At 43.3% G+C, this 288,358-nt stretch overlaps 7 protein-coding genes across 9 annotated transcripts; 2 read left to right on the top strand and 5 right to left on the bottom strand.

Annotated features, from left to right (window-relative positions):
• Window positions 1-15,230: 15,230 nt before the first annotated feature.
• LOC112264350 (collagen, type I, alpha 2) lies at window positions 15,231-38,072 on the bottom strand. 3 transcript variants are annotated; one of them, XM_024440892.2, is made up of 49 exons: window positions 37,877-38,072; window positions 35,735-35,736; window positions 34,086-34,121; window positions 33,470-33,553; window positions 32,708-32,764; window positions 31,901-31,945; window positions 31,287-31,340; window positions 30,867-30,920; window positions 30,629-30,682; window positions 30,468-30,521; window positions 29,876-29,929; window positions 29,342-29,386; window positions 28,836-28,934; window positions 28,395-28,448; window positions 27,939-28,037; window positions 27,683-27,727; window positions 27,066-27,164; window positions 26,918-26,971; window positions 26,702-26,809; window positions 26,543-26,596; window positions 26,296-26,394; window positions 26,109-26,162; window positions 25,786-25,884; window positions 25,453-25,506; window positions 24,644-24,697; window positions 24,429-24,536; window positions 24,103-24,147; window positions 23,796-23,894; window positions 23,290-23,397; window positions 22,962-23,015; window positions 22,792-22,845; window positions 21,717-21,770; window positions 21,529-21,582; window positions 21,215-21,322; window positions 21,046-21,099; window positions 20,702-20,755; window positions 20,431-20,592; window positions 20,020-20,127; window positions 19,611-19,718; window positions 19,411-19,464; window positions 19,077-19,184; window positions 18,925-18,978; window positions 18,655-18,762; window positions 18,316-18,369; window positions 18,093-18,200; window positions 17,615-17,861; window positions 17,103-17,287; window positions 16,561-16,803; window positions 15,231-16,282 (listed from the first exon to the last, which is right to left on the bottom strand). In XM_024440892.2, the coding sequence occupies exons 1-49, from the start codon at window positions 37,944-37,946 to the stop codon at window positions 16,136-16,138; spliced, it is 4,059 nt and encodes a 1,352-aa protein (XP_024296660.1). In that variant the 5' UTR covers window positions 37,947-38,072; the 3' UTR covers window positions 15,231-16,135. The 3 variants fall into 3 exon arrangements, with proteins under 3 accessions (XP_024296660.1, XP_024296661.1, XP_024296662.1); XM_024440893.2 differs by lacking the exon at window positions 21,046-21,099; XM_024440894.2 differs by lacking the exons at window positions 32,708-32,764; window positions 33,470-33,553; window positions 34,086-34,121; window positions 35,735-35,736 and having other exon boundaries at window positions 31,901-31,928; window positions 37,877-38,023.
• Window positions 38,073-165,328: 127,256 nt separating this feature from the next.
• Window positions 165,329-168,557, top strand: bet1 (Bet1 golgi vesicular membrane trafficking protein). Its single transcript, XM_024440891.2, has 4 exons — window positions 165,329-165,505; window positions 165,793-165,899; window positions 165,993-166,049; window positions 167,735-168,557. The coding sequence occupies exons 1-4, from the start codon at window positions 165,487-165,489 to the stop codon at window positions 167,888-167,890; spliced, it is 339 nt and encodes a 112-aa protein (XP_024296659.1). The 5' UTR covers window positions 165,329-165,486; the 3' UTR covers window positions 167,891-168,557.
• A 62-nt stretch (window positions 168,558-168,619) lies between these two features.
• Window positions 168,620-217,788, bottom strand: zgc:85777 (uncharacterized protein LOC405871 homolog). Its single transcript, XM_024440890.2, is given in 10 exon segments — window positions 168,620-169,245; window positions 171,107-171,257; window positions 172,432-172,452; window positions 172,455-172,592; window positions 173,676-173,849; window positions 175,096-175,263; window positions 177,965-178,071; window positions 178,777-178,906; window positions 204,206-204,326; window positions 217,561-217,788. Coding segments are annotated over 10 exon segments (1,284 nt in total). The 5' UTR covers window positions 217,744-217,788; the 3' UTR covers window positions 168,620-169,154.
• A 478-nt stretch (window positions 217,789-218,266) lies between these two features.
• On the bottom strand, window positions 218,267-219,611 carry LOC112265859 (guanine nucleotide-binding protein G(T) subunit gamma-T1-like). The gene is made up of 3 exons (XM_024443403.2): window positions 219,515-219,611; window positions 219,099-219,200; window positions 218,267-218,703 (listed from the first exon to the last, which is right to left on the bottom strand). Exons 2-3 carry the CDS (start codon window positions 219,195-219,197, stop codon window positions 218,575-218,577), a joined length of 228 nt encoding a protein of 75 aa, XP_024299171.1. The 5' UTR covers window positions 219,198-219,200; window positions 219,515-219,611; the 3' UTR covers window positions 218,267-218,574.
• Window positions 219,612-225,090: 5,479 nt separating this feature from the next.
• Window positions 225,091-230,279, top strand: LOC112265858 (tissue factor pathway inhibitor 2-like). The gene is made up of 5 exons (XM_042295225.1): window positions 225,091-225,314; window positions 225,554-225,724; window positions 226,037-226,216; window positions 228,924-229,097; window positions 229,628-230,279. Exons 1-5 carry the CDS (start codon window positions 225,239-225,241, stop codon window positions 229,741-229,743), a joined length of 717 nt encoding a protein of 238 aa, XP_042151159.1. The 5' UTR covers window positions 225,091-225,238; the 3' UTR covers window positions 229,744-230,279.
• Window positions 230,280-240,688: 10,409 nt separating this feature from the next.
• On the bottom strand, window positions 240,689-280,244 carry LOC112265802 (probable acyl-CoA dehydrogenase 6). Its single transcript, XM_042295224.1, has 9 exons — window positions 280,031-280,244; window positions 263,914-264,034; window positions 249,652-249,781; window positions 248,854-248,960; window positions 247,030-247,197; window positions 246,397-246,570; window positions 244,855-245,016; window positions 243,500-243,650; window positions 240,689-241,299 (listed from the first exon to the last, which is right to left on the bottom strand). The coding sequence occupies exons 1-9, from the start codon at window positions 280,211-280,213 to the stop codon at window positions 241,209-241,211; spliced, it is 1,287 nt and encodes a 428-aa protein (XP_042151158.1). The 5' UTR covers window positions 280,214-280,244; the 3' UTR covers window positions 240,689-241,208.
• A 549-nt stretch (window positions 280,245-280,793) lies between these two features.
• LOC112237285 (guanine nucleotide-binding protein G(T) subunit gamma-T1-like) lies at window positions 280,794-282,091 on the bottom strand. The gene is made up of 3 exons (XM_024405885.1): window positions 281,990-282,091; window positions 281,583-281,684; window positions 280,794-281,172 (listed from the first exon to the last, which is right to left on the bottom strand). Exons 2-3 carry the CDS (start codon window positions 281,679-281,681, stop codon window positions 281,044-281,046), a joined length of 228 nt encoding a protein of 75 aa, XP_024261653.1. The 5' UTR covers window positions 281,682-281,684; window positions 281,990-282,091; the 3' UTR covers window positions 280,794-281,043.
• Window positions 282,092-288,358: the final 6,267 nt, after the last annotated feature.

Below are 288,358 nucleotides of genomic sequence, written 5' to 3'. Positions count from 1 at the left end.
CACAAGACCACTTGGGGTTACCTTCACTGATTCCAAAGCACCTAACTCCATTTTCAGCCAAAAGGCAAGAGTCCACTTTCCAAAAATGTCACTCCTACCATCAGACTCGTATTTATCCTGACCCTTGGTGCAATCCTCGGGCTCTGATCATTTCTCCACACCTACCACCACCGATACTTCGCCCTCATTCAATTCCTCCTGTCTTCAATCCGGTGTACAGCTTACTTTGCTTATACTTTCTGATATTTTTCCAACATTTTTAACAAATTCAAGCTCACCCTCTTCCTCAGTCTCTCTCTTCAACCTCTTCTACATCTCTTTTACCCTCCATTCCTACTCCATAATTTCCTTATGATAATACTGCACTTCTCCTGACATACATCTCGTTCTTGCCTTCTCAAGGGAAGCCATTCCCTGCTCGCTCCAGCCCTCCACCTCCAGCTGCAACACAAGTGTTCGAGGAAAACACTTCAAGTTTGATCACCCGGTGGGTTTCCATCAAATTTATTTATTGCAGATAAAGTGAATACCGGGAGAGGGACAAGGGATCCAAGACAGTCTAGACAGAGAGTCTAGTCTCTAGACCGAGACCAAAAAAATGCGAGTCCAATTTAAGACCATGATGTAATTTTGTCCCCAAAAAAAAGAGTTCAAAATGTTACACTTTTTTGCTAAGTTTACTGACACCGGCCATATTCAACGGGTGTTGAGCGTTCTTAAATTCATTTATGTTCTAGCGAATATAGAAAGCACCTGAAATGTCCATTGAGAACGCACAACAACTATACCATTTAGCTAAGATAAGAATGACAGGAATAATCAAGTCAATAAAGTTGGGTAGTTGCAGTACCAGTCAAAAGTTTTGACATACCTAATCAGTCAAGGGTTTTCTTTATTTTCCCTCTTTTCTACATTGTAGAATGATAGTGAAGACATCACAACTATGAAATAACACATGAAATCATGTAGTAATCAAAAAAGTGTTAAACAAATCAAAATATGTTTTATATTTGAGATTCTTCAAAGTAGCCAGCCTTTACCTTGATGACAGCTTTGCACACTCTTGGCATTCTCTCAACCAGCTTCACCTGGAATGCTTTTCCAACAGTCTTGAAGGAGTTCCCACATATGCTGAGCACTTGTTGGCTGCTTTTCATTCATTCTGTGGTCCAACTCATCCAAACATCTCAATTGGTTTGAGGTCGGGTGATTGTGGAGGCCAGGTCATCTGATGCAGCACTCCATCACTATCCTTCTTGGTAAAATAGCCCTTACACAGCCTGGAGGTGTGTTGGGTTATTGTCTTGTTGAAAAACAAATGATAGTCCTATTAAGCGCAAACCGGATGGGATGGCGTATCGCTGCAGAATGCTGTGGTAGCCATGCTAGTTAAGTGTGCCTTGAATTCTAAATAAATCACAGACAGTGTCACCAGCAAAGCACCATCACACTTCCTCCATACTTCACGGTGGGAACCACACATGTAGAGATAATCCGTTCATCTACTCTGCATCTCAAATTTGGACTCATCAGACCAAAGGATAGATTTCCACCGGTCTAATGTCCATTGCTTGTGTTTCTTGGCCCAAGCAAGTCTCTTCTTATTATTGCTGTCCTTTAATAGTGGTTTCTTTGCAGCAATTTGACCATGAAGGCCTAATAAGAAAGCACCTATTAAGAAAATGACTCTAAAACTGTTAAATCCCCATTGTATGGTTAAGAGGGATGAGGCAAAAGGTATGACAAATAAGTCTGGCAGCCCAACTGATTGGCAAACGTACTGCAAATTAAATCATGTGACTAAACTAAATAAAAAATAAACTATACTATGAAACCAAGATCAATTATATAAAGAATGATAGTAAAAAGCTTGGGGCACCTTAAATTACATTTTGGAGAAAAAAGCCAACTCGGCTCCATCATTCATTGAATCAGATGGCTCATTCACCACAAAGCCCGCTGATCTTGCCAACTACTTTAATTACTTTTTCATTGGCAAGATTATCAAACTTACCGATGACATGCCAGCAACAAACGCTGACGCTACACATCCAAGTATATCGGACCAAATTATGAAAGACAGGAATTGTACTTTTGAATTACGTAAAGTCAGTGTGGAAGAGGAGAAAAGATTATTGTTGTCTATCAACAATGACAAGCCACCAGGGTCTGACAATCTGGATGGAAAATTACTGAGGATAATAGCAGATGATATTGCCACTCCTATTTGCCACATTTTCAATTTAATCCTATTAGAAAGTGTGTGCCTTTAGGCCTGGAGGGAAGCTAAAGTCATTCTGCTACCCAAGAATAGTAAAGCCCCCTTTACTGGCTCAAATAGCTGACCAATCAGCCTGTTACCAACCCTTAGTAAACTTCTGGAAAAGATAGTGTTTGAGCAGATACAATGCTATTTCACAATAAACAAATTGACAACAGACTTTCAGCACTCTTATAGGGAAGGACACTCAATAAGTACAGCACTTACACAAATTACTGATGATTAGCTGAGAGAAATTGATGATAAAATTATTGTGGGGCTGTCTTGATAGTGCAGCTTTTGACATTATTCATCATAGTCTGCTGCTGGAAATGGCTTTACACCCTCTGCTATAATGTGGATAAAGAGTTACTTGTCTAACAGAACACAGAGGGTGTTCTTTAATACAAGCCTCTCAAACACAATCCAGGTAGAATCAGGAATTCCCCAGGGTAGCTGTTGAGGCCCCTTGCTTTTTAAAACGACATGCCACTGACTTTGAGTAAAGCCAGAGTATCAATGTATGCGGATGACTCAACACTATACACGTCAGCTACTACAGTGACTGAAATGTCTGCAACGCTTAACTTGACGCACCCATCCCTTTAGAGGGATCATTTTCATCAACACCCGCTGAATTGCAGCGCGCCAAATTCAAATTAAATTACTGAAAATATTTAATTTTCATGAAATCACAAGTGCAATATAGCAAAACACAGCTTAGCTTGTTGTTAATCCACCTGGCATGTCAGATTTCAATTCAGTTTTTCAGAAAAAGCATAACAAGCGTTTATGTAAGAACATCTCTCTCAGTAGACAAAATATTACAAACACTAGCAGCCAAGTAGATTGGTCACGAAAGTCAGAAAAGCAAAAGATTAAATCGCTTACCTTTGATGATCTTTGGATGACTGCACTCACGAGACTCCCAGTTACACAATAAATGTTCCTTTTGTTCCATAAAGATGATTTTTATATCCAAAATACCTCCATTTTTTTGGCGCGTTATGTTCAGAAATCCACAGGCTCGAACGGTCACGAGATCGCAGACGAAAATTCCAAATAGTATCCGTAATGTCCACAGAAACATGTCAAATGTTTTTTATAATCACTCCTCAGGTTGTTTTTAAAATATATAATCGATAATATATCAACTGGGAATGTCACTTTTTCAATAGGAGAGGGAGAGGCAATGGCTGCCCCACTCTGTTGCGCAAGCAAAACTCTGCGAACACCCAGCTATCCACTGACGCGATGTTATCTTTCTCGCTCATTTTTCAAAATAAAAGCCTGAAACTATGTCTAAAGAATCTGGTTGATATCCCTTTAAATGGAGGCAAGGCATCCAATGGAACAGAGAGCTTTCAGGAAAAACAGCACTTCCTGATTTGATTTTCTTCAGGTTTTCGCCTGCAATATCAGTTCTGTTATACTCACAGACAATATTTTGACAGTTTTGGAAACTTTATGCATATTCTAGTTTCTGGGCCTGAGAAATAGGCAGTTTCAAATAGGTACGTTTTTTAGCCAAAAATGAAAATCCTGCCCCCTACACTCAAGAAGTTAACAAAGAGCTGCATTTATTTTCAGAGTGGGTGGCAAGGAATAAGTTAGACCTAAATATTTCTAAAACTAAAAGCATTGTATTTGGGACAAAACATTCACTAAACCCTAAACCTCAACTAAATCTTGTAATAAATAATGTGGAAATTGAGCAAGTTAAGATGACTAAACTGCTTGGAGTAACCCTAGATTGTAAACTGACATGGTCAAAACATATTGACACAGTAGTAGCTAAGATTGGGAGAAGTCTGTCCATAATAAAGCGATGCTCTGCCTTCGTAACAACACTATCAACAAGGCAGGTCCTACAGGCCCTAGATTTGTCGTACCTTGACTACTGTTCAGTCGTTTGGTCAGGTGCCACAAAAAAGGACTTAAGAAAATTGCAATTTACTCAGAACAGGTCAGCACAGCTGGCCCTTGGATGTACACAGAGAGTTAACATTAATAATATGCATGTCAATCTCTCCTGGTTCAAAGTGGAGGAGAGATTGACTTCATCACTACGTATTTATTGATGGCAGGTAGTCTAGTGGTTAGACTGTTGGGCCAGTAACCAAAAGGTTGCTAGATCGAATCCCCAAGCTGACAAGGTAAAAATCTGTCGTTCTGCCCCAGAACAAGGCAGTTAACCCACTGTTCCTAGGCCGTCGTTGTAAATAAGAATTTGTTCTTCACTGACTTGCCTAGTTAAATAAAGGTTATAAAAAAAAAGAGAGGTATCGACATGTTGAAGGCACCGAGCTGTCTGTCACCCATGCATACCCCACAAGACATGCCACAAGAGGTCTCTTCACAATCCCCAAGTTCAGAACAGACTATGGGAGGCGCTCAGTACTACATAAAGCTTTGACTACATGGAACTCTATTTCACTCTATATTTCACTGATGCAAGCAGTAAAATTAGATTTAAAAAACAGATTAAAAAACACCTTATGGAACAGCGGGGACTGTGAAGCAGACACATGCATACAAACACACACACACACACACACACGATAACATACGCACTATACACACATGGATTTAGTACTGTAGATATGTGGTAGTCCTGGCAGCAGCTAATGGGGATCCATAATAAATACAAACATACAATTCACGCAGTCTCCTATGAACAGTTGATGTTGAGATGCGTCTGTACTTGAACTCTGTGAAGCATTTATTTGGACTGCAATCTGAGGTACAGTTACCTCTAATGAACTTATCCTCTGCAGCAGAGGTAACAGTGGATCTTCCTGTCCTGTGGCTGTCCTCATGACAGCCAGTTTCAACATTGTGCTTGATGTTTCTTGCGACTGCACTTGAAGAAACTTTCAAAGTTCTTGAAATGTTCTGCATTGATTGACTTTCATGTCTTAAAGTGGACTCTTGTTTCTCTTTGCTTATTTGAGCTGTTCTTGCCATAATATGAACTTGGTCTTTTACCATATAGGGCTATCTTTTGTATACCACCCCTACCTTGTCACAACACAACTGATTGGCTCAAACACATTAATTCCACAAATTAACTTTTAACAAGGCACACTTGTTAATTGAAATGCATTCTAAATCAGCTGGTTGAGAGAATGCCAAGAGTGTGCAAAGCTGTCATCAAGGCGACTTTGAAGAATCTCAAATATAAGATATATTTTGATTTGTTTAACATTTTGTTTTGGTTACTACATGATTCCATATGTGTTATTTCATAGTTTTGACATCTTCACTATTATCCTACAATGTAGAAAATAGTAAAAATCAAGAAAAACCCTTGAATGAGTAGGTGTGTCCAAACGTTTGACTGGTACTGTAGATAGGTAGCACATAGTTAATATACTGGCAAGTTAGTTGGCTACTAATGCATCAAACATTAGTTAGCTAGCTAAAATACCGGTACATACTGATGTAATGATATGCTATGTGGTTCGTAAGGATAGCGTAGCTAACAAATTGTTAGCCAATATAACGTGCAAGGTAACTTATTTGAAAAGTCATTACTTTATTACATTTTCTTAACATTTGTCTGGCTATCTCATTGTGGAGCTAGAGGAGTTAGAGCCCTGTCTATGTTCGTAGATAAGATGAGAACACCCCTCCAGCTAGGATGGAGTCTGTCACTCCTCGGCAAGCCAGGCTTCGTCTTGTTTGTGGGTGAGTCCCAGAAAGAGGGCCAATTATCTCCAAATTCTATCTTTTGGCAGGGGCAGAAAACAGTTTTCAACCAAAGATTGAGTTGTGAGACTCCATCTAACTGGTAGGGATCCAGAGACAACTACTCGATGCCGACATCTTTCTAGCTGATTTACACGCTGAAGCTATGTTGCGCTTGGTGACCTCTGATTGTTTCATCCTAAAATCGTTGGTGCCGACATGGATAACAATATCCCTATACTCTCTACACTCGCCAGTTTTAGCCTTAGCCAGCACCATCTTCAGATTAGCCTTAATGTCGGTAGCCCTGCCCTCTGGTAAACAGTGTATGATCGTTGGATTATTCTTTTTAGTCTAATACTACCGATAATGGAGTCGCCAATGACTAGGGTGTTCAATTTGTCAGAGCTAATGGTGGGAGAGAAATGTATGTTACTTTTTCCTTGACTGGAAGATTGCAGACACAGGGTATCACAGTCTTTAACAGCAAACAATTCACATCTATTAAGGTTTAGGCAAAGACCAGATGCTTTGGAAAAAATATTTATCACAGCGACTGCTCTAATAATCTGGTCAGCATCTTTCAAAAATAGGTTGGTGTCATCTGCAAGCTGAATTGTGATAATATCTCTGTCAGCAATTTAAATCCCTTGTATATCGCTGGATTTAACAAAACTTGCAAGAAGCTGGGTTGCAAGCAGGAAGAGAAGGCGAAACTGGGCAACCTTGCCCAATTCCTCTTTTCAAATCAAATCTAGGAGAAGTGTCATGTTGTAATTTAATGGAACTGTTCACATTCCTTTTAAGAGTTTTAATAGTACTACAAAATAATTCCCCAAAACCACATTTCTCGAGGGAGAGAAATATAAACTCATGTTCCAATGTATCGAAGGCTTTATAAAAGTCTAAGAAGACAATGAAACTATCTTGGAAGGTCTAACACCAGTCGGATATTATTAGATATACAGTACCAATCGAAATGTTGGACACACCTACTCATTCCGGGGTTTTTCTTAATTTTTTAAACTATTTTCTACATTGTAGAATAATAGTGAAGACATTAAAACTATGAAACAACACATATGGAATATGTCAGCCATCTATCATCAAAAATCAGGTTAGAGAGCAGTGACGCAAGTGTTTGCTTGAGCAATAATGTTTTATCTTTTCACGTTCTCCATCTTGTACGCATTCGACTTTTGGACGATTTGACTCCATACAATAGAGGACTTAAAAAAAAATGTGTTTAGCTCTCTACACAATTTATGTAGGAAACCAACGGTGGATGCACAGTACACTGGGGAAAAACTGAAAATACTTATTGATCAGAGATGGACTGTCCTCCTCGCCACGGTTTCAATCATTTTGGAAATCAAGTGACAACATCACAAAGATGCTCGGTGAAATCGCATCTACTTGTGCATATGGCACAGATATGAGACTTGAGGCCACAGGCTTATTGAAAGCAGTGTCAGAGCCGTGCTTTACCACGCAGTGTACAAAATGACAGTTGTGTGTATGGCTGTATTTCAGCTAAGCCTACATTTGTGTACATGCTGCAGTAGTATAGGACCAATAGCGTGTGTAGCCCAACTAAAAGAAGTAGACAAACGTTCACTCTGTTCATTGAATGTAATGTATGTATACTGTGTTAAAACCCCGCTGTCTGTATCATGTCTCTAAATGTTGTCTATCACTAGCAGAACCGTATCACATGAGTATGTGCAAATGTACATGGCGAATGAAGTTGATTCTGATTCATTTGCATTACACAAAGGGATAGGCTATGGTAAAAGGGACATCAATACCATGAAAACGACAAATAGCCTACTTTTTGTCTTGTCCCTGCTCTCTTTCTATAGCTTGTGTGTGTGTGTGTTGCTCTCTGAATGGGCATTTACTCTTATTTGCGGCAGATTCGAATGGGCTACTGACATGTAGGAAATTTCACATCAGCTATGAAAATAGAATATGTGTAACAGATGTATATCATACTCTCCTTGCGTTGTGTTTTCTCCAAATAAATCACATCAGCCGGTGGTCCCAGTTGAGCATCATTTATTTCCGTTGCTGTTGTTAAATGGGAAACAGCACGTTAGTTGTGCAGGGCTTAACGATATTGATGGCTGTCGATGGCAAAATCCTTTGCATCACATTTTCATACTGGGAAGACCTGACGTTCGCGATCTCCCCCTATCTGCAAGCGGGGCCAATCACAACACACCTTATTGTCATCAGAGTTGAACCAACCAATAAGAATGCTTGAACATTAAATACACATTTCTTTAGAGGCAAGTGGAAACATAACCAACCCTGTTACATATGCTCTTAGTTTGATTTAGTTTGCTTTCCTGAACTCTTCCACAGAAAATATTGCGCATCTGTAGAAGTGGCGGCTGTAGGTAACACGCATGCATACACAAAAAATTAGGGGTTCAACAAGAGTTATTCTAAAATCCTCAAAGTTCTTCGAAGAACCTTAGGGTTCTTGGCACTGAAAATTGCCCTTAAAAGATTCTTCCAAGATCCCCATAGGAGGTGGGGTTCATTGAGGAACCTTCTTAGTTGGTGGGGGTTCCTAAAGGAAACTAACTGCCCAACTGAAACATTGGGATTTGAATTTGAAAGGACAGCAGGTGCAGGCACTTAACTGAAAAATGTCAAGATCTCAATTTAAGGTGAGGTTTGTCCCTTATATGATCTACATTGATATTGTTTTGTGATGATACCATCTATCTCTTAATATTTGTGCAAATCATTCTAGAACAAATAATGGACACAATTCAATGGATATCAATCAACAAAGAGGTAAGAATATGTAGGCTATAAGAACATGTTGAAGGCTAGCAGCATTGTGTGAAGATGACTGAATTGCTCCCTTTTGTGTCTGTAGGTATACAGACGAGGAGGCATACAAAGGTATGTCTATTGGTATGTTATGGAGATCACGTGTACCATTCTCCTCCCTTGCCTCATCAATGAAAACCACATAGGCCTCTACATTATGGACAAGGTATGTGTATGAAAACCATCATCAAAACAGTTTTTTTTTCATTCACATTTACCACAAAAACCAAGATATTAATCCTGTGGTGTGCATGTTTTGTTAAACATCTGTATAATTACTATTTTTGGGATTCAAATACTTCACCCTCCCTAAACCTCTGATGAATGTATCAGGAAATCTTTTCAATCACCATGCACTGCAAAATCATTCTGGCTATGGATACGGAGAACATCAACACATTAACATCAACAGGCCAGAGGATATACCCATTGGACATGGAGCTCAAATTTTAAAAAAGGATTCTGCTTTGCCACTAAAATCAGAATAAACACTGACAACTCAAATATTGTGTTATTGTTATCCACATTATTATTATTATTATTAACAATAATAATTATAGGGCAGGGGGGTAGTTCAGATATTATCCCCAAAAGGTTCTTCAAAAGGTTTTCGTGAACTGTTTTTGGGAACTGCTCTGGGAACTTTTTCTTTTTAGAGTGTATTCACAAATTCGACAAAAATGTAGCCTATAGTTCTAATTATGGAAGTTTAAGCTACACTCTAAAAATTAGAGGTTCAACAAGGGTTCTTCTAAGATCCACTGAAAAATTGCCCCCCAAATGGTTCTTCCAAGATCCCCATAGGAGGTGGGGTTCATTGAGGAACCTCCTTAGTTGGTGGGGGTTCTTGCAAGAACCTAACTGCCCAACTGAAACGTTTGGATTTTAATTTGAAAGGACAGCAGGTGCAGGCACTTACCTGGTAAATATCTCAACTTTAGGCAAGGTTTGCCCCTTATATGAGCTAATTGATATTATTTTATGATGATACCATCTATATTTTAATATTTGTGCAAATCTTTTTAGAACAGATAATGGACACAATTCAGTGGATATCAACCAACAAAGAGGTAAGAAGATGTAGGCTATAAGAAGATGTAGGCTATAAGAAGATGTAGGCTATAAGAACATGTTGAAGGCTAGCAGCATTGTGTGAAGATGACTGAACTGCTCACTTGTGTGTCTGTGTCTGCAGGTATACAGACAAGGAGGCATACAAAGGTATGTCAATTGGTATTGGTATGTTATGCAGTTCACATTTACCATCTTCCTTCCTAACATCTTTAATAAATATCCCATAGGCCTCTATGTTATCGACAAGGTATGTGTATGAAAACCATTATCAAAACAGTTTTTTTCATTCATATTCACCACAAAAACCAAGTTATTAATCCTGTTGTGGCATGTTTTGTTAATCATCTGTATAATGACAATTTTTGGGATTCATAGACTTCACCCTCCCTACACCTCTGATGAATAACACAGGAAACCTGTTCGACCACCATGCACTGCAAAATCATTCTGGCTATGGATACAGAGAACATCAACACATTAACATCAACACGCCAGAGGATATAACCATTGGACTTGGGGCTCTGCTGGGAGTTTACCTCATATTTAGATTTTTTTTATTCTGCTTTGCCACTAAAATCATAATACACACTGACAACTAAAATATTGTGTTATTGTTATGTGTGTTGTTATTCATATGATTTATTATTAATAATAATAATAGGGGATGGGGGGCAGTTAAAAAATGAACCCCAAAGGGTTCTTCTAAGATTGTTTGAGGAGCCATTAAAAGAAGAACCCTTTCCAAGGGTAATTTGAAGAACTTATAGGGGTCCCCCCACAGTTTCAATTTGAAGAACCCCTAACCTAAAGGATACTCCAGGAACCTTTTTAGGGTGTATGAAAAATAATCTTTGATAGCCTATAGAAGAAGAAGAATCTTTGATAGACTATAGAAGAAGAAGAATCTTTGACAGACTATAGAAGAAGAAGAATCTTTGACAGACTATAGAAGAAGAAGAATCTTTGACAGACTATAGAAGAAGAAGAATCTTTGACAGACTATAGAAGAAGAAGAATCTTTGATAGACTATAGAAGAAGAAGAATCTTTGACAGACTATAGAAGAAGAAGAATCTTTGACAGACTATAGAAGAAGAAGAATCTTTGACAGACTATAGAAGAAGAAGAATCTTTGATAGACTATAGAAGAAGAAGAATCTTTGATAGACTATAGAAGAAGAAGAATCTTTGACAGACTATAGAAGAAGAAGAATCTTTGACAGACTATAGAAGAAGAAGAATCTTTGACAGACTATAGAAGAAGAAGAATCTTTGACAGACTATAGAAGAAGAAGAATCTTTGATAGACTATAGAAGAAGAAGAATCTTTGATAGACTATAGAAGAAGAAGAATCTTTGATAGACTATAGAAGAAGAACAATCTTTGATAGACTATAGAAGAAGAACAATCTTTGATAGACTATAGAAGAAGAAGAATCTTTGATAGACTATAGAAGAAGAAGAATCTTTGATAGACTATAGAAGAAGAAGAATCTTTGATAGACTATAGAAGAAGAAGAATCTTTGATAGACTATAGAAGAAAAGAATCTTTGATAGACTATAGAAGAAGAAGAATCTTTGACAGACTATAGAAGAAGAAGAATCTTTGATAGACTATAGAAGAAGAAGAATCTTTGATAGACTATAGAAGAAGAAGAATCTTTGACAGACTATAGAAGAAGAAGAATCTTTGACAGACTATAGAAGAAGAAGAATCTTTGACAGACTATAGAAGAAGAAGAATCTTTGACAGACTATAGAAGAAGAAGAATCTTTGACAGACTATAGAAGAAGAAGAATCTTTGATAGACTATAGAAGAAGAAGAATCTTTGATAGACTATAGAAGAAGAAGAATCTTTGACAGACTATAGAAGAAGAAGAATCTTTGACAGACTATAGAAGAAGAAGAATCTTTGATAGACTATAGAAGAAGAAGAATCTTTGATAGACTATAGAAGAAGAAGAATCTTTGACAGACTATAGAAGAAGAAGAATCTTTGACAGACTATAGAAGAAGAAGAATCTTTGACAGACTATAGAAGAAGAAGAATCTTTGACAGACTATAGAAGAAGAAGAATCTTTGATAGACTATAGAAGAAGAACAATCTTTGACAGACTATAGAAGAAGAAGAATCTTTGACAGACTATAGAAGAAGAAGAATCTTTGACAGACTATAGAAGAAGAAGAATCTTTGACAGACTATAGAAGAAGAAGAATCTTTGACAGACTATAGAAGAAGAAGAATCTTTGACAGACTATAGAAGAAGAAGAATCTTTGATAGACTATAGAAGAAGAACAATCTTTGACAGACTATAGAAGAAGAAGAATCTTTGACAGACTATAGAAGAAGAAGAATCTTTGATAGACTATAGAAGAAGAAGAATCTTTGACAGACTATAGAAGAAGAAGAATCTTTGACAGACTATAGAAGAAGAAGAATCTTTGACAGACTATAGAAGAAGAAGAATCTTTGATAGACTATAGAAGAAGAAGAATCTTTGATAGACTATAGAAGAAGAAGAATCTTTGACAGACTATAGAAGAAGAAGAATCTTTGATAGACTATAGAAGAAGAAGAATCTTTGATAGACTATAGAAGAAGAAGAATCTTTGACAGACTATAGAAGAAGAAGAATCTTTGACAGACTATAGAAGAAGAAGAAATCTTTGATAGACTATAGAAGAAGAAGAATCTTTGACAGACTATAGAAGAAGAAGAATCTTTGACAGACTATAGAAGAAGAAGAATCTTTGACAGACTATAGAAGAAGAAGAATCTTTGATAGACTATAGAAGAAGAAGAATCTTTGACAGACTATAGAAGAAGAAGAATCTTTGATAGACTATAGAAGAAGAAGAATCTTTGACAGACTATAGAAGAAGAAGAATCTTTGATAGACTATAGAAGAAGAAGAATCTTTGACAGACTATAGAAGAAGAAGAATCTTTGACAGACTATAGAAGAAGAAGAATCTTTGACAGACTATAGAAGAAGAAGAATCTTTGATAGACTATAGAAGAAGAAGAATCTTTGATAGACTATAGAAGAAGAAGAATCTTTGACAGACTATAGAAGAAGAAGAATCTTTGATAGCCTATAGAAGAAGAAGAATCTTTGATAGCCTATAGAAGAAGAAGAATCTTTGACAGACTATAGAAGAAGAAGAATCTTTGATAGACTATAGAAGAAGAAGAATCTTTGATAGACTATAGAAGAAGAAGAATCTTTGATAGACTATAGAAGAAGAAGAATCTTTGATAGACTATAGAAGAAGAAGAATCTTTGACAGACTATAGAAGAAGAAGAATCTTTGATAGACTATAGAAGAAGAAGAATCTTTGATAGACTATAGAAGAAGAAGAATCTTTGACAGACTATAGAAGAAGAAGAATCTTTGACAGACTATAGAAGAAGAAGAATCTTTGATAGACTATAGAAGAAGAACAATCTTTGACAGACTATAGAAGAAGAAGAATCTTTGACAGACTATAGAAGAAGAAGAATCTTTGACAGACTATAGAAGAAGAAGAATCTTTGATAGACTATAGAAGAAGAACAATCTTTGACAGACTATAGAAGAAGAATAATCTTTGATAGACTATAGAAGAAGAACAATCTTTGACAGACTATAGAAGAAGAAGAATCTTTGATAGACTATAGAAGAAGAACAATCTTTGACAGACTATAGAAGAAGAAGAATCTTTGATAGACTATAGAAGAAGAAGAATCTTTGATAGCCTATAGAAGAAGAAGAATCTTTGATAGACTATAGAAGAAGAAGAATCTTTGATAGACTATAGAAGAAGAACAATCTTTGATAGACTATAAGAAGAAGAATCTTTGACAGACTATAGAAGAAGAAGAATCTTTGACAGACTATAGAAGAAGAAGAATCTTTGATAGACTATAGAAGAAGAAGAATCTTTGATAGACTATAGAAGAAGAACAATCTTTGATAGACTATAGAAGAAGAAGAATCTTTGATAGACTATAGAAGAAGAAGAATCTTTGATAGACTATAGAAGAAGAAGAATCTTTGATAGACTATAGAAGAAGAAGAATCTTTGATAGACTATAGAAGAAGAAGAATCTTTGATAGACTATAGAAGAAGAAGAATCTTTGATAGACTATAGAAGAAGAAGAATCTTTGATAGACTATAGAAGAAGAAGAATCTTTGATAGACTATAGTGTTCATCCTGTCGCCATCTTCTGGATGCAGCTATTTTTTACTGTATTTTATTTTAGTTAGTTTAGGAGTCAAAGATGATAGTTTCAGTATAGTTTCCGTTTTTTTTAACTGATTGAAAATGATTTTATTTCAGTTTACTATCAGTTTTTGTTTACTACAATAACATTGCTCTAAACCATTATTTGCTGGACAAAACAGCAGTAAAAGAAGCCTCCGACCCGGCCACTAACCTAACCTAGGCCTATTTAATGACATCCTCGGCGCAATGGTTTCAATTATATTATATCATTGTTCACCGGTTGTGTTCAGGGCTAGGCCGAAAAGCACTGTCGATCTGTAATCTGTAAATGACTGAGAGGAGCACCGATGCTTTCATCAATACAATTTCAACAGATCAGTGCAGATTACTTCAAATGTATACATTTTTTTGAGTATTCGAACAGAGCCAAAGATTTACCCTGTTCTGTCCCTCGTCTTCTTGGGTATATGGTGAACTGATTTTAGGCAACGTCTACCGGATCTGTTCTTAACTCATTAACCACTGAGCGGCGCTAAATCAACATTGCGTAAATTAAACTCGTGCACCAGCCGGCTCGCTCTCCGTCTGTGCTCCAGCAATTCGAGCCTGCGGGGATGAGGTTACCTAGAAGTCCACAGTGGGAGGAATGTAAACAGGTAGATTATCTTGTGTAGTGTACATGCAACACTGCTGCATACTTTTTCTAGAAGCCTTTGTGACCCAAATATCACAATTCTATTTGAATACAAAATGTTACTTTGATTATGCAAGATGAAATATTAGAAATTACTATTGTCAGAGGCAGTGGATGCATTGAAAAATGTGTTTACAAGCACAAAACAATAATTTAACAAACAATTGTAAACAGGCATCTGTATTCATGTACTTTTAGGCCTATTTGATTCCTAGACTATTGTAAAAAGTATAGGTCTTTGGTTGACAATGACTTATAAAACATAGTTATGATTATTAAATAAGTTACTTGAATGCTGGCAGGGTCTTTGTATTCTCCTCTTGGTTGAAAATGACATGTGAAATGAAACGTTAAGTATTCTAACCAGAAACACAAAACAAATCAATCATTCAACGCCAACATCATTTAATGATAATCATTCTAAAACATGAAAGCACTTTAGTCATTGAATGGTGTTTGGGAACATTGGACATGCTTTATTTCAGAACTTTTCACAATGGATTTAAACATCTCACATATACAAAATAGGTACAATAAACTTTGTGGTTTTTTTCTTTTGAGAGAGAGAGGCCGCCTAAAATCCATTCAAAATGGATGAAATAATGTGCTGTCAGCATGAACACTGCATTGAAGGGGGAATTGAAGGAGAAAAATGGCTGAACAAAAACAAATCAAAACTTCGAGACAAAAATGAACAAAAAAAAAGTTTTTTTTTAAACGGTCAAAACCAGACAAACATCAGACCAGACTTAGGAAATTCCACCTGCTTAAAATGGGGTTAATCAGGGGGGACCTGTGCAAGACTCAGTCAATACAAAGAAACACAGTAAGAATGAGAGTGGTTTCCTGCTCCTACACAGCTGGATGTTTAGCACCATAGGTCTCTGCTTCAAGTAATTCAGCATCTTTGATACAGGACGGAACTTGAAGCCGTAGAACTCGTAACTTCTAGGTTGTGGATCAGACAGGTTCTCAATATTTTTTTCTAAAAAAAACAGGCATGAGGTAGCTTCAACCTTTTTTTGTAATATTTTTGTGGTTTTAAACCTCCTCATTGGAAGATATACAAAGACCACAAAGTGATGCATACGTTCAGCGTTTTTATTACACTTCTTTTATTTTTTACAAAATGATGACATGTCCCACAACATGGTGTTTTCCCGCGTCTCTTTGGGCTGCTGTATTAATTTGCATTGCACAACGCTCCGTTCAGTCCATTGGTCCTCTCCGATAGAGCCCAGTTTAAGCAAGTGGATGTGCAGTGGAAAATCAGCATTCAGTATAAAAACAACACAGAAAGAAGGGCAGAGATTCTTTTTTTCTTTCTCTCTTTTTTTAATTTATCATAAGTCCATTTATTTGAAACAGACTGGGCCAATGTCCAAACCAAACTCTTGATCAGCTCCACCAATGTCCAAAGGTGCAATGTCGAGGATGGGCAGGCGAGATGGTTTATTTGTTCTGTATTCAATGACTGTCTTGCTCCACTGGCCAGTGTGTCTCTGCAGAGGTAGGACAAAAGGAGAAACCATGTATCAGAATAGTGCACCCACTCAGTATATCAAATCGTGAAAACATACAAATGCTTCACTTACAATACCCTACAGTAGCCCATGATACTTTAAATAGTCAGATTCCCAAATTCTTTCACTAACCAATAAGTTACAGAAAACTACCCTGAGCCTGAGTTAACCCTTCCACCATGCACTGCATCTATTTGTGTGAGTGAGCACAGAGAGAGAACAAACAAAGCTATTATCCAAATAGAAAGGGGACTTACAGTGCAGCCGTCCTCCAGAACGTTGAAAGTGAAGCGACTGTTGCCCTCGGCACTCAGCTCCACATCGTTGGAGCCCTGCAGGAGCACGGCCTTCTTCAGGTTGCCGTTCTCTCCGTCCATGTACGCCACGCTGTTCTTGCAGTGGTACGTGATGTTCTGGGTGGCCTGGTTGGCCAGGAGACGCATGAAGGCCAGCTGAGTGGCCATGCTCTGGGGGCTCAGGGTCTCGTCATTGTACGCAAACTGTGAAACAACATAGGAGGAATTAAGACAGGATCAGTGTCAAGATATAGACTCAAGCATTTAGAAAAAAAACCTTGATGAAGAAGCATATAGATAGATGTCTGATGATCTCCTTAAAATGGAACCAATACAATCATGTTAAGGGTAGTGGATATTAATGTAAGCCAAACATATGGTTCAATACTATACTAGTAAAACATGCCTCAAATCAGACTGGTTTGCCAATCAAATCAGTGTCTTCCTGATGTTCAAACTGTCCGCTCTTGTCATTAGAATCAGTACAGGTTCAGTCTGCTCACCTCAGTACCACCGTTAATGGTCTCTCCGAACCAGACGTGCTTCTTGTTCTCAGAGCTCCTGTACCAGTTCTTGCGGGCGATGCTCTCTGGGTGAGGGTGGATGCAGGTGTGTCCGGTGGAGAAGTCGCAGTGGGCCTTGATGGCGTCAGCGATGCAGCCCTGGTTGGGGTCGATCCAGTAGAAACCTGCAGGGGAGGACAAGAACGAGACACATTGATTAGCACTGATAATACTAATAACACTATTATTAATACTTCACTGGGGTTTTACTTTGTTTAGGTGTTGTTTAAGTTTCAGGTTCGACATGATACTGTATATTTTAGGAGTTTGATCGCTCAAGGACAGTATTGGTAGTGAAATGTAGAGTGATAGATAAAGAGGTGGAAAGTTGTTGAGACTCAAAGGATGTAGATATTTTATTGGTTAAAAGAGTATGATGGTTCTAAGGCACCTCAGTGAGTCAACCAATCAATAAAGAGATAGACAGAGCTGTGTCTGTGGTACCAACTCACCACTGCTCCATTCAGGGTGGCTGAGTTTGATGTCTCTGCAGGTACGGGCGGGGTTCTTCTTGGAACCCTCAGGGGTGAGCAAGTTCTCGATCTGGGAGTTTAGGGACTTGATGGTGGCGTCCACCTCGTAGTCCTTGGCCCTGAGAGAGGGCTGGTCGGCTCTGTACTCATCGTATCCACCAGACTGGTCGTATCCACCACCAGCGGGACCTGCGGGTCCAGGAAGACCAGGAGAGCCGGGGGGACCCTGTGGGCGAGAGAAGAGAGTTAACAACCTCAAACCTTGGTCAAAGGTCACTACAAGTGTAAATTGTATTTGTGAAGTTATGTTAGCCTAGATACATTATGTGTTTGGATGTTAACAGCTAGTATCTGCCTTCACACAGCTTATTAGATCATCCCTCTTTGTCAGCCATACTGTGGCTTTTATCAGACTGGCTGACTGACTGAGGCAGGTGTGAGTACTAGATATACTCACAGCAGGTCCGAGATGTCCAGGGGAACCACGGTGTCCAACAGGTCCGATAGCACCATGACCTCCAGCTCTACCATCCTTACCAGGGGGACCATGGGGTCCGGCAGGGCCCTAGAAACAAGCAGAGGGAGATGACAAGGACAGTTGTCAATACATGCCTTTTATCTGTCTAGTTGGAGGAAGATACAATGGAGGGAGTTTGATGTGGATAGCACAGGTTACTTACTCTGGGTCCAGCAGGTCCAGTGATACCAGCAGAGCCAGTCTCACCAGATGGTCCCTGGAGGGGAGAGATATGGTTAGATAGAGACCTTAGGGGTAGCTACAGAATACTGCAGGGGCGGGATATGGTAAGATATTAGACCTCAGGGGTAGCTACAGCATAAGAACATTGTCATACAGTAAATTATTCAGATTTTTACGTGACGTGGAAATAAAATGAAATGGAGGTGATACAAACTTGGGGATATGGGCTATTTCAGGATATGAGATTAGATTATGTTGGATGGATGGATGGATGGATGGATAGATAGACAGGAGGGTCAGAGCAGTCATCATGACTTACGTTTGGTCCTGGCATTCCCTGGAGACCACCATGTCCACGCAGACCCTTCATGCCTCTGTCTCCTTTCTCTCCAGCCCCACCCTTCTCTCCACGGGGACCAGCGGGGCCCTACAACACAAGGAGACAGAACCATAACAGACATGCGTTATTTCATATCGACCTACAGTATAGGCACAATTAGGCTACGGCGATGTATTATGATAGTTAAAATGATTAGACAAGTCTTAACTCAGCTGTCCGAGTCAAGATGAGGTTGGATAAGGTACTCACGGGGGCACCACGGGCACCAGCAGCACCGACGGGACCACCATTTCCAGTTGGGCCCTAGAGAGGAAGAGAAGAAGATTAAGAGATGGAACCACGATAACAGTTCGTTTGTGTAGTGGAGAAGTTATGTCTGTTTTATGTGAATATGAACTTACAGACTCTCCACGGTTTCCAGGTCTGCCGACGGCGCCGGAGGGTCCGTTAGGTCCGGGTTGACCAGAGCTTCCAAGGGCTCCAGGAGAACCAGGCTCACCACGGTCACCCTGCAAGGGGGCAAAGTTCAAGGTTCAAAGTTGAAAGTTCAAGACATTGTTTCAACTGATATGAAGGTCCGTTCATATGAATGTTTCATGTTCCTGTGATGTAAAATGGAATCAGCTTCCCCTCTCCCAATCCTAACCTTAACCATTAGTGGGGAAAATGCTAAACTGACCCAACATCAGCGTCTAGGGGCAACTTCACCCTATACCACACATGAGAGGACTGTACCTTGAAGCCAGCAGTTCCGGGACGGCCGGGAGGTCCATCGTTGCCAGGGCTACCCTGTGGGGTGACAAAATAGCATGTTAATTGCGCTGCCATGGGAACTACACGTGAACTGTAATTTCGATTTTGAGCCATATGTTTACTTACAGGCTCTAACTACTTGTTTAACAAATCAATGAATGAATCAATCAATCAATCCTTACCTCACGTCCAGCCTCTCCCTGAGTACCAGTCATACCGGGCATGCCAATGTTACCAGCGGGACCACGGGGTCCAGAGGCACCAGCGGGTCCAAGTCTACCAGGCTCACCCTGAATGGCACACAGTATCACAGGATCAACACAGTACAAACACATACCATAGTAACAGTCAATGTACTGTATCCATAACTCATCAATGGATTGCAAAGCAGACTGATATGGTTGTATGGGCTGCACTAGTCTGGAATAGCCTGTCATTTTCAAGAAGTGTGATTTAGCCCATTTTGGATCATTCCAATATTATATGCCAAATAGCACATTTTGCAGTGCCTTTTCATGTTCTGCAGTCGGATGTGTCTGCTAAGGCAGTTTGAATAATGTTTTGAAATAACAGAAGGTGTGATGTTCTCACCACAGCACCAGGACCACCAGGAAGACCCTTGTCACCACGGGAACCAGGCAGACCAACGAAGCCAGAGGGTCCGAGCACACCTTGGGGTCCAGCGGTACCAGGAGCACCCTGAACAGGGACAGGAGATCAGGAAGTGAGAGTGGAGAAAAGCAGAGAAAGAAACACTATCACTTCCCCCTATCACCATTAGTGGTGAATGGGGGTGTTTTGTTACGCAGCCCAAACAATGTAAAATGCCTTGAGACCAAATGAAAAGCTAGCCTGGTCCCAGATCTGTTCTGTGCTGTTTTGCCAACTCCTATGGTCCTATTGCAAAACAGCACAAACAGATCTGGGACCAGGCTAGTGAAAGGCATGACATAAATCATCCATTCTTGAGAAGAAGCCTCAATGGGAGCTATGAAGACTTACGGGAGGACCGCTCTCTCCAGTGGGTCCCTTGTCTCCAGCGATACCAGAGGGTCCAATTTGTCCATGCTCTCCCTGAGGTCCCCCGGGACCAGAATCACCACGGAGACCACGAGGGCCATCCTTACCAGCGGGACCGGCGGAGCCAGGGGGCCCAGAAATACCCTGTGTGTAGGGAAGAGGACGGGATAAGTGGTTATTGAGGGGAAAAAAGAGAGAGGTGTGTGTGTGTGTGTGTGTGTGTGTGTGTGTGTGTGTATGTGTGTGTACTTACAGCGGGACCGGGGCCTCCAACTCTACCGGCAGCACCAGGGAAACCAGTCAGACCCTGAAGAGAAAGAACAGAGGTCAAAGGTAGAAAGCAGCCAAGGTCACTGGGTCACAGAGAGATGGGGTGTCGTTCACAGGCGGCTAGTGGCACCTTAATTGGAGAGGATGAGCTCATGGTAATGGCAGGAACAAAGTCATTGGAATGGTATGAAACACATAAAACAAATGGTTTCCATGTGGTTCATTCCATTGACTCCATTCCAGACATTATTATGAGCAGTCCTCCCCTCAGCAGCCACCTGTGGTGTTGTGTGTGTGTGTGTGTGTGATATCAGTGACAGTACTTACAGAAGGTCCAGCATCACCACGACCACCAGGGGGGCCAGCGGGTCCACTAGCACCCTAGACAAGAAAAGTCAGTAAATTATATAATTCCCAGTGAGGATTTACAGTACATGATGTCTGTGTGAATGGATATAGTTGATTCCCGTTGAAGACATTTCTGAGTGAGACTTACAGAAGGTCCAGATTGGCCAGCAGGTCCAGCAGGGCCGGCGGGGCCGACATCTCCCTTTCCACCAGCGGGTCCTTTCTCTCCTCTAGGTCCAGACTGACCATCAGAACCCTGCATGGAACACAGACACGGGTCAGAACAGAACAAGGGCCGCAGCAACACAAGGTAGTGTGTGTGTGTGTGTTGGCGCGCATACATAAAATCGAACACATGTTTGAGGGTATACGTCTCCATGTTAAAGAAAATCACTATATTCTGATGCCTACATGGGACATGTTTATGTGTGGTTTCAGGGTATCAACTGAAGCAGTACTTACAGGGGGTCCGGCAAAGCCAGGAGGTCCGGCAGGTCCACCCTCTCCACGCTCTCCCTAAAACAGAGCAGGAACATGATAGGGTTGATTGACTGGTGTTTTTGGGAAGACATTCTGAATAGTAGATCATGTTAGTCCTTAATTCCTTTGAAGTGTGATAATGTGTCATATAAGTAGTTGTAGGTACTTACACTGGGTCCACGAAGACCAGCAGGTCCGGCAGGGCCGAAGGAGCCAGACTCACCCTGAAAGAGAGCAAAGATGGAGAATGTAAAGGCTGAATCAACCCAAAAATCTGAAAAGAATCAGCTTGGAAGCTCGGATGTAGAACATTTTTCCATGGTCTGCATAACTGATCAATGAACCCTAGCCTTTCAAGTTCCACAGGATGTCCAGTATTCAAGCTGAAGCGTATTAACTACCATTTGTTTCCAAAACAGGCAAAACAATGAGTTGCCATATCCTGGCAGATGAATTTGAAGTGTGATGGTGTATAATATAGCAGGTGTCCAGACAGTGTTGTGTCTTCCAGGGGCATGTCCAGTAGGCACAGCACAGAGGAAAACGTTTTTGAAACAGGGAGGTACTTTTTCCAATCAGAAATGTTATGTTTTGTTTTCTGATGCAAATCGTAAAACAATATATTGGCGCTATGGTGCACCCTCCTGACCGTGACACAGGTTTCCATCATTTGAAGATGACATCAGCTGTTTGGACCTTGGCAGTGTGCTACTGAAAACTGTCCAGCAAATGGCAACGTTGAGGTTCTAGATTCAGAAGCTGTGGCAGGTGGGTCAGTGCTATCTGGAATCCTTGGGACATCCATACCCTAAACTCTAACCCAAACTCCTAACTTAACCATTTCAAATTTCAGCTGTATATAATTTCCACTTCAATGGGGTAGGGACACTCCAAGGATCCCGGGTTGCACGGACCGTGGCAGATGGGGCGCAACTAGTTCTTCTCTCTGGTCTGGACTAGAGGCCTTTGTTGTTGTCCAAATATTCAGAATGACCAGACTCAGCAATATAGTCCATTCCATAGCTTGATCAATTGTGAAGAGCCAAGGAGTCTTGAAGAAGCCTTGCTATTCCTGCTCTGTAGGTGAGGGAACGGTACTCCATCTTGGATGTGCATAACCGTTGACAAATCTTCCCTAAGTGAGCCCCACAATATTTCTCATCATCTGAAACAATGTGTTTCATTCATCCTTTGCTATCCTTTCATGTGTTGAGGACTAAGGGAGACGATATTCCGGCTGTTCACCTTTTCACCATTAGCACCGGAAGGTCCAGGGGGTCCACTTGGTCCGGCGGCACCCTAGAAAGAGACACAAGGCACAAAGTCAGACTAAAACACAATAGAGACAGAATAACAATGTATTGGATGTTGTTTTCACTGGGAAATTGACCTAATGAGATGAGAGAGGAACTTACACGGGCTCCATCTCTTCCCATGTTACCCTCAAGTCCTCTGTGTCCACCCTCACCCTAGAATCGAAAGATGGGAAAACACATGTTAGTCACTCGTTTAAAATAACCATTATATATTATTGTTTTTAGTCAAGGTCTATCAGAGAAGATGCTGCATTAAGGCTAAGAATGTCAAATTCTCCCAATGTTTGTATTGTAAAATAACTATGAAGCGCTGCATTTCAAATCAGAAATGATCATTGACATCAATTACAGCTCTTATTCAACTTTTGTCTTGTGAAATGTTACTTTTTTTAATATGTTTACTTGCGGCATATTCTGGGGGACTTACCTTCTCACCCTTGGGTCCAGGAGTACCACCGGCACCGCGCTCACCGGGCATGCCACCGGGTCCTTGGTGTCCAGGGCCGCCAGCAATGCCGACAGAACCAGGCTCTCCCTGAAACACAGACATTGGTGAAGAATGGTTCCACCTATCAGCTATCCATCTCATGGAGCAAGACCATGAGTGGTTAGGAGCTTCATCTGACTGCAGTGCTTAAAAGAACAGTGGTGTATTTCTCATACAGAATCGGGTTGAGTCTTCATCAAAACCATACATTGGTACTACCAGATCTATTGTAGGGCCAGAAGATATTACAGACCACACAACATGACCAGGAAAAACTCTGGGCATTGTTTACAACAGTAATATGGTTCTAAGCCCTTCATAGAGCTGGGATCACCTTGCCCTATTTACAACAGTAATATGGTTCTAAGCCCTTCATGGAGCTGGGATCACCTTGCCCTATTTACAACAGTAATATGGTTCTAAGCCCTTCATGGAGCTGGGATCACCTTGCCACCATCGGGGCCTGGAGTTCCAGCAGGTCCACGAGCACCGATGGCTCCCTGAGATCCAGCAGAGCCAGCAGGACCAGAGTTTCCACGCTCTCCCTAGGAACAGACAGAGAGAGAGGGTGGCTGTCAGCATCTGTCATGGGCACATCACAGTATGTATACACTACAGGTGTCTGGGTGTGAGATGTATATAAAGATGTAAATGAGTGAACAGGATCATGTGCATGGCAACAGGTGTATGGTTGACCAGCTGTCAGAAGATCATAGTTAATGGTCTGTGAGAGGTATTCATGAGTGGACATACCTTGACGCCAGCGGGTCCAGGGAGTCCCTGGTCTCCGTGCATACCCTGTTGAGAGATGAATGCTTTGTTAGTGCAAGATATTACATAGTGAGAATACTACTCGAATAAAGAGAATATACTGAAACAGAGGAAAAAGGAGGTAACATTTCTATAAAATCTAAAATTCTAAAATTCTAAAATTTGCTGTTAAGTTTATTACAAGGTAAATGTATTTGTTTGAACTTTGTTATGGCTTTGTGGATGTAGGTTTGTGGAAGTGTTTATGTGTTTGTGGATGTACAGTGGGTTTGTGTTACAGATCACAGGTTCTAGGTTTAGTTGCTCACTTGGTTGCCAGCTTTGCCAGCCTCTCCAGCAGGTCCAGCGGGGCCGGGCAGACCCTGGAAACCTGGTGCACCAGCGGGTCCCTGCTCTCCCTTCTCACCAGTGTTACCCTGTAGAAGAGGGGAGAATCAAGTTCAATAAAATCAAATGCAATTCACTGTAAGATTAGATTCTCGTTCTTACTGTGTATTTAGAGGAAATAGTGTAGACTACTTACAACGACTCCAGCTGGGCCGGGGGCTCCATTGTTACCATCAGCACCTGGGCCGCCCTAAGCAGAGACAGGGAGAGCTAGGTGAAACACTGACACTGGCAGCAGGTGAATGATCTATGATACATGGTAGTTCAGTCAAAGTTCATTGAGGAAACACAACTCTTTTGTAATAAATGACTATAGACGTAGAGTAAGTAATACTTAGGATACTTAGATTTACCAACCGCTAATTTGAGAGATGGCTACCACAGTAGTAAATGAATGCCTTTAACAGTAGAGAGTTGATAATGTAGTGAATGTTGTCTGATGCGGGGGTACTTACTCTCAGACCAGTAGAGAGTTGATAATGTAATGAATGTTGTCTGATGCGGGGGTACTTACTCTCAGACCAGTAGAGAGTTGATAATGTAGTGAATGTTGTCTGATGCGGGGTACTTACTCTCAGACCAGTAGAGAGTTGATAATGTAGTGAATGTTGTCTGATGTGGGGGTACTTACTCTCAGACCAGTAGATAATGTAGTGAATTGATAATGACCAGTAGAGAGTTGAATGTTGTCTGATGTGGGGGTACTTACTCTCAGACCAGTAGAGAGTTGATAATGTAGTGAATGTTGTCTGATGCGGGGGTACTTACTCTCAGACCAGTAGAGAGTTGATAATGTAGTGAATGTTGTCTGATGCGGGGGTACTTACTCTCAGACCAGTAGAGAGTTGATAATGTAGTGAATGTTGTCTGATGCGGGGGTACTTACTCTCAGACCAGTAGAGAGTTGATAATGTAATGAATGTTGTCGGATGCGGGGGTACTTACTCTCAGACCAGTTGCACCAGTTGGTCCCTTATCACCACCCTTGCCAGCCTCACCCTGGAGGGCGAGAATGAAGAAGAGACCATGGAAACGTCAGATGATCATCGTTTCATGTTGGTTGACAGAATATACGAGCATATTCTGTCCATATTCTGTCCTTCAATTTCACTTCCTGTTTATTCTTTTGATCCTATTCTGCGATCCATATCACTTCCTGTTTATTAATTTGATCCTATTTTGCCCATATCGAAGTGCATCAACAACCCAGTTGTCTCTCACAGTCCAATCTCACGCTAGTAGATCAACTTCCTGGTTTTACTTCCTGGTTCTACTTACTCCAGGTCCCTTGGGGCCGGGGAATCCGATGTTACCGGGCTGGCCTCTGGGTCCAGTTGGGCCGGGGGGACCAGTGCGTCCGTCCAGACCAGCAGCACCCTAGAATAGGACACCAACCAACGGGGATCAGATATGGCACACTACCACTAGGTGGGTTTTAACATAGTCGGTGGATGGGGTGGGTTACTGTAACCATACCACCAATACCACGTAAGTGCTTAGAACCAATCCATTATCATGACCAGCAATTTCATTGTATTCTAATATTTTAGGATAAACAGTATTTGAAAGGATGAATACTGGAGACGTGTTTAATTACTTACAGATGGGCCTTCCTTGCCTGGGGGTCCACCCTGTCCAGAGTTTCCGGGCAGGCCCTATTAACAGACATTACTTGTTAGTCATTTAGCATCACAGATAGAGATCACATGCTATATTTGGTTCAGAGATTAGACAGAGAATCCATTACACATCTTATTGAAACATGATTGACAGGTGTGTGACACTTACTCTGGCTCCAGTCAGACCAGACTCGCCAGCACGACCGGCATCACCAGGGGCTCCACGGATACCACCAGGGCCGGTGGCTCCACGAGCTCCGGGCATACCCTGGCAGAGAGGGGAGGAGGAAGAGGAACCCATGAGTACAGAACAGTCACTATATTACAAGGTAAAATTCACTATTTTCTTCCTGCATTTGAACAACTTTCATCATGGTTAATAATATTTATTAAACAGAATATTTTGGGAGACTTACAATGGGACCACCTCTTCCCTCCAGACCAGGCAGACCACGAGTTCCAGCACCTCCCTATGAGACACAAACAGACATGAGTCAACCATAACCACTCACCTGCACTGTATAGCAATACACCAAGACTGTACCCCCACACCGGGTCTGGTATGATATACTCACTCTAGCTCCACGCAGACCAGCGGGCCCGGTGGCACCAGCCTCGCCAGTTGAGCCTCTCTTGCCCTCCTCACCAGCGGGACCAGCGGCACCCTGGACACCAGAGTGACCCTGAAGGAGAAAGCAGAGACATTAGAGACTGCCACAAACACACACCATGTACTGACATAATGCTAGAGTATACCTATATTGCATAACAGCAGTAGTATGGATACTCACAGGCTCTCCCTTAGCACCAGAATCTCCTTTTTGTCCAGAGGGTCCAGGGTCACCCTGCAGTCAAAGAGATACATGATCAATACCTCAATATTCATACAGATTGTGTTAGTAAAGTGTTGAACTGCTGTTTAGGTCCAGTGGTACTCACGCCAAGGCCTCTAGCTCCAGTGGATCCCTGAGGGCCCTGGGGGCCGGGACCTCCTCTTGGGCCGGGGAAACCAGGGGCTCCAGCAACACCGGGGAGACCCTAGAACACACACAGGATGGAAGAGTGGTGAGTAAGAAGACAGCTGAAGTACCTACTGCATAAACATGATCATAACATCACCTAATCACATTGCCTAATCACATTACCATAATCGTACCCAATCACATTATATAACCACATGATCTAATCACATTACCATAACATTACCTAATCACCCAATGGTGTCACTAGAACTAGTTACTTATGGCTAATATCACTTCCATGTAATGTGGGAACAACTGAATTCATTTCTGTCCTTCATGAATTCTAAAGCTAAAGCGATTCATTGTTGATGCTATTTGAGTGTGCTATTTGAGTGTGCTATTTGAGTGTGCTATTTGAGTGTGCTATTTGCTGATAAGTCAATTGCTGTGCTTCAATCATAACTCATATCATGCCTATATGAGTCCAAGGCTCAAGTGAACAAGATTCTACATCTTGACCTTTGTCTCACCCTAAATGACCTTTGGACTGTCAATCTAGTCTAACCACAATGCAACTATGGTCAGAATACTTACAGCAGCTCCCTTGGCGCCGTTGATACCATTGTTACCAGGGTTACCCTAAAAGGAGAGGAAAAGGAAAGAGAGAGTATTACAGACAAGTGTGTAGAGATGCCAAGAAACCAACCAACATGATAGAAAATATATATGTCCATTGGAGAGAGTTACAGTATGTATTTCAGGACCAGGTAACAAGAACATCAAGAGAGCCTTCAATATGACATATTTCACACTGTGATAATGTTGTAGTTTGTTGGTAGTGTATACTTACAACGGGACCGACGGGGCCAACGGCTCCATTAGTACCGGGCTCTCCTCTGCCTCCCTGAGGTCCGGATGGGCCATTGGCTCCAGCACCTCCGATCTCTCCCTGTTACAGTAACATTTTGACAGTCACACAATCCATTCAAATGGGTAATAAAATGTTTTATGATGTTATATAGATGTTTTATGGTATAGAAATCCCTATAGGAATACTATGTATGGAATCATTAGTTTGGTCAACATGATTGATTTACTGTCTAAACTAAAGAGACCAATCAGATTATCGGATAGTGATAACCAATTAGAGAATCATGATGGGTGTTGAGGAAGCTCTTTATATGTGGTTCTACGGTTCCCAGAACTGGGAATCTTCTCTGGTGTCCACACTAATAATGTCCATGATATACTAAGGATTGTGATCATGAAGAAATGCTTTGGAGATGACCATGATGACATCCCTCACCTTGGGGCCAGGGGCTCCAGGGAAACCAGGGGGGCCAGCTGCTCCAAGAGGACCCTGGGAAACAGGAAATAGAGAGATGACAGTGAAATAGAGGTCACGGGTTACAGAAAGTGTTGTAGGATGAAGCTACCCCTAGAAGCGGATGATCTAACTTCAGTTTTAGCATTAGCACCTGTAATGATTTAGGTTAGGATTATGAGAGGGATAAGCTGATCCTAGATCAGATCTGGGCCTATCTTTTTTATTTAACTAGGCAGATACAGTAACTTCTACATTTAGGTTAGGATTATGAGAGGGATAAGCTGATCCTAGATCAGATCTGGGCCTATCTTTTTTATTTAACTAGGCAGATACAGTAACTTCTACAGAGGGGTCACTCCTAGGTTATCCATAAGGTTAAGGGGTCAGAGGTTATGGGGTCAAAGGAGAAGTAGCACTCACAGCAGGGCCGGCGGGTCCGGTGCTTCCATCAGCACCACGGGCACCAGCGGGGCCAGCAGGGCCGGCACGGCCTCTCTCACCATTCAGACCACGAGAACCCTGAGGTGGGGAAGAGAGGCAGAGAGAGAGTATGGTTGAGTACAAGTGTGTATTCATTTTTAAGTGCGTGTATATAGTGAGTATAGTATATGATATATTACTGGTTGTACATTTGATTTCCCAACGAGGATAATACATAGTGATTGGTGATCAGTAGACAGTGAAGAGGATACAGCAAGTACTGATCTCCATTGTTTCCTTTGCAATCAGCTATGTGAACGCAATGGATTTTGCACGTGACAAATGGTAAAGAATCAATGTGAGGTACATTCAGGCTCGGCTATGGTGACATGTTCTATTAGTGATACATATGGCTCGGGCTAGCACCTGACAACATGCTAATTTTGACATTTTCCTCTTGGGAACAATATGATGAAAAAGAGAAGGGTGACAATGTGTGAACTTACAGCTGGTCCGGGGTTTCCGTTAGCTCCATGGGCACCTGTCTCACCCTATGGGAGAAGCAGGAGAACATGTATTCAGATGACAGGAGGTCATAGGTTACGAACGGTGTGAACACTGGATATATCTAGATTGGTAAACATGGTTGTAATAGAAACGTAATTCTCAGAGATTTATGTAGGTACTATGGTGAACAAGTGGTAAAACAAACACTGATATTTGAGTAACTGCTATCAATGTAGCGAGATTGTGACTAAACGTGCACTAAAATGTGCTACTGTATGTGAAATTCACTTTACTTTTAGGTGTTACAGGGTAGGTTTTCGGACCCAGGTTAATCCTATACGTCAAGTCAAAAGCTTGCACAATGGATCTCTCCATTGAAAGTGTTTTTTTTCAGTCCAGGAATTGGCCTAATCTGTGGCCTACAAAGATGAAAGCTAAATGTCTGTTACACCTCCTGTGCCTTCTGTGGGATTTGACAGGGATAAAGGAAGTAGGTTGTGATTGAGGAGGATGTACTGTGGCTGCAACATTACCTTAGCACCTCCTGAACCAGACTCTCCCTTGCGTCCATCCAGACCATTGTAACCCTGGAGCACAAAGAGAAAAGGTTAGCATCCTGAGACAATACACAATTATTATAGTCTAAAATCAATTAAGAACAGAAAACAAATAATCTCCCCCACCCACTTATCGTTCAGATCATATTGATTATCTGGTGAGGGAATATTAATTTGAGTTAATCTAGAGATCTCTGCTAATTGTATTCTGTTTGATGTAGGATGCATTTTCGCTCAGCTTCTCATGGGACAAAACTCCTAATTTCCCATCATTACTAGTCTTTTCTATAGACTATATCTGCATCTCACCAGCGCCACAGTGGGGGGGAACAGGGTGTCATTTGTGATGAGTACTACAAGGGAAGTGTGTGACCGGGTCACATTCAGTGGGGTGCAACATTACAGAACATCCAGATACAAATGTATTACGTAGAACAGACATGTGGAATGGAGAATCATGTCAGCTCTATACAAGTAATCTATCTGTAACCGGGGATACTGTATAACAGGGTTGTTGGGAGGTCGTTAGGAGAGGCAGGGCCAGGCAGGTGTTTATGTAAATACTCACTCTGTGTCCCTTCATTCCAGGAAGTCCAGGAGTTCCGGGGAACCCACGAGCACCCTACAGAGGGAAAGAAGAGGTTAAGTGATAACACTTTATGGATTCATGTATATTTAGTGTCAATGTATATTTTGTTAAAGTCTGTCAGCTCTGGACATTGCCCTTACCTGAGTTCCAGGGCCACCTCTGTCACCAGGCTTTCCAGGTCTGCCGTTGTTACCCTAGAATTGAACAGACAAGCTGCATTAGATGTGTATACTGTAGGTCCACTATCATGATAGCATGTGTCTGTAGCATTTTTCACATTCACTAATTGCCCCAGTAGGCAAGTAGTGCCACAGGTAGATAGTTATTAAACCAACAGTTAGACCAAAATAACACCAAGAATTTTTACGTTTTACTTACATCCTCACCGGGCTTGCCAGCGGATCCAGAAGGTCCACGAGCACCAATGGAGCCCTTGGATGAGAGAGATGTCAGAGGTCAGGGTTAAGGTCATAGTCAAATTCTGTGTTCAGTGTTCTAGGTTGCCTTTCTGTGTAGTAGTGTAGTGTTGATGGCTTCATCTGTGTCTGTAGTTTAAATGGTTAACGCACAGGTATGAGAAATTAATATCTGTTTAGTCCAAATTGACTATGGGGTATCACTGGGTGGGGATGTGTTGGACTATAACTATACTACATGAGACAGTGTTGAAGATGTGGGATAAGGGGTAGAGGAGAGAGAGTAAGGGGATATGTATAGAGTTACATGCTGAGCTCTGATCAACCTGTTATAGACAGAATGTTACAGTGGGTTACAGTTTCCATGAGAGAGTTATCTTACAGTCTGTCCGGGCTCTCCAGGCTCTCCAGCGTGTCCTGTGAATCCTTGGGGTCCCTGTTGATGGGAAAATGACACAACAGTGAGTCGATTTATCCAAATTAGACATAGTAATAAAACAATGTGATGAGTTAGGTGGGATGAGTAGAACCAGGACTTATTCCATCCTGAACATGTGATCTGATCCCTAGTTAGGGGCTATAGTAGGGTCCTAGTTAAGGGCTATAGTTAGGGGTCCTAGTTAGGGGCTATAGTAGGGGTCCTAGTTAGGGGCTATAGTAGGGGTCCTAGTTAGGGCTATAGTAGGGGTCCTAGTTAGGGGCTATAGTAGGGGTCCTAGTTAGGGGCTATAGTAGGGGTCCTAGTTAGGGGCTATAGTAGGGGTCCTAGTTAGGGGCTATAGTAGGGGTCCTAGTTAGGGGCTATAGTAGGGGTCCTAGTTAGGGGCTATAGTAGGGGTCCTAGTTAGGGGCTATAGTAGGGGTCCTAGTTAGGGGCTGTACTAGGGCCTGTGAGTTTTTCCTGGCCAGGTCACTGAGTCAGGAAAACCTCCTGGCCTTCATGTTGAGTTTATATGACAAAAATAAACCACATTGTGTCATTTGAGAACTACTTACAGGGGATCCGGGAGGTCCGTTGGGCCCTCTAGATCCCATCAAACCCTGAGGAGAGAAAGACAAAGCACATTGAAATCAGATCAAAGTAAAGTTACTGTACATGATCTTAATACTGTTCAATCAAAATGGACGTCCAATTCGGATATGAATCACTGCAGGGGGAATGAAATTGGAAAAATGTCAAACAAAAACTTTTGCTTAAAATAGCAGAGAAAGGCTGTGTGAAATGTGTGACATCTTATCCAAATTTAAATCTTAAATGATTTGGGAAGAAGAGGGATAACATTTAAAGAGAATAAAATGGTAATACATTATTCATGGTTACCGAATTGGTAACAGCAACAGATAAAGAAATAGATGAAGAAATAACTGCAGTGCACCTATTAATTTCCAGGGTTTGGTGTCATATGCTGGACGATGAAAAGGTTATGATCAGTATTTTAACAGCTCATGATCTACAATGCAGTTTCTGGCTGAATCCCAGAAGAAAGCCTACTTCATAGGCACTGATAAGATTATGAAAGGCTATCAGCTTCACGGTTACAACTCTACCTTGTCCTCCAATAGGCCAGGTGGAATTTTCACAACATTGCTTGCTTACATCCATCTCATCAGATCCATTCAAATGCCTAGGGGTCAGGGGCTAGGCAAGGACTAGTGACAAGGGAATAATGACCTAAGGGCTAAGCAGGGACAGTGCCAGTGCCAAGTAGGTAGGGCCTACAGGGTGTGCCAACTGGTTAGGGGTGAGGGTTTAATTTGGGGTTAATTCAGGGTCTCTCTCTCTCTTGTGTTCGGGGGCCTCACCATGGGTCCAGGTCCGGGGTCGATGCCTTTTCCTCCATCAAACTGAGCAGCAAAGTTCTGGCAAAACAAAACAGGGACACACATTATTATCACAGAAATGAACAATCTATAAAAGCCATGTTTGACAAAGAATAATGGTATAGTAGTCAAAATTCCATTGGTTAATCCCAGAGGGTCCTGAGACATCAGAGTAGTAGTTCTTAGAGTCAACCATGATGAACCATACTGAACAATATTGACAAACTTTCCCAGTATTGAAAATTAGTCTAAAACTACATTTTAGTCTAAAACGAAATTCTCAGAATAAAAGGTCATTGGAACCTCCAATCACTTTGTGTGTGTAAACCATGTTTATGATTTACAGTGTCAGGGGGTCATCATGGAGTCAAAGGTTCATAGGTCAACAGGGTATAAAGTCATAAGGGTATATGAGGTCATGGGGTCAAGACCACCCAATTGAACTCATCCCTAGAGAGTACTAGGTAAGTATTCAAGGGACACTCTGAACACTTTTACCATGGCTGATTTGAAAGAGGAACCAAGTGCCATGCCCCGGTAACAAACCAAAACAGAGGAGTTCTGTTGGTCACGTTTAGAGTTACAAATGTCCTCCATTTTCGGGGGAAAAAATTGCCAGCCAGTGAAAACATTTGTTACAGAACTGTCAGACATTTCATGTGTGACTAAAACATTTTATGTGTGACTAAAACATGCTTGTTTTTAGAGTGAGAAAATGAGGGACAATGATATAGCTGAACTTACTCCTCCAAGTCCAGGGGGACCAGGGGGCCCGGCAACGCCGGGGAGTCCATCTTTACCATCTCTTCCATTACGGCCTTGGGGACCCTGAGAGAGAGAGATAGAAACAACTTATTATTTAAAGAAATGTTTCAGCTAAAATACTTTACATATTCATGCTGTAATTCCACTGGAAATGTCCTTCATCCTCTGTTTTTTAGATGACTTTCTATTTTTGTTTTCTGTTGTGATGTTGCCCAGTCCTGCAACATGCTGGAAGTGCTGTATTGTACACTATAGAACAATGGGAAAACATTCTCCATTATTAGATAAGCAAAATTATTACAAAATGACTACAATTTACAAAATGATGTATAATTGATTTTTGGGACATTTTAAAATCATATGTTATTGCTTATATGTTTATAATATATCTGGGTAAAAATAGAGCCAATAATATCAGTGTCAACATCGAGGATTTAGGCCTCTGTGCCATGTGATCAAGGGGTGTGGCCACAACAGGGTCAAAGTATGTCATGTAGCCCTCTCAGAAATGTACATTTAAACAAGCATAGTAACTTGCAGACACCTAACATACAACATCTAAACACCAATGGGGACAGCTGGGTTCTTTGCTTACCCTGTCACCTCGAGGTCCTTTCGCTCCCGTTGGGCCCTGTGGTGGGAAAATATCTTAATCAGACAAACATACAAGACAAACCATTCAAATAAACATTTTAAAAGCATATCAGTACTTCTAGCAAAGCTGGTCAGACCCTAATCTCAAATAGATTGCATCAATGTTAAAGGAAAAATCCACTCAAACTATCTTTTGGTATTTTTTTCATTAATCCAATGTTGATCAATATGATGATGTGGCCAGTGACACTTTGCTTTTTGAAAGCCCAATATCTTGAAAACTTGACTGCTGACATGTAAAACATTTTGGGACTGTATCAACAGTGGATTAATGAAAAAAAAAATGTTTTATATACTTGGAGTGGATTTTTCCTTTAATTGATTTCAAGTGTTAGAAGAGCCTGCTATGTGTCATAATGTGTACATAAACAAACTTGACCTTACAGTTTGAGGACAAGCATGTCAACACATGCTTGTCCTCTCACTTGACCTTTGACCTTTGAGTAATCCTGAGCCTCAAAGTTCAGATATGCTACACTTTTCTATACTAGTAAATGACACATAAGGACATGTTCTCACCTTGAGTCCCCCCTAAATAGAAAAGATGATAAATAAATGTAAGATTTATTTATTCAGTCTTTCCTACATTTCTTGTGTCATTCAAAGTGTAAGCTATATCTACCGTACCTCACTTTTCTCATCTCTTTTTTTCCAACAAAGCATATTGGTTGCCAGTGTCATAACACAGTATTGCATGCATAAGTGTATATTATAAGTCACATGCTTGTGCAGATAACTATATCAAACACATAACAGCACATAAAGAAATAATATCATATTAAGCACTATTGCAGAGAGATGTTTAAAGGTGCACTATGGGGCTGGGTCAGTGATCTAATGCCAAATCCAGATTGATGTTGCATGGCAGTAGGCTATGCAGGTGTATAGGCCAATCAATCAATCATAATCAATTCACATAGAAACACTGCCCCTTTAAAGCCTCAGAATGCCAATATAGAGCTGCGAAACAATATCCAGGTGAGCAATTTGTAGCAATCTCAACTATAACAGACCATTTTAAACAAGCAATACTTCCTTTACACTGTAAAAACAAATCTGATATAATACAGACCAAATCCAGGGCCCGTGTTAAAAAAAAGCTTCTCATAGTAGGAGTGCTTATCTAGGATCAGGTCTTACCTTCCACGTAATTGTATTAATTATTATCTAAAGTGCTAAACTGATTCTAGATCAGCACTTCTCAGAGACTTACTGAATATGGGCCTGGAATGTATCTGCCATTTTTAGCTTTCAAACCTCTTCCTGATCCTATTAAAGGGCCCGTTGTGCCCAGCAGCCCCATGGGTAAACCAGCACCAGCACTGGCAGTTTTAACAGTCACTGACACCACCCCTGACCAATAGGAGCCTCACCTATTCATTGGCAGCAAATGAAGAAAAAATAACCCTCTTCAGAGGCAGCCTAGAATCAAAGTGAAATACTCCGCTATAGTTGAGATCGCTCATATTGTCGACAGAGGCCACTTTCACCGAATATTAGCTGGAATTTGGAACCAACAGAGAAGATGCAAAAAGGTAAAATCTCTTCTAAAAGCTGTTTTGATAGATAATATCATGCACATGTACTAACCGCTGTGAAGTTTCAACGAGGAGGAGGAGGAGGAAAGGACATACTCAGTTAGAACATGATAACAAACAGTAAAATAGTTTCTGGAGCAAATCTAAATTCTCTCTTCTTTTGACGCATTTGTCTAATGCAAAATGCCTTATTTTCCTTTGTAGATAGCAAAATAACTGTTGTTATTTGTTTCCAGAATATACACAAAGATTAGAATGATAAGCTTCTAAACGGTAATCTGACAAAAACAACCAAAACCATATAAAAGGTGAAAGGTAACAAAGCTGTCCACATATGCGGCCAAGCTTCTACAATATTCAATCGAGTTTTGTCAACAACATTGGATCATATATAGGCCTGAAGTAGTTACTAAAATGCAACAGCATCCATCTTTAGGGAAAATAAAAATATTCAAATAGGACTGAATTATATTTAATGTATTGTTGACAACTTCTCACTGATTGGAAATGTCAGTGTCATTTAGACACTTGCCAACCAGACAGCCAGTGAGAAGTGTTTACAGGCTTCAAAGGCCTGTGTATCCGCATCCCCTAAGGAAATCAATTTGTGATGGAGAGAAGACCAGAAGTAAACCTTGTGCAATTAGGTACTGTATATGAATGTACTGCTATAAATTAAGTGATCAGCATTCACTATAGTATACCTAAGTAAATGATATCCTATCATCTGCTATCCTATGCTTTTGTATTGCATCATTGCCTATTATCTACTCTGTATAGCAGGGCTGCCCAACCATCTTCCTGGAGATCTACCGTCCTGTGGGTTTTCAGTCCAATCCTCTTCCTGGAGATCTACCGTCCTGTGGGTTTTCAGTCCAACCCTAATTTAACACATTCTACTAATTAGGTGCTCAACAAGACCTTAACTAGCTGAATCAGAGATGCTAAATTAGGTTTGGACTGAAAACTCACAGGACAGTAGATCTCCAGGAAGAGGATTGGACTGAAAACATACAGGACAGTAGATCTCCAGGAAGATGATTGGACTGAACCTACAGGACAGTAGATCTCAAAAGGAAGATGATTGGACTGAAAACCTACAGGGCAGTAAGATCTCCAGGAAGAGGGTTGGGCAGCCCTGATGTATAGCAACTTGATTTTGAGGAGTCTAAATTACTACATTTTGGTCTAAATTACATTGTCAATGGTTCTGAAGAACTATCAGCTTATGTTGCTTGTTATGACCTAGGCGTTTCCTATTTAGGCCTCAGTGGTGTCCTCATTATGATGCGGCATAACAACCAGTTCCTCTACATTTGGTCCTGCTCTGCTGATGGATTGGCATCGCACCTCCTCTAAAATACTGCGTTGTAATGTCCTTACGTGGCCACTAGATAACGCATTTGGACACTTAAAAGAATATCATCACGGAAAAAAATGTTTTAACTTATATTACTTGTATATACAACGAAAATGTAATTTGTTTTACTTGAAAATAATGCTCTTAATTCTTATAATACTAATATTAACTATATTTAAATGAAATAGCTCTAAACCTCTCTACACAAGGCCGTCTCTTTCACAAGGCCTAACAAATAGGTCATAGCTTGCACTAAGTTACTCAAGAATATGTTAAAATAATTTTGGGATCGAAAATCTATACTTTTGTAAAGATCTATGTATTTCTATAGAAAATATAGGGAGGGTTGATGCCAAAGGGGATGCTGTTAAATTGACCACCAGGGGGCGACGTTTCAATTCCCTATAATAAAAGTTAATTCCCTGGACTCTGAACAGTATGTACAACGCCCCAAACGTTTCATCCTAGGAGTTTAAATATACATTCCAATTGTAGTCTAGATGTTCGCAGTTCCATTGTTCTAAAATCTATTCAAAGACACTACATTAACAACTTTAAACGATTCTTTCAAGCCTGTGATAACGTTCTCATCAGTGCGTTTCTCTGACTAATCAATTGTATCCACGGAAAAAGAATGAAGAATCCACCGAAATGACCAGGATCCGTTCGGTTTTATACAGCCAGAGGGAAGCCCTCAAAATAACTTTTAGTGGTCCTCTGGTTATTTCCAAGTAAGTTCCATATAAAAGCCAAGCATAAGCGCTGTAAGGTCCTCCTGAACTCTTAAAACAGGACAAAAATCCCCGGTAAAAGACAAAAACATATCAAACTTACATTGGCATGATGCTAGAAATGAAGTTACTGCAAGCAGCAACAGAATCCGGTTATCCACAAAGCTGAGCATGTCTAAGCAGACATGCAGACTCCTTGTGCTGCAGTGCCCTGTTTAACTACTTCAAGCAGGCATACAGTTGTGGTGACTAGAGTAACTCCAAGCTTGGAAACCTGCTGCCGTGATGCTAGAATAATACAGACCAATCAGTCCTATTTATATGGCAGGAGGTTCCTTTGTCTGCGTGTCAACAGTCAGCCCTCGGACCAATAGGAGAAGTGAAATCCTATACGACTCCCATCCCATCCCATCCCCAATAAGTCATGTGGTCCTACATCTCCAGCCTTCTCCCAGAAACGTTGGCAATGCTTCGTCGATGATGACGAGTGCATCGTTTTAATTAGATCCATTCTTGAGGACGTGGACAATGTAGACGTTTAAAAAGGAGTAAGACCTGCATTTTTTTCTCAGACTTTTTGTAAGGTGGTTCATCACACTGGACGTGTAGCCGAGAAAGAAGGGGTAGTTCAGTACGCCGGAGCTTGGTGAGGGCACGTTGGCCATCCGACTGTCATCTTCTGCTTTGCCCGGGTCGGGTCTGACGCGTAGGCCAAATCTGTCCAGTGCGGTGCGCGCAGGAATGCGCCCTGCATCTCTGTCGGTCGGATTTAAATAATAAAATGCCATACAGGGAGAGGAGGCAGGAGATTTTTCAGGTTGTAAAAATCAGCATTTTTTTTCATGGACTATTTGTACTCCAAGTTTGACTTTTTAAACCCCCCAACACTATTTACTGTTTTGCACAATCATTTCACTGACTTCACACACAGGCCTCTCCCTGCCTGTCGACATTGTAAAGCTTCTAAACATTTCTAAGTGAGTCCTAATTAATATAAAGAAAGCATTTTTTATTCATCAAGACAAACATTTTATATATTTATCTGAGTGAATAAAAGCACAGGTTAAATGACAGATCATCCCCCAAGCAACATACAGTATAAGATATGGGCGTTTTGATATAAATTATAGCACAGCTGTAGGCTACATTAATTGATGGTGATGGTGGATCCGGTGTTCAAAGGGAACTATATTCTGGAAAAGCCTGTGCATTGTCATGGAATGGAGGTATTCTACCGCCTGGACTGATCATACAAAAGACAGGTGAGAGATATCTGATTTCAGATTCTCTCTCTCCCTCCCTCCCCAATCAGCTCTTACCTGGCCACATGACCAGACATGTTGGCAGTCACACTACTACCACACTAATGCTTCCCTAATGCTATCTCTACCTCTCACAGTCACACTACTACCACACTAATGCTTCCCTAATGCTATCTCTACCTCTCACAGTCACACTACTACCACACTAATGCTTCCCTAATGCTATCTCTACCTCTCACAGTCACACTACTACCACACTAAAGCTTCCCCAATGCTCCCTCTACCTCTCACAGTCACACTACTACCACACTAATGCTTCCCTAATGCTCCCTCTACCTCTCACAGTCACACTACTACCACACTAATGCTTCCCTAATGCTATCTCTACCTCTCACAGTCACACTACTACCACACTAATGCTTCCCTAATGCTATCTCTACCTCTCACAGTCACACTACTACCACACTAATGCTTCCCTAATGCTATCTCTACCTCTCACAGTCACACTACTACCACACTAATGCTTCCCTAATGCTATCTCTACCTCTCACAGTCACACAGACCCTTTTTATTTGGACTGCACATTAAAGAGTTTGATATGATCATACATTCAAAAGTAAATGTAATGTTTACTACAACAGCCGATTAGAAAATTATATCTTTACCACACCAAAGTGTAAATATAATTGATGGAGGCTGTTGTAAAGTAAAATGGACTTAGTTTAATATATACCGATCAGAAATATAAACACAACATGCAACAATTTCAGTTCATATAAGGAAATCTGTCAATTTAAATAAATTCATTAGGCCCTAATCTATGGATTTCACATAACTGGGCAGAGGTGCAGCCATGGGTGGGCCTGGGAAGGCATAGGCCCACCCACTTGGGAGCCAGGCCCAGCCAATCAGAACAGGTTTTTCCCCACCAAAGGGCTTTATTACAGACAGAAATACTCAGTTTCATCAGATGTCTGGGTGGCTGGTCTCTGACGATCCTGCAGGTGAAGAAGCCGGATGTGAGGGTCCTGGGTTGGTGTCGTTACACTTGGTCTGTAGTTGGGAGGCCAGTTGGACGTACTGCCAAATTCTCTAAAACAACATTGGAGGCGGCTTATGGTAGACAAATTAACATTAAATTATATGTCAACAGCTCTGATGGACATTCCTGCAGTAAGCATACCAATTGCATGCTCCCTCAACATTTTATAGTGACCTTTTATTGTCCCCCAGCACAAGGTGCACCTGTGTAATGACCATGCTGTTTAATCAGCTTCTTGATATGCCATAACTGTCAGGTGGATGGATTATCTTGGCAAATAAGAAATGCTCACTAACAGGGATGTAAACAAATGTGTGCACAACATTTTAGACATTTCTGGGATATTTTATTTGAACTCATCTAACATGGGACCAACACTTTACATGAGTTCATATTTTTGTTCACTATAGTTTGTAAAAGAGCAAATGTAGGCTAGAAAGAGTATTCTGACATCAGACAACCCAAGGACACACATTGTATATAATACAACTGTCTACATCCCCGTAGGGAAATGAGGACCTAGTTCAACAGAGAGGAAAATTATTACTGCAATATCTATGCAGACTCTCAGATCAGAAATACCCCCATATGTTTTAACTTGAAGTAACTAATTACAATCCTAATAATAATAACTTGGTGGGTGTTTATATTTGTCCTATTTCACAATAGTGTATTAATATTCAACCTTTCAGTTACTGGCCTGATGCTCTATGCGCTAGGCTATCTGCCGCCCGAGGTTTGACAATTATACGTTTCTGCCCATATCATGGCTGTCTCTTGATGACATTCATGGCCTTTCTCCACCCTGACAGTATTTGCTGGTTTATTCATTGTGTTCACGCTTTATTGATTCATTCAATCAGAAGTCAAATGAGAAGACAGTTCTTATTGCAATATAATTTCCATCAGGTATAGCACCTCCCCTCAGATACCTGTGCTGTCCCTGATAAACCCAGGCAGTGCTAACAATAAAGACCATGTGTGGTCCATCATGCACTGTAATGACACTAACAGTCCTAATCCAGTGAAAATGAACTGGAGGGAGACCGTATGAGTGTTGGGTCCCCAATCCAATCCTAGTCTGCCTCAAAATGGCCGATTCTTCTTTTCTCATGGTCTTCCTCCTCTCCTCCCTGAGCAGTGCTGGACAAAAATGTGTCATCGCTGGAATTTCCAGACATCCCAAACTCAACTCTCTCGCCTGAGTGAAAGGAGGGAGAGATCAGAGAGGTGAGGGGTGAGTGGTACTGGGATGGTAAATGTGTTTTAAAGATGGCTGTAACTCACTGTTACTGCTGAACATGGCTCATGTTCTCTGACTGAGACGCTGAAAGTCTTGAACTACTTTGAGACCAGACAACATTCATGAATATGAAACAGGTCTAGTCTTAAAAACATTACTCTTCATTAGAGTAATATTTAGAACAATAGTTATTTTGGGATCTATGCAGTGTGTCTATGTTTGACCTATCATAACATCAAGCATCAACAACTAGTAGTTGAATGAAGAAATGCTGATACAGGCCGACATCAAGTCACCATGTATGTAGGAGGTACGGTAATGCACCTCGAACAGCTGGCACTACACCCTATATAATACCAATAGTGAGTCAGTGTCTAGATAGTTGTTTAGACTAAATGTGCAGAAGTCTTCCTCAGAGCTCTAATGGATCAGACCTTTGTTTAAATACTATTTCAAATTATTTCAAATACTTCATCTGGGCTTGATAGTGCTTTTCTGGCTTAATGGAGCAATAGAATAGTCCCCAAACTGCAAACCTGGCACATTTGGCACATCCAGGCAGCCAAAGCAAAGTTGGCCACACACAGATGGAAATTGAATGCCCACAGCATGAATGGAGATTTTGCCCTTTCATTTGATTGGGTGCATAACTCCAGTCCTTGAGGGCTAGTCAGCCCTGCTGATGTTCATCACCTTTTAGTACTTCATTGATCCCTTTAATGTAATTGATTAGCTAAAGGGTTCCAGTCTAAACTCCACATTCTCTCCTATATGGAAGTCCTTCCCAGGACAACAAGGAGAATTCCCTCATTTTATTCTTCTTGCAGTTGGCCATTTTGCTGAAACCTTTTTTCTTCTATTCAACTGTTGCATCCAGCCCAGATGATGGTCAGGCTAGCTACATAGTACTGCCTGTAGTCGGATTCCAGATGTTGTGTTCCTTTTTCCATTTCGGCATGTCTCCTCTAATATCCACACTCTCATATATGATAAACCCAGACATTGCTAACAAAATACTGTAGGAAAGATGCGGATAAACATTATGATACTAGTGTTGGGTCCGTAATTTAGCCACTGATGTAGCCTAGTATGCCTCAAAATGGCAGATTCTCTGCTCTTCTTTTTCCATGGTCCTCCTCCACTGGCCTCCCCTCTCCTACCTTAGCAGTGCCGGAAAAAATTAGTCATCGCTAGAATATCCAGACAACCCAAACTCAACTTTCTCTGTCCCTGAGTGAAAGGAGGGGGGAGATCAGAGAGGTGAGGGGTGAGTGGTACTGGGATGAAATGTGTTTTAAAGATGGATGTACGCCCAACTCACTGTTACAGCTGAACATGGCTCATGTTCTCTGACTGAGACGCTGGAAGTCTTGAACTACTTTGAGACCCGACTGCATTCATGAATATGAAATGAAAGATGCTCCCTGCTTGCAAGACTCCAGTATCTTTTCATTATGACAGACAAAACAATGATGGCTCAGACTCTACTACAGTTGACAATAAACACAGGTCTAGTCTTAAAAACATTACTCTTCGTTAGAGTCATATTTAGAACAAGAGTTCTTTTGAGATCTACAGATCTGCTGTCTTTAATTTGACAAGTTTATGCAGCAGGAAATTAATTCTGCAGTAACAGGACATGTGAGTTGTAATGTGGATTATATTTAATGGACATATTGTAGGGGTTAATACATGTTTCTTTGGGGCAAAATAACTGCCATTTTAAAGTGGAAATTACAAACTGTAGAAGCTTTTTTAAACTGCTACAAGTTTGCATGTCCTGCGGTGCAGGAAGATTCTCTATGACAACAGAGTGATCAGATTGAGACATTACATCTGTGTGTGTGTCTATGTTTGACTTATCTAAACATCAAGCATCAAAAACCAACAGTTAAATCAAGAAATGCACATACAGGCCTAAATCAAGTCAAGTCACCATGTACACTGAACAAAAATATAAATGCAATATGCAACAATTTCAAATGTTTTCCTGAGTTATAGTTCATATAAGGAAATCAGCCAATTGAAATATGTAAATTCTTTAGGCGCTAATCTAAGGATTTCACATGACTGCGAATATAGATATGCATCTTTTGGTCCCAGATACCTTTTTGAAAGGTGGATCAGGAGTATGGATCAGAAAACCAGTCAGAGGCCTCCTGAGTGGCGCAGCATCACTACAGATCTGGGTTCGATCCCAGGCTGTGTTGTAGCCCGGCCACGACCAGGAGACACATGAGGCGACGTACAATTGGCCCAGCGTACTCCGGGTTAGGGGAGGGTTTGGCCGGCTGGGATGCCCTTGTCCCATCACGCTCTAGCAAGTCCTTGTGGTGGGCCGGGCCCATGCACACTGATTTTGGTCGCCGGTTGTATGGTGTTTCCTCCAACACATTGGTGCGGCAGGCTTCCTTGTTAAGCGGGCACTGTGTCAAGAAGCAGTGCGTCTTGGCAGGGTCGTGTTTCAGAGGACGCATGGCTCTCAACCTCCGCCTTTCCCGATTCTGTACGGGAGTTGCAGCGATGGGACAAGACCGTAGGTACCAATTGGATATCACATAATTCGGGAGAAAAAAGGAGTAAAAAGTACAAAAAATAAATAAACATAAACCAGTCAGTATCTGGTGTGACCACCATTTGCCTCATGCAGCACGACATCGCCTTCGCATAGAGTTGATCAGGCTGTTGATTGTGGCCTGTGGCATGTTGTCCCACTCCTCTTCAATGGCTGTACGAAGTTGCTGGCTATTGGAGGGAACGGGAACACGCTGTCGTACACGTCGATCCAGAGAATCACAAACATGCTCAATGGGTGACATGTCTGGTGAGTATACGTGCCATGGAAGAAATGGGACATTTTCAGCTTCCAGGAATTGTGTACAGATCCTTGCGACATGGGGCCGTGCATTATCATGCTGAAACATGAAGAGATTTTGGCGGATGAATGGCACGACAATGGTTCTCAGGATCTCGTCACGGTATCTCTGTGCATTCCATCGATAAAATGCATTTGTGTCCATTGTCTGTAGCTTATGCCTGCCCATACCATAACCCCACCGCCACCTTGGGGCACTCTGTTGTATCACGTTTCAGAAGAAGACCCAGATGCAGACAGTGTCGAAGCAACAGAAGTTTATTACTAGAACAGGTGGTAGGCAAAATGACATGTCAAGGGCAGAGGTCAGTAATCCAGATCAGAATCCATAAGGTACAGAACGGCAGGCTCAGGGTCAGGGCAGGCAGAGGTCAGTAATCCAGATCAGAATCCATAAGGTACAGAACGGCAGGCAGGCTCAGGGTCAGGGCAGGCAGAGGTTAGTAATCCAGATCAGAATCCATAAGGTACAGAACGGCAGGCTCAGGGTCAGGGCAGGCAGAGGTCAGTAATCCAGATCAGAATCCATAAGGTATAGAACGGCAGGCAATCTCGGGGTCAGGGCAGGCAGAGGTCAGTAATCCAGATCAGAATCCATAAGGTACAGAACAGCAGGCAGGCTCAGGGTCAGGGCAGGCAGAAATAGTCAAACCGGGAAAACTAGAAAACACAAACTAGAAAAAGACAGGTGCAAGGGGAAAAAGGCTGGTAGGCTTGACGAACAAAATGAACTGGCAACAGACAAACAGAGAACACAGGTATAAATACACTAGGGATAATGGGTGACACCTGGAGGGGTGGAGACAAGTTCAAAGACATGTGAAAACGATCAGGGTGTGACAGATTACAATGATGACATCAACAAACCGCTCACCCACACAACGCCATACACGCTGTCTGCCATCTGCCCAGTACAGTTGAAACTGAGATTCATCCTTGAAGAGCACACTTCTCCAGCTTGAAGGTGAGCATTTGCCCACTGAAGTTGGTTAAGAAGCCAAACTGCAGTCAGGTCAAGACCCTGGTGAGGATGACGAGCACGCAGATGAGCTTCCCTGAGACGGTTTCTGACAGTTTTTGCAGAAATTCTATGGTTGTTCAAACCCACAGTTTCAACAGCTGTCCGGTTGCCTGGTCTCAGACCATTCCGCAGGTGAAGCCGGATGTAGAGGTCCTGGGCTGGCATGGTTACACGTGGTCTGCAGTTGTGAGGCCAGTTGGACGTACTGCCAAATTCTCCAAAACGTTGCTTATGTTAGAGAAATTCAATTCAACATTCAATTCCTGGCAACAGCTCTGGTGGATATTCCTGCAGTCAGCATGCCAACGCCAATTGCACACTCCCTCAAAACTTGAGACATCTATGGCTTTGTGTTGTGTGACAAAACTGCACATTTTAGTGTGGCCTTTTATTGTCCCCAGCACAAGGTGAACCTGTGTAATGATCATGCTGTTTAATCAGCTTTTTGATATGCCACACCTGTCAGGTGGATGGATTATCTTGGCAAAGGAGAAATGCTCACTACCAAGGATGTAAACAAATTTGTGCACAAAATGTGAGAAATAAGCTTTTTGTGCGTATGGAACATTTTGGGAATCTTTAATTTCAGCTCATGCAACAAGGGACCAACACTTTACATGTTGCGTTTATATTTTGGTTCAGTATATGTAGGTGGTACAGTAATGTACCTTCAACATTGACTTTCACACTGGCACTACACCCCATATAATACCAATAGTAAGTCAGTGTCTAGATAGTTGTTCCTCAAACTTTTCCTCAAAGCATTAGTGGATCAGACTTAATAGAAATAATTACAAAAACATTACCTGGGCTTTGTTTTGCTTGCCTGGCTTAATAGACCATTAGAATAGTCCCAAAACTGTAAACCCCACCTATCTGGCACATCCAAGCAGCCAAAGCAAAGAAAAGTATTTGAAAGCTTTCAAATAGTACTTAAATCCAGGTCTCTACACTCTTAGAACAGAAGGTGATATCTAGAACCTAAAAGGGTTCTTATGCTGACTCAATAAGAGAACAGTTCGAACAACCTTTTTTTGGTTCCAGGTAGAACCCTTTTGGTTCCAGGTAGAACCATTTTGGGTTACATGTAGAGCCATTTCTACAGATGGTTGTGCATGGAATCCAGAAGGGTTCTGCCTGGAACTAAAAAGGGTTCTCCTGTGGGGACAGAATTTTGGAAGCCTTTTTTGGAACAGCGTAGTGGATAGTGCTTGTCTGGTCCAGCCTAAACCCCTGGAATGTGAGGTTTCTTTAAGAATCAGAGAGTTTATCAGTAGGACCTGTCTCACAGTTGAACATCTCCCCATGGGGATTCCCAATGTTGCTCTTCACACGCTAATGCAGCAGTCTTAGAATCCAGTCTGGCCAGCCTGTGTTAGAGGATTATGTGTTGATTTGTCTGTCATAAGACAACTGAACATCATGGTTTACAATGGGCTCCCTGATGTGTGGTACATGTTGGTCACTCACAGAAGGGAATTAAATGCCCACAGAAAAAAAGGGCGATTTTGCCCTTTCATTTGAATGCGTGCGAAAACGCCAGTCCCTGAGCCATCCCCTTGTAGCACTTTAAAAATCCCTTAATGTTATTGATTAGCTAAAGAGTTCCAGTCTAAACTTCATATTCTCTCCTAGTGAAAGTCCTTCTCAGGGCAACAAGGAGAGTTCCCTCATTCTTTTCTTCCAGCCCTTGGCCATTTTGCTGAAACCTTTATATCCTTCTTTTCCACTGTTGTCTGGAGCCTCTGTCTCTGTGTCAGGTTAGCCAGCATTCTGCGTTCTGATTGGCTAGCGTTGGTCTTTCGTCTCCCTGGCCCCTATCACGGCATCTCATATTTCCCCCAGATCTAGAGGCAGGCGCTGAGGATTATAGGCCGGCTGAATCCCTCCATGTCAGTGGTGTTTGTACACCTGCCAGCCAACCAGTGCCAGATTAATGCAGGGGTCCAACAGAACCCCCCCAAATAAAAAAGGAAATACATGATATATATCATTTTTGTTTACTGTAACCACCAACCACAGACTCAGGGGCTCTCAATGAGCGTAGACAGCCTGCTGCTGCCTGCTGCATGCTGCCGCTCTGCTACATGGGTGGAGGAGAGGAGGTAGGGGTCCCATGTGGGTAACTGGGGTGCCCTGCCTTGATTGGTTAACTGATTCAAGGCCGGCCCTAGCTTTTTGGGGGCCCTAAGCTAGATTTGGTTTGGGGGCCCTGCCACCTCACGGGCAAAACACTTTAGTCGCCCCCCACTTGACGGCAGAAAAAAAAAAGATTTCCTGCAATTTTACACATTTTGTGGGCTATGATGTGTTAATCTGGTCCTGCAGCCAGTTGAAACAGGAAATCAACAAGATAACGGCTTTAGAGATCACTTTCATCAGTTTTAGTGAATGTAATATACAATAAAAACAAATTGTTCTTGAGGTACTTTAAACATTTGACTCATAAAAAGGTTTTGGATACATCAATGGAATTCTAGATACAGTGCCTTCAGAAAGTATTCACACCCCTTGACTTTTTCCACATTTATGTTATAGCCTGAATTTAAAATGGATAAAATTGAGATTTTGCTTCACTGGCCTACACACAATACCCCGTAAAGTCAAAGTGGAATTATGTTTTTAAAAATGTTTACAAATTAATTAAAAATTAAAAACTGAAATGTCTGGAGTAAATAAGTATTCAACCCCTTTGTTATGGAAGTCTAAATAAGTCCACGAGTAAAAATGAACGACTACCTCATCTCTGTACCTCACACATACAAACCCCACACATATATGTAAGGTCCCTCTGTCAAGCAGTGAATTTCAAACACAGATTCAAACAGAAAGACAAGGATTTTTTTCCAATACCTCGCAAAGAAGGGCACCTATTGGTGGATGGGTAAAGATCAAAAAGCAGACATTGAATACCCCTTTGAGTATGGTGAAGTTATTAATTACACTTTGGATGGTGTATCAATACACCCAGTCACTACAAAGATACAGGCATCCTTCCTAACTCAGTTGCTGGAGAGGAAGGAAACTGCTCAGGGATTTCACCATGAGGCCAATGATGACTTTAAAACAGTTACAGAAAACTGAGGAACCTGAGGATGGATCAACAACATTGCCGTTACTCCACAATAGTCGCCTAAATGATAGAGTGAAAACAAGGTTGCTTTGTACAGAACAAAAATATGAATCCATAAAACAGTGGTTGAATATTTATTGGATCAAGACATTTCAGCTTTTCATTTTTATTAACTCAATATTAGGAAGGTGTTCTTAATGTTTTGTACACATGTCCCGATGCACGTAGACAAAGTTACTTGACTGGAACACCGGTCCAGAGGAGCTCCCTATAGGGGGAGGGGGATGACAGAGACACAGGGCAGAGAGAGAGTCAGTGATTAAAGAGGAGGAGCACACACTCCCATAATGATGGACTTATTTCACTGACTAGAGAGAGAGAGAGAGAGAGAGAGAGAGAGAGAGAGAGAGAGAGAGCGTGACAGAGAGAGAGAGAGAGAGAGACAGAGAGAGGAGAGAGAGAGAGAGAGAGACAGAGAGAGAGAGAGAAACACGGAGAGCGAGAGACACTGAGGGTGAGACAGAGAGAGACAGAGAGAGAGAGAGACATCGAGAGACAGAGAGAGAAACAGAGAAGGAGAGAGAGAGACAGAGAAGGAGAGAGAGCGAGAGAGAGCGAGAGAAAATATAAAACACACACAGCAGCAATTGACAACTACCAGGACGGCTGAGGTTTTTAAATGCCAGGCTATGATATTCTCTTGCTCTGCTCTGGACACTGTGGCTACAAACGTTCCATATGAAATATTGAAAGAAAGAATCTGCAAGAAAACGTCAACTGTGAAACTCAGCTTAGATGTACTGAAGCAGTATTCATTATCATTTCTGCTGTAAACTCCTATTTGTCCGTACTGGGATGCACTCTGGAATTGAGGTTATAATTTTAATGAGCCCCACTTTAACAGGTACACCATCCTGTAGATAATGTTGGCAGGAACAATACGTTGTTAGTTGCCTTGGCCCAAGATAGGCCACCAGTCAGTAATAGATGACCAGCTTTACAATATTCCCCTGCATTCATTTGATATCAGTGCAGTAAAACAGGGTTTTCTGGTGACTTATACTGTAGGAGGTTGCTGGCACATGCATGAGTCTTTAAGCACCAGGCACGCTGCGTCAAAGAATTCAGCGCATTACACCAACAGGCCTAAACGCATATCAGAATGCTGCTGGCATGTTGCTCCTGGCTTTAACTACAGGAAGGAAGGAAGCAGAGGGACAAACATTTTAAGGAGCTCATTTACTTTCTGTGCTTCAAATTATACAACTTTGACTGTGGTCTACTCTCACCCCAACTACTATTTATCTCTCACCCCAACCACTATCTATCTCTCACCCCAACTACTATCTATCTCTCACCCCAAATACTATCTATCTCTCTCACCCCAACCACTATCTCTCTCACCCCAACCACTATCTCTCTTTCACCCCAAACACTATCTATCTCTCACCCCAACTACTATCTATCTCTCACCCCAACCACTATCTATCTCTCATCCCAACCACTATCGATCTCTCACAACAACTACTATCTATCTCTCTCTCTCACCCCAACCACTATCTCTCTCACCCCAACCACTCTCTATCTCTCACCCCAACCACTATCTATCTCTCACCCCAACTACTATCTATCTCTCACCCCAACCACTATCTATCTCTCACCCCAACCACGATCTATCTCTCACCCCAACCACTATCTATCTCTCACCCCAACCACTATCTCTCTCTCACCCCAACCACTATTTCTCTCTCTCACCCTAACCACTATCTCTCTCACCCCAACCACTCTCTTTCTCACCCCAACCACTCTCTCTCTCACCCCAACCACTATCTCTCTTTCACCCCAACCACTATCTCTCTTTCACCCCAACCACTATCTATCTCTCACCCCAACCACTATCTCTCTCACCCCAACCACTATCTCTCTTTCACCCCAACCACTATCTATCTCTCACCCCAACCACTATCTATCTCTCACCCCAACCACTATCTATCTCTCACCCCAACCACTATCTCTCTCACCCCAACCACTATCTCTCTCACCCCAACCACTATCTCTCTCTCTCACCCCAACCACTCTCTTTCTCTCACCCCAACCACTATCTCTCTCTCACCCACACCACAATCTCTCTCTCACCCCAACCAATCTCTATCTATCACCCCAACTACTTTCTATCTCTCACCCCAACCACTATCTATCTCTCACCCCAACCACTATCTATCTCTCACCTCAACTACTATCTCTCTCTCTCACCCCAACCAAGATCTCTCTCTCACCCCAACTACTATCTCTCTCTCACCCCAACCACTATCTATCTCTCACCCCAACCACTATCTATCTCTCACCCCAACCACTATCTATCTCTCACCCCAACCACTATCTCTCTCTCACCCCAACCACTATCTATCTCTCACCCCAACCACTATCTATCTCTCACTCCAACCACTATCTATCTCTCACCCCAACCACTATCTATCTCTCACCCCAACCACTATCTCTCTCTCGCCCCAACCACTATCTATCTCTCACCCAAACCACTATCTCTCTCTCACCCCAACCACTATCTCTCTCACCCCAACCACTATCTATCTCTCTCACCCCAACCACTCTCTCTCTCTCACCCCAACCACTATCTATCTCTCACCCCAACCACTATCTCTCTCACCCCAACCACTATCTATCTCTCTCTCTCACCCCAACTACTCTCTTTCTCTCACCCCAACCACTCTCTATCTCTCACCCCAACCACTATCTCTCTCACCCCAACCACTATCTATCTCTCTCACCCCAACTTCACTCTTTCTCTCCCCCAACCACTCTCTATCTCTCACCCCAACCACTATCTATCTCTCACCCCAACCACTATCTCTCTCTCACCCCAACCACTATTTCTCTCTCTCACCCCAACCACTATCTCTCTCTCACCCCAACCACTCTCTTTCTCTCACCCCAACCACTATCTCTCTCTCACCCCAACCACTATCTCTCTCTCACCCCAACCACTATCTATCTCTCACCCCAACCACTATCTCTCTCTCACCCCAACCACTATCTCTCTCACCCCAACCACTATCTATCTCTCTCACCCCAACCACTCTCTATATCTCTCACCCCAACCACTATCTCTCTCTCACCCCAACCACTATCTCTCTCACCCCAACCACTATCTATCTCTCTCACCCCAACCACTCTCTCTCTCTCACCCCAACTACTCTCTTTCTCTCACCCCAACCACTCTCTATCTCTCACCCCAACCACTATCTCTCTCACCCCAACCACTATCTCTCTCACCCCAACTTCACTCTTTCTCTCACCCCAACCACTATCTCTCTCACCCCAACCACTATCTCTTTCACCCCAACCACTATCTCTCTCTCTCACCCCAACCACTCTCTTTCTCTCACCCCAACCACTATCTCTCTCTCACCCAAACCACGATCTCTCTTTCACCCCAACCAATCTCTATCTATCACCCCAACTACTCTCTATCTCTCACCCCAACCACTATCTATCTCTCACCCCAACCACTATCTATCTCTCAGCCCAACCACACTCTCTCTCACCCAACCACTCTCTCTCTGACCCCAACCACACTCTCACCCCAACCACACTCTCACCCAACCACTCTTCCTAAATGTCTAAATCTGTTTAGATTTCTCTTTTCTCTCCTGTGCCTATTTTGAGTGCACCTCAAGTCCTCAGGAATGATCATTCTTAAGGGATTGAGGGGGGCTCCCAGCAACAATGACATGTGTTGGAACACCTTGGTGGCTCAGTCATTGCTGGGTTTACATGACAGGGGGATAGGCATAGGCTTGTCTCTCTCTCTCTCTCTCTCTCTCTCTCTCTCTCTCTCTCTCTCTCTCTCTTCTCTTCCCCCTTACCTCTCTGCTGCTTGAGGCTACCACATATGAAGGATGTTCCGATGGAACATATTTCTCACAATTGTTTCAGAGCGCTGTTACCAGGAGAGTGAGGGGGTGGGGTTATTGAGGCATTATTACCGTAGGATGGTGTGGGGTGGGGCCTGTGAGTATAAAAATGTGTCATACATAAACATGGGGGTGGGGGGTCAAACTGGGAATTTAATGTCCTGTTGGAGATAGATAACAACTGAGGCTCAGACAGCTCAAAACACAGCTGTTTTTCATCCAGAAGTTTTGCATCTTCTATGTTTAAACAAGCTATTTGGACCTTGCAACTGTCTGAATTGATGCTCAGTGCATAGCTTGCTTCTCTGTAAGCCCACAGAGTCAAAGAAATGGGTAAGATACTGCTCAGGGTATCTAAGGTTTATCAAACAAGAACAATACACTAACTATCCCTATTCCCTGTCTGTGAGTGTGGAAGTTTACTGAGAGAAAGTACGTGTCGTGAAAGAGAATCAAAGTTGGGAACCTCCCTAGGTTCTGCCTAAGACATACTTATCTTCCTCTGTGTCCACATGACTCATAGTCTGGTCAGCAAAGGCATAATAAATGTGACAGAAATATCCCAACACAATGTCCCCGGAGTCAGAAGCAACAGGAAAATTGGTGGATAGCTCTGTCCGTGGTTTCAGAGGGAAAACCTGCAACGTACTGTATGATGGGATTTAAGACCAGCGAGAGACTGTCCAGCAAAAAATGATTTATAAAAGTCTAGCGCTTGTGAAGAAATACACAAAGGACATTTCAGTTCCAGTTCAAAGAATGTCAATGATTCTACAAAAATGTCCATTCATTCAAATCTACATAATAATTCACAATTCCTTTTGGTGCAGGAATATTTTAATGCTGTAGTAAACTGGCTCAAATTAAGATTAAATCAAATCAAAGTTTATTTGTCACGTGCGCTGAATACAACAGATGTAAACCTTACAGTGAAATGCTTACTTACAGGCTCTAACCAATAGTGCAAAAAAAGGTATTAGGTGAACAATAGGTAAGTAAAGAAATAAAACAGCAGTAAAAAGACAGCCTCTATACAGTAGCGAGGCTATAAAATTAGCGAGGCTACATACAGACACCGGTTAGTCAGGCTGATTGAGGTAGTATGTACATGTAGATATGGTTAAAGTGACTATGCATATATGATGAACAGAGTAACAGTAGTGTAAAAGCAGTAGTGTAAAAGAGGGGTTGGCGGGTTGGCGGGACACAATTCAGATAGCCCGGTTAGCCAAAGTGCGGGAGCACTGGTTGGTCGGCCCAATTGAGGTAGTATGTACATGAATGTATAGTTAAAGAGACTATGCATATAAGTAAGATCCTACATTTGTAGCGTTGAAAATTACGCCAATTGTTGTCTCCCTTTTATTAGTAAACACATGATATAGCCAGCTGGCAGAGATGGAACGACTACAAGGAATACTGATAATTGTTCATTTGTGAGATAATGTCTAGATGCTTTTTATATTGGAGATCAAGTTTATAAATTGCCTGGCTGGGCTGATGAGACAGTGGATTGCGAAGTTAGATGGAACAGAGTACATATTCATTTTAGCCGGTGGTTTAGTCGGTGGTAACTTGTGGAATAGACACCGGCTGGAATGCCGTTTTAACCAATCAGCATTTAGGATTAGACCCACCTGTTGTATTAGACCCACCTGTTGTATTAGACCCACCTGTTGTATTAGACCCACGTGTTGTATAACGTAGAATGTACATTACATTCAGAAGGTCTCAGTATAGAGTAGCTTTCTGTCTGAAATACCATGAAAGGGTTAAGCCAAGCCAAGGCAGTGGGAGAGGAGTCGAACGCTGAAATCTATTCCGTATTACTGCACACATGAGGAACAGATTTAAGTGAGTCCAGTTGTCTGGAGCGTCTCTCTCTCTCTGTGGTTCAGTCCAAATGGCACACTAATCCCTACGTAGTACACTACTTTTGACCCGGGCTCATAGGGCTCCCATAGGGCTCCCATAGGGCTCTTGTCAAAAGTAGTGCACTACATAGGATGCCATTTGGGACACGACCTCTCTCACTGGCAACGAGGGCAAGTCCAGAGCAGCGCAGTTTATCATTACACATCTGGGAAATGCACTGAGTAACCAGCTTTTAAGAAAAAGACTTGAGAGCTGAAAAGAGAAGCCCAATAGGAGAGTAATGTAAAATGGTCTGTTATAAACTAGTGACTCATACTGTATTGAACTCCTTAAACATGCTAAATGACATTCATTTGTAGCCCCATATTATGTGGAGGTAGTGAGAGCTGGTGACGTTGTTAAGGGGTTAAGGATGAGCCATATGGGCCTGTGCTCATTGGTTGTGTCACTGCATCTGTGCTGTCTTTTATAAAAGGTGGGAGGGCATTTACCATCAGGCTCCGCCTTCCTTGTCGAGGCAAAAGCTATCCGGTATCCTTGGGACATCCCTACCCCATTGAAGTAGACATTTTAAATGGTTACGGTAAGGGTTAAGGTTATGGTTAGGTAAGGGTTCTGGTTATGGCTAAGGTCTGGGTAAGAGTAAGGGTTAAGGTTAGGGCTAGGGTTTAGGGTAGGGACGTCCCAAGATCCCCGGATAGCACGAGCCACACAACAAGTATGACAGGGAAAAATGGCATCGTCATTAATATTAATGTTGATGGGAATCTGACACCCTGTTCATTGCCTTCTCCTGTTCCCTTCTCTTTGATAACTCCTCCCCCTTTAAGTGGTTGCCCTGGTTTCTCTGCTCTCTAGAATAGATCTACATGGAGGTCTTCTTTCCCTCGCTTTTTTCCAATATGGAAAATGAATGTTGCCTGGCTGTCTCAGCTTCACATACCACAATAATATCCTTTCCATGACTTCAACTTCTTTGACTCAACCGCAGTCCTGCTGACCATCTACTTCAGACAATGTTGGAATACTGTGAAAAATGGACCTGATAGAAAAAGATAGTCCCCTTGCAGAACTCGCGTCAAAGCCTTATATTTTCGTACCCCGCCAACATCCACAAGTGCACACACACACACACACACACACACACACACACACACACACACACACACACACACACACACACACACACACACACACACACACACACACACACACACACACACACTCCCCACCCCCACAGTGGGTCTCTTCTACGCACCCAGATGTAAACAGCAGGAGAGGGTGGGTCACTATCAAGAGTTATGGAGGGGAGGTCAGAGAGGAGAAAAACAACAGCAAGAAACCTCTGCATGAGTGAGCTCATGTCCCGCCCCCATTCCTGACTTCAACTTCCTGTGCACAACTGAGGGGTTTATGGAGACCGTGGAGACCCCAAAAGAAACCTTCCTCATCTTGCACTTTCTTGTTCCCTCCCTCTCTCTCTCTCTCCCTCTACCCCCCCTCTCTCCCTCTATCGCCCCTCTCTCTCGCTCTCTCCCTCTATCCCTCCTCTCTCTTTCTCTCTTTCTCTGTTCAACCAATCTCATCCAGAGTAAATTCCCCTTTTTTAAATTGAATCTATTGTTCCACAGTTTCAAACTGTTCTCAAACTTGAAACACAAGCACTGCATTATTGCATTGATGGACTTAGAGAAGGACCTTCTATTGTCTATTGCAAAGTGATCTCATTGGAATGGGCTGGGGAACTTCACCCTTAATTAACACTTCTGTTGTGCCAAAGGACACATTATGGAAAACTCAAATGTAATTTGTGGCTTAGACTGGACTGGTAAGATCAGAGTTGAGAGAATTCTACTTATTTTCCACCAGCTCTTTCTGAAAGTGCTGAGAGTAACATCCAACAACTTCACACATTCACAAATGCATCTAAATAAATGTCACATTCTGACCTTTATTTCCTTTGTTTTGTCTTTATTTAGTATGGTCAGGGCGTGAGTTGGGGTGGGCAGTCTATGTGTGTTTTTCTATGTTGGGGTTTTGAGTAAAGCCTAGTATGGTTCTCAATCAGAGGCAGGTGTTGTTGGTTGTCTCTGATTGAGAATCATACTTAGGTAGCCTGGGTTTCACTTTTGAGTTGTGGGTGTTTGTTTTCCGTGTGTGTGTTTGTTGCCACACGGTACTGTTTCGGTTTCATTCATGTTCACGTTTATTGTTTTGTATTTTATAGTGTTCAGTTTATATCTTAAAATAAAAGTTATGGACACTTACCACGCTGCGCATTGGTCCTCCGATCCTTCTTGCTACTCCTCCTCAGAATAGGAGGAAGAATGCCGTTACAATAAAGAAATTAAGACTGGACATATGGATTATTTTGAACACAATTTATCTATAGGTATAGCTACCCTATAAGTATACTTAGAGTAGAGAATTCCAGGTTTCTTGCTGCAGTCTGTGAGTGTACACCTCCCTGAGGATTTACCCTGCTGCTTTAGGGCTGCTAAACTTCCCAGGGAGTAAATGACTCCTCCAGACCTCTCTCTCTCTCTCCTTCTGCATTAATTGTTTTACAGATGGAAGGGGGGGGGCAGACAGATATAGGAACAGGAACAGTAAACACCCCTGATAGTACCACTGACTCTCCTTTTTCAAAAAAAGGTTCCTACTGTTCTTACTGTAAGACTCAAGTTGTACAACAGAAGTACCGTGCATTTTGTCTCAACTGGTGATACAACAGGGTGTTTTTCTGGACAAAAATAATTTGGGGACACCGCACAACGTTTGTGTGAACATGTTTGTGCACTCTAACACTTGACTGTATCAATAAAAATATCTGTTTTATTTGTTATGTCAAATGCGTTGTGGATCAGTTGTACAATGTAAGTGTATGCGGGTCAAACTGAATTGAGAAAAAATTGTTTACTGTTCAACCATTTCCTTTGAGGAATATTTGTATGATCTGCCTGTTTATTCTGAATTATTTTCCGATCAATTGAAAATCCTACACCGTGTGGGTGTAGGAAGGCCAGCATTGGAAAAATATATTTTTAAACAAAACTTCAGCAAAGATATTACTGATTGAATGACGATCACATTTGTATTATTAGTACAATGACATATGGAGTGTAGTTGGGTTAAGCTATCCATCTAACTGTAATGCATCTGCCCTCTGTTTCAGGGTCATGGGCTAAAACTAGAAGCTCAAACGTCTTCCACTTGTTTACAATCAAACCTCCACCTGCCACATAAAACCTAGGAGGACAATTGCTGAGGGCACTCTGGTTTTATATATCTTATCTTTGAGCTTGTGGTAAAATGATCACATTAAGGCTAGACAGATCCATTGCTATAACTGCACAGGTGGAATTCTTATTGTTTATTCAATAGAGCACTGTAGGAGTGAGGTTGGTGCACTTCCTGATATGGGCAGCGTTGTTGTTAGCCTCCTTATGCTACAGTTGTAACATTGCTACTGCTGTTAGCATGTTGTTGCTACTGTTGTTAGTGACTTGTTGTTAGCTTGTTTAAGCTACTGTATCTGTTTGATATTTAGGTGAGAAAAGGCTAGTTCAGATACGTTGGTGTCGTAAACCAGATACTGATAACCAAATGGCTGGTAAGCATACAAGGAACATTGCTAAACCTCCTATCTAAACCTAGTATGGAGAAATATATTTTTTACTCAAATATAATTTTTTGAGTGGGATGTATCACTTTGTCCTCCTCAATCATAAGCTTCCACACACTGCAAAGTCACTGAATCATTTGTTATTGTGACCCCATTTCCTTCAGAATGCACAATGATCTTCGGCTCCATGGAAGAATGCGCTGGTCATCTCCCAAAGACAAGCTCGGCAGAGTATGGGTGAATCTGCATCTGTTTCAATAGGAGGATGATGTTCAGTTCCAATCTGTCTGTCTCAGTTTGTTTCTATGCCTCGAGGTTCATCAGAACATTTCTGTTTCACAGTTAGGAATGTGATTATTTATCCTTCACATCTCTGTTCTCTGTCTCAGACTGAGGAGGAGTAGAGACATCTAAACAAACTCCAGTAGACTTAGAGAGAATACCATCTAGGGTTTAGAAACACTGTCAACAAGCATTTTGAAAGTCAAATTTAATGCACAGTTTATTTTGTATTAGGAGGCATATAAACTCAGCAAAAAAAGAAACATCCCCTTTTCAGGACCCTGTCTTTCAAAGATAATTAGCAAAAATCCAAATAACTTCACAGATCTTCATTGCAAAGGGTTTAAACACTGTTTCCCATGCTTGTTCAATGAACCATTGACAATTAATGAACATGCACCTGTGGAACGGTCGTTAAGACACTAATAGGTTACAAACGGTAGGCAATTAAGGTCACAGTTATGAAAACGTAGGACACTAAAGAGGCCTTTCTACGGACTCTGAAAAACACCAAAAGAAAGATGCCCAGGGTCCCTGCTCATCTGCGTGAACGTGCCTTAGGCATGCTGCAAGGAGGCATGAGGACTGCAGATGTGGCCAGGGCAATAAATTGCAATGTCCGTACTGTGAGATGCCTAAGACAGCGCTACAGGGAGACAGGACGGACAGCTGATCATCCTCGCAGTGGCAGACCACGTGTAACAACACCTGCACAGGATCGGTACATCTGAACATCACACACCTACGGGACAGGTCCAGGATGGCAACAACTGCCCGAGTTACACCAGGAACGCACAACCCCTCCATCAGTGCTCAGACGGTCCGCAATAGGCTGAGAGAGGCTGGACTGAGGGCTTGTAAGCCTATTGTAAGGCAGGTCCACACCAGACATCACCGGCAAAAGCGTTGCCTATGGACGCAAACCCACCATCACTGACCAGACAGGACTGGCAAAGAGTGACAAGTCTCTTCACTGACAAGTCGCGGTTTTGTCTCACCAGGGGAGATGGTCAGATTCGTGTTTATCGTCGAAGGAATGAGCATTATACTGAGACCTGTACTCTGAAGCGGGATTGATTTGGAGGTGGAGGGTCCGCCATGATCTGGGGCGGTGTATCACAGCATCATTGGTGTGTCATTGCGTGCAATCGCTGTGCGTTACAGGGAAGACATCCTCCTCCCTCCTCCTCCCTCATGTGGTACCCCATGTGGTACCCTTCCTCCTCCCTCATGTGGTACCCTTCCTGCAGGCTCCTGCAGGCTCATCCTGACATGACCATCCACCAGCCATACTGCTCGTTCTGTGTGTGAATCCCTGCAAGACAGGAATGTCAGTGTTCTGCCATGGCCAGCGAAGAGCCCGGATCTCAATCCCATTGAGCATGTCTGGGACCTGTTGGATAGGAGGGTGAGGGCTAGGGCCAGGTGCCTTGGTGGAAGAGTGGGGTAACATCTCACTTGCAGGTGCCTTGGTGGAAGAGTGGTGTAACATCTCACAGCAAGAACTGGCAAATCTGGTGCAGTCCATGAGGAGGAGATGCACTGCAGTACTTAATGCAGCTGGTGGCCACACCAGATAGTGACTGTTATTTTGATTTTGACCCCCCCCCCTTTGTTCAGGGACACATTATTCCATTTTTGTTATTCACATGTCTGTGGAACTTGTTCAGTTTATGTCTCAGTTGAATCTTGTCATGTTCTTACAAATATTTACACATGTTAAGTTTGCTGAAAATGAAAGCAGTTGACAGTGAGAGGGCATTTATTTTTTTGCTGAGTTCATGAGTTTAGTTGTGTGAAAGAGGCCTGACCTATAGGGATAGAAAGAAAACTGTGTGGGGCACGAAAAAAATGTCAGCAATGCTTTTTCAATTTCTGTTCTTTTTTTTTACCCTAGTCCCCTGAGTTTTTAGTTTAGTTCTGTAAGAGTCTTGCCTGTGAAGTGATGTCTGTGAGTAGTTACCACCGGTCTCTGCTTTGCTGCTCTGTAATGTTTTCCAGCCTATAAGCCAGATAGAGAAGGAGGGTTTGAGTTGAGGATTGAAGCTGTGGGTGCATGTAGACTCACTGTTATCACCAGGCCTCACACTCACTCTTTATTTCTCTCTTTCTCTCTTTTTCAATCTCCCCTTTGTCTCATTCTTTCTCTCTCTATCTCTCTCTCTCATTGTTTTCCTTGGTCTTTTTCTCTCCCTGTAAATATAGCATTTCACTTTTTCAAGGACACTAGTTGAACATCATAACCAGCCATCCTCCTCCCTCCATTTCTCTCTGTCTTTCTTCTTTCCTTCCCTCTCTTCTCTCCCTGCTGCTCAACGTGTCTGGATCTTTGGCTTTTGGAGAGCCAGACCAAATGTTAGAGTCTGGCTTCCAGAGAAAACAGCCCACAGAGCCAAAGCTAGCAGAGGGAGGATAAAAAAGATTGAATGAGGCACAGGCAGAGAGGTCTGTTCTCCTCTCTGCGCTGTATAGTTTGAGGTGCAGATTAAAGACTAAACTCTGTTTGTACTTCATAAGACAGTGATTTGTTTCAAAGCAGAAAGACGGGGCATGCTTGGGTACCATCCATGTATAGCAGTGAAGGTTGTTGAGGGGAGGGCAGCTCATAATAATGGCTGAAACAGAGCAAATGGAACGGCATCAAACACATGGAAACTATGTGTTTGAGACAACTCCAGTATTCCGCTCCAGCCATTACCACGAGCCAGTCCTCCCCAATTAATGGTCCACCAACCTCCTGTGACGTATAGCATGTTTGGGAGGAAAATAAAATAAGGAGAGCTGCTGCTTTTTCTTCAAAATAACATGGGAATGGAGTGGGCCAATCAGATGTGGTGGCCTGTAGTCCCTCCCCCTTAGCTCTCTGAGTCTGTCTTGGGATTGAGAGGAAACAAATGGTAAACTAATTACAGCGTTCCCAAAGAAAAAGTGCAGCAGCATTCAGTCTCTTTTACCATTTAAAACTCACTGTTTGTGACCGGTTGCAAAAATGGAACCGCAAGACAGTTGGCTTGGAGCAGTAGTTAAATTGAATACATTTTGAAAAGGGAGAGCTGTAAAAAAAAAATATGAGTTCACAGCTAGATGCTTAGCTGTGGTAGGTATTAACATTTGGTCTCACAAAACAATGAATCAAATCAAATCAAATCAAATGTATTTATATAGCCCTTCATACATCAGCTGACATCTCAAAGTGCTGTACAGAAACCCAGCCTAAAACCCCAAACAGCAAGCAATGCAGGTGTAGAAGCACGGTGGCTAGGAAAAACTCCCTAGAAAGGCCAAACCAAGGAAGAAACCTAGAGAGGAACCAGGCTATGTGGGGTGGCCAGTCCTCTTCTGGCTGTGCCGGGTGGAGATTATAACAGAACATGGCCAAGATGTTCAAATGTTCATAAATGACCAGCATGGTCGTATAATAATAAGGCAGAACAGTTGAAACTGGAGCAGCAGCACGGTCAGGTGGGCTGGGGACAGCAAGGAGTCATCATGTCAGGTAGTCCTGGGGCATGGTCCTAGGGCTCAGGTCCTCCGAGAGAGAGAAAGAAAGAGAGAATTAGAGAGAGCATATGTGGGGTGGCCAGTCCTCTTCTGGCTGTGCCGGGTGGAGATTATAACAGAACACGGCCAAGATGTTCAAATGTTCATAAATGACTAGCATGGTCGAATAATAATAAGGCAGAACAGTTGAAACTGGAGCAGCAGCACAGCCAGGTGGACTGGGGACAGCAAGGAGTCATCAGGTCAGGTAGTCCTGGGTCATGGTCCTAGGGCTCAGGTCCTCCGAGAGAGAGAGAGAGAAAGAGAGAATTAGAGAACGCACACTTAGATTCACACAGGACACCAAATAGGACAGGAGAGGTACTCCAGATATAACAAACTGACCCTAGCCCCCCGACACATTAACTACTGCAGCATAAATACTGGAGGCTGAGACAGGAGGGGTCAGGAGACACTGTGGCCCCATCTGAGGACACCCCCAGACAGGGCCAAACAGGAAGGATATAACCCCACCCACTTTGCCAAAGCACAGCCCCCACACCACTAGAGGGATATCTTCAACCACCAACTTACCATCCTGAGACAAGGCTGAGTATAGCCCACAAAGATCTCCGCCATGGCACAACCCAAGGGGGGGCGCCAACCCAGACAGGATGACCACATCAGTGAATCAACCCACTCAGGTGACGCACCCCTTCCAGGGACGGCATGAGAGAGCCCCAGTAAGCCAGTGACTCAGCCCCTGTAATAGGGTTAGAGGCAGAGAATCCCAGTGGGAAGAGGGGAACCGGCCAGCCAGAGACAGCAAGGGCGGTTCGTTGCTCCAGAGCCTTTCCGTTCACCTTCCCACTCCTGGGCCAGACTACACTCAATCATATGACCCACTGAAGAGATAAGTCTTCAGTAAGGACTTAAAGGTTGAGACCGAGTTTGCGTCTCTGACATGGGTAGGCAGACCGTTCCATAAAAATGGAGCTCTATAGGAGAAAGCCCTGCCTCCAGCTGTTTGCTTAGAGATTCTAAGGACAATTAGGAGGCCTGCGTCTTGTGACCGTAGCGTACGTGTAGGTATGTACGGCAGGACCAAATCAGAGAGATAGGTAGGAGCAAGCCCATGTAATGCTTTGTAGGTTTGCCTTAAAACCTTGAAATCAGCCCTTGCTTTGACAGGAAGCCAGTGTAGAGAGGCTAGCACTGGAGTAATATGATCAAATTTTTTGGTTCTAGTCAGGATTCTAGCAGCCGTATTTAGCACCAACTGAAGTTTATTTAGTGCCTTATCCGGGTAGCCGGAAAGTAGAGCATTGCAGTAGTCTAACCTAGAAGTGACAAAAGCATGGATTAATTTTTCTGCATCATTTTTGGACAGAAAGTTTCTGATTTTTGCAATGTTACGTAGATGGAAAAAAGCTGTCCTTGAAATGGTCTTGATATGTTCTTCAAAAGAGAGATCAGGGTCCAGAGTAATGCCGAGGTCCTTCACAGTTTTATTTGAGACGACTGTACAACCATTAAGATTAATTATCAGATTCAACAGAAGATCTCTTTGTTTCTTGGGACCTAGAACAAGCATGTCTGTTTTGTCCGAGTTTAAAAGTAGAAAGTTTGCAGCCATCCACTTCCTTATGTCTGAAACACATGCTTCTAGCAAGGGCAATTTTGGGGCTTCACCATGTTTCATTGAAATGTACAGCTGTGTGTCATCCGCATAGCAGTGAAAGTTAATATTATGTTTTCGAATAACATCCCCAAGAGGTAAAATATATAGGGAAAACAATAGTGGTCCCAAAACGGAACCTTGAGGAACACCGAAATTTACAGTTGATTTGTCAGAGGACAAACCATTCACAGAGACAAACTGATATCTTTCCGACAGATAAGATCTAAACCAGGCCAGAACTTGTCCGTGTAGACCAATTTGGGTTTCCAATCTCTCCAAAAGAATGTGGTGATCGATGGTATCAAAAGCAGCACTAAGGTCTAGGAGCACGAGGACAGATGCAGAGCCTCGGTCCGATGCCATTAAAATGTCATTTACATTTTGGTGGCCACTCCAATACCTTGACTTTGTTGTCCTTTGGGGTCATTGTCCATTTGGAAGACCCATTTGCGACCAAGCTTTAACTGCCTGATGTCTTGAGATGCTGCTTCAATATATCTACATATTTTTCCTCCCTCATGACGCCATCTATTTTGTGAAGTGCACTAGTCCCTCCTGCAGCAAACTACCCCCACAACATGATTCTGCCACCCTGTGCTTCACGGTTGGGATGGTGTTCTTCGGCTTGCAAGCCTCCCCCTTTTTCCTCCAAACATTACGATGGTCATTATGGCCAAACAGATCTATTTTTGTTTCATCAGACCAGAGGACATTTCTCCAAAAAGCATGATCTTTGTCCCCATGTGCAGTTGCAAACCGTAGTGTGGCTTTTTTATGGCGGTTTTGGAGCAGTGGCTTCTTCCTTGCCGAGTGGCCTTTCAGGTTATGTCGATATAGGACTCGTTTTACTGTGGATATAGATACTTTTGTTCCTGTTTCCTCCAGCATCTTCACAAGGACCTTTGCTGTTTTTCTCTGATTGATTTGAACTTTTCGCACCAACGTACGTTAATCTCTAGGAGACAGAACGCGTCTTCTTCCTGAGTGGTATGACGGCTGCGTGGTCCCATGGGGTTTATACTTGCGTACTATTGTTTGTACAGATGAACGTGGTACCTTCAGGCGTTTGGAAATTGCTCCCAATGATGAACCAGACCAAAAGAAATCTGAGGTCTTTGCTGATTTCTTTTGATTTTTCCATGATGTCAAGCAAAGAAACACTGAGTTTGAAGGTAGGCCTTGAAATACATCCACAGGTACACCTCCAAATGACTCAAATTATGTCAATTAGGCTATCAGAGGCTTCTAAAGCCATGAAGTCAATTTCTGGAATTTCCCCTGATCTTTAAAGTCACAGTCAACTTAGTGTATGTAAACTTCTGACTCATTGGAATTTTGATACTGTAAGGTCCTGGGTGTCGTGAGGGTGAAATCAGGCGCAGGAAACCAGAGTTCAATAAAGTGCTTCTTTAATGCACACACGGAGAACTACGGTCCCCCCACTTACGGGTGCTCAAACCAAATGCCCCAGACACAGGGAAACGAAAACAGTCTAGCACTAAATACACAAACATGTACATCTAATGCAAACACCAGGGTTACAATTATCAATCCCGCACAAAGAACCAGGCAGGCCGGCTGACTAATAAAGCCTCACTAATTATAACCAACTCAAAACAGGTGTACTCAATAAACACATAAGGAGGGGGAGAAAAGAATCAGTGGCAGCTAGTAGGCCGGCGACGAGCGAACGGGAAGGGGAGCCCGAACGGGAAGGGGAGCCACCTTCGGTCGGAGTCATGACAGATACAATGCATTATAAGTGAAATAATCTGTTTGTAAACAATTGTTGGAAAAATTAACTGTGTCATGTACAAAGTAGTTGTCCTAGCCGACTTGCCAAAACTATAGTTTGTTAACAAGAAATTTGTGGAGTGGTTGAAAACGAGTTTTACTGACTCCAATCTAAGCGTATGTAAACTTCTGACTTCAACTGTAGGTGAACGGATGATCTCTGCATGTGTGATTCCCACTGTGAAGCATGGGGGAGAAAGTGTGATGGTGTGGGGGTACTTTGCTGGTGACACTGTCTGTAATTTATTTAGATTTCATGGCACATTTAAACAGCATGGCTACCACAGCATTCTGCAGCGATACGCCATCCTATCTGGTTTGTGCTTAGCGGGACTATCATTTGTTTTTCAACAGGACAACAACCCAACATACCTCCAGGCTGTGTAAGGGCTATTTTACCAAAAGGAGAGTGATGGAGTTCTGCACCAGATGGCCTGGCCTCCACAATCACTAGACCTCAATCAATTGAGGTGGGTTGGAAAGAGTTGGACCGCAGAGTGAAGGAAAAGCAGCCAACAAGTGCTCAGTATATGTGGGAATTCCTTCAAGACTGTTGTAAAAGCATTCCAGGTGAAGCTGGTTGATAGAATGCCAAGAGTGTGCAAAGCTGTCATCAAGGCAAAGACTGGCTACTTTGAAGAATCTAAAATCCAAAATATATATATGATTTGTTTAAAACTTTTTGGGTTACTACATATGTATTATATCATAGTTTTGATGTCTTCACTATTATTCTACAATGTAGAAAATAGTAAAAATTAAGAAAAAACCCTGGAATGAGTAGGTGTGTCAACTTTTGACTGGTACTGTATGTTCTGGGTGAATGTACAAGACACAGGTCATTTATTTAGAAGTTAGTGGTTTCCCTGGGATGTTTTTGTGTATAACTTGATGTAGGTCAGGGTTCCACCTGTAGGTTGTCACACTAACGCTTTTCCTGGAGAGCTACCCTCCTGTAGGTTTTCACTCCAACCCCTGTTGTAACTAACCTGATTCAACTTATCAACTATCTGATTATTAGAATCAAATGTGCTAAATTAGGGTTGGATCGAAAACCAGGAACAGGGTTGGAGTGACAGCCTACAGGATGGTAGCTCTCCAGGAACAGGGTTGGAGTGACAACCTACAGGACGGTATCTCTCCAGGAACAGGGTTGGAGAGACAACCTACAGGACGGTATCTCTCCAGAAACAGGGTTGGAGAGACAACCTACAGGACGGTATCTCTCCAGAAACAGGGTTGGAGAGACAACCTACAGGACGGTATCTCCCCAGGAACAGGGTTGGAGAGACAACCTACAAGACAGTAGCTCTCCAGGAACAGGGTTGGAGAGACAGCCTACAGGACGGTATCTCTCCAGGAACAGGGTTGGAGTGACAACCTACAGGATGGTAGCTCTCCAGGAACAGGGTTTTAGAGACAACCTACAGGATGGTAGCTCTCCAGGAACAGGGTTGGAGAGACAACCTACAGGACAGTAGCTCTCCAGGAACAGGGTTGGAGAGACAACCTACAGGACAGTATCTCTCCAGGAACAGGGTTGGAGTGACAACCTACAGGATGGTAGCTCTCCAGGAACAGGGTTGGAGTGACAACCTACAGGACGGTATCTCTCCAGGAACAGGGTTGGAGAGACAACCTACAGGACGGTATCTCTCCAGAAACAGGGTTGGAGAGACAACCTACAGGACGGTATCTCTCCAGAAACAGGGTTGGAGAGACAACCTACAGGACGGTATCTCCCCAGGAACAGGGTTGGAGAGACAACCTACAAGACAGTAGCTCTCCAGGAACAGGGTTGGAGAGACAGCCTACAGGACAGTATCTCTCCAGGAACAGGGTTGGAGTGACAACCTACAGGATGGTAGCTCTCCAGGAACAGGGTTTTAGAGACAACCTACAGGATGGTAGCTCTCCAGGAACAGGGTTGGAGAGACAACCTACAAGACAGTAGCTCTCCAGGAACAGGGTTGGAGAGACAACCTACAGGACAGTATCTCTCCAGGAACAGGGTTGGAGTGACAACCTACAGGACGGTATCTCTCCAGGAACAGGGTTGGAGTGACAACCTACAGGATGGTAGCTCTCCAGGAACAGGGTTGGAGAGACAACCTACAAGACAGTAGCTCTCCAGGAACAGGGTTGGAGAGACATCCTACAAGACAGTAGCTCTCCAGGAACAGGGTTGGAGAGACATCCTACAGGACGGTATCTCTCCAGGAACAGGGTTGGAGAGCTCTGCTGTAGGTCTACTCTTACTGATGGATTGCACTGCACTGTACTCAAAGCAGACATTGCCCTGTATGCCTTTAAATCACCTACCTTTGCTAGCTTTTGGTAAAATAGAATAGAATAACTTTATTTTCCAACAGAGGGAACATGGGTTGTGACAGTTGCTCATCGTAAGGTGAATGCCAGAAAGGTGTTCTGCTCACCTTAGAGTAATAGTGGAACAGTATATATATATATATATTTAGTCTAACTCGATAATTGCTCCAACTTTGTGTTTTTCTCTGTAATCAGCCCCTGCAGTAACCTAACACGCTGTTACTCTAGAAATGCTTTATGTTTCATGTCTACCCCCATGCGCAATGCCAAGCGTCGGCTGGAGTGGTGTAAAGCTCGCCACTATTGGACTCTGGGGAGCAGTGGAAGCGCATTCTCTGGAGTGATGAATGATGCTTCACCATCTGGTAGTCTGACGGACCAATCTGGGTTTGGCGAATGCTAGGAGAACGCGCTGCCCCAATGCACAGTGTCAACTGTAAAGTTTGGTGGAGGAGTAACATTGGTCTGGGGATGTTTTTGGTTCGGGCTCGGCATCTTAGTTCCAGTGTAAGGTGAATACCAGAAAAGTGTTCTGCTCATTGTCATCTTAGAGTAACAGTATATGGGTTAGGACGGGGCACCGTGGGAGGCTATTTTGGTTTAATTAGATAATTGCTCCAACTTCTCCTCAACCAGCCACTGCAGTAACCTAACACACTGTTACTCTGCATGACTCAACGGCCTGCTAGAAATGTTTTATGTTTCCTGTCTACCCCTCAGAGTCTAACACACTATTCACACAATGCTATGCCAGACCTGGAAAAGGGTTCATTATGTGTTTACACAGACAGCCCAATTATTTGGACCAATCAGATCAGCTCCTAAAAAGAGCTGATGTGAAAGAATCTGATGTGATTGGTCAAAAGACCAATTAGTGGAAAAAATATCAGCATTGGGCTGCCTTTCTAAACACAACCTATTACCTATGTGAAAAGTAACTTTTTTCTGGCTAAACTTCAGGAAATGGCCAGTGTTGCAGGTACATTTTGGACTCTATCGTTTGTGTATTGACAACTGAATTCTTCTGACCGTGAGAATGTGTATATGCCTCTGTGTGTGCACGCTTCCATATGAGTATTATTGGTATTTACTGAGCTGTTGTGCTTCATGATTGACGAGTGGTCATCAGAGCATCAAGTGTGAGGGGTTTGCCTTTAAATTCAGACCCAGTTGAAGGTCGGGAGTCCTAAGCGCCCTCCTGGGACCCTAAAACGCCTCCCACCACACCTGGAACACATTATACCATGTAGAACCATGTGGTTGGCACATGAACTCTTAGAGGCAGGAGCTGTGTGTGTGCGTGTGTGAGTGCCTACATGCGTGTATGTATACATGTGCCTTTGCGCGTGTGGAGCTGACATTCCCACATTACAGTCATTAGCCGAGGGAGCCCACCCCCCTTCCCCTGTGGTTGTCATGGCCCCCTTGTTTTTTTCTAAGACTGTGATACCTTACTGCTAATCACTGTTCAGAATGGCTGCCTGGAGGGAAATGGCTCATAAGATTAGCAGACAAACTTAACAGGAGGTTTTTAACTGTGATACTGTCTCAGGTTTGTTACCCCCTAAAAGCATTAGGATTTTTTTTCACCCCCAGTTCCTAGCCCCCAGTCCCTAGCCTCCAGTCCCTAGCCCCCAGTCCTTAGTCCCCAGTCCCTAGCCCCCAGTCCTGAGCTTCTAGTGCCTAGTCTCTAGCCTGTAGCCCCTAGCCCCCAGCCCCTAGCCACCAGTCCCTAGCCCCTTCTGATTGGCTGAGTGCAATTTCCACCATACTGCTTTCACTTATCCAGTCGTATCAGCTCTACAAGTGTCTCCCTAGGGAGTAGGTTAGGCCTGGGTTGGGAAATGGGAGACCTCTATACTTGAATAGACTAAACTCTTAGAAGAAAAGTTGCTATCAAGAACCTAAAAGGGTTCTTCAGCTGTTACCATAGGAGAACCCTTTTGAATAACCCTTTTTTTGGTTCCAGGTAGAAGCCTTTAGGTTCCAGGTAGAACCCTTTTGGGTTCCATGTAGAACCCTTTCCACAGAGGGTTCTACATGAAACCCAAAAGCATTCTACCCGGAACCAAAAAGGGTTCTCATATGGGGACAGCCTAAGAAGCATTTTGGAACCATTTTTTTCAAAGAGCATAGCATGGATTAAAGACTATGACCAAGCTCTGTCGACCTTCCCTTTTGGTTACATTTGGAGGTTGAGCTGGTGATGCCAGGAATTCCACTAGAGAATTGAAGACGGCTTCATTTTTCTCCAGTTTCCTTTGTCTCTCCTTCCCTCTCTCTCATTCTCTCTTTGAGTGCTTGGTGGAAAATCATGGTAATTTGAGATTCAGGCAGCTCTAGCTACATACTCTCTCTCACACCATCTCACCATGCTCAGGCTAGCAGAGAGAACTGCGTTGGGGAAAAAGTCACCCAACCACCCAACCTGAGTCGTTCAATCTCAAAACACATTTACTTCCTGTCACATGTATACCAACCCTACTAGCTTGCCAGCGAGTCTGCTACCAATGCTGCACAGTAACTGATTTCCATTACATTTTTAACATCTTGACTCACTCCAAATTGAATTGGTAGCATGGAGAAAGAAAAAGTTCCACACAGCCTAAGGTTGACACGTCCATCCATGAACCTGTTGAATAGGACGTCCCCAGTGAGGTGCAGCTCAGCACCCAGACCATGTCTATGTCCCAAATGGCACCCAATTCCCTATATAGTGCGCTAGTTTTGGTCAAAATGTGTAGGGTATAGGGTGTCATTTGGGACACATGCCATTAAAGTTGTTAATTAAATTTGTATTTTTATTTATTAAGGATCCCCATTAGTGGCTGCAAAGGCAGCAGCTACTCTTCCTGGGGTCCAGCAACATTAACACAGGGCATTCGGAAAGTATTCAGACCCCTTCACCTTTTACACATTTTTTTATTTAATTTTAATTTTAATTTGACCCCCTTTTCTCCCCAATTTCGTGGTATCCAATTGTTAGTAATTACTATCTTGTCTCATCGCTACAACTCCCGTACGGGCTCGGGAGAGACGAAAGTCGAAAGCCATGCGTCCTCCGAAACACAACCCAACCAAGCCGCACTGCTTCTTAACACCATGCACCTGGCTACCTTGGTTAGCGTGCACTGCGCCCGCCCCGCCACAGGAGTCGCTGGTGCGCGATGAGACAAGGATATCCCTACCGGCCAAACCCTCCCTAACCCGCTAGGCCAATTGTGTATCGCCCCACGGACCTCCCGGTCGCGGCCGGCTGCGACAGAGCCTGGGCGCGAACCCAGACTCTCTAACTTCCGCGACGCATATAAGGCCCTCCCCCGCCCTCCTTTCGGCTTCCAGCCTACAGACAGAAACTAAAATAAGAAGCTCCGGCACTCAGGTCTGTTCAACGCTGGTCCGACCAATCTGATTCCACGCTTCAAAACTGCTTCGATCACGTGGATTGGGATATGTTCCGCATTGCGTCCAACAACAACATTGACGAATACGCTGATTTGGTGAGCGAGTTCATTAGAAAGTGCATCGGTGATGCTATACCCACAGCAACGATTAAAACCTTCCCAAACCAGAAACTGTGGATTGATGGCAGCATTCTCGTGGAACTGAAAGCACGAACCACTGCTTTTAATCAGGGCAAGGTGACCGGAAACATGACCAAATACAAACAGTGTAGCTATTCCCTCCTCAAGGCAATCAAACAAGCTAAGCGTCAGTATAGAGACAAAGTAGAATCTCAATTCAACGGCTCAGACACTAGAGGTATGTGGCAGGGTCTACAGTCAATCACGGATTACAAAAAGAAAACCAGCCTCGTCGCGGACCAGGATGTCTTGCTCCCAGACAGACTAAATAGCTTTTGCTCGCTCTGAGGACAATACAGTGCCACTGACACGGCCCGCTACCAAAACCTGCGGGCTCTCCTTCACTGCAGCCTACTTGAGTAAAACATTTAAACGTGTTAACCCTCGCAAGGCTGCAGGCCCAGACGGCACCCCCAGCAGCATCCTCAGAGCATGCGCAGACCAGCTGGCTGGTGTGTTTACGGACATATTCAATCAAACCTTATCCCAGTCTGCTGTTCCCACATGCTTCAAGAGGGCCACCATCGTTCCTGTTCCCAAGAAGGCTAAGGTGACTGAGCTAAACGACTACCGCCCCGTAGCACTCACTTCCGTCATCATGAAGTGCTTTGAGAGACTAGTCAAGGACAATATCACCTCCACCCTACCTGACACCCTAAACCCACTCCAAATTGCTTACCGCCCCAATAGGTCCATAGACGACGCAATCGCAACCACACTGCACATGGCCCCACACTGCACATGGCCCTAACCCATCTGGACAAGAGGAATACCTATGTGAGAATGCTGTTCATCGACTACAGATCAGCATTTAACACCATAGTACCCTCCAAACTTGTCATCAAGCTCGAGACCCTGGGGCTCGACCCCGCCCTGTGCAACTAGGTACTGGACTTCCTGACGGGCCGCCCCCAGGTAGTGAGGGTAGGTAACAACATCTCCACCCCGCTGATCCTCAACACTGGGGCCCCACAAAGGTGCGTTCTGAGCCCTCTCCGGTACTCCCTGTTCACCCACGGCTGTGTGGCCATGCACGCCTCCAACTCAATCATCAAGTTTGCGGACGACACTACAGTGGTAGGCTTGATTACCAACAACGACGAGATGGCCTACAGGGAGGAGGTGAGGGCCCTCGGAGTGTGGTGTCAGGAAAATAACCTCACACTCAACGTCAACAAAACAAAGGATATGATTGTGGACTTCAGGAAACAGCAGAGGGAGCACCCCCCTATCCACATCGACGGTACAGTGGTGGAGAACCATGAAAAGGTATTAAGTTCCTCGGCGTACACATCACGGACAAACTGAATTGGTCCACCCACACAGACAGCGTTGTGAAGAAGGCGCAGCAGCGCCTCTTCAACCTCAGGAGGCTGAAGAAATTAGGCTTGTCACCAAAAGCACTCACAAACTTCTACAGATGCACAATCGAGAGCATCCTCTCGGGCTGTATCACCGCCTGGTACGGCAACTGCTCCACCCACAACCATAAGGTTCTCCAGAGGGTAGTGAGGTCTGCACAACACATCACCGGGGGCAAACTACCTGCCCTCCAGGACACCTACACCACCCGATGTTACAGGAAGGCCATAAAGATCATCAAGGACAACAACCACACGAGCCACTGCCTGTTCACCCCGCTATTATCCAGAAGGCGAGGCCAGTACAGGTGCATCAAAGCAGGGACCAAGAGACTGAAAAACAGCTTCTATCTCAAGGCCATCAGACTGTTAAACAGCCATCCACTAACATTGAGTGGCTGCTGCCAACATACTGACTCAACTTCAGCTACTTTAATAAGGGAATTGATTGAAATTGATGTAAACATGTATCAATAGCCACTTTAAACAATGCCACTTATGTTTACATACCCTACAATACTCATCTCATATGTATATGTATATTCTGTACTCATTTAAACTGCTGCATCTTGCTGCATCTACTGCATCTTGCCATCTTTATGTAATACATATATCACTAGCCGCATTAAACTATGCCACTTTATGTTTATATACCCTACATTACTCATCTCAAATGTATATACTGTACTCTATACCATCTACTGCATCTTGCCTATGCCGTTCTGTACCATCACTCATTCATATATCTTTATGTACATATTATTTATCCCTTTACACTTGTGTGTATAAGGTAGTAGTTGTGGAATTGTTAAATTCGATTACTCGTTGTTTATTACTGCAATTTCGGAACTAGAAGCACAAGCATTTCACTACACTCACATTAACATCTGCTAACCATGTGTATGTGACAAATAAAATTTGATTTGATTTTGATTTGGTGGCACAGCTAGTGCTGCAGTGCCCTAGACCACTGCGCCACCCGGGAGGCCACCTTTTACACATGTTGTTACTTTACAGCCTTTTTTTAATGTAACAGTACAGCTTCTGTCCCTCTCCTCGCCTCTACCTGGGCTCGAACCAGGGACCATCTGCACACATTGACAACAGCCACCCTCTAAACATCGTTACCCATTGCTCCACAAAAGCCGTGGCCCTTGCAGAGCAAGGGGAACAACTACTTCAAGGTCTCAGAGCGAGTGACGTCACCGATTGAAATGCTATTAGCGCGAATGTTCCTCATCAATTTACACACAATACCCCATAATGACGAAGCGAAAACAGTTTTTTTGAATTTTTTGCAAATGTATAAAAAATAAAAAACAGAAATACCTTATTTACATAAGTGTTCAGACCCTTTGCTATGAGACTCGAAATTGAGCTCAGGTGAATGCTGTTTCCATTTATCATCCTTGAGATGTTTCTACAACTTGATTGGAGTCCACCTGTGGTAAATTCAATTGATTGGACATGATTTGGGAAGGAACACACCGGTATATATAAGGTCCCACAGTTGACAGTGCATGTCAAAGCAGAAACCAAGCCATGAGGTCGAAGGAATTGTCTGTAGAGCTCAGAGATAGGATTGTGACAAGGCACAGATCTTGGGAAGGGTACCAAGACATTTCTGCAGCATTGAAGGTCCCCAAGAACACAGTGGCCTCCATCATTCTTAAATGGAAGACGTTTGGAACCACCAAGACTCTTCCTAGAGCTGGCTGCACGGCTAAACTGAGCAATTGGGGGAGAAGGGCCTTGGTTAGGGAGGTGACAAAGAACCCGATGGTCACTCTGACAGAGCTCCAGAGTTCCTCTGTGGAAATGGGAAAACCTTCCAGAAGGACAACCATCTCTGCAGCACTCCAACAATCAGGCCTTTATGCTCAGTAAAAGGCACATGACAGCCCGTTTGGAGTTTGCCAAAATACACTTAAATGACTCTCAGACCATGAGAAGCCTGAAGGGTCACATCTGGGGGTAAACTGGCACCATCCCTACGGTGAAACATGGTGGTGGCAGCATTATGCTGTGGGGATGTTTATCAGTGGCAGGGACTGGGAGACTAGTCAGGATCGAGGGAAAGATTAACAGAGCAAAGTACAGAGAGATACTTGATGAAAATCTGCACTAGAGAGCTCAGGACCTCAGACTGGGGCAATGGTTCACCTTCCAACAGGACAATGACCCTAAGCACACAGCCAAGACAACACAGAAGTGGCTTCGAGACAAGTCTCTGAATGTCCTTGAATGACCCAGCCAGAGCACAGACTTGAACCCGATCGAATATCTCTGGAGAGACCTGAAAATAGCTGTGCAGCGATGCTCCCCATCCAACCAGACAGAGTTTGAGAGGATCTGCAGAGAAGAATGGGAGAAACTCCCCAATACAGGTGTGCCAAGCTTGAAGCATCATACCCAAGAAGACTCCAGGCTGTAATCGCTGCCAAAGGTGCTTGAACAACGTACTAAGGGTCTGAATACTTATGTAAATGTGATATTTCAGTTTTTTTTCTAAAAAAATGGTTTTGGCTTTGTCCTTATGGGGTATTGTGTGTAGATTGATGAGGGAAAAAGACCATTTAATCCATTTTAAAATAAGGCTGTAATGTAACAAAATGTGGAAAAAGTGAAGGGGTCTGAATACTTTCTGAATGCACCGTATACAAAAATAAAAAAAATATTACATGACATTACATTTCATAACACACACACAACACATTAAGTATGTTCCCCCAGGCCACTACTCTACTATCACATATCTACAATACAAAATACATGTGTACGCATGTGTCGTATTATGTTTATGTGTGTCTGTGCCTGTGTGTGTCTCTTCACAGTCCCCGCTGTTCCATAAGGTGAATTTATATCTGTTCTGTATATCTGATTCTACTGCTTGCATCAGTTACCTGATTTGGAATAGAGTTCCATGGAGTCATGGCTCTATGTAGTCTGTTCTTGACTTGGGGATTGTGAAGTGATCTCTGGTGGCATGTCTTGTGGGGTATGCATGGTTGTCCGAGCTGTATACTAGTAGTTTAAACAGACACCTCTGTGCATTCAGCATGTCAACACTTATAATATAAACAAGTAGTGAAGTTTACATAAGAAGTCAAACTCTTCTTCACTTTGAGCCATGAGAGATTTATATGCATATTATTAATGTTAGTGTTCCATGTACATTTAAGGGCCAGCAGTGCTGCTCTGTTCTGTTTTCAGAGGTCCCTCTTTGTGGCACCTGACCCCACCACTGAACAGTAGTCCAGGATCAACAAAACTAGGGCCTGTAGGACCTGCCTTGTTGATAGTGTCGTTAAAAAGGCAGAGCAGCGCTTATTATGGACAGACTTTTCCTCAACTTAGCTACTGTTCTATCAACATGTTCTGACCATGACCTCAACTTGCTCAATTTCCACATTATTTATTACAAGATTTAGATGAGGTTTAGGGTTTAGTGAATGATTTGTCCCAAATACAATGCTTTTAGTTTTTGAAATATTTAGGGCTAACTTATTCCTTGCCACCCACTCTGAAACCAACTGCAGCTCTTTGTTAAGTGTTGCATTGATTTCACTTGCTTTAGTAGCTGACGTGTATAGTGTCGAGTCATCCGCATACATAGGCACACTGGCTTTCCTCAAAGACAGTGGCATGTCATGAGTAAAGATTGAAAAAAGTAAGGGCCCTAAACAGCTTCCCTGGGGAATTCCTGATTCTACCTGGATTATGTTGGAGAGGCTTCCATTAAAGAATACTCTCTGTGCTCTGTTAGACAGGTAACTCTTTATCCCCAATATAGCGGGGTTTGTAAAGACATAACACACACGTTTTTCCATCAGCAGACTATGATCAATAATGTCAAAATCCACACTGAAGTCTAACGAAACATCTCCCACAATACTTTTATCATCAATTCCTCTATATCTAAATGACTGTCCATCAGCCCTTTTCTCTTGAGTCTGCTGTGTAAGAAAGAAAGGGAGTCAGGGAGGAAGAGAACTGGAAGCGTGAAGGAAGGCGAAGAGGTAGAGTGGGGTTAGAGCGGCTAGGCCTGCCCATGACATAGCTTCAGCATGAGTGCATGCTTCCTGGCTGGTGCCCAAAATGAAACTGTGGCTGCATCTGGTTCCAATCCCCTGCTCTCGTTCTCCTCCGCTCCGCTCTCTCCCACAAACAAAGACAAACAGAGACAATTCCAACTGCCACAGATGACGTGGAAACAGAGGGATTCATCTGCACAAACTGATTTTGAGGCTGTAAATCACAAACTTATTACAACTGGATAATTTCTGCTAGTCAGTTTATTCTGTCCTAACATGCTAACTTCTATAGTTCACATTGAAATAAAAAAGGTATTCCAACAAGCAGTCATTCCCAAACCCCTGAATTCATATGAGAGCTTTCTAACTGTGTTTTAATAAGCAAGACTTTCAATATGTTGAAGTGAATAATTTCCTAAATGTCTAAATCTGTTTAGATTTCTCTTTCTCTCTTGTGCCTATTTTGAGTGCACCTCAAGTCCTCAGGAATGATCAGTCTTAAGGGATTGAGGGGGGCTCCCAGCAACAACGACATGTGTTGGAACACCTTGGTGGTCCAGTGCAGTGGCTCAGTCATTGCTGGGTTTACATGACAGGGGGATAGGCATAGGCTTGTCTCTCTCTCTCTCACTCTCTCTCTCTCTCTCTCTCTCTCTCTCGCTCTCTCTCAAATCAAAGAGAAGTACTCATTCTTCCCAGGCTTAGGGTGTGTTCTCCGCACATCACCCAGTTTTGGATTGTTGACCAGATGGATTCAGAGCCAGCCACATGCAGAGGTGGAGCTTGTGTTAAATAGGTTCTCTTTTCCCCTTTTTCTTTGTCAAACCTTGGTGAATGAACATAGATGTCTTCCACGTGTGCATTACTGTAGGACTGTAGAACGTGTAAAAGACTGCACTTTCAATTTCTGCATTGTGTCCCGCCAGACCAAACCAAGCATAATTAACTCCTGACTAACTCAACCAGCTGTTTGTGAAGTCATGTAGAGTATCAGTTTTAGTGAAGGGGTTAGGGCGACATCTTAAATGGCAAACAGGATGGTCATAATTGAACACCATGGGTTCTATCTGTCATTGTTTCGTACATTAAGCTTGGGATACATCTTGTATCCCTATACTGGTCTGAGGTCAGAGGAAGAAATAAATTGACATGTGTTGGATCGTCCTACAATAAGACCATAGAGGAAGAAGAGAGTTAGAAGTTGGATGGTAACCTATGGAAACACAGCTGGCATTATAATAAAGTATGTATCTGTGGCATCATGTGATTGAGGGGGATAGAGACAGATACTGAGAGCACAACACTAATTTGCTATCAAACTGTAATCATTGCTCTTTATCTCCAGGGTGGGGTCTGTCTGCTGTCTCAGACAATCTGAACCAGACCATTTTGTAACCTATATTTAACTGTTATTAACCCAAAACATTTTTTATCTATTATTTAATCAGGAAGTCTCCTGAAGGGGGGAAGGGAGAGCAGAGGTTAACGGGTGGAGAATAGGATCCAGCTGCCTCAGGTCATGGAGAGAGAGAAGGAGACAGAGAGAAGGAGACAGGCAGAAGGAGACAGAGAGAAGGAGACAGAGTGAAGGAAACAGAGAGGATACAGAGTGAAGGAGAGAGACAGAGAGAAGGAGAGAGACAGAGAGAAGGAGAGAGACAGAGGAAGGAGAGAGACAGAGAGAAGGAGACAGAGAGGAGGAGAGAGCGAGAGAAGGAGAGAGAAGGAGAGAGACAAAGAGAAGGAGAGAGACATAGAGAAGGAGACAGAGTGAAGGAGACAGAGAGGAGACAGAGAGGAGAGAGACAAAGAGAAGGAGAGAGACAGAGAGAAGGAGACAGAGAGAAGGAGACAGAGTGAAATAGACAGAGAGGAGACAGAGAGGAGAGAGACAAAGAGAAGGGGAGAGACAGAGAGAAGGAGACAGAGTGAAGGAGACAGAGTGAAGGAGACAGAGAGGAGACAGAGAGGAGAGAGACAAAGAGAAGGAGAGAGACAGAGAGAAGGAGACAGAGAGAAGGAGACAGAGTGAAGGAGACAGAGAGGAGACAGAGAGGAGAGAGACAGAGAGAAGGAGAGAGACAGAGAGAAGGAGACAGAGTGAAGGAGACAGAGAGGAAACAGAGTGAAGGAGAAAGAGAGGAGACAGAGAGGAGAGAGACAAAGAGAAGGAGACAGAGGAGTGTGGAGAGAAGAGGACAGGCCCTGACTGGTGCTGCTGCAGCCTGGATAGAGACACACATTACACTTTCTCTCTCACTTTCTCACTTCTCCCTCTCTCTTTGCCTCTCTCTCAACTCTTTCTCTCTGTCTGTTTCTTTCTGCTTCCCTCTGTTCAACTCTGTTTTTTCTCTCTCTCTTTACTCCCCCTCTCTTTCTCTATCCCTCTCTCTCTCTTTATCATAACCTCACTCCTAGTCTTTTATGACCTTTTTGCAGAATTACTTTCTTTCAAACATGGAAATTGTATAATTGCTGAACTATACGTTTCTATTGAAGATTGCAGTGGGCGTCAAATTAATACTGGAGGATCCTTCTGAAATGTGAGACATTTGAGTGAGGTGTACCATTCCTGGTTATGGTTCAATATTAAACACGACATTCAGAGGGATCCTTAACAACACGAATTACTTTAAAGCACCGCATCCATATTTGAACGCTTAGAGGGACTGTTAATTAACATGGACTTCCTACCTACACGTTGACTTAAAACAACGTGTGGTCTATCCATGTCCTACCCTAGCACAGGGAGGGCAGTGTGAAATTGGAAATATTTTCTTCAGATCAATTTCCACTCGTAACTATACATCAGGACCACGTGTTAGCACATACCTTGACTTCAACTGTAAAATTAAACTTTTTCCTTTCCATGCTAAATTCGACTTTTTCCTTTACTTAATAAATTCGACATTTTCCTTTCGATGCTAAATTCGACTTTTTCCTTTGCGTGTTAAATTCTTATTTAGGCCTTAGTTTTTAAATTACTGAAAGTAGTATTTGAGTGTAAATAATACCATAGAGACCCAACATCAGAATCCTCTAAGATCAGTAAAAGTACGGTGCTCATTTAAAATGCTAGACTATTATTATAGCCCATGGTTCCACATGCAGAGCAATACCGCTAATTAGGAAGTGCCTCTGGCTCCCAAACTATTTCATCTCTTTATTCAATTAGAAGACTTGGAGCGAAGCTTTGAAACGGAGGCTCTTTTGCATCTAAAAGTAGTTCCTGTCAGGCTGCTCTCTTTTATGAAAAGAATGGTACAGGTATAAAAACTGTCCACTTTAATCTAACATCACTTAAAAATACAGTGCACTCACTGCTCTGTCTCTAACCTCTCTTTCTCTCTACCCTAGGGGGCCCACGACTCCATTTTGACATCTGAACATTTTCGGCGACCCCACCCATTTTTTATTTGGAGCTATGGCAGTCAATTGAAGAACATTCTAACAGTATTTCTGATTGTCTTCTCAACTCAGCATCACATGCTTTTAATGTGGGGCTATGACAGTCAATTGAAGAACATTCTAACAGTATTTCTGATTGTCTTCTCAACTCAGCATCACATGCTTTTAATGTGGGGCTATGACAGTCAATTGCAAATGAGTCTGACATAATGTTTCTTATCTCACCACCACTAATGAGATGGGTGTGTTTGATCCATGTCGCGTTGGAGCTTCTCAAAGTCAGGGGGCGTGGTCGACAGTTGCACATCTCATCTCTGCTGTCACATCCAACCTGGATCTATATTTGGTTTTAATGAGGACGTGAGCACTGAATCCAGCTTCACACAGATATGCGCTGGCAAAGGGTAGCCTACCATTAGTTGTATGGTGCTTTCAAGACAACTGGGAACTCAGGGAAATACGAGGGCAAATCATGATGTCAGTGGTCTTCAAGTAATAAAAGTCGGAGATCTAGAAAGAGGCCCGAGTTGGAATTCCGAGTTGGATGATCGTTCTAAAAGATTTTTCCCAGTCAGAGCTCGTTTCTTTCCAAGTTCTCAGTTGTCTTGAACGCACTGAAGTCGGAAGTTGGAGATTTCCGTGTTCCCAATTGTTTTGAACACAACATTAATGCTCAGAGGGAGATGGCAAGGTATTATTCCCTTGGAGTCAGGAACCAAAACTCCTCCGTAGTGACCCGTGAATGCACTGTCTGCAGCATTCGGTCACATGACAGCTCGATCAGCTGTTTGATTTTTACTTACGACATGTCGACTGAGCCAAGATCCCAGTCAAATGGATTGGGAAGTAGGTCTCAAAGTGCTCTTCCAAGCGTTGGAGGTGAGCAGTCATCACTAGTGTGGAACACTTACTGATGCTCGTTTCTGTTATTTTCTTTTCATTACACAGAAAGTCAACCAAGTCTGTTTTTTCCCACATAGATTTGTGAACAGGTGGAACACAGTGGATGTGGTTTGATGTATTTTACAATGGAAGTTTCCTGCTGCAGTATATCTCTGAGTTCTGTGCTCAGCTCTTTTGCCACCAGTTGTTCTCGGTGTATCATACAATGTGTCCATATGGCAGAGGGAGACACATTCAGAAGTTAGATTGCAGAGGCCTGCCCGCCATCCCACCAGAGATAGAACCCCATCTGTACAAAAGCCAACCATTCAATCCCATATGGAATCTGGTTTTTGTCAATATAGCCTATGCCATTTCATGCCTGGGAATCGTGAGACAGAACAATATGTTCTTGTGAACAGCAAAACGAACATCCGTTTGGAGAGCATAAGCTGGGGTTTTCAGTCAGTTTCCTCTTGATTGCTAGGAATAGCATACATTCTTCACGTAGCACTGTTATCTGACAATGGTATTGATGTGAGATTCTCTGCCTCCTCACATATTGTTTTCACCATATCAATTGCGTCCGGTAATATCAGTCTCTGCAATAGTGTGTAGTTTCATAGCGTAGCGGGCCAAGCCATTCACCGTAGGAATGATTTAAGCGTATAGATCAAGTGTGGCCTTTTCCCATGATCTAAGGGTGCTTTCTGGTTGAATTGATATTTTAATAATTTTTATTTAGATTTTTAACTACATTACAAGTATTTTGAGGTACAAAGATGATATTATAATATTTATATATTTTTGTATATACAGTGTATATTTTCAGTGAGGGAAAAAAGTATTTGATCCCCTGCTGATTTTGTACGTTTGCGCACAGACAAAGAAATGATCAGTCTATAATTTTAATGGTAGGTTTATTTGAACAGTGAGAGACAGAATAACAACAACAAAATCCAGAAAAACGCATGTCAAAAATGTCATAAATTGATTTGCATTTTAATGAAGGAAATAAGTATTTGACCCCTCTGCAAAACATGACTTAGTACTTGGTGGCAAAACCCTTGTTAGCAATCAGGTCAGACGTTTCTTATAGTTGGCCACCAGGTTTGCACACATCTCAGGAGGGATTTTGTTCCACTCCTCTTTGCAGATCTTCTCCAAGTCATTAAGGTTTCGAGGCTGACGTTTGGCAACTCGAACCTTCAGCTCCCTCCACAGATTTTCTATGGGATTAAGGTCTGGAGACTGGCTAGGCCACTCCAGGACCTTAATGTGCTTCTTCTTCTTTGTTGCTTTGGCCGTGTGTTTTGGGTCATTGTCATGCTGGAATACCCATCCATGACCCATTTTCAATGCCCTGGCTGAGGGAAGGAGATTCTCACCCAAGATTTGATGGTACATGGCCCCGTCCATCGTTCCTTTGATGCGGTGAAGTTGTCCTGTCCCAAAGCAGTATCTTCCAGCATGACAACGACCCGAAACACACAGCCAGGACAACTGAAGAGTGGCCTTGAAGAAGCATCTCAAGGTCCTGGAGTGGCCTAGCCAGTCTCCAGACCTGAACCCAAAAGAAAATCTTTGGAGGGAGCTGAAAGTCCGTATTGCCCAGCGACAGCCCCGAAACCTGAAGGATCTGGAGAAGGTCTGTATGGAGGAGTGGGCCAAAATCCCTGCTGCAGTGTGTGCAAACCTGGTCAAGAACCACAGGAAACGTATGATCTTTGTAATTGCAAACAAAGGTTTCTGTACCAAATATTAAGTTCTGCTTTTCTGATTAATCAAATACTTATGTCATGCAATAAAATGCAAATGACTTACTTAAAAATCATACAATGTGATTTTCTGGATTTTTGTTTTAGATTCCATCTCTCACAGTTGAAGTGTACCTATGATAAAAAATACAGACCTCTACATGCTTTGTAAGTAGGAAAACCTGCAAAATTGGCAGTGTATCAAATACTTGTTCTCCCCAATGTATATGTGCTTTCTTAAGCAGGGTTTCAGGATTTCAGTCGTTCACAGCGTAGTGTGTTACCAATTGTTTTCTTGGTGACTATGGCCCCAGCTGCCTTGACATCATTGACAAGATCCTCCCGTGTGGTTCTGGACTGATTCCTCACCGTTCTCATGATCATTGCAACTCCACGAGGTGAGATCTTGCAAGGAGCCACAGGCTGAGGGAGATTGACAGTTCTTTTGTGTTTCTTCCATTTGCGAATAATCGCACTAACTGTTATCACCTTCTCACCAAGCTGCCTGGCGATGGTCTTGTAGCCCATTCCAGCCTTGTGTAGGTCTACAATCTTGTCCCTGACATCCCTGGAGAGCTCTTTGGTCTTGGCCATGGTGGAGAGTTTGGAATCTGATTGATTGATTGCTTCTGTGGACAGGTGTCTTTTATACACATTTTTGACATGTGTTTTTCTGGATTGTTTTGTTGTTATTCTGTCTCTCACTGTTCAAATAAACCTACCATTAAAATTATAGATGGATCATTTCTTTGTCAGTGGGCAAACGTACAAACTCAGGAGGGGATCAAATACTTTTTCCCCTCACTGTATATACACTGCTCAAAAAAATAAAGGGAACACTTAAACAACACAATGTAACTCCAAGTCAATCACACTTCTGTGAAATCAAACTGTCCACTTAGGAAGCAACACTGATTGACAATAAATTTCACATGCTGTTGTGCAAATGGAATAGACAACAGGTGGAAATTATATACAATTAGCAAGACACCCCCAATAAAGGAGTGGTTCTGCAGGTGGTGACCACAGACCACTTCTCAGTTCCTATGCTTCCTGGCTGATGTTTTGGTCACGTTTGAATGCTGGCGGTGCTTTCACTCTTGTGGTAGCATGAGAAGGAGTCTACAACCCACACAAGTGGCTCAGGTAGTGCAGCTCATCCAGGATGGCACATCAATGCGAGCTGTGGCAAGAAGGTTTGCTGTGTCTGTCAGCGTAGTGTCCAGAGCATGGAGGCGCTACCAGGAGACAGGCCAGTACATCAGGAGACGTGGAGGAGGCTGTAGGAGGGCAACAACCCAGCAGCAGGACCGCTACCTCCACCTTTGTGCAAGGGGGAGCAGGAGGAGCACTGCCAGAGCCCTGCAAAATAACCTCCAGCAGGCCACAAATGTGCATGTGTCTGCTCAAACGGTCAGAAACAGACTCCATGAGGGTGGTATGAGGGCCCGACGTCCACAGGTGGGGGTTGTGCTTACAGCCCAACACCGTGCAGGACGTTTGGCATTTGCCAGAGAACACCAAGATTGGCAAATTCACCACTGGCGCCCTGTGCTCTTCACAGATGAAAGCAGGTTCACACTGAGCACATGTGACAGACGTGACAGAGTCTGGAGACGTCGTGGAGAACGTTCTGCTGCCTGCAACATCCTCCAGCATGACCGATTTGGCGGTGGGTCAGTCATGGGGTGTGGTGTCATTTCTTTGGGGGGGCCGCACAGCCCTCCATGTGCTTGCCAGAGGTAGCCTGACTGCCATTAGGTACCGAGATGAGATCCTCAGACCCCTTGTGAGACCATATGCTGGTGCAGTTGGCCCTGGGTTCCTCCTAATGCAAGACAATGCTAGACCTCATGTGGCTGGTGTGTGTCAGCAGTTCCTGCAAGAGGAAGGCATTGATGCTATGGACTGGCCCGCCCGTTCCCCAGACCTAAATCCAATTGAGCACATCTGGGACATCATGTCTCGCTCCATCCACCAATGCCACGTTGCACCACAGACTGTCCAGGAGTTGGCAGATGCTTTAGTCCAGGTCTGGGAGGAGATCCCTCAGGAGACAATCGCCACCTCATCAGGAGCATGCCCAGGCGTTGTAGGGAGGTCATACAGGCACGTGGAGGCCACACACACTACTGAGCCTCATTTTGACTAGTTTTAAGGACATTACATCAAAGTTGGATCAGCCTGTAGTGTGGTTTTCCACTTTAATTTTGAGTGTGACTCCAAATCCAGACCTCCATGGGTTGATACATTTGATTTCCATTGATACATTTTGTGTGATTTTGTTGTCAGCACATTCAACTATGTAAAGAAAAAAGTATTTAATAAGAATATTTCATTCTTTCAGATCTAGGATGTGTTATTTTAGTGTTCCCTTTATTTTTTTGAGCAGTGTATATTTCACGACCCCTAGTTTGGGAACCACTACAGTACTCTACCCCTATTTAATTAGTCTCTTTCTCTGTCTCTTTCTCTGTCTCTTTCCAGCTCTTTCTCTCTGCCTCTTCCTTGCCAGAAATCTCTTTCTCTCTGCAGGCCTTCATTTGAGATCATTTCAGACTAGCTTTGGTGAGGCTGTGACAATGTAGCTGGCCAGTCATGGTTGAGAGATTGAGACGTGCTGTGACTTGCTGCTGCTACGTGAAATACATGGCCCTTCAGGGTCACTAGTGGGTAGGACCGTATTGTTTCAGACTTGTCCTTTGGCCAGCTTTGATCTGTTTTTTATTTATTTTTACCAGATTCAGTGCACTGTAAAACATAACCGTATAAGTCACTAAATGAACTGAGCAGTGGTTATTTAAACATGAGCAGTAGACATACTAACTTGATTAGTCATGTATGTCAATGAAACTTGAAACAATGACTTCCTTCGTAGAGAAAACATGATAATAGACTGGTTTGTTTGAAATGGTTATGGATTGTCTCTGCCTCCCAGTTTGTGAATACATTTGGATATTTAATCAATTATTTTCCTCCATTTTATCCCTCCTCTCGCTGATCTGTTCCTCTCTTCCAGAACAAAAGGACTGGGTTGCTTGTTGTTCACCCAGCAGAGTTCAGGAGTGACTACATGTTTTTCTATTTGATTCATGTCTGTCAAGCCTGGCTAGAACATGCAGGAATGTACTTTATGTGTGATCTCAGGAAAAAAAGAAAAGAAGAGGCAAACACATTGTGGATGTTCAGTTTACAGCACACTGATCCTCTGGTCCACATATAAACACATTCAGATGTAGGATCTTCATTTGATCGCCCAGGAAAGTAAAAAATGGTAGTGTATTTGAGGTTTAAAAAGGCTTCTGAAGTTTGAAATTTCCACTTTGAAATTTCAGACTTGATTTTCCCTTCTGAAAAATGTATCAACCCCTACAAAAATGTCCATTGATGATAATCCACATAATAATTCACATTTCCTGTTGCTGCAGGATTATTTTCCTGCTGTATCAAACTGGCTCAAATTAAGATCCTACATCTACAGAATATACCTGGACAGAGTTTAGAGTTCATGGTACCATTCAGTAACACACACGTGCACATCCACAAGTGCACACACACACACACACACACACACACACACACACACACACACACACACACACACACACACACACACACACACACACACACACACACACACACACACCCCAGAAGTGCACACACACACATACACACACACACACACACACACACACACACACACACACACACACACACACCCACAAGTGCACAACACACACATACACACACACACACACATCCACAAGTGCACGCACACACACACACACACACACACACACACACACACACACACACACACACACACAGGTAAGCCATAGGAGATGGTTTGGATATCGTTGCTGGTGAGAGGGCCCTGTTGATGTGTTTTCTCCGGCTCCGGCAGCAAGATAAACCACACTGAGTTGGAATCAGTTCCTTTGTGTGTCCCAGAGGTACCAAGATAAACCACACTGAGTTGGAGTCAGTTCCTCTGTGTGTCCCAGAGGTACCAAGATAAACCACACTGAGTTGGAGTCAGTCCTCTGTGTGTCCCAGAGGTACCAAGATAAACCACACTGAGTTGGAGTCAGTTCCTCTGTGTGTCCCAGAGGTACCAAGATAAACCACACTGAGTTGGAGTCAGTTCCTCTGTGTGTCCCAGAGGTACCAAGATAAACCACACTGAGTTGGAGTCAGTTCCTCTGTGTGTCCCAGAGGTACCAAGATAAACCACACTGAGTTGGAATCAGTTCCTCTGTGTGTCCCAGAGGTACCAAGATAAACCACACTGAGTTGGAGTCAGTTCCTCTGTGTGTCCCAGAGGTACCAAGATAAACCACACTGAGTTGGAATCAGTTCCTCTGTGTGTCCCAGAGGTACCAAGATAAACCACACTGAGTTGGAATCAGTTCCTCTGTGTGTCCCAGAGGTACCAAGATAAACCACACTGAGTTTGAATCAGGACTGTTTCCTCTGTGTGTCCCAGAGGTACCAAGATAAACCCCACTGAGTTGGAATCAGGACTGTTTCCTCTGTGTGTCCCAGAGGTACCAAGATAAACCCCACTGAGTTGGAATCAGGACTGTTTCCTCTGTGTGTCCCAGAGGTACCAAGATAAATCACACTGAGTTGGAATCAGTTCCTCTGTGTGTCCCAGGGGTACCAAGATAAACCACACTGAGTTGGAATCAGGACTGTGTCCTCTGTGTGTCCCAGAGGTACCAAGATAAACAGTCTCATATGCTGCCCTTTAGCCAGGAGTTCATTTGGCGCCACACACTCCCTGTGTTGTCTGGTCTGGTCCTCTATGCGTGTGATCAGTTTGTGTACTGTTGAGGAGGCAAAAGGGCCCCTGTGGCCACAGACATGGCCCCCTGTAATGCCATGTCTTTCACCCTGGTAACCCTCTTTTTCTTCCAGCATGGTCCTCCCTTCATATCATCATCTCTTCCCCTCTTTCTCACCCTGGTGCCAATTACGGACGGAAATGTTCATAGGTGGGTAGAAGAACTACACTCAAGGCCCAGATTCGAATTTCGATCAGCTTTCAATTCCTTGTGGATAGACTGAAACCATTTAGTGTCAAACCAATTTGACTGCATATTCAATATAATGAATCGAAGAGATATTAACTCACTTTAGAGAGAGAGCAAGAGAGAGACAAATGTATGGCCATATTAGAGACACATATTTCCCTCAGATTACACAGATCCACAAATAATTTGAAAACAAATCCCATTTTGATAAACTCCCATATCTACTGGGTGAAATACCACAGTGTGCATCACAGCAGCAAGATTTGTGACCTGTTGCCACAAGAAATGGGCAACCAGTGAAGAACAAACACCATTGTAAATACAAGGCATATTTATGTTCATTTATTTTCCCCTTTGTACTTGAACTAATTGCACATCGTTATATAGGAACTTCTGTGAGTATAATATTTACTGTAACTTTTATTGTTTATTTCACATTTGTTTATTATCTACTTCACTTGCTTTGGCAATGTTAACATATGTTTTCCATGCCAATGCAGCCCTCGAATTGAATTGAGAGAACGAGGGATAGAGTGGGAGAGAGAGCGAGAGAGCCGAGAGCGAGCGAGAGAGTGAAAGAGAGAGAGAGAGAGAGAGAGAGAGAGAGAGAGAGAGAGAAAGAGAGATGCTGCCAGTTTTCAAGCTCCAAGTGGTCTGAACTCAAAATCCAACCCAGTTCTCCCCAGCAGTCTCAAAGGTCTGGGTCTCCTCCAAGATGTCAGGAATGTTCCCTCCCTATTTCCCTCTCCTGTTCCTTCTGTCTTCATCCGCCTTTCCTCCTTCTCTGTATCTGTCGCGTGTCACCGTATTCCACCATCCGTGGACTACTTCCTCTCTTAACATAATGTCTGCTAATAAAAGTCTGGTACCAAAAATACACTTGAAATGATATGTCTTTACTGCACATGATATTGGTTACAAAGAATCTCAACTTTTTTTTAATTATACTGTACAGAATAAGATGCCATATTGAAATTCAATCCCATCTTCATGCTTAGCCACTAACCTAGTTTGTGATAATGTATGAAACCGAACCTTGAGTATTTTCTGAAGCATGTAGCTAATATCATTACACCATTTCCAAAAGTTAATTTACATAAACATAAACTCCCAATGAGAATCTCTCTCTTCACGTAGACTGCTAGATGACGTGGCTCAGTTAAAAGAAATGTCTATGGCAAGTCGCCCCAAACCATTTCCAAAATGAAAGGGAAAAATCTTAATGACAAGCCAGGCTAGCCAGAGTGGATTGGAACCTGGCATTTCCTTCTCCCTCCACCTCCTCCTTGGCTATTGTGGAAACTGGTCAGTATTTAGGGAGAGCCTTCTCAAGCCTAGAATAACATAGCATTATAGACCAAGGACGACAGTGGATAGGGTATCTCATTCATTTCTTTCTAATTGTTTTTGCTCTGTCTGTCTATCTGTCTTCCTGTCTGTCTGTCTGTTTCTCAATGTTATAGGTTTCGCTGTTTATGTGGGTGGACAATAAGGAGAAGAGAGCTCGCTCATCACACCTGACACCTCAGCATTTAAGACATCATAAGACAACTAAGTATTCTACAGTTTGTATCTGAGACCTACAGTACACAGACGTAGGAAAATAGCAAACCGGCTGCTCTCCAATTCCTATTCTTATTTTTTTCAGGGCCAGATGTGTTTCTACTTCCCTCCTCGCTCCCCCTGCACAGGCCTCCGTGATTCATTTTCCACAGACATCTGAAAGCCCAAAACAGGCCTTCCCCTTCCCAACTCTCCCTGCCCTCCTCACACCCCCACCCTCAGAGCGATCACTTCCACCACTCCTTGACTGTCTCAGTCTGCTGCATGTCAGCTTCTGGTGGAAAAAAAACAAGCAGGGGAATGGAGAGGAATGGAGAGGAATGGAATCCAGTGGCCTGGATGTAAGAGAAGAAGCTCCTGGCTGAAACTCCTCTCATCCCCTCATCCTCTCCTCCCCCCCCCATCCTCTCCCCAAATGGTCTCTCCCACTCTGGTCAGTGGGTAGGCTGAGGACTGGACCATTTGGATGGTGTTAGAGGGGTTTATAGGAGCCTCTCCCTGGCCTGAGGGAAAGCACAGTAAACCAAATACAAGGGTACGTGATGGTGATGGAGGGGGTAGAGAGATGGCTTTCTTTATGTGTGAATTACTTTCACTGACGAGAGGAAACAAAGAAAAGTAGGGAGTGGAGGAATTTTGGTGTCTCTCTCCCCTCTAGCCTACACACCTCCCTGTTCCACCCTTCTTCGCTCCTCCCTCCCTCTTCCACCCTTTTTCACTCCTCCCTTTCCCACCTCATCCTCTTTCTCTTGCAAGCTCCCTAGTAATTTCTGTCCTTTTCCAACCTCTCAGAAAACACGACAAAAGCTCAACGCTATTAGTAGAGGGGTTTCCTGGTTGAAATCTGATATCAAGGCCCTATTGGGTTCTTCTGAAATCTGTTATAGCTCATACTTGTATATCACAGATAAGGAAGCACAGAACATAAAATATAATGTGTCACATGTTCGTGTTAAATGTAGAAGGGTGGAAAACTTGACACTGTATTTAACATAAACTGAAAAAGAGGAGGAAAGCATTCCTAAAAATGGTTTGGATATATAATAAATAAATAATTAAGTTACATACATACATACATACATACATACATAATAAATGTACATACATAATAAAGTTACATACATATAGCAATATAGCACTATTTCAAAAATACTGAGACAAAATGTTGTATAGCAGCCATATTTAGAACTACAGTCATCCAGTGTTGCCATGGCTCCCAGGCCTCCAGGGTAGACTAGATGATCCAGAGAACCTGTTCTGTTCTGGACCAAGCTCCCTTGTAAATTACACACCTGAGTCAGTGTGAGAGTGTGGCAGACCTGCTATTTAATCGGCACGTGGGCAGTGATTGCATGCTGAGAGAATCCCTTCATTTTGGGGGTAATAAACGTGTAAACTGAAAGGTTGGTTGAGGAGAGAAGGAGCAGCTCACAGTCACTTGAAGTCTACGTAGGTCTGTCTTTCACAACTGTAGACTCTCAGAAGTGATTGATGCTCCTATACCTGAGGCTACGTTGACTTTAACCTGAATGATGAAGGAGTCCCCTATCATTGATTTAAAAAATGGACAGAGCCCCACGTCATGTGTCTGGAGAAAATGATTGGGTACAGGAAATTATTTAGATGTTGCCAACATATGGTTGAATGTAAAGAACTATAGGTGTTTATTATAGACATAAAGGACATCTCTTTATAAGTGATGTGCATGACATGTATGAAAATGAATAGTTTCCTCATATCAACCCACAGTATGGTCTGACAAATATTCCAATTCAGCCGTTTTCTGTCAGCCGCCGACACAAATCCATATGATGTGTAATTGTTCTATGTTTACTGTATCTAGACTGTAAATTCCTCCATCTATACTATATGCTGTCTGAATATATTGTCTAATGCTGGCAGCATCGTTTCACTAGTGGTATAAAGTACTTAAGTAAAAATACCTTAAAGTACTACTTAAGTTGTTTTTTGGGGGTATCTGTACTTTACTATTTACATTGTTGCAAACTTTTACTTTTACTTCATTACATTCCTAAATAAAATAATGTACCTTCTACTCCATGCATTTTCCCTGACACCCAAAAGTACTCAAATTCACACACTTTTCAAGAAAACATCCCTGGTCATCCCTACTGCCTCTGAACTGGCGGACTCACAGAAGACAAATGCTTTGTTTGTACATTACTGCCTGAGTGTCGTAGTGTGCCAATGCCTATTCGTAAAATAAAAACAATATAATTGTGCTTGCAGAATATAATGTCATACTTGAGTAAAAGTAAACATACCTTAATTTAATACTTAAGTATATTTTAGTAATTCCATTTACTTTTTATACTGAAGTATGTTTAAAACCAAATACTTTTACTTAAGTAGTATTTTACTGGGTAACTTTTTTTTTACCCCTTTTTCTCCCCCGTTTCATTGTATCCAATTGGCTTCTTGTCCCAAGAGGGAAAGGTCGAGAGCCGTGCGTCCTCCGAAACACAACCCAACCAAGCCACATTGCTTCTTGACACAATGCTCACTTAACCCAGAAGCCAGCCGGAGGAAACACTCTACACCAAGTGACCATGTCAGCATGCACTGCACCCGGCCCACCACAGGAGTCACAAGGACATCCCTGCCAGAGAAACCCTCCCCTAACCCGGACATTGTGCGCCGTTGGTCTCCCGGTCGCGGCTGGCTACGACAAAGTCTGGGCTCGAACCCAGAATCTCTAGAGGCACAGCTAAAACTGCGATGCAGTGCCTTAGACCACTGTGCCACTCGGGAAGCTACTTGACTCTTTTTCTATTAAGGTATCTTTACTTTTACTCAAGTATGACATTTGAGTACCTTTTCCACCACTGCATTTCACCAAGTCAAATTCCAGGTTTACAGTATGTAAATATTCTTGGCGAATAAAGGTGATTCTGATTCTGAAGTACAGTGACATTATGCAGTGACATTATGCAGTGACTTGATTTGTTCAGATGCTCCACTTGCCTTATTTGGTGGTAAACAGGAAACATGTCCATCAGAAGATGGATGGTGTGGTGGGGAGCAGATCAGTACAATGTTCAGGCTGTAAAAACTACCCACCAGAGAGGTCTAGTCAGTTCAGTGGAGCTGGACTCATTAGCACATATGAAACACCCATAAACACCTTTATCAGAGAATAGAATTGGAGCTCCAGAATCAGAACAACTATTCTAGTAAATCTAGTTCTATGATTGAATCATCATTCATACAGGCGTAAAATCAATCATTCAGAATACCTACTCTCGAAAGAATACATACATTGAGAGACGTGCTACGGTATGTTACATAGCATATAATAACATACAGTTTAACATAATTTATGCATAACGAGTAGGAAAGAGTACTGTATATGCTAGCCCATAGATTAAACTATGATTACTATGTCTGAGTTTAAAAGCTGTGTAAATACAGCAGGCCTGCACTCTATTTGAGGTGATTATATTGTGCATGAACACAGCGCTCCTCCACAACCTCACATAACCCCACTGTCATCTCATCCTTTCCAAAGACTACACTGGAAAAACTTCTTGCCACGTTGTCTCTTATTCTTACTCCCCTCCCTGTTTGTTTCTTCCTTTCTCTCTTTTCTGCCTCTTCCTCATTCTCTCACTCTACATTTCCCTCAGAGTTTTTCATCATGGTTGGGGTTTTCTTCTTTTCCCCCTCCCTTTCTGTGTAGTCCAGCCCTAGGCTGCAGTGGGAGGCGTATGATGTGGTTGTTGCAGGGATGAAGGGAGGGTCAGTGTAATTGAGTTGTTTCCTGTGTGCAGTACAACTTAAATGCCATCTTGGAGACCACAGTGCTTCGGCTACATGAAGGTCACAGGACCTACGAACTAACAGCTCTAGTGAAGTCACACAGCTTTGATAAAGAAATTAAAGTGACACCCGTCTCTCCTTTATGTGTGTACTAGACTATAGTCACAGGCCCTTTGACTCATCGGTTCACTGACGTATGTGACTCATTGTAGATAAACTCACCTTGACCCATTACACTGCAGAAAAGGAAACAGGTAGCGGATTTACTTAAAGCCTGCAAGTATAATGCATTATGACGCAATTATAATGCACATTGTAAGAGTTGTTATGAGCATGAATGACCCTTTTATGTCTCATAATAATCTCATAATGATGCTGTGAAATGTTGATACATAGAGACATACTATATTATAAGATATTACAGAGGCTCATACATGCTTCTAATAAGTTATAAACCATTATGATACAGTTATAATGCATTGTAAGACTTGTCATAAGCATGACCTCCTTGTTATGTCTTAAGTAAGCCATGTAAAGTCAGTTGAAAAACTGCTTTAGAAAATCCATTATACCTGCAGGCTTAAGTAAAGGATTTCCCCAATGACGTAACAATATAACAGTACACATACACTATACAGTGTGCATTAAGTATGACTGTCAGTCGCTTTGGATCAAACGGTCTGCTAACTGGCATATATTATTTCTATATTATAGCAAACTAAATATTGAGAATTGGGTAATACAGTAAGTAGACTATCAGAGATAAATTCAAATGATTGTGTATGGCTTGTCCATTCCATTTTCCATCATGGTTGGGTTGATTTCATTACATACAAAATGGCTGCTGTTTTGAGTCTTTGCCCGTGTAAGTCCAAACTTGTCCAGCATATTCTGGCCTGTGCAGTCAGAAATATTGCAACAGCCCAAGGGTTTACGTACACAGTATCTGTTTGGAATAAATGTCAAATCTTTTCTTTTACCATATTGCAAAAACATCAAGCTGTAGCTTAGTTTATGGTATTAGTTTTGACTGTATAATTAGTTGCAACAACCTATATTCAGTCATTCAACCTATATCACCACCACAATCTTATCAGGCATGTACCATTATCATTTTTGATAAAATGTTTTTTGAAAAACATTTGGCACAAAAATATAAAGATTAAATATGTCCATATGAAAACATAAATGAACCATTGTGCATGTTTGTGTGATTTCCTCACCTACGAGAGTTGAGATATTGCCTGTCGACATGAGTAGCCTGAGGGACGCAGCTAAATCCTAAGGGAAATGTTTTCATTAATTTGCAATGTGAAACAATATTTTTAACGCAGAATTACTCTCAAATATGAACAGAACTTTCAGCAAGTCTTTTTTTATTTATGTAAAATGTACAATAATGCTTGCAGATTCACTACATGACCAAAAGTATGTGGACAACTTCGTGTTGAACATCTCATTCCAAAATCATGAGCATTACTATGGAGTTGGTGTTTGATGGGGTTGAGGTCAGGGCTCTGTGCAGGTCAGTCAAGCTCTTCCACACCGATCTCGACAAACCATTTCTGTATGGACCTCTCTTTGTGCGCATTGTCATGCTGAAACAGGAAAGGGCCTTCCCCAAACTGTTGCAACAAAGTTGGAAGCACAGAATCGTCTACAATGTTGTTTTATGCTGTAGCGTTAAGATTAAGGGGCCTAGGCTGAACCATGACAATTATTCCTCCTCCACCAAACTTTACAGTTGGCACTATGCATTGGGAAGGTAGCATTCTCCTGGCATCTGCCAAACCCAGATTTGTCAATCCATGGTGAAGTGTGATTAATCACTCCAGAGAACACATTTCCAATGCGCCAGAGTCCAATGGCAGCAAGCTATACACCACTCCAGCCGACACTTGGCATTGCGCATGGTGATCTTAGGCTTGTGTGTAGCTGCTCGGCTGCTTGTTGCTTCTAGATTTTTCCACTTCTCAATAACAGCGTTTACAGTTGACCGGGGCCCCTCTAGCAGGGCAGAAATCAGCAATCAGAAGCAGAATACACTGTCCAGGCTGCCTGTCTGTCACAAGGACTACCATGGTTGCAGACACCTACTGCTTATTAGGACCATAGAAACCTATTTGGAGGGAAGAGTGTTAATGTTTCATGCCAAGCCTTTGGCACCAGTCTGAGAAACGTGAAGCATTCTCAACTCCACCCCCTATTCTTGGGCCGTCCCAACCGATTTCACCAGACCAAAAAAAAGAGAAGGGGAAAAAAAGTGAACTGTTTCTATAAACAGGATAAGAGGCAGAAAATGACAGAAACAACGCATGAAAATCACCAAACAGTGACTCAGAAGAGTGGGAAACAAAGACCTTTTACATTACTCTGTCAATGAAGGGCTTTTGTGGTCAGCTATTTGGAATTGGTGCAGTGTGGGCTTACATATTAAGTTCTCACTTAAATGATCAGTTGGCTTTGCCCATTGTGTAGAGCTATGGTGACAGCCTTGGGAATAAACAGTAGCTGTGTGTGTGTTATTTAAGTAAACCCTTCTCCTATCCAGAGCTGATTCCAGCCAGACAGAGCTACAGCAAGGTGAAGGGTTTTATGTCTGGAGGCAGACAAGCAGGGCCAGGCAGGCAGCTTCAGGCAGGCAGGCAGGCAGAACTGTGAACCCCAGTCCTCTGGGAGGGACTGCGCTCTGTATCTCAGACTCCATGAGTGAGAGAGCAGCCTCCTCTCCTGGTTAGAAATCCAATAATCATGAGAAGAAAAGAGGAAAAAAGACCTCCAAGAAGAAAGTGATGATCCAGGTGTCCCTGTATTCTTTTTACATGCTGTCTTTACATGTTTATATACACTAAGTGTAGCGGGTATCGACAGAGGTTATTGTTTTATATTTAAATACTTTTTTTTTGCAAGAGATGTCCAATTGATCTCTGACAAATTTCCGTCACATTTTGAGTCCCTCCAAATCTATTCCCCGATAATCAAAACACAATAACCAATATCATGTTGATGAGTAATACAAGTACAACCCTAATTATCGTTTGTATCCTGTGTTGTGGTTGTCTGTCTTCTTTTTGAACCACTGTCCACATGGTAGTGGATTTACACTGTCATGGTGATGGTCAATTGTACTCTATTGTTTTAACAGTGAACTTGAAGACATGTCAGCAGCATTTTATGTTCCACTGGATGGCGCTACACGACTACTAGCACCATCCCCTGGAGTAGGATCTGGTACTGTTAAAGATGGGAAGGAGAATGACAACAGAAAGCTTTTCAACTCAACAAGCTCTCACAGTGTCACGTCAGAATTAGACTTTCATCCATGTTTCTAAACGTCAAATTTCGAAGTTGTTCCAAACATCAAATTCCAAGGTGTTTAATGTTAAGTTTCAAACATATAACCTATTGCACCAGAGGCAGATGCAGATGCTTGCAACCTTTTGCACCAGAGGCAGAGGCAGATGCTTGCAACCTTTTGCACCAGAGGCAGATGCTTACGCCCATTCGCCATTCCAGTCCAAAACGCCCTAGAAAAACTGAAACCTTACGTGAAGGTAACAGTGCTCACTGTTGCCTTTAGTGGTCGGTTTCCACGTCATCTCCCGACGTCCCCAGACATGGATGGACGTCTAATACTGACTTGTATCTCGGGTGACCTGTTTCAGGAAGCTGCTCAGTCAACTGACAGGAGATGGCAGATCATTCAATCAACTAAAAGACTGTGTTTTGTGTATCAACACAAATTGTTTGCCTTATTCTCTCTATATCCTGTGTCAGAGCAATGTATCCCAAGCCAACTTCACCTCAGAATGCCCATAGTGTTGTATTAGAAGTCAGTGTGGCTAGTTACATTAAGGCATGTACAATCAATCAAAATCCTAGTCTAGTGTATAACCTAGAAATTATCTTTTGACCTTTCACCTTAAGCCTCTGGATGATGCCATTGGTTTGACGATCCTGCTCTCCTGCACAACACACAACACAAATCTCTCTCTCTTTTTGTTTGGGTCCTCAGATATCTGAAGCCTCCCAGGCAACTCAGCTGAACACTGGCTCTGTCTCAATACATGTTCTAAACATATACTGGACACAACCTAGCCTTGTCCTAAATCTTGTGGGCTTGTAATCAACTCTCCTGCTGCTCTTTGTCAAATCATAGTACAGTCGTGGCCAAAAGTTTTGAGAATGACACAAATATTAATTTTCACGTCTGCTGCCTCAGTTTGTGTGATGGCAATTTGCATATACTTCCGAATGTTATGAAGAGTGATCAGATGAATTGCAAAGTCCCTCCTTGCCATGCAAATGAACTGAATCCTCCAAAAACATTTGCACTGCATTTCAGCCCTGCCACCAATGGACCAGCTGACATCATGTCAGTGATTCTCTTGTTAACACAGGTGTGAGTGTTGATGAGGACAAGGCTAGAGATCACTCTGTCATGCTGATTGAGTTCGAATAACAGACTGGAAGCTTCAAAAGGAGGGTGGTGATTGGAATCAATGTTCTTCCTCTGTCATTCATGGTTACCTGCAAGGAAACACGTGCCGTCATCATTGCTTTGCACAAAAAAGGCTTCAAAGGCAAGGATACTGCTGCCAGTAAGATTGCACCTAAATCAACCATTTATCGGATCATCAAGAACTTCAAGGAGAGCGGTTCAATTGTTGTGAAGAAGGCTTCAGGGCGCCAAAGAAAGTCCAGCAAGCACCAGGACCATCTCCTAAAGTTGATTCAGCTGCGGGATCGGGGCACCACCAGTACAGAGCTTGCTCAGGAATGGCAGCAAGCAGGTGTGAGTGCATCTGCATGCACAGTGAGACGAAAACTTTTGGAGGATGTATGGTGTCATGAGGGGCAGCAAAGAAACCACTTCTCTCCAGGAAAAACATCAGTGACAGACTGATATTCTGAAAAAGGTACAGGGATTGGACTGCTGAGGACTGGGGTAAAGTCATTTTCTCTGATGAATCCCCTTTCCGATTGTTTGGGGCATCCGGAAAAAAGCTTGTCCGGAGAAGACAAGGTGAGCGCTACCTTCAGTCCTGTGTCATGCCAACAGTAAAGCATCCTGAGACCATTCATGTGTGGGGTTGCTTCTCAGCCAAGGGAGTGGGCTCACTCACAATTTTGCCCAAGAACACAGCCATGAATAAAGAATGGTACCAACACATCCTCCGAGAGCAAATTCTCCCAACCATCCAGGAACAGTTTGGTGACGAACAATGCCTTTTCCAGCATTATGGAGCACCTTGCCTTAAGGCAAAAGTGATAACTAAGTGGCTCGGGAAACAAAACATTGATATTTTGGGTCCATTCCAGACCTTAATCCCATTGAGAATTTGTGATCAATCCTCAAGAGGCGGGTGGACAAACAAAAACCCACAAATTCTGACAAACTCCAAGCATTGATTATGCAAGAATGGGCTGCCATCAGTCAGGATGTGGCCCAGAAGTTAATTGACAGCATACCAAAGTGGATTGCAGAGGTCTTGAAAAAGAAGGGTCACACTGCAAATATTGACTCTTTGCATCAACTTCATGTAATTGTCAATAAAAGCCTTTGACACTTATAAAATGCTTGTAATTATACTTCAGTATTCCATAGTAACATCTCACAAAAATATCTAAAGACACTGAAGCAGCAAACTTTGTGAAAATGAATATTTGTGTCATTCTCAAAACTTTTGGCCACGACTGTAGAGTTGGCCACAACACATACAGCTTTTGTGCTAGCTTGTGTAACTAACCACAGTCTTTGGCTTGCTTGAATGTTCAATGAATTTGCCGAAGTGCGCTTTAGCTGAGGGCAACTTAGATATTCATTAGGCAATACAAGTTTGGTAGAGTGATTACAGCTCCCTTGTTTGGCTATTGTACCACTTGATCAAACTCTCTAGGTCTAATAGGAGATTATACCACCCACTGATTAAGTGCCACTATGGCTTAAATCACAGAGGCTTATGAGCCAGAGCTGCCTGTCAGCGATAGCAGCTGAAATAAAACAGCAGAGAGAAAATCATAACTAAACGTAAGGAGAAGATGGCCTCGCTTAAACCTCCACACAGCAGAAGTGTGTGTGTGCGTATGTCGTGCCGAACCGATCACTATTGCTGGGGCCTTTTGAAAAGGTTGACTTGCCTTTAGCAGTGACCCACTCTTCAAGTAGTGTGCTCTTTTGTTACAATCAGATACAGAGTTACAGCTCTGGTCTGATAGTCAATGTCAGGTCCCTCATTTTGATCATGAATAGGTTTGGGATTATTTCAAGTGGGTGGAATTGATTCTTTGAACAATGATTTAACTATCTTCATAATGATCACACACTGACAGGTGATATATTGCCTTGGCTATGGCATTTACTCCTGATAAAGGCAGCGCTGTGTATATGCTGTGTACCAGGCAGTAGTGGACTGGGAGCACCGGGAGAATTCCCAGTGGGCTGGTCAACCTCTTTTTTACTACTAACAAAAAAGTTGGCAGAAGGTTGAGCGACACAGGCCAACCCTGTTGGTCTATTCCAAACGAACATCTATGCAACCCTTAGTCCCACTCACACACATATTGACAGCTTGAAAACTAGCTACAATAGAAAATGGAAAAGCAGAGTAAAAAATGTAAGGGTGGGGCTGAAAAGTTAAGAGACAAAAGAGTCAAAAGTCTTCACTCAAATGCAAGTAAACTAACCGACTTATTCGGTAGTAGTAGTAGTACTTGTGCCACTGACCTTAACATCGAAGTGCTAGACCAGCAAGAGGCAGATACCACAACCCGGTTTGCAGGTAAAAGAGGAGAGGACAGTGAAACCTTGATAGTGCAGCCGAAGCAGTTGATATGTGCCTAAATGTGTTACAAATACTACATGTTATATCATAATTTATGAGTGAAATGCAAATACTATTGGTCAGCTACTGCTGTGTAAATGTACCAGAAAGAAAGATGTGAGGTAAAGATGTACAGTAACTGGGTGTTCAAACCGGCTAGTGGGAAAACTCACATTTGAGCATAGCAAAGCTCTGAATGCCTAGATTTCGCCGCCCTGTGGGGATTTTGTGGGAAATGGAAATCACTTAAGTATCAGTGATTCACTGTCGTATAATTTTACTTAGCTAAAATATGCATTTTCTTTCTGATTGCCTTTGCCTTGTAGTTCTAAACGCTAAATTGCATTATACATATACCAACGTTAATTAGCTCATTTTATTTCATGTCTATACAGCCATTTGTAGCAAATAGTATACACATTGTAAAACCAATCAAGTCATTTCCCTCTCAAATTCATATTTTCTGCGGGAGAATATGGCTATAGTGATTTGCTAGCTATGATCCTGGGGCGGCAGGGTAACTTAGTGGTTAGAGCATTGGACTAGTAACCGAAAGGTCGCAAGTTCAAATCCCCGAGCTGACAAGGTACAAATCTGTTGTTCTGCCCCTGAACAGACAGTTAACCCACTGTTCCTAGGCCATCATTGAAAATAAGAATGTGTTCTTAACTGACTTGCCTAGTAAAATAAAGGTTAAAAAAATTATAATAAATAAATAAATCGCCAGGGCTCCTACCACTTTGCCTCTTACTAGACAATGCATTGAAACTCATCATCATGCCAATAGTCTGGAGAGTAAAGCCACAAAAAAAAACGTGTTGTCATTCATTCACTTGATATGAAATAGTGGGTCTGCTACTGTTTTTTTTGGTCATTTTTCAAAATTGGGCCTTTATCAGTTAATTTCTATATTATTTTATTCATATCCAGGTTGATGATAGGCCCAGTTTCAGTGGAAGACAGAGTCAGGGAAGGCCAGGATGCCAGACCAACTTTTGATTATTTTACGAGACCCAAGTCAGATGACCCAAAAACATGTTTTTGTTACCACCCTATGCAGGAATAAAAAAAAACTCTGTGGTACAGATGGTTTTCTGCTTTAAAGACGGCACCAATCGTAAATGGCTGTCATACAATGAAGAAAGCCATGCGTTATACTGTTCAATTTGCATGGCATTTACGAAGCCGACTGACAGCAGTATTCCAAATCAAATCAAATCAAATCAAATTTTATTTGTCACATACACATGGTTAGCAGATGTTAATGCGAGTGTAGCGAAATGCTTGTGCTTCTAGTTCCGACAATGCAGTAATAACGAACAAGTAATCTAACTAACAATTCCAAAAAAACTACTGTCTTATAACACAGTGTAAGGGGATAAAGAATATGTACATAAGGATATATGAATGAGTGATGGTACAGAGCAGCATAGGCAAGATACAGTAGATGATATCGAGTACAGTATATACATATGAGATAAGTATGTAAACCAAGTGGCATAGTTAAAGTGGCTAGTGATACATGTATTACATAAGGATGCAGTCGATGATATAGAGTACAGTATCAACGTATGCATATGAGATGAATAATGTAGGGTAAGTAACATTATATAAGGTAGCATTGTTTAAAGTGGCTAGTGATATATTTACATCATTTCCCATCAATTCCCATGATTAAAGTGGCTGGAGTAGAGTCAGTGTCATTGACAGTGTGTTGGCAGTAGCCACTCAATGTTAGTGGTGGCTGTTTAACAGTCTGATGGCCTTGAGATAGAAGCTGTTTTTCAGTCTCTCGGTCCCAGCTTTGATGCACCTGTACTGACCTCGACTTCTGGATGACAGCGGGGTGAACAGGCAGTGGCTCGGGTGGTTGATGTCCTTGATGATCTTTATGGCCTTCCTGTAGCATCGGGTGGTGTAGGTGTCCTGGAGGGCAGGTAGTTTGCCCCGGTGATGCGTTGTGCAGACCTCACTACCCTCTGGAGAGCCTTACGGTTGAGGGCGGTGCAGTTGCCATACCAGGCGGTGATACAGCCCGCCAGGATGCTCTCGATTGTGCATCTGTAGAAGTTTGTGAGTGCTTTTGGTGACAAGCCGAATTTCTTCAGCCTCCTGAGGTTGAAGAGGCGCTGCTGCGCCTTCCTCACGATGCTGTCTGTGTGAGTGGACCAATTCAGTTTGTCTGTGATGTGTATGCCGAGGAACTTAAAACTTGCTACCCTCTCCACTACTGTTCCATCGATGTGGATGGGGGTGTTCCCTCTGCTGTTTCCTGAAGTCCACAATCATCTCCTTAGTTTTGTTGACGTTGAGTGTGAGGTTATTTTCCTGACACCACACTCCGAGGGCCCTCACCTCCTCCCTGTAGGCCGTCTCGTCGTTGTTGGTAATCAAGCCTACCACTGTTGTGTCGTCCGCAAACTTGATGATTGAGTTGGAGGCGTGCATGGCCACACAGTCGTGGGTGAACAGGGAGTACAGGAGAGGGCTCAGAACGCACCCTTGTGGGGCCCCAGTGTTGAGGATCAGCGGGGAGGAGATGTTGTTGCCTACCCTCACCACCTGGGGGCGGCCCGTCAGGAAGTCCAGTACCCAGTTGCACAGGGCGGGGTTGAGACCCAGGGTCTCGAGCTTGATGACGAGCTTGGAGGGTACTATGGTGTTGAATGCCGAGCTGTAGTCGATGAACAGCATTCTCACATAGGTATTCCTCTTGTCCAGATGGGTTAGGGCAGTGTGCAGTGTGGTTGAGATTGCATCGTCTGTGGACCTATTTGGGCGGTAAGCAAATTGGAGTGGGTCAAGGGTGTCAGGTAGGGTGGAGCTGATGTGGTCCTTGACTAGTCTCTCAAAGCACTTCATGATGACGGATGTGAGTGCTACGGGGCGGTAGTCGTTTAGCTCAGTTACCTTAGCTTTCTTGGGAACAGGAACAATGGTGGCCCTCTTGAAGCATGTGGGAACAGCAGACTGGTATATAGATTGATTGAATATGTCCGTAAACACACCGGCCAGCTGGTCTGCGCATGCTCTGAGGGCGCGGCTGGGGATGCCGTCTGGGCCTGCAGCCTTGCGAGGGTTAACACGTTTAAAGGTCTTACTCACTTCAGCTGCAGTGAAGGAGAGACTGCATGTTTCCGTTGCAGGCCGTGTCAGTGCCACTGTATTGTCCTCAAAGCGGGCAAAAGTTATTTAGTCTGCCTGGGAGCAAGACATCCTGGTCCGTGACTGGGCTGGGTTTCTTCCTGTAGTCTGTGATTGACTGTAGACCCTGCCACATGCCTCTTGTGTCTGAGCCGTTGAATTGAGATTCTACTTTGTCTCTGTACTGGCGCTTAGCTTGTTTGATAGCCTTGCGGAGGGAATAGCTGCACTGTTTGTATTCAGTCATGTTACCAGACACCTTGCCCTGATTAAAAGCAGTGGTTCGTGCCTTCAGTTTCACACGAATGCTGCCATCAATCCACGGTTTCTGGTTAGGGAATGTTTTAATCGTTGCTATGGGAACGACATCTTCAACGCACGTTCTAATGAACTCGCACACCGTATCAGCGTATTCGTCAATGTTGTTGTCTGACGCAATACGAAACATCTCCCAGTCCACGTGATGGAAGCAGTCTTGGAGTGTGGAGTCAGCTTGGTCGGACCAGCGTTGGACAGACCTCAGCGTGGGAGCTTCTTGTTTTAGTTTCTGTCTGTAGGCAGGGATCAACAAAATGGAGTCGTGGTCAGCTTTTCCGAAAGGGGGCGGGGCAGGGCCTTATATGCGTCGCGGAAGTTAGAGTAACAATGATCCAGGGTCTTTCCACCCCTGGTTGCGCAATCGATATGCTGATAAAATTTAGGGAGTCTTGTTTTCAGATTAGCCTTGTTAAAATCCCCAGCTACAATGAATGCAGCCTCCGGATAAATCGTTTCCAGTTTGCAGAGAGTTAAATAAAGTTCGTTCAGAGCCATCGATGTGTCTGCTTGGGGGGGATATATACGGCTGTGATTATAATCGAAGAGAATTCTCTTGGTAGATAATGCGGTCTACATTTGATTGTGAGGAATTCTAAATCAGGTGAACAGAAGGATTTGAGTTCCTGTATGTTTCTTTCATCACACCATGTCACGTTGGCCATAAGGCATACGCCCCCGCCCGTCTTCTTACCAGAAAGATGTTTGTTTCTGTCGGCGCGATGCGTGGAGAAACCCGCTGGCTGCACCGCTTCGGATTGCGTCTCTCCAGTGAGCCATGTTTCCGTGAAGCAGAGAACGTTACAGTCTCTGATGTCCCTCTGGAATGCTACCCTTGCTCGGATTTCATCAACCTTGTTGTCAAGAGACTGGACATTGGCAAGAAGAATGCTAGGGAGTGGTGCACGATGTGCCCGTCTCCGGAGTCTGACCAGAAGACCGAAGACGATTTTTATGAGTGGAATGACAGATTGGAAACGTTCACCAAAGGGTAGAAGAGCACGAGAAGAGCAACATGCACAGAAGTAGTGCTGAGACATACTTTTTAAGGTCCTCCAAAGCAGATATTCAAAATCAAATCAAATTGAAAATCAAATGTATTTATATAGCCCTTCTTACATCAGCTGATATCTCAAGGTGCTGTACAGAAACCCAGCCTAAAACCCCAAACAGCAAGCAATGCAGGTGTATGCAGCACTGCAGCAATGCAGCACGGTGGCTAGGAAAAACTCCCTAGAAAGGACAAAACCTAGGAAGAAACCTAGAGAGAAACCAGGCTATGAGGAGTGGAGATTATAACAGAACATGGCCACTATGTTCAAATGGTCATAAATGACCAGCATGGTCAAATAATAATAATCACAGTAGTTGTCGAGGGTGCAGCAAGTCAGCACCTCAGGAGTAAATGTCAGTTGGCTTTTCATAGCCGATCATTAAGAGTATCTCTACCGCTCCTGCTGTCTCTAGAGAGTTGAAAACAGCAGGTCTGGGACAGGTAGCACGTCCGGTGAACAGGTCAGGGTTCCATAGCCGCAGGCAGAACAGTTGAAACTGGAGCAGCAGCACGGCCAGGTGGACTGGGGACAGCAAGGAGTCATCATGCCAGGTAGTCCTGAGGCATGGTCCTAGGGCTCAGGTCCTCCGAGAGAGAGAAAGAAAGAGAGAATTAGAGAGAGCATAATTAAATTCACACAGGACACCGGATAAGACAGGAGAAGTACTCCAGATATAACAAGCTGACCCTAGCCCCCCGACACATAAACTACTGCAGCATAAATACTGGAGGCTGAGACAGGAGGGGTCAGGAGACACTGTGGCCCCATCCGATGATACCCCGGACAGGGCCAAACAGGAAGGATATATTCCCACCCACTTTGCCAAAAGCACAGCCCCCACACCACTAGAGGGATATCTTCAACCACCAACTTACCATCCTGAGACAAGGCCGAGTATAGCCCACAAAGATCTCCGCCACGGCACAACCCAAAGGGGGACGCCAACCCAGACAGGAAGATCACGTTAGTGACTCAACCCACCCAAGTGACGCACCCCTCCTAGGGACGGCATGAAAGAGCACCAGTAAGCCAGTGACTCAGCCCCTGTAATAGGGTTAGAGGAAGAGAATCCCAGTGGAGAGAGGGGAACCGGCCAGGCAGAGACAGCAAGGGCGGTTCGTTGCTCCAGAGCCTTTCCGTTCACCTTCACACTCCTGGGCCAGACTACACTCAATCATATGATCCACTGAAGAGATGAGTCTTCAGTAAAGACTTAAAGGTGGAGACCGAGTCTGCGTCTCTCACATGGGTAGGCAGACCATTCCATAAAAATGTAGCTCTATAGGAAAAAGCCCTGCCTCCAGCTGTTTGCTTAGAAATTCTAGGGACAATTAGGAGGCCTGCGTCTTGTGACCGTAGCGTACGTGTAGGTATGTACGGCAGGACCAAATCAGAAAGATAGGTAGGAGCAAGCCCATGTAATGCTTTGTAGGGTAGCAGTAAAACCTTGAAATCAGCCCTAACCTTAACAGGAAGCCAGTGTAGGGAGGCTAGCACTGGAGCAATATGATCAAATTTTGGGGTTCTAGTAAGGATTCTAGCAGCCGTATTTAGCACTAACTGAAGTTTATTTAGTGCTTTGTCCGGGTAGCCAAAAAGTAAAGCATTGCAGTAGTCTAACCTAGAAGTAACAAAAGCATGGATTCATTTTTCTGCATCATTTTTGGACAGAAAGTTTCTGATTTTTGCAATGTTACGTAGATGGAAAAAAGCTGTCCTTGAACCAGTCTTGATATGTTCGTCAAAAGACAGATTAGGGTCCAGAGTAACGCCGAGGTCCTTCACAGTTTTATTTGAGACGACTGTGCAACCATCAAGATTAATTGTCAGATTCAACAGAAGATCTCTTTGTTTCTTAGGACCTAAAACAAGCATGTCTGTTTTGTCCGAGTTTAAAAGTAGAAAGTTTGCAGCCATCCTCTTCCTTATGTCTGAAACACAGGCTTCTAGCGAGGGCAATTTTGAGGCTTCACCATGTTTCATTGAAATGTACAGCTGTGTGTCATCCACATAGCAGTGAACGTTAACAATATGTTTTCGAATGACATCGCCAAGAGGTAAAATATATAGTGAAAACAATTAGTGGTCCTAAAACGGAACCTTGAGGAACACCGACATTTACAGTTGATTTGTCAGAGGACAAACCATTCACAGAGACAAACTGATATCTTTCCGACAGATAAGATCTAAACCAGGCCAGAACTTGTCCGTGTAGACCAATTTGGGTTTCCAATCTCTCCAAAAGAATGTGGTGATCGATGGTATCAAAAGCAGCACTAAGGTCTAATACTGCGGGTAATGGAGTCGCCAATGACTATGGTTTTCAATTTGTCAGAGCTAATGGTGGGAAGCTTCAGCATCTCAGACCCCATAGTAGAGACAAGAGAAGGCTCGGCCTCTGACTCCGACTCGCTGCTTAATGGGGAGTCTGCTCAGTGGCAGTCAGGTGTCTGCCCACAGAGAGTAGGAGAAGGCAGGTGCTGGAACATGTTGTAGACATAGTGAAAGTCATTGGCAAGAGGGGGCTCAGTTACAGTGGGATGCAGTCTGAGGCTGTGTATACATTAGAGGACACCAGTATGGATCACAGTCATTTCTTGGATGTGATAATACAGCTGGGAATAATACAGTCGGCTTGAAAGAACATCTCACCGAATGCATTGAGAAAAGCAAGAACCTACATCAGTCTGGGGAAATAGGCAGAGGTTCTCTAATCACACTCCTCTCAAAAAATACTGTCAACACCGTCATTCACACAATTCAGAGCATTATCCAAGAGACCATGCCAAGTGAACTTGAGCAAGCTGGAATGTTCCCTGTCAAGATCGACACAACTCAATACATAACTTCTCAAGATCAGTGCTCTGTCATTGTGAGATATGTGACAGATGACGTACAAGAGATGCTTGTGGCTGTTGTGAAGAGTGAGGCATCCACTGAACAGTACCATCTCCAGTTGTTGACAGATGTCTTGGATAAACTGAAATTAGACATGAGCAAGTACATTGGCAATGTTACAGATGGAGCATCCAATAGGCAGGGCAAATATAAGGGCTCCTCTACTCTGTTATCCTCAAAGTCCCCCAATCAAGTGCATGTATGGTGCTATGCACATATCCTTAATCTGGTTTTGACACAACTGAAGTTGTCTTAGCAAGTGGGTTACTGTTTGCTCTCCTTAACGACATTGCTGTGTTACTCCGTGAATCCTACCAAAGGATGGATGTGTGGGAGAAGAATAGCCAGGACACGCGACAAGGACGACTTTCTCCAATTGGGGAAACACGCTGGTGGGCTAAGGATAGTGCTTTGAAGAAGGTCTTTGGATCCTTTGGAAAACCAGACCAGGGTCTCTATGTTGAAGTACTCCTCACACTATGAGCCATACAAGGACAGGCCAACATGAAGAAAATCAAATCAAATCAAATCAAATTCATTTATATAGCCCTTCGTACATCAGCTGATATCTCAAAGTGCTGTACAGAAACCCAGCCTAAAACCCCAAACAGCAAGCAATGCAGGTGTAGAAGCACGGTGGCTAGGAAAAACTCCCTAGAAAGGCCAAAACCTAGGAAGAAACCTAGAGAGGAACCAGGCTATGTGGGGTGGCCAGTCCTCTTCTGGCTGTGCCGGGTGGAGATTATAACAGAACATGGCCAAGATGTTCAAATGTTCATAAATGACCAGCATGGTCGAATAATAATAAGGCAGAACAGTTGAAACTGGAGCAGCAGCACAGTCAGGTGGAAGTTGAAACTGGAGCAGCAGCATGGCCAGGTGGACTGGGGACAGCAAGGAGTCATCATGTCAGGTAGTCCTGGGGCATGGTCCTAGGGCTCAGGTCAGTTGAAACTGGAACAGCAGCATGGCCAGGTGGACTGGGGACAGCAAGGAGTCATCATGTCAGGTAGTCCTGGAGCTCAGGTCCTAGGGCTCAGGTCCTCCGAGAGAGAGAAAGAAAGAGAGAAGGAGAGAATTAGAGAACGCACACTTAGATTCACACAGGACACCGAATAGGACAGGAGAAGTACTCCAGATATAACAAACTGACCCCAGCCCCCGACACATAAACTACTGCAGCATAAATACTGGAGGCTGAGACAGGAGGGGTCAGGAGACACTGTGGCCCCATCCGAGGTCACCCCCGGACAGGGCCAAACAGGAAGGATATAACCCCACCCACTTTGCCAAAGCACAGCCCCCACACCACTAGAGGGATATCTTCAACCACCAACTTACCATCCTGAGACAAGGCTGAGTATAGCCCACAAAGATCTCCGCCATGGCACAACCCAAGGGGGGGGGCGCCAACCCAGACAGGATGACCACAACAGTGAATCAACCCACTCAGGTGACGCACCCCCTCCAGGGACGGCATGAGAGAGCCCCAGTAAGCCAGTGACCCAGCCCCTGTAATAGGGTTAGAGGCAGAGAATCCCAGTGGAAAGAGGGGAACCGGCCAGGCAGAGACAGAAAACTGTTCGGGTGAAGGCAAGAGGATTTACTGAGGCTCTTCCTCGGTATGAGACAATACTGACAGCTCAAATATTGATTTGGATATTTGAGAACACGTCGCCATTGTCCAAATACCTGCAGCCAAGTGGGATGGACATCCTGTCTGCCCATCGAATGGTTGTGGCTACACAGGAAACCCTGAAAATCATGTCGAGAGACTTTGACAATATTAAGGCAGCTACAGACACATTTGTTTAGTTTGCAAATAAGAAGATCCAAAAACAGGATGAGAACACAGCTGGAAGAGGTGGAAGCCACTCTGCCACAGAAAAGGGCAAGAAAGAAGAATATCATATCTGGAGAGATGGCTCAAGATGAAGCTTTGACAGAGGCAGAGTGCCTATAAAGATCAAGTCCACAATCAAGTTATGGATACAGTCACAGATAGTATCCACAGGCGATGTCTGTCTCATGGCACTCTATATGCTGACCTAGCCCTTCTGAACCCTAGAAACTTCTGAACCCAAACAACATCCAATGGTCTTCCAGAGAGAGCCCTTCAAGAGCTTCGATTTGATAGCCGAGCAACTGTTGACAATTTGCAGTGTGAGCTGAGGAGCCTCGCTGTACAGTGGAAAAGACTGAAAAGTTCAGGATTGGAGGAATACATGGATACAAGTTCCTACTCACCCTCTCAGTTACCCAGGTAGCTTGTGAGCAAAGTTTCTCTACCTTAAAGTATATCAACAGCAGCCTCAGGAGCACTCTCTCAGAAGAACACCTAGAGGCCTTCATGCTGATGGCCACCGAGAAGGACAACCTAATGCATCCTACTGCACAGCTACTTTCAGGTATATCCAGAGATGTTAAATCGGTTTCAAGTCCGGGCTCCGGCTGGGCCACTCAAGCACATTGAGACTTGTCCCAAAGCCACACCTGTGTTGTCTTTGCTGTGTGGTTAGGGTTGTTGTCCTGTCGGAAGGTGAACCTTTGCCCCAGTCTGAGGTCTTGAGTGCTCTGGAGCAGGTTTTCATCAAGGATCTCTCTGTACTTTGCTTCGTTCATTTTTCCCTTGATTCTGACTAGTCTACCAGTCCCTGCCGGTGAAAAACATTCCCACAGCAAGATGATGCCACCACCATGCTTCACCATAGGGATGGTGCCAGGTTTCCCCCAGATGTGACGCTTGGCATACAGGCCAAAGACTTCAATCTTGGTTTCATCAGACCAGAGAATATTGTTTCTCATGGTCTGAGAGTCCTTTAGGTGTCTTTTGGCAAACTCCAAGCGGACTGTCATGTGCCTTTTACTGAGGAGTGGCTTCCGTCTGGCCACTCTACCATAAAGACCTGATTGGTGGAGTGCTGCAGAGATGTTTGTCCCTCTGGAAGTTTCGTCCCTCTCCACAGAGGAACTCTGGAGCTCTGTCAGAGTGACCATCGGGTTCTTGGTCACCTCCCTGACCAAGGCCCTTCTCCCCCGGTTGCTCAGTTTGGCCAGGGGGAAGATTATTGGTGGTTCCTAACTTCTTCTATTTAAGAATGATGGAGGACACTGTGTTCTTGGGGACCTTCAATGCTGCAGAATTGTTTTGGTATCCTTCCGCAGATCTGTTCCCTTGACACAACCCTGTCTCGACGCTCTACAGACAATTCATACAACCTCATGGCTTAGTTTTTGCTCTGACATGTACTGTCAACTGTGGGACCTTATTGAGACAGGTGTGTGCCTTTCTGAAGCATGTCCAATCAATTGAATTTACCACAGGTGGACTCCAATCAAGTTGTATAAACATCTCATGGATGATCAATGGAAACTGGATGCACCTGAGCTCAATTTCGAGTCTCATAGCAAAGGGTCTTAATACTTACAGTGCTGTGAAAAAGTATTTGCCCCCTTCCTGATTTCTTATTTTGTTGCACATTTGTCACACTTAAATGTTTCAAATCATCAAACACATTTTAATACTATACAAAGATAACCCAAGTAAACACAAAATGCAGTTTTTAAGTGATAATTTTATTAAGGGAAAAAAGCTATCCGAACCTTTATGGCCCTATGTGACAAAGTAATTGCCCCCCTTGTTAAATCATGAATTTGCTGTGGTTAATCAAATATTTTGGAAAGCTGAGTTCAATTTCACTAGCCACGCCCAGGCCTGATTACTGCCAGACCTGTTGAATCAAGAAATAATTTAACTAGAACCTGTCTGACAAAGTGAAGTAAGCCAAAAGATCTCAAAAAGCAAGATCCAAAGAAATTCGGGACTAGATGAGAAACAAAGTTATTGACATCTATCAGTCTGGAAAGGGAACCATGGTGAGAGCCATTATCCAAAAATGGAAAACATTTGGAACAGTGGTGAACCTTCCCAGGAGTGGCCGGCCTACCAAAATTACCCCAAGAGCGCAGCGACGACTCATCCAAGAGGTCACAAAAGAACCCATAACAACATCTAAAGAACTGCCGGCCTCACTTTCCCCGGTTAAGGTCAGTGTTCATGACTCAACCATAAGAAAGAGACTGGGCAAAAATGACATCTGTGGCAGAGTTCTAAGGCGAAAACCACTGCTGACCAAAAATAACATAAAGGCTCATCTCACTTTTGGCAAAAAAACATCTTGATGATCTCCAAGACTTTTGGGAAAATATTCTGTGGACTGACGAGACAAAAGTTGAACTTTTTGGAAGGTGTGCGTCCCGTTACATCTGGCGTTAAAATAACACAGCATTCCAGAAAAAGAACATCATACCAACAGTCAAATATGGTTGTCACGCCCTGGCCATAGAGAGGGTTTTATTCTCTATTTTGGTTAGGCCAGGGTGTGACTAGGGTGGGCATTCTAGTTTCTTTATTTCTATGTTTTCTATTTCTTTGTGTTTGGCCGGGTGTAGTTCTCAATCAGAGGCAGCTGTCTATCGTTGTCTCTGATTGAGAATCATACTTAGGCAGCTTTTTCCCACCTGTGTTTTGTGGGTAGTTGTTTTGTGTCTGCACCAGACAGAACCTTTTTTTTTTTCCATTTTGTCATTTTGTCTCAGTGTTCAGTTTAAATAAATTATCATGAACACGTACCACGCTGCGCTTTGGTCCATTCCTTCTTCATGCAACGACGAGCTTTACAATGGTGGTGGTAGTGTGATTATCTGGGGCTGCTTTGCTGCTTCAGGACCTGGATGACTTGCTGTGATTGATGGATCCATGAATTCTGCTCTCTACCAAAAAATCCTGAAAGAGAATGTCCGGCCATCAGTTTGTGTCCTCAAGCTGAAGCGCACTTGGGTTCTGCAGCAGGACAATGATCCAAAACACACCAGCAAGTCCACCTCTGAATGGCTTAAAAAACAACAAAATTAAGGCTGTAGAGTGGCCTAGTCAAAGTCCTGACTTGAATCCTATTGAGATACTGTGGCGTGACCTTAAAAAGGCGGTTCATGCTCAAAAACCCTCCAATGTGGCTGAATTAAAACAATTCTGCAAAGAAGAGGGGCCCAAAATTCCTTCACATCGATGTGAAAGACTCATTGCCAGTTATCGCAAACACTTGATTGCAGTTGTTGCTGCTGAGGGTGGCTTAGGGGGTTTAGGTTTAGGGGGCAATTACTTTTTCACAGGGCCATGAAGGTTCGGAAGGCTTTTTTCCCTTAATAAATAAAATCATCACTTAACTGCATTTTGTGTTTACTTGGGTTATCTTTGTGTAATATGTAAATGTGTTTGATCTGAAACATTTAAGTGTGACAAATGTGCAAAAAAATATGAAATCAGGAAGGGGGCAAATAGTTTTTTCACAGCACCGTATGTAAATAAGGTATTTCTGTTTAAAATGTAATTTTTAAAATAAATAAAAACCTGTTTTTGCTTTGTCGTTATTGGGTATTGTGTGTAGATTGATGAGGGAAAAGCTGCATTGAATACATTTTAGAATAAGGCTGTAACGTAACAAAATGTGGAATGCACTGTACATATCAGAATGCACTGTACATATCAGAATGCACTGTACATATCAGAATGCACTGTACATATCAGAATGCACTGTACATATTAGAATGCACTGTACATATCAGAATGCACTGTACATATCAGAATGCACTGTACATATCAGAATGCACTGTACATATCAGAATGCACTGTACATATCAGAATGCACTGTACATATTAGAATGCACTGTACATATTAGAATGCACTGTACATATCAGAATGCACTGTACATATCAGAATGCACTGTACATATTAGAATGCACTGTACATATTAGAATGCACTGTACATATCAGAATGCACTGTACATATCAGAATGCACTGTACATATCAGAATGCACTGTACATATTAGAATGCACTGTACATATTAGAATGCACTGTACATATCAGAATGCACTGTACATATCAGAATGCACTGTACATATCAGAATGCACTGTACATATTAGAATGCACTGTACATATCAGAATGCACTGTACATATCAGAATGCACTGTACATATCAGAATGCACTGTACATATTAGAATGCACTGTACATATCAGAATGCACTGTACATATCAGAATGCACTGTACATATTAGAATGCACTGTACATATTAGAATGCACTGTACATATCAGAATGCACTGTACATATCAGAATGCACTGTACATATCAGAATGCACTGTACATATCAGAATGCACTGTACATATTAGAATGCACTGTACATATCAGAATGCACTGTACATATCAGAATGCACTGTACATATTAGAATGCACTGTACATATTAGAATGCACTGTACATATCAGAATGCACTGTACATATCAGAATGCACTGTACATATCAGAATGCACTGTACATATCAGAATGCACTGTACATATTAGAATGCACTGTACATATCAGAATGCACTGTACATATCAGAATGCACTGTACATATCAGAATGCACTGTACATATTAGAATGCACTGTACATATCAGAATGCACTGTACATATCAGAATGCACTGTACATATCTACCTCAATTACTCCAGTACCCCTGTGCACTGTAATTATGGTACTGGAACTGACCCTGTGTATAGCTTGCATTCTATATTCTTCTCTCCACCGTATTTCTTGTGCGCTTTCTTACTTTACATAATTACTTCATATTTTCCTTAATAATGTTTCTTCTCACCTTGTTAGTGAATACTGCTGTTAGAAAGAGCTTGTTTTTGTGTTGCAGGGCCCAGTGCCATTTCCCTCCCTTAGACCCCCATCCCAAGTCTCCCATCCCATGAGGCTCCCACAAGAAATTAAAAGTATGCCATTTGCATGAATTAGACTTGGAGATGGGGTAGGGCAGGTGCACCCGACTGTTAGAGCTCATAAATAAAGATGAAGCTTCAGAAGTCCAGAGACAGGCTCTTCGGAGAGAAGATGCAGCCACACAGATCAATGCTCTTGAAAGATTTGTTTGCCCGGACCCAAGCTGAGGGAAGCACTGAGGTAATCATGCATATGATAAAAAATCATTTGTTTATTGAAATGTGTCCTTGAACTTAAAGGCATTGTGTTCTGCAGTCTAGGTCTTTTTCTGGTTTGTTTGGTAGAATACAGTGCATTGTGAAAGTATTCAGCCCACTTCAGTTTTTCACATGTTGGAATGGTACAGCTTTGTTCTAAAATGGATTAAATAATTATGGAAACAGGATGCACCTGAGCTCAATTTCGAGTTTCATAGTGAAGGGTCTGAATACTTATGTAAATGTAGTATTTCCATATAAAATAAAATAAAAACGTGTGTAGATTGATGAGAAAAAAAAACAATTTAATACATTTTAGAATAAGGCTGTAACGTAACATAATGTGGAAAAAAGTGAAGGGGTCTGAATAGTTTCCGAATGCACTGTATGAACAGGACAATATATCAGACAAATGGCTTATTTGAAACAGCTTTTCATATGTAACATTTTATGACAGAGGTTTGAATCATTCTTCTAAATGAGAAAGACCAGCAAAACGACCTCTAAAACCTTATTAGCGTTACACATAATAATGCTCTGTACACACAAACACACACACACACACACACACACACACACACACACACACACACACACACACACACACACACACACACAAACTTGATGATCATCATCACTCATAGGACTTACTGATGCGTGACTGTTCATCATACCGTCTCTTAATGTGAGTACACTAATACTTTATTAATCTAACAGAGAGGCTACTTATGGACTGATGGGCTGTTACAGTGTAGAGGTGATTAGTGTGTACTGATGGGCTGTTACAGTGTAGAGGTGATTTAGTGTGTACTGATGGGCTGTTACAGTGTAGAGGTGATTAGTGTGTACTGATGGGCTGTTACAGTGTAGAGGTGATTAGTGTGTACTGATGGGCTGTTACAGTGTAGAGGTGATTAGTGTGTACTGATGGGCTGTTACAATGTAGAGGTGATTAGTGTGTACTGATGGGCTGTTACAGTGTTACAGTGTAGAGGTGATTAGTGTGTACTGATGGGCTGTTACAGTGTAGAGGTGATTAGTGTGTACTGATGGGCTGTTACAGTGTAGAGGTGATTTAGTGTGTACTGATGGGCTGTTACAGTGTTACAGTGTAGAGGTGATTAGTGTGTACTGATGGGCTGTTACAGTGTAGAGGTGATTTAGTGTGTACTGATGGGCTGTTACAGTGTAGAGGTGATTAGTGTGTACTGATGGGCTGTTACAGTGTAGAGGTGATTAGTGTGTACTGATGGGCTGTTACAGTGTAGAGGTGATTAGTGTGTACTGATGGGCTGTTACAGTGTAGAGGTATTTAGTGTGTACTGATGGGATGTTACAGTGTAGAGGTGATTAGTGTGAACTGATGGGCTGTTACAATGTAGAGGTGATTAGTGTGTACTGATGGGCTGTTACAGTGTGGCAGCATGTGCTATACTAAAGCTCATGTTCTGAGTCCCAAATGTCACATTATTCCCTTTATATTACACTCGTTACTTTAGACCATGGGTCTTGGTCAAAACTGGTGCACTATATAGAGATTAGGCTACCATTTGGGACTCAACCCTTAAGCACATGGACTGTAATGTCTACTGAATGATGGGTTCCTGGAACCACAGGAACTATTAGTGAAAGAAAAGCACCGCCACCCGTAGATAAAGTGGTTCAAAACAAAAACACGAGGAGACAAATTGAATCATAAATGCATCCGTGGTTGAAGAGATTGTTGTCTCTTTTCAGACTGACCTGATGGACCTCTTGTTTCCGATGAGAAATCAGACCATAACAATCGTTGCTATAGACAGCTAGTCCAAAATATACCAAGATATACAGTATATAGGCTATCCTTTGTGTACCTACATTTCATGTACATTTAAATCCAGTAATTGATCCTCAATAATTCAGCCCTCAGTTCAGTCTGTCAGGCCCAGATTCTTAGTAAACCTGCTCTTTTCCTCAGTGTTTGGATTGTGCCTCCCCACTGGGCAGAAACTGGTTGTTTACACGTCATTTAAACCCAAAGATTCTTTGTGATGACGTTGAATCAACTTGGAAAAACTGATTGGATTTGCAAAAAGTCATCAATGTGAGGTATTTCATATTTTATCACCAAACTTTTAAACTAAATCCAATAACATAGTAACGTTTTTATTACGTTATTTTTATTGACGTTAGTTGACAACTCAAGCAAATGTAAATCAAAACTAGATGTTGAACTTACACCTTACAACATTTAAAACATCTGCTATATGATACGAAGAAAGAGAAATCAGTCCAACCAAGGAGTCTATCTCTATATCCATCTAAATAGCCGCTCTAAAATAGCTTTCGTCATTTTGAATTTACATGCTCATGTCCTTTGTCCTTTTCAACTTGAGTGTGGAGAAGATGTAATATCAAAGGGAGGATTGTGTACAGATTAGAATGACAACTCACTGCCTGAACTTCCCGCAGAGAAGAGGGGTCACATTGTCATCCAGCAGCAGCGATGATATATGCAGGAGCCCTGGGATTCAACTGTTCAACTGTCTCAAAGATAGTTACATGAGCAGATCTGCCAGCACTCTGCTTTCAGCGATAACCGTCAACCTCTTCGACCACTCCACAACCTTAACCCAGTCGAACGAACTTACCCCTCAAACAAGCACACCTGGGTTTAAATAGTAGGCCCGGTTGTCTTTTAAATATTTGCACTGCACTTGATTGGGCTTGCCAGGTGCAATGGGGTGGCAGGTAGCCTAGTGGTTAGAGTGTTGGGCCAGTAACTGAAAGGTTGCTGGATCGAATCCCTGAGCTGACAAGCTGAAAATGTGTCATTCTACCCCTGGACAAGCAGTTAACCCACTGTTTCCTGGTAGGACATCATTGTAAATAAGAATTTGTTCTTCAATAAAGATTAAGTGGTACCAATGACATTGGGCACTGCAAACTGGCTTAATACATTTTCTATGTATATGAAATAAAAAACAAATAGTTTTTGAACCTAGGAAACCCATAGTATTTCCATGTGCTCATCACAGACTCCAATACACAGAAAGATCGCAGTCACCCCAGTCATAGACTGTTCTATCTACTACCGCGTGGCAAGCGGTACCGGACTATTTACATTGTGTGCCACCCCCAACCCCTCTTTTATGCTGCTGCTACTCTCTGTTTATCATATATGCGGCAGGGTAGCCTAGTGGTTAGAGCATTGGACTAGTAACTGGAAGGTTTCAAGTTCAAATCCCCGAGCTGACAAGGTACAAATCTGTTGTTGTGCAGGCACTGTTCCTTGGCTGTCATTGAAAATAAGAATTTGTTCTTCACTGACTTGCCTTGTCATCCTTCTACTTGGTCCTGGATTCCCCACTCTACTACTCTCTTGGTTTCCACTCTGGACCTGCTTACCCTGTCTCAACCCCTCTTGCTCCAGCCTCAGCCTCTGTACCTGGTTTCCAGCAACCTGCCCGAGCTTCCCCTGACCTGCACTCAATCTCCCCCCTGTGTTTTAATAACTTAGTTATTTCATCCCAGTCTGCTCTTGGGTTCCCCTGTTCCACTCCACGTAACACAACATTTATGCTCCTTGGTTGTTTTTCATGAACCAAGAAGAAACAGCATTCAGTCCTGTGTTGCCTACAGATGATTTAACGAACAGACATTTGTTTTGTATTTATTATGGATCCCCATTAGCTGGGGTCCAGCAAAATTAATGTAGTTATACAATTTTAAAAACATTACAATACATTCACAACATATTTCACATCACATTAAGTGTGCTCCCTCAGACCGATACTCTACTACCACATTTCTGCAACACAAAATCTATGTGTAAGTGTGTTAGTATGCATGTGTCTGTGCCTATGTGTGTGTTACTTCACAGTCCCCGATGTTCCATAAGGTGTATTTTTATCTGTTTTTTAAATCAAATTTTCCTGCTTTCATCAGTTACTTGTCATGGCTCTATGTAGTATTGTGCGCCTTCGTTTGTCTGTTCTGGACTTGGGGACTGTGAAGAGACCTCTTGTGCCATGTCTTGTGGGGTATGCATGGGTGTCCGCGCTGTGTGCCAGTCGTTCGGACAGACAGCTAGGTGCATTCAATATGTCAATACCTCTCACAAATACAGTGGGGCAAAAAAGTATTCAGTCAGCCACCAATTGTGCACGTTTTCCCACTTAAAAAGATGAGAGAGGCCTGTACTTTTCATCATAGGCTCACTTCAACTACAACAGACAAAATGAGAAAAAAAAATCCAGAAAATCACTGTAGGATTTTTTATTAATTCATTTGCAAATTATGGTGGAAAATAATTATTTGGTCACCTACAAACAAGCAAGATTTCTGGCTCTCACATACCTGTAACTTCTTCTTTAAGAGGCTCCTCTGTCTTCCACTCGTTACCTGTATTAATGGCGCCTGTTTGAACTTGTTATCAGTATAAAAGACACCTGTCCACAACCTCAAACAGTCACATTCCAAACTCCACTATGGCCAAGACCAAAGAGCTGTCAAAGGACACCAGAAACAAAATTGTAGACCTGTGCCAGGCTGGGAAGACTGAATCTGCAATAGGTAAGCTGCTTGGTTTGAAGAAATCAACTGTGGGAGCAATTATTAGGAAATGGAAGACATACAAGACCACTGATAATCTCCCTCGATCTGGGGCTCAGCGCAAGATCTCATCCCGTGGGGTCAAAATGATCACAAGAACGGTGAGCAAAAATCCCAGAACCACACGGGGGGACCTAGTGAATGACCTGCAGAGAGCTGGGACCAAAGTAACACACAGTAACACACTACGCCGCCAGGAACTCAAATCCTGCAGTGCCAGACGTGTCCCCCTGCTTAAGCCAGTACATGTCCAGGCCCATCTGAAGTTTGCTAGAGAGCATTTGGATGATCCAGAAGAAGATTGGGAGAATGTCATATGGTCAGATGAAACCAAAATATAACTTCTTGGTAAAAACTCAACTCGTCGTGTTTGGAGGACAAAGAATGCTGAGTTGCATCCAAAGAACACCATACCTACTGTGAAGCATGGGGGTGAAAACATCATTCTTTGGGGCTGTTTTTCTGCAAAGGGACCAGGATGACTGATCCGTGTGAAGGAAAGAATGAATGGGGCCATGTATCGTGAGATTTTGAGTGAAAACGTCCTTCCATCAGCAAGGGCATTGAAGATGAAACGTGGCTGGGTCTTTCAGCATGACAATGATCCCAAACACACCGCCCGGGCAATGAAGGAGTGGCTTCATAAGAAGCATTTCAAGGTCCTGGAGTGGCCTAGCCAGTCTCCAGATCTCAACCCCATAGAAAATCTTTGGAGGGAGTTGAAAGTCTGTGTTGCCCAGCAACAGCCCCAAAACATCACTGCTCTATAGGAGATCTGCATGGAGGAATGGGCCAAAATACCAGCAACAGTGTGTGAAAACCTTGTGAAGACTTACAGAAAACGTTTGACCTCTGTCATTGCCAACAAAGGGTATATAACAAATTGAGATAAACTTTTGTTATTGACCAAATACTTATTTTCCACCGTAATTTGCAAATAAATTCATTAAAAATCCTACAATGTGATTTTCTGGATTTTTTTTCTTCATTTTGTCTGTCATAGTTGAAGTGTACCTATGATGAAAATTACAGGCCTCTCTCATCTTTTTAAGTGGGAGAACTTGCACAATTGGTGGCTGACTAAATACTTTCTTGCCCCACTGTATATATATATACACACTACTGGTCAAAAGTTTAAGAACACCTACTCATTCAAGGGTTTTTCTTTATTTTTTTTTTTTACTATTCTCTACATTGTAGAATAATAGTGAAGACATCAAAACTATGAAATAACACACATGGAATCATGTAGTAACAAAAAAATGTTAAATAAATCAAAATAGATTTCATATTTGAGATTCTTCAAATAGCCACCCTTTGCCTTGATGACAGCTTTGCACATTTCAAATCACTCTTGCTGAAATATAAGAGGATCAGCTGAACAGTAATTAGATGTGCAGAGAGCAGTATTAGGCCTGTTGGTTTAAGGCGAGGCGAGTGTGGTGCTATCCAGAACCACTAGGGATAGAAACGGAATAACACACATACACACTATAAGGGCAGCGGTCTGACAAATTAGCCGAAGTTGATACTTAATCAGCACGTTTGATTTGTTCATCAGTCAATAACTAGAGCTCCAGCTGTTTGAAGACTGAATTGTCTCAGGCTAGCCTCTAGTACTGTGAAGATCCTCTCAATTCTTAATTTACCATCTTGTTTGCACAAATGTCCACCCAGAAGAGAACAAAATGGACTCATTATTGATTCTCACAGTGAACTGGACCGGTAATGAAATATGACCCAAAGCAGCGCTTCTGTGTCTGTGAACCGCAACATCATATATCATGGTGAAGATCATGGCATAATCATACTCTGAATTAGTGTCAGCCTCATTCATGTATCTTTCACTTTCTCTCTACACCAGTAAGCATCAGTGTCACATCCTGCTCTCTCTCTAACTCAAACACACACAAACACACACACACACACACACACACACACACACACACACACACACACACCACCCCAATGTAATCACTCAGACTAAAGATGCACAATTACGGCCCGGCTTTACTCTATACTGATAAATGTAATCTGTGAGCTTTGAATAGGTTTGAAGTGCTTTTAAATGGCTTTCAGGCAGACTGACAGGGCTCATACGTAGGCGATGGGGGGAATTTTGTGACACTTAGCTAATTCTATAGTGTAAGAAATCAGGAAACCACGGGATGATAAACTATTGACCCTTGACCCCTTTCAGAGAGATAATATTTAGAGGTACAGAAGAGGCAGCCTTGAGAAATGTAAAAAATACAGGGAAGGGGATTACATGTTTGTCATTTAGCAGACACTCTTATCCAGAACAACTGGGGTTAAGTGCCTTACTCAAGGACACATGGACAGATTTTTCACCTAGTACGCTCAGGGATCCAAACCATCAACCTTTTGGTTACTGGCTCAATGTTCTTAACCGCTACGCTACCTGCCACCCCAGGTTGAAATACAGCAGCTTCAGTCAGACTCAGAGGTAGACAGAAACACATTTCCATCTCCATTACTAAAGAGACAGGTTGATGTGGTCTAAATGACTATGACAGTGATGCTCTTTTGTAGACTAAATGTTTCTCTGTACTTAAGGACAAGCATTGTCTGCTCTCTGTATTCATTTTGTGACTACACATACAAGCTCTGAGGGTTGTTTATTTCATATCATTTTTATGCAGCTAATTAAAGCAAATGTCAACACTTACCTCTGCCACATGGTAACTTACAGTAGGTATACAAGATTAATTATGAACGCTAGTGAAGTGAGGAAGGTTAGAAATGTTTGAACACTTGCTGTGTTCAGAAAGCACAGATATCCACCATGAGAAATATCATTTTCACCTCAGAAAAGATCAATGAAGATATAGAGTACAGAACATTTCCAAAGCAAAAAAATTAGCCCTTTTGATTTTGCACCGCAGAATATATATTTTTTTTTACAAAACACAAAATGTATTTTTTAAATTTTTAATAAAAGTCTGATTTTAGATTAGAAGATGGAGTCCTGAAAAATGCACTGATGTAATTTGTATAATCACTTATGTACAATACAGACAATGAGGAAACGTTTGACTTAACATTAGGAACATGACCGACTGACCAGGTGAATCTAGGTGAAGGCTTATTGATCGCTTATTGATGTCACTTGTTAAATCCACTTCAATCAGTATAGATGAAGGGGCGGAGACCGGTTAAAGAAGGATTTGTTTATCCTTGAGACATTTGACACATGGATTGTGCATGTGTGCCATTCAGAGGGTGAACGGGGAAGACAAAAGATTTAAGTGCCTTTGAACGGGGTATGGTAGTAGGTGCTGGAGGCATCGATTTGAGTGTGTCAAGAACTGCAACGCTGCTGGGTTTTTCTCGCTTTTCCCGTGTGTACCAAGAATGGTCCACCACCCAGACATCCAGCCAACTTGACACAACTGTGGGAAGCATTGGAGTCAACATGGGCCAGCATCCCTGTGGAACACTTTCGACACCTTGTAGAGTCCATGTCCCGCCAAATTGAGGCTGTTGTGAAAGGGGGTGCAAAAGGGGGTGCAACTCAATATTAGGAAGATGTTCCTAATGTTTTGTACACTCAGAACAGTCTATGCCATATGTAATAATAACAAACTCAATTCCACTACTGTAAATGTTTACAGTTTAACCACATAGTTATGAATACATGTTCCTGCCACAGTTGATGTAGTAAGATCTCTTTGGGATGGGGGAGTAGATATGGGAGCCAAGGTTTTCATCGAGATACTGTCGCGGCTGACTGAAGGACTGGACCAAGGTGCAGCATGGTAAGCATACATTTTTTCTTTATTCAAAATGACAAATGAAGAACATAAACCAAACCGTGAAACTTTGGGCTATGTGCCCTGAACAAAGACAAAGTTAACTTTCCACAAAACAGGTGGGGAAAAGGGTACCTAAGTATGGTTCTCAATCAGAGACAACGATAGACAGCTGACAGTACCCTTCCCCAAAGGTGCGGACTCCGGCCACAAAACCTGACTCTAAAGGGGAGGGTCCGGGTGGGTCTTCTGACGGCGGCGGCTGGGGTGCTCTGGCAGCTCCGGACAGGAGGGCGGCTCTGGCAGCTCCGGACAGGAGGGAGGCTCTGGCAGCTCCGGACAAGAGGGAGGCTCTGGCAGCTCCGGACAGGAGGGAGGCTCTGGCAGCTCCGGACAGGAGGGAGGCTCTGGCAGCTCCGGACAGGAGGGCGGCTCTGGCAGCTCCGGACAGGAGGGCGGCTCTGGCAGCTCCGGGACAGGAGGGCGGCTCTGGCAGCTCCGGACAGGAGGGAGGCTCTGGCAGCTCCGGACAGGAGGGAGGCTCTGGCAGCTCCGGACAGGAGGGAGGCTCTGGCAGCTCCGGACAGGAGGGCGGCTCTGGCAGCTCCGGACAAGAGGGCGGCTCTGGCAGCTCCGGACAAGAGGGCGGCTCTGGCAGCTCCGGACAGGAGGGAGGCTCTGGCAGCTCCGGACAGGAGGGAGGCTCTGGCAGCTCCGGACAGGAGGGAGGCTCTGGCAGCTCCGGACAGGAGGGAGAGTCTGGCAGCTCCGGACAGGAGGGCGGCTCTGGCAGCTCCGGACAGGAGGGCGGCTCTGGCAGCTCCGGACAGGAGGGCGGCTCTGGCAGCTCCGGACAGGAGGGCGGCTCTGGCAGCTCCGGACAGGAGGGCGGCTCTGGCAGCTCCGGACAGGAGGGCGGCTCTGGCAGCTCCGGACAGGAGGGAGAGTCTGGCAGCTCCGGACAGGAGGGAGAGTCTGGCAGCTCCGGACAGGAGGGCGGCTCTGGCAGCTCCGGACAGGAGGGCGGCTCTGGCAGCTCCGGACAGGAGGGCGGCTCTGGCAGCTCCGGACAGGAGGGAGAGTCTGGCAGCTCCGGACAGGAGGGAGAGTCTGGCAGCTCCGGACAGGAGGGAGAGTCTGGCAGCTCCGGACAGGAGGGCGGCTCTGGCTGCTCCGGACAGGAGGGCGGCTCTGGCAGCTTCGGACAGGAGGGAGACAGGAGGGAGAGTCTGGCAGCTCCGGACAGGAGGGAGAGTCTGGCAGCTGCGGACAGGAGGGAGAGTCTGGCAGCTCCGGACAGGAGGGAGAGTCTGGCAGCTCCGGACAGGAGGGAGATTCTGGCAGCTCCGGACAGGAGGCAGGCACAATACTCACTGGGCTGGGGAGACACACAGACCTGGCTCTGGGAGCAGGCACAGGACTCACTGGGCTGGGGAGACATCCAGGAGGCCTCTTCCTTGGCCGAGGCACCGGATACACTGAGCCGTGGAGGCGCACTTGTGGTCTCGAGCGCAGAGCTGGCCCCACCCATTCTGGCTGGATGCCAGCTTCCATCCGGCAAATGCGAGATGCTGGCACCGAGCACACCGGCCTGTGAATGCTCCGCCTCGACACCGTGAGCATCACCCCATAGCACGGGGCCTGACCAGTCCCATGCTCTCCACGGTAAGCACTGGGAGTTGGCTCAGGTCTGCTTCCTGACTCTGCCACACTCCCCGTGTGCCCCCCAATTTTTTTGGGGGGGGGCTGCCTCTCGGGCTTCCTTGCCAGCCGTGTTGCCACATACCTCTGGTTCCTCTCTCCGGCTGCCTCTGCTCTCCTAGCTGCCTCCACCTGTTCCCATGGAAGGAGATCCCTTCCCGCCAGGAGCTCCTCCCATGTGTAGACTCCCTTGCCATCCAGAACGTCCTCCCATGTCCAGGAGTCCACCTTACCATGCTGCTTGGTCCGCTGGTGGTGGGAAGTTCTGTCACGGCTGGCTGAAGGACTGGACCAAGGTGCAGCATGGTAAGCGTACATTTTTTCTTTATTCAAAATGACGCCGACAAATGAAGAACATAAACCAAACCGTGAAGCTTTGGGCTATGTGCCCTGAACAAAGACAAAGTTAACTTCACACAAAACAGGTGGGGAAAAAGGGTACCTAAGTATGGTTCTCAATCAGAGACAGCGATAGACAGCTGTCCCTGATTGAGAACCATACCAGACCATGACATAGAAATACAAAACATAGAAAAAAGGACATAGAATGCCCAGCCTAGTCATACCCTGGCCTAACCAAAATAAAGAATAAAAAGCCTCTCTATGGCCAGGGCGTGACAGATACAGTATGTGGGGGAGCCTCCAGGCTTGTGCTGAGAATCTGGACTAGATGGCACTGTTGCTCTTCTCACAGTAGTGTGCCATAAGACGGGATATTATGTCTCAATATTAAGGAGAAAATAGTAGGACCAGTGAGAGAAATCAACATACTGTATAGTTCTATTTGAGATACTATAATAACTAGACAATCATATTATAAGATGTATGTCATAAGATGCCATCACATGAATAATAGCTGTAAATAATTGCACTCTTGATGATAACTCATTAATACATTCATGGACTTTCAATGGCTACAGGCCACGTCTACCCCTGCCAGATGTTGCAGAGAGAGACTTTCTGTTCAGAGAAGTATTAGGACTTTGACACACTCTGTTCCCATCATAGAGAAGTCAAGACACGGGATGGCCAGAGAGAGACGCTGTTGATGTGTACCCAAGGTAACTGAGACCTTTGAATAACTTCAGTAAACACTGCAACTCATACTGAGTATCAAGAGGTTTTCCAGGGGGATTTGCAACTATGATTCATTTTAAAGAAAAAAAAATGAATCAAGATCACTGCTGGGCTTGATTAAAAACATTAATTAAGCCTGTCTTCAAACATATTCTCTGTGAGGCTTGTGTGTTGAACTCCGCAGATAAATACCTCTAGCTAGCTTCAGCTGTACGTGGTGGGATGTATGTGGACTTCCTTTTTATTCTGCTTGCTTAAGGCTGACATTTCAAGTCAAATTCCACCTTTCTACTGACAATTCATGTAATTAATTTGAATGTCGCAAAATCTGCCGCTAGAACAGATGAATCAAGGATATAGAGAATGAATACATTGATTTCAAGGGAATTACAGCCATATTTTGAAACGAACAAACAAGATTCATTGTGATTACCAGATGGCCGCTTCTCTTGTACTCAAACTGCTCATCATCCAATCTACCGATCCACAGCCAGTTTCCACAGGGGAAATACATTCTCTAAATTCGGTCTGGGCCCGCATCTCTGCCAAGCAAGGCATGAATAAAGGAAACAGGAAAAGTGTGTCTAACAGGGTATCGTGTCGTTCTTGGAATGACAAGCACCTGTAGCAAAACGTGAAGTCCATCGTTGTGCAGTTTGTTGCTACTCGAAGGGGGGTTAAACCAGGCAATTTACTCTATTCAGCAAACTACGAATTACTTGACAAAGCCTGTCACGCAGAGAATCAGCAGTTCGAGGCAAATGGTTTTGAGCCATGCTGATACTCAATTATACAGGACAAAAGTATGCAGAGCACGACACACCGGACTGCCCTCCATGGGTAATAAGAAAATAGGGATATGTCACTGATATCCACATAAATCACTATTTACCGCTGAATGGATTGTGTCTGGTGGTCGTGTAGAATGAAAAGAAAGCTATTTGAAGACAACACAGCGATCTATAAATAAGATGTGATGAGGCAGGCAGATTGTACAGTTAACAAATTCAAAGATCAAGAGGAGGACATCAATGCACAATGTCGTATCTGTTCAGTCAGTGTTCAGTCCCTCCCACTCTTTCATTACACTTGTCAGAATCAGGGCATATGCAATGGCAATACAGGTTTCTACAATTATGGTAGACCAATCACCAAGACAACCCAAACAACTAGCCAATTCATTTCCAACATTATTTATTAACTAGGTATAGATACCTTTGTCTTATACAGTGACTCATCAGCTATGCTATTTTCTTCACCTCACAAACTTTCCCCTTCATGTTTAATGCTACAGGGGAATCAGCTAATTAGTGTATATCTTACAGACATATTTTTCATGTTATTTTATTAATCAGATTCATTAGCTCTTAAGAGGACAGGATTGTCACATTTCCTTTCTTGTCTGTTTGCATCTCAGGGTGTGTCCCAAATGGCACTCTATTCCTTTAATTTCAGACTACTTTTGACAAGAGCCCTATAAAGGGAATAGGGTGCCATTTGGGACAAACACATTAAATGACTGATAGGGATCCTTCAAATTGTCACCAGATCACTAAGTAATTCTATATATAGGTAATTAACATAGCTAGCCCTCTGTGTTGCATCTAGGTTAGTAGGTTTGGACGAGTCACCTACGTTAAGATAAGTCACCTAGCTACTTACTAGATTTAGGGGATACCTAGTTGCGCAACTGAATGAATTCAACCGAGACGTGTTTTCCACATTTAACCCCTCTGAATCAGAGAGGTGCAGTGCCTTAATCAAGCAGTTGTTGTTCAGGGTTAATTGCCTTGCTTAAGAGCAGAACAGCAGATTTTTCCACTTTGTCGACTCAGGGATTCAAACCAGCGACCTTTCAGTTACTGGTCCAACACTCTTAACCACTAGGCTACCTGCTATCTATGTTTTCTAGGTTACCAGGTGAAATAGCTACCTGCTATCTATGTTTTCTAGGTTACCAGGTATAGATAAGTCAGTCCTCTGACTAGGACACATGTACACACACACACACACACACACACACACACACACACACACACACCTGACACACACACACACACACACACACACACACGAGACACGCTAATGGATCACTGAACACCTTGTCCAACATCATCAAGGACAACAATCTTTACCAGACCACCTGGTTTCATGCATTTATAGGCATAGTCAATCCACTGCATCTATTTGTCACTGTTATCAGGAGTTCAGCATTATTAACCAACCTTAACATCATCTAACCTGATATACCCACTGATCTATAATGATATACCATTACAGAGATAACCTTAACATAATCTAACCTGATATACCCACTGATCTATAATGATATACCATTACAGAGATAACCTTAACATAATCTAACCTGATATACCCACTGGTCTATAATGATATACCATTACAGAGATAACCTTAACATAATCTAACCTGATATACCCACTGGTCTATAATGATATAACATGACAGAGCCAACCTTAACATAATCTAACCTGATATACCCACTGATCTATAATGATATACCATTACAAAGATAACCTTAACATAATCTAACCTGATATACCCACTGGTCTATAATGATATAACATGAAAGAGCCAACCATAACATAATCTAACCTGATATACCCACTGGTCTATAATGATATAACATGACAGAGCCCACCTTAACATAATCTAACCTGATATACCCACTGGTCTATAATGATATAACATGACAGAGCCAACCTTAACATAATCTAACCTGATATACCCATGGATCTATACTGTAATGATATACCATGACAGAGCCCAGGGTTGATTTAGTGATTCTGTACTGTTGTAATCATGGGTGAGTTGAGGATCATACTCAAGAAGACCTAGTGGGTGTAGTGATTGTCTGTGCTCATAATGACCTGGTCTGCATCCCAAATAGCACCATATTCCCTTTATAGTGCACTACTTTTGACCAGGGCTCTATATGAAAGTGTTATATTAATGTGGCCAGAGTCACAGACATGTTCAGTACAGACGTTTGTGGACGACGACCCTCCAGATAGAAAACAGCAGATCATGTTCGCTGGAGTGGAAACAGCTACAGCTGTGGAAACACTCAGGCCCAAACTGTGTTGCCATTCTGTCCCGCGGCACTGTGGTGATGCAGAGGCAGCCTACGTCCCAAATGACATGCTATTTCCAGGCCCTATCGGCCCTGGTCAAGTGTAGTGCACTATACAGGGAATAGGGTGCCATTTGGGACGCAGTCACAGACTACTGTACCGTAGGAGATGGCAGGTCACTGCGCTCTACTAAATAGGGACTGGTACAATTCAAATGTATTGTTTTTTAAAATCCTGTAAAGCCATTTTAGCATTTGGTGCGTCTTATCACTTTGGAATTATTCTTCTATGAAAAAGGATTTATTTTTCTGTGAAAATCAATGTTTCATCATGCTTGTTGCGAGGCCCGAAATAACATCTCATAGCATGTCAATGGATTTTTCACTCAATATATGCATGACTACTACTGCTGTATTCTTCTGTGCTTAATTTTGATGCTTGGAGGTTTGAAAACAGAAATCACACAAATCCAATAGCATCTTTTATAATAGATACAGAACCTCTTAGGCTTATTTCTCTAATACTATTTGTCTCAGAGTAGACAGAAGCCTGAATATGACATTTTTGCCCCACTCTAAACAGATCTCTAATACGAAGATCTGACAGGAACATCCATCCAAATAAGCAATGATGAGTGGGAGAGAGGATGGCTTAATGGGGATTGTCAGTAGCAGGCTTTGGATTATATTCCTGTCTTTCAGATATCAAAATAACAACAGATGAGTTGATCAGGGCAGGCATGAAGCAAGTCAAATAGAGGACGGCCTCTATAACAACCCTGTAATAATTCAATGAACTCTGCATGTCTCCCCAGTGACTAGTCATCTTTCCATACCAATAGATAGTCTGTGTTTGTTGGAACATTTAATATGATTTTTATTTTATTCAAACGTTGATGCAAGCCACTATTGCCAAGGCAAAGTACGTCTAATAGACCACCTGTGGTATTTCTCTGAATAACACAGGAGACTGTGTAATCAACACTGATACAACAGAGCTACATGATGTGAAATATCCTCCTCCAATGTTCTCCTGTTTAGAGTTCGTCCAGGACAGAGAACATATTTACTGAACACTCAGCCTGTTGGCTCGGATTCATCTGAACAAATATCAAACAAATTGCTGATGAGTATCATTATTGACCATGCATGATTTCTCCTCGGCTTATAGCGAGCTCAGTTGCTGTTTTTGTGAATGCAGAAGGTTCAGATCCTTGCAGGGACGGACTGGGACCAGAAATCTTCCTGGGCATTTCTAACACACTGGTTCATTTCTTCCCCGGAGCCCCCCACACTGGTCTATTCTTTCCCCAGAGCTCCCACACTGGTCTATTCTTTCCCCAGAGCTCCCACACCAGTCTATTCCTTCCCCAGAGCTCCCAGACTGGTCTATTCTTTCCCCAGAGCTCCCACACTGGTCTATTCCTTCCCCAGAGCTCCCAGACTGGTCTATTCTTTCCCCAGGGCTCCCACACTGGTCTATTCTTTCCCCAGAGCTCCCACACTGGTCTATTCTTTCCCCAGAGCTCCCACACCAGTCTATTCCTTCCCCAGAGCTCCCAGACTGGTCTATTCTTTCCCCAGAGCTCCCACACTGGTCTATTCTTTCCCCAGAGCTCCCACACTGGTCTATTCTTTCCCCAGAGCTCCCAGTCTATTCCTTCCCCAGAGCTCCCACACTGGTCTATTCTTTCCCCAGAGCTCCCACACTGGTCTATTCTTTCCCCAGAGCTCCCACACCGGTCAACTCTTTCCCCAGAGCTCCCACACCGGTCAACTCTTTCCCCAGAGCTCCCACACCAGTCCATTTCTTTCCCCAGAGCTCCCACACCAGTCCATTTCTTTCCCCAGAGCCTCCACACCGGTCCATTTCTTTCCCCGGGGCCCCCACACCAGTCCATATTTTTCCTTGAGGCCCCCATTATTAACCAAATATCGATAATTCTGCAAAAAGCCCCATAAAACAGGCCCACTGGCCTACAGATGAACCAGTCCACCTGGCATTTGTCCAAACTGTGACCTTTTTGGATCCAGCTTGGAGATCTGAACAGATCCACCATGTAAAAGAGAGCACAATGAGCTCCCCTCACCAACCAAACAGAGGATACATTTATCCAAACAAAGGATAAACCAATATTAAGATAAAAAACAATGACCTCCTGACGTGTGTCAGAAGAGTATACAGATATATTTGATAGAACGACTGGCTGATGTAGGGCAGAGCTGGGATGAAAATAACACTGGGTGAAAGTTACATGCCCATTTTCTCAGATAACACAGAAGCTAGAATGATGTAGTGAAGTCAGCATGTTCCTAATGTGGAGGACGACCTCCCTCAAAAAAAAAAACAGCCCAGTCTGACCATGTTTTTCCGAGTTATCAACAAAAAGTGGTTTTGAGCGATGTAAGTAAAACAAGAGTTGTTGTAGAGTTGTGATTAACTGTTTAAGGTTACAAACGTAATGACAGCATAAGTTTCATGTACCATGCTAGCTAGTCTTGGGTGCTAGCCTGGGAGAAGTTACAGGAGAGACGAAAGTAACACAATGTAAACTGATGACCTGTAGTAAAATTTAATAAACATTGAGGCACAGGATGGAGAGAGGGAGCAGATGTAGGCAGGACAGTACCCCCATCGACGTCCAGCTTCATCTGCAGGATGACGCCGGCCAGGAGGATGGCCCAGAGAGCGAGGTGCGTGCCGGTCCGAATGGCCCGCTCCTCGGATGATGTTGGGATCCAGGATGTCCCCCACCGGGACCAGAGAGCACTCCTCAGACTGTACCCCTCCCAGTCCACTAGGTACTGGAGCCAACCCCCACGACGTTGAGAGTCCACGAGGGACCTAACAGCATATGCGGGGGGGCCCTCGATGTCCAGGGAAGGCGGCAGGGTGTCGTGGGGGAGAGCATCAGCCAGGGGTCCTGGAACCACCGGCCTGAGGCAGGAAACTTGCAAGGAAGGTGAGATCCTGTAGTTGGTGGGGAGTTTGAGACAATAGGTTACTTCGTTGACCCTCTGGAGGACCTTGAAGGGCCCCACAAACCCGGGGGCTCAGCTTCCAGCAGGGAAGGATGAGTAGAAGGTTCCTGGTGGAGAGCTAGACGCGGTCATCAGGATGGAACACTGGAGCATCACTGTGGTGGTGGTCCGCCTGATCCTTCTGAAGGTGGACGGCACGCTGGAGCCTCACGTGGGCGGTGTACACCTCCTCTGTGCCCCAGAACCACTCATCCACTGCAGGGGCCTCGGTCTAGCTCGGAGTCAATCAATTAATAACATTTATTTATAAAGCCCTTTATACATCAGCAGGTGTCACAAAGTGCTATACAGAAACCCAGCCTAAAACCCCAAATAGCAAGCAATGCAGATGTAGAAGCACGGTGGCTAGGAAAATCTTGCTATGAAGAAACCTAGAGAGGAACCAGGCTCTGAGGGGTGGCCAGTCCATGGAGCCAGGGCTGGCTGATGCACTAGAAGGGAGTCAGCCTGGTGGAGGAGTGTCGAAGTGAGTTCTGGGTGTATTCCGCCGAGGGAAGGAACCGGGCCCACTCACCTTGTCAGTCCTGACAGTGACTCCTTAGGAACCTCACCAGCTCCTGGTTGATCCTCTCCACCTGTCCGTTGAACTGAGGCCAGTACCCAGATGTGAGGCTGACAGTGACCCATAGCTTATCCATAAAGGCTTTCCCGACCCGCGACATGAACTTGGGACCACGGTTGGAAACGATGTTCTCCGGAAGGCCATACTCCCTGAAGACCTGCTGGAATAGTGCCTCAGCAACCTGGATAGACCAGAGAGAGGGATAAATGGCAGGATTTAGAGAAGGGCCGCTGAGACCCCCCTGAATGGAGCCATGAACCTCTCATTGGAAACCAGCTCTTCCTCTCCCCTCTCCCAGGCGGCTGTAGCACACTCCAACACCCGACCAGTCACCAGGGAAATGACCGTGGCAACCTTTGACCTTTTGGTGGTGGAGGCTTCTGTCTGATAGGCGAAATAGAGGGAGCACTGGAGTAGGAAACCACCATTTCGATGGCGTGCCGTCATATTTCTTCAGAAGGGATAGTCAGGCATCGCTGACCTGGGAGGACGGCTGGGTAGGCTGGTTGTGACGACCTGTGGTAGGAGGTCCTCTGATAGGTTGAATGAAGAACCTTGCTGGTGGTGTCGAGGCAGTGGGGAACGCGGAGGACCCAGTTTCGGCCAGCTGGTCGTGGTGTTGATAGAGTAGATGACCTTGTTCGTTAACCGTCTGGAAGAGGGTTGAACCTTCTGCTGTTTCCATATTGTTGAGGTGTTATTCTGTAACATATACACCGGGAGTCAGGAAACAGGTGCAGGTGAGTTTAACAAAGAACCGATGCAGATGAACAAACATGAGGAGCGTACTGAACGTGAAAGAAAACAATAACACCTAGTGACTGAAGACAACTGAGGGCTAAATAAAGTGGGAGTAATCAAGGAGGGAATGACGACCAGGTGTACGTAATGATGAGGAATACGTATGAGCAATAATGAACCCAGGACGGGTGGTTAGCAGACCAGCGGTTCGTAGAGCGGCAACGTAGAGCGCAGGAGGGAGGGAGCAGAAGTAGGCATGACAATTACAGACCAGAAACATGGAGATAAGATAAATATTGTGTACTTCTCGTCAGCTGTTACTTCCGTCCCAAGGCTGTGTTACTCCCGCCCCACCGGCAGGTACAAAAATAACATTGCGGTAGTTCTGTTTTCGGTCTATCTAATTTAAACTCATTTACCCTAGAAATAAAAATACAGTTGCTAATGGTAGGGGACATACACTGAGTATGCAAAACATTAGGAACACCTTCCTAATATTGAGTTCCACCCCTCCCCCTTTTGCACTCAGAACAGCCTCAATTCAACGGGGCATGGACTCTACCAGGTGTCAAAAGCGTTCCACAGGCATGCTGGCCCATGTTGACTTCAATGCTTCCCACAGTTGTGTCAAGTTGGCTGGAGGTCCTTTGGATGGTGGACTATTCTTGATACACATGGGAAACTGTTGAAAAACATGAAAACCCAGCAGCGTTACAGTTCTTGAGAAAAACCGGTGTGCCTGGCACCTACTATCATACCCCTTTCAAGGGCACTTAAATATTTTGTCTTGCCCATTCAACCTCTGGATGGCACACATACACAATCCATGTCTAAATTGTCTCAAGGCTTAAAAATCCTTCTTTAACCTGTCTCCTCCCCTTCTTCTACACAGTTTGAAGTGGATTTAACAAGTAACATCCATAAGGTATCATAGCTTTCACCTGGATTCACCTGGCCAGTCTATGTCATGGAAACAGCAGTGTATATAAGTTGTTTATAATAAAATAGGGTGTCTCTAGCTCTATCTGTCACACCCTGATCTGTTTCACCTGTCCTTGTGATTGTCTCCAACCCCTCCAGGTGTCGCTTATTTTCCCTGGTGTATTTATCCCTGTATTTCCTGCCTGTCTGTGCTAGTTCGTCTTGTATGTCTTTCAAGTCAACCAGCGTGTTTTCCCGTACTCCTGCTTCTATTCTCTTTATGCTAGTCATCCCGGTTTTGACCCTTGCCTGTTTACTGACTCCGTACCCACCTGCTTGACCATTCTGCCTGCCCTGACCTTAAGTCTGCCTGCCACTCTGTACCTCCTGGACTCTGAACTGGTTTTGACCTTTTGCCTGTCCACGACCATTCTCTTGCCTACCCCTTTTTGATTGATTAATAAAAATCAAAGACTCAAACCATCTGCCTCCCGTGTCTGCATCTGGGTCTCGCCTTGTGCCCGTATACTATCGATCTTTGAGTAATAAGAGAAAAAACGAAAGGTGTTACTTTCGTCCTGGTTCTCCCCTGGTCAGTCAGTGAAACACTATATACCGAATTATACGATCATAATCAGATCATGTATAAAACTGTAGCGACCCGCACAGACAGCTATGTGTTATGTGTTAGGCTATTAAGTGGTTGTGTTGTACTTGCCAGTACCCAGTGTTCGCGGAGTCCGACATGCCAATCAACCTGCTATCTGCCAATCACTGGAATGCCTGGAATGTTCTGATGATGGGCATCCTGGTGGTTTGCGGAGTGGCGTGGAGGGGGGTTGGGCAGGGGGATGGAGCATTGGAAGTTAAGACCAGGTTTAGCCTTTGTTCTCTCTCTTACGTCTGGGCTTCACAAGAGAAGGTCACGATTGGGTTGTGGGGTATCTTTCATTTATTTGTTTCGTGGGCTACGGCCAAACAGTAGCCTGTGTAAAGTTGGTTTAATAAACCGTCAATTCGTAAACTCAATCCTCTGTCTGGACAATTGTTCCTTTATGATCTAGTCAGGTCATTACAATACCATAGATACTGTATCATACGATCATAATTAGATCATGTATAATACCATAGATACTGTATCATATGATCATAATAAGATCATATTTAATACCATAGATACTAAACCCAGCAAAAAAAGAAACGCCCCTTTTTCAGGACCCTGTCTTTCAAAGATAATTTGTAAAAATCCAAATAACTTCACAGATCTTCATTGTAAAAGGTTTAAACACTGTTTCCCATGCTTGTTCAATGAACCATAAACAATTAATGAACATGCACCTGTGGAACGGTCGTTAAGACACTAACAGCTTACAGACGGCAGGCAAATAAGGTCACAGTTATTAAAACTTAGGACACTAAAGAGGCCTTTCTAATGACTCTGAAAAACACCAAAAGAAAAATGCCCAGCGTCCCTGCTCATCTGCGTGAACGTGCCTTAGGCACGCTGCAAGTAGGCATGAGGACTACAGATGTGGCCAGGGCAATAAATTGCAATGTCCGTACAGTGAGACGCCTAAGACAGCGCTACAGGGAGACAGGATGGACAGCTGATTGTCCTCGCAGTGGCAGACCATGTGTAACAACACCTGCACAGGATTGGTTCATCCGAACATCACACCTGCGGGACAGGTACAGGATGGCAACAACAATTGCCCGAGTTACACCAGGAACGCACAATCCCGCCATCAGTGCTCAGACTGTCCGCAATAGGCTGAGAGAGGCTGGACTGAGGGCTTGCAGGCCTGTTGTAAGGCAGGTCCTCATCAGACAACATCGTCTATGGGCACAAACTCACCATCATTGGACCATACAAGACTGGCAAAAAGTGCTCTTCACTGACAGGTCAAGGTTTTGTCTCACCAGAGGAGATTGTCGGTTTCACGTTTATCGTCGAAGGAATGAGCGTTACACCGAGGCCTGTACTCTGGAGGGGGATCGATTTGGAGGTGGAGGGTCCGTCATGGTCTGGGACAGTGTGTCACAGCATCATGGGACTGAGCTTGTTGTCATTGCAGGCAATCTCAACTCTGTGCGTTACAGGGAAGACATCCTCCTCCCTCATGTGGTACCCTTCCTGTAGGCTCATCCTGACATGACCCTCCAGCAAGACAATGCCACCAGCCATACTGCTTGTTCTGTGAGTGATTTCCTGCAAGACAGGAATGTCAGTGTTGTGCCATAGCCAGCGAAGAGCCCGGATCTCAATCCCATTGAGCATATCTGGGACCTGTTGGATCGGAGGATGAGGGCTTGGGCCATTCTCCCAGAAATGTCTGGGAACTTGCAGGTGCCTTGGTGGAAGAGTGGGGTAACATCTCACAGCAAGAACTGGCATATCTTGTGTAGTCCATGAGGAGGAGATGCACTGCAGTACTTAATGCAGCTGGTGGCCACAACAGATACTGACTGTTACTTTTGATTTTGACCCCCCTCCTTTTGTTCAGAGACACATTATTCCATTTCTGTTAGTCACATGTCTGTGGAACTTGTTCAGTTTATGTCTCAGTTGTTGAATCTTTTTATGTTCCTACAAATATTTACACATATTAAGTTTGCTGAAAAAAACGCAGTTGGCAGTGAGAGGACGTTTCTTTCTTTTTGCTGAGTTTATATCATACATCATAATCAAATTAACAGCTAGATCGATCTGAGTCATATTTCAGGAGCCACTGCATCATTTCTCAGAGGGACTTGACGATCAATACTCTCAATTCCATAGCAAACAGTGCCATGCCCTCTGATAGAAGGTTTGAGAAGTCAAGTCGAGGCTCAGGCCTACTTTAATAGACTGCAAACCATCTATTGGCACATCCTTAATATTACCTCAAAAGGATGTGGGTGGGGGTAGGGGAGTTCTAGTGCAGTAAAGATTGTGGGTGGGGGAGGGGGAGGTCTGGTGCAGTAAAGGATGTGGGTGGGGGGAGGAAGGTCTGGTGCAGGGATGTGGGTGGGGGAGATCTGGTGCAGTAAAGGATGTGGGTGGGGGGAGGGGGAGTTCTGGTGCAGTAAAGGATGTGGGTGGGGGAGAGGAAGGTCTGGTGCAGTAAAGGATGTGGGTGGGGGAGGGGGAGTTCTGGTGCAGTAAAGGATGTGGGTGGGGGTAGGAGGAGTTCTAGTGCAGTAAAGATTGTGGGTGGGGGAGGGGGACTGGTGCAGTAAAGGATGTGGGTGGGGGGAGGGGGAGGTCTGGTGCAGTAAAGGATGTGGGTGGGGGGAGGGGGAGGTCTGGTGCAGTAAAGGATGTGGGTGGGGGGAGGGGGAGGTCTGGTGCGGCAGCCACACAGGAATCATGAATAATGATAATGTGTGTAGGACTGCTGAAGCCTAGCCCAACAACACAGATAACTTATTTCAGCTTGAGTAATGATTGACTCTGAGTGACTGGATCCCATGAAGGAATTAATGACCATAGAGAGACAGACAGACAGATGGGATCATCCTGTTTACAGATCCAAAGGAATCTGCTAACATCAGAAGCTACCACTGTTGAATGGTACAATCTGTTCCATGTATCCCTTTAACGCAACAAAATAAAAACAATGTTGAAATGAAATCACATGAATCTCCCCAGGTAGAGAAAATAGGGCATTGCTAAGACTCTGAGACATATATCAGATAAACCCCCTATGAAAGGACCCCTGACTAACTAAACTTAAAAATGACTAATTTGCAGTTAAATTGAATTTTAGCATTGCTGAGGGGCTGGGGGAGATAATTTTAACAGCAGTTAAAGAGATGTCAAGAGTGAGAGGCAAGATCCCATCTCACATTTAAAAATAGTCTAGTAGAATAACTTATTTTCCTGTTCCTCCTGGGATACTTTCTTTTCATCTTTCTTCTCGCTGGGCTCTGACTCATTCATGATCTCTTTATTCGCCAGACAAATTAGCCTAATCAGGGTGCACCAGATGTTATTAAGTGCTAACATCCTGAGCAGCTAAGAGAAAACGGAAATGGCTAAAGCATTTCCTTTTATGACAGATTTCAATATTCTTGTTCTTCGCATGAAGGCTGCTAAAGACTGAACACGTTTATGCCATTGTTTTATTTTTTAAACACAGTTGCAAGAAAAAGTATGTGAACCCTTTGGAATTACCTGGATTTCTACATAAATCTGTCAAAATATTTGATCTCACAACAATAGACAAACACAGTGTGCTTAAAAGGCTAGGGGGCACTATTTTCACGTCCGGATGAAAAGTGTGCCCAAAGTAAACTGCATGCTACTCAGGCCCAGAAGCTAGGATATGCATATTATTGATAGATTTGGATACAAAACACTGTACAGTTTTTACAACTGTTAAAATTATGTCTGTGAGTATAACTTATTTGGCAGGTGAAATCCCGAGGACAAATCATCCAGGATTTTTTTTTTTTTTGGGTCACTCTCTTTTCAATGAGTTTTCTATGCGGATCTAGATTTCTAAGGCACTTGCTTGCAGTTCCTATCGCTTCCACTAGATGTCAACAGTCTTTAGAAATTGTTTGATGTTTTTCCTTTGAGAAATGAAGAAGTAGGGCTGTTCAGAGCGAGGGTCGAGTCTAGTGTACTATTGTGGTTGGGGAGCGCGACCTGAAAGCTCGCTCTACTTTGTTTTTGTCCGGTATTGAACACAGTTTATCCCGTCTTAAATTGTATAGATTATTTACGTTTAAAAATACCTAAAATTGGATTAGGAAAGTTGTTTAAAATGTTTGGACCAAGTTTACAGGTAACTATATTAGATACTTTGTAGTCATGTTGCGCGAGTTGGAACCGGTGTTTTCCTAGATCAAACGTGCCAAATAAATTATATTTTGGAGATATAATGACAGAATTTATCAAACAAAAGGACCATTTGTGATGTTTAATGGACATATTGGAGTGCCAACAGAAGAAGATCTTCAAAGGTAAGGCATGAATTATATTGTTATTTCTGACTTTTGTGTCACGCCTGGCGGGTTGAAATGTGACTTTCATGTGTTTGTTTGATGGGGTGCTGTCCTCAGATAATAGCATGGTTTGCTTTCGGCGTAAAGCGTTTTTGAAATCTGACGCTGTGGCTGGATTAACAAGAAGTTCATCTTTAAACCGATGTATAACACTTGTATGATTCATGAATTATTATTATGAGTATTTCTGTTTTTGAATTTGGCACACTGCTATTTTACTGGGTGTTGTCAAATGAATCCCGTTAACGGGATTGGCGCGCGAAGGGATCACTAAGAGGTTTAAACAAATAACACCCCAATTATTGTATTTTTCTTGTCTATATTGACTACATAATTTAAACATTCACAGTGTAGGTTGGAAAAAGTATGTGAACCCCTAGACTAATGACATCTCCAAAAGCTAATTGGAGTCAGGACTCAGCTAACCTGGAGTCCAATCAATGAGATGAGATTGGAGATGTTGGTTAGAGCTGCCCTTCAATATAAAAAATACTCACAAAATCTGAGTTTGCTATTCACATGAAGCATTGCCGGATGTGAACAGTGCCTTGAACAAAAGAGATCTCAGAAGAGATCTCAGATTAAGAATTGTTGACTTGCATAAAGCTGTAAAGGGTTACAAAAGTATCTCTAAAAGCCTTGATGTTCATAAGTCCACGGTAAGACAAATTGTCTATAAATTGAGAAAGTTCAGCACTGTTGCTACTCTGAGTGGCCGTCCTGCAAAGATGACTGCAAGAGCACAGAGCAGAATACTCAATGAGGTTAAGAAGAATCCTAGTGTCAGCTAAGGACTTACAGAAATCTCTGGAACATGCTAACATCTATGTTGACAAGTCTACGATACGTAAAACACTAAACAAGAATGGTGTTCATGGGAGTACACCACGGAAGAAGCCACTGCTATCCAAAAAAAACCCATTGCTGCACGTCTGAAGTTCGCTAAAGAGCACCTGGATGTTCCACAGCGCTACTGGTCAAATATTCTGTGGACAGATGAAACTACAGTTAAGTTGTTTGGAAGGAACACACAACACTGTGTGGAGAAAAGAAGGCCCAGCACACCAACATCAAAACATCATCCCAACTGTAAATATGGTGGAGGGAGCATCATGGTTTGGGGCTGTTTTGCTGCCTCAGGGCCTGGACAGCTTGCAATCATTGACAGAAAAATGAATTCCCATGTTTATCAAGACATTTTGAAGGAGAATGTAAAGCTATCTGTCCGCCAATTGAAGCTCAACAGAAGTTGGGTGATACAACAGGACAACGATCCAAAACACAGAAGTGAATCAACAACAGAATGGCTTCCACAGAAGAAAATACGCCTTCTGGAGTGGCCCAGTCAGAGTGCTCATGTCAATCCGATTGAGATGCTGTGGCATGACCTCCAGAGCGGTTCAAAACAGATATCCGAAGTGTATTGCTGAACTGAAACAGCTTTGTAAAGAGGAATGGACCAAAATTACTCCTGATCATTGTGCAGGTCTGATACGCAACTACAGAAAACATTTGTTGAAGTTATTGCTGCCAGGGGGGGTAAATCCATTATTAAATCCAAGTGTTCACATACTTTTCCCACCCTGCACTGTGAATGCTTACACGGTGTGTTCAATGAAGACATGAAAATGTATAATTGTTTGTGTGTTATTAGTTTAAGCAGACTGTGTTTGTCTGTTGTTGTGACTTAGATGAAGATCAGGTCAAATTTTATGACCAATTTATGCAGAAATCCAGGTGGTTCACATACTTTTTCTTGCCACTGTAGGTAAGCACTACTGGTGGTAGGGAACCCATTGACATAGCTAAGGACATGAAACAAAGACAAATCAACATTAGTCCCAAAAGCTGCATTTCTGTCTGAAAAGTTTGTTTGTATCAGATATACACTACCGTTCATAAGTTCACTCCTGTGTTCCAATGGCACCTTGTGTTAGCTAATCCAAGTTTATCATTTTAAAAGGCTAATTGATAATTAGAAAACCATTTTGCCATTATGTTAGCACAGCTGAAAGCTGTTGTTCTGATTAGAAGCAATAAAAAGCCTTCTTTAGATGAGTTGAGTATCTGGAGCATCAGCATTTGTGGGTTTGATTACATGCTCAAATTGGCCAGAAACAAAGAACTTTCTTCTGAAACTTGTCAGTCTATTCTTGATATGAGAAATGAAGGCTATTCCATGTGAGAAATTGCCAAGAAACTGAAGATCTGGTACAACGCTGTGTACTGCTCCCTTCACAGAACAGCGCAAACTGGCTCTAACCTGAATAGAAAGAGGAGCAGGAGGTCCCGATGCACAACTGAGCAAGAGGACAAGTACATTAGAGTGACAAGTACATTAGAGTACCTAGTTTGAGAAACAGACACCTCACAAGTCCTCAACTGGCAGCTTCATTAAATAGTACCCACAAAACACCAGTCTCAATGTCAACAGTAAAGAGGCGAGTCCGGGATGCTGACCTTTAAAAAACAAGGACATTTCTAAGTGACTCCAAACTTTTGAACGGTAGTATATGTTTTCCTAATACTAGGAAATACACAGCCAATCTGTTGTATAAATGTCAAACAGTCCTTTCATAAAGCTTCTATAATCTCCCCTTTTAAAGAATGGTTTTCCCATCGCACTGATCCCTACAGCTAAAAGATGTGTGACCACCAGTCAATCAATTTACCCAAAGCAGAGCAGAGATGCTGCAGAGACTAACAGTGTCCTCTACCCTGACAGCCTTTAGAGGCCAAGAGCTGAAAAGGGCTTTGTAAAATGCTTCTGATGGCTCTAATCTTATCAGAGCCCGGTTGCATAAAACATATTAAGTACATTTTCCCCTTATCGTTCCCGTAAAGTTTCCTTTCTGAAAAATATGAGTAGGGTTAGGGTTGTAGAGAATTGAAAGTCCATGAATGTAATAAGAAACATTAGCTGCTGGCTTAACGCCGGTAGCAACCACTTTAGAATGTCTGGTCAGAACAAGGATGAGGCGGATGTCCAGGTCAATGGGAGTTCAATGGAAGAAGTAATCTACATTTACACACACATCACACACACATCTGACCACTCATGGTTCAGATAACTGAGAATCATGTCCAGTGAGAACTGACTATGACTATGTGTTCCTGAAAGGAAAGAGGAGAAAGAAAACGTAGGCTACAGCACCGCTATAATATGAATGACTTGTTAACACAGGTAAGTATATAACAGCAAGGGCTGTACACTAGAGCAGGCATAAGGCCTAGTCATATGGCAATAGACTAAACAACCTATCTGACTTCTACACATGAAACTCAGGCAAATGTGCTCTAATAAACATTACAGTAACACTGAAATGTATACATAATATAACTACAATGAGCATGAGTGATATACAGTTTGGACACACCTACTCATTCAAGGGTTTGTCTTTATTTGGACTATTTTCTACATTGTAGAATAATAGTGAAGGCATCAGAATTATGAAATAACACATATGGAATCATTTTGTAACCAAAAAGTGTTAAACAAATCAAAATACATTTTATATTTTATATTCTTCAAAGTAGCCTGCTTTTGCCTTGATGACAACTTTGCACACTCTTGGCATTGTCTCAAACAGCTTCAACATGAATGCTTTTCCAACAGACTTGAAGGAGTTCCCGACATATACTGACCACTTGTTGGCTGCTTTTCCTTCACTCTGCAGTCCAACTCATCCCAAACCATCTCAATTGGGTTAAGATCAGGTGATTGTGGAGACCAGGTCATCTGATGCAGCATTCCATCACTCTCCTTCTTGGTCAAATAGCCCTTACACAGCCTGGAGGTGTGTTGGGTCATTGTCCTGTTGAAAAACAAATGACAGTCCTACTAAGCTCAAACCAGATGGGATGGTGTATAGCTGCAGAATGCTGTGGAGCCATGCTGGTTGTGTGCCTTAAATTCTAAACAAATCACTGACAGTGTCACCATGAAAGCACCCCCACACCTCCTCCTCCATGCTTCACAGTGGGAACTACACATGCAGAGATCATCCGTTCACCTACTCTGTGTCTCACAAAGGGGCGGCAGGGTAGCCTAGTGGTTAGAGTGTTGGACTAGTAACTGAAAGGTTGCAAGTTCAAATCCCCGAGCTGACAAGGTACAAATCTGTTGTTCTATCCCTGAACAGGCAGTTAACCCACTGTTCCTAGGCTGTCATTGAAAATAAGAATTTGTTCTTAACTGACATGCCTAGTTAAATAAAGATAAAATAAATTACATTTAAAAAATAAAAAGACAGTGGTTGGAACCAAAAACCTCAAATTTGGACTCATCAGACCAAAGGAGATTTCCACCAGTCTCATGTCCATTGCTTGTGTTTCTTGGCCCAAACAAGTCTCTCCTTTAGTAGTGGTTTGCAGAAATTCGAACATGAAGGCCTGATTCAAGCAGTCTCCTCTGAACATTGATGTGTCTGTTACTTGAACTCTGTGAAGCATTTATTTGGGGTGCAATTGGACAGTTTTATATCAATCTCTTCATTCATAGACTCAATCATGGACACTCTTACTGACAGTTGTGGCTGCTTTGCGTGATGTATTGTTGTCTCTACCTTCTTGCTGTTGTCTGTGCCCAATAATGTTTGTACCATGTAGCACTGCTGCCATTTTGTGTTGCTACTATGTTGTTGTCATGTGTTGCTACCATGCTGTGTTGTCATGTGTTGCTGCTTTGCTATGTGGTTATCTTAAGCCTCTCTTTATGTAGTGTTATGTTGTCTCTCTTGTCGTGATGTGTGTTTTGTCCTATATTATTACTTTTTTATCCCAGCCTCAGTCCCCGCAGAATTTGTTCTTAACCTACTTACCAAGTTAAATACAGGTTAAATAAAAACACATTTCTGAGGCTGGTAACTCTAATAAACATATCCTATGCAGCACAGGTAACTCTGGATCTTCCTTTCCTGTGGCGGTCCTCATGAGAGCCAGTTTCATCATAGCGCTTCATGGTTTTGTGACTTCTCTTCCTGACGTTTCAGGAAACTAGGCATAGGTCGCAAGTCATGACTTCACAGGAGAGCCATTTGAATGTTTTTTTATCAAAATGCATTTTTTGTCAGAAATGCCTTCTGGAGCATGTGGACCTTCATGTCCCTTAATAACAAACTTGTAGGCCATCTATAAATATGAATACAATTGTTAAATTATGAGCCTTGTCGGTAAACCACAGAAAAAGCCAGCAATCTTCCCACTAGCCATGATTGGCTGAGATAATGAGTGGGCTAGACATGCAGAAAGAGGAGTTCGGATTGGTCTGCCAAATAGAAGGCTCCTGTCTATTTGAGCTCAGTCTATGTTGGTAATCCTGTTGAATGCGTCTTTTTTTATGTAGCTGCATAAGTGTTGTCTCTACTTTCTGGAGGCTTGAGTTTTGAAATCAGTGGAATTATAGCTAAAGAGATGGCGAAAACACCTGTTTCCAGATTACGTCTTCAAACTAAGGGCATTTGTGACAGGGAGATGCATCCATCATGCATGGTGATAGTCTAAGATAGTCTAGCATTTCTAATTTTGACAGAAAGGGGTTTCATTTCAAGCTACTGTTAGCTAGCTAGCTAACATTAGCTGGCTGGCTCCCTGGCTAACGTTAGGTGGCTGGCTCGTTAGCTAACGTGACATGATGTGTGTGATCTTACATGTTGTTTACCTAGCTAGGTTCATTGTTTACCTAGGTAGCTTTAAGCTAAAGTGTACAACACCCATTGAATATGGCCGGTGTCAGTAAACGTTGGCAAAAAAGCATAAGGAAATTGCTGCCAGCAGAGCTAGTTCTGCTGTTTTCATGTTATCCAGAGGTAAACAAATCATCGGCCAGAGCATCAAGTGTGCACTCTGAACGCTCCAAGAACTAAATGAGATGGGTGGGGCTAAAGCTTAAGAGGGTGTGAACGATGCTGAATGGGTGTACTGTATATAAAGATCACTCTTTTTCTAGTACTCCCGGTTTTGACCCTTGCCTGTCCTGACTCCATACCTGCCTGACTGACTATTCTGCCTGTTCTGACCTCGAGCCTGCCTGCCTCTCTGTACCTTCTGGACTCTGACCTTGTCATGAACTTTTTGCCTGTCCACGACTATTCTCTTGCCTGTCCCTTGGATACTGATGAATATCAGAGTCGCGAACCAGCATTCCCCAAGAGAGGATGACTTTCACTTTAGCAGTGATAAATTCATGAACTTCTTTGAGGAAAAGATTATGATTATTAGAAAGCAAATTACGGACTCCTCTTTAAATCTGCGTATTCCTTCAAAGCTCAGTTGTCCTGAGTCTGCACAACTCTCCCAGGAGAGTTGAGAGATGCTCAAGAGAGACGCTCAAGTGTTTTAGTACTATATCTCTTGACACAATGATGAAAATAATCATGGGCTCTAAACCTTCAAGCTGCATACTGGACCCTATTCCAACTAAACTACTGAAAGAGCTGCTTCCTGTGCTTGGCCCTCCTATGTTGAACATAATAAACGGCTCTCTATCCACCGGATGTGTACCAAACTCACTAAAAGTGGCAGTAATAAAGCCTCTCTTGAAAAAGCCAAACCTTGACCCAGAAAATATAAAAACTATAGGCCTATATCGAATCTTCCATTCCTCTCAAAAATTTTAGAAAAGGCTGTTGCGCAGCAACTTACTGCCTTCCTGAAGACAAACAATGTATACGAAATGCTTCAGTCTGGTTTTAGACCCCATCATAGCACTGAGACGGCACTTGTGAAGGTGGTAAATGACATTTTAATGGCATCGGACCGAGGCTCTGCATCTGTCCTCGTGCTCCTAGACCTTAGTGCTGCTTTTGATACCATCGATCACCACATTCTTTTGGAGAGATTGGAAGCCCAAATTGGTCTACACGGACAAGTTCTGGCCTGGTTTAGATCTTATCTATCGGAAAGATATCAGTTTGTCTCTGTGAATGGTTTGTCCTCTGACAAATCAACTGTAAATTTCGGTGTTCCTCAAGGTTCCGTTTTGGGACCACTATTGTTTTCACTATATATTTTACCTCTTGGGGATGTTATTCGAAAACATAATGTTAACTTTCACTGCTATGCGGATGACACACAGCTGTACATTTCAATGAAACATGGTGAAGCCCCAAAATTGCCCTTGCTAGAAGCATGTGTTTCAGACATAAGGAAGTGGATGGCTGCAAACTTTCTACTTTTAAACTCGGACAAAACAGAAATGCTTGTTCTAGGTCCCAAGAAACAAAGAGATCTTCTGTTGAATCTGACAATTAATCTTAATGGTTGTACAGTCGTCTCAAATAAAACTGTGAAGGACCTCGGCGTTACTCTGGACCCTGATCTCTCTTTTGAAGAACATATCAAAACCATTTCAAGGAGAGCTTTTTTCCATCTACGTAACATTGCAAAAATCAGAAACTTTCTGTCCAAAAATGATGCAGAAAAATTAATCCATGCTTTTGTCACTTCTAGGTTAGACTACTGCAATGCTCTACTTTCCGGCTACCCGGATAAAGCACTAAATAAACTTCAGTTAGTACTAAATACGGCTGCTCGAATTCTGACTAGAACCAAAACATTTGATCATATTACTCCAGTGCTAGCCTCTCTACACTGGCTTCCTGTCAAAGCAAGGGCTGATTTCAAGGTTTTACTGCTAACCTACAAAGCATTACATGGGCTTGCTCCTACCTATCTCTCTGATTTGGTCCTGCCGTACATACCTACACGTACGCTACGGTCACAAGACGCAGGCCTCCTAATTGTCCCTAGAATTTCTAAGCAAACAGCTGGAGGCAGGGCTTTCTCCTATAGAGCTCCATTTTTATGGAACGGTCTGCCTACCCATGTCAGAGACGCAAACTCGGTCTCAACCTTTAAGTCCTTACTGAAGACTTATCTCTTCAGTGGGTCATATGATTGAGTGTAGTCTGGCCCAGGAGTGGGAAGGTGAACGGAAAGGCTCTGGAGCAACGAACCGCCCTTGCTGTCTCTGCCTGGCCGGTTCCCCTCTTCCCACTGGGATTCTCTGCCTCTAACCCTATTACAGGGGCTGAGTCACTGGCTTACTGGGGCTCTCTCTTGCCGTCCCTGGAAGGGGTGCGTCACCTGAGTGGGTTGATTCACTGATGTGGTCATCCTGTCTGGGATGGCGCCCCCCTTGGGTTGTGCCATGGCGGAGTTCTTTGTGGGCTATACTCAGCCTTGTCTCAGGATGGTAAGTTGGTGGTTGAAGATATCCCTCTAGTGGTGTGGGGGCTGTGCTTTGGCAAAGTGGGTGGGGTTATATCCTTCCTGTTTGGCCCTGTCTGGGGTGTCCTTGGATGGGGCCACAGTGTCTCCTGACCCCTCCTGTCTCAGCCTCCAGTATTTATGCTGCAGTAGTTAACGTGTCGGGGGCTAGGGTCAGTTTGTTATATCTGGAGTACCTCTCCTGTCCTATTCGGTGTCCTGTGTGAATCTAAGTGTGCGTTCTCTAATTCTCTCTTTCTCTCTCTCTCTCTCTCTCTCGGAGGACCTGAGCCCTAGGACCATGCCCCAGGACTACCTGACATGATGACTCCTTGCTGTCCCCAGCCCACCTGGCCGTGCTGCTGCTCCAGTTTCAACTGTTCTGCCTTATTATTATTCGACCATGCTGGTCATTTATGAACATTTGAACATCTTGGCCATGTTCTGTTATAATCTCCACCCGGCACAGCCAGAAGAGGACTGGCCACCCCACATAGCCTGGTTCCTCTCTAGGTTTCTTCCTAGGTTTTGGCCTTTCTAGGGAGTTTTTCCTAGCCACCGTGCTTCTACACCTGCATTGCTTGCTGTTTGGGGTTTTAGGCTGGGTTTCTGTACAGCACTTTGAGATATCAGCTGATGTACGAAGGGCTATATAAATAAATTTGATTTTGATTTGATCTGCCTCCCGTGTCTGCATCTGGGTCTCGCCCTGTGCCATTATAGTACGAACTGGCCATGACAGACCCTTGGACCAGCTCTGTCCACGCTGTCTCCCTGCAGGGAGCCACCATTGGGAGGCATGAGGAGCTACTACTGGACCTTTTGGAAGGGCTTCATTCCCTGGCGAAACACCAGGGCCAAGGGATTAAGGCTATTATGGAGCAAATCAGGGAGTTAACTCATAGGCAGCCTGCCACCTCTGAGAACCCCCAACCACCCAGTAAACTTTTCTATTAGTGGTGAGTTTGTGCAGCCTACCCCAGCTCCCAGAGAACCCCACTTACCTCCTCCAGAGTGATATTCTGGGGATCCTGGAACCTGCCAGGTTTTTTTTCTCAGTGCTCCCTTATCTTTGAGCTACAGCCATCTTCGGACCAATCGAAGATAGCGTATATTATTTTGCTAATGTCGGGAAGGGCGCTCTCCTGGGCTACGGTAGTTTGAGAGCAACAATTCCCCATTTGTCGGCACCTAGTGGATTTCTTGGCAGAGGAAGGTGTTCTATTCCCCGGTATCCGGGAGAGAGGCGGCCCGAAAACTTCTTGAATTACTTCAAGACTCCCGTAGTGCGGCAGACCACGCTGTAGACTTTTGCACATTGGCCGCCGAGAGTGCCTGGAATCCGGAGTTCCTTTTCGATACCTTCCTCCACGGATTATCAGAGGTAGTAAAAGATGAGCTAGCTGCTCAGGAATAACCGGTTGACCTCGATTCACTCATCGTTCTCACCATTAGGATTGATGGTCGTCTACGGGAATGCAGGAGTGAGAGGTCTGGCCTAGGTCACACTCGTTCAATCGCTGTGCCCCCCCCCAAATCCGGAAGTCCCCGAGACTGTTTTTCCGAGAGGATCCGAAGCCACCCGAGCTCCCTCGAGAATCACCAACGACGGGTGAGTCGGATACACCGGAACCTATGCAACTGGGAAGAGCTAGATTATCGCCTAGGGAATGTTCACATAGGCTAAGCTCCAACAGTTGTCTGTATTGTGGTGCTGCGGGGAATTTCATAGCTACCTGCCCTGTGAAGAGACCTAAATCATTAGTAAGTACAAGTACACTGTTGAGCCAGACTGGGAATCCTCTAATTCCTATTACACCGTACCCCTTTTGTTATCCTGCTGTGGGGAGATCAAAGTCTCTTCGGGTGCTCATTGACTCTGGGGCTGATGAGTTTCATAGACGCTACCCTGGTATCGGAACTAGGTATTCCCAATCAACTCCTCTCCATTCCCATGGATGCCAGAGCACTGAACGGCTGTTCCATTGGAAGAGTCACGCGCAGCACAGTTCCCATTAATCTGCGGATATCTGGTAATCACAGTGAGTCAATACAGCTTCTCCTCATTGAGTCTCCTCACATCCCTGTTTTGGGATTTTCTTGGCTCCAGAAGCACAATCCCGATATTGACTGGACCACAGGTACAATCCTGGGTTGGAGCCCGTTCTGCCATTCACACTGACTAAAGGCGGCGGAGTCTTCCCTGGAACGTCTGCCTCCAGGGTTAAGTACGGCCTCTGATCTCTTTGCCGTATGACCTCCGGGAGGTTTTCAGTAAGGCTCGTGCTACCTCCCTTCCTCAACATTGTCCTTACGATTGTGCTATTGACCTCTGCCCAGGCACCACACCGCCTTGAGGCCGGCTATATTCCCTGTCTGGCCCTGAGACCAAGGCCATGGAGTACATTTAGAACTCTCTGGCTGCTGGGAGCATTCACACTTCTGCCTCTCCTGCCGGCGCAGGGTTCTTCTTTGTGGGAAAGAAAGACAAAACCCTGCATCCATGTATTGATTACCGGGGCCCCAATGACATCACAATCAAGAATCGGTACCTGCTACCACTCCTCTCCTCGGCTTTCGAACCTCTCCAGGGGGCAACCATCTTTTCTAAACTGGACCTCCGGAATGTCTATCACCTTGTTTGGATATGCGAAGGACAAAAGTGGAAGACGGCTTTCAACACAGCAAGTGGACATTCTGAGTACCTGGTCATGCCGTTTGGGCTCACTAATGCTCCTGCTGTCTTCCAGACCCTGGTCAACGATGTGCTCCGGGACATGTTGAATCGGTTTGTTTTTGTCTACCTCAATGACATCCTGGTTTTATCATGTTTTCCATGTTTGACAAGTCCTTCAACGCCTCATGGAGAACCAGTTGTTTGTAAAAGCGGAGAAGTGTGAATTCCACAGCTGCACAATCTCTTTTCTGGGATACATCATCACTGAAGGGAATGTTCAGATGGATCTGGAAAAAGTGAGAGTGGTGGTGGATTGGCCCCAACCCACGTCTAGGGTCCAGCTACAACGTATTCGGGGGTTTGTTCATTTCTACAGCTGTTTCATTTGGGGCTAAAGCAACCTGGCGGCTCCCCTCTCTGCACTCACCTTTCCCAAGGTACCGTTCACATGGTCCCCAGCAGCGAACAAGGATTTTGTGGATTGGAAATAACGATTCTCCACTGCCCCCATCCGGATCCGACCCGTCAGTTTTTGGTCGAGGTTGACGCTTCCGACGTGGGAGTAGGGGCCATCCTTTCCCAGCATTCCGTCCAGGACCAAAAGCTTCATCCCTGTGCCTTCATATTCCATCGTCTCAACTTGGCGGAGAGGAACTATGATGATGGCAAACGGGAACTCCTAGTGGTTAAGGTGGCTTTGGAGGAGTGGAGGTATTGGCTGGAAGGGGCGGAACATCCATTTTTGGTTTGGGCTGACCATAAGAATTTAGAATACCTCCGTACTGCCATTACGGAGAATACCTCCGTAATACCTGTTATTTTCCAGGTTTAATTTCACTATCTCCTACCGCCCAGGGTCCAAACATGTGAAGCCGGATGCCCTTTCCCACCTGTACAGTTCCGCTGCCACACCCTTGGAATCAGAGACAATCCTCCCTGCCTCATGTTTGGCGGCTTCTGTTGTCTGGGGTATTGAGGCTCTTATCCGCAAAGCACGACATTCCCAGTCTGACAATGGGGGGGACCGGCTAACCGGATGTTCGTTCCTGATTCGGGCCCGGCCTCAAGTTCTGGAATGGGCTCACTCCTTCTGCACCCTTATCGGGTCGTTGACCAGCCTGTCCTCCGGGTTTCATCCCCAATCCAATGGCCAGTCGGAGTGAGCCAATCAGGACATGGAGCCGGCACTCTGGTGTCTCATTGCCAGTAACCCCACCACCTGGAGTCAGCATATGGTCTGGGTGGAATATTCCAGGAACACTCTCCCCCCTTCGTATGTTCCATGAGGTATCCGTCTCTGCTCTTCCCAGAGCAAAAAGTTGAGGTCAACATACTTTCAGCCCAGATGTTTGTCTGCCGCTATCGGTGTACCTGGAAAAGAGCTTGGGCGGCTCTTCTCAAGACCACTTCCAGGTATCGTCGACAAGCGAATCACCGCCGGACTCAGGTTCCCTGCTATTGTATTGGGCAGAGGGTATGGTTGTCCACTCGGGACCTACCCCTCCGGGTGGACAACCCCTCCGGCCCATTGGTCCTTTCCCCATTTCTAAAGTCCTTAGTCCCACTGCTGTCTGCCTGCACGGTGGCCAGTCGGTGGCCAGTCCTCTTCTGGCTGTGCCGGGTGGAGATTATAACAGAACATGGCCAAGATGTTCAAATGATCATAAATGACCAGCATGGTCAAATAATAATAATCACAGGCAGAACAGTTGAAACTGGAGCAGCAGCATGGCCAGGTGGACTGGGGACAGCAAGGAGTCATCATGTCAGGTAGTCCTGAGGCATGGTCCTAGGGCTCAGGTCCTCCGAGAGAGTGAAAGAAAGAGAGAAAGAGAGAATTAGAGAGAGCATACTTAAATTCACACAGGACACCGAATAGGACAGGAGAAGTACTCCAGATATAACAAACTGACCCTAGCCCCCCGACACATAAACTACTGCAGCATAAATACTGGAGGCTGAGACAGGAGGGGTCAGGAGACACTGTGGCCCCATCCGAGGACACACCCGGACAGGGCCAAACAGGAAGGATATAACCCCACCCACTTTGCCAAAGCACAGCCCCCACACCACTAGAGGGATATCTTCAACCACCAACTTACCATCCTGAGACAATAGCCCACAAAGATCTCCGCCACGGCACAACCCAAGGGGGGCGCCAACCCAGACAGGAAGATCACATCAGTGACTCAACCCACTCAAGTGATGCACCCCTCCTAGGGACGGTATGAAAGAGCCCTAGTAAGCCAGTGACTCAGCCCCTGTAATAGGGTTAGAGGCAGAGAATCCCAGTGGAAAGAGGGGAACCGGCCAGGCAGAGACAGCAAGGGCGGTTCGTTGCTCCAGAGCCTTTCTGTTCACCTTCCCACTCCTGGGCCAGACTACACTCAATCATATGACCCACTGAAGAGATGAGTCTTCAGTAAAGACTTAAAGGTGGAGACCGAGTTTGCGTCTCTCACATGGGTAGGCAGACCATTCCATAAAAATGGAGCTCTATAGGAGAAAGCCCTGCCTGTTCACTTTCAGGGAAGAGAAACCATAAATGTTGTTTTCCTTGCATTAAGCACAAGTTTAAATTCAAAAAGCTGCCTAGTTACAAATCGAAAAGCTGTCTAGTTACAGAGTTACACCCAACCAAAGGCATGTTTAGTTAGTTACACCCAACCAGACGGATAACGGTCCACAGTCCTTTCCCCGATTTCATTACGGGGGACAATAATACTGTTTTCTGGGTGAATCCCTGCCAGGTGCTTCTCCTATGGGATCAGGGAGGGGGTCAGCACTGCTCTCATCTCTGGGGTGGCCAAGCCGGGTGGAGGGCACACACTGTTTATCACAGGACAGGATGCCCAAAGTAAGAGAGCGTGTGTGTGTGTGTGTGTGTGTGTGTGTGTGTGTATACATAACAAGAGGGTTGTATTGGGGCTCTGAGTGGAGCAGCGGTCTAAGGCACTGCATCTCAGTGCAAGAGGTGTCAGTACAGTCCCTGGTTCAAATTCAGGCTGAATCACATCTGGCCGGGATTGGGAGTCCCATGGGCGGCGTACATTTGGCCCAGCGTCATCCGGGTTTGGCCGGGGTAGGCAGTCATTGTAAATAAGAATTTGTTCTTAACTGATTTGCCTAGTTAAATTAAGGTAAATCAAAAATTGGTTAGAACATTTTTCTCAACTTTTTTAAAACTTAAAAAAAAACTTTTTACTAAATGTTTGACCTCTGTCATTGCCAACAAAGGGTATATAACAAAGTAGTGAGATAAAATTTTTGTTATTGACCAAATACTTATTTTCCACCATAATTTGGAAATAAATTCATTAAAAATCCTACAATGTGATTTTCTGGATTTTCTTTCCTCATTTTGTCTGTCATAGTTGAAGTGTACCTATGATGAAGATTACAGGCCTCTCTCATCTTTTTAAGTGGGAGAACTTGCACAATTGGTGGCTGACTAAATACTTTTTTTCCCCCACTGTAGCTTAGTAGCCAAGTCTCCCTCTTTACCTCTGAGGAAAATGGCGTTATTCTAACCGTTACCGTTAAAAAGATATGAACCATAATACCGGTGCAGTTTTTTTCTTTCTGTCGTGCATTGGCAGGCTGCATGTTACATTCACAAAGCATATTGCGGGCTATTGTAAAACAATGCTACTTGCAGACCCCCATTAACCATTTGTTTAGGCTACAACTTGTTCAGTCATTAGCTAGCTACAGCCTGGGGTGTGTTCAGCAGGACGTAATGTTTTTGAACGTTCAGATAGAAATATTCTATGTAGAACAAACATGTCTCTCTGACATATTGAATAAGGAATAACATTGGCTCTATTCATGGCATTTCTACCTGCAACATTAAAGAAGGTTTTGCAACTGAATGTGGCCCTTGTAACATTGCCAGTAGCCTATATGCAAACATTTTGTAGCACAGAAAGAAAGGAAAATAGATAGCAAACAATGTATTGACTAAATCCTTCTTACCACTACATTATATCTATATTTTGAGTTAATGTGGACCATGTGACTCAGACTTGAGCACTAGGACCAGGACTTCAGCCATAGGGGCTCGTAAATCAACTCATGACTCGACCATTGGTGACTCCGACTAGGACTCGGACTCGAGCACACAGGACTTGGGACGCGATTTGGACTCGAGGTTTAGTGACTCGACCTGATCTCTCTTTTGACGAACATAACAAAAATAGTTCAAGGACAATTTTCTGCCATCTTTGTAACATTGCAAAAAATCAGAAACTTTTTGTCCAAAAAAGCTAATCCATGCTTTTGTCACTTCTAGATTAGACTACTTGTTACATCTGCTCCTGCCATGCCCTCTACTTCTCATTCTGTGTCTCCCTAACCTGCAGCCACTCCCCCAGTGCTCTCTCCCTCTTCCTCTTTGTGTGTGTGTGATTGTGTGGGCGGAGATAGGTGCGATGGAGGTAGAGCAGACCCCCACCTAATACAACCTGTTCCATAATCAAGACCTCTACAAATACTCAGCCCTGCCACTTCCACGCTGCCAGATCGTAACCTCTGCTCAGTCAGTCTGCATTTTTTTGCTGTTTGTGCCTGCTTAGATCCTGTTTTCCCTTGCCTGACGCTGTTTTCCTCTCCACTACAGTTCTGCCCACTCTGACTTTGGCCCGTCTCCAGTCCCACGTCTCGTCAGTCCTGCTACTCTGTCCTGGACCCATCACTCCACTGTGTCCTTGGATTCCTCTCCAGACCTGCTTACCCTGTCCCAACTCCCCTCACTCCAAACTCAGCCCCCACACCTGGCTTCCTGCAACCTGCCCGAGCTTCCCCTGGCCTGCACCCCATCTTCCCCCTGTGTTTCAATAAATACCTTGGTTACCTCATCCCAGTCTCTTCGTCTGAGTCTGCTCTTGGGTTCACCTGTTCCGCTCCCAGTGACACTACGATCTGGCCAAGATATGAACACAGCGGACTCAGATCCTCTCCACCAAACCCTCGCCAGCCAAGGCGCCCAGCTCGAGCAACAGGATCAAGCCCCGAAAAACCTTCTGGAGCACGTCAAGGAGTTTTCACAGAGCCTTTCGGACCTGCAGGGCCGAGCTTTCGCCCAGGGCTCACAACCAGCCCGAGTCCCTCTCCTCTGCCCCGTGAGCAGTTTGTTCCGACCCCCGATCATTACGATGGCACCTCGGAGCTTGCAAGGCCTTTTTGGTACAATGTTCACTAGTATACGAGCAACAGCCCTACGCTTATGTTAGCGAACGGGCCAAGATTTCCTTCCTGATCGGCAGCTTCCGTTGAGCAGCGCTTTCCTGGGCCAAGGCGGTATGGGGGAGACAGTCCCAAATCTGCTCCACCTACTCCAGCTTCACAGAGGAGATGAGGAGAATCTTCAACCCCCCCATGTCTGCAGTAGGGAAGAAGCTAAACGACTCCTGTCCCTCCGTCAAGGCTCCCATAGTGTCGCTGCGATGGCGATCGAGTTTTGCACCCTTGCCACTGATAGCAGCTGGAATGAGGAGGCCCTTCAGGGAGAGGGCAGGTAGGGTTGCATGCCCCATCACTACATCTGCTTCCTCCTCCGACTGCCTCCCTACCTTTAAGTCTCTTCCTGAACCCATGCAGCTTGGCCGGGCCCGTCTCTCACCTGAGGAGAGGCAGCGGCGAATCAGCACTAGGAGCTGCCTATACTTGGTCACCACTTATTCCCTGCGGCCAGAAAGGGAGGTGGCTCAGCAGTTGTGGGGGATATACTGTTTTTTGTGTGTTTTTTCCATCAGTTCCTCTCGAGTATCACGATCTAGCTCCTGGTGTTCAGCAAGCACCACGCCCTGTTGCTGCCACCTCATCGGCCGTACGACTGTGCCATTGACCTCCAGCCTGGCGCTCCTCTCCCCTGTAGCCGGTTGTATAACTTCTCTATTACCGAGCAGGAGGCTATGGAGGGGTACATCCAGGATTCCCTGGCTGCAGGACATATCAGGCCTTCTTCTTCTCCGGCAGGTGTTGGTTTTTTCTTTGTAAAGAAAAAGGATGGGCTGAATAACATCACTATGAAGAACAAGTATCCCTTGCCACTCATCAGTTCTGCTTTGGCCCCCCTCCATGGTGCCACGGTGTTCACCAAACTCAACCTCCGGAATGCCTACCACCTTGTCTGCATCAGAGAGGGGGACGAGTGGAAAATGGTGTTCAACACACCACTTGGACACTGAGTATTTGGTCATGCCTTTTGGTCACAGTAACGCCCCTGTTGTTTTACAGAGCCTAATCAACGATGTAATGAGGGATGTGATCGGACACTTCGTTTTTGTCTATGTGGATGACATTCAGACTTTTTTTAAGGACTCTGAGGCTCACCAGCAACACGTTCGCCAAGTTCTCCAACGGCCGTTGGAGAATAAGCTTTTTGTTAAAGCTGAAAAATGTGACCTCCATGCTTCCTCTGTGTCTTTACTGGGTTACATTATTGCACAGGGATGGTTAAGCATGGATCCTGCCAAGGTCAGGGCAGTCAGAGTGGCCTGCGCCCTGAAACCTGAAGCAGCTACAGTGTTTCCTGTGGGTTTGCATTTTTTTTACAGACAATTCATCAACTACAGCCGTCTGGCAGCACCTCTCACCACTCTCACATCCACCTCCACTCCGTTCCACTGAACCCCTGAAGCAGAATTCCTGGAACTCGAGCGCCGCTTCAATTCCGCTCCAGTCCTCACTCAGCCAGACCCAGAAGTCCAGTTCATTGTGGAGGTGGATGCTTCTGACACCGGGGTAGGTGCTGTTCTGTCCCAACGTTCCCCCTCTGATCAGAAGCTCCACCCATGTGAATTATTTTCCCGTAAGCTCTCACCTGCCAAGAATTGTTTACATCGGTAACCGGGAACTCCTGGCAGTGAAGCTAGCTCTTGAGGCGTCACTGGCTGGAGGGTTTTATTCTCCCCTTCATCATGTGGCTGGACCACAAAAACCTGTCCTACATCCAGACCACCAAGTGTCTGAATTCCCGGCAAGCCAGGTGGGCATTGTTCTTCGGGAGATTGAGCCACACCAAACTGGAAGTCTTCCGACTAGCTTGGAAAGACAGTACCGTGCAGTACCGTAGAGCCCTTACTGCTGCCCGATCATCCTATTTTTCTAACTTAATTGAGGAAAATAAGAACAATCCGAAATTCCTTTTTGATACTGTCGCAAAGCTAACTAAAAAGCAGCATGACTTTCACTTTAGCAGTGATAAATTCATGAACTTCTTTGAGGAAAAGATTATGATTATTAGAAAGCAAATTACGGACTCCTCTTTAAATCTGCGTATTCCTTCAAAGCTCAGTTGTCCTGAGTCTGCACAACTCTCCCAGGACCTAGGATCAGGAGAGACGCTCAAGTGTTTTAGTACTATATCTCTTGACACAATGATGAAAATAATCATGGCCTCTAAACCTTCAAGCTGCATACTGGACCCTATTCCAACTAAACTACTGAAAGAGCTGCTTCCTGTGCTTGGCCCTCCTATGTTGAACATAATAAACGGCTCTCTATCCACCGGATGTGTACCAAACTCACTAAAAGTGGCAGTAATAAAGCCTCTCTTGAAAAAGCCAAACCTTGACCCAGAAAATATAAAAAACTATCGGCCTATATCGAATCTTCTATTCCTCTCAAAAATTTTAGAAAAGGCTGTTGCGCAGCAACTTACTGCCTTCCTGAAGACAAACAATGTATACGAAATGCTTCAGTCTGGTTTTAGACCCCATCATAGCACTGAGACGGCACTTGTGAAGGTGGTAAATGACATTTTAATGGCATCGGACCGAGGCTCTGCATCTGTCCTCGTGCTCCTAGACCTTAGTGCTGCTTTTGACACCATCGATCACCACATTCTTTTGGAGAGATTGGAAGCCCAAATTGGTCTACACGGACAAGTTCTGGCCTGGTTTAGATCTTATCTGTCGGAAAGATATCAGTTTGTCTCTGTGAATGGTTTGTCCTCTGACAAATCAACTGTAAATTTCGGTGTTCCTCAAGGTTCCGTTTTGGGACCACTATTGTTTTCACTATATATTTTACCACTTGGGGATGTTATTCGAAAACATATTGTTAACTTTCACTGCTATGCGGATGACACACAGCTGTACATTTCAATGAAACATGGTGAAGCCCCAAAATTGCCCTTGCTAGAAGCATGTGTTTCAGACATAAGGAAGTGGATGGCTGCAAACTTTCTACTTTTAAACTCGGACAAAACAGAGATGCTTGTTCTAGGTCCCAAGAAACAAAGAGATCTTCTGTTGAATCTGACAATTAATCTTAATGGTTGTACAGTCGTCTCAAATAAAACTGTGAAGGACCTCGGCGTTACTCTGGACCCTGATCTCTCTTTTGAAGAACATATCAAGACCATTTCAAGGACAGCTTTTTTCCATCTACGTAACATTGCAAAAATCAGAAACTTTCTGTCCAAAAATGATGCAGAAAAATTAATCCATGCTTTTGTCACTTCTAGGTTAGACTACTGCAATGCTCTACTTTCCGGCTACCCGGATAAAGCACTAAATAAACTTCAGTTGGTGCTTAATACGGCTGCTAGAATCCTGACTAGAAACCAAAAATTTGATCATATTACTCCAGTGCTAGCCTCTCTACACTGGCTCCCTGTCAAAGCAAGGGCTGATTTCAAGGTTTTACTGCTAACCTACAAAGCCTTACATGGGCTTGCTCCTACCTATCTCTCTGATTTGGTCCTGCCGTACATACCTACACGTACGCTACGGTCACAAGACGCAGGCCTCCTAATTGTCCCTAGAATCTCTAAGCAAACAGCTGGAGGCAGGGCTTTCTCCTATAGAGCTCCATTTTTTTGGAACGGTCTGCCTACTCATGTCAGAGACGCAAACTCGGTCTCAACCTTTAAGTCCTTACTGAAGACTTATCTCTTCAGTGGGTCATATGATTGAGTGTAGTCTGGCCCAGGAGTGGGAAGGTGAACGGAAAGGCTCTGGAGCAACGAACCGCCCTTGCTGTCTCTGCCTGGCTGGTTCCCCTCTTCCCACTGGGATTCTCTGCCTCTAACCCTATTACAGGGGCTGAGTCACTGGCTTACTGGGGCTCTCTCATGCCGTCCCTGGAAGGGGTGCGTCACCTGAGTGGGTTGATTCACTGATGTGGTCATCCTGTTTGGGTTGGCGCCCCCCCTTGGGTTGTGCCATGGCGGAGATCTTTGTGGGCTATACTCAGCCTTGTCTCAGGATGGTAAGTTGGTGGTTGAAGATATCCCTCTAGTGGTGTGGGGGCTGTGCTTTGGCAAAGTGGGTGGGGTTATATCCTTCCTGTTTGGCCCTGTCTGGGGGTGTCCTCGGATGGGGCCACAGTGTCTCCTGACCCCTCCTGTCTCAGCCTCCAGTATTTATGCTGCAGTAGTTAATGTGTCGGGGGGCTGGGGTCAGTTTGTTATATCTGGAGTACCTCTCCAGTCCTATTCGGTGTCCTGTGTGAATCTAAGTGTGCGTTCTCTAATTCTCTCTCTCTTTCTCTCTCTCTCTCTCTCTCTCTCTCTCTCTCTCTCGGAGAACCTGAGCCCTAGGACCATGACCCAGGACTACCTGACATGATGACTCCTTGCTGTCCCCAGTCCATTATTATTTGACCATGCTGGTCATTTATGAACATTTGAACATCTTGGCCGTGTTCTGTTATAATCTCCACCCGGCACAGCCAGAAGAGGACTGGCCACCCCACATATGCTCTCTCTAATTCTCTCTTTCTTTCTCTCTCTCGGAGGACCTGAGCCCTAGGACCATGCCCCAGGACTACCTGACACGATGACTCCTTGCTGTCCCCAGTCCACCTGACCGTGCTGCTGCTCCAGTTTCAACTGTTCTGCCTTATTATTATACGACCATGCTGGTCATTTATGAACATTTGAACATCTTGGCCATGTTCTGTTATAATCTCCACCCGGCACAGCCAGAAGAGGACTGGCCACCCCACATAGCCTGGTTCCTCTCTAGGTTTCTTCCTAAGTTTTGGCCTTTCTAGGGAGTTTTTCCTAGCCACCGTGCTTCTACACCTGCATTGCTTGCTGTTTGGGGTTTTAGGCTGGGTTTCTGTACAGCACTTTGAGATATCAGCTGATGTATGAAGGGCTATATAAATAAATTTGATATGATTTGATTTGAACTTCATACTCACTTATCGCCCCGGTTCTAGGAATACCAAGCCTGACACGCTCGCCTGCCAGTTCACCGCCAACAACACTGGTTCTGAGCCAGAAGCCATTGTGCCATCCACCTGCATCGTTGCCGCCGTCTCCTGGAAGATCGAGTCCCGCATTCGCCAGAATCAGCAGAACCTGTCTGACCCCGGGAATGGTCCTAGAAATGCTCTGTTTGTTCCAGATTCAGTTCACTCTGATGTTCTTCAGTGGGCCCATTCTATTCACCTGACCTGTCATCCGGGTATGAACCGGACCCTCGCCCTCCTTCATCAGCGCTTTTGGTGGTCCACCGTGGAGAGAGATGTCTGTGCCTGGAATAAGACCTCCACTAAACCGGCCTGCTTTGCCCTCTTCCCATACCCAGTCATCTCTGGTCACACATAGCTCTGGACTTTGTTACTGGCCTTCCCCCATCCAACGGTAACTCAGTCATCCTCACCATCATTTACAGATTTTCCAAAGCAGCTCACTTCATTCCCCTCTCCAAGCTTCTGTCCTCTAGGGAGACTGCGGACCTGCTGGTGTCCCATGTGTTTCGTCTGCCTGGTATTCCTACTGACATCCGACAAGGGTCCTCCAAGTTCACATCCCAGGTAAGGAGATCCTTCTGTTCAGCACTGGGTATAAATGTCAGTCTTTCATCTGGATATCACCCCCAGATCAACGGCCAGACCAAGCAGATGGGACTGCCCACAACACCCTAACCAACACCTCGTCAGGTATGTCACCCTTCGAGTGTGCTCTGGGTTAACAACTCCCCTTATTCCCCACCCAAGAGGTTGCAGTGGCAGTTCTCAGTCCATGACCATATGCTCCGTTGTCATCGCACCTGGAAGAAGGTCTGCCCTTCCTGTAGCCCATATATATATATATATCAAAGTTATCATTACTCAATGTGTATTATTACATGTTTTACTTTTCTATTATTTCTATATTTTCTTTTTCTCTGCATTGTTGGGAAGTGCCTGTAAAGGCTGAGTTCGCCTAGATGCTGAACTCATCTAGGCGAACTGAACGAGTGTGCTCACATACAAAGCATTCGGAAAGTATTCAGACCCCTTCCCTTTTTCCACATTTTGTTACGTTACAGCCTTATTCTAAAATGTATTAAATTGTTTTTTCCCCCTCAATCTACACACAATACCCAATCGTGACAAGGCAAAAACAGGTTTTTAGAAATGTTTGCTAATTTACTAAAAATAAAAAACAGAAATACCTTATTTACATAACTATTCAGACCCTTTGCTATGAGACTTGAAATTGAGCTCAGGTGCATCCTGTTTACGTTGATCATCCTTGAGATGTTTCTACAACTTTATTGGAGTCCACCTGTGGTAAATTCAATTCAATTTGGAAAGGCACACAGCTGTTTATATAGAGTCCCACAGTTGACAGTGCATGTCAGAGCAAAAACCAAGCCATGAGGTCGAAGGAATTGTCTGTGGAGCTCAGAGACAGGATTGTGTCGAGGCACAGATCTGGGGAAGTATACCAAAAAATGTCTGCAGCATTGAAAGTCCCCAAGAACACAGTGGCCTCCATCATTCTTAAATGGAAGAAGTTTGGAACCACCAAGACTTTTCCAAGAGCTAACCGCCGGGCCAAACTGAGCAAAAAGACTCGAGGCTGTAATCACTGCGAAAGGTGCTTCAATAAAGTACTGCGTAAAGGGTCTGAATACTTACAGTTCGTAACTGTGATATTTTTGTTTTTATTTATAATACATTTGCAAAAATAGAAGGGGTCTGAATACTTTCCGAATGCACTGTACGCCCTGCTAACGCGGGAGAATTGCCTTCAAACACTGAAAATACACACCTTATCCCCTCAGCCCTCAAATTAAGTGGACACTTCTGAAGACGTATGACGAGTATACACTTGCAGGGCAAGAGGCGAGGGAGGAAGGAATGATTTTTAAATGGACCACCCTTGGCCGGAAATTAAACTTGTTGGTGCTTTATATGTGCTACAGTCAATTATGAGTGCATGTTTAGTTATATTAAGTATATAATTATTAATATACACCTAATGTATGATAGCTAACTAACGTTAGCTTGCCTAGCTGGAACTTCTGAAGAATAAAAATGTTTTATTTCTACAATTTCCAAAAGATAACCAAACAAAAACTTATTTACTTTTTATTACGAGACTGTTTGTGCCGTCATGTGCATTAGTAGCACAATTTTGAACTTATTTGCATTCGTTTTGACTTACACTTGTATGTTGACTTCTCCATTGATGTTGTTTTTAAGTTTTCGCAGACTTTTCTTAGCTGATGTACAGTCGTCACGAATTGAATTGTGGGGAGTTTCAGGCCCCGGAGTGAACATAATTGTACACACGCAAAGCCGACTAAAAACGAGGGCTGAGGGGCATGTTTTTTTTATTTTTTATTTCACCTTTATTTAACCAGGTAGGCTAGTTGAGAACAAGTTCTCATGTGCAACTGCGACCTGGCCAAGATAAAGCATAGCAGTGTGAACAGACAACACAGAGTTACACATGGAGTAAACAATTAACAAGTCAATAACACAGTAGAAAAAAAGGGGAGTCTATATACATTGTGTGCAAAAGGCATGAGGAGGTAGGCGAATAATTACAATTTTGCAGATTAACACTGGAGTGATAAATGATCAGATGGTCATGTGCAGGTAGAGATACTGGTGTGCAAAAGAGCAGAAAAGTAAATAAATAAAAACAGTATGGGGATGAGGTAGGCAAAAATGGGTGGGCTATTTACCGATAGACTATGTACAGCTGCAGCGATCGGTTAGCTGCTCAGATAGCAGATGTTTGAAGTTGGTGCGGGAGATAAAAGTCTCCAACTTCAGCGATTTTTGCAATTAGTTCCAGTCACAGGCAGCAGAGAACTGGAACGAAAGGCGGCCAAATGAGGTGTTGGCTTTAGGGATGATCAGTGAGATACACCTGCTGGAGCGCGTGCTACGGATGGGTGTTGCCATCGTGACCAGTGAACTGAGATAAGGCGGAGCTTTACCTAGCATGGACTTGTAGATGACCTGGAGCCAGTGGGTCTGGCGACGAATATGTAGCGAGGGCCAGCCCACTAGAGCATACAAGTCGCAGTGGTGGGTGGTATAAGGTGCTTTAGTGACAAAACGGATGGCACTGTGATAAACTGCATCCAGTTTGCTGAGTAGAGTGTTGGAAGCAATTTTGTAGATGACATCGCCGAAGTCGAGGATCGGTAGGATAGTCAGTTTTACTAGGGTAAGTTTGGCGGCGTGAGTGAAGGAGGCTTTGTTACGGAATAGAAAGCCGACTCTTGATTTGATTTTCGATTGGAGATGTTTGATATGAGTCTGGAAGGAGAGTTTACAGTCTAGCCAGACACCTAGGTACTTATAGATGTCCACATATTCAAGGTCGGAACCATCCAGGGTGGTGATGCTGGTCAGGCGTGCGGGTGCAGGCAGCGAACGGTTGAAAAGCATGCATTTGGTTTTACTAGCGTTTAAGAGCAGTTGGAGGCCACGGAAGTTGTGTTGTATGACATTGAAGCTCGTTTGGAGGTTAGATAGCACAGTGTCCAAGGACGGGCCGGAAGTATATAGAATGGTGTCGTCTGCGTAGAGGTGGATCAGGGAATCGCCCGCAGCAAGAGCAACATCATTGATATATACAGAGAAAAGAGTCGGCCCGAGGATTGAACCCTGTGGCACCCCCATAGAGACTGCCAGAGGACCGGACAGCATGCCCTCCGATTTGACACACTGAACTCTGTCTGCAAAGTAGTTGGTGAACCAGGCAAGGCAGTCATCCGAAAAACCGAGGCTACTGAGTCTGCCGATAAGAATATGGTGATTGACAGAGTCGAAAGCCTTGGCCAGGTCGATGAAGACGGCTGAACAGTACTGTCTTTTATCGATGGCGGTTATGATATCGTTTAGTACCTTGAGCGTGGCTGAGGTGCACCCGTGACCGGCTCGGAAAACTAGATTGCACAGCGGAGAAGGTACGGTGGGATTCGAGATGGTCAGTGACCTGTTTGTTGACTTGGCTTTCGAGGGCCTTAGATAGGCAGGGCAGGATGGATATAGGTCTGTAACAGTTTGGGTCCAGGGTGTCTCCCCCTTTGAAGAGGGGGACGACTGCGGCAGCTTTCCAATCCTTGGGGATCTCAGACGATATGACAGAGAGGTTGAAAAGGCTGGTAATAGGGGTTGCAACAATGGCAGCGGATAGTTTCAGAAATAGAGGGTCCAGATTGTCAAGCCCACCTGATTTGTACGGGTCCAGGTTTTGCAGCTCTTTCAGAACATCTGCTATCTGGATTTGGGTAAAGGAGAACCTGGAGAGGCTTGGGCGAGTAGCTGCGGGGGGGGGGGGTGTTGGCCGAGGTGGTGACCGTGTTACCTAGCCTCAGTGCAGTGGGCAGCTGGGAGGAGGTGCTCTTGTTTTCCATGGACTTCACAGTGTCCCAGAACTTTTTGGAGTTGGAGCTACAGGATGCAAATTTCTGCCTTAAGAAGCTGGCCTTAGCTTTCCTGACTGACTGCGTGTATTGGTTCCTGACTTCCCTGAACAGTTGCATATCGCGGGGACTATTCGATGCTATTGCAGTCCGCCACAGGATGTTTTTGCGCTGGTCGAGGGCAGTCAGGTCTGGAGTGAACCAAGGGCTATATCTGTTCTCAGTTCTGCATTTTCTGTGTTGCAAACTTCCCTTGCTTGGCTAATCATTTGGACCACCCTCCAAGATGGCGACGGGGATTCCCCCAAGGGCATAAGGTGAGGGTAAGTGGATGAGGGTGTGTCTTTTAAGTGTTGGACCGCAGCCTAAATCTTCAAGTATCAACCTATTATACATTATTTTCCTCGCTACACCTAGAATATTTTACGGCATTTCAATTATATATCACCAATTCACTATCTCGGTACTCTAGATAGGCCTAATAAATCAGAGGAAAGATAACTATGTCTTCTTCATCAATGTTTGTTTGTCCTTCAATATGTAGCCTAGTACATGCCTTCCCGTCCTTTGAGGTTTACGCCTGTAATTACATGCCCTCTGTTACATGCTCTCTCCACTTCATGTCATCCCTTACTAATGGAAGGGGGAGCCCCATAGTTGGATAGTGGAACTCTAAATGTGATATTAATCAGGAGAGGATTATAGGAGGAAATGGGCTAATACTTCCTCATCTGTCATCATGCATCACGCCACAGTTACAGATCATATTGCCAAGAACGAACATTACTTTCCTCTTTGGTATTGCATGTCCCTATGTATGAGGGAGATGGGGGAGGTAGAAAACAAATACTTTGAAACTTGCTGTATAGCCTATTAAAGTTATCTTTGTTCTGTTTGCCAAATTGCTAGGCAGACTAATCATGAGTGTACAGGTGATTTTATATTTTGTATGATCAATGGCAGCAACCTGGAATGGTTGTAATCACCATGCTTATTACACATCTTTGGGTTTTGTAAGCTTACCTATGGCTGTGTTAACACAGGCAGCCCAACTCTGATATTTTTTCCACTAATTGGTCTTTTGAGCAATCACATCAGATCTTTTCACATCAGAGCTTTTTGAAATATGATCGGATTAGTCAAAAAAACAATTACTGAAAAATAGACCGAATTGAGCTGCCTTTCTAAACGTAGCCTATGATGCCCCATTGTACATTTGAAATGAAATCCGCTGCACTCCCTGTGATCAACTATTGATTGGCGATGGCAATTAATTCGATATTTTGTTGCCATTGCTCTGGGGTGAGTTGAGCTAGCTATTCAAAATGTAACCAAAACCTCGAAGTAACTTGACCCAGGCGGTGAGTGGGCGGAGTCATCCATGTAAACATTTGTCTTATCAGGTTTCCGTACGATGTCGTGGCGTTTCCTCTTCTGCTGAATTCGTGTTGCTAGCTAGCGATCTACATCAACAACACCACTGCTTTGATACACATTATCACCTAAGTGTTACAGTTAGGATCTTTTTATTGAATAAATCAAAATGAGACGAGCAGGTTTGGGTAAGACTCATGCCCCCACCCCCGTTTTAAATAGAGGACGTTCATTCAATAGCTAAAGTTAGCAGTCTGGTTAGCTAGCTAACAGTATACATTTGAACGAAATAAAGCCTCTGTATCTAGCTAACATTACTACATCAGGACAGCATTAGCTATAACTAGCGAACTGTCTTAGCTTGATAATCATGTTACCTACAGGCCTTCATAGATAGGTAACGTTTGCTAACAAAATACGTTTATTTTTAGTTAGCGACCCAGTCAGCTCATTGGGTTTGTTCATTGTGTCACAGGCGAAGGAGGACCTGAAAATTATGTGGCCAGTGGATACAGCGCGTACGAAGAGGAAAATGAACACTTACAAGAGGGTCTGAGAGCCAAAGTCAGCGCCTTGAAGCATGTTAGTATTTCGTGTTCACAGAGTTCTCCAGTAACTGTCTCATGTTGTTATTCATTCCTTTGGTAACACTATGTAATGTTTGTCTTGCTACAGCTGTCAATAGATATCGGAACAGAAGTGAAATACCAGAAAAACATGTTGGACGATATGGTAAGCAAGTGACATGTTCAGTCATGCGTATATAGGCTACTAGGGTTTGGCCCCATAGCTAGCTATATGATTAAATTTAAGATTGTGGTATTTAACATTGACGATATATCGTGAAATACAAGACGATATATGGTGATGTGCAAGACTATTCGAACTTGACAAATCAAAACTGTGCAGTTTTATCAGTTAGGCTGTATCAGTGTCTAAATGAATGAACTAATGCTTATTTTTGCCACATTTAATGAGAATGTGACTACTGTATAATATTGTAAATAAACACAAATTGCACAGTGGAACGATTGTCATTAAAGACGCAAAACGATTATCGTATTTTGCAATATTTTGAGTAGCATATTGTAGAAAAGGTTTGGAGAGAAGAGGTCTCCCCAAATATTACCCACTCCTATAGGTTACTCTACATAATTACTCAACTCAAGAAGCATTCACACAAATCCCCTTTATCTATACCCTCTTCTACCAGATTGCACAATCCATTAAAAGCTTAGTTGGCATCCATAACAGGTCACAATATTGCTCAACAGATATGGTTTTACCCTATAGCCTATGAGTTCAATCACTTTTTAACAGCATCCCTTTAGAGTTGAACAAAACCTTCCATATAGTTTGCCCATTGTAGAAGTGCTCAGAAAGTGACTTTTTGGACCTGAATGTTTTGGCATTCAAAAGTTGACCCATTTTGCATACCCCACCATACTATCATGAGACATCCGTCTTCATCACTGCAAAAGATAAAGTTGAGTGTGCTGCAATTTAAGTGTATAAACAGGTTTGTGAAACTACTTAATTATTTATACAAATATTTTAAAAATTGAAGTGTTATTTTAACTTTTAATGTCAATTATATAAAAAAAATGTAAACTCTTTCATATTCGCACATGTTGTAGCTTAGACCTTACTTTACATCTGAGGTTTTTGTGTTGTACGCCCGCCATCAGTTGACACATGCTCTTGAATACAGAGTGGGTGCCATTTCAACTTCTAATTACTACCACAAAGATGGCCGTCGGTCCACCCACTGTCGAATGTTAATGGTCATATCTACTCTATTTATATTTCTATGATTTGAATCGGTTTCCTATGGAGGATTGACAGTATAATTTCAAACCGATATTCCCATTCAAGTCAACATTCCCTGATTTGTGGACATTTTATAAGCCAAAACATGACACCCAGCCTGTAGAGCATGTTGTCTCAACCAATGGCTGGAACAACACACAACCTCAGATGTAAAATAGGGTCTAAGCTACAGCATATGCTAATATGAAGGGGGGAAAAAATTGGAGTTCACGAGTTTAGATAATTGACGTTTAAGGTTCAATTACATTAAACTTTTTTTTCAGGAAATGTAAAAAATTGTTTGACAACCCTGTTTCTCAACCAATTATATTTTCCAGTGATGAAGACATGGCTGTTTCATGTTATGCAGAATATAACTTTTAGCACTGTTAGCGCTTGAATGTTTTAGCACTCAGGTCCAAAGTCACATTCTGAGCACTTCTACAATGGACAAATATGTATGGAAGGGTTCGTTCGATTCATAAAGGGTGCTGTCAAAGTGATTGAATTCAAATGGATTTACCTTATTACACATTTCAGAGCAATTCAAATCTGGATGGCAAAACATGTCACTGGATGTATTGTTTTGTTATTTTTCCTACTAACAGGACTCAGACTTTGACTCAACGGGAGGTTTGCTGGGGGCCACCATAGGGAGAGTGAAGCAGCTTTCCAGGGGAAGCCAGACCAAGCTCCTGTGCTACATGCTGTTCTTCTGCTTCTTGGTCTTCACCATCCTTTACTGGTTTATCAAACTGAGGTGAGGTGTTACAGGAGGCCCCGGCTTTTCCCTCCCTGCCTCGTGTTTCCTTTCCCAGTCTGTGCCATACGTGCACCTCTGCATCAGAAGACCAGGATGATGACAATGAGACTGTAAGAATGTGCTTAATGTTTGAGAAGACTCCCCCCAAATCAATGACAATGTGCAATAGGGAATAATAAAAAATGTTAATTTTAGACAACCCTGATGGAATGAGTAGACACTGCCATACGTTTGTAATGTGACACTTTCGTACAGAGTCCCTTAACGATGATGCATATAAGTTGATGTACAGGATGAGTGATCTATTGCATCAACAAATCTGGCAAGGCTAAGCAGTAACATGTGTTACACAGGCAGCCCAATTCTGATCTTTTTCCCCCAATCACATTTTTCAGAGCTGATTAGTGAAAAAAGATTGGAATTGGGTTCGCTGCCAGAGGTTGCTTGATCCAATGTGAGACTGATTTAACATTTGATCAATAGTGTCCAACAATTGAGTTCCACTATAAACGAACATCTTGTTTTTGTTTTGAGGAATAAATTAGGGTGTGCGCTCACTTCAAACATTTCCTGTCCCATCTACAGAGACTGTTCATCTCCACTGCACACTGTTCTCCCGTTAACTGATGTAAAATGTTTTATATGTAAATAAACATGGATGTTTTGGATTTGACGCTCCAGAGAGTTTGATTCTTTTCTCAACAATTGTTTTTCAAGAAGTCACAAAAGATTGAGGTATATAGCGCTTCATTTATTTTACACCATGGTACATACTATTCATTGTATTCCTATGACTATCTACAAAAACTTGATCTTAGACATTGATTACAAATCCTCTCCACAATACACAAACAAATTCACAACTACTGTAGGACCGCAGTTTTCAATTGTCATAAAGAAATTAATGGAACGAAATCTTAGGCATGTTTCCCCAGAATGGAAACATGGAGGCACTATTTGAAAAACATTCCTGACTGGCCCTGTAGTACAGTACATGCATTTTCACAAGGTAAGTGCAACACAGCGGTTAAATTGATTAACAAATTAAAATCTTAAACTGCAATTCTGATGTGTTCATTAAATTCCAGAAAATGGTTCTGTTCCTTCTGGAACTCCCCTTCATGGATTGGATAGGTGTAAGCAATATGGCATAAACTAAGCGGTATCACTTCCACCTATCCAGTCATTATAGAGAAGCATAGGAATGGGAACAATGTTCTGGATTGAGGTGCAGCACAAGGGAAAGCCATACTGGCACTGTGACATCACTTCTTGGGTAGGGTGTCCATGTACTTGCAGATGATCGACAGCATGACCTCATCAGCGCCTCCTCCAATGGACAGTAACCTGGCGTCTCTTAAGTATTTAAACGAGACAAAAAAGAAAAGCGCAAAATCGACAAATGAACACTGAGCTCATTCAATGACAGCTATTACCTCGGCCGCATTCTTAAAAACCATGAAAGCCACATGAATTTTGTGCATAGGGACTCGTTTCTGATTAGATGCTTGAATTAGGTTTAATTTCTTGAACAAAATTACCAATCTGAATATCCAGAATGTTTGTGGAATTAACTAGTATTGAAAGTCAACTCTTTGCAGTGAAAAAACAGCACCGTTGCATAACTGTATTGACTCAAATGGAAGCTCAACTGGCTATGAACTTACCGTACATGAATATCCTCCTTAAACTATCCATCTGCATATACATAGTATTTGTATATAGCAAGGTTCTGTGGATGTGATGAAACAGAGACCTTTTAACTGACCCATAGTGGCATTAAGACCTGCCCTTTGACCCCCAGATGCCAGATCATAATATGTCTCAAATAGCACCCTATTCCCTATATAGTTCACTACTTTTAACCAGGGCCCATCAGGCTCTGGCCAAAGTAGTGGACTAATAGGGAGCTATTTGGGATGCAGGCCATCTAATGTCTTCATTTGCCACGCCACTGGGTGTCACTGTAATTAGACTACAGTAGTATCAACCGTGGTTGATTAGTGTACTACTACTGTAAGAATGGCATCATCTGATCAGTGAAAGGACAACATATATACCAGTGGGTTAAATAAACTCCTTTTGAGTTTGCTAATACTTTCTTTGCACATCTCCTTATGATACACTGAACAAAACTATAAACGCAACATGTAAAGTGTTGGTCCGGTGTTTCATGAGCTGAAATAAAAGATCCCAGAAATGTTCCATACGCACAAAAAGCATATTTCTTTCAAATTTTGTGCACAAATTTGTTTACATCCCTGTTAGTGAGCATTTCTCCTTTGCCAAGATAATCTGTCCACCTGACAGGTGTGCCATATCAAGAAGCTGATTAAACAGCATGATCATTACACAGTTGCACCTTGTGCTGGGAACAATAAAAGGCCACTAAAATGTGCAGTTTTGTCACAACCCAATGCCACAGATGTCTCAAGTTTTGAGGGAGCATGCAATTGGCATGCTGACTGCAGGAATGTCCACCAGAGTTGTTGCCATATCATTTAATGTTCATTTCTCTACCATAAGCCGCCTTCAATGTCGTTTTGGAGAATTTGGCAGTACGTTCAACAGGTCTCACAAACGCAGACCACGTGTATGGCGTTGTGTGGATAAGCGGTTTGCTGATGTCAACATTGTAAACAGAGTGCTCCATGGTGGCTGTGTGGTTATGGCATAGGAAGGCCTATGGCAATTTGAATGCACAGAGATAACATGAGATCCTGAGGCCCGTTGTCATGCCATTCATCTGCCCCCATCACCTCATGTTTCAGTATGATAATGCACGTCCCCAAAAGGTATCTGTGACCAGCAGATGCACATCTGTATTCCCAGTCATATGAAATCCATAGATTAGGGACTAATTCATTTATGTCATATGACTGATTTCCTTTTATGAACTGTAACTCAGTAAAATCTTTGAAATTGTTGCATGTTGTGTTTACATTTTTGTTAAGTATATTTTATACATTAATAAATATATGAATGAATGATAAAATATACATTATATAGAGTTCATGAATAGTTAGCAAACTAAATATTTAGTAATGTTCATGACAAGTTTATAAGCAGAACTTGTAACCTTCACAATGTGTCGCAGAGTTTATTCAGTGCTTTAACGAAGGAGCTTGCTCCAAAACACATCTGCAATAAACATCATTGAAAGGAACTAAGCTGCTGTCCTGAGCCTCTTTTTAGGAGTTTCTTCTTCTCTACTCACCTGTAAAACCTGCTAACCAGGACATCGCTGGTGAAGCCCATCCCTCCCCAGTACTGCAGGCAGCTGTCCCCCACCTCCCTGGATAGACGGCCTGCCTTCAGCTTAGCCATGGACGCCAGCTTAGTCACATCGTTGCCCTTGATGTACAGAGCTGGAAATGGGACACAGGGAAGAGGTTGATGCCAAGATTTAGGACGTGTTTCACTCAAGTCCTAAACTGATATTACTTACTGATATTATTGTCATTGATCTTTAATGTCAGATCAGTTCAGAGGAGGGAATGGGAGAATTGGGACGTGGACAGTGTCTATTTGTGCCAAACAGATGCCTCTAGTCCCTATATAATGAAGCAATTAACAGCTGCACTAGTGCATTGAAGCTACTGTCTGGTAAAGTGGTTGAGCATTAGTTAAAACCCCTCAAAGGCCATGGAACCCGGCCAACAGCCAGATGTGTCTAGTCTCCTGACAATGACCATTATTGGATGATGTGTTGTGTTACTGGCCTAGATTTGAAAGTTTACAGCTTATTATTATGAATCATACATAGGCTGCACTTAACTGACTGTATTTATCTGGCAGTGTTGGAGAGTAGTGAACTACATGTAGTTCAACTAGTAACTTAACTACATTTTGCAGTAGCTAGTTCTAAATTCTAATCTTTGTATTGTTTTTAGTGTTAGTTACTTTTTTTTTTTAAACTTTTTTTTGCCATGCAGCATTGCAGCTAACTACTGGAATTACACTACTGTTTCTGCGAAAATAATAGAAAATATGGGAACAGTAGGCAAAAATGTCCTTTCTTTTTCTGGCATCAGACCTTCCCAATTCACACTTGAAACATTCTGTTAACATCTGACTCCAAAGTGACCTGTTCTTGCAATTTGTAGTCGATTATATTTCATATATATAAATATATGATTATTTATCACAAAGTATGTCGTGAACTACTAATTCTAAATACCTTAAGTAAACTATATTTTTCTTAAGGGTAGTTTTAGTTTAGCTTTACTTCTTCCAGTGTGAAGTAATTGATAGCATGGTAAACTGTATTTTCAGAGTAGCTTCCCTAACACATATCTGGTTGCTATCTGTCTTATTTCCAGTGTTTATGTTTGATGCCTTTAATGTATCCACAAGGCCAAGCGGCAAACAACATTTCCCCATAGAAATCAGTACAGGTGTTAGTCCCAAATAGCACCATATTCCCTATGTAGTGCACTACATTGACCATTGCTCTTTGGGCCCTGGTCAAAAGTGATGTACCACTTAGGGAATGGAGTGACATTTGGGATGCAGACATGATCTTATCTTGAGTAGACCCACCTGTGGAGCGATGGAGGAGGAACGCAGCAGCTCGATCTCTGTCTCCAGCTCAGCCAGTCTGAAGTGGACTGACTGGTGGTAGAGAACAGGCATCTTGAAGATCTTCCTCTGTCTGGTGTACTGAATGGTCTCCTGGATGATGTTGTCCATCATGGTTAGAACTGAAGGGGAAATAAACGGTAGTATAGAGAATTATTTTGTTTACAAGCAAACGTCAAGTGCGAGTTGTGTGTAACTGCGCAACCCCATACCAACAAGCTCTGCAGTAGCAGGATAGCTAACGCTAAAGTCTGGACCTTGACAAACTCAACAGTGATTGAGTGATGACCATGAAAACATGCAAGACTGATGGCTATACTTATGTTTAACAAGTATATTATTCTTCTGGCTTTATCTAGCTCTATTTGTGATATTTTACCTTGGCTGGCTGGCTTGCTAGGTAATCAATCCATGATAACATCTGAGATGACCATCTGAATATGTGTTTGTTGACTTGCATGAGCTGCATTTGAAGTTGTGTGTGATCATATCCACTGCTACGTTAACAAAGAGCTTTCTGATTCCAAACTGCACGTGCAACTTTTCATGTCTCTCACAAGCATTTCGCTACACTCGCATTAACATCTGCTAACCATGTGTATGTGACAAATAAAATTTGATTTGATTTGATTTGATTTATAGATGCTGCTTGTCGTTTGTGTTACAGAGGGTGGAATGGGCAGAGGCTGTGAACTATTTACTGTGTGGGGAAGTTCATGTCCTTTTTTTTTGCACCTCAAAGGGTATCACTAGTTTAACTTGGAAGTGGATGGATGATACAAGTTGATGGAGTCATATAGTGATTCATCAGTGTGGGTATGTGTATCTGTGTGTGTGTTTGTGTGACGACCCCAGGAAGAGTAGCTGCTGCTTTTGCAACAGCTAATGGGGATCCTAATAAAATACAACAACAAAAATACCAAAAAGGCTAACAACCTACTCAGACTGACTGTTATCAAGCCCAGACTAAATTAACTGGGATATAACAAGCAGGAAGCTTTCAAGAACTTCCCGTCACCATCAATGAGATATTCCATCTTATTTATTTGCTAAAGACCTTTTATTTACACTGGCTGACATGCAGAAACCCCTTTGAATGACTCATGATAAAAAAACAAAATGTGTTTCAGGTCTTTGAGCTACAGAAATTCTTTGGGCGAGGGAGAGAGGAAGGGAACAGGACGGAATAGGAGAGGTGTGCTTACTGTTGCCACACGCCCAAAGTCTCTCTTCCTGGAATTGAAGCATTTGATAAGTGAAGCCCATCCCCTCCTGACCAATGAGGTTCTTGCAAGGCACGCGCACGTCATCGAAGAAGACCTCTGCTGTGTCAGAAGACCTCATCCCCATCTTGTCGATCTTGCGGGCGATGTGAACCCCTGTGAGGGACAGCAGAGAGAGGCATCATCATGTGTGTCTTGGCTGGGATACCAGAGGCCATCCGGTAGCTCCCTAATGGAGTCTTAACAAATTATAACAGTCTGGAGATTATAATAATCCCTTGATCTTGGACATTGGCTTCTGCACAGAACACTGAAAATGTTGTGAGTAATCAGAGGTATTACTAAAATGTGAATATAAAAGTAATCATCTGTACTTGATAGATCCCAACTTGAGATCGGCTTAATGCATGTATCGATGTGAGATGGAGAGCAGCAGGTAGCCTAGCGGTTAAGAGCATTCGGCCAGTAACAGAAAGGTCGCTTTGGTCGAATCTTCCCCTCCTGTCTCAGCCTCCAGTATTTATGCTGCAGTAGTTTATGTGTCGGGGGGCTGGGGTCAGTTTGTTATATCTGGAGTACTTCTCCTGTCCTATTCGGTGTCCTGTGTGAATCTAAGTGTGCGTTCTCTAATTCTCTTCTCCTCTCTTTCTTTCTCTCTCTCTCTCGGAGGACCTGAGCTCCAGGACTACCTGACATGATGACTCCTTGCTGTCCCCAGTCCACCTGGCCATGCTGCTGTTCCAGTTTCAACTGACCTGAGCCCTAGGACCATGCCCCAGGACTACCTGACATGATGACTCCTTGCTGTCCCCAGTCCACCTGGCCATGCTGCTGCTCCAGTTTCAACTTCCACCTGACTGTGCTGCTGCTCCAGTTTCAACTGTTCTGCCTTATTATTATTCGACCATGCTGGTCATTTATGAACATTTGAACATCTTGGCCATGTTCTGTTATAATCTCCACCCGGCACAGCCAGAAGAGGACTGGCCACCCCACATAGCCTGGTTCCTCTCTAGGTTTCTTCCTAGGTTTTGGCCTTTCTAGGGAGTTTTTCCTAGCCACCGTGCTTCTACACCTGCATTGCTTGCTGTTTGGGGTTTTAGGCTGGGTTTCTGTACAGCACTTTGAGATATCAGCTGATGTACGAAGGGCTATATAAATAAATTTGATTTGATTTGATTTGAATCCCAGAGCCGACTAGGTGAAAAATCGATGTGCCCTTGAGCAAGGCACTTCACCTTAAAATGGGAGCTTAGCACAAATTCTAACAGAATCTCAAATTAGGATTTGGCCCTCAACAATAGCCCGCTTTCAATTTCAGAACATAAGGTCAATAACTGGAGATTAAGCTATTGACGATTGGAGAGTTTTTGTAGACTAAGTATATATAATTGTGTCTCACCAGGAGAGTTCATAGGCAGACAGATGAGGGACTTGTTCTTGTGAGACGGACCGTCACTGGTGTTGGCCAGGAGACACATCCAGTCAGCCTGTGTGCCGTTAGTGGTCCACATCTTACCACCGTTCACCACATACTCATCCCCTTCACGCACCGCGTTCGTCTTGATGGCTGAGAGAGAAAAAAAACATGACTTGTTCTATAGAACAACCTTTTCCAAACAACTGTGGCCCACTCCTGTCTTAACACACAGCCCAAAAGGAATCACACTATGGGGAACACTACTGTAGTAAGAAATACAATTTCCATGAGGACAGATCTATAGTATAAAAAATATCCAGAAATGTTCCAAACGCACAAAAAGGGTATTTCTCAAATGTTGTGCGCAAGTTTGTTTACCTCCCTCTTAGTGAGCATTTATCCTTTTTCAAGACAATCCATCCACCTGCCCGGTGTGTCATATCAAGAAGCTGATTAAACAGCATGATCATTACACAGGTGTACCTTGTGCTGGGTACTATAAAAGGACACACTAAAATATACAGTTTTGTCACACAACACAATGCCACAGATGTCTACATTTTGAGGGAACACGCAATTGGCAGGACTGCAGGAATGTCCACCAGAGTTGTTGCCAGAGAATTGAATGTTAATTTCTCTACCATCAGCTGCCTCCAACATCGTTTTAGAGAATTTGGCAGTACGCCTAACCGGCCTCACAACCGCAGACCATGTGTAGCCATGCAAGCCCAGGACCTCCACATCAGATTCTTCACCTGCAGGATCATCTGAGACCAGCCACTCGGACAGCTGATGAAACTGAGAAGTATTTCTGTCTGTCTGTAATAAAGCCCTTTTGTGGGGAAAAACGCATTGGCTGGGCCTGGCTCTCCAGTGGGTGGGCCTATGCCCTCCCAGACACACCCATGGCTGTGCACTTGCTCAGTCATGTGAAATCCATAGATTAGGGCCTAATGAATGTATTTCAATTGACTGATTTCCTCATATGAACTGTAACTCAGTAAAATGGTTGAAATTGTTGTATGTTGCATTTATATTTTTGTTCAATATAGATTCAACCGCAGGAAGATTTCTTCTTGAGCGGATGGTCAGCGTGCCAGAATATAATTACAAATATTTTGTAGACTGCAAATTGACAGCAAGAAGCCCAAACATATTTAATATTTGACTAAAACATTTCAAACCCTGCTTACATATGTATATGATCACATATACACTATATATGCACAAAAGTATGTGGACACCCCTTCAAATTAGTGGATTCGGCTGTTGCTGACAGGTGTATAAAGTCAAGCACACAGCCATGCAATCTCCATAGACAAACACTGGCAGTAGAATGGCCTTACTGAAGAGCTCAGTGATTTGTAATGTGGCATCGTCATAGGATGCCACCTTTCCAACAAGTCAGTTTGTCAAATTTCTGCCCTGCTAGAGCTTCCCCTGACAACTTTAACTGCTGTTGCAATACTTACTACTGAGTTCCAAACTGCCTCTGGACGCAATGTCAGCATAAGAACTGTTCGTCAGGAGCGTCATTAAATGGGTTTCCATGGTCGAGCAGCCGCACACAAGCCTAAGATCACCATGCGCAATACTAAGCGTCGGCTGGAGCGGTGTAAAGCTCGCCGCCATTGGACTCTGGAGCAGTGGAAACGTGTTCTCTGGAGGGATGAATCACGCTTCCCCTATTTGGCAGTCCAACAGACAAATCTGGGTTTGACAGATTGCCAGGCTACCTGCCCCAATGCATAGTGCCAACTGTAAAGTTTGGTGGAGGAAGAATAATGATCTGAGGCTGTTTTTCATGGTTCAGGCTAGGCCCCTTAATTCCAGTGAAGGGAAATGTTAACTCTATAGCATACAATGACATTCTAGATGATTCTGTGCTTCCAACTTTGTGGCAACAGTTTGGGGAAGGCGCTTTCCTGTTTCAGCATGACAATGCCCCCAGGCACAAAGCGAGGTCCATACAGAAATGGTTTGTTGAGATCGTAGTTGAAGAACCTGACGGGCCTGAACAGAGCCCTGACCTCAACACCCATGGGATGAATTGGAACGCCGACCACGAGTCAGGCCTAATCGCCCAACATCAGTGCCCAACATCAGTGCCCGACCTCACTAATGCTCTTGCAGCTGAATGGAAGCAAGTCCCCGCAGCAATGTTCCAACATCTAGTGGAAAGCCTTCCCAGAAGAGTGGAGGCTGTTACAGCAGCAAAGGGGGGACCAACTCCATATTAATGCCTGTGATTTTGGAATGAGATATTTGACGAGCAGGTGTCCACATACACTACAATACTAAAAGTCTCTCTCTATTTTGCGTGGGAATACTTTGGAACAGATTTCCAAAATTAATTGCACTTGGAACCAAATTGCTAGTCTTTCTTTTATGTCCAACAATAAAAAAATATATATATATTTTTCATGCTCAATAAACTTGGGGGGACAAATGAAATCACATGCGTGCCCGCCAGTTGGGGAACCCTAGTATAGATTAACAATTGATTGGTACCCGATTAGAGCCTGTGGTGATATTACTCTAAAACAGAACAGAAATCATTCTTTATTCTCCAAATCAGTGTAGGTGCACAGATAAGCATGCATTGAAGTTCTTCCTGCTTTGAACAAGATGAAACAAGGGAGAAAATATATATTTGTTATTTTCATGCTATCATTTGCCATTAAGAGTGTTTTAATCATGCTGGTGCTCTGATGTCCCCCGCATTAGAAATAGATTGAGCGTCCTTTTCCGTCCCAGATTGGTTGAGTGTTTACTGAGAATCTACTTTAGGGATGAGAAGAAGTTAGGCTATAATAAAATACTGGTGGGATACTAAATGAAGGCAACGTACTAGCAACATCTGAGCCGGCTCCGACTTCACTCACTCCCAGACAGGCCACTTTGTCTCCCATTATGGAGGGCAGCAGAAACTCCTTCTTCAGCTCTGTAGAGCCAAACCTACAGTATATGCCATTTAGCACAGTGTCACAACACACAGAGACAATGTGGTTAAAGAGCTGATCAAGTAACTGCTCTGTTAGACTTCCAGTCATTGAGCTAATGCTAGTTAACTTCTTTCAAACTGCACATAGAAACATAACAATGGAATCCATAAGTTCATCTGACCCTGGGCAAGTAGAAAAAGGGCTTAGTTGCCAAAACCTTGCACTTATTTTGCTATGTATAATGAATAGCATACATACAGCTGCTTGACTCATCATCAACACGATATATTCTGAAGTATTTAAACATCTGTCAAGTATTACTTGTAGAAGCCACTAAGTCCTAGTTTTGGTTTGTTGGTGTGCATATTGAAGCGGAGATGTCAGAAGAGTGGGTTGTCTCCAAGTCTTCAAAAAAGCTTGACTTTACAAATGTTTCTTGTGTGTGTGTGTGTGTGTGTGTGTGTGTGTGTGTGTGTGTGTGTGTCAGTGGGAATCAGAGACTAATTTATGCAGTTTAGAAATAAAATTACATTGGGAAGGGTGGGGTGGGAGACAAAGGGGGGTTCCAAAGGGAAAAAGCTATGTGATTGTGCAATTGATTGTATGTCTTTACTTTCCTCTATTAAAATATTATACAAAATAAAAATGAAATGACTTGCTTGATTGGCTCATAATGAAAATAACATGTCTATGGGCCAGATGGGTGCATATACATTACCTGGCCAGGGCAGGTGTGGCCATATCAGTCTGGACTCCGATGGCCATGGGGATGCCTCCACAGCGGATGTTACCCAGCTCCTCTGACACAGCTATACTGTAGCTGAAGTCCAGACCCAGGCCTCCATACTCTGCACAGAACACATAAACACAATGACTACCACCCTGTAGCACTCACTTCTGTAATCATGAAGTGCTTTGAGAGGCTGGTTATGGCATACATTAACTCCACCATCCCATCCCCCCTAGACCCACTCCAATTTGTATACCACCCCAACAGATCCGTAGATGATGCAATCACAATTGCTCTCAACACTGCCCTCACCCACCTAGATAAGAGTAATACCTGCATGAGAGTGCTGTTCATTTGACTATAGCTCAGCGTTCAAAACCCCTCCAAGCTCAGGACCCTTTGCAACTGGATCCTGGACTTCCTGATGGGCCGACCCTAGCTCGTGAGGGTAGGCAACATCACCCTTAACACAGAGGCCCCACAGGGGGGTGCGCTTAGTTCCCTCCTGTACTCCCTGTTCACCCACAACTGTGTGGCTATGCACGCCTCCAACACCATTACCAAGTTCTCTGACGACACGAAGTGATAGGCCTGAGTCAGCATACAGGGAGGAGGTCAGTGACCTGGCAGTGCAGTGCCAGAGCAACAACCTCTCCCTCAACGTCAGCAAGACCAAGGATCTGACTGTGGACTAGAGGAAACGGGGGGCGAGCACGTCCCCATCCACAGGGTGGCAGCGGAGAAGGTAGACAGCTTCAAGTGCCTCGGTGTCCAAATCACTAGACTTAAAATGGTCCAAACACACACGCACAGTCGGGAAGAAGGCGTGACAGTGCCTCTTCCCCCACAGAAGGTTGAAAAAGTTTGGCGAAAGGTTCTACAGTCGTACCATTAAGAGCATGTTGACTGGCTGCATCACTGCTTAGTAAGGCAATAACACTGCCCTTGATGGCATTGCACTACAGAGGGTTTTGGGGACAGTCCAGTACATCACTGGGGCCGAGCTCCCTGCCATCCAGGACATCTATATCAGGCGGTGTGAAAAGAAGACCTGGAAAATCATCAAAGACTCCAACCACCCAGGCCATAGATTTTCTCTGCTGCCGCATGGCAAGAGGTACCGGTGAATCAAGTCTGACACCAACAGGCTCTTGAGCAGCTTCTATCCCCAAGCAATACAACTGATAAATAGCTAACAAAATAGCTACACGGACTATCTGAGTTGACCTGGCCCTACACACTTACACACACTGTCACTCCAACACACACAAACACTGATTCCATCATTTGCTCACTCACACATAATATGCACATACATTTATACTGACTCTACACACCCACTCACATACAAGCTGCTGCTACTCTGTTCTTATATCCTGTTGCCTAGTCCCCACGTATCTACCTCCATCACTCCAGTATCCCTGCACATGTAAATATGGTATTGGAATGGACTTTTTAAACATTTCCTTTATATAGTATGCTTACTTAATTGCGTATTTCATATTTCCTATTCTTATTTCTCGTGTGTTTTTTTCTAGTATTACATTGTTATTGATTATTGCATTGTTGGGTTTTGAGTTTGCAAGAAGGCAATTCACTGTACGTGTGACATTAAAACTTGAAACTTAAACACCCTCTTAAAGGGATAGTGTTCCACATTAAAACATGACATATTGGTTTCCTTACCCTGTAAGCAGTCTATGGACATGGTAAGACAGCAATCCATGCTTTTAGTTTACCTAGCCACTGTCTCCAAATGTAAACTTTTTAGCTTTTGTGGCAAAAATCCAATGCAAGTCAATATCTTCTATTTTAGCATTTTCTACACTTCATGTCCAAATCATCTTAAAGTAACTTTGTTGTACTACATAATCAATTATATAGGATTTAGCATATCTTTAGATATCCTCGTAGCCTGGTTGCCCGGCAATCTAATAATCAAGGCTTGGAAAGTATTTCTGTGAGTTTATGCTCAGTCACACTCCAAAAGCAGCACTAAGGTGACACAGAAAATAGAATACATTAGAAATGATTTATTTACTTCTCACTTGAATGTCAAATTGGACAATTTACATTCATCAACTAGCTCTAATCTGCCGAATGGAACCAGACAGTAATTCAATGGGAAGATAATATTCCAAAACCTTTTTTCAGATTTTATCATGTTAGTTATGAACACCACAAAGCGTGACTAACCATCAGACACGGGATAAAAAGACAGACACTAATGATGACAAGGATGAATAACAACAAGAACATTGACACCAGAGAGTTCTATTCTCTCTAGCCAGAAGGGTCAGAGTCACCTGCCAAATGGCTCTCAGAATATTGCAGCCAGGGCGAAAACTGTGGCAGGACAAGGAAAACACTGAACATAGGTGCCAAAAACCAGAGGAAAAACTAGAGGAAACAGGCACAGCTGTGTGGAGATAAATGTGTGACAGGCCTGGAACCCTGTGGACCTTATAGACAGAGGTGCGACTGAGTTTTAGCAAAACAGCCCCACGCGATAGTGGAGCGAAGGAAAGCAAACAAAATCACTGCCAGCCATAGATATCCTTACACGTATGTTTTTACAGGACGGGGTCCCACCATAGTACAACAGTGACCCACCTAAAACAAACAACATTAAGGGCTTAATTAAGCCTTCCTAAGCCCTTCATAAGATCTACATCAAATCAAATTGTATTAGTCACGTGCCGAATACAACAGGTGTAGACCTTACCATGAAATGCTTACTTACAAGCCCTTAACCAACAATGCAGTTCAAGAAATAGAGTTAAGAAAATATTTACAAAATAAACTAAAGTAAAAAAATAAAAATAAAAAAGTAACAAGAAAATTACATAACAATAATGAGGCTATATACAAGGGGTACCGGTACCGTGTCAATGTGCAGGGGTACAGGTTAGTCGAGGCAATTTGTAAAGTGACTATGCATAGATAATAAACAGCGAGTAGCAGCAGTGTAAAAACAATGGGATGGCCATTTGATTAATTGCTCAGGAGTCTTATGGCTTGGTGGTAGAAGCTGTTATAAGGAACCTCTTGGACCTAGATTTGGCGCTCCAGTACCGCTTGCCGTGGAGTAGCAGAGAGAACAGTCTCTGACTTGGGTGACTGGAGTCTAAGATAATTTTTAGGGCCTTCCTCTAATAACGCCAAGTATATAGGTCCTGCATGGCAGGAGGCTTGGCCCCAGTGACGTACTGGGCTGTACGCACTACCCTCTGTAGCGCCTTACGGTCAGATGCCGAGCAATTACCATACCAGGTGGTGATGCAACCAGTCAGGATGATCTCGATGGTGCAGCTGTAGAACTTTGAGGATCTGGGGACCCATGCCAAATCTTTTCAGTCTCCTGCGGGGGAAAAGGTTTTGTCGTGCTCTCTTCACAACAACTGTCTTGGTGTGTTTGGACCATGATAGTTCATTGTTGATGTGGACACCAAGGAACTTGAAACTCTCGACCCGCTCCACTACAGTCCCGTCAATGTTAACGGGGGCCGGTTCAGCCCTCCTTTTCCTATAGTCCACGATCAGCTCCTTTGTCTTGCTCACATTGAGGGAGAGGTTGTTGTCCTGGCACCACACTGACAGGTCTCTGACCTCCTCCCCATAGGCTGTCTCATTGTTGTCGGTGATCAGGCCTACCAGTTGTGTCGTCAGCAAACTTAATGATGGTGTTGGAGTCGTGCCTGGCCATGCAGTCGTGGGTGAACAGGGAGTACAGGAGGGGACAAAGCAAGCACCCCTGAGGTTCCCCCGTGTTGAGGATCAGCGTGGCAGATGTGTTGTTGCCTACTCTTACCACCTGGGGGCGCCCCGTCAGGAAGTCCAGGATCCAGTTGCAGAGGGAGGTGTTAAGTCACAGGGTCCTTAGTTATATTATTTAACCTTTATTTAACTAGGCAGGTCAGTTAAGAACAAATTGTTATTTACAATGACGGCCTACCAATAGGCCTCCTGTGGGGACGGGATTAAATATTTAAAATAAATATAATATAATGTGGCGTACAGCAGGTCAGCTCTCCAGCCAGGACTAATTGGGGCTGGTGAGTAATCAAGGGCTGATTGCTCACCAGCTGTACGAGTCCCATAAAGCTGAGAGAAGGGTAGCACACAGGAGAGAGACTGGGGGAAGAAAGGACTCCTGGGGATGGTTCCAGACGTAACAGGAGAGAGACTGGGGGAAGAAAGGACTCCTGGGGATGGTTCCAGACGTAACAGGAGAGAGACTGGGGGAAGAAAGGACTCCTGGGGATGGTTCCAGACGTAACAGGAGAGAGTTCAGTTTTTGCTCTCTACAGGATACAGCAAGACGCAAATCCCAGAAGAGGGTATCCCGGAGAGGGTCTCTTGGGGGAGACCTATTCTTTTCTTTTGAACTATTAGGTTAATAAACACCTTTGAAACTGAGCTAATCCTACTTTGTCCGTGTCTGATCTGTGTAAACGTGTTCACCCAACCTCCTGGTCTGCCACAATAAAAATAGGACAACACACACATCACGACAAGAGAGACAACAACACTACATAAAGAGAGACCTAAGACAACAAATTAGCAAGGCAGCAACACATGACAACACAGCATTGTAGGAACACAACATGACAACATGGTAGCAGCACAAAACATGCTACAAACATTATTGGGCACAGACAACAGCACAAAGGGCAAGAAGGTAGAGACAACAATACATCACACAAAGCAGCCACAACTGTCAGTAAGAGTGTCCATGATTGAGTCTTTGAATGAAGAGACTGAGATAAAACTGTCCCGTTTGTTGCAGCTCGTTCAAGTCGCTAACTGCAGCGAACTGAAAAGAGGAGTGACCCAGGGATGTTTGTGCTTTGGGGACCTTTAACAGAATGTGACTGGCAGAACGGGTGTTGTATGTGGAGGATGAGGGCTGCAGTAGATATCTCAGATAGGGGGGAGTGAGGCCTGAGAGGGGTTTTATAAATAAGCATCAACCAGTGGGTCTTGCGACGGGTATACAGAGATGACCAGTTTACAGAGTATAGAGTGCAGTGATGTGTCCTATAAAGGAGCATTGGTGGCAAATCTGATGGCCGATTGGTAAAGAACATCTAGCCGCTCAAGAGCACCCTTACCTGCTGATCTATAAATTACGTCTCCGTAATCTAGCATGGGTAGGATGGTCATCTGAATCACGGTTAGTTTGGCAGCTGGGGTGAAAAAGGACCGATTACGATAGTTGAAACCAAGTCTAGATTTAACTTTAGTCTGCAGCTTTGATATGTGCTGAGAGAAGGACAGTGTACTGTCTACGCATACTCCCAAGGACTTGTATGAGGTGACTTACCTCAAGCTCTAAACCCTCAGCGGTAGTAATCACACCTGTGGGGAGAGGGGCATTCTTCTTACCACACCACATGACATTTGTTTTGGAGGTGTTCAGAACAGGGTTAAGGGCAGAGAAAGCTTGCTGGACACTAAGAAAGCTTTTTTGTAGAGCATTTAACACAAAATCCGAAGAGGGGCAAGCTGAGTATAAGACTATCATCTGCATATAAATGGATGAGAGAGCTGCCTGAGCTATGTTGTTGATGTAAATTGAGAAGAGCATGGGGCTTAGGATCGAGCCTTTGGGTACTCCCTTGGTGACAGGCAGTGGCTGAGACAGCATATCTTGACTTCATACACTGCACTCTTTGAGAGAGGTAGTCAGCAAATCAGGCCAAAGACCCATCAGAGACACCAATACTCCTTAACCAGCCTACAAGAATGGAACGGTCTACCGTATCGAAAGCTTTGGCAAAGTCAATAAAAATAGCAGCACATCATTGCTTAGAATCAAGGGCAATGGTGTCATCATCAAGGACCTTTAAGGTTGCACTGACACATCAATAAACTGAGCGGAAACCAGATTGCATACCCGAAAGAATACTATACACATCAAGAAAGCCAGTCAGTTGATTATTGACAAGTGTTACCAACACTTTTGAGTAACAGGGCAAAATAGAAATAGGCCTATAACAGTTAGGATCAGCTTGATCTCCCCTTTAAATAAAGGACGAACAGTGGCTGCCTTCCAAGCAATGCAACCCTCCCAGAAAGGAGAAACAGGGTAAAAAGGTTGGAGATAGGCTTGGCGATGATAGGGGCAGCAACCTTAAAGAAGAAAGGGTATAAACCATCTGACCCAGATGGTTTTTTGGGGTCAAGTTTAAGGAGCTCCTTTAGCACCTTGGACTCTGTAGCAGGGCAGGAGAAAAAGAGGGAGAAGCATTGGGTATATTTGCATAAGAAGGAGTGGGAGATGAGGAAATGTTGCACAGGCAAGGAGGCATGGCTTAACATTATATATATACTGCTCAAAAAAATAAAGGGAACACTTAAACAACACAATGTAACTCCAAGTCAATCACACTTCTGTGAAATCAAACTGTCCACTTAGGAAGCAACACTGATTGACAAATTTCACATGCTGTTGTGCAAATGGAATAGACAACAGGTGGAAATTATAGGCAATTAGCAAGACACACAAGTGGCTCAGGTAGTGCAGCTCATCCAGGGTGGAACATCAATGCGAGCTGTGGCAAGAAGGTTTGCTGTGTCTGTCAGCGTAGTGTCCAGAGTATGGAGGCGCTACCAGGAGACAGGCCAGTACACCAGGAGACGTGGAGGAGGCCGTAGGAGGGCAACAACCCAGCAGCAGGACCGCTACCTCCGCCTTTGTGCAAGGAGGAGCAGGAGGAGCACTGCCAGAGCCCTGCAAAATGACCTCCAGCAGGCCACAAATGTGCATGTGTCTGCTCAAACGGACAGAAACAGACTCCATGATGGTGGTATGAGGGCCCGACGTCCACAGGTGGGGGTTGTGCTTACAGCCAAACACCGTGCAGGACGTTTGGCATTTGCCAGAGAACACCAAGATTGGCAAATTCGCCACTGTGCTCTTCACAGATGAAAGCAGGTTCACACTGAGCACATGTGACAGACGAGTCTGGAGACGCCGTGGAGAACGTTCTGCTGCCTGCAACATCCTCCAGCATAACCGGTTTGGCAGTGGGCCAGTCATGGTGTGGGGTGGCATTTCTTTGGGGGGCCGCACAGCCCTCCATGTGCTCGCCAGAGGTAGCCTGACTGCCATTAGGTACCGAGATGAGATCCTCAGACCCCTTATGAGACCATATGCTGGTGCGGTTGGCTCTGGGTTCCTCCTAATGCAAGACAATGCTAGACCTCATGTGGCTGGAGTGTGTCAGCAGTTCCTGCAAGAGGGAGGCATTGATGCTATGGACTGGCCCGCCCGTTCCCCAGACCTGAATCCAATTGAGCACATCTGGGACATCATGTCTCGCTCCATCCACCAACGCCACGTTGCACCACAGATTGTCCAGGAGTTGGCGGATGCTTTAGTCCAGGTCTGGGAGGAGATCCCTCAGGAGACCATCCGTCCCCTCATCAGGAGCATGCCCAGGCGTTGTAGGGAGGTCATATAGGCACGTGGAGGCCACACACACTACTGAGCCTCATTTTGACTTGTTTTAAGAACATTACATCACAGTTGGATCAGCCTGTAGTGTGGTTTTCCACTTTAATTTTGAGTGTGACTCCAAATCCAGACCTCCATGGGTTGATAAATTTGATTTCCATTGATAATTTGTGTGATTTTGTTGTCAGCACATTCAACTATGTAAAGAAAAAAGTATTTAATAAGAATATTTAATTCATTCAGATCTAGGATGTGTTATTTTAGTGTTCCTTTTATTTTTTTGAGCAGTGTATATATAAATAAATACACATATATACAGTTGAAGTCGGAAGTTTACATACACTTAGGTTGGAGTCATTAAAACTCGTTTTTCAACCATTCCACAAATTTCTTTTTAAACTAACTATAGTTTTTGTAAGTCGGTTAAGATATCTACTTTGTGCAGATATCTTTGTGACAAACAATTTTCCAACGATTGTTTACAGACAGATTATTTCACTTATGATTCACTGTGTGACAATTCCAGTGGGTCAGAAGTTTACATACACTTAGTTGACTGTGCCTTTAAACAGCTTGGACAAATGCAGGAAATGATGTCACGGCTTTAGAAGCTTCTGATACGCTAATTGACATCATTTCAGTCAATTGGGGGTGTACCTTTGGATGTATTTCTAAGCCTACCTTCAAACTCAGTGCCTCTTTGCTTGACATCATGGGAAAATCCAAATAAATCAGCCCAAAAATGATAGACGTCCTCAAGACTGGTTCATACTTGGGAGCAATTTCCAAATGCCTGAAGGTACCACACATCTGTACAAACAATAGTACGCAAGTATAAACACCATGAGACCAGGCAGCCATCATACCGCTCAGGAACGAGACGCGTTCTGTCTCCTAGAGATGAACGTACTTTGCTGCAAAAAGTGCAAACAATCCCAGAACAACAGCAAAGAACCTTGTGAAGATGCTGTAGGAAACAGGTACAAAGTATATATATCCACAGTAAAACAAGTCCGATATCGACATATCCTGAAAGGCCGCTTAGCAAGGAAGAAGCCACTGCTCCAAAACCACCATAAAAAAGCAAGACTACGGTTTGCAACTGTACATGGGGACAAATATCGTACTTTTTGGATAAATGTCCTGTGGTCTGATGAAACAAAAATAGAACTGTTTGGCCATAATGACCATCGTTATGTTTGGAGAAAAAAGGGGGGTGCTTGCTAGCCGAAGAACACCATCCCAACCGTGAAGCACGGGGGTGGCAGCAGCATGTTGTGGTGGTGCTTTGCTGCAGGAGGGGCTGGTGCATTCACAAAATAGATGGCATCATGAGGTAGGAAAATTACGTGGATATATTGAAGCAACATCTCAAGACATCAGTCAGGAAGTTAAAGCTTGGTCGCAAATGGGTCTTCCAAATGGACAATGACCCCAAGCATACTTCCAAAGTTGTGGCAAAATGGCTTAAGGACAACAAAGTCAAGGTATTGGAGTGGCCATCACAAAGCCCTGACCTCAATCCTATAGAAAATGTGTGGGCAGAACTGAAAAAGCGTGTGCAAGCAAGGAGGCCTACAAACCTGACTCAGTTACACCAGCTCTGTCAGGAGGAATGGGCCACAATTCACCCAACTTGTTGTGGGAAGCTTGTGGAAGGCTACCTGAACCATTTGACCCGAGTTAAACAATTTAAAGGCAATGCTACCAAATACTAATTGAGTGTATGTATTCTTCTGACCCACTGGGAATTTGACGAAAGAAATTAAAGCTGAAATAAACATTTCTCTCTACTATTATTCTGACATTTCACATTCTTAAAATAAAGTGGTGATCCTAACAGACCTAAAACAGGGAATTTTTACTTGGATTAAATGTCAAGAATTGTGAAAAACTGAGATTAAATGTATTTGGCTAAGGTGTATGTAAACTTCTGACTTCAACTGTGTATATCTCAATGGAATAGTTGTAAGCACTTCATAAACTCTATATAACTCCATTATAAGCCCATCTATAGCAAAATGAGCCCTAACAATATGAGAGTAGCGCTCAAGAGTGGCGCCGGAGAAGGCAGATGTTTTAACGTGCCCCCAACCGTTTGTGATTTTTGTTTGTTTATTTACATTGTTTGTAACTTGTTGTTTTACTTATTTTGCAGATAATATTGCCGCTACCATCTCTTATGACCGAAAATAACTTCATCAGGACTGTGATTACTCACCACGGACTGACAGAATCCTTTCATTCCTTTAATGAGTCGGACGAGGTCGACGTGAACAATATACTGCTTTCTCGGGAATAGGCCCAGATCCCCGTGATTTGCGTGAAGACGAGGAGGAGAAAAAAGGTCCGGAGGGCGGGCTGCCATCTGAGAATTTGTAGGCAATAGAATAAACCCCCACTTCCTTCCATTCTGCTAGCAAACGTGCAATCTTTGGACAATAAAATAGACGACCTACGCGGAAGATTTAACTACCAACAGGACATTCAAAACGGTAATATCTTATGCTTCACGGAGACGTGGCTGAATGACGACACCATCAACATACAGCAGTTTTACCAAATTTCTATCAGCATGTTAAATGTGCTACCAGAGGAATAAAAACTCTGGACCACCTTTACTCCACACACAGAGACATGTACAAAGCTCTCCCTCGCCCTCCATTTGGCAAAACTGACTATAATTCTATCCTCGTGATTCCTGCTCACAAGCAAAAATTAAAGCAGGAAGCACCCGTGACTAGATCAATAAAAATGAAGCAGATGCTAAGCTACAGGACTGTTTTGCTAGCACAGACTGAATGTTCCGGGATTCCTCAGATGGCATTGAGGAGTACACCACATTAGTCATTGATTTAATCAATATGTGCATCGATGACGTTGTCCCCACAGTGACCGTATGTACATACTCCAACCAGAAGTCATGGATTACAGGCAACATCCACACTGAGCTAAAGGCTAGAGCTGCCGCTTTCAAGGAGCCGGACTCTAACCTGGAAGCTTATAAGAAATCCCTCTATGCCCTCCGACGAACCATCAAACAGGCAAAGCTTCAATACAGGACTAAGATCAAATCGTACTACACCGGCTCCGTTGCTCGTCAGATGTGGCAGGGCTTGTAAACTATTACAGACTGCAAAGGGAAGCACAGCCGAGAGCTGCCCAGTGACACGAGCCTAACAGACGAGCTAAACTACTTCTATGCTCGCTTCGAGGCAAATAACACTGAAACATGCATGAGAGCACCAGCTGTTCTGAAAGACTGTGTGATCATGCTCTCCGCAGCCGATGTGATTAAGAACTTTAAACAGGTCAACAGTCACAAGGTCGCAGGGCCAGACGGATTAGCAGGACGTGTACTGCGAGCATGCGCTGACCAACTGGCAAGTGTCTTCACTGACATTTTCAACCTCTCCCTGTCCGAGTCTGTAATACCAACATGTTTTAAGCAGATCACCATAGTGCCTGTGCCCAAGAACACTAAGGTAACCTGCCTAAATGACTACCGACCTGTAGCATTCACGTCTGTAGCCATGAACTGCTTTCGAAAGGCTGGTCATGGCTCACAACACTATCATTCCAGAAACCCTAGACCCATTCCAATTTCCATACCGCCAGATCCACAGATGATGCAATCTCTATCTCTATTGCACTCCACACTGCCCTTTCCCACCTGTACAAAATAGAGAAAGAGAATGCTATTCATTGACTACAGCTCAGCATTCAACACCATAGTGCCCTCAAAGCTCATCAATAAGCTAAGGACCCTGGGACTAAACACCTCCCTCTGCAACTGGATCCTGAACTTCCTGACGCCACGCCCCCAGGGGGTAAGGGTTGGTAACAACACATCCGCCACGCTGATCCTCAACACAGGGGCCCCTCAGGGGTGCGTGCTCAGTCCTCTCCTGTACTCCCTGCTCACTCATGATTGCACGGCCAGGCACGACTACAACACCATCATTAAGTGTGCCGATGACACAACAGTGGTAGGCCTGATCACAGACAAGACAGCTTATAGGGAGGAGGTCAGAGACCTGGCCGTGTGGTGCCAGGACAACAACCTCTCACTCAACATGATCAAGACAGAGGAGATGATTGTGGACTACAGGAAAAAGGCCTGAGCCTGCCTCCATTCTCATCGACGGGGCTGCAGTGGAGCAGGTTGAGACCTTCAAGTTGCTTCATGTCCACATCACCAACAAACTAACATGGTCCAAGCACACCAAGACAGTCATGAAGAGGGCACGGGAAAAACCTATTCCCCCTCAGGAGACTGAAAAGAATTGGCATGGGTCCTCAGATCCTCAAAAGGTTCTACAGCTGCACCATCGAGAGCATCCTGACTGGTTGCATCACTGCCTGGTATGGCAACTGCTCGGCCTCTGACCTCAAGGCACTAAAGAGGGTAGTGCGAACGGCCCAGTGATGCACTGGGGCCAAGTTTCCTGCCATTCAGGACCTCTATACCAGGAGGTGTCAGAGGAAGGCCCTAAAAATTGTCAAAGACTCCAGCCACCCTACTCATGGACTGTTCTCTCTGCTACCGCACGGCAAGCGGTACCGGAGCGCCAAGTCTAGGTCCAAGAGGGTTCTAAACAGCTTCTACCCCTAAGCCATAAGACTCCTGAACACCTAATCAAATGGCTACCCAGACTATTTGCATTGCCCCCCCCTCACCCCCTCTTTGACACCACTGCTACTCTCTGTTGTTGTCATCTATGCACAGTAACTTTAATAACTCTACCTACATATTACCTCAAGTAACCAGTGCCCCGCACATGGACTCTGTACATAGTATATAGTCTCGCAATTGTTATTTTACTGCTGCTCTTTAATGACTTGTTACTTTTATTTCTTATTCTTATCCATATATTTTTTAAACTGCACTGTTGATTAGGGGCTCGTAAGTAAGCATTTCACTGAAAGGTCTACATCTGTTGTATTTGGCACGTGACACATTTTTATTTTATTTGATATCGATGGGTTTCTAAGACAGACAGTCATCCTCATAGATTGCTGTATTGAACATGCATGTAGATTTGACACACTGTAAATCAGTGGAATAGTTGTCTGAGAACGAACCATTTAATTGGCCGTGTCTCCAGAGGGATGCGAACCTAGGAAGTCTCTAGGCCAATGAATCACTCATGGGTGTATCAATGACGACTGCCACTACGATAGACACGTTTGGCTCACTGAACTACAATGCATTTCAATTACACGTCATCATGAGAATTCTACAGTAAGTAAAACGGAATGGAAAAAAAGTAACTGACTCATAATCCCTTATCTTAGTTTTAAGAATAATGAGTATTACAGTATGTGTAATATAATTATATTATTACTACAAGAGTCTCTCTGGATAAGAGTGTCTGCTAAATCATTCTAAGGTAATGTCAATGGAATGACTGAGGACGAAGAGTGGAGGACACTAAGGGAGAAAGTCAGGGGCAACATAACATTGGACCATCATAACAGAACTATCAGAAAAATGTTGACCAGTGGAAAACCCGGCTGGTTTGCCAAGTCTCGTAAATTGGGCCGGAGACGGGCCAATGTCAGAGGCTGAACTCTGAATCCCACTGTCCTGTCTGGGCGTGGAATAACATTACTCACTCACTCTCTCACACACGCACACACACACACACACACACACACACACACACACACACAGGGAGGTAGAGATCACTCGTGTTCTGCTCCCTGTTGCCTGGGCAACACTTTCCTGTTCTGGTTCTCTTGCTTACGGAAGAAAAGGGGAGTGTTTGTGTGTGTGAGCAGCAGAGTTTTTTCCTGTTTCGTGGTGGGTAGTGGAGTGACATAATCAGCTGAAGAGCAATCTGGCACTGAAGCTTTATTAATGTGAAGGCTGGCTCCAGTACAGTGCCTCCAAACTTTAGATATAATTTGTAGAAACTGGAGTAGGTTGGTTGTGACCTATGGATAAATAAATAGTCTAAATATGAATGTTTCATACGTTGATTGTAACGCTTGTCGTCTGGAGAAAGAGAGGAGGACCAAGGTGCAGCGTGGTAAGTGTTCATTATTTTAATAAAACAACTGAACACTGAACAAAACAACAAAAACGACAAACAAACAGTCCTGTAAGGTGATGAAAAACACTAAACAGAAAATAATTACCCACAACCAAAATGGGGAAAACAGGCTACCTAAGTACAATTCTCAATCAGAGACAACGATCGACAGCTGCCTCTGATTGAGAACCATACCAGGCCAAACACAGAAATACAACAAAGAAAAAATAAAATAACCCACCCCAACTCACACCCTGACCAAACTAAGACAAAGACATAATAAAGGAACTAAGGTCAGAACGTGACAGTACCCCCCCCTCCCCCCAAAGGTGTGGACTCCGGCCGCAAAACCTGAACCTATAGGGGTTCAACCTCGGACTGGGGACCCTTGCAGCGGGCCCCGGACAGGCGGGAGACTCCGGCAGCGCCGGCGTGAAGGGCGATTCCGGCATCGCCGGAGTGACTGACAGAGTGACTGACAGAGTGACTGCTCCTGACAGACGGGCGGCTCCGGCAGCTCCTGACAGACGGGCGGCTCCGGCAGCTCCTGACAGACGGGCGGCTCCGGCAGCTCAGGACAGACGGGCGGCTCCGGCGGCTCAGGACAGACGGGCGGCTCCGGCGGCTCAGGACAGACGGGCGGCTCCGGCAGCTCAGGACAGACGGGCGGCTCCGGCAGCTCAGGACAGACGGGCGGCTCCGGCAGCTCAGGACAGACGGGCGGCTCCGGCAGCTCAGGACAGACGGGCGGCTCCGGCAGCTCAGGACAGACGGGCGGCTCCGGCAGCTCAGGACAGACGGGCGGCTCTGGCTGGACAGAGAACCTGGAGGGAGGAGACGGAGAGGCAGCCTGGTGCGTGGGGCTGCCATAGGAGGCCTGGTGCGTGGAGGAGGCACCGGAAGGACCGGGCTGTGGGGGAGACCTGGAGCCCTGGCGCGCAGCCTTGGCACCACTCCTCCCGGCTGGATCACCACTTTAGCCTGGCCCCTACAGAGTGCAGGCACAGGTTGAACCGGGCTGTGTGTGAGCACTGGAGATCTGGTGCATACCACTCGCACCTCTCCCTTAGGCTCAATACCCACATTCGCCCGGCACGGGCGGAGCACAAGCATAGGACGCACTGCACCCTCCCAGCGGCTCGGAGACACAGCACGCAGAGCCGGCGCAGGATACCCTGGGCCGAAACGGCGTACCGGAGACAAAACACGCTGGGCTGGCACAACACGCCCTGGCTGGATGCCCACTCTCGCATGGCACTTGTGGGGGGCTGCGATGTAGCGCACCGGGTCATGCATGCGCACTGGGGAGACCATGCGCTTCACCGCATAACACGGTGCCTGCCTGGTCGCCCTCTCGCCACTGTAAGCACGGGGAGTTGGCTCAGGTCTCCTACCTGACTTTGCCAATCTCTCCGTGTGCCCCCCAAACATTTTTTGCGGGGCTGCCTCTTGTGCCTGTTGCGCTGCCGTGGTCTTGTCGCCAACTCCATTCTCCTGTAACCCTCCTCGCACTGCTCCAGAGTCTCCCAGGTGGGCTCCGGCACTCTCCCTGGGTCGACCGACCACCTTTCTACCTACTCCCAAGTTGTCACATAGTCCAGATCTCGCTGCCTCTCGTTACCACGCTGCTTGGTCCTTTCTTGGTGGGTGATTCTGTAACTCGATTCGTCTTCCTCTGACGAGGAGTATGAAAGATCGGACCAAGGTGCAGCGTGGTAAGTGTTAATTATTTTAATAAAACAACTGAACACTGAACAAAACAACAAAAACAACAAACAAACAGTCCTGTAAGGTGATGAAAAACACTAAATAGAAAATAATCACCCACAACCAAAATGGGGAAAACAGGCTACCTAAGTACGATTCTCAATCAGAGACAACGATCGACAGCTGCCTCTGATTGAGAACCATACCAGGCCAAACACAGAAATACAACAAAGAAAAAAGGACATAGACTACCCACCCCAACTCACACCCTGACCAAACTAACACAAAGACATAACAAAGGAACTAAGGTCAGAACGTGACATTGATATCTGCCAGGTTTTGTACTGTACCACAGCGCCAAGAGAGAGATGTTCCAAGAAATGAAAAACTAAGTTTAAGCCTGCATGCTTGGCACTAAAGGACCTGAGGTTTTTGCCTTTAAGCCCTAGACCTCTCTTTCCAAAACTCCCCTGCGCTCTACAAGTCCGTCATCGTTCACAGCTAAGTCCTTTTCGTCATCTGAAGATAAGGATGCATCATGGTCCACACATACTAACACAGTCTTGAAGAAGGCACAACTTCTTCCCCCTCAGGAGGCTGAAAAGGTTATACACCTGCACCATTGAGAGCATCTTGACTGGCTGCATCACCGCTTGGTTTGGTAACTGCACAACTTCTACCCCCAAGCCATAAGACTGCTTAACAGTTAGTTTAATAGTTAGCCAAATAGCTACCTGGACTATCTGCCTTGACCTTTGCATTAACCTTCTTCACTCATCACATATGCTGCTGTTACTGTTTATTATCTGTTACTTTATTCCTAGTTTTATGTACATACAGTATATATCTCAATTACCTCGTACCCCTGCACATCGACTGAGTACTGGTACCCTGTGTATATAGCCAAGTTGTTGTTACTCATTATGTATTTATTATTACGTGTTTTACTTTTCTATTAATTCTCTATTTTCTTTCTCTCTGCATTGTTGGGAAGGGCCCGTAAGCATTTCACTATTAGTCTACACCTGTTTTTTACGAAGCATGTGACGAATAACATTTTATTTCATTTGATTATTTGACATTTAAATCCCTCAATGGCTATTTCTTCTGTGAAAACCATTCCCAGTCCATCTGGTATTTCTCCATCCCAACAGTACAGGCCTAAGCCTCCTGGTCGGTGTAATCCTCTCCCATTCCAATCAATCTAACTAGACTCATACAGCATACTTTGAGAGCTTCACATGTTAGCCAACGTTTCAGCATAGACAAGCGTTATATTGGGGATAGACCACAAAACGTCTCAGAGTAGAAAAAGTGATAAGAGACATTATACTCCTACTCTTATTGGTAAAAAAATAAAAGCTATGCATCCAAGCCTCTTTAGTCATAAGAGTCCCATCTAGTCGACATATTTAGGAGACTTCGTGAGCTGTCCTAACCAGTTAAGAGTTACCAGCAGGTGCCTTGATCATAGAAAAAGGCAGCCAGTCAGTGGTTCCTGTGCCACATACAATTGCTTTAGAGTTAGAGTTGAAAGAATGTTTTGATATTTCTACATGATTAATCCATAAATAATCTAGACCTACATGGAACAGTATCTTTCCTTTTTACAATGATTTCACAAGGCCTATTTCACATCATATGCCTCAATACTTATAACCACTCCGTCCTTCCTTGTTCGTCCATCATAGGTTGATGATGACCCTAACACGATTCATTAGGATTAGTCTGGGGTACGGTGAGTGCGCAGATGGCTGATGAGACCATTCTGAGCCCAGAAACATGCTTTGGCACACTGGACATGATATCTAGGTAAAAGTCTCCTGAGGGACAGCTCCACTAATACTGGTCTTTCGCTGTTCTCTTCACCATTGCATTTTTGGTCCTGCTTGTTTCAGAGGTTGTAGCGCCATCCCGGATTCGATTCCGCCAGATGGGACGATCCTGAGAAAGTCTTTCTCATGATTTTAGATCAATGTTAAAGCTCAAGGGATACCTTCAGGGTGTCTATAAATCATTTCGTTGGCCCACCTTGTGCTCACGTCCCATTCTTCAGCTCTATGAAGAAGATCTGCTTATGGAGATGTGTAGCAGGCATCCTGGTCACATGGCCCCACCCATCTGAGCTAAGCTTTCAGAAGCAGTGTGGCAATGCTCATCATGTCGGCACGGCTGAGGACTTCAGTGTCTGAGATTCTGTCCTGCCGCTTGATCCTCAGGAGCATCCTGAAACTGTTCAGGTGAAAGTTATTTAGTTTCCTGGCATGGCATCGGTAGACTGTCCAGGTTTTGCTGGTAATATGACTGCCTGGTAAACATTCAGTTTTGTAGCCAGTTTGATGCCTTTTCTATCCCACACAGAATCTCGCAGACGGCCAAAGGCTGCACTAGCCTTGGTGATACTGATGTTTGTTTCTTTGTCTATGTGAACTCACACAGGACATTGTGCTACCAAGGTAAGTGAATTTGTCCACAGCTGACAGTTTCTGACCTTTCACAGAGATCGTTTGGTCCACGTAAGGATTACTGGGGGCAGATTGGTACATAAGTTCAGTCTTCTTTGTACTGATTGTGAGGCTGAAGTTGTCACAGACAGATGAAAAGTTGTCAGCAAAGTTACAGGTCAGCAAGCAAGCCAGCAGCTAATGCGCAGTCATCTGCAAACGAGGTTGCGGACAGTCACCTCCTCCACCTTTGTTATGTAATGTATCCTCCTCAGGCTGAAAAGCCCCCCATCAAAGCTGTAGATGAAACAGATCCCAGTGTGGTCATTTGGGAAGGCATCTTGCATGGCTAGTGTGCAAGATCACCAAGAGTACTCTGTGCAGTGGAGAACATCATGCTAAACAAAGTTGGTGCTAGAACACTGCCTTGCTTCACTCTGTTTATGACTGGAAACTGCACAGAGTACTCTTGGTGATCTTGCACACTAGCCATCATGGAACTGATGCACCATTGTGATACATTTTTCTGGGCATTCAAATTTTGCCATGACCTTCCAGAGGCCATCGTGCCTTGTGGTGTCACAAGCCTTTGTCAGGTTGAAAAAAGTGAGATACAGGTCAGAGTTTGGCATTTTTCTTGGAGTTGGTGAGCTGTAAACATCATGTTAGTTGTTCCACAGTTCTGTCTGAAGCCACACTGGCTCTCGGGCAGCATGTCTTGGTCTAGGTGTTCTTTTAGATGGTGCAGGAGGATTCTAGCTAAGATTTTTCCAGCAATTGACAGCAAGGATATAGCTCTGTGATTGTAACAGGCTTGGTGATTGCCTTTCCCCTTGTAGAGGTGGTTAGTCCTTATCTCCTGAGGGACAGCTTCTTGTCTCCACAATGACTGGAAGAGGTCGGTTAGCTTCTCAACCAAATGAGGCCCTCCCACCTTGTAGGTTTCAGCTGGTATGGTGTCAGGTCCTGTAGTTTTTCCTGATGAGAGGAGACTGATACTTTTTTTTGTTTCCTCCTGGGTGGGTAGGTCTGCAAGAGACAAGTTCATTTCAACTTGCGGCAGCCTGTTGATTGCTTCTTCATTTATTGAGGGCTGAGTTGAATTGTTCGGCCCATCTGGAAAGGATTTTGTCTTTCTCTCTGAGCAATGTAGTTCCATCCGCAATCAGAAAAGTTGAGGTTCTTGAAAAAAAAATTAACCTCAACTTGAGGACTCCAAACGGTGGTCTAGGGCTTCAACAAATTACTGCCGGATGTTCTCCTCTTTCACTGAGAGATGTTGATTCGCTTTGAGGATTTTTTTGCCTTGTTGACGTCTGATCCGGATGTTGAGCTCAGAGATAAGTCGGTGTTCTATCCAACATTCTGCATTGCACATGGCCTTTTTCACCCTTGACATCATGTCTGTCTCTCCTCCTGACAATGTCAATCAAGTGCCAGTGTTTGGACCTTGCATCCATGTTGTTTTTTTGCGGTTGGAAGATTGTTTATGATGGTGACCTGCTTTTAGCCTGTAAATGGTGCTTCAGAAGGTGTAACTGGCTCCAACTTCTGCAACCTGTCCCGGGTCAGCTAGCCGGGTCTCACTTACGGTGGAAATGTCCATTTTGTATTTGGCACATTCTCTGCCAACAAGAGCGTACGTCCAGCAGTGTCCATTAGTGAGCGGGCATTCCAAGCACCAATATTAAGTGGTTTCACTTTTATTTTCTTTGTTCGACTGCTGAGGTGCTGCTAATGCTGTGGAGGTGAGCAGTGTGAACCTGAATAGTACTGCTCAGACTGCTGCCGAGTTCCACTGCTGCTTCAGGCCAGTGAAAAGCGATATCCTGAGCCGCCTGTGTGCGAGTCCATGACTACAGCTTCGTCAACGCAGAAAGCCACAGGACTTTGGGTGATGGCTTCATGACTTGCTCATTGAAGTGAAGGAGAGTTATGCAGCTTCAACCTCACGCTCTCGTCCAGGGTCACCTGTATCCAGTGGCAAGATACTGTCAAGATGGCTGGAGATAATTCTGGATGCAGTGGAAGGTCTGAGGAAACCTTCTGATGGCATTTCCTCCACCAAGGGTTCCACAGACCCAAACTCAGATATTGAGTTTCCCAGGTTAGTTAACCACCGCCAGGGGTTCGGTGTTGGGAGCTGCTGGCAGTACTGACTCACCAGGGGGAAAATGGAAAGCACCTGGTGTGCGCCTACGGTAGCAACTACTGTTCCCAGCAAAGACTGGTTGAACACCCAGCTGACCAGACAATAAAGAGCACACGTAACCACTAGGCTAATAAATAAATTGTATAATTTGATTACAGACATCATGTTATTTCAAGTTTGGAGCACAATATCACATTGTTAAAATGCCATAAATTGGGCATCTAGGGCTTAACTATTTTTTAAACATTTATTTAACCTTTATTTTTAAGAACAAATTCTTATTTACAATGACGGCCTACCCTGGCCAAACCCGGACGACGCTGGGCCAATTGTGCGCCACCCTACGGGACTCCCAATCACGGCCAGATGTGATGCAGCCTGGATTCGAATCAGGTACTGCAGTGATGAGAGTCAAATTAACTGTGTCTAGTGTGAAAGTTGTTAGAGGTAGTTTCGCGAGACAATGCTAATGCCAGTGTTAGCATAATGACTGGAAGTCTATGGGTATAGCATGCTAGCAGATACCCATAGACTTTTGCATTAATGCTAGTTAGCATTGGCTCGTGAAACTATCTCTAACTTCCTTTATACTGGACATAGTGACACAAAAATTGCATCCACGAGTTCATCTGAATCTGGGGAAGTAGATAATGGGCATCATTGCCAAAATCCCGAAGTATCCCTTCAAGAAAGGCAAAGTGATCGTGTTAGGCGAATATTATATCAAACGTTTTACCATTGCAACATTTGATGTACAGTCACATTGACCGTGGTTGTCTGAAGATTGAGGCATCACAGCTGGTGATGCCCCACTGCGATTGGTTATTCCCCATCATTTGAAACAATGTCAATGAATCCCCATCTTTCCTTTGAGGTACCTCAGACATGAACTTTTATGAGTTAATTTTACTCCAAGCTCAGAGTTTGTCTGTGGAGTGTCTTAACATCATCCTAAAACCTACTCCGAGCTGGGTTTTTCTTCTTCTTCCTAAAACAGGTTTTAACAGGATTCCTAGGACCTTTTCTGAGATGCTTTGTGGATACGGGCCCTGATCTCTATTGTATAGTAATTCAGGAAAACACAGAAGATACTACTAACAAAATTGGAAATTAGGCAATGCATATCCAACAAATGTTTGGAGGCACATTTCAGAAAACCATTTCACAATTTGGTATTTAGAGTAGAGGTTGACCGATTAATCGGAATGGCCGATTAATTAGGGCCGATTTTAAGTTTTCATAACAATTGGAAATCGGTATTTTTGGGCACCGATTTGCCGATTTTTGTATTTTTATACCTTTATTTAACTAGGCAAGTCAGTTAAGAACACATTCTTATTTTCAATGACGTCCTAGTAACGGTGGGTTAACTGCCTCGTTCAGGGGTAGAATGACAGATTTTCACCTTGTCAGCTCGGGGGATGCAAACTTGCAACCTTACAGTTAACTAGTCCAACGCAATAACGACCTACCTCTCTCTCATTGCACTCCACAAGGAGACTGACTGCCTGTTACGCGAATGCAGTAAGCCAAGGTAAGTGGCTAACTAGCATTAAACTTATCTTATAAAAAACAATCGATCATAATCACTAGTTAACTACACATGGTTGATGATATTACTAGATATTATCTAGCGTATCCTGCGTTGCATATAATCTGACTGAGCATACAAGCATACAAGTATCTAAGTATCTGACTGAGCGGTGGTAGGCAGAAGCAGGCACGTAAACATTCATTCAAACAGCACTTTCGTGCATTTTGCCAGCAGCTCTTCGTTGTGTGTCAAGCATTGTGCTGTTTATGACTTCAAGCCTATCAACTCCCGAGATGAGGCTGGTGTAACCAAAGTGAAATGGCTAACTAGTTGGCGGGCGCTAATAGTGTTTCAAACTTCACTCGCTCTGAGCCTTGGGGTGGTTGTTTCCCTTGCTCTGCATGGGTAAGGCTGCTTCGAGGGTGGCTGTTGTCGTTGTGTTGCTGTTTCGAGCCCAGGGAGGAGCGAGGAGAGGGACGGAAGCTATACTGTTACACTGGCAATACTAAAGTGCCAATAAGAACAGCCAATAGTCAAAGATTAATGAAATACAAATGGTATAGAGGGAAATAGTCCTATAATTCCTATAATAACTACAACCTTTGATTTGATTTGACCTTAAACTTCTTACCTGGGAATATTGAAGACTCATGTTAAAAGGAGCCACCAGCTTTCATATGTTCTCATGTTCTGAGCAAGGAACTGAAATGTTAGCTTTCTTACATAGCACATATTGCACTTTTACTTTCTTCTCCAACACTTTGTTTTTTCATTATTTAAACCAAATTGAACATGTTTCATTATTTACATGAGGCTAAATTGATGTTATTGATGTATTACATTAAGTTAAAATAAGTGTTCATTCAGTGTTGTTGTACAAATATTTTTTTTTTAAATTAAATCATCCGATTAATCGGTATCGGCTTTTTTGGCCCTCCAATAATCGGCATCGGCTTTTTTGGCCCTCCAATAATCGGTTTCGGCGTTGAAAAATCATAATCGGTCGACCTCGAATTTAGAGGACAAAAACATTGATACAACTAACAAACCACTCAGCTACAGTGTTTTGAAATCCTTTATAAACAATGACATGCCAAACCACAGAAATATATCTTGCCCTCTGTATTGCAAGAAGGGAAATCGATGTTCTGGGACATGCCCACAAGGCTTGTGATTGACAGGTCCTCTTGGATGTGGGTGTAACACATGGGTATATCCTCAGCCTGAAGTGTCGCCAGTTGCGCCACCGAATTACTAGCTTTTGCATGATGGCGATTGGCAAGACGCTTCAAGGGGGGTCATTGTGCAAGCAAGGCAGAGGCCAGATTAAATGTAATTAATTAATTAAATTCATTCAATAGTTTCCCCCCCTCATCAATCTACACACAATACTCCATAACAACAAAGCAAAAACAGGTTTGTAGAATTTTCTGCACAATAAAAAAAAATTTAAAACTGAAATATTAAAATCCATAAGTATTATCCATAAGTATTCAGACCCTTTACGTAGCACTTTGTTGACGCACCTTTGGCAACAATTACAGCCTCGAGTCTTCTTGGGTATGACAAGTTTCCCCCATTCTTCTCTGAAGATCCTCTCATGCTCTGTCAGGTTGGATGGGGAGCGTTGCTGCACAGATATTTTCAGATCTCCAGAGATCTTAGATCGGATTTAAGCCTGGGCTCTGGCTGGGCCACTCAAGGACATTGTCCCGAAGCCACTCTTGCGTTGTCTTGGCTGTGTACTTAGGGTTGTTGTCCTGTTGGAAGGTGAACCTTTGCCCCAGTCTAAGGTCCTGAATGCTCTGGAGCAGGTTTTCATCAAGGATCTTCTCTGTACTTTCCTCCGTTCATCTTTCCCTCGATCCTGACTAGTCTCCCAGTTCCTGCCGCTGAAAATCATCCCCACAACATGAGGCTGCCACCAGCATGCTTCACCATAGGGATGGTGCCAGGTTTCCTTCAGATGTCACACTTGGCATTCAGGCCAATGAGTTCAATCTTGGTTTCATCAGACCAAAGAATCTTGTTTCTCATGAAACAAGTTTCTCAAAAGGTGCCTTTTGGCAGCTGTCGTGTGCCCTTTACTGAGGAGTGGCTTCCACCTGATTGGTGGAATGCTGCAGAGATGGTTGTCCTTCTGGAAGGTTCTCCCATATCCACAGAGGAACTCCGGAGCTCTGTCAGAGTGACCATCAGGTTTTTGATCACCTCCCTGACCAAGGCCCTTCTCCCCCGATTGTGTAGTTTGGCCCGGCGGCCAGCACTAGGAAGAGTCTTGGTGGTTCCAAATGTCTTCCATTTAAGAATGATGGAGGCCACTGTCTTCTTGGGGACCTTCAGTGCTGCAGACATTTTTTGGTACCCTTCCCCCAGATCTGTGCCTCGACACAATCCTGTCTTGGAGCTCTACGGAGAATTCCTTCGACCTCATGGCTTGGTTTTTGCTTTGACATGCACTGTCAACTGTGGGACCTTATATAGACAGGTGTATGCCTTTCCAAATCATGTTCAACCAATTGAATTTACCATAGGTGGACTCAAATCAAGTTCTAGAACACATCTCATGGATGATCAATGGAAACAGGATGCACCTGAGCTCAATTTTGAGTCTCATAGCAAAGGGTCTGAATAGTTATGTAAATAAGGTTTTCTGTAAAAAAAAAAATATATAGATTTGCAAACATTTCTTCACTTTTTTTTCGCTTTGTCATTATGGGGTATTGTGTGTAGATTAATTAGGATTTTAACAATTGAATCAATTTTAAGGCTGTAACGTAACAAAATGTGGAAAGGGGAAGGGGTCGGAATACTTTCCGAATGCACTGTAGAGGCAATCAGAAATATAGGCTATTAGCAATATGTGTCTCGTCTCAGCGTTAGTCTCTGACAGTGTAGGATAAACCATAAAGAGGTTATCTAATATACCATCTGGTAATCTGATGTGTCTGGGACTTCCTTGTCCCCCTTCTCTCTAATCCAGCCTGTTAATGCTGAAGGGCTCTGTAGTTAGCACTTTGTAAAGCTGCTCGCCCCACTCTTCTCTGACCTAGCTAGATTTATGAGCCAATTTCCCCATAGGGCCCACCACGACCAACAACACCCACTGCATTGTTCTCTGTAGTAGTTCACTTCAAAATAAAAGTTTGTTAGATGTTTTGACATCTAGGGGGACTAATGTCGAGATTAGTTGTATTTTCTAGTCATTGGGTTGATATGCTGTATTTGGTTCTAGATTGGTGTGTAGTGTGACTTGGACCCATCTCGACCTCTTTTGAGGTCTGAAAACATCTTGACAAAATTAGACTTAGGAATGAATCACCACTTTAAATTCTGAAACGTGTTATATATGATTAAAATATGACAATCAAAGTTGTTCTAAAAAGTCTCTTTTTTCCCTCAGTGATGCTGCAGGTGGTAGAGGACAGCATTTGAAATGGAAATAGGAATGACAGCTTTTGTAGAACGTAACTCCACACATTCAGAGTGGGCAAATATCTACACTCACCACAATATGGCCGCTACTCACATCCACATATTCAGTGAAGTGGGCCAAAGCCAGAATGACACGCTAAGCACTCCTTAGGCCTATATCATCTTGAGTCTGGTATGCAACAACATTTCTCTACTTAATTTTCTCACGCTAGCCCTTGAGAGGCTCTTCTGTTGAGTTTTGATGAAGATCAGTGCCTAGTTGGACACATTGGACACTCAGGGGTCTATGAGGAACTCATTACCATTTGCTGCTGCTTTATCTTTTGAGACCCTTTTACGAGGCTACACCATTTTCTTATTTTCAAGCTGCTCCTCATCTAACTCTGATTCAGGTGATTGTTCATGAAAACACTGGATTAATTCAACCATCTTTATCATCTGAAATTAGCTGCCCTCTTCAAAGCGAAGTGCTTTCAAATGACACGGTTTTATAGTGGGGAGACAGTGAAATATGTTAAGCATAATTTCCCACAAATGAATCAGAATCAGGCAAAGAAATATGTCAGAAAAAGTCATTAACCGGGTGATTTTTTTTGTTGAGACAATTCAATTTCACAGAGGAAGAGACACAGAAGAAGTTCATACCAACTGGCTTGTTGACACCCAGAAAGCCAGCATTTCCCAAGAGCTTGAAGACTTTGTGGGCAGGAAATATCCCCTCTGCCTCCCATTGGTCCACATAGGGGTTGATATCCTGGTCGATGATCTACAACACATGCAAAGACAGAGGGAAAGATGACAAACACATAGACGTAGGTGTGGTACGAGCTACGTGGCCTGGGCGTAGGTTGTCTGTGTGAGAATGGATATGTATGCCAATGGTGTGGTTGTGTGAGATTAACTTTTACATTACATTTCATTCCAATCTATTGAATGTTAAGATAAATAGCTTACTTTCCCCCTGACAATTTACTTGGAAATTGACTCACCATCTTGACAGAACCACATTAAGAACGGTCCATAATTGTAAATAAACGGGAAGTTGTATCAACTGTATTTTCAGCAGTCCTGTTCTGCCTCTACTTCAGTCTGTAACCTATCACTGGCAGACTGCTAGACTAAGGTCTACATATCAATGAATACAAAAAGAACCCAAAACATACTGAAAGAACATCTCATATGGATGAATACATGCTATGATAAGAGGGGGATGCTATTGTGTGTGCTACTTCCCACCTATCTATTACACTCACTGTCAACAAGCCTTTATTGCAGTTTCACAAGACTGCCGATAGAGATCGGATTAGTGTATTACCATGTAGCCTAGCTCCCCAAACCCAATCCAAATTCCTGTCATTAAGAGGGAAACAATTATAATATAGTTTGAGACTAACAAGCCTGTTTGCATCTAACAATGTTAGCCAAAAATCAAATCTAATTTCCCTATGGAGTCACCATAACACTAACTGTACCAGTTACAGTATACCAGCTCCAGCACATGGACATAGAGATGTGCAGGAATCTAGACGCATGAAGATGAAGTGATTCGGATTAAGTGAAACATTAGATCCTCCATGTAAAGCTACAGTAATATATGATGGATTATGAAAATCTCTGTTAAATCCACCTGAGGGCATTCCCTTCATAGCGGGGCCACAGCCAAACTCCCCTGCCAAACTCCTGCTTGAAAACTGTTAGGGAGTGAAGGGATGAGGAGCGGAACACTCCCGTTCTAGAGATATGGGAGTGTCAAGAGACCATTGGTACGTCCCAAAGTCCATATGTAGTGCACTACTTTTGAGCAGTGCCCAATACATTGTGTACACAAAACATTAAGAACACCTGCTCTTTCCATGACCGACTGACCAGGTGAATCTAGGTGAAAGCTATGATCCCTTATTGATGTCACTTGTTAAATCGACTTCAATCAATATAGATGAAGGGGAGGAGACCAGTAAAATATGTATTTGTTTATCCTTGAGACATTTGAGACATGGATTGTGTGTGTGTGCCATTCAGAGGGTGAACGGGCAAGACAAAATATTTAAATGCCTTTGAATGGGGTATGGTATTAGGTGCCAGGTGCACCAGTTTGTGTCAAGAACTGCAATGCTGCTGGGTTATTCCATGCTCAACAGTTTCCCGTTTGTAACAAGAATGGTCCACCACCCAAAGGACATCCAGCAAACATGACACAACTGTGGGAAGTATAGGAGTCAACATGGGTTAGCATCCCTGTGGAACGCTTTCGACACCTTGTAGAATCCATGCCACGACGAACTGAGGCTGTTCTGAGGGAAGGTGTTCCTAGTGTGTGGTACACTCCGTGTATAGGGAACAGGGTGTCCTTTGGGACACAGGCCTTGACTCTTATGATTTGTGCATCCAATAGATCTTCAGCTGGAAAACTACTTAAAAAGACACTATCAACATCCCACATTTTCTCTGCGAACTCAACCACTTCTTAGGGGGAGATGATGCCTACATGTGTATATGCTAGCCTCATTCGCAAAGATAAACAGCATGATGAGATGGATGGTGTTCTTTTTTGAAGGAGCATAGAGTACAGTAGAAGAGCTTAAACGTACAACTATTATCAGCTTTTAAGTGTTTAACATAGCCTATATGCATTTAATCTACGATGCATAATTGGTTGCAACAAGCCACCTGAAATTGTTTCGCTAAGTCTACATCCTCATAAAAATAGACCTGTTTTTGGGCGGAAATGTTCAAAACAGTTAATACTGCCTATGTAAAATAGTTTGATTTTAGGCAACGACGTGTGCTTCCTCCCAATTCCATTTCGGTAGTTAATGTAGAGACCCTTGACAAACCTGTCCATAAATCTGCATTCAAGCGTTGCTGTGGAGCACAACAACTCTCCAATGGCAGGTAGAGAGAAAATTTAAAAGCAATTAAAACCACCATAATTATGCAGTTAAGTGAGGAAAATGACTAATTTAGTGTAATGCAGCTTCCTTCAAATCAAATCAAATTTTATTTGTCACATACACATGGTTAGCAGATGTTAATGCGAGTGTAGCGAAATGCTTGTGCTTCTAGTTCCGACAATGCAGTAATAACCAACAAGTAATCTAACTAACAATTTCAAAACTACTGTCTTATACACAGTGTAAGGGGATAAAGAATATGTACATAAAGATATATGAATGAGTGATGGTACAGAGCAGCATAGGCAAGATACAGTAGATGGTATCGAGTACAGTATATACATATGAGATGAGTATGTAAACAAAGTGGCATAGTTAAAGTGGCTAGTGATACATGTATTACATAAGGATGCAGTAGATGATATAGAGTACAGTATATACGTATGCATATGAGATGAATAATGTAGGGTATGTAACATTATATTAGGTAGCATTGTTTAAAGTGGCTAGTGATATATTTTACATCATTTCCCATCAATTCCCATTATTAAAGTGGCTGGAGTTGAGTCAGTGTCAGTGTGTTGGCAGCAGCCACTCAATGTTAGTGGTGGCTGTTTAACAGTCTGATGGCCTTGAGATAGAAGCTGTTTTTCAGTCTCTCGGTCCCAGCTTTGATACACCTGTACTGACCTTGCCTTCTGGATGATAGCGGGGTGAACAGGCAGTGGCTCGGGTGGTTGTTGTCCTTGATGATCTTTATGGCCTTCCTGTAACATCGGGTGGTGTAGGTGTCCTGGAGGGCAGGTAGTTTGCCCCGGTGATGCGTTGTGCAGACCTCACTACCCTCTGGAGAGCCTTACGGTTGTGGGCGGAGCAGTTGCCGTACCAGGCGGTGATGCAGCCCGCCAGGATGCTCTCGATTGTGCATCTGTAGAAGTTTGTGAGTGCTTTTGGTGACAAGCCGAATTTCTTCAGCCTCCTGAGGTTGAAGAGGCGCTGCTGCGCCTTCTTCACGATGCTGTCTGTGTGAGTGGACCAATTCAGTTTGTCTGTGATGTGTATGCCGAGGAACTTAAAACTTGCTACCCTCTCCACTACTGTTCCATCGATGTGGATAGGGGGGTGTTCCCTCTGCTATTTCCTGAAGTCCACAATCATCTCCTTAGTTTTGTTGACCTTGAGTGTGAGGTTATTTTCCTGACACCACACTCCGAGGGCCCTCACCTCCTCCCTGTAGGCCGTCTCGTCGTTGTTGGTAATCAAGCCTACCACTGTTGTGTCGTCTGCAAACTTGATGATTGAGTTGGAGGCGTGTGTGGCCACGCAGTCGTGGGTGAACAGGGAGTACAGGAGAGGGCTCAGAACACACCCTTGTGGGGCCCCAGTGTAGAGGATCAGCGGGGTGGAGATGTTGTTGCCTACCCTCACCACCTGGGGGCGGCCCGTCAGGAAGTCCAGTACCCAGTTGCACAGGGCGGGGTCGAGACCCAGGGTCTCGAGCTTGGAGGGTACTATGGTGTTGAATGCCGAGCTGTAGTCGATGAACAGCATTCTCACATAGGTATTCCTCTTGTCCAGATGGGTTAGGGCAGTGTGCAGTGTGGTTGAGATTGCATCGTCTGTGGACCTATTTGGGCGGTAAGCAAATTGGAGTGGGTCTAGGGTGTCAGGTAGGGTGGAAGTGATATGGTCCTTGACTAGTCTCTCAAAGCACTCCATGATGACGGAAGTGAGTGCTACGGGGCAGTAGTCGTTTAGCTCAGTTACCTTAGCTTTCTTGGGAACAGGAACAATGGTGGCCCTCTTGAAGCATGTGGGAACAGCAGACTGGTATAGGGATTGATTGAATATGTCCGTAAACACACCGGCCAGCTGGTCTGCGCATGCTCTAAGGGCGCGGCTGGGGATGCCGTCTGGGCCTGCAGCCTTGCGAGGGTTAACACGTTTAAATGTCTTACTCACCTCGGCTGCAGTGAAGGAGAGTCTGCATGTTTTCGTTGCAGGCCGTGTCAGTGGCACTGTATTGTCCTCAAAGCGGGCAAAAAAGTTATTTAGTCTGCCTGGGAGCAAGACATCCTGGTCCGTGACTGGGCTGGTTTTCTTCTTGTAGTCCGTGATTGACTGTAGAACCTGCCACATACCTCTTGTGTCTGAGCCGTTGAATTGAGATTCTACTTTGTCTCTGTACTGGCGCTTAGCTTGTTTGATAGCCTTGCGGAGGGAACAATTGCCAAGAGGAAAATGCCTCCCCAAAATGCCTGTTTTCATATTCCAAAAGATTGTGCAAGGAGGGACAGCAACATACACAGAACTGGCTCCTCTACCAGCCAAGAATGACAAACAGACCTATAACCTAAGAGTACAGGACAGGTAGGCCTATAACCTACAAGTACAGGACAGGTAGACCTACTGTATAACCTATGAGTACAGGACAGGTAGACCTACTGTATAACCTATGAGTACAGGACAGGTAGGCCTACTGTATAACCTACGAGTACAGGACAGGTAGGCCTACTGTATAACCTACGAGTACAGGACAGCTAGGCCTACTGTATAACCTACGAGTACAGGACAGCTAGGTCTACTGTATAACCTATGAGTACAGGACAGGTAAGCCTATAACCTACGAGTACAGGACAGGTAGAACTACTGTATAACCTACGAGTACAGGACAGGTAGGCCTATAACCTACGAGTACAGGACAGGTAGACCTACTGTATAACCTATGAGTACAGGACAGGTAGACCTACTGTATAACCTACGAGTACAGGACAGCTAGGCCTACTGTATAACCTACGAGTACAGGACAGGTGGACCTACTGTATAACCTACGAGTACAGGACAGCTAGGCCTACTGTATAACCTAAGGACAGCTAGGCCTACTGTATAACCTAGGACAGGACAGCTAGGCCTACTGTATAACCTACGAGTACAGGACAGCTAGGCCTACTGTATAACCTACGAGTACAGGACAGCTAGGCCTACTGTATAACCTACAATTACAGGGCAGGTAGGCCTATAACCTACGAGTACAGGACAGGTAGGCCTATAACCTATGAGTACAGGACAGGTAGACCTACTGTATAACCTACGAGTACAGGACAGCTAGGCCTACTGTATAACCTACGAGTACAGGACAGGTAGACCTATAACCTACGAGTACAGGACAGGTAGACCTACTGTATAACCTATGAGTACAGGACAGGTAGGCCTACTGTATAACCTACGAGTACAGGACAGCTAGGTCTACTGTATAACCTATGAGTACAGGACAGGGAAGCCTATAACCTACGAGTACAGGACAGGTAGACCTACTGTATAACCTGAGTACAGGACAGGTAAGCCTATAACCTACGAGTACAGGACAGGTAGACCTACTGTATAACCTACGAGTACAGGACAGGTAGGCTTATAACCTACGAGTACAGGACAGGTAGACCTACTGTATAACCTGAGTACAGGACAGCTAGGCCTACTGTATAACATACAAGTACAGGGCAGGTAGGCCTATAACCTATCGAGTACAGGACAGGTAGGCCTATAACCTATGAGTACAGGACAGGTAGACCTACTGTATAACCTACGAGTACAGGACAGGTAGGCCTATAACCTACGAGTACAGGACAGGTAGACCTATAACCTACGAGTACAGGACAGGTAGACCTACTGTATAACCTACGAGTACAGGACAGCTAGGCCTACTGTATAACCTACGAGTACAGAACAGCTAGGCCTACTGTATAACCTATGAGTACAGGACAGTTAGGCCTACTGTATAACCTACGAGTACAGAACAGCTAGGCCTACTGTATAACCTACGAGTACAGGACAGGTAGACCTATAACCTACGAGTACAGGACAGGTAAAACCTACGAGTACAGGACAGGTATAACCTACGTGTACAGGACAGCTAGGCCTACTGTATAACCTACGAGTACAGAACAGCTAGGCCTACTGTATAACCTATGAGTACAGGACAGGTAGGCCTACTGTATAACCTACGAGTACAGAACAGCTAGGCCTACTGTATAACCTATGAGTACAGGACAGGTAGACCTATAACCTACGAGTACAGGACAGGTATAACCTACGAGTACAGGACAGGTATAACCTACGAGTACAGGACAGCTAGGCCTACTGTATAACCTACGAGTACAGGACAGGTAGACCTATAACCTACGAGTACAGGACAGGTATAACCTACGGGTACAGGACAGCTAGGCCTACTGTATAACCTATGAGTACAGGACAGCTAGGCCTACTGTATAACCTGAGTACAGGACAGCTAGGCCTACTGTATAACCTATGAGTACAGGACAGCTAGGCCTACAGTATAACCTACGAGTACAGGACAGCTAGGCCTACTGTATAACCTATGAGTGCAGGACAGGTAGGCCTATAATCTACGAGTACAGGACAGCTAGGCCTACTGTATAACCCACGAGTACAGGACAAGTAGGCCTATAACCTACGAGTACAGGACAGGTATAACCTACGAGTACAGGACAGGAAGGTCTATAGCATACGAGTTTCTTTCTGGGATTGTACAGAACAATAACACTATACACACACTACACTCACTCCAGGGGAAGGCATGAGTAACAAACCTGTGAGAAATAAAGCACAGTATAATCAAAATGACCGACAGATATGAGCAGAGTACGGGCCCCACTCTTCCTCTGCAATAAATGCACAATTTGACAAAGTTCAAATCCTGAGGAAGGGAACAGGGAGGATCTGCTAGGTCTTAGAAAGGGAAATGTCCATGTCTACTGGGACTATAAATCATACATAAAGGTTATTTTTGACTGGTAAAGTTGCATACCAGAACAATTTCACAACACAGAGCTGTGAATTATAAGTTGGGGTCAAGAGCACTGTCAAGAACACCACTTTCCCCTGACATGGCTGTGTTTCACACCTAGTTGGGCACAGTGCAATAACATTCCAGTAATATCACTTAAACATGTTTTCAGGGCAGTCATCATTTCATGACTGAGCCAAGGATTTGAAATGGAGTAATCTCAGAAGTTCTACTTTACTCTAAAATGGAACATAGGTTAGAACAGGTTAGAATATTCTGATTGGATTTGCAATGTGATTATGAACTTCTGACACTGTAGTAATTCAAGGATTTTTTTGTGTGCCACTACCAAGTTTACAATGCACGGAACCCTCAACTGTATTCTTTTAATAAACTACAGGTCCTATTTGTCCCACTGGTGAGTTGTATTCATATTGTTTCTCATTTCCTTTTAGATTTATATCCTTCCCATCTTTCGCATGTTCGTTTATTTTCAACCTCCCTGCATCCTTTGAGGTTTAAGTCACAATAGAAAACAATTTTATTTCCATTTACGTCCCGGTCTTGATTTCCTTCTCCTTATGGGCTCTCTGTATTTTTAGTTCTTTGTCCCCGGTGACTGTCTAGCAAAGCGGAAGACAACCATAGTCTTATAGAAGCTGCAGGTACTGTAGAGGTTAGCTTATGCCTAGTCCCAGCCAGAGCCATATATTTAGACAGTTAGGCCAACTTTTTGAATATTGTTCTAATTCTAGACATTCAGTTACATAGCATTGTTTAAATATTCCCCATATATTGTTAATGAGGAGCTAACTAGGCTGCCATAGAATGTTGTCGTGTTATGTAAATGCATCATAATGCAGAAACCACATTGGCCCAACTCTAAATACATGGCTCTGGTCCCATTTAGGCATCATACACCAGATGCAGTCACTCATGATAAACATTCAAGTGGAACGGACAGCGTTTTAGCAACATTAAATCTTATTCAAATATGTTCATATACACCCACAGGAAGAATAGGACACATTTTTTACATTGTCTAACAAGCGAGCACTAAGATATGGTTAATAAATTCTTAGAATGTTTGGGAATGACGTATCCACCTCATTTTCGAACGTTGCTATGGACACAGCCAAACAACGGAAGTGATGGATTCGACTTCCGCTTTTATGTCCCTAGCACAGCACACTGGTGGCAAACTTGCAAGAGTAAATCATTTGAAAGAGTCTATTTATAGAGAATTAAATTCTAATTTGATACTTATTAAATTCAAGTTTGCTAACATTAGCTATTTACTAGTAGGCTAGTTCTGTTGTAATAATAACGTTAGTTGTGTTTTGTCAGAGTTAAGGCCCGGGCCATCCACCAAGCCAATAACTACAACGATAACTAATGATAAACAATAGGCTACATAACTATAAAATGCGGGTGAGCATCCACACTAGAGGAAAGTTGATAGTTTATTGATCTACAGTCCTACACCAGTTATTCAACACATCCTACGCGCTGCTATTAATTGGGTGGTAATAAGACCATTCATGAGGTCTCTAACACACAGATACTGGTTCAGACCATTCAGTGCTTTCAGGGTGTGTTCATTGTCATACTGACAATAGCAAATAATACATCAATGCACATGTAGGCCTAATTAAAAATAATATAGTAACTCATATTTAATTGTAGCAATTCGACAACAAACACTTTTTAGCCTACGCATATTTTTAGGTCTACAGTATGTCACTGCCTTGTTGATCAAGTGGTTTGCAAGTGATTTCCATAATTCTTTTGGTTCTTCTTTTTCACTGTGCTCATCTCTGTCTGTCCTGTGCAACTATTTGCAAAGCATCAGTGCAACGATGTTATCATAACCGGCCAAAAGTGATCACACCAATGCACTACCTCTCCTACACTTTCCCAGCATGCATTTTCTATGCTGTTGGCCTGTTTTACATTCAGCAATTAAAAGAGCAAGCCTGCTTCTTTTCTCACATTAGCTATTAGGCCTAGTATAAAAAAATATTTAAAATGTCCTGTCGCTTTTGTAACTTATAGCTTTTCCTGGGATTTCAAGAGAAGAGAAACGGCCTATTGCGGAGAGGCTTGCGTAGCCTATTGCCTGTTGCGCACGGGAACAGCTGGAAAAGAGGTGCTAGTGATGTGTAGCTGATGTAAGAAGCTAAATAAAGGCTAGATATTCGGCGATTCATTAGCTAAATATTAGGGCTATAGGCTACCTGTCAAAGTGCAAGAAAAACAAGTAACCAGATTATGAAATGGCAGATTTGTAGTGCATTCCTCCAGGCTGCGCTCTGTGTTCCCCGGCCATGCAAAGCTCCACTATTGATTAAATCCAGTGGCGACCCATCATTCAGGGAAGGTGGGGCAGAGCCTGTTAACGCCCCACCTATTTTGAGCACCACCTGTTTTGAGCTCCACATTTTTTGCAAAAATAATAATAAATAAATACAATGACAAAATTGGGCTTGCCTGTTTTGCATGTTATTTTGGCATTAATGTGTCACATATCAGCTTGTAAACAATGTAAAAAAAAATATATATATATATATATATATATAATTTAGTTAATAAAGCCGCAAACAAACATGGTCTCTTTTTTGTTTTCTTGAGTAAGGCAGCTCCAAAATGCAGGTGTTTCTGCCTTGCTCAGTGCTTTCTGTGGTGGTGGGGCAAGCAAGCAGAAAATACGGAGTGTTGTGCCGTGATTGGCTCAGTGTTCTGCCACTCATGGGGAAACTACGTCACCGCGAAGTGTAAGGGGAGACCTCTAAAATTCTCGCCCTTTGGCTGCTGACATAGCGTTACATTAAAAGTGGCCATCCAACAAGGATCAAGGTCATTTGCCACAGATAAAATGACGTCAAATCACATTATATTTATAGTAGCTTTGATTGGACTGATCATGTCAACATCATACTTTCAAAATCTTAGCTAGCAGTCATCATAATGAATCACAAATTATAGACAAAACGTATCGGTGCTCATCGGCCATTGGACATAAACATTACACAAGTTGGAAATCACAAATTCAACAATGAGTGGTTTGGAAGGACGCGACCACAGCACAAGGCGAGTACAAAAATGTATTGTATGCTGCTGCATAAATGATGTGAAATGCCAGGGCAATATGCTTACTGTAGCTAAGAAAGTAATAACGTTACTACAGTAAGTGGATGTTGTGTAGTAAGCTGTTAGTAGCCCATGTGCCTCACGCTAATAATTTGGTACCTTTTCACCTCTTAATTAGCCTATAGCCTGTTTTAGAGAAATGTCATCATCGAATATTGTAAGAGCTTTCATTGTCTGCTTATATGCTCCCGTTATTTATCCTACGGTTCTGACTTGGTGTACAGCACGAATACTGTAGGAATGGCCCATATTCTGAATTCTGCCACTGGACATTTTGAAAGCGCTGAAAAAATAATTAATCGAAATTACGGATTGCCTCTTGTCCACTCGTCGTTCCCTTATGCCATAGTTTGGTACATCAATTGTCAGTAGAAACCACATTTGTTTAAACAAGTCAGCCATATCAGCTATGTTTTCTAAAAAGGCAGTAAATGAGGCTGAATTAACTGTTTAACTGGCAGACAAGGTTCCGCTGACAGCCAGAAGGCAAGCATCCCGGAGTCACTTCTTCACTGTTGACATTGAGACGGGTGTTTTGCAGGTACTATTTAATGAAGCTACCAGTTGAGGACTTGTGAGGCATCCGTTTCTCAAACTAGACACTCTAATGTACTTGTCCTCATGCTCAGTTGTGCACCGGGGCCTCCCACTCCTTTTTCTATTTTGGTTAGAGGCAGTTTGCGCTGTTCTGTGAAGGGAGTAGTACACAGCGTTGTACCAGATCTACAGTTTCTTGGCAATTTCTCGCATGGAATAGCCTTAATTTCTCAGAACAAGAATAGGCTGACGAGTTTCAGAAGAAAGTTCTTTGTTTCTGGCCATTTTGAGCATGTAATCGAACCCACAAACTGCTGATGCTCCAGATACTCAACTAGTCTAAAGAAGGCCAGTTTTATTGCTTCTTTAATCAGAACAACAGTTTTCAGCTGTGCTCACATAATTGCAAAAAGGATTTCTAATGATCAATTAGCCTTTTAAAATGATAAACTTGGATTAGCTAACACAACATACCATTGGAACACAGGAGTGATGGTTGCTGATAATGGGCCTCTGCACAACTATGTAGATATTCCATTAAAAATCAGCTGTTTGCAGCTACAATAGTCCTTTACAACATTAACAATGTCTACACTGTATTTCTGATCAATTTGATGTTCTTTTAATTTACTGGACAAAAAAAGGTGCCCTTAAAAAAAAGGGACATTTCTAAGTGACTCCAAACTTTTGAACAGTAAAACCTAGGTAATGCCAAGGTTTTAGACTAGAACATTCTTCTACCTATCTACCTAGGCTACAACACCATGTAATGAGGAATATATTATTGTTATCAAGTCAATACACAATTCTTGTCTAGGGCTGTAAACTGCAGTGATGTAGGCTAATTTGAATAACTGCTCATACCTCCTGTTTTGTTTCATGTCGAAATAACTGCATAGGCCTACAGCCTAGGCCTGATCATGCAACCATTTGGATCAGTTTGGGTCTATTCTCAACAGTTTAGAAGGTCCAGAAAGGTACATTAGCAGGCTACTCAGATGGTGTATTTTGTCAGGATGTAGCCCAGTGTTAAGATAGGCCTAATATATGAAAATATGGGCTTCTCCTTTCCAACTCCCCGCCTGCTAATACTGTAGCCTATTTTACATTCAGCAAGCAAGCAAAAGCGCTCATCTCTCCTCCAATAGGCTATTAGTAGGCTAAAGAAAATAAGTGTCCAACAAGCTTTTGCATTCTGGTTTTTCCTGGGACTCAACAAGATTGAAAATGAATAGCCGTGGCAGCAGAGAGGCCAGGTGCGTAATACCATAACAGAACAATTAAGACAGACTGGCTCCAGATGTAGCCTATTATATTACTATTGTATTGAACTGCATCCATCTATTCTGTCAACAATGCCTTACTGTACATCATGGAATTTTTGGTCAAATAAAACCTATTTTTTTTTAAAACCTCTTATGGTTTTGTGGTATAAACAGGGAATTTTATATTTATGACTGATATTATGATTGTTTGTTTCATATCTGCAAAGTAGTTAAAACACTGCCAGTTCTACTTTAATGATTGGCTAAATTCCACCTACTGGTCAGTCAGGTTTAATGCAAAAAAGTTAAGTTTATGGGCTTGTTCGACATTGCAGCCGACAGTGCAGGCGACTGCCAACTGACTAATCTACAAATCACCTTGCATCATAAATAATAATTTGTTCTTAACTGACTTGCCTAGGTAAATAACTACTTATTATTTGTAGACTAGTCAGTCAGTCACAATTTACCCAAGATACATTATGGTTTTGATGCTCTTGAACACAGCCTATAACTCAAAACACCTGACATACCTGTAGCACTCCAGGACCAGGGTTGCCTTCAATAAGCCTGATGAATATTCAAGTACAGGTTTATGAAGCAGATTCTACTCAGGGATTAAACAACAGGCAAAAATCAGAGGTAGATTAATTTGACAGGATTCCAGTTATAAATGCATTGGGACAATTGTGTATGAATACGACATGTGCTTGATGCTTGGCAGGTTGAATGAATGATATTGAAATATTGATTGATATTGATTGACAAAAAAATTCACTGTCGCTGATTGTGACAGAAACACGGAGATGTTTGTTTCACCCACGCAGCAAAATGTTTCAACCATAACGAGGGCTACAATTGTAGTGCAATATTTCATAAATAACACTAATATTTGGTTGTCTATAAGTGGTATAAAACGAATCTGATTGATATATAACTACAATAACAAAGTACTGTATCTATGTCAAATTCAAACAAACGTCACGTGAGTCAGTGGACGTTTGTTTTTTTCTCCCACAAGGCTGTATCCAACTAATTCAGCTTTTTCTGTTTTGTTCAGGTTGTGGTGCTTGTAATATTGCGAAATATTGTCGTAGGATAGAACTGAAACTTGATTCAGATAATACGAATAGAAAGAGTCGTTTGTGTCGAGTTAGCCTTTCTGCCAGTGACCTCTCACCTACTTTCATGGTCCTTAAAGTGCGATTATCATTTGCAAGTTATACCACCAATATTCACATCCACGAAAGCTATATTATTATTAACTTTGTGTGAAATTGAATCATGATTTTATTATTATGTGGTTCATTGTTGTAATGGTACGCTAACTAACTGGCTACCAGTCTTGCATACCTTTTTAAGAGATTCCTTCAACGCAAAATGCTCTGGTGTGTAGAGTAAATGATCAGCCGTTATCTCTGAACCACTGGCCGTTTTGGGTTTAGATGACACATTTTCAGCCAGCTTCCCTGTACTGCTTAGCGAGGTTAATTTAGAGAAATGACGGCTTACTACCAAATTCAGTCGCTGCGCCATTTCTGTGTAAGTAACAGTTTATGTTGTGTGTGCGTCAATGAGCTGCACATGCGCAACTAGTAGTGTCACAGGCTATTGCCACGTTCAAAACAATTGGGAACTCCGAAATCTCTGATTTCTGTTTTTTTTTTTTCTAGAGATCCGTCTTTCCGACCTGAAGATCACTGACGTCATGATGTGATTTCGTATTTCTTCCGAGTTCCCAGTTGTTTTCAACGCGGCATAAATGTAGGCCATGCCAGACAAAGTATAAAGCTGTAGGCTAGAAAGGGGGATTTCATGATGTTCAGGTGAGCTACCCATAACATACATGTTCCTTTTTTTACATGTTCCTTCCTACTTTTTTCCCCATTGATGGCAGATTTGTCAATACCATCTTGTGTCTATAAGCATGTGTCTATAAGCCTGTAAAAGTACTCTGTCTTTCACACAACATTCGGGGTGACTTGTAGTTGTAAACAAGCTCATTTAATTACTGTGGTTTTGTCCAATAATGAAACAGATGGTGCACACTCAGACTATAGACAGTCTCATGGGAGACAAGCTCTTTACTGACAATATAAACCATCCAACAAACCTCTGACAATCATTCCAAAAACAACCCTTATTTCCTGCATCACTCCAAGGAGGGATCACAATCTAGAAGGATTCATTTACATGGTTTCATGAGATTTAGATTTATTTACATCTGTTAGTTTTTTTTCCATCGCCTCTCGGTTAGCTATTGGTGATCCAGCTATGTTTCCTAGGAAGGTGGCATGTCCTTGGGCACTAGAGAGGGTCTAATCAGTGAAAGAAAAGCACCACTGTCTGTTTTGACTCCTGTCCTCTTCAGCAGACGACACATCCACCTTTCAACTCCTTGAATGGGTTCTTGTCTTCTGCGATGCCTTTGACCAGAGTGTCCTCTTCTACACCGGCCTGAACCGCCTCCATAAACTCAGTACAGCACTTAGACGTCTGTCATACAAAAGAAGGGTTAACATGTACCACACACAACTGTAATATCAAGAATGCATTTACATTTTAGTCATTTGGAAGACGCTCTTATCCAGAGCGACTTACTGGAGCAATTATGGTTATATGCTTTGCTCAAGGGCACATGGACAGATTGGTTTGAATCCCTGAGCCAACTACGTGAACAGCGACTTTTCAGTTACTGTCTCCTGACCGCTAGGTTACCTGTCATTACAGTCTCTTTTGATGACCAATCCATTCCACTTTGGAACATTTCATGGCTTTTATCCATGTTTAAAATACAGGGCAAATGTATTACTATCCCGCTTATTATTATTACATAGATATTACTTTTACAATGGGAAAAATGATCAATCAAAGTAAGGTGTCAAATTTACCATCCATCTCTCAAGCTTGACTTCAATCTTCTTTTGGTCTCTTTCCATTTTAGCCTTATCCACGTCTGTCAACTCGTCCATATTTATCACCCCCGGCATTGTCTGTCAAAGAATAGAAATACATTGTTGCCAAAGGGAAGGTAAACATATTCTTATTAAAGAAGAGCCACACTCACAAAAACTATTTTAGAATGTGTCTCGTAGAACCATGACAATCATCATTGTATGAATTAGGTTGCGTATCTGTTGTTATTTTGTTGATTAGGGTTGTGGATATTATTTTATTTTATAAAAATTGCCCCCAATACTACACTCAGATGATCCATTCCCTATGCTTGCTAGATTAATTCATGTAATAACGTCAATTTATCAAATATTTATATTAATTGGAAAAAATACAAGAAAAAAATACTTACTGCGTTTTACAGGTAACTGTCTTCCACCTCTGAATACTGCCAGAGAAATCTCTCTCCTCTCCCTCAATCCTGGTTATAAAGTAATCTGCATAAACATCCTAATCTCTTTATCTGATTAAAACTATGCCCTTTAATCCAACACTGCAGCATCATAGTAGAGGCCATAGGGCCACTCTCCAGGTGTCTGCTATGAGTCTCTTTTTTAATCCACATGGCTGTTGTGTTGTTATGATGTCTAAGAATTGCGATGAGAGTGGAAGAATATGAACAGTATGTGGATACCAACAATATTTTGCCTGTGATTCTCTTTACTGTTCCAATGCAGATATGGGTCAAGGGGAATGACACGGCAGTTCAGGTTAGCATGACAAGAAGGCTAATCTGAGTTTTCAGTACAGATAAAAAGCATAGACTAAGGAAAGATACTACAACAGATGGCTCCATTTTAGACATTTTATCAGATACTATTATCCAGAGCATTTTACAGTAGTGAGTTCATACATGTTGATACTGAGCCCCCATGGGAATCGAACCCACAACCCTGGCATTGTAAGTGCTACCAACTGAGCCACATGGAACCATCTTGTGTAGAGATGTGTAGCCTATGGATCTATTAGCCTACATTTTCTATGGCTTTTAGATGTAGCAAGGTTACATGTCAGTGCAGAGGGAAAATGCAGACAGAAAAAAATGTGTGGGAGTATGGAGCTTGCCAGCTTGTAGTCCTAAAAAAAATTAAATTAATGGGGGGGAATGGGTTTTGGAGGTTAACACAGGCTTATGAGATCATATATGTTTTGTTCTATGTGTTAATATCAGTCAGTTAACATGACCTTTATGAATTATGAAGATTTTATGTGCATTATCTTTTTTTATGTTATTACATCAACTCAAATTGAATTAGTCGCATTCAAATATAGCAGATGTTATTGCGGATGTAGCGAAGTGCTTGTGTTCCTAGCTCCAACAGTGCAGTAGTATCTAACAATTCACAACAATACAAACAAATCTAAAAGTGAAAGAATGGAATTAAGAATTATATAAATATTAGGATGAGAAATTTCGGCGATTACAGCCTCGAGTCTTCTTGGGTTTGACACTACGAGCTTGCCACACCGGTACTTGGGGAGTTTCTCCCATTCTTCTCTGCAGATCCTTTCAAGCTCTGTAAGGTTAGATGGGGAGAGTTGCTGCACAGCTATTTTCAGGTCCCTCCAGTAGAGGTCAACCGATGATGATTTTTCAGATACCGATTATTGGAGGACCAAAAATAGCCGATACCGATTAATCGGCGGATTTTTATATATACATTTGTAATAATGACAATTACAACAATACTGAATGAACACTTTTATTTTAACTTAATATAATACATAAATAAAATCAATTTAGTCTCCGAAAAATAATGAAACATGTTCAATTTGGTTTAAATAATGCAAAAACACAGTGTTGGAGAAGAAAGTGAAAGTGCAATATGTGCCATGTAAACATTTAAGTTCCTTGCTCAGAACATGAGAACATATGAAAGCTGGTGGTTCCTTTTAACATGAGTCTTCAATATTCCCAGTTAAGAAGTTTTAGGTTGTAGTCATTATAGGAATTATAGGACTATTTCTCTCTTTACCATTTGTATTTCATTTACCTTTGACTATTGGATGTTCTTATAGGCACTATAGTATTGCCAACCTAATCTCGGGAGTTGATAGGCTTGAAGTCATAAACAGCGCGGTGCTTCAAGCATTGCGAAGAGCTGCTGGCAAACGCAGGAAAGTGCTGTTTGAATGAATGCTTACGAGCCCGCTGCTGCCTACCACCGCTTAGTCAGAGTGCTCTATCAAATATCAAATCATAGACTTCATTATAATATAATAACACACAGAAATACAAGTCTTGGCTCATTAATATGGTCAAATCCGGAACCTATAATTTCGAAACAAAACGTTTATTCTTTGAGTGAAATACAGAACCGGTCTGTATTTTATCGAACGGGTGGCATCCCGAAGTCTAAATATTACTGTTACATTGCACAACCTTCAATGTTATGTCATAATTATGTAAAATTCTGGCAAATTAATTACGGTCTTTGTTAGGAAGAAATGGTCTTCACACAGTTCGCAACGAGACAGGTGTCCCAAACTGCTGCATATACCCTGACTCTGCTTGCACAAAACGCAAGAGAAGTGACACAATTTCCCTAGTTAATACTGCCTGCTAACATGAATTTCTTTTAACTAAATATGCAGGTTTAAAAAAATATACTTGTGTATTGATTTTAATAAGAAAGGCATTGATGTTTATGGTTAGGTACGTTGGTGCAACGACAGTGCTTTTTTCGCGGATGTGCTTTGTTAAATCATCACCCGTTTGGCAAAGTAGGCTGTGATTCGATGATAAATTAACAGGCACCACAATGATTATATGCAACGAATGACAAGCTAGTTAAACTAGTAATATCATAAACCATGTGTAGTTAACTAGTGATTATATTAAGATTCATTGTTTTTTATAAGATAAGTTTAATGCTAGCTAGCAACTTACCTTGGTTCCTTGCTGCACTCGTGTAACAAGAGTGGCTTCTGTCTGCCATGCAGTCTCCTCGTGGAGTTTTTTATTTATTTTATTTCACCTTTATTTAAACAGGTAGGCTAGTTGAGAACAAGTTCTCATTTACAACTGCGACCTGGCCAAGATAAAGCATAGCAGTGTGAACAGACAGCAACACAGAGTTACACATGGAGTAAACAATAAACAAGTCAATAACACAGTAGAAAATGAAAAAATAATAACAATAATTTAAAAAAATGATCTATATACATTAGTGCAATGTAATCGGCCATAATTGGCATACAAAACTGCCGATTACCGATTGTTATGACACTTGAAATCGGCCCTAATTAATCGGTCATGCCAATTAATCGGTCGACCTCTACTCTCTAGAGACATTCGATCGGGTTCAAGTCCGGGCTCTGGCTGGGCCACTCAAGGACATTCAAAGACTTGTCCCGAAGCCACTCCTGCGTTGTCTTGGCTGTGTGCTTAGGGTCGTTGTGGTGTTGAAAGGTGAACCTTCGCCCCAGTCTGAGGTCCTAAGCGCTCTGGAGAAGGTTTTCATCAATGATCTCTGTATTTTGCTACCTTCATCTATCCCTCGATCCTGACTAGTCTCCAAGTCCCTGCCGCTAAAAAACTTCATCACAACATGATGACGCCACCGCCATGCTTCACCATAGGGATGGTGCCATGTCCTCCAGATATGCCGCTTGGAATTCAGGCAAGGTGATCAATTTTGGTTTCATCAGACCAGAGAATCTTGTTTCTCATGGTCTGAGAGTCCTTTAGGTGCCTTTTGGCAAACTCCAAGCAGGCTGTCATGTGCCTTTTGCTGTAGAGTGGCTTCTGTCTGGCCACTCTACCATAAAGGCCTGATTGGTGGAATGCTGCAGAGATGGTTGTCCTTCTGAAAGGTTCTCCCATTTCCACAGAGGCACACTGGAGCTCTGTCAAAGTGACCACCAGGTTCTTGGTCACCTCCCTGACCAAGGCCCTTCTCCCCCGGTTGCTCAGTTTGTCCTGGGCGGCCAGCTCTAGTAAGAGTCTTGGTGGTTCCAAACTTCTTCCATTTAAGAATGATGGAGGCCACTGTGATCTTGTGGACCTTCAATGGTGCCTTGACACAATCCTGTCTCGGAGCTCTACGGACAATTCCTTCGACCTTATGGTTTGGTCTTTGGTCTGACGTGCACTATCAACTGTGGGACCTTATATAGACAGGGGTGGGCCTTTGCAAATCATGTCCAATCAATTTAATTTACCACAGGTGGACTCCAATCAAGTTATAGAAAAATCTCAAGGATTATCAATGGAAATAGGATGTATCTGAGCTCAATTTCAAGTCTCATAGCAAAGGGTCTGAATACTTATGTAAATAAGCAAATTTTTCTTAATTTTTAATACATTTGCAAAAAAAAAATGTAAATACTGTTTTTGCTTTGTCATTATGGGATATAGTTCTCTACTTATGTAATTGATATGTATTAGGAAATAGGCCTTTCTTCTTTGACCAAGACTCTTATTCAATATTCTATCAAATACAGGTCAGGTACAGATGTAGGATCTTAATTTAAGACAGTTTGCTACAGCAGGAAAAGAATACTGCAGCAACAATGTATTTGAATTATTATGTGGATTACAGTGGAGGCTGCTGATGGGAGGACATCTCATAATAATGGCTGAAATGGAGTCAATGGAATGTTATCAACCACATGGAAACCACATCTTTGACGTGTTTGATACCATTCCATTTACTCCATTCCAGCCATTATTATGAGATGTCCTCCCCTCAGCAGCCTCCACTGTTGGATTATAATTCATGGACATTTAGTAGGGGTCTATCAAAGGACAAAATCTCAATGAGGGGGAGAGTGCTGTTGTTTTTATGCATCCAGGGAACCAGTTGTCGGTTAGGACAGAAATAGGACACATTATAAAGCAGCTCATATGACATTTTCTCACTCCACTCTCCTTGTTGAAAGCTAAGTAGCCTTGCACAAGCCTTGGCATGTGCAAGCCGGAACAGCTCATAGCGTTGAGGCAGCTTGAGAGGAATTGGGCCATATTTGTATAGTCTTCCGATCTCAGGGTGGACACTAACTACAAGGCCACTGAGTTGGTCCTTTTTGAAACATGTATCTTCATACCTTTTAGAGTTCCCAACGGTTTACATTTCTACTGATGTAAAGAGAAAAGCTAATAAAGTTCACCAAGGCAGATCCTGCATGGATGCCCAGAGTTGTGATTGTTTTTTTTATTGGCAAACATCCAGATGTGATGGGGACTATGACACAATAAAGAATGACATAAGCTCAATGTGTTAATGTTTTATACTGTATCACTTCCTTAGAGACAAGGCAATATTTTGTAGTGAGTATGTGGACTATTCACACACATACTGTAAATCAATTTCATTCATCTGAATTAGATTTAGGGTTTAAACATGAACGAATAGAACGCTTTAAGCGTGTAGCCCACATTAATAAATCAACTCTCAAATTCTAGATCTAATCATTTGTTATAATTCATTACTGGAAACCACTTTTCAAAGTGAGTGGTGCAGCGGTCTAAGGCACTGCATCTCAGTGCAAGAGGCGTCACTATAGTCCCTGGTTCGAATCCAGCCTGAATCATATCTGGCTGTGATTGGGCTGTGCCATAGGGCAGCGCACAATTGGCCCAGCCCAGCGGTTTGACCGGGGTAGGCCGTCATTGTAAATAAGAATTCGTTCTTAACTGACTTGACAAGTTAAATAAATTAGAAGAAAAAAACAATAATTAACATTGTCATATGTTATGACACATATGGTCATAAATCTGTTAACAAATCATTCTTCTCATGATACTCCCATAATAGTTTCATTCCCAGACTAGCCTACATTTATTGTAGTCTCTTTCCACATCAATGTTTGGACCGTATCTATTGCGCGCGATGAAGGACGTTTGACATATTGCGTTATTAGTTCAACAGTGTATGAACGTGACGTTGTCTATGATGCAGATCAAAACATTAATCAGGTCGTTCCTACTTCGGGTTTGTATGGAAATGAGCCATTATAGCCCGCCCCTCGAGCCGCTTTGGAAAGCGTTTACAAGAGTATAAATGGCTGTACTGATGGTGCGAAAAGTTAGAAGAGTTAAGGAGAATTGAACTTGGGGAAAATCTACAACAAAATGGAGCTCAGTTCATTGATTTTTCTGATCCTTTCATGCTCTCTTTGTTACGTTTTTGCATTGTCACCGAAACAAGGTAAAGAAAAATGATTTGATGTATTTTTAATACCGTAACTGGTAATAGCCACATTAATATTTTATTAGTTTTTCTCGACGCCAAAATACTTTGCAATCATAATCAATCGATGGGCGTTGGCTCATGACTTTTCAGTAGTGATAAAGTTGTTGTCGACATGAATCTGTACTTCAGAGATTCCTTGACCTAATTTTGCAGCCAGCAATAATGTTGATGTTGTGTGTTTCTGCTAATTTCAGAGGTGTGTCTACTTCAAGTAGATGAGGGACCTTGCAGAGGAGATATCCAACGTTACTACTACAATACTATCACTCAACAATGCGAAGAGTTTGTCTATGGAGGCTGCCAAGGGAATGCAAACAACTTCATGAGTTTTCTGGCGTGTCAGAAAGCATGTTTTAGAATACCAAGTACGTTTTTATTTGTTTATACAAGTCTGTTTTTGTGTGGTATTCTCAGTAGTTTTTCTTTGCATTTAAATATTCATCAAGTTCAGTTTTATTTTTTTAATTTAGACTATAGGCCATTTATTTTATTTCATCAAAACAATTCTAAGTCGTGAATTGTATGAACATATAGCCGACAGCACTTTTGAAAAGTTTTGGGGTTTTGAAATGGAAATCCAAACCAATTCAGGATAAAAGACGATACAATGTGACCCATTTCATTTTTCAATAGTTCCTATAAGAATGTGTTTCTTTTCACCTTCTCCACCCCACCAGAGGTCCCCCAGATCTGCAGGTTCCAGAAAGAGGTGGGTCCCTGTCGGGCCAATTTCTTGAGCTACTTCTTCAACATGATCACCATGCAGTGTGAGCAGTTCGTCTACGGAGGCTGTCAGGGCAACGAGAACCGCTTTCAGGACCAGTTGTCTTGCATGGAGTACTGCAGACCACACAAAAGTATGTGGACAATAGTCAAGGTCAAACAGACTGTTTTCGATTAGCCGTGAAGCACAATAGGGAAAATATTTCCACATCCAGTGTTGAGCATGGGCTTATAGGGCGGTGCACAATTGGCCCAGGGTCGTCGGGGTTTGAACGGAGTAGGCCATCATTGTAAATAAGAATTGTTCGTAACTGATTTGTCTAGTTAAATTAAGGTAACTTTTTTTTAAATGACAAAATAGATCCAGATTCTACTTTTCATGAGACTCCACTGTGTTCACTCTATTGTGTTATTAACGCTCTATTACTTTGGAATGATGTAGAAACAAGATTAGAGGAAGCTTTTTCATGAAATTTGGCAATTTGATTGCAAACAGCCACATCCTCATCAAAATTCTGGCCATGATGACATGCAATAGTTGATGAGTAATCAGGAAATGAGGACCAACCCGGACACTCTAACGGTCTCCTCTATCAATACCAGGTTGCACCTTAATTGGGGAGGACGGGCTCGTGGTAATGGCTGGAGCGGAATAGGTGGAATGGTACCAAATACATTGAATACATGGTTTCCATGTGTTTGATACCATTCCATTTGCTCCATTTCAGCCATTATTATGAGCTGTCCTCCCCTCAGCAGCCTCCACGGATCAATACTAGAGGTCGACCGATTATGATTTTTCAATACCGATACCGATTATTGGAGGACCAAAAAAGCCGATTCCGATTAATTGGCCGATTTAAAAAATATATTTTTTATTTGTAATAATGACAATTACAACAATACTGAATGAACACTTATTTTAACTTAATATAATACATCAATAAAATCAATTTAGCCTCAAATAAATTATGAAACATGTTCAATTTGGTTTAAATAATGCAAAAACAAAGTGTTGGAGAAGAAAGTAAAAGTGCAATATGTGCTATGTATGAAAGCTAATGTTTAAGTTCCTTGGTCAGAACATGAGAACATATGAAAGCTGGTGGTTCATTTTAACATGAGTCTTCAATATTTCCAGGTAAGAAGTTTTAGGTTGTGGTTATTATAGGAATTATAGGACTATTTCTCTCTATACCATTTGTATTTAATTTACCTTTGACTATTGGATGTTCTTATAGGCACTTTAGTATTGCCAGTGTAACAGTATAGCTTCCGTCCCTCTTCTCGCTCCTCCCTGGGCTCGAACCAGGAACATAACGACAACAGCCACCCTCGAAGCAGGGTCACCCATGCAGAGCAAGGGGAACAACCACTCCAAGTCTCAGAGCGAGTGAAGTTTGAAACGCTATTAGCGCTCACACTTGATAGGCTTGAAGTCATAAACAGCGCAATGCTTGACGCACAACGAAGAGCTGCTGGCAAAACGCACAAAAGTGCTGTTTGAATGAATGCTTACGAGCCCGCTGCTGCTCAGTCAGACTGCTCTATCAAATCATTGACTTAGTTATAACATAATAACACACAGATATACGAGCCTTAGGTCATTAATATGGTCGAATCCGGAAACTATCATCTCGAAAACAAAAAGTTTATTCTTTCAGTGAAATACGGAACCGTTCCGTATTTTATCTAAGGGGTGGCATCCATTAGTCTAAATATTCCTGTTACATTGCACAACCTTCAATGTTATGTCATAATTACGTATAATTCTGGCAAATTAGGCAGCCCAAACTGTTGCATGTACACTGACTCTGCGTGCAATGAACCCAAGAGAAGTGACACAATTTCACCTGGTTAATATTGCCTGCTAACCTGGATTTCTTTTAGCTAAATATGCAAGTTTAAAAATATATACTTCTGTGTATTGATTTTAAGAAAGGCATCGATGTTCATGGTTAGGTAAACATTGGAGCAATGATACGCACCACATCGATTATATGCAACGCAGGACACGCTAGATAAACTAGTTATATCATCAACCTATTTGTAGTTAACTAGTGAATATGATTGATTGATTGTTTTTTATAAGATGTGTTTAATGCTAGCTAGCAACTTACCTTGGCTTATTGCATTCGCGTATCAGGCAGGCTCCTTGTGAGGCAGGTGGTTAGAGCGTTGGACTAGTTAACTGTAAGGTTGCAAGATCGAATCCCCTGAGCTGTTAAGGTGAAAATCTGTCGTTCTGCCCCTGAACGAGGCAGTTAACCCACCATTCCTAGGCCGTCATTGAAAATAAGAATGTGTTCTTAACCGACTTGCCTAGTTAAATAAAGGTCTAAGAATTTTTTTTTTTTAATCGGCCAAATCGATGTCCAAAAATACCGATTTCCGAAGCAAGCTGAAGAGTAGCCTACTCTCTGCCTGTTGTCCTGTTTTTCTATAACAATATTATTCTGAAATGATTCCATCCAGTATCCTCTTTCAATTTTATATCTACTTACGTTATTAAGAAACTAGAGATGTAGCCTGGTTACCCGTCTGTTTAGCTGTTCAACTCCTGGCCACTCCTTGTCATGTTTGGCATGAGAGTTCCATAAGGAGTTGGCGACAGATCAGAAACAGGCTGGCACCCAGGCTAGGTTACATTACCAAACAGGCTGGCACCCAGGCTAGGTTACATTACCAAACAGGCTGGCACCCAGGCTAGGTTACATTACCAAACAGGCTGGCACCCAGGCTAGGTTACAGACTACCAGAGATGAGCGTCTTGGTTAATGTTAGCTGAAGAGTAGCCTACTCTCTCCCAGAGTTCTTATAGTTGTTTTATGTACTCGACAGCTACTCCTGTGCTCTGCCTGGATCCCCTGGATAAAGGAGGATGTGCTGCATCTATACCGCGCTACTACTACAACTCAGCCTCCAGGATGTGTGAGCAGTTCATCTATTCAGGTTGTGGAGGAAGCAGCAACAACTTTATATCCAGACAAAGCTGCATGGACATCTGTGCTAAAGGTATGATAGTGGTCATCACACACACACACACACACACACACACACACACACACACACACACACACACACACACACACACACACACACACACACACACACACACACACACACAGAGTGTTCTCTGTTTATCTGAAGATATAACTGGGGGGAAGGGAGGGGGTGTTTTTGAATATAATGACCAATAGACTTATTACATCTGCTAGCTCAACAACCTTTTGCATGTTCCCCATAATTGCAGTAATGGCTACAGGCCTTTTCGTTAGCGCCAGCTAGTATCCGAGTAACAGCTGGATTACATCTCAATCTCTCAATATTGGCCACATTAATTGGATATTTGAGTAAAATAAAAGTGTATTATAACTGACAGGTATGTGTGGTTTAGGTTAATCTGCACATAGTTTTCAATAGTTTTAGATGGTTTTAGCAGAGCTGAGGGTCTCCCTGCCCACCAGCATGCAAACGGAACGTTCTGCACCTTACTGGGATGTAATAATGACCTGTATGATGATATGTCATTTTCTGTGTTTCAGCTGGGAAACCATGGATAAGCAGAAAAACAGGCAGAAGAGCAGGCATGATGAGAACAACTTCCAAAAACCGTATTAGAATAAAGCCTAATAACAATATTAAATGGTCAACAATTTGATTCAGTGATTTTATTCAAAGGGGCACATGAATTGACTATAATTGAACTATCATTGACATGTTGAATTGTATTTTTTTTACTGCACCATAATTGACTTGCTACTTGCACTGCCTTGTCTGTAATGGTTCATTGTGATGCATAGTTGAAAATAGCAAACCAATCAATCAAATGTGAATCGACCTACACCAGCAGTATTTTTGCTGAGTACGTTTCTCAAGACAGTTTGTATTGTAGTATACATTTACCATGGCAACTATCATACAATATAAAAATATATTTTTGTAGAATTTTTTTAAATGTATTTTAGATTTTTAAAAATACTTTAACAGTTTAGTGTTTTCCACCATTTATGATGAAGTTATACTGAGGCACTGTTTAAATTGTTAAGCAATATTAGCAAAATAATTTATGTATTGTTTTGTGTTTTCAACATAGTACATTTTAACAAAAACCTTTGCTTAACTTTATATTAAGTTTTCACACCATGACATAATGGATATAATAAAATAACTCAAGACATTTTTGTCTGTACACTACTCAGTTGCTTTTCTCCCATTTGTCCTGAAATTCCACTTTGCCTCTAAATATAATCCTGTTACTAAACAGGAATAAGAACTGAATGTGTGTCCTCTTTTTTCATGTATGCTTGCATTATCACCATGCCCCTTCTCATCCAAGAGCTTGATACCTGTTTCTCTCTCTATCCCACTTCCTTTCCACCCTAAATCTTTAACTTTCTCTTATCTTGCTTTGACTGGGTTACTTTCAGCCCCTTCAGAACAGCCGGACTAGAGGAGGGTAGTAACCATTACATTTTACATACGCTCTTATCCAAAGCAACTTACAGGCACAATTAGGGTTAAGTGCCTTGCTCTGATTTTTCACCAGCTCGGCTCAGGGATTCGAACCAGCGACCTTTCGTTACTGTCCCAATGCTCTTAACAACTAGTGTACCTGCTGCCCCACTTAATAGATGGAGAGAGTTATGGCAGCACATTCATTACTTTGCTGGCCTTAGAAGGAAGTCAACAAACTATATTTACATTAACCTCTTTACCAAAGTCTGTATATACAGTATCGGAAAATCAACACAACAATGTAATCTGTGATACAGAATACTGACACAACTGCAGGTACATTCCCACCCAATATACAATAACATGACATTTCCAATCTATTTTGATGTTTTGACATGAACCCTAACTTGCCAGTTTCTGTTGAGAAACCAACTCAATAGAAAAGTAACAACGTGTTCTGTTCACGCTCATGCATTTTTATTTAATGTGTAAATATTAGTTTTGGCAGCAGAATCAGTACACATGCATATTTTTTCTTGTTTTCAGTGTTGCTCTGTACCATCTAAGACATGACAAAAGTTTAATAAATCTTCTCATGTGGAGTTTCATAAAACAACCTTGTAGCCTATCTTTCACCCCCACCATTGTACCTGCCCTGTGCTTTTCCCCCTTATTCAATCATCCCATTAAAGAAAAGCTGTAGCTCTGTGGAGGCTATACATATTTATGGGAGTCATCAAAAGGTAACTGCCAGCCCATTCAGCTTGGATATAAATAGTAAACGTGCAATATGTCTGGCTGGTACTCTATTAGGACTTCAGGGTAAATCATCCATTACCGAGGATGTGGTATCAGAGAGGATGTCATAAATGTGACTCACCACCTGGATTCGGCTCGTAATTTAACCATTTTATTCGTATTTACAGATGGCATACAAGTTTGTTATTAACGCACATGGAAGTTCACATGTTCTAGAAGGCATTTCTGCCAAATAACTCTTTAATAACTTTTTGATAAAAAATATATTTTTTTAAAGTCGTGACTTGCCATATATACCCAGTTTCCTGAATCGGGTCCCAAATATACCTATCTCTCTCCCTGTCCTTAGATGAGGTGACGGAATGCTAGCGTTGGGAAGGAGGCGAACAGTGACACAATTCTTCCAATCAAATTGAACACCCATGGACCAGAAATGGAGGAAACATTAAGAAGGATTTAGAGGGAATGAAAATGTTCCCATAGTTGTATGTAAATTGTTACTTTGAAGTTTCCACTCCTCGCTTTTGTCAACAACAACAAAATTACGCATTTCAGAAAAGAACGTTCCTAAGTTTAATCACATAAAAAAATGTATCCCTGTTTTTTGTCACTTTGTCATGAGATAAAATCACCAGCAAATGCCGTGAAAATGTTCCTTCTGTAATAGACTTAGTGATTTATTTTCTATTACAAAAAAACCCTCTGAGTTCGAACTCGCGCTGTGCGATGAGTTTCTAGTCAGGCCACTGTATTAGTGGCAGAACAATGGGTTAGGCAATTTACTGGTAATTCACCGTTTTATTTAAATTACTTTTATATAGAGAACCATGGATCCCATGTGCTAATCAGTCCATTTCATGAGTTATCAGACCCTTTACCTCATATGCTGCATAAGCCTGTTGTTCTAAGGCAATATTCAGTCACCATAATATTGGTTGGAAGTCTATAGAAATCAAACATTTTACACTTTTACATTTTAGTAATTTAGCAGATGCTCTTATTAGTGCGTTCATCTTAAGATAGCTAGGTGGGACAACAACATCTCACAATGGTTAGCAAGTACATTTATCCTCAAAATACTTATCAGCAGTCAGTGCTAGTAAGAAAATTATTTTTTCATAAAAGCGATTGCATGTAGTATACCAAATAATCATCTATTCATTTAATAATACAATTGAAAGTGCTGGAAGCTCAAAGATGACACAGAGCAGTAAACCAACGTTTGAGGAGAACTTGGAGTAACAGAACTTTAGGCGCCTCCTGGTGGCAGCATTACACCCCTTACAGCTGCCCTTGGGAAAAAGAAATAGGATGGACATTCCAAATGGAACCCTATTCCGTGTATAGTGCACAACTTTTGACCAGGACCCATAGGACACTTGTAACGGCGTTCGTCTGTTGAAGGAGAGTCGGACCAAAATGCAGCGTGGTGGTTACTCATGTTCTTTAATGAAAAAATAGCGATACATGAAATAACTAAATAAATACAAAAACAACAAACGAAACGTAAAAACCTAATTACAGCCTATCTGGTAAACACTACACAGAGACAGGAACAATCACCCACAAAATACACAGTGAAACCCAGGCTACCTAAATATGGTTCCCAATCAGAGACAACGAGAATCACCTGACTCTGATTGAGAACCGCCTCAGGCAGCCAAGCCTATGCTAGACACACCCCTAATCAGCCACAATCCCAATGCCTACAAAAACCCCAATACCACAACACAATAAACCCATGTCACACCCTGGCCTGAACAAATAATTAAAGAAAACACAAAATACTAAGACCAAGGCGTGACAACACTGGTAAATAGCAGTGCACTAAATCAGGAATGTGGTGCCATTTTGGATACAAACACTGTATTTTGAGAAAGTAAATGTACATATTTATTTTGTGCAGAAAAGATTATGCTCCGTATGAATCTTATGACCATCTAAAAATGAAAAAGAAGAATGATCTGTAATACTTTGACACATCTCCAATGCATTGCTTTCTTTTCTTATTCTTTGTGTTGCTATGTAGGCAACTACATCAACCCTGGTCCTGGAGGGCCGCAGACACTTCATACATTCTGATTTAACTGACCTGGAAGACCAGGTGTGTTGAATTCAGGCAGTCACTGAACTGATCAATTAGCTCAGTTGGTCAGGTGTGGTGCCTAGTTGGGATAAAATCCTGCAGTACCTGCGGCACTCCAGGAACAGAGTTGCCTACACCTGAATTACATCATTCAGGTAGCCTAGTGGTTATAGCATTGGATTACTAACCGAAAGGTTGCAAGATCGAATCCCCAAGCTGACAAGGTAAAAATCTGTCATTCTGCCCCTGAACAAGGCAGTTAACCCACTGTTCCTAGGCCGTCATTGAAAATAAGAATTTGTTCTTAACTGACTTGCCTTGTTAAATAAAGGCTAAATAAATAAATAATAATAGTCAGACAAACCATATATCCCTGGTCTCTAATGGCCAGACAAACCATATCTCCCTGGTCTTTAATGGCCAGACAAACCATGTCTCTAATGGCCAGACAAACTATATCGCACTGGTCTCTAATGGCCAGACAAACCATATCTCCCTGGTCTCTAATGGTGAGACAAACCATATCTCCCTGGTCTCTAATGGCCAGACAAACCATATCTCACTGGTCTCTAATAGTCAGATGAACTATATCTCCCTGGTCTCTGATAGTCAGATGAACTATATCTCACTGGTCTATGATAGTCGGATGAACTATATCTCCCTGGTCTCTAATAGTCAGATGAACTAGTCTTGTCTTATCTTGATTATTGTCGTGTGGTAGAGTGCTGCGGGGAACAGAGCGGCACGTCTTGCTCTTCGTTGTAATCAGAAGGCTAATATAAATACTATGCATGCCAGTCACTCTTGGCTAAGAGTTGAGGAGAGACTGACTGCATCACTTCTTCTTTTTATAAGAAACATTAATGTGTTGTAAATTGCAAATGGTTTGCATTGTTAACTTACACACAGCTCTGACCAACAAACTTACCCCACCAGACATGCCTCCACGGGTCTTTTCACAGTCCCCAAATCCAGAACAAAGTCAAGAAAGAGTACAGTTATATATAGAGCCATTATTGCATGGAACTCCCTTCCATTTCATATCGCTCAAATGAACAGTAAACCTGAGAAGCTGGTGAGAAAGCACCCTAGAAGTATGGAATAGCCGCGGGAAGAAGGGGTGCTGAAGGTGATGCAGCACCCCTGAAAAATCAGAATTACTGTAAAGGCTTCTAGGAGTAGTGGGTGGAGGAGTCAGGCGCAGAGAGCAGGGTAGTTCAAAACGTGGATCTTTATTCCAAGAACAGAGTAACGGTCACGCCACACATAAGGGCGCATAAATACCCAGTCCAACAACCAGGACGAAACTGTCCGGAAAAACGGAATCCACAATAATCCACACACCATGAACAGAAAAACAAGCCCGCACAAAAGCCGGCTGGCCTACCGGGTTTAAATAGCCCAAAACAAAACCCAAACAAGAAACAGGTGAAACTAATCAGACAAAACTAACGGAAACAGAAAAGGGGATCGGTGGCAGCTAGTAGGCCGGCGACGACGACCGCCGAGCGCCGCCCGAACAGGAAGAGGCACCATCTTCGGCAGGATTCGTGACAGTACCCCCCCTCCCCCGACGCGCGGCCTCGAGGGCGACCCGGAGGTCGAGGCGCAGGGAGATCCGGATGGAGGCGATGGAACTCCCTTAGTTGCGATGGATCCAAAATATCCCCCACCGGTACCCAGCACCTATCCTTCAGACCGTACCCCTCCCAGTCCACGAGGTACTGCAGGCCCCTCAACCGGCGTCTCAAGTCCAGAATAGCTCGTACCGTGTAAGCCGGGGACCTCTCGATGTCCAGAGGGGGTGGAGGGACCTCCGGCACCTCACCTTCTTGTAGGGGACCAGCTACCACCGGCCTGAGGAGAGACACATGAAACGAGGGGTTAATGCGATAGTAAGAGGGGAGTTGTAATCAATAACACACCTCGTTTATCCTCCTCAGGACTTTAAAGGGCCCCACACACTGTGGCCCCAGCTTCCGGCAGGGCAGGCAGAGGGGCAGGTTTCGGGTCGAGAGCCAGACCCTGTTCCTATATCTCCCTGGTCTCTGATAGTCAGATGAACTATATCTCACTGGTCTATGATAGTCGGATGAACTATATCTCCCTGGTCTCTAATAGTCAGATGAACTAGTCTTGTCTTATCTTGATTATTGTCGTGTGGTAGAGTGCTGCGGGGAACAGAGCGGCACGTCTTGCTCTTCGTTGTAATCAGAAGGCTAATATAAATACTATGCATGCCTGTCACTCTTGGCTAAGAGTTGAGGAGAGACTGACTGCATCACTTCTTCTTTTTATAAGAAACATTAATGTGTTGTAAATTGCAAATGGTTTGCATTGTTAACTTACACACAGCTCTGACCAACAAACTTACCCCACCAGACATGCCTCCACGGGTCTTTTCACAGTCCCCAAATCCAGAACAAAGTCAAGAAAGAGTACAGTTATATATAGAGCCATTATTGCATGGAACTCCCTTCCATTTCATATCGCTCAAATGAACAGTAAACCTGAGAAGCTGGTGAGAAAGCACCCTAGAAGTATGGAATAGCCGCGGGAAGAAGGGGTGCTGAAGGTGATGCAGCACCCCCTGAAAAATCAGAATTACTGTAAAGGCTTCTAGGAGTAGTGGGTGGAGGAGTCAGGCGCAGAGAGCAGGGTAGTTCAAAACGTGGATCTTTATTCCAAGAACAGAGTAACGGTCACGCCACACATAAGGGCGCATAAATACCCAGTCCAACAACCAGGACGAAACTGTCCGGAAAAACGGAATCCACAATAATCCACACACCATGAACAGAAAAACAAGCCCGCACAAAAGCCGGCTGGCCTACCGGGTTTAAATAGCCCAAAACAAAACCCAAACAAGAAACAGGTGAAACTAATCAGACAAAACTAACGGAAACAGAAAAGGGGATCGGTGGCAGCTAGTAGGCCGGCGACGACGACCGCCGAGCGCCGCCCGAACAGGAAGAGGCACCATCTTCGGCAGGATTCGTGACAGTACCCCCTCCCCGACGCGGCCTCGAGGGCGACCCGGAGGTCGAGGCGCAGGGAGATCCGGATGGAGGCGATGGAACTCCCTTAGTTGCGATGGATCCAAAATATCCCCCACCGGTACCCAGCACCTATCCTTCAGACCGTACCCCTCCCAGTCCACGAGGTACTGCAGGCCCCTCAACCGGCGTCTCAAGTCCAGAATAGCTCGTACCGTGTAAGCCGGGGACCTCTCGATGTCCAGAGGGGGTGGAGGGACCTCCGGCACCTCACCTTCTTGTAGGGGACCAGCTACCACCGGCCTGAGGAGAGACACATGAAACGAGGGGTTAATGCGATAGTAAGAGGGGAGTTGTAATCAATAACACACCTCGTTTATCCTCCTCAGGACTTTAAAGGGCCCCACACACTGTGGCCCCAGCTTCCGGCAGGGCAGGCAGAGGGGCAGGTTTCGGGTCGAGAGCCAGACCCTGTTCCTTGGTGCGAACACAGGGGCCTCACTGCGGTGGCAGTCAGCACTCTTCTTCTGCCGTCCACTGGCCTGCTTTGAGAGTGTCCTGGACTGCCCTCCAGGTCTCCCTAGAGCACTGCACCCACTCCTCCACCGCAAGAGCTTCGGTCTGACTCTGATGCCACGGAGCAAGAACCGGCTGGTAGCCCAGCACGCATTGGAATGGCGACATGTTCGTGGAGGAGTGACGGAGTGACGGAGTGAGTTCTGGGCCAACTCCACCCATGGGACGTACCTCGCCCATTCTCCTGGCCGGTCCTGGAAATATGACTGCAGAAACCTACCCACTTCCTAGTTCACTCTCTCCACCTGCCCATTACTCTCGGGGTGATAACCAGAGGTCAGGCTGACCGAGACCCCCAGACGTTCCATAAACTCCCACCAAACTCGGGACGTGAACAGGGGACCTCGATCAGATACGATGTCCTCCGGCACCCCATAGCGCCGGAAGACGTGGGTAAATAGAGCCTCCGCAGTCTGTAGGGCCGTAGGGAGACCAGGCAATGGGAGGAGACGGCAGGACTTAGAGAACCGATCCACAATGACCAGAATGGTAGTGTTCCCCTGAGACGGGGAAAGATCAGTAATAAAGTCCACCGACAGATGAGACCAGGGCCGTTGTGGAACCGGGAGGGGCTGTAGTTTCCCTCTAGGCAGGTGCCTAGGAGCCTTACTCTGGGCGCACACTGAACAGGAGGAGACATAGAGCCTCATGTCCTTGGCTAAGGTGGGCCACCAGTATTTCCCCCTAAGACCCGCACTGTCCTCGCAAGCCCCGGATGACCTGAAGAGGGTAGTGTGTGAGCCCACCGAATCAATTGATCACGGACACCAAGCGGGACGTACCTGAGACCGGTAGGACACTGTGAAGGCACAGGTTCCAACCGCAACGCCCGCTCGATGTCCGCGTCCACCTCCCATACCACCGGTGCCACCAGCCTAGAAGCTGGAAGGATGGGAGTAGGATCGATGGACCGGTCCTCAGTGTCATAGAGACGGGGCAGTGCTTCGCCTTAGTGTTGAGGGAACCTGGTCTATAAGAGATTGTGAATCGGAATCTGGTAAAGAACATGGCCCACCTAGCTTGACGAGGATTCAGGTCACTCCAGATGAGGAAAGGGTGCTTAGCCCCCTCAAGCCAGTGTCTCCGCACCTTCAGGGCTTTTACCATAGCTAACAACTCCCGGTCCCCCACATCATAGTTCCGCTCCGCCGGACCCAGCTTCTTCGAAAATAAATCGCAGCGGCGGAGCTTGGCAGCATGGCATGGCTCCAACCCCAGCCTCGGACGCATCCACCTCCACTATGAACGCTAACGAGGGGTCCGGATGCGCCAACACGGGCGCGTCAGTAAACAGCGCCTTCAACCGGTTGAAAGCTCCGCTCGCCTCGGCCGACCACCGTAAACGCACCGGCTCCCCCTTCAGCAGTGAGGTAATAGGAGCTGCCACTTGGCCAAAACCCAGGATAAACCTCCGGTAGTAATTGGCAAACCCTAAAAACCGCTGCACCTCCTTTACCGTGGTCGGAGTCGGCCAATTACGCACGGCGTTAACGCGGTCACACTCCATCACCACCCCCGAGGTAGAAATGCGATAACCCAGGAAGGAAACGGCTCGTTTGGAGAACACACATTTCTCAGCCTTGACGTATAGGTCATGCTCCAGCAGTCGCCCAAGTACCTTGCGCACCAGGGAGACATGCGCAGCGCGTGTGGCGGAATAGATCAGGATGTCATCAATGTACACCACCACACCCTGCCCGTGCAGGTCCCTGAGAATCTCATCTACAAAGGTTTGAAAGACGGCTGGAGCATTCTTTAACCCATACAGCATGATGAGGTACTCATAGTGGCCCGATGTGGTACTACACGTGGTTTTCCACTCGTCTCCATTCCGAATACGCACCAGATTATACACGCTCCTGAGGTCCAGTTTTGTGAAAAAACGCGTTCCATGGAATGATTCCACCGCTGTAGGGATGAGCGGATAACTAAACCCCACTGTGATCAATTGAGACCTCAATGCATGGAAGCAGTCCTCCCTCCTTTTTTTTCACAAAAAAGAAACTCGAGGAGACGGGTGAGATGGAGGGCCGAATGTACTCCTGCCTCAGAGATTCCGTGACATATGTCTCCATAGCCAATGTCTCCTCCTGTGACAATGGGTACACGTGACTCCTGGGAAGTGCAGCGTTCTTCTGGAGGTTCATCACGCAATCCCCCCATCGATGGGGTGGTAATTTGGTCGCCTTTTTTTTTTACATAAAGCGATAGCCAAATTGGCATATTCTGAGGGAATGCGCACAGTGGAAACCTGGTCTGGACTCTCCACCGACGTGGCACCGATGGAAACTCCTATACACCTACCTAAACACTCCTCTGACCACCCCTGAAGAGCCCCGTGTCTCCAGGAAATGAGGGGATTGTGAATAGCCAGCCAGGGAATCCCCAACACCACTGGAAACGCAGGTGAATCGATAAGGAAGAAACTGATCCGCTCCCTATGATCCCCCTGCGTTACCATGTCCAGCGGAACCATGGCCTCCCTGACCAGCCCTGACCCTAATGTTTTTTTTCAGGAAATGTAAAAAAAAATTGACAACCCTGTTTCTCAACCAATTATATTTTCCAGTGATGAAGACATGGCTGTTTCATGTTATGCAAAATATAACTTTTAGCACTGTTAGCGCTTGAATGTTTTAGCACTCAGGTCCAAAGTCACTTTCTGAGCACTCCTACAATGGACAAATATGTATGGAAGGGTTTGTTCGATTCATAAAGGGTGCTGTCAAAGTGATTGAATTCAAATGGATTTACCTTATTACACATTTCAGAGCAATTCAAATCCGGATGGCAAAACATGTCACTGGATGTATTGTTTTGTTATTTTTCCTACTAACAGGACTCAGACTTTGACTCAACGGGAGGTTTGCTGGGGGCCACCATAGGGAGAGTGAAGCAGCTTTCCAGGGGAAGCCAGACCAAGCTCCTGTGCTACATGCTGTTCTTCTGCTTCTTGGTCTTCACCATCCTTTACTGGTTTATCAAACTGAGGTGAGGTGTTACAGGAGGCCCCGGCTTTTCCCTCCCTGCCTCGTGTTTCCTTTCCCAGTCTGTACCATGCGTGCACCTCTGCATCAGAAGACCAGGATGATGACAATGAGACTGTAAGAATGTGCTTAATGTTTGAGAAGACTCCCCCCAAATCATCAATGACAATGTGCAATAGGGAATAATAAAAAATGTTAATTTTAGACAACCCTGATGGAATGAGTAGACACTGCCATACGTTTGTAATGTGACACTTTCGTACAGAGTCCCTTAACGATGATGCATATAAGTTGATGTACAGGATGAGTGATCTATTGCATCAACAAATCTGGCAAGGCTAAGCAGTAACATGTGTTACACAGGCAGCCCAATTCTGATCTTTTTCCCCAATCACATTTTTCAGAGCTGATTAGTGAAAAAGATTGGAATTGGGTTCGCTGCCAGAGGTTGCTTGATCCAATGTGAGACTGATTTAACATTTGATCAATAGTGTCCAACAATTGAGTTCCACTATAAACAAACATCTTGTTTTTGTTTTGAGGAATAAATTAGGGTGTGCGCTCACTTCAAACATTTCCTGTCCCATCTACAGAGACTGTTCATCTCCACTGCACACTGTTCTCCCGTTAACTGATGTAAAATGTTTTATATGTAAATAAACATGGATGTTTTGGATTTGACGCTCCAGAGAGTTTGATTCTTTTCTCAACAATTGTTTTTCAAGAAGTCACAAAAGATTGAGGTATATAGCGCTTCATTTATTTTACACCACAGTACATACTATTCATTGTATTCCTAAGACTATCTACAAAAACTTGATCTTAGACATTGATTACAAATCCTCTCCACAATACACAAACAAATTCTGTAGGACCGCAGTTTTCAATTGTCATAAAGAAATTAATGGAACGAAATCTTAGGCATGTTTCCCCAGAATGGAAACATGGAGGCACTATTTGAAAAACATTCCTGACTGGCCCTGTAGTACAGTACATGCATTTTCACAAGGTAAGTGCAACACAGCGGTTAAATTGATTAACAAATTAAAATCTTAAACTGCAATTCTGATGTGTTCATTAAATTCCAGAAAATGGTTCTGTTCCTTCTGGAACTCCCTTCATGGATTGGATAGGTGTAAGCAATATGGCATAAACTAAGCGGTATCACTTCCACCTATCTAGTCATTATAGAGAAGCATAGGAATGGGAACAATGTTCTGGATTGAGGTGCAGCACAAGGGAAAGCCATACTGGCACTGTGACATCACTTCTTGGGTAGGGTGTCCATGTACTTGCAGATGATCGACAGCATGACCTCATCAGCGCCTCCTCCAATGGACAGTAACCTGGCGTCTCTTAAGTATTTAAACGAGACAAAAAAGAAAAGCGCAAAATCGACAAATGAACACTGAGCTCATTCAATGACAGCTATTACCTCGGCCGCATTCTTAAAAACCATGAAAGCCACATGAATTTTGTGCGACAATAGGGACTCGTTTCTGATTAGATGCTTGAATTAGGTTTAATTTCTTGAACAAAATTACCAATCTGAATATCCAGAATGTTTGTGGAATTAACTAGTATTGAAAGTCAACTCTTTGCAGTGAAAAAACAGCACCGTTGCATAACTGTATTGACTCAAATGGAAGCTCAACTGGCTATGAACTTACCGTACATGAATATCCTCCTTAAACTATCCATCTGCATATACATAGTATTTGTATATAGCAAGGTTCTGTGGATGTGATGAAACAGAGACCTTTTAACTGACCCATAGTGGCATTAAGACCTGCCCTTTGACCCCCAGATGCCAGATCATAATATGTCTCAAATAGCACCCTATTCCCTATATAGTCCACTACTTTTAACCAGGGCCCATCAGGCTCTGGCCAAAGTAGTGGACTAATAGGGAGCCATTTGGGATGCAGGCCATCTAATGTCTTCATTTGCCACGCCACTGGGTGTCACTGTAATTAGACTACGGTAGTATCAACCGTGGTTGATTAGTGTACTACTACTGTAAGAATGGCATCATCTGATCAGTGAAAGGACAACATATATACCAGTGGGTTAAATAAACTCCTTTTGAGTTTGCTAATACTTTATTTGCACATCTCCTTATGATACACTGAACAAAACTATAAACGCAACATGTAAAGTGTTGGTCCGGTGTTTCATGAGCTGAAATAAAAGATCCCAGAAATGTTCCATACGCACAAAAAGCTTATTTCTTTCAAATTTTGTGCACAAATTTGTTTACATCCCTGTTAGTGAGCATTTCTCCTTTGCAAAGATAATCTGTCCACCTGAAAGGTGTGCCATATCAAGAAGCTGATTAAACAGCATGATCATTAAACAGTTGCACCTTGTGCTGGGAACAATAAAAGGCCACTAAAATGTGCAGTTTTGTCACAACACGATGCCACAGATGTCTCAAGTTTTGAGGGAGCATGCAATTGGCATGCTGACTGCAGGAATGTCCACCAGAGTTGTTGCCATATCATTTAATGTTCATTTCTCTACCATAAGCCGCCTTCAATGTCGTTTTAGAGAATTTGGCAGTACGTTCAACAGGCCTCACAAATGCAGACCATGTGTATGGTGTTGTGTGGATGAGCGGTTTGCTGATGTCAACGTTGGAAACAGAATGCCCCATGGTGGCTGTGTGGTTATGGCATGGGAAGGCCTAAGCTACGGACAACGAACACAATTGCATTTCATCAATGGCAATTTGAATGCACAGAGATACTGTGATGAGATCCTGAGGCCCGTTGTCATGCCATTCATCTGCCCCCATCACCTCATGTTTCAGCATGCTAATGCACGTCCCCATGTCGCAAGGATCTGTACACAATTACAGGAAGCTGAAAATGTCCCACTTCTTCCATTGCCTGTATACTCACCAGACATGTCACTCATTAAGCATGTTTGGGATGCTCTGGAACGACGTGTACAATAGTGCGTTCCAGTTCCCACCAATACCCAGCAACTTCGCACAGCCATTTAAGAGGAGTGGGACAACATTCCACAATCAACAGCCTGATCAACTCTATGTGAAGGAGATGTCGTGCTGCATGAGGAAAACGGTGGTCACACCAGATACTGACTGGTTTTCTGATCAACGCCCCTACCTTTTTTAAAAAGGTATCTGTGACCAGCAGATGCACATCTGTATTCCCAGTCATATGAAATCCATAGATTAGGGCCTAATGAATTTATTTCAATTGACTGATTTCTGTAACTCAGTAAAATCTTTGAAATTGTTGCATGTTGCGTTTACATTTTTGTTAAGTATATTTTATACATGAATAAATATATGAATGAATGATAAAATATACATTATATAGAGTTCATGAATAGTTAGCAAACTAAATATTTAGTAATGTTTATGACAAGTTTATAAGCAGAACTTGTAACCTTCACAATGTGTCGCAGAGTTTATTCAGTGCTTCAACGAAGGAGCTTGCTCCAAAACACATCTGCAATAAACATAATTGAAAGGAACTAAGCTGCTGTCCTGAGCCTCCTTTTAGGAGTTTCTTCTTCTCCACTCACCTGTAAAACCTGCTGACCAGGACATTGCTGGTGAAGCCCATCCCTCCCCAGTACTGCAGGCAGCTGTCCCCCACCTCCCTGGATAGACGGCCTGCCTTCAGCTTAGCCATGGACGCCAGCTTAGTCACATCGTTGCACTTGATGTACAGAGCTGGAAATGGGACACAGGGAAGAGGTTGATGCCAAGATTTAGGACGTGTTTCACTCAAGTCCTAAACTGATATTACTTACTGATATTATTGTCATTGATCTTTAATGTCAGATCAGTTCAGATGAGGGAATGGGAGAATTGGGACGTGGACAGTGTCTATTTGTGCCAAACAGATGCCTCTAGTCCCTATATAATGAAGCAATTAACAGCTGCACTAGTGCATTGAAGCTACTGTCTGGTAAAGTGGTTGAGCATTAGTTAAAACCCCTCAAAGGCCATGGAACCCGGCCAACAGCCAGATGTGTCCAGTCTCCTGACAATGACCATTATTAGATGATGTGTTGTGTTACTGGCCTAGATTTGAAAGTTTACAGCTTATTATTATGAATCATACATAGGCTGCACTTAACTGACTGTATTTATCTGGCAGTGTTGGAGAGTAGTGAACTACATGTAGTTCAACTAGTAACTTAACTACATTTTGCAGTAGCTAGTTCTAAATTCTAATCTTCGTATTGTTTTTAGTGTTAGTTACTTTTTTTTGCCATGCAGCATTGCAGCTAACTACTGGAATTACACTACTGTTTCTGCCAAAATAATAGAAAATATGGGAACAGTAGGCAAAAATGTCCTTTCTTTTTCTGGCATCAGACCTTCCCAATTCCCACTTGAAACATTCTGTTAACATCTGACTCCAAAGTCACCTGTTCTTGCAATTTGTAGTCGATATATATAAATATATATATATATATAATATATATAATATATATAATATATAATCATATATATAAATATATGATTATTTATCACAAAGTATGTCGTGAACTACTAATTCTAAATACCTTAAGTAAACTATATTTTTCTTAAGGGTAGTTTTAGTTTAGCTTTACTTCTTCCAGTGTGAAGTAATTGATAGCACGGTAAACTGTATTTTCAGAGTAGCTTCCCTAACACATATCTGGTTGCTATCTGTCTTATTTCCAGTGTTTATGTTTGATGTCTTTAATGTATCCACAAGGCCAAGCGGCAAACAACATTTCCCCATAGAAATCAGTACAGGTGTTAGTCCCAAATAGCACCATATTCCCTATGTAGTGCACTACATTGACCATTGCTCTTTGGGCCCTGGTCAAAAGTGATGTACCACTTAGGGAATGGAGTGACATTTGGGATGCAGACATGATCTTATCTTGAGTAGACCCACCTGTGGAGCGATGGAGGAGGGAACGCAGCAGCTCGATCTCTGTCTCCAGCTCAGCCAGTCTGAAGTGGACTGACTGGTGGTAGAGAACAGGCATCTTGAAGATCTTCCTCTGTCTGGTGTACTGAATGGTCTCCTGGATGATGTTGTCCATCATGGTTAGAACTGAAGGGGAAATAAACGGTAGTATAGAGAATTATTTTGTTTACAAGCAAACGTCAAGTGCGAGTTGTGTGTAACTGCGCAACCCCATACCAACAAGCTCTGCAGTAGCAGGATAGCTAACGCTAAAGTCTGGACCTTGACAAACTCAACAGTGATTGAGTGATGACCATGAAAACATGCAAGACTGATGGCTATACTTATGTTTAACAAGCATATTATTCTTCTGGCTTTATCTAGCTCTATTTGTGATATTTTACCTTGGCTGGCTGGCTTGCTAGGTAATCAATCTATGATAACATCTGAGATGACCATCTGAATATGTGTTTGTTGACTTGCATGAGCTGCATTTGAAGTTGTGTGTGATCATATCCACTGCTACGTTAACAAAGAGCTTTCTGATTCCACACTGCACGTGCAACTTTTCATGCCGTGGCAGAGAAATGTCTCTATATAGATGCTGCTTGTCGTTTGTGTTACAGAGGGTGGAATGGGCAGAGGCTGTGAACTATTTACTGTGTGGGGAAGTTCATGTCCTTTTTTTTTGCACCTCAAAGGGTATCACTCATTTAACTTGGAAGTGGATGGATGATACAAGTTGATGGAGTCATAGTGATTCATCAGTGTGGGTATGTGTATCTGTGTGTGTGTTTGTGTGACGACCCCAGGAAGAGTAGCTGCTGCTTTTGCAACAGCTAATGGGGATCCTAATAAAATACAACAACTGTAACGGTTTTCTTGTGTTGATGGAGAGGCGGACCAATACGCAGCGTGTTTTCTAGTCATGGTTCTTTAATAAAGACTACACATGAACAAACTAACAAAACAAGAACTATGACAACCCAAAACAGCCCTATCTGGTACAAACACAGAGACAGGAACAATCACCCACAAATCCCAACACCAAACAGGCTACCTAAATATGGTTCCCAATCAGAGACAATGACTAACACCTGCCTCTGATTGAGAACCAGGCCAAACACAGAAACAGACAAACTAGACACACAACATAGAATGCCCACTCAGATCACACCCTGACCAAACAAAACATAGAAACATACAAAGCAAACTATGGTCAGGGTGTGACAACAAAAATACCAAAAAGGCTAACAACCGACTCAGACTGACTGTTATCAAGCCCAGACTAAATTAACTGGGATATAACAAGCAGGAAGCTTTCAAGAACTTCCCGTCACCATCAATGAGATATTCCATCTTATTTATTTGCTAAAGACCTTTTATTTACACTGGCTGACATGCAGAAACCCCTTTGAATGACTCATGATAAAAAAACAAAATGTGTTTCAGGTCTTTGAGCTACAGAAATTCTTTGGGCGAGGGAGAGAGGAAGGGAACAGGATGGAATAGGAGAGGTGTGCTTACTGTTGCTACACGCCCAAAGTCTCTCTTCCTGGAATTGAAGCATTTGATAAGTGAAGCCCATCCCCTCCTGACCAATGAGGTTCTTGCAAGGCATGCGCACGTCATCGAAGAAGACCTCTGCTGTGTCAGAAGACCTCATCCCCATGTTGTCGATCTTGCGGGCGATGTGAACCCCTGTGAGGGACAGCAGAGAGAGGCATCATCATGTGTGTCTTGCCTGGGATACCAGAGGCCATCCGGTAGCTCCCTAATGGAGTCTTAACAAATTATAGCACAGTCTGGAGATTATAATAATCCCTTGATCTTGGACATTGGCTTCTGCACAGAACACTGAAAATGTTGTGAGTAATCAGAGGTATTACTAAAATGTGAATATAAATGTAATCATCTATACTTGATAGAAAGAAAGGTCGCTTTGGTCGAATCCCAGAGCCGACTAGGTGAAAAGTCGATGTGCCCTTGAGCAAGGCACTTAACCTTAAAATGGGAGCTTAGCACAAATTCTAACAGAACCTCAAATTAGGATTTGGCCCTCAACAATAGCCCGCTTTCAATTTCAGAACAGGTCAATAACTGGAGATGAAGCTAATTGACGATTGGAGAGTTTTTGTAGTATATATATTTGTGTCTCACCAGGAGAGTTCATAGGCAGACAGATGAGGGACTTGTTCTTGTGAGACGGACTGTCACTGGTGTTGGCCAGGAGACACATCCAGTCAGCCTGGGTGCCGTTAGTGGTCCACATCTTACCACCGTTCACCACATACTCATCCCCTTCACGCACCGCGTTCGTCTTGATGGCTGAGAGAGAAAATATATGACTTGTTCTATAGAACAACCTTTTCCAAACAACTGTGGCCCACTCCTGTCTTAACACACAGCCCAAAAGGAATCACACTATGGGGAACACTACTGTAGTTAAGAAATACAATTTCCATGAGGACAGATCTATAGTATAAAAAATATCCAGAAATGTTCCAAACGCACAAAAAGGGTATTTATCTCAAATGTTGTGCGCAAGTTTGTTTACATCTCTCTTAGTGAGCATTTCTCCTTTGCCAAGATAATCCATCCACCTGCCCGGTGTGGCATATCAAGAAGCTGATTAAACAGCATGATCATTACACAGGTGTACATTGTGCTGGGTACAATAAAAGGACACACTAAAATGTACAGTTTTGTCACACAACACAATGCCACAGATGTCTACATTTTGAGGGAACACGCAATTTGCAGGACTGCAGGAATGTCCACCAGAGTTGTTGCCAGAGAATTGAATGTTAATTTCTCTACCATCAGCTGCCTCCAACATCGTTTTAGAGAATTTGGCAGTACGCCTAACCGGCCTCACAACCGTAGACCACGTGTAGCCATGCAAGCCCAGGACCTCCATATCGGATTCTTCACCTGCAGGATCATCTGAGACCAGCCACTCGGACAGCTGATGAAACTGAGAAGTATTTCTGTCTGTCTGTAATAAAGCCCTTTTGTGGGGAAAAACGCATTCTGATTGGCTGGGCCTGGCTCTCCAGTGGGTGGGCCTATGCCCTCCCAGACGCACCCATGGCTGTGCACTTGCTCAGTCATGTGAAATCCATAGATTAGGGCCTAATGAATGTATTTCAATTGACTGATTTCCTCATATGAACTGTAACTCAGTAAAATGGTTGAAATTGTTGTACACTGTTTGTATTCGGTCATGTTTCCGGTCACCTTGCCCTGATTAAAAGCAGTGGTTCGTGCTTTCAGTTACACGCGAATGCTGCCATCAATCCATGGTTTCTGGTTTGGGAATGTTTTAATCGTTGCTATGGGAACGACATCTTCAACGCACATTCTAATGAACTCGCACACCGAATCAGCGTATTCGTCAATGTTGTTGTTTGACGCAATACGAAACATATCCCAGTCCACGTGATGGAAGCAGTCTTGGAGTGTGGAATCAGATTGGTCAGACCAGCGTTGAACAGACCTCAGCGCGGGAGCTTCTTGTTTTAGTTTCTGTCTGTACGCAGGGAGCAACAAAATGGAGACGTGGTCAGCTTTTCCGAAAGGAGAGCGGGGCAGGGCCTTATATGCGTCGCGGAAGTTAGAATAGCAATGATCCAAGGTTTTTCCAGCCCTGGTTGCGCAATCGATATGCTGATACAATTTAGAGAGTCTTGTTTTCAGATTAGCCTTGTTAAAATCCCCAGCTACAATGAATGCAGCCTCAGGATATATGGATTCCAGTTTGCAAAGAGTCAAATAAAGTTTGTTCAGAGCCATCGATGTGTCTGCTTGGGGGGGAATATAAACACGGCTGTGATTATAATCGAAGAGAATTTCCTTGGTAGATAATGCGGTCGACATTTGATTGTGAGGAATTTTAAATCAGGTGAACAGAAGGACTTGGGGGATGAGAAGAAGTTAGGCTATAATAAAATACTGGTGGGATACTAAATGAAGGCAACGTACTAGCAACATCTGAGCCGGCTCCGACTTCACTCACTCCCAGACAGGCCACTTTGTCTCCCATTATGGAGGGCAGCAGAAACTCCTTCTTCAGCTCTGTAGAGCCAAACCTACAGTATATGCCATTTAGCACAGTGTCACAACACATAGAGACAATGTGGTTAAAGAGCTGATCAAGTAACTGCTCTGTTAGACTTCCAGTCATTGAGCTAATGCTAGTTAACTTCTTTCAAACTGCACATAGAAACATAACAATGGAATCCATAAGTTCATCTGACCCTGGGCAAGTAGAAAAAGGGCTTAGTTGCCAAAACCTTGCACTTATTTTGCTATGTATAATGAATAGCATACATACAGCTGCTTGACTCATCATCAACACGATATATTCTGAAGTATTTAAACATCTGTCAAGTATTACTTGTAGAAGCCACTAAGTCCTAGTTTTGGTTTGTTGGTGTGCATATTGAAGCGGAGATGTCAGAAGAGTGGGTTGTCTCCAAGTCTTCAAAAAAGCTTGACTTTACAAATGTTTCTTGTGTGTGTGTGTGTGTGTGTGTGTGTGTGTGTCAGTGGGAATCAGAGACTAATTTATGCAGTTTAGAAATAAAATTACATTGGGAAGGGTGGGGTGGGAGACAAAGGGGGGTTCCAAAGGGAAAAAGCTATGTGATTGTGCAATTGATTGTATGTTTTTACTTTCCTCTATTAAAATATTATACAAAATAAAAATGAAATGACTTGCTTGATTGGCTCATAATGAAAATAACATGTCTATGGGCCAGATGGGTGCATATATATTACCTGGCCAGGGCAGGTGTGGCCATATCAGTCTGGACTCCGATGGCCATGGGGATGCCTCCACAGCGGATGTTACCCAGCTCCTCTGACACAGCTATACTATAGCTGAAGTCCAGACCCAGGCCTCCATACTCTGCACAGAACACATAAACACAATGACTACCACCCTGTAGCACTCACTTCTGTAATCATGAAGTGCTTTGAGAGGCTGGTTATGGCATACATTAACTCCACCATCCCATCCCCCCTAGACCCACTCCAATTTGTATACCACCCCAACAGATCCGTAGATGATGCAATCTCAATTGCTCTCAACCTGCTCCACTGCAGCCCCGTCGATGAGAATGGGGGCGTGCTCGGTCCTCTTTCCTGTAGTCCACAATAATCTCCTCTGTCTTGATCATGTTGAGTGAGAGGTTGTTGTCCTGGCACCACACGGCCAGGTCTCTGACCTCCTCCCTATAGGCTGTCTTGTCTGTGATCAGGCCTACCACTGTTGTGTCATCGGCAAACTTAATGATGGTGTTGTAGTCGTGCCTGGCCTTGCAATCATGAGTGAACAGGGAGTACAGGAGAGGACTGAGCACGCACCCCTGAGGGGCCCCTGTGTTGAGGATCAGCGTGGCGGATGTGTTGTTACCAACCCTTACCCCCTGGGGGCGTGGCGTCAGGAAGTTCAGGATCCAGTTGCAGAGGGAGGTGTTTAGTCCCAGGGTCCTTAGCTTATTGATGAGCTTTGAGGGCACTATGGTGTTGAATGCTGAGCTGTAGTCAATGAATAGAAATTCTCATTCTCTATTTTGTACAGGTGGGAAATGGCAGTGTGGAGTGCAATAGAGATTGCATCATCTGTGTATCTGGCGGTATGCAAATTGGAATGGGTCTAGGGTTTCTGGAATAATAGTGTTGTGAGCCATGACCAGCCTTTCGAAAGCAGTTCATGGCTACAGACGTGAGTGCTACAGGTCGGTAGTCATTTAGGCAGGTTACCTTAGTGTTCTTGGGCACAGGCACTATGGTGATCTGCTTAAAACATGTTGGTATTACAGACTCGGACAGGGAGAGGTTGAAAATGTCAGTGAAGACACTTGCCAGTTGGTCAGCGCATGCTCGCAGTACACGTCCTGCTAATCCGTCTGGCCCTGCGACCTTGTGACTGTTGACCTGTTTAAAGTTCTTACTCACATCGGCTGCGGAGAGCGTGATCACACAGTCTTCCAGAACAGCTGGTGCTCTCATGCATGTTTCAGTGTTATTTGCCTCGAAGCGAGCATAGAAGTAGTTTAGCTCGTCTGGTAGGCTCATGTCACTGGGCAGCTCTCGGCTGTGCTTCCCTTTGCAGTCTGTAATAGTTTACAAGCCCTGCCACATCTGACGAGCAACGGAGCCGGTGTAGTACGATTTGATCTTAGTCCTGTATTGAAGCTTTGCCTGTTTGATGGTTCGTCGGAGGGCATAGAGGGATTTCTTATAAGCTTCCAGGTTAGAGTCCCGCTCCTTGAAAGCGGCAGCTCTAGCCTTTAGCTCTGTGTGGATGTTGCCTGTAATCCATGACTTCTGGTTGGAGTATGTACATACGGTCACTGTGGGGACAACGTCATCGATGCACATATTGATTAAACCAATGACTAATGTGGTGTACTCCTCAATGGCATCTGAGAAATCCCGGAACATTCAGTCTGTGCTAGCAAAACAGTCCTGTAGCTTAGCATCTGCTTCAATTTTATTGATCTAGTCACGGGTGCTTCCTGCTTTAATTTTTGCTTGTGAGCAGGAATCAGGAGGATAGAATTATGGTCACTTTTGCCAAATGGAGGGCGAGGGAGAGCTTTGTACACGTCTCTGTGTGTGGAGTAAAGGAGGTCCAGAGTTTTTATTCCTCTGGTAGCCCATTTAACATGCTGATAGAAATTTGGTAAAACTGATTTAAGTTTCCCTGCATTAAAGTCCCCGGCTACTAGGAGCACTGCCTCTGGGTGAGCGTTTTCTTGTTTGCTTATGTCGGAATACATCTCATTCAATGCTGTCTCAGTGCCTGCTTCTGACTGAGGTGGTATGTAGATAAGATAAGAAAAATACATATGAAAACTCTCTAGGTAGGTAGTGTGGTCTATATTTTATCATGAGATGCTCTACCTCATGCGAGCAATAGCTCCAGACTTCCTTAGATATCATGTACCAGCTGTTATTTACAAAAATACATGGTCCGACGCCCCTTGTCTTACCAGATGCCGATGTTCTATCCTGCCAGTACAACGTATAACCAGCCAGCTGTATGTTGATGGTGTCGTCGTTCAGCCACGTCTCCGTGAAGCATAAGATATTACTTTTTTGAATGTCCTGTTGATAGTTTAATCTTCCGCGTAGGTCGTCTATTTTATTGTCCAAAGATTGCACGTTTGCTAGCAGAATGGAAGGAAGTGGGGGTTTATTCGATCGCCTACGAATTCTCAGATGGCAGCCCGCCCTCCGGCCCTTTTTTCTCCTCTCTTCACGCAAATCACGGGGATCTGGGCCTATTCCCGAGAAAGCAGTATATTGTTCACGTCGGCCTCGTCCGACTCATTAAAGGAATGAAAGGATTCTGTCAGTCCTTGGTGAGTAATCACAGTCCTGATTAAGTTATTTTCGGTCATAAGAGATGGTAGCGGCAATATTATCTGCAAAATAAGTAAAACAACAAGTTACAAACAATGTAAATAAACAAACAAAAATCACAAACAGTTGGGGGCACGTAAAACATCTGCCTTCTCCGGCGCCACTCTTGAGCGCTACTCTCATATTGTTAGGGCTCATTTTGCAATAGATGGGCTTATAATGGAGTTATATAGAGCTTATGAAGTGCTTACAACTATTCCATTGAGATATACACAGTTGAAGTCAGACGTTTACGTACACCTTAGCCAAATACATTTAATCTCAGTTTTTCACATTTCTTGACATTTAATCAAAGTAAAAATTCCCTGTTTTAGGTCTGTTAGGATCACCACTTTATTTTAAGAATGTGAAATGTCAGAATAATAGTAGAGAGAAATGTTTATTTCAGGTTTTATTTCTTTCGTCAAATTCCCAGTGGGTCAGAAGAATACATACACTCAATTAGTATTTGGTAGCATTGCCTTTAAATTGTTTAACTCGGGTCAAATGGTCCAGGTAGCCTTCCACAAGCTTCCCACAACAAGTTGGGTGAATTTTGGCCCATTCCTCCTGACAGAGCTGGTGTAACTGAGTCAGGTTTGTAGGCCTCCTTGTTCGCACACGCTTTTTCAGTTCTGCCCACAAATGATCTATAGGATTGAGGTCAGGGCTTTGTGATGGCCACTCCAATACCTTGACTTTGTTGTCCTTAAGCCATTTTGCCACAACTTTGGGAGTATGCTTGGGGTCATTGTCCATTTGGAAGAACAATTTGCGACCAAGCTTTAACTTCCTGACTGATGTCTTGAGATGTTGCTTCAATATATCCACATGTGCTTCACGGTTGGGATGGTGTTCTTCGGCTAGCAAGCACCCCCCTTTTTTCTCCAAACATAACGATGGTCATTATGGCCAAACAGTTCTATTTTTGTTTCATCAGACCAGAGGACATTTCTCCAAAAAGTATGATCTTCGTCCCCATGTACAGTTGCAAACCGTAGTCTTGCTTTTTTTATGGTGGTTTTGGAGCAGTGGCTTCTTCCTTGCTAAGCGGCCTTTCAGGATATGTCGATATCGGACTTGTTTTACTGTGGATATATATACTTTGTACCTGTTTCCTACAGCATCTTCACAAGGTTCTTTGCTGTTGTTCTGGGATTGTTTGCACTTTTTGCAGCAAGGTACGTTCATCTCTAGGAGACAGAACGCGTCTCGTTCCTGAGCAGTATGATGGCTGCCTGGTCTCATGGTGTTTATACTTGCGTACTATTATTTGTACAGATGTGTGGTACCTTCAGGCATTTGGAAATTGCTCCCAAGTATGAACCAGTCTTGAGGACGTCTATCATTTTTGGGCTGATTTATTTGGATTTTCCCATGATGTCAAGCAAAGAGGCACTGAGTTTGAAGGTAGGCTTAGAAATACATCCAAAGGTACACCTCCAATTGACTCAAATGATGTCAATTAGCCTATCAGAAGCTTCTAAAGCCGTGACATCATTTCCTGCATTTGTCCAAGCTGTTTAAAGGCACAGTCAACTTAGTGTATGTAAACTTCTGACCCACTGGAATTGTCACACAGTGAATCATAAGTGAAATAATCAATCTGTAAACAATCGTTGGAAAATTGTTTGTCATGCACAAAGTAGATATCTTAACCGACTTGCAAAAACTATAGTTAGTTAACAAGAAATTTGTGGAATGGTTGAAAAACGAGTTTTAATGACTCCAACCTAAGTGGATGTAAACTTCCGACTTCAACTGTATATATGTGTATTTATTTATATATACACTGCTCAAAAAAATAAAAGGAACACTAAAATAACACATCCTAGATCTGAATGAATTAAATATTCTTATTAAATACTCTTTTCTTTACATAGTTGAATGTGCTGACAACAAAAGCACACAAAAATTATCAATGGAAATCAAATGTATCAACCCATGGAGGTCTGGATTTGGAGTCACACTCAAAATTAACGTGGAAAACCACACTACAGGCTGATCCAACTTTGATGTAATGTCCTTAAATCAAGTCAAAATGAGGCTCAGTAGTGTGTGCGGCCTCCACGTGCCTATATGACCTCCCTACAACGCCTGGGCATGCTCCTGATGAGGGGACGGATGGTCTCCTGAGGGATCTCCTCCCAGACCTGGACTAAAGCATCCACCAACTCCTGGACAGTCTGTGGTGCAACGTGGCGTTGGGGGATGGAGCGAGACATGATGTCCCAGATGTGCTCAATTGGATTCAGGTCTGGGGAACGGGCGGGCCAGTCCATAGCATCAATGCCTTCCTCTTGCAGGAACTGCTGACACACACCAGCCACATGAGGTCTAGCATTGTCTTGCATTAGGAGGAACCCAGGGCCAACTGCACCAGCATATGGTCTCACAAGGGGTCTGAGGATCTCATCTCGGTACCTAATGGCAGTCAGGCTACCTCTGGCATGCACATGGAGGGCTGTTTCGGCCCCCCAAAGAAATGCCACCCCACACCATGACTGACCCACTGCCAAAACCGGTCATGCTGGAGGATGTTGCAGGCAGCAGAACGTTCTCCACGGCGTCTCCAGACTCTGTCACGTCTGTCACATGTGCTCAGTGTGAACCTGCTTTCATCTGTGAAGAGCACAGTGGCGAATTTGCCAATCTTGGTGTTCTCTGGCAAATGCCAAACGTCCTGCACGGCTGGGTTGTTGCCCTCCTACGGCCTTCTCCACGTCTCCTGGTGTACTGGCCTGTCTCCTGGTAGCGCCTCCATGCTCTGGACGCTACGCTGACAGACACAGCAAACCTTCTTGCCACAGCTCGCATTGACGTTCCATCCTGGGTGAGCTGCACTACCTGAGCCACTTGTGTGGGTTGTAGACTCCGTCTCATGCTACCACTAGAGTGAAAGCACCGCCAGCATTCAAAAGTGAACAAAACATCAGCCAGGAAGCATAGGAACTGAGAAGTGGTCTGTGGTCACCACCTGCAGAACCACTCCTTTACTGGGGGTGTCTTGCTAATTGCCTATAATTTCCACCTGTTGTCTATTCCATTTGCACAACAGCATGTGAAATTTATTGTCAATCAGTGTTGCTTCCTACGTGGACAGTTTGATTTCACAGAAGTGTGATTGACTTGGAGTTACATTGTGTTGTTTAAGTGTTCCCTTTATTTTTTTGAGCAGAATATATATAATGTTAAGCCATGCCTCCTTGCCTGTGCAACATTTCCTCATCTCCCACTCCTATTTATGCAAATATACCCAATGCTTCTCCCACTTTTTCTCCTCGCCAAGCCTATCTCCAACCTTTTTACCGTTTCTCCTTTCTGGGAGGGTTGCATTGCTTGGAAGGCAGCCACTGTTCATCCTTTATTTAAAGGGGAGATCAAGCTGATCCTAACTGTTATAGGCCTATTTCTATTTTGCCCTGTTACTCAAAAGTGTTGGTAACACTTGTCAATAATCAACTGACTGGCTTTCTTGATGTGTATAGTATTCTTTCGGGTATGCAATCTGGTTTCCGCTCAGTTTATTGATGTGTCAGTGCAACCTTAAAGGTCCTTGATGATGACACCATTGCCCTTGATTCTAAGCAATGATGTGCTGCTATTTTTATTGACTTTGCCAAAGCTTTCGATACGGTAGACCGTTCCATTCTTGTGGGCTGGTTAAGGAGTATTGGTGTCTCTGATGGGTCTTTGGCCTGATTTGCTAACTACCTCTCTCAAAGAGTGCAGTATATGAAGTCAGAAGATATGCTGTCTCAGCCACTGCCTGTCACCAAGAGAGTACCCGAAAGCTCGATCCTAAGCCCCATGCTCTTCTCAATTTACATCAACAACATAGCTCAGGCAGCTCTCTCATCCATTTATATGCAGATGATAGTATTATACTCAGCTGGCCCCTCTTCTGATTTTGTGTTAAATGCTCTACAAAAAAGCTTTCTTAGTCTCCAGCAAGCTTTCTCTGCCCTTAACCTTGTTCTGAACACCTCCAAAACAAATGTCATGTAGTGTGGTAAGAAGAATGCCCCTCTCCCCACAGGTGTGATTACTACCGCTGAGGGTTTAGAGCTTGAGGTAAGTCACCTCTAAGTCCTTGGGACTTACACTGTCCTTCTCTCAGCACATATCAAAGCTGCAGACTAAAGTTAAATCTAGACTTGGTTTCAACTATCGTAATCGGTCCTTTTTCACCCCAGCTGCCAAACTAACCGTGATTCAGATGACCATCCTACCCATGCTAGATTACGGAGACGTAATTTATAGATCAGCAGGTAAGGGTGCTCGAGCGGCTAGATGTTCTTTACCAATCGGCCATCAGATTTGCCACCAATGCTCCTTTATAGGACACATCACTGCACTCTATACTCTGTAAACTGGTCATCTCTGTATACCCGTCGCAAGACCCACTGGTTGATGCTTATTTGTAAAACCCCTCTCAGGCCTCACTCCCCCCTATCTGAGATATCTACTACAGCCCTTATCCTCCACATACAACACCCGTCATTGTAAATAACAATTTGTTCTTAACTGACCTGCCTAGTTAAATAAATGCCGGTCACATTCCGTTAAAGGTCCCCAAAGCACAAACATCCCTGGGTCACTCCTCTTTTCAGTTCGCTGCAGCTAGCGACTGGAACGAGCTGCAACAAACACTCAAACTGGACAGTTTTATCTCAGTCTCTTCATTCAAAGACTCAATCATGGACACTCTTACTGACAGTTGTGGCTGCTTTGTGTGATGTATTGTTGTCTCTACCTTCTTGCCCTTTGTGCTGTTGTCTGTGCCCAATAATGTTTGTAGCATGTTTTGTGCTGCTACCATGTTGTCATGTTGTGTTCCTACAATGCTGTGTTGTCATGTGTCACTGCCTTGCTAATTTGTTGTCTTAGGTCTCTCTTCATGTAGTGTTGTTGTCTCTCTTGTCGTGATGTGTGTGTTGTCCTATTTTTATTGTGGCAGACCAGGAGGTTGGGTGAACACGTTTACACAGATCAGACACGGACAAAGTAGGATTAGCTCAGTTTCAAAGGTGTTTATTAACCTAATAGTTCAAAAGAAAAGAATAGGTCTCCCCCAAGAGACCCTCTCCGGGATACCCTCTTCTGGGATTTGCGTCTTGCTGTATCCTGTAGAGAGCAAAAACTGAACTTTCTCCTGTTACGTCTGGAACCATCCCCAGGAGTCATTTCTTCCCCCAGTCTCTCTCCTGTGTGCTACCCTTCTCTCAGCTTTATGGGACTCGTACAGCTGGTGAGCAATCAGCCCTTGATTACGCACAAGTCCCAATTAGTCCTGGCTGGAGAGCTGGCCCCTCTTCGGATTTTGTGTTAAATGCTCTACAAAAAAGCTTTCTTAGTGTCCAGCAAGCTTTCTCTGCCCTTAACCTTGTTCTGAACTCCTCCAAAACAAATGTAATGTAGTGTGGTAAGAAGAATGCCCCTCTCCCCACAGGTGTGATTACTACCGCTGAGGGTTTAGAGCTTGAGGTAAGTCACCTCATACAAGTCCTTGGGAGTATGGCTAGACAGTACACTGTCCTTCTCTCAGCACATATCAAAGCTGCAGACTAAAGTTAAATCTAGACTTGGTTTCAACTATCGTAATCGGTCCTTTTTCACCCCAGCTGCCAAACTAACCGTGATTCAGATGACCATCCTACCCATGCTAGATTACGGAGACGTAATTTATAGATCAGCAGGTAAGGGTGCTCGAGCGGCTAGATGTTCTTTACCAATCGGCCATCAGATTTGCCACCAATGCTCCTTTATAGGACACATCACTGCACTCTATACTCTGTAAACTGGTCATCTCTGTATACCCGTCGCAAGACCCACTGGTTGATTTATTGTAAAACCCCTCTCAGGCCTCACTCCCCCCTATCTGAGATATCTACTACAGCCCTTATCCTCCACATACAACACCCGTCATTGTAAATAACAATTTGTTCTTAACTGACCTGCCTAGTTAAATAAATGCCGGTCACATTCTGTTAAAGGTCCCCAAAGCACAAACATCCCTGGGTCACTCCTCTTTTCAGTTCGCTGCAGCTAGCGACTGGAACGAGCTGCAACAAACACTCAAACTGGACAGTTTTATCTCAGTCTCTTCATTCAAAGACTCAATCATGGACACTCTTACTGACAGTTGTGGCTGCTTTGTGTGATGTATTGTTGTCTCTACCTTCTTGCCCTTTGTGCTGTTGTCTGTGCCCAATAATGTTTGTAGCATGCTTTGTGCTGCTACCATGTTGTCATGTTGTGTTCCTACAATGCTGTGTTGTCATGTGTCGCTGCCTTGCTAATTTGTTGTCTTAGGTCTCTCTTTATGTAGTGTTGTTGTCTCTCTTGTCGTGATGTGTGTGTTGTCCTATATTTATTGTGGCAGACCAGGAGGTTGGGTGAACACGTTTACACAGATCAGACACGGACAAAGTAGGATTAGCTCAGTTTCAAAGGTGTTTATTAACCTAATAGTTCAAAAGAAAAGAATAGGTCTCCCCCAAGAGACCCTCTCCGGGATACCCTCTTCTGGGATTTGCGTCTTGCTGTATCCTGTAGAGAGCAAAAACTGAACTCTCTCCTGTTACGGCTGGAACCATCCCCAGGAGTCCTTTCTTCCCCCAGTCTCTCTCCTGTTACGTCTGGAACCATCCCCAGGAGTCCTTTCTTCCCCCAGTCTCTCTCCTGTGTGCTACCCTTCTCTCAGCTTTATGGGACTCGTACAGCTGGTGAGCAATCAGCCCTTGATTACTCACCAGCCCCAATTAGTCCTGGCTGGAGAGCTGACCTGCTGAACACCACATTATATTACATTTATTTTAAATATTTAATCCCGTCCCCACAGAAGGCCTATTGGTAGGCCGTCATTGTAAATAACAATTTGTTCTTAACTGACCTGCCTAGTTAAATAAAGGTTAAATAAATAAATAATATAACTAAGGACCCCGCTATCGTCCAGAAGGCGAGGTCAGTACAGGTGCATCAAAGCTGGGACCGAGAGACTGAAAAACAGCTTCTATCTCAAGGCCATCAGACTGTTAACAGGATTCCTAGGACCTTTTCTGAGATGCTTTGTGGATACGGGCCCTGATCTCTATTGTATAGTAATTCAGGAAAACACATAAGATACTACTAACAAAATTGGAAATGATTCAATTATATTGATTAGGCAATGCATATCCAACAAATGTTTGGAGGCACATTTCAGCAGACCATTTCACAATTTGGTATTTAGAGTAGAGGTCGACCGATTAATCGGAATGGCCGATTTCAAGTTTTCATAACAATCGGAAATCGGTATTTTTGGGCACCGATTTTTGTATTTTTATACCTTTATTTAACTAGACAAGTCAGTTAAGAACACACTTATTTTCAATGACGTTCTAGTAAGGGGTTAACTGCCTCGTTCAGGGGTAGAATGACAGATTTTCACCTTGTCAGCTCGGGGGATGCAAACTTGCAACCTTACAGTTAACTAGTCCAACGCAATAACGACCTACCTCTCTCTCATTGCACTCCACAAAGAGACTGACTGCCTGTTACGCGAATGCAGTAAGCCAAGGTAAGTGGCTAACTAGCATTAAACTTATCTTATAAAAAACAATTGATCATAATCACTAGTTAACTACACATGGTTGATGATATTACTAGATATTATCTAGCGTATCCTGCGTTGCATATAATCTGACTGAGCATACAAGCATACAAGTATCTAAGTATCTGACTGAGCCGTGGTAGGCAGAAGCAGGCATGTAAACATTCATTCAAACAGCACTTTCATGCGTTTTGCCAGCAGCTCTTCGTTGTGCGTCAAGCATTGTGCTGTTTATGACTTCAAGCCTATCAACTCCCGAGATGAGGCTGGTGTAACCAAAGTGAAATGGCTAACTAGTTGGCGCGCGCTAATAGTGTTTCAAACTTCACTCGCTCTGAGCCTTGGGGTGGTTGTTTCCCTTGCTCTGCATGGGTAAGGCTGCTTCGAGGGTGGCTGTTGTCGTTGTGTTGCTGGTTCGAGCCCAGGGAGGAGCGTGGAGAGGGACGGAAGCTATACTGTTACACTGGCAATACTTAAGTGCCAATAAGAACAGCCAATAGTCAAAGATTAATGAAATACAAATGGTATAGAGGGAAATAGTCCTATAATTCCTATAATAACTACAACCTTAAACTTCTTACCTGGGAATATTGAAGACTCATGTTAAAAGGAGCCACCAGCTTTCATATGTTCTCATGTTCTGAGCAAGGAACTGAAACGTTAGCTTTCTTACATAGCACATATTGCACTTTTACTTTCTTCTCCAACACTTTGTTTTTTCATTATTTAAACCAAATTGAACATGTTTCATTATTTACATGAGGCTAAATTGATTTTATTGATGTATTATATTAAGTTAAAATAAGTGTTCATTCAGTGTTGTTGTACAAATATATATATATATATATATATATATTTTTTAAATCGTCCGATTAATCGGTATCGGCTTTTTGGGTCCTCTAATAATCGGTATCGGCGTTGAAAAATCATAATTGGTCGACCTCGAATTTAGAGGACAAAAACATTGATACAACCAACAAACCACTCAGCTACAGTGTTTTGAAATTCTTTTTAAACAATGACAGTGTGAATCCACAATGACATGCCAAACCACAGAAATATATCTTGCCCTCTGTATTGCAAGAAGGGAAATCGATGTTCTGGGACATGCCCACAAGGCTTGTGATTGACAGGTCCTCTTGGATGTGGGTGTAACACATGGGTCTATCCTCAGCCTGAAGTGTCGCCAGTTGCGCCACCGAATTACTAGCTTTTGCATAATGGCGATTGGCAAGACGCTTCAGGAGGGGGGGTCATTGTGCAAGCAAGGCAGAGGCCAGATTAAATTAAATTGATTAATAAAATTGATTCAATAGTTTTTCCCCCCTCATCAATCTACACACAATACTCCATAACAACAAAGCAAAAACAGGTTTGTAGAATTTTCTGCACAATAATTTTTGTTGTTGTTGAAAACTGAAATATTACATTTCCATAAGTATTCAGACCCTTAACTTAGCACTTTGTTGACGCACCTTTGGCAACAATTACAGCCTCGCGTCTTCTTGTGTATGACAAGTTTCCCCCATTCTTCTCTGAAGATCCTCTCATGCTCTGTCAGGTTGGATGCAGAGCGTTGCTGCACAGATATTTTCAGATCTCCAGAGATCTTAGATCAGATTTAAGCCTAGGCTCTGGCTGGGCCACTCAAGGACATTGTCCCGAAGCCACTCTTGCGTTGTCTTGGCTTTGTGCCTAGGGTTGTTGTCCTGTTGGAAGGTGAACCTTTGCCCCAGTCTAAGGTCCTGAATGCTCTGGAGCAGGTTTTCATCAAGGATCTTCTCTGTACTTTCCTCCGTTCATCTTTCCCTCGATCCTGACTAGTCTCCCAGTTCCTGCCGCTGAAAATCATCCCCACAACATGAGGCTGCCACCAGCATGCTTCACCATAGGGATGGTGCCAGGTTTCCTTCAGATGTCACACTTGGCATTCAGGCCAATGAGTTCAATCTTGGTTTCATCAGACCAGAAAATCTTGTTTCTCATGAAACAAGTTTCTCAAAAGGTGCCTTTTGGCAGCTGTCGTGTGCCTTTTACTGAGGAGTGGCTTCCACCTGATTGGTGGAATGCTGCAGAGATGGTTGTCCTTCTGGAAGGTTCTCCCATATCCACAGAGGAACTCCGGAGCTCTGTCAGAGTGACCATCAGGTTTTTGATCACCTCCCTGAACAAGGCCCTTCTCCCCCGATTGTGCAGTTTGGCCCGGCGGCCAGCTCTAGGAAGAGTCTTGGTGGTTCCAAATGTCTTCCATTTAAGAATGATGGAGGCCACTGTGTTCTTGGGGACCTTCAGTGCTGCAGACATTTTTTGGTACCCTTCCCCAGATCTGTGCCTCGACACAATCCTGTCTTGGAGCTCTACGGAGAATTCCTTCGACCTCATGGCTTGGTCTTTGCTTTGATATGCACTGTCAACTGTGGGACCTTATATAGACAGGTGTGTGCCTTTCCAAATCATGTTCAACCAATTGAATTTACCATAGGTGGACTCAAATCAAGTTCTAGAACACATCTCATGGATGATCAATGGAAACAGGATGCACCTGAGCTCAATTTTGAGTCTCATAGCAAAGGGTCTGAATAGGTATGTAAATAAGGTATTTCTGTAAAAAAAAAAATATATAGATTTGCAAACATTTCTTCACTTTTTTTCCACTTTGTCATTATGGGGTATTGTGTGTAGATTAATTAGGATTTTAAAAATGTAATCAATTTTAGAATAAGGCTCTAACGTAACAAAATGTGGAAAAAGGGAAGGGGTCTGAATACTTTCCGAATGCACTGTAGAGGCAATCAGAAATATAGGCTATTAGCAATATGTGTCTCGTCTCAGCGTTAGTCTCTGACAGTGTAGGATAAACCATAAAGAGGTTATCTAATATACCATCTGGTAATCTGATGTGTCTGGGACTTCCTTGTCCCCCTTCTCTCTAATCCAGCCTGTTAATGCTGAAGGGCTCTGTAGTTAGCACTTTGTAAAGCTGCTCGCCCCACTCTTCTCTGACCTAGCTAGATTTATGAGCCAATTTCCCCATAGGGCCCACCACGACCAACAACACCCACTGCATTGTTCTCTGTAGTAGTTCACTTCAAAATAAAAGTTTGTTAGATGTTTTGACATCTAGGGGGACTAATGTCGAGATTAGTTGTATTTTCTAGTCATTGGGTGGATATGCTGTATTTGGTTCTAGATTGGTGTGTAGTGTGACTTGGACCCATCTCGACCTCTTTTGACGTCTGAAAACATCTTGACAAAATTAGACTTAGGAATGAATCACCACTTTAAATTCTGAAACGTGTTATATATGATTAAAATACGACAATCAAAGTTGTTCTAAAAAGTATCTTTTTTCCCTCAGTGATGCTGCAGGTGGTAGAGGACAGCATTTGAAATGGAAATAGGAATGACAGCTTTTGTAGAACGTAACTCCACACATTCAGAGTGGGCAAATATCTACACTCACCACAATATGGCCGCTACTCACATCCACATATTCAGTGGAGTGGGCCAAAGCCAGAATGACACGCTAAGCACTCCTTAGGCCTATATCATCTTGAGTCTGGTATGCAACAACATCTCTCTACTTAATTTTCTCACGCTAGCCCTTGAGAGGCTCTTCTGTTGAGTTTTGATGAAGATCAGTGCCTAGTTGGACACATTGGGCACTTAGGGGTCTATGAGGAACTCATTACCATTTGCTGCTGCTTTATCTTTTGAGACCCTTTTACGAGGCTACACCATTTTCTTATTTTCAAGCTGCTACTCATCTAACTCTGATTCAGGTGATTGTTCATGAAAACACTAGATTAATTCAACCATCTTTATCATCTGAAATTAGCTGCCCTCTTCAAAGCGAAGTGCTTTCAACTGACACGGTTTTATAGTGGGGAGACAGTGAAATATGTTAAGCATAATTTCCCACAAATGAATCAGAATCAGGCAAAGAAATATCTCAGAAAAAGTCATTAACCGGGTGATATTTTTTTTGAGACAATTCAATTTCACAGAGGAAGAGACACAGAAGAAGTTCATACCAACTGGCTTGTTGACACCCAGAAAGCCAGCATTTCCCAAGAGCTTGAAGACTTTGTGGGCAGGAAATATCCCCTCTGCCTCCCATTGGTCCACATAGGGGTTGATATCCTGGTCGATGATCTACAACACATGCAAAGACAGAGGGAAAGATGACAAACACATAGACGTAGGTGTGGTACGAGCTACGTGGCCTGGGCGTAGGTTGTCTGTGTGAGAATGGATATGTATGCCAATGGTGTGGTTGTGTGAGACTAACTTTTACATTACATTTCATTCCAATCTATTGAATGTTAAGATAAATAGCTTACTTTCCCCCTGACAATTTACTTGGAAATTGACTCACCATCTTGACAGAACCACATTAAGAACGGTCCATAATTGTAAATAAACGGGAAGTTGTATCAACTGTATTTTCAGCAGTCCTGTTCTGCCTCTACTTCAGTCTGTAACCTATCACTGGCAGACTGCTAGACTAAGGTCTACATATCAATGAATACAAAAAGAACCCAAAACATACTGAAAGAACATCTCATATGGATGAATACATGCTATGATAAGAGGGGGATGCTATTGTGTGTGCTACTTCCCACCTATCTATTACACTCACTGTCAACAAGCCTTTATTGCAGTTTCACAAGACTGCCGATAGAGATCGGATTAGTGTATTACCATGTAGCCTAGCTCCCCAAACCCAATCCAAATTCCTGTCATTAAGAGGGAAACAATTATAATATAGTTTGAGACTAACAAGCCTATGTTTGCATCTAACAATGTTAGCCAAAAATCAAATCTAATTTCCCTATGGAGTCACCATAACACTAACTGTACCAGTTACAGTATACCAGCTCCAGCACATGGACATAGAGATGTGCAGGAATCTAGACACATGAAGATGAAGTGATTCGGATTAAGTGAAACATTAGATCCTCCATGTAAAGCTACAGTAATATATGATGGATTATGAAAATCTCTGTTAAATCCACCTGAGGGCATTCCCTTCATAGCGGGGCCACAGCCAAACTCCCCTGCCAAACTCATGCTTGAAAACTGTTAGGGAGTGAAGGAATGAGGAGCGGAACACTCCCGTTCTAGAGATATGGGAGTGTCAAGAGACCATTTGTACGTCCCAAAGTCCATATGTAGTGCACTACTTTTGAGCAGTGCCCAATACATTGTGTACACAAAACATTAAGAACACCTGCTCTTTCCATGACCGACTGACCAGGTGAATCTAGGTGAAAGCTATGATCCCTTATTGATGTCACTTGTTAAATCGACTTCAATCAATATAGATGAAGGGGAGGAGACCAGTAAAATATGTATTTGTTTATCCTTGAGACATTTGAGACATGGATTGTGTGTGTGTGCCATTCAGAGGGTGAACGGGCAAGACAAAATATTTAAATGCCTTTGAATGGGGTATGGTATTAGGTGCCAGGTGCACCAGTTTGTGTCAAGAACTGCAATGCTGCTGGGTTATTCCATGCTCAACAGTTTCCCGTTTGTAACAAGAATGGTCCACCACCCAAAGGACATCCAGCAAACATGACACAACTGTGGGAAGTATAGGAGTCAACATGGGTTAGCATCCCTGTGGAACGCTTTCGACACCTTGTAGAATCCATGCCCCAACGAACTGAGGCTGTTCTGAGGGAAGGTGTTCCTAGTGTGTGGTACACTCCGTGTATAGGGAACAGGGTGTCCTTTGGGACGCAGGCCTTGACTCATATGATTTGTTCATCCAATAGGTCTTCAGCTGGAAAACTACTTAAAAAGACCCTATCAACATCCCACATTTTCTCTGCGAACTCAACCACTTCTTAGGGGGAGATGATGCCTACATGTGTATATGCTAACCTCATTCGCAAAGATAAACAGCATGATGAGATGGATGGTGTTCTTTTTTGAAGGAGCATAGAGTACAGTAGAAGAGCTTAAACGTACAACTATTATCAGCTTTTAAGTGTTTAACATAGCCTATATGCATTTAATCTACGATGCATAATTGGTTGCAACAAGCCACCTGAAATTGTTTCGCTAAGTCTACATCCTCATAAAAATAGACCTGTTTTTGGGCGGAAATGTTCAAAACAGTTAATACTGCCTATGTAAAATAGTTTGATTTTAGGCAACGACGTGTGCTTCCTCCCAATTCCATTTCGGTAGTTAATGTAGAGACCCTTGACAAACCTGTCCATAAATCTGCATTCAAGCGTTGCTGTGGAGCACAACAACTCGCCAATGGCAGGTAGAGAGAAAATTAAAAGCAATTAAAACCACCATAATTATGCAGTTAAGTGAGGAAAATGACTAATTTAGTGTAATGCAGCTTCCTTCAGTGCATAAGCCACAGTCAGGGGCCACGAGTCACTGTTCATTATGGAGTTTGTTCTAAAATCTTAAAATTCAGTCTTATTAAATATGACTGAGTTCATAACCAGAGTAAAGTACAAGTTTGAAGGCATTTCAAGACAAACAAACAATTGCCAAGAGGAAAATGCCTCCCCAAAATGCCTGTTTTCATATTCCAAAAGATTGTGCAAGGAGGGACAGCAACATACACAGAACTGGCTCCTCTACCAGCCAAGAATAACAAACAGACCTATAACCTACAAGTACAGGACAGATAGACCTACTATATAACCTATGAGTACAGGACAGCTAGGCCTACTATATAACCTATGAGTACAGGACAGCTAGGCCTACTGTATAACCTATGAGTACAGGACAGCTAGGCCTACTGTATAACCTATGAGTACAGGACAGCTAGGCCTACTGTGTAACCTATGAGTACAGGACAGCTAGGCCTACTGTATAACCTACGAGTACAGGACAGCTAGGCCTACTGTATAACCTACGAGTGCAGGACAGGTAGGCCTATAATCTACGAGTACAGGACAGCTAGGCCTACTGTATAACCCACGAGTACAGGACAAGTATGCCTATAACCTACGAGTACAGGACAGGTATAACCTACGAGTACAGGACAGGTATAACCCACGAGTACAGGACAAGTAGGCCTATAACCTACGAGTACAGGACAGGTATAACCTACGAGTACAGGACAGGAAGGTCTATAGCATACGAGTTTCTTTCTGGGATTGTACAGAACAATAACACTATACACACACTACACTCACTCCAGGGGAAGGCATGAGTAACAAACCTGTGAGAAATAAAGCACAGTATAATCAAAATGACCGACAGATATGAGCAGAGTACGGGTCCCACTCTTCCTCTGCAATAAATGCACAATTTGACAAAGTTCAAATCCTGAGGAAGGGAACAGGGAGAATCTGCTAGGTCTTAGAAAGGGAAATGTCCATGTCTACTGGGACTATAAATCATACATAAAGGTTATTTTTGACTGGTAAAGTTGCATACCAGAACAATTTCACAACACAGAGCTGTGAATTATAAGTTGGGGTCAAGAGCACTGTCAAGAACACCACTTTCCCCTGACATGGCTGTGTTTCACACCTAGTTGGGCACAGTGCAATAACATTCCAGTAATATCACTTAAACATGTTTTCAGGGCAGTCATCATTTCATGACTGAGCCAAGGATTTGAAATTGAGTAATCTCAGAAGTTCTACTTTACTCTAAAATGGAACATAGGTTAGAACAGGTTAGAATATTCTGATTGGATTTGCAATGTGATTATGAACTTCTGACCTTGTAGTAATTCAAGGATTATTTTGTGTGCCACTACCAAGTTTACAATGCACGGAACCCTCAACTGTATTCTTTTAATAAACTACAGGTCCTATTTGTCCCACTGGTGAGTTGTATTCATATTGTTTCTCATTTCCTTTTAGATTTATATCCTTCCCATCTTTCGCATGTTCGTTTATTTTCAACCTCCCTGCATCCTTTGAGGTTTAAGTCACAATAGAAAACAATTTTATTTCCATTTACGTCCCGGTCTTGATTTCCTTCTCCTTATGGGCTCTCTGTATTTTTAGTTCTTTGTCCCCGGTGACTGTCTAGCAAAGCGGAAGGCAACCATAGTCTTATAGATGCTGCAGGTACTGTAGAGGTTAGCTTATGCCTAGTCCCAGCCAGAGCCATATATTTAGACAGGCCAACTTTTTGAATATTGTTCTAATTCTAGACATTCAGTTACATAGCATTGTTTAAATATTCCCCATATATTGTTAATGAGGAGCTAACTAGGCTGCCATAGAATGTTGTCGTGTTATGTAAATGCATCATAATGCTCATTCTAGACATTCCGTTTTATAGTATTTAAAAAATATATATATTCCATATAATGTTAATAGGGTGCTAACATGGCTGCCATTTAATGTTGTCGCATCATGTAAATGCATCATAATGCAGAAACCACATTGGCCCAACTCTAAATAAATGGCTCTGGCTCTGGCCCCATTTAGGCAGTCACTCATGATAAACAGCGTTTTAGCAACATTAAATCTTATTCAAATATGTTCATATACACCCACAGGAAGAATAGGACACATTTTTTACATTGTCTAACAAGCGAGCACTAAGATATGGTTAATAAATTCTTAGAATGTTTGGGAATGACGTATCCACCTCATTTTCGAACGTTGCTATGGACACAGCCAAACAACGGAAGTGATGGATTCGACTTCCGCTTTATGTCCCTAGCACAGCACACTGGTGGCAAACTTGCAAGAGTAAATCATTTGAAAGAGTCTATTCATAGAGAATTAAATTCTAATTTGATATTTATTAAATTCAAGTTTGCTAACGTTCGCTATTTACTAGTAGGCTAGTTCTGTTGTAATAATAACGTTAGTTGTGTTTTGTCAGAGTTAAGGCCCGGGCCATCCACCAAGCCAATAACTACAACGATAACTAATGATAAACAATAGGCTACATAACTATAAAATGTGGGTGAGCATCCACACTAGAGGAAAGTTGATAGTTTATTGATCTACAGTCCTACACCAGTTAATCAACACATCCTACGCGCTGCTATTAATTAGGTGGTAACAAGACCATTCATGAGGTCTCTAACACACAGATACTGGTTCAGACCATTCAGTGCTTTCAGGGTGTGTTCATTGTCATACTGACAATAGCAAATAATACATCAATGCACATGTAGGCCTAATTCAAAATAATACAGTAACTCATATTTAATTGTAGCAATTCGACAACAAACACTTTTTAGCCTACGCATATTCTTAGGTCTACAGTATGTCATTGTCTTGTTGATCAAGTGGTTTCCATAATTCTTTTGGTTCTTCTTTTTCACTGTGCTCATCTCTGTCTGTCCTGTGCAACTATTAGCAAAGCATCAGTGCAACAATGTTATCATAACCGGCCAAAAGTGATCACACCAATGCACTACCTGTCCTTTTTATTTTTTATTTCACCTTTATTTAACCAGGTAGGCAAGTTGAGAACAAGTTCTCATTTACAATTGCGACCTGGCCAAGATAAAGCAAAGCAGTTCGACACATACAACAACACAGAGTTACACATGGAGTAAAACAAACATACAGTCAATAATACAGTATAAACAAGTCTATATACGATGTGAGCAAATGAGGTGAGATAAGGGAGGTAAAGGCAAAAAAAGGCCATGGTGGCAAAGTAAATACAATATAGCAAGTAAAACACTGGAATGGTAGATTTGCAATGGAATAATGTGCAAAGTAGAAATAAAAATAATGGAGTGCAAAGGAGCAAAATAAATTAATTAATTAAATACAGTAGGGAAAGAGGTAGTTGTTTGGGCTAAATTATAGGTGGGCTATGTACAGGTGCAGTAATCTGTGAGCTGCTCTGACAGTTGGTGCTTAAAGCTAGTGAGGGAGTTAAGTGTTTCCAGTTTCAGAGATTTTTGTAGTTCGTTCCAGTCATTGGCAGCAGAGAACTGGAAGGAGAGGCGGCCAAAGAAAGAATTGGTTTTGGGGGTGACTAGAGAGATATACCTGCTGGAGCGTGTGCTACAGGTGGGAGATGCTATGGTGACTGGCGAGCTGAGATAAGGGGGGACTTTACCGAGCAGGGTCTTGTAGATGACATGGAGCCAGTGGGTTTGGCGACGAGTATGAAGCCAATTCTAGATTTTACTTTGGATTGGAGATGTTTGATGTGGGTCTGGAAGGAGAGTTTACAGTCTAACCAGACACCTAAGTATTTGTAGTTGTCCACGTATTCTAAGTCCGAGCCGTCCAGAGTAGTGATGCTGGACAGGCGGGCAGGTGCAGGCAGCGATTGCTGAAGAGCATGCATTTAGTTTTACTTGTATTTAAGAGCAATTGGAGGCCACGGAAGGAGAGTTGTATGGCATTGAAGCTTGCCTGGAGGGTTGTTAACACAGTGTCCAAAGAAGGGCCAGAAGTATACAGAATGGTGTCGTCTGCGTAGAGGTGGATCAGAGACTCACCAGCAGCAAGAGCGACCTCATTGATGTATACAGAGAAGAGTCGGTCCAAGAATTGAACCCTGTGGCACCCCCATAGAGAGTGCCAGAGGTCCGGACAGCAGACCCTCTGATTCGTCAGGACCTCCAACAGCCGAAGCTAAGTAGTAACATTAACATGATGCCTTCTAATTGCAGCCGCTGTACTCGCCTTACGGCGAGGATAGCTGTGCTGCAAGCCCAGCTTCAGACGCAATCGTTAGGCAAGGGTAATTTCAGTGTAGGAAAGGATGAAACAGCGTCTGTGCCACCAGTAAGTACAGATAGTAGTATAAATCCCCTGGCACAGTCCCCGCAGCCGGACAACTTTCTCACAGTTTCTGGAAGGAAATGCTGTAGGAACGCTCAACCGGTGTCGCTCATTCAGCCGACAGAAACTTTCAACCGGTTTTCCCCATTAAGCAGCGAGTCGGAGTCAGAGGCCGAGTCTTCTCTGGTCTCTACTCCTCCCGTTACGGGGTCTGAGACGCCGAAGCTTCCCACCATTAGCTCTGACAAATTGAAAACTCTAGTCATTGGCGACTCCATTACCCGCAGTATTAGACTTAAAGCAAATCATCCAGCGATCATACACTGTTTACCAGGGGGCAGGGCTACCGACGTTAAGGCTAATCTGAAGATGGTGCTGGCTAAAGCTAAAACTGGCGAGTGTAGAGAGTATAGAGATATTGTTATCCACGTCGGCACCAACGATGTTAGGATGAAACAGTCAGAGATCACCAAGCGCAACATAGCTTCTGCGTGCATATCAGCTAGAAAGATGTGTCGGCATCGAGTAATTGTCTCTGGCCCCCTCCCAGTTAGGGGGAGTGATGAGCTCTACAGCAGAGTCTCACAACTCAATCGCTGGTTGAAAACTGTTTTCTGCCCCTCCCAAAAGATAGAATTTGTAGATAATTGGCCCTCTTTCTGGGACTCACCCACAAACAGGACCAAGCCTGACCTGCTGAGGAGTGACGGACTCCATCCTAGCTGGAGGGTGCTCTCATCTTATCTACCAACATAGACAGGGCTCTAACTCCTCTAGCTCCACAATGAAATAGGGTGCAGGCCAGGCAGCAGGCTGTTAGCCAGCCTGCCAGCATAGTGGAGTCTGCCACTAGCACAGTCAGTGTAGTCAGCTCAGCTATCACCATTGAGACCGTGTCTGTGCCTCGACCTAGGTTGGGCAAAACTAAACATGGCGGTGTTCGCCTTAGCAATCTCACTAGGATAAAGACCACCTCCATTCCTGTCATTACTGAAAGAGATCATGATACCTCACATCTCAAAATAGGGCTACTTAATGTTAGATCCCTTACTTCAAAGGCAATTATAGTCAATGAACTAATCACTGATCATAATCTTGATGTGATTGGCCTGACTGAAACATGGCTTAAGCCTGATGAATTTACTGTTTTAAATGAGGCCTCACCTCCTGGCTACACTAGTGACCATATCCCCGTGCATCCCGCAAAGGCGGAGGGGTTGCTAACATTTACGATAGGAAATTTCAATTTACAAAAAAAAAAAATGACGTTTTCGTCTTTTGAGCTTCTAGTCATGAAATCTATGCAGCCTACTCAATCACTTTTTATAGCTACTGTTTACAGGCCTCCTGGGCCATATACAGCGTTTCTCACTGAGTTCCCTGAATTCCTATCGGACCTTGTAGTCATAGCAGATAATATTCTAATCTTTGGTGACTTTAATATTCACATGGAAAAGTCCACAGACCCACTCCAAAAGGCTTTCGGAGCCATCATCGACTCAGTGGGTTTTGTCCAACATGTCTCTGGACCCACTCACTGTCACAGTCATACGCTGGACCTAGTTTTGTCCCATGGAATAAATGTGGTGGATCTTAATGTTTTTCCTCATAATCCTGGACTATCGGACCACCATTTTATTACGTTTGCAATTGCAACAAATAATCTGCTCAGACCCCAACCAAGGAACATCAAAAGTCATGCTATAAATTCACAGACAACACAAAGATTCCTTGATGCCCTTTCAGACTCCCTCTGCCTACCCAAGGACGCCAGAGGACAAAAATCAGTTAACCACCTAACGGCGGATCTCAATTTAACCTTGCGCAATACCCTAGATGCAGTTGCACCCCTAAAAACTAAAAAAAATTCTCATAAGAAACTAGCTCCCTGGTACACAGAAAATACCCGAGCTCTGAAGCAAGCTTCCAGAAAATTGGAACGGAAATGGCGCCACACCAAACTGGAAGTCTTCCGACTAGCTTGGAAGGACGGTACCATGCAGTACCGAAGAGCCCTTACTGCTGCTCGATCATCCTATTTTCTAACTTAATTGAGGAAAATAAGAACAATCCGAAATTCCTTTTTGATACTGTCGCAAAGCTAACTAAAAAGCAGCATTCCCCAAGAGAGGATGACTTTCACTTTAGCAGTGATAAATTCATGAACTTCTTTGAGGAAAAGATTATGATTATTAGAAAGCAAATTACGGACTCCTCTTTAAACCTGCGTATTCCTCCAAACCTCAGTTGTCCTGAGTCTGCACAACTCTGCCAGGACCTAGGATCAAGAGAGACGCTCAAGTGTTTTAGTACTATATCTCTTGACACAATGATGAAAATAATCATGGCCTCTAAACCTTCAAGCTGCATACTGGACCCTATTCCAACTAAACTACTGAAAGAGCTGCTTCCTGTGCTTGGCCCTCCTATGTTGAACATAATAAACGGCTCTCTATCCACTGGATGTGTCCCAAACTCACTAAAAGTGGCAGTAATAAAGCCTCTCTTGAAAAAGCCAAACCTTGACCCAGAAAATATAAAAAACTATCGGCCTATATCGAATCTTCCATTCCTCTCAAAAATTTTAGAGAAGGCTGTTGCTCAGCAACTCACTGCCTTCCTGAAGACAAACAATGTATACGAAATGCTTCAGTCTGGTTTTAGACCCCATCATAGCACTGAGACGGCACTTGTGAAGGTGGTAAATTACATTTTAATGGCATCGGACCGAGGCTCTGCATCTGTCCTCGTGCTCCTAGACCTTAGTGCTGCTTTTGATACCATCGATCACCACATTCTTTTGGAGAGATTGGAAACCCAAATTGGTCTACACGGACATGTTCTGGCCTGGTTTAGATCTTATCTGTCGGAAAGATATCAGTTTGTCTCTGTGAATGGTTTGTCCTCTGACAAATCAACTGTAAATTTCGGTGTTCCTCAAGGTTCCGTTTTAGGACCACTATTGTTTTCACTATATATTTTACCTCTTGGGGATGTTATTCGAAAACATAATGTAAACTTTCACTGCTATGCGGATGACACACAGCTGTACATTTCAATGAAACATGGTGAAGCCCCAAAATTGCCCTCGCTAGAAGCATGTGTTTCAGACATAAGGAAGTGGATGGCTGCAAACTTTCTACTATTAAACTCGGACAAAACAGAGATGCTTGTTCTAGGTCCCAAGAAACAAAGAGATATTCTGTTGAATCTGACAATTAATCTTAATGGTTGTACAGTCGTCTCAAATAAAACTGTGAAGGACCTCGGTGTTACTCTGGACCCTGATCTCTCTTTTGAAGAACATATCAAGACCATTTCGAGGACAGCTTTTTTCCCATCTACGTAACATTGCAAAAATCAGAAACTTTCTGTCCAAAAATGATGCAGAAAAATTAATCCATGCTTTTGTCACTTCTAGGTTAGACTACTGCAATGCTCTATTTTCCGGCTACCCGGATAAAGCACTAAATAAACTTCAGTTAGTGCTAAATACGGCTGCTAGAATCCTGACTAGAACCAAAAAATTTGATCATATTACTCCAGTGCTAGCCTCTCTACACTGGCTTCCTGTCAAAGCAAGGGCTGATTTCAAGGGTTTTACTGCTAACCTACAAAGCATTACATGGGCTTGCTCCTACCTATCTCTCTGATTTGGTCCTGCCGTACATACCTACACGTACGCTACGGTCACAAGACGCAGGCCTCCTAATTGTCCCTAGAATTTCTAAGCAAACAGCTGGAGGCAGGGCTTTCTCCTATAGAGCTACATTTTTATGGAACGGTCTGCCTACCCATGTCAGAGACGCAAACTCGGTCTCAACCTTTAAGTCTTTACTGAAGACTCATCTCTTCAGTGGGTCATATGATTGAGTGTAGTCTGGCCCAGGAGTGGGAAGGTGAACGGAAAGGCTCTGGAGCAACGAACCGCCCTTGCTGTCTCTGCCTGGCCGGTTCCCCTCTTTCCACTGGGATTCTCTGCCTCTAACCCTATTACAGGGGCTGAGTCACTGGCTTGCTGGGGCTCTCTCATGCCGTCCCTGGAGGGGGTGCGTCACCTGAGTGGGTTGATTCACTGTTGTGGTCATCCTGTCTGGGTTGGCGCCCCCCTTGGGTTGTGCCGTGGCGGAGATCTTTGTGGGCTATACTCAGCCTTGTCTCAGGATGGTAAGTTGGTGGTTGAAGATATCCCTCTAGTGGTGTGGGGGCTGTGCTTTGGCAAAGTGGGTGGGGTTATATCCTTCCTGTTTGGCCCTGTCCGGGGGTGTCCTCGGATGGGGCCACAGTGTCTCCTGACCCCTCCTGTCTCAGCCTCCAGTATTTATGCTGCAGTAGTTTATGTGTCGGGGGGCTAGGGTCAGTTTGTTATATCTGGAGTACTTCTCCTGTCCTATTCGGTGTCCTGTGTGAATCTAAGTGTGCGTTCTCTAATTCTCTCCTTCTCTTTCTTTCTCTCTCTCGGAGGACCTGAGCCCTAGGACCATGCCCCAGGACTACCTGACATGATGACTCCTTGCTGTCCCCAGTCCACCTGGCCATGCTGCTGTTCCAGTTTCAACTGACCTGAGCCCTAGGACCATGCCCCAGGACTACCTGACATGATGACTCCTTGCTGTCCCCAGTCCACCTGGCCATGCTGCTGCTCCAGTTTCAACTTCCACCTGACTGTGCTGCTGCTCCAGTTTCAACTGTTCTGCCTTATTATTATTCGACCATGCTGGTCATTTATGAACATTTGAACATCTTGGCCATGTTCTGTTATAATCTCCACCCGGCACAGCCAGAAGAGCACTGGCCACCCCACATAGCCTGGTTCCTCTCTAGGTTTCTTCCTAGGTTTTGGCCTTTCTAGGGAGTTTTTCCTAGCCACCGTGCTTCTACACCTGCATTGCTTGCTGTTTGGGGTTTTAGGCTGGGTTTCTGTACAGCACTTTGAGATATCAGCTGATGTACGAAGGGCTATATAAATAAATTTGATTTGATTTGACACACTGAACTCTATCAGAGAAGTAGTTGGTGAACCAGACGAGGCAATCATTTGAGAAACCAAGGCTGTCGAGTCTGCCGATGAGGATGTGGTGATTGACAGAGTCGAAAGCCTTGGCCAGATCAATGAATACGGCTGCACAGTAATGTTTCTTATCGATGGCGGTTAAGATATCGTTTAGTACCTTGAGCGTGGCTGAGGTACACCCATGACCAGCTCTGAAACCAGATTGCATAGCAGAGAAGGTATGGTGAGATTCGAAATGGTCGGTAATCTGTTTGTTGACTTGGCTTTCGAAGACCTTAGAAAGGCATGCTAGGATAGATATAGGTCTGTAGCAGTTTGGGTCAAGAGTGTCCCCCCCTTTGAAGCCCCTTTGAGCTGCTTTCCAATCTTTGGGAATCTCAGACAACATGAAAGAGAGGTTGAACCGGCTAGTAATAGGGGTGGCAACAATTTCAGCAGATAATTTTAGAAAGAAAGGGTCCAGATTGTCTAGCCCGGCTGAGTTGTAGGGGCCAGATTTTGCAGCTCTTTCAGAACATCAGCTGAACGGATTTGGGAGAAGGAGAAATGGGGAAGGCTTGGGCGAGTTGCTGTGGGGGGTGCAGTGCTGCTGACCGGGGTAGGAGTAGCCAGGTGGAAAGCATGGCCAGCCGTAGAAAAATACTTATTGAAATTCTCAATTATGGTGGATTTATCAGTGGTGACAGTGTTTCCTATCTTCAGTGCAGTGGGCAGCTGGGAGGAGGTGTTCTTATTCTCCATGGACTTTACAGTGTCCCAGAACGTTTTTGAGTTAGTGTTGCAGGAAGCAAATTTCTGCTTGAAAAAGCTACACTTTTCCTACACTTTCCCAGCATGCATTTTCTATGCTGTTGGCCTGTTTTACATTCAGCAATTAAAAGAGCAAGCCTGCTTCTTTTCTCAAATAAGCTATTAGGCCTAGTATAAAATATTATTTAAATGTCCTGTCGCTTTTGTAACTTATAGCTTTTCCTGGGATTTCAAGAGAAGAGAAACGGCCTATTGCGGAGAGGCTTGCGTAGCCTATTGCCTGTTGCGCACGGGAACAGCTGGAAAAGAGGTGCTAGTGATGTGTAGCTGATGTAAGAAGCTAAATAAAGGCTAGATATTCGGCGATTCATTAGCTAAATATTAGGGCTATAGGCTACCTGTCAAAGTGCAAGAAAAACAAGTAACCAGATTATGAAATGGCAGATCTGTAGTGCATTCCTCCAGGCTGCGCTCTGTTCCCCGGCCATGCAAAGCTCCACTATTGATTAAATCCAGTGGCGACCCATCATTCAGGGAAGGTGGGGCAGAGCCTGTTAACGCCCCACCTATTTTGAGCACCACCTGTTTTGAGCTCCACATTTTTTGCAAAAATAATAATAATAAATAAATACAATGACAAAATTGGGCTTGCCTGTTTTGCATGTTATTTTGGCATTAATGTGTCACATATCAGTTTGTAAACAATGTGTGTGTATATATATAATTCAGTTAATAAAGCCGCAAACAAACACAGTCTCTTTTTTTGTTTTCTTGAGCAAGGCAGCTCCAAATTGCAGGTGTTTCTGCCTGGCTCAGTGCTTTCTGTGGTGGTGGGGCAAGCAAGCAGAAAATACGGAGTGTTGTGCCGTGATTGGCTCAGTGTTCTGCCACTCATGGGGAAACTACGTCACCGCGAAGTGTAAGGGGAGACCTCTAAAATTCTCGCCCTTTGCCTGCTGACATAGCGTTACATTAGAAGTGGCCATCCAAGAAGAATCAAGGTCATTTGCCACAGATAAAATGACATCAAATCATGTTATATTTATAGTAGCTTTGATTGGACTGATCATGTCAACATCATACTTTCAAAATCTTAGCTAGCAGTCATCATAATGAATCAGAAATTATAGATAAAACGTATCGGTGCTCATCGGCCATTGGACATAAACATTACACAACAAGTTGGAAATCACAAATTCAACAATGAGTGGTTTGGAAGGACGTGACCACAGCACAAGGTGAGTACAAAAATGTATTGTATGCTGCTGCATAAATGATGTGAAATGCCAGGGCAATATGCTTACTGTAGCTAAGAAAGTAATAACGTTACTACAGTAAGTGTATGTTGTGTAGTAAGCTGTTAGTAGCCCATGTGCCTCACGCTAATAATTTGGTCCCTTTTCACCTCTTAATTAGCCTATAGCCTGTTTTAGAGAAATGTCGTCATCGAATATTGTAAGAACTTTCATTGTCTGTTTATATGCCCCCGTTATTTATCCTACGGTTCTGACTTGGTGTACAGCGCGAATACTGTAGGAATGGCCCATGTTCTGAATTCTGCCACTGGACATTTCGAAAGTGCTGAACAAATAGTTAATCGAAATTACGGATTGCCTTTTGTCCACTCGTTGTTCCCTTATGCCATAGTTTGGTACATCAATTGTCAGTAGAAACCATATTTGTTTAAACAAGTCAGCCATATCAGCTATGTTTTCTAAAAAGGCAGTAAATGAGGCTGAATTAACTGTTTAACTGGCAGACAAGGTTCCGCTGACAGCCAGAAGGCAAGCATCCCGGAGTCACTTCTTCACTGTTGACATTGAGACTGGTGTTTTGCAGGTACTATTTAATGAAGCTGCCAGTTGAGGACTTGTGAGGTGTCTGTTTCTCAAACTAGACACTCTAATGTACTTGTCCTCTTGCTCAGTTGTGCACCGGGGCCTCCCACTCCTCTTTCTATTTTGGTTAGAGACAGTTTGCGCTGTTCTGTGAAGGGAGTAGTACACCGCATTGTACCAGATCTACAGTTTCTTGGCAATTTCTCGCATGGAATAGCCTTCATTTTTCAGAACAAGAATAGACTGCCGAGTTTCAGAAGAAAGTTATTTGTTTCTGGCAATTTTGAGCATGTAATCAAACCCACAAATTGCTGATGCTCCAGATACTCAACTAGTCTAAAGAAGGTCAGTTTTATTGCTTCTTTAATCAGAACAACAGTTTTCAGCTGTTTCACTTCTTTCACTTCTGAGGTTAAGCTGAGTGCACTCCCTCCCAGTCCAAGTCCCGCAGGTACGCTGCTCGAAACGCTACCCTGTTTCAGTTTTTTAGGGACAATAAATGTATTCTACCTAGGCTACAACAACATAATGTAATGAAGAATGTTAATGTTTTCAAGTTACTACAAAACTCTAGTCTAGGCTGTAAACTGTAGTGAATAGGCTATGTCGTTTGAATAACCGCTCAAAAGCCTGGCGTTATAAATGCATATTCATTTAGAAATAATTGCATCTAACCTGCCATTTTGGGCAACCAATTGCATCAGATATGGGGGTTTTCTAGGCAGTTTAGTCTACAAGGTCCAGGCACATTAGCAGGACAGTAATATGGTGTATTTTGTCATGATGTATTTTAGCTAACAGAAACATTCTAATGCTGGGACTTCTAGTGGCGCGCATATGAATTATGATAATGCGCAAGCAGGGAAGAATTTGTATCCATAGTTTCCGCGTTTGGCGGAAATGGGTGGAGGCAGCAAACAATGTACCATGTCAGCTGTGATTTACAACCTGATAGGAATATTTTTGGGACAACCAACACATGTATTGGTGAATTATATTACTCATGTATTGAACTGCATCCATCTATTCTGCCAACAATGCCTTACTGTACGTCATGGAATTTTTGGTCAAATAATTTTTTTTTTTTTTTTTAATGGTTTTGTGGTATAAACAGGGAATTTTATATTTTTGACTGATATTATGATTGTTTGTTTCATATCTGCAAAGTAGTTAAAACACTGTCAGTTCTACTTTAATGATAGTCAGTCAGTCACAATTTACTCAAGATACATTATGGTTTTGATGCTCTTGAACACAGCCTATAACTCTAAACACCTGACATACCTGTAGCACTCCAGGACCAGGGTTGCCTTCAATAAGCCTGATGAATATTCAAGTACAGGTTTATGAAGCAGATTCTTCTCAGGGATTAAAAGGCAAAAATCAGAGGTAGATTAATTTGACAAAATTCCAGTTATAAATGCATTGGGACAATTGTGTATGAATACGACATGTGCTTGATGTTTGGCAGGTTGAATGAATGACATTTAAATATTGATTGACAAAAAAATTCACTGTCGCTGATTGTGACAGAAACAAGGAGATGTTTGTTTCGAAAAATAAAATATTGCGAAATATTGTCGTAGGATAGAACTGAAACTTTATTCAAATACGAATAGAAAAAAAGAGTCGTTTGTGTCGAGTTAGCCTTTCTGCTAGTGACCTCTCACCTACTTTCATGGTCCTTAAAGTGCGATTATCATTTGCAAGTTATACCACCAATATTCACATCCACGAAAGCTATATTATTATTAACTTTGTGTGAAATTGAATCATGATTTTATTATTATGTGGTTCATTGTTGTAATGGTACGCTAACTAACTGGCTACCAGTCTTGCATACCTTTTTAAGAGATTCCTTCAACGCAAAATGCTCTGGTGTGTAGAGTAAATGATCAGCCGTTATCTCTGAACCACTGGCCGTTTTGGGTTTAGATGACACATTTTCAGCCAGCTTCCTTGTACTGCTTAGCGAGGTTAATTTAGAGAAATGACGGCTTACTACCAAATTCAGGCGCTGAGCCATTTCTGTGTAAGTAACAGTTTATGTTGTGTGTGCGTCAATGAGCTGCACATGCGCAACTAGTAGTGTCACAGGCTATTGCCACGTTCAAAACAATTGGGAACTCCGAAATCTCTGATTTCTGTGCGTTTTTTTTTCTAGAGATCCGTCTTTCCGACCTGAAGATCACTGACGTCATGATGTGATTTCGTATTTCTTCCGAGTTCCCAGTTGTTTTCAACGCGGCATAAATGCAGTAGTAGGCTATGCCAGACAAAGTAGAAAGCTGTAGGCTAGAAAGGTGGATTTCATGATGTTTAGGTGAGCTACCCATAACATACATGTTCCTTACCTTCATAACTACTTTTTTCCCCATTGATGGCAGATTTGTCAATACCATCTTGTGTCTATAAGTATGTGTCTATAAGCCTGTAAAAGTACTCTGTCTTTCACACAACATCCGGGGTGACTTGTAGTTGTAAACAAGCTCATTTAATTACTGTGGTTTTGTCCAATAATGAAACAGATGGTGCACACTCAGACTATAGACAGTCTCATGGGAGACAAGCTCTTTACTGACAATATTAACCATCCAACAAACCTCTGACAATCATTCCAAAAACAACCTTTATTTCCTGCATCACTCCAAGGAGGGATCACAATCTAGAAGGATTCATTTACATGGTTTCATGAGATTTAGATTTATTTACATCTGTTTGTTTTTTACCATCTCCTCTCGGTTAGCTATTGCTGATCCAGCTATGTTTCCTAGGAAGGGGGCATGTCCTTGGGCACTAGAGAGGGTCTAATCAGTGAAAGAAAAGCTCCACTGTCTGTTCTGACTCCTGTCCTCTTCAGCAGACGACACATCCACCTTTCAACTCCTTGAATGGGTTCTTGTCTTCTGCGATGCCTTTGACCAGAGTGTCTTCTTCTACACCGGCCTGAACCGCCTCCATAAACTCAGTACAGCACTTAGACGTCTGTCATACAAAAGAAGGGTTAACATGTAACACACACAACTGTAATATCAAGAATGCATTTACATTTTAGTCATTTGGAAGACGCTCTTATCCAGAGCGACTTACTGGAGCAATTATGGTTATATGCTTTGCTCAAGGGCACATGGACAGATTGGTTTGAATCCCCGAGCCAACTACGTGAACAGCGACTTTTCAGTTACTGTCTCCTGACCGCTAGGTTACCTGTCATTACAGTCTCTTTTGATGACCAATCCATTCCACTTTGGAACATTTCATGGCTTTTATCCATGTTTAAAATACAGTACAAATGTATTACTATCCCGCTTATTATTATTATTATTATTATTATTACATAGATAATCCTTTTACAATTGGAAAAATTTTCAATCAAAGTAAGGTGTCAAATTTACCATCCATCTCTCAAGCTTGACTTCAATCTTCTTTTGGTCTCTTTCCATTTTAGCCTTATCCACGTCTGTCAACTCGTCCATATTTATCACCCCCGGCATTGTCTGTCAAAGAATAGAAATACATTGTTGCCAAAGGGAAGGTAAACATATTCTTATTAAAGAAGAGCCACACTCACAAAAACTTTTTTAGAATACGTCTCGTAGAACCCTGACAATCATCATTGTATGCATTAGGTTGCGTATCTTTTGTTGATTAGGGTTGTGGATATTATTTTATTTTATAAAAATGGCCCCCAATACTACACTCAGATGATCCATTCCCTATGCTTGCTAGATTAATGAATGTAATAACATTAATTATCAAATATTTATATTAATTGGAAAAAATACAAGAAAAAAATACTTACTGCGTTTTACGGGTAACTGTCTTCCACCTCTGAATACTGCCAGAGAAATCTCTCTCCTCTCCCTCAATCCTGGTTATAAAGTAATCTGCATAAACATCCTAATCTCTTAATCTGATTAAAACTATGCCCTTTAATCCAACACTGCAGCATCATAGTAGAGGCCATAGGGCCACTCTCCAGGTGTCTGCTATGAGTCTCTTTTTTAATCCACATGGCTGTTGTGTTGTTATGTCTAAGAATTGCGATGAGAGTGGAAGAATACGAACAGTATGTGGATACCAACAATATTTTGCCTGTGATTCTCTTCACTGTTCCAATGCAGATATGGGTCAAGGGGAATGACACGGCAGTTCAGGTTAGCATGACAAGAAGGCTAATCTGTATTTACCCTCAACCTGTCATGTTGAAGGATACATAATCTTTACGAATATGACAATGACAGCAGTTCTCCAGGAAGTAAAGTACATGGGATGGATGAGCTTCAACTGAAATCATAGAGAGATATGGCAGCAGCTGCCTCCATGAGATGCGACGGCTAGTAATATAAGTAACTATTAGTCTACATGCTTCATTCCAAAGGCATAGAACAAGGTTACATTAGTTTTCAGTGCAGATAAAAAAGCATAGACTTAGGAATCCATTTTAGACATTTTATCAGATACTATTATCCAGAGCAATTTACAGTAGTGAGTTCAAACGTGTTGATACTGAGCCCCCATGGGAATCGAACCCACAATCCTGGCATTGTAAGTGCTACCAACTGAGCCACATGGAACCATCATGTGTAGAGATGTGTAGCCTATGGATCTATTAGCCTACATTTTCTATGGCTTTTAGATGTAGCAAGGTTACATGTCAGTGCAGAGGGAAAATGCAGACAGAAAAAATGTGTGGGAGTATGGAACTTGCCAGCTTGTAGTCCTAAATTTTTTTTTAAATTAATGGTGGGGAAAATGGGTTTTGGAGGTTAACACAGGATTATGAGATCATATATGTTTTGTTCTATGTGTTAATATCAGTCAGTTAACATGACCTTTATGAATTATGAAGATTTTATGTGCATTATCTTTTTTTATGTTATTACATCAACTCAAATTGAATTAGTCGCATTCACATATAGCAGATGTTATTGCGGATGTAGCGAAGTGCTTGTGTTCCTAGCTCCAACAGTGCAGTAGTATCTAACAATTCACAACAATACAAACAAATCTAAAAGTGAAAGAATGGAATTAAGAAATATATAAATATTAAGATGAGAAATTTTGGCGACTACAGCCTCAAGTCTTCTTGGGTTTGACACTACAAGCTTGCCACACCGGTACTTGGGGAGTTTCTCCCATTCTTCTCTGCAGATCCTTTCCATCTCTGTAAGGTTAGATGGGGAGAGTTGCTGCACAGCTATTTTCAGGTCTCTCCAGTAGAGGTCAACCGATTATGATTTTTCAACACTGATACCGATTAATCGACCGATTTTTATTTTTTTAAATTTTCTATATATATTTGTAATAATGACAATTACAACAATACTGAATGAACACTTTTATTTTAACTTAATATAATACATAAATAAAATCAATTTAGTCTCCGAAAAATAATGAGAACATATGAAAGCTGGTGGTTCCTTTTAACATGAGTCTTCAATATTCCCAGTTAAGAAGTTTTAGGTTGTAGTCATTATAGGAGTTATAGGACTATTTCTCGCTTTACCATTTGTATTTCATTTACCTTTGACTATTGGATGTTCTTATAGGCACTATAGTATTGCCAACCTAATCTCGGGAGTTGATAGGCTTGAAGTCATAAACAGCGCCATGCTTCAAGCATTGCGAAGAGCTGCTGGCAAACGCAGGAAAGTGCTGTTTGAAAGAATGCTTACGAGCCTGCTTCTGCCTACCACCGCTTAGTCAGACTGCTCTATCAAATATCAAATCATAGACTTAATTATAATATAATAACACACAGAAATACAAGCCTTTGGTCATTAATATGGTAAAATCCGGAACCTATAATTTCGAAACAAAACGTTTACTCTTTGAGTGAAATACAGAACCAGTCCGTATTTTATCGAACGGGTGGCATCCCGAAGTCTAAATATTACTGTTACATTGCACAACCTTCAATGTTATGTCATAATTATGTAAAATTCTGGCAAATTAATTACGGTCTTTGTTAGGAAGAAATGGTCTTCACACAGTTCGCAACGAGACAGGCGGCCCAAACTGCTGCATATACCCTGACTCTGCTTGCACAAAACGCAAGAGAAGTGACACAATTTCCCTAGTTAATACTGCCTGCTAACATGAATTTCTTTTAACTAAATATGCAGGTTTTAAAAAATATACTTGTGTATTGATTTTAATAAGAAAGGCATTGATGTTTATGGTTAGGTACGTTGGTGCAACGACAGTGCTTTTTTCGCGGATGTGCTTTGTTAAATCATCACCCGTTTGGCAAAGTAGGCTGTGATTCGATGATAAATTAACAGGCACCACAATGATTATATGCAACGAAGGACAAGCTAGTTAAACTAGTAATATCATAAACCATGTGTAGTTAACTAGTGATTATATTAAGATTTATTGTTTTTTATAAGATAAGTTTAATGCTAGCTAGCAACTTACCTTGGTTCATTGCTGCACTCGTGTAACAAGAGTGGCTTCTGTCTGCCATGCAGTCTCCATGTGGAGTTTTTATTTTATTTTATTTCACCTTTATTTAACCAGGTAGGCTAGTTGAGAACAAGTTCTCATTTACAACTGCAACCTGGCCAAGATTAAAGCATAGCAGTGTGAACAGACAGCAACAGAGTTACACATGGAGTAAACAATAAACAAGTCAATAACACAGTATAAAAAATTAAATAATAATAATTTTTAAAAAGCGTCTATACATTAGTGCAATGTAATCGGCCATAATCGGCGTCCAAAAATGCCGATTACCGATTGTTATGAAACTTGAAATCGACCCTAATTTATCGGCCATGCCAATTAATAAGGTCGACCTCTACTCTCTAGAGACATTCGATCGGGTTCAAGTCCGGGCTCTGGCTGGGCCACTCAAGGACATTCAAAGACTTGTCCCGAAGCCACTCCTGCGTTGTCTTGGCTGTGTGCTTAGGGTCGTTGTGGTGTTAGACTGGGGCGAAGGTTCACCTTTTCAGGTCCTACGCGCTCTGGAGAAGGTTTTCATCAATGATCTCTGTATTTTGCTACGTTCATCTATCCCTCGATCCTGACTAGTCTCCAAGTCCCTGCCGCCGAAAAACATCACAGCATGATGACGCCACCACCATGCTTCACCATAGGGATGGTGCCATGTCCTCCAGATATGACGCTTGGAATTCAGGCAAGGTGATCAATCTTGGTTTCATCAGACCAGAGAATCTTGTTTCTCATGGTCTGAGAGTCCTTTAGGTGCCTTTTGGCAAACTCAAGCAGGCTGTCATGTGCCTTTTGCTGTAGAGTGGCTTCTGTCTGGCCACTCTACCATAAAGGCCTGATTGGTGGAATGCTGCAGAGATGGTTGTCCTTCTGAAAGGCTCTCCCATTTCCACAGAGGCACACTGGAGCTCTGTCAAAGTGACCACCGGGTTCTTGGTCACCTCCCTGACCAAGGCCCTTCTCCCCCGGTTGCTCAGTTTGGCCTGGGCGGCCAGCTCTAGTAAGAGTCTTGGTGGTTCCAAACTTCTTCCATTTAAGTATGATGGAGGCCACTGTGATCTTGTGGACCTTCAATGGTGCCTTGACACAATCCTGTCTCGGAGCTCTACGGACAATTCCTTTGACCTTATGGTTTGGTCTTTGCTCTGAGGTGCACTATCAACTGTGGGACCTTATATAGACAGGGGTTGGCCTTTCCAAATCATGTCCAATCAATTTAATTTACCACAGGTGGACTCCAATCAAGTTCTAGAAAAATCTCAAGGATAATCAATGGAAATAGGATGCATCTGAGCTCAATTTCGAGTCTCATAGCAAAGGGTCTGACTACTTATGTAAATAAGCTAATTTTTCTTCATTTTTAATACATTTGCAAAATTGTTTAAAAAATACTGTTTTTGCTTTGTCATTATGGGATATAGTTCTCTACTTATGTAATTGATACAGTGCCTTGCGAAAGTATTCGGCCCCCTTGAACTTTGCAACCTTTTGCCACATTTCAGGCTTCAAACATAAAGATATAAACTGTATTTTTTTGTGAAGAATCAACAACAAGCGGGACACAATCATGAAGTGGAACGACATTTATTGGATATTTCAAACTTTTTTAACAAATCAAAAACTGAAAAATTGGGCGTGCAAAATTATTCAGCCCCTTTACTTTCAGTGCAGCAAACTCTCTCCAGAAGTTCAGTGAGGATCTCTGAATGATCCAATGTTGACCTAAATGACTAATGATGATAAATACAATCCACCTGTGTGTAATCAAGTCTCCGTATAAATGCACCTGCACTGTGATAGTCTCAGAGGTCCGTTAAAAGCGCAGAGAGCATCATGAAGAACAAGGAACACACCAGGCAGGTCCGAGATACTGTTGTGAAGAAGTTTAAAGCCGGATTTGGATACAAAAAGATTTCCCAAGCTTTAAACATCCCGAGGAGCACTGTGCAAGCGATAATATTGAAATGGAAGTAGTATCAGACCACTGCAAATCTACCAAGACCTGGCCGTCCCTCTAAACTTTCAGCTCATACAAGGAGAAGACTGATCAGAGATGCAGCCAAGAGGCCCATGATCACTCTGGATGAACTGCAGAGATCTACAGCTGAGGTGGGAGACTCTGTCCATAGGACAACAATCAGTCGTATATTGCACAAATCTGGCCTTTATGGAAGAGTGGCAAGAAGAAAGCCATTTCTTAAAGATATCCATAAAAAGTGTTGTTTAAAGTTTGCCACAAGCCACCTGGGAGACACACCAAACATGTGGAAGAAGGTGCTCTGGTCAGATGAAACCAAAATTGAACTTTTTGGCAACAATGCAAAACGTTATGTTTGGCGTAAAAGCAACACAGCTCATCACCCTGAACACACCATCCCCACTGTCAAACATGGTGGTGGCAGCATCATGGTTTGGGCCTGCTTTTCTTCAGCAGGGACAGGGAAGATGGTTAAAATTGATGGGAAGATGGATGGAGCCAAATACAGGACCATTCTGGAAGAAAACCTGATGGAGTCTGCAAAAGACCTGAGACTGGGACGGAGATTTGTCTTCCAACAAGACAATGATCCAAAACATAAAGCAAAATCTACAATGGAATGGTTCAAAAATAAACATATCCAGGTGTTAGAATGGCCAAGTCAAAGTCCAGACCTGAATCCAATCGAGAATCTGTGGAAAGAACTGAAAACTGCTGTTCACAAATGCTCTCCATCCAACCTCACTGAGCTCGAGCTGTTTTGCAAGGAGGAATGGGAAAACATTTCAGTCTCTCGATGTGCAAAACTGATAGAGACATACCCCAAGCGACTTACAGCTGTAATCGCAGCAAAAGGTGGCGCTACAAAGTATTAACTTAAGGGGGCTGAATTATTTTGCACGCCCAATTTTTCAGTTTTTGATTTGTTAAAAAAGTTTGAAATATCCAATAAATGTCGTTCCACTTCATGATTGTGTCCCACTTGTTGTTGATTCTTCACAAAAAAATACAGTTTTATATCTTTATGTTTGAAGCCTGAAATGTGGCAAAAGGTCGCAAAGTTCAAGGGGGCCGAATACTTTTGCAAGGCACTGTATGTATTAGGAAATAGGCCTTTCTTCTTTGACCAAGACTCTTATTCAATATTCTATCAAATACAGGTCAGGTACAGATGTAGGATCTTAGTTTAAGACAGTTTGCTACAGCAGGAAAAGAATACTGCAGCAACAATGTATTTGAATTATTATGTGGATTACAGTGGAGGCTGCTGAGGGGAGGCCAGCTCATAATAATGGCTGAAATGGAGTCAATGGAGTGTTATCAACCACATGGAAACCACATCTTTGACGTGTTTGATACCATTCCATTTACTCCATTCCAGCCATTTATTATGAGCCATCCTCCCCTCAGCAGCCTCCACTGGTGGATTATAATTCATGGACATTTAGTAGGGGTCTATCAAAGGACAAAATCTCAATGAGGGGGAGAGTGTTGTTGTTTTTATGCATCCAGGGAAGCAGTTGTCGGTTAGGACAGAAATAGGACACATTATAAAGCAGCTCATGACATTTTCTCACTCCACTCTCCTTGTTGAAAGCTAAGTAGCCTTGCACAAGCCTTGGCATGTGCAAGCCGGAACGGCTCATAGCGTTGAGGCAGCTTGAGAGGAATTGGGCCATATTTGTACGGTCTTCGATCTCAGGGTGGACACTAACTACAAGGCCACTGAGT

Source organism: Oncorhynchus tshawytscha, linkage group LG13, assembly GCF_018296145.1.
Source record: "Oncorhynchus tshawytscha isolate Ot180627B linkage group LG13, Otsh_v2.0, whole genome shotgun sequence".
NCBI classification, from domain to species: domain Eukaryota; kingdom Metazoa; phylum Chordata; class Actinopteri; order Salmoniformes; family Salmonidae; genus Oncorhynchus; species Oncorhynchus tshawytscha.
Note: the sequence above shows the minus strand (reverse complement) of the source record. Positions and strands in the feature narration are given on the sequence as shown.

What these genes read in the sequence shown, in the direction of transcription:
- LOC112265802 (XM_042295224.1), bottom strand. Translation starts at nt 280,213, where the DNA reads ATGGCTCAGCGCCTGAATTTGGTAGTAAGCCGTCATTTCTCTAAATTA. An exon ending in GCCACACCTGCCCTGGCCAG is followed by an intron (nt 248,961 to 249,651) that starts GTAATATATATG and finishes CATATACTGTAG; the next exon opens with GTTTGGCTCTACAGAGCTGA. An exon ending in CTGGTCAGCAGGTTTTACAG is followed by an intron (nt 241,300 to 243,499) that starts GTGAGTGGAGAA and finishes TAAATACTTAAG; the next exon opens with AGACGCCAGGTTACTGTCCA.
- LOC112237285 (XM_024405885.1), bottom strand. Translation starts at nt 281,681, where the DNA reads ATGCCGGGGGTGATAAATATGGACGAGTTGACAGACGTGGATAAGGCT. An exon ending in TCAAGCTTGAGAGATGGATG is followed by an intron (nt 281,173 to 281,582) that starts GTAAATTTGACA and finishes TTTGTATGACAG; the next exon opens with ACGTCTAAGTGCTGTACTGA.
- LOC112265858 (XM_042295225.1), top strand. Translation starts at nt 225,239, where the DNA reads ATGGAGCTCAGTTCATTGATTTTTCTGATCCTTTCATGCTCTCTTTGT. An exon ending in TGCATTGTCACCGAAACAAG is followed by an intron (nt 225,315 to 225,553) that starts GTAAAGAAAAAT and finishes TGCTAATTTCAG; the next exon opens with AGGTGTGTCTACTTCAAGTA. An exon ending in AGCATGTTTTAGAATACCAA is followed by an intron (nt 225,725 to 226,036) that starts GTACGTTTTTAT and finishes CCACCCCACCAG; the next exon opens with AGGTCCCCCAGATCTGCAGG.
- bet1 (XM_024440891.2), top strand. An exon ending in AAGTCAGCGCCTTGAAGCAT is followed by an intron (nt 165,900 to 165,992) that starts GTTAGTATTTCG and finishes GTCTTGCTACAG; the next exon opens with CTGTCAATAGATATCGGAAC. An exon ending in AAAACATGTTGGACGATATG is followed by an intron (nt 166,050 to 167,734) that starts GTAAGCAAGTGA and finishes TCCTACTAACAG; the next exon opens with GACTCAGACTTTGACTCAAC.
- LOC112265859 (XM_024443403.2), bottom strand. Translation starts at nt 219,197, where the DNA reads ATGCCGGGGGTGATAAATATGGACGAGTTGACAGACGTGGATAAGGCT. An exon ending in TCAAGCTTGAGAGATGGATG is followed by an intron (nt 218,704 to 219,098) that starts GTAAATTTGACA and finishes TTTGTATGACAG; the next exon opens with ACGTCTAAGTGCTGTACTGA.
- LOC112264350 (XM_024440892.2), bottom strand. Translation starts at nt 37,946, where the DNA reads ATGCTCAGCTTTGTGGATAACCGGATTCTGTTGCTGCTTGCAGTAACT. An exon ending in CTGGTCTGACTGGAGCCAGA is followed by an intron (nt 26,163 to 26,295) that starts GTAAGTGTCACA and finishes GTCTGTTAATAG; the next exon opens with GGCCTGCCCGGAAACTCTGG. An exon ending in CTGGTGCAACTGGTCTGAGA is followed by an intron (nt 24,698 to 25,452) that starts GTAAGTACCCCC and finishes GTCTCTGCTTAG; the next exon opens with GGCGGCCCAGGTGCTGATGG.